The 283,586-nt window shown below is 52.3% G+C and overlaps 8 protein-coding genes and 1 pseudogene across 15 annotated transcripts in view; 3 read left to right on the top strand and 6 right to left on the bottom strand.

The window, feature by feature from the left end:
* LMNB2 (lamin B2) overlaps window positions 1–2,577 on the bottom strand; it is a 17,831-nt gene extending 15,254 nt beyond the window's left edge. The window contains exon 1 of the mRNA XM_047777616.1: window positions 2,265–2,577. Coding sequence (XP_047633572.1) covers window positions 2,265–2,543 — 279 coding nt within the window. The 5' untranslated portion in view covers window positions 2,544–2,577. The remainder of the gene's footprint in view (window positions 1–2,264) is intronic.
* Window positions 2,578–17,825: 15,248 nt separating this feature from the next.
* Window positions 17,826–19,910, top strand: GADD45B (growth arrest and DNA damage inducible beta). Its single transcript, XM_047777615.1, has 4 exons — window positions 17,826–18,113; window positions 18,216–18,317; window positions 18,701–18,923; window positions 19,181–19,910. The coding sequence occupies exons 1-4, from the start codon at window positions 18,070–18,072 to the stop codon at window positions 19,292–19,294; spliced, it is 483 nt and encodes a 160-aa protein (XP_047633571.1). The 5' UTR covers window positions 17,826–18,069; the 3' UTR covers window positions 19,295–19,910.
* Window positions 19,911–44,294: 24,384 nt separating this feature from the next.
* On the bottom strand, window positions 44,295–196,140 carry GNG7 (G protein subunit gamma 7). 2 transcript variants are annotated; one of them, XM_047777614.1, is made up of 6 exons: window positions 196,043–196,140; window positions 152,017–152,074; window positions 78,607–78,643; window positions 65,180–65,232; window positions 52,008–52,126; window positions 44,295–47,558 (listed from the first exon to the last, which is right to left on the bottom strand). In XM_047777614.1, the coding sequence occupies exons 5-6, from the start codon at window positions 52,086–52,088 to the stop codon at window positions 47,433–47,435; spliced, it is 207 nt and encodes a 68-aa protein (XP_047633570.1). In that variant the 5' UTR covers window positions 52,089–52,126; window positions 65,180–65,232; window positions 78,607–78,643; window positions 152,017–152,074; window positions 196,043–196,140; the 3' UTR covers window positions 44,295–47,432. The 2 variants fall into 2 exon arrangements, with proteins under 2 accessions (XP_047633570.1, XP_047633568.1); XM_047777612.1 differs by lacking the exon at window positions 65,180–65,232.
* LOC125126558 (uncharacterized) lies at window positions 187,169–187,247 on the bottom strand (annotated as a pseudogene).
* A 4,622-nt stretch (window positions 196,141–200,762) lies between the features above and the next one.
* DIRAS1 (DIRAS family GTPase 1) lies at window positions 200,763–204,818 on the bottom strand. The gene is made up of 2 exons (XM_047777611.1): window positions 204,750–204,818; window positions 200,763–201,919 (listed from the first exon to the last, which is right to left on the bottom strand). The coding sequence occupies exon 2, from the start codon at window positions 201,850–201,852 to the stop codon at window positions 201,256–201,258; it is 597 nt and encodes a 198-aa protein (XP_047633567.1). The 5' UTR covers window positions 201,853–201,919; window positions 204,750–204,818; the 3' UTR covers window positions 200,763–201,255.
* A 7,137-nt stretch (window positions 204,819–211,955) lies between these two features.
* SLC39A3 (solute carrier family 39 member 3) lies at window positions 211,956–217,634 on the bottom strand. Its single transcript, XM_047777610.1, has 3 exons — window positions 217,510–217,634; window positions 215,833–216,170; window positions 211,956–212,915 (listed from the first exon to the last, which is right to left on the bottom strand). Exons 2-3 carry the CDS (start codon window positions 216,040–216,042, stop codon window positions 212,181–212,183), a joined length of 945 nt encoding a protein of 314 aa, XP_047633566.1. The 5' UTR covers window positions 216,043–216,170; window positions 217,510–217,634; the 3' UTR covers window positions 211,956–212,180.
* A 12,159-nt stretch (window positions 217,635–229,793) lies between these two features.
* Window positions 229,794–247,089, bottom strand: SGTA (small glutamine rich tetratricopeptide repeat co-chaperone alpha). Of its 2 annotated transcripts, none has more exons than XM_047777607.1 (12): window positions 247,019–247,089; window positions 240,104–240,251; window positions 238,740–238,846; window positions 238,493–238,577; window positions 236,828–236,927; window positions 235,850–235,954; window positions 234,736–234,874; window positions 233,964–234,026; window positions 232,805–232,842; window positions 232,196–232,285; window positions 231,915–232,035; window positions 229,794–230,938 (listed from the first exon to the last, which is right to left on the bottom strand). In XM_047777607.1, exons 2-11 carry the CDS (start codon window positions 240,201–240,203, stop codon window positions 231,921–231,923), a joined length of 942 nt encoding a protein of 313 aa, XP_047633563.1. In that variant the 5' UTR covers window positions 240,204–240,251; window positions 247,019–247,089; the 3' UTR covers window positions 229,794–230,938; window positions 231,915–231,920. The 2 variants fall into 2 exon arrangements, with proteins under 2 accessions (XP_047633563.1, XP_047633565.1); XM_047777609.1 differs by lacking the exon at window positions 247,019–247,089 and adding an exon at window positions 246,980–246,997.
* A 1,624-nt stretch (window positions 247,090–248,713) lies between these two features.
* On the top strand, window positions 248,714–268,720 carry THOP1 (thimet oligopeptidase 1). Its single transcript, XM_047777606.1, has 13 exons — window positions 248,714–248,894; window positions 252,048–252,260; window positions 255,213–255,361; window positions 256,679–256,786; window positions 259,927–260,029; window positions 262,205–262,365; window positions 263,412–263,547; window positions 263,724–264,090; window positions 264,276–264,477; window positions 266,860–267,046; window positions 267,175–267,303; window positions 267,923–268,059; window positions 268,271–268,720. The coding sequence occupies exons 1-13, from the start codon at window positions 248,879–248,881 to the stop codon at window positions 268,424–268,426; spliced, it is 2,064 nt and encodes a 687-aa protein (XP_047633562.1). The 5' UTR covers window positions 248,714–248,878; the 3' UTR covers window positions 268,427–268,720.
* Window positions 268,721–275,489: 6,769 nt separating this feature from the next.
* The window catches only part of ZNF554 (zinc finger protein 554), an 18,310-nt gene continuing 10,213 nt past the window's right edge, over window positions 275,490–283,586 (top strand). Inside the window, exons 1-3 of one of the 6 annotated variants that reach the window (XM_047777592.1) lie at window positions 276,123–276,156; window positions 277,492–277,836; window positions 282,363–282,433. In XM_047777592.1, coding sequence (XP_047633548.1) covers window positions 277,641–277,836; window positions 282,363–282,433 — 267 coding nt within the window. In that variant the 5' untranslated portion in view covers window positions 276,123–276,156; window positions 277,492–277,640. Of the gene's footprint in view, window positions 276,170–276,200; window positions 277,837–278,072; window positions 278,105–278,564; window positions 278,678–282,362; window positions 282,434–283,586 lie in introns of those variants that run through there. The other 5 variants (XM_047777593.1, XM_047777590.1, XM_047777594.1 and 2 more) reach the window with 5 other exon arrangements.

Below are 283,586 nucleotides of genomic sequence, written 5' to 3'. Positions count from 1 at the left end.
ACCTGCCCAAAGTCACAGATTAACAGCAGGGTTTGGATCCCAAGTTTTAATCAACCCCAGACCACCTAGTACACACTACCAACCACGAGATCTTCTCACTCCAGAACACCCAAGCCATACCTTATAGCCAATCCCTGTATGGAGACCATTAACCAGGAACAAAAGAGCCCATGGAGTCCTGTGGATACCTGTCTCTATTTTTTTTGCTTTTATTCCAAACAAATGTGAACTCATTGTGGCCCCACAAACAAGCCCAAAAGGTGGTTATTTATTATTTCCACTTTACAAAGGGGACACTGAGACACAGAGAGGTTTAGTGATTTGCCCAAGGTCACACAGAGGTTAAGTGGTTCCCAGAAATACGCCCCCCCCCCCAGCACCCCACCCCTCTTCTCCTTCCAGAAGTCGGTCACTTGGCCCATTCTCTGGATGGGGAGGCGCTAAATGCTACCTTCAGGACCTAACTGACCCTCCCATGGGGGAACCACGTGGTGGTGGGCACTCCTGCCCTGATTTAGAGAACCTGCCCTTTGGTTGGCCTAACCGGTGGGAGAAAGGGAGGGCAGCCAGTCAGGTTGGCAGCCAGTCAGGGCAGACCACACCCAAGACCCCCAGACACCCACCCTCTTGAGCGCAGGGCTTATCCAGGCCCTACTCCCTCAGTCTGCACCAAAACTTCCCCTGGTTCCCCAAGACCTCATGCCTCCCCTACTCCTCATATCGCAGGGAAAGGGAGAGGCAGGGGCCACAGACTATTAGGCTTCCATCAGCCAAGGGGGTCCTGAGGCCCAAGGGACCTGGAGACATCAGATGCTTCCCCACCCACCCCAGGCCCTGTTAAGACTGAGCCTACTGGAGTTCCCGTCGTGGAGCAATGGTTAATGAATCCGGCTAGGAACCATGAGGTTGTGGGTTCAGTCCCTGCCCTTGCTCAGTGGGTTAACGATCCGGCGTTGCCGTGAGCTGTGGTGTAGGTTGCAGACGCGGCTTGGATCCCGCGTTGCTGTGGCTCTGGTGTAGGCCAGTGGCTACAGCTCCGATTCAACCCCTAGCCTGGGAACCTCCATATGCCGCGGGAGCGGCCCAAAGAAATAGCTAAAAAGACAAAAAAAAAAAAAAAGACTGAGCCTACTACTCAGCCCCATTCCAATCCCCAAACTCCCCAGGATTCATCACTGGACCATTGCAAAGTTCCACAGGGAACCGAGAGCACCTGAGTCACCCCAGGAACCCCCCTGAGAGCCTCCACTCCTCCTTAGAACCCCCTCAGAGAGCTGTGGCCTCCCAGTCTCCTTAGAGACCCCAAGAAACTCCAAGTTTTCTCCTAGGACACTTGAACACCCAAACACATCCCAAGATTCCCCAAAACTCCCTTAGGGGCAAAGCTTATGCTGGCTCACATCCCACCATTTAGGGGCCCCCTAGATCTCCTCGGACCCTTCGGTGAGTGGGGCCTGCCCCACTTCCACCACTCCCACAGCCCCCCTCCCCATTCCTCCAGGGACCCCTCAGGAAATGGACCAGCCCAGTCTGCATCTCTCATTCAGGAACCTCCACCGAGATCCCATCAAGTATGCCTCAGAGGACAGGTCTGCTCCCGTGTGTACCCCTTGTCAGGGCACCCACAATCCCCTGGGTCCCCTTCAAGGAACTGGTCAGCCTCAGAATGCACTCCTCACTCGTGAGATACCTGAAACACCTGCTCCAGTGTGCACCCCTCACTCAAAGCTCCCCAGATCCCCAGGGACCCATCAGAGAACGGGATTCGCCCTGGTCTGCACCCTTCTCAGGGGATCCCCAGATCGTCCGGGATCCCTCGGTGGATGGGGCCGGTGCTAGTTTCCAGCTCTTGCGGGGGTGCTGTACCCCAGAAACCCCTGGGGTCCCTTGTAGGCGCCCATCCTGACCTCCAACCCTCACTCAGGATCCCTTTAATCTCTCGCGGGGTCCCTCAAGCAGGGGCACGCCCCAGCATGCAACCTTCACTCAAGGGATCCCCGAGATCTTCCCGGACCCCTCGGTGGGCGGAGCCAGCGCCAGTCTCCACCTCTCGCATGGGAGATGTCCCCAAAACCCTCTGGAGACCCTCAGAGGCCGGGGCCCAACGAAACGTGCGACCCTAGCCCGGGGCCCCCGCAACCCCTGGGGACGCCTCGGTTGGGCAGAACCCGCCCCAGTGCCCCCTCTCGCACGAGGGTCCCCGAACCCCGTGGGACCCTCGGAGGCCCGCCCGCCGTAGCGAAGATCCAGGCGCCCGCGCCCACCTCGCGCGTGGTCACCTCCTCCTTCTCGGAGATCTTGAGGAGGAGCCGGTCGTTCTCCAGCTCGAGCGCGCGGACGCGGTCGATGTAGTGCGCCAAGCGGTCATTGAGCTCGCGCAGCTCCTCCTTCTCCTGCAGCCGCGACAGGCGCGTGGGCGACAGCGGCGTAGCGGGCCCGCCCGCGCGGCCAGGCGGCGGCGTGGCCATGGCAGCGGCAGCGGCGGCGGCGGCGGCTCGGGGTCCGCGCGGCTCAGAACGGCGGCCGCGACTCGGCGGGCTCATTCAATCCGCGCCGCCGACCAAGATGGCGCCCGCCGCCCGCCGCCGCCACCGCCACGGGGCAGCCTGGGACTTGTAGTCCCACCGGAGCCGCGCGCCGCACGCCGGGAGCTGTAGTCTCCCGCTCCGTTTCCCTCGCTGTCATCAACTCAGCAGGCGCGGGACCACAGCCCAACTGCCAGCTCCAAATTCCAGCTCTGCCACTGTGTGATGCCTGGTTTCTTTCCGGGCCTCAGTTTCCCCACTCATGTAACCTACCTACCTCTTTAGAGCCTCATTAAAATTAAATTTGGTGAAGAAACCTCAGAAATATGTTCCATGATCTCACCCATATGTGAAATCTAACAATCCTGAAACAACACCAAAAATCCCCCAGCCGCTTATAAATAGTGTCAGGTTGTCCTCCGAAGAGGTTTACCAATTTCTAGTTTTGAAGCAATGTGTGAGATTGTCTGTTTTCCTACATCTGTCAATCCTCAATCATCTTTTATTTGAATGTCTTATTATGTCTATAAGTAAAGTTTTGCAGTTCTCTCTTGTGTGTATATGTGTCTTTCTTTTTTAAAAAATTGAACTTTGGTTGATTTACAATGTCGTGCTAATTTCAGGTGTACAACCCAAGCTCATGTACACGGAAAACAGATTGGTGGCTGGAGTGGAGGGTTTGAAGCAGTGAAGGGCATCAGAGGGTGCACATTTCCAGTTATAAGATAAATGCCATGGGGGTGTTATGGGCAGCATGATGACTATAGATAACAATATTGTATTGCATATTTGAGAGTTGCTAACAGAGTAGATCTTGGGAGTCCCCTGGTGGCTCAGTGGGTTAAAGATCACACTGCAGAGGTTCTGGTTGCTGCTGAGGCATGGGTTCAATCCCTGGCCTGGCACAGTGGATTAAGAATCCGGCCTTGTCACAGCTGTGGCATAGGTCACTACTGTGGCTCAGATTCAATCCGTGGCCCAGGAACTTTCATAGGCTGTGAGTGTGGCCATAAAGAAGAAATTCTCATCACAAGAAAAAAAAATCCTATAACTATGTATGGTGATGAATGTTACCTAGGCTTATGGTTGTAATCGTTTCCCACTATATACAAGTATGGAGTCAGTAAGTTATACACCTGAAATTAATAGGTTAACTATACATCAATTTTAAAATATCTCAATTAAAAAAAATGCTCAGTGAAAGAAGCCAAACACAAAAGGCCACACAGTGTATGATTCCACTTATACAAAATGTCCAGGAGTTCCATTGTGGCTCAGTGGTTAACGAACCTGACTAGTATCCATGAGGATGCAGGTGCGACCCCTGGCTTCACTCAGTGGGTTAAGGATCCGGGGTTGCCATGAGCTGTGGTGTAGGTCACAGACAAGGCTCAGATCCTGAGTTGCTGTGGCTCTGGCGTAGGCCGGCAGCTACAGCTCTGATTCAACCCCCAGCCTGGGAACTACCAAATGCCACAAGTGCGGACCTAAAAAGACAGAAGACAAAAATAAAATAAAGTAAGATAAGATAAGATAAATAAAATAAAATAAAATAAAATAAATATCCAGAAGAGACCAAAAAATGGAACAAGTTCTCTCCAACTTGGTGTTTTGGACATTTGGGCTCCACTGCTCCCTCTGGTGGGGAACTGACCTATTCACTGAAGGATATTGATAGACAGCATCTCTGGGCTCCAGTAGCACCCCCACCCCCTTCAGCCAGGACAACCAAAAATGTTCCTGTTGCCACCTGTCACCAAAGGGGCAAAATCTCCCTCAGTTGAGAACCACTTCCTTCCTCTAACCCTGGCACTTGCCATCTGTTTTTTCTGCCTCAAGAATGCCTCTTCCCAAACACCTCACCTCCAGGAGCCTGGCGCAAACAGCCTTGCTCACGGACCCCAACAAAGCACACACTGAGAACTCGGATTCCTGCTCCAGCCCTTGCAGGGGTTGGGGGGGAGTCTCCCCTTAGTGCTCACCTGTCTTGAACCTGATCTTCACTAACATTCCCCTCTTACCAGAAGCAAAGCCCCCACCCCACCCCAGCACCCCACAGGTGTGAGTCCCTGGCTAGATCGTGACTATGCGGTCCTCTCCAAAGTTACCTTTATTTGTGGACCCTATGCTGTCACCTTGTCCACAAATAGAAAAGAACTTTGGTAGAACATGATGGTGTTTAAAACAAAATATGAATAAGTGATACCACAGGAGGCAGGGCTGGAGGAGAGAAAAATGATTGAGGTTTGGGTTTGGGGCTTTCAGGGGGTCATCTTTCTCCCCTCCACGCCCAGACTTAGCTGCAGCGCCCTCCCCATCAGAGCTGGGCCACAGACCAACTTAATCCCCACCTCTGCCATTCAAGAGCCTGCAGGGTCCCATCTGGCACCCACCTCGCTGACCCCTTTTGGCACTTGAATGTTCCATCCACCTCCAGGTTTTTGCCTGTGCTGTTCCCTGCACCAAGAATGCTGTTCCTTGTGCCTCAACCACGGGCCTGGGCCTCAGTCTTCCCGTCTGTGAAATGGCGTCAGATTCTATTCTCTGCCCAGATCTGTGCCCCGAGCTCTCCCCTCCACGGCCCCCCCGCGGACCTCCGCACCCGCAGGACCCCGGGGGGGCTGGACTCCAAGTCCCAGAAAGCCCTGCTCTTCCCAGGGTTGGGGCCGGGGCTTTCTCTCCGCGCGCTCAGTTTGGGAGGCTTCAGCAATTTTCAAATTTCGGCGCTGAGCGGACGGGGCGGGGACAACTGTGGCCAGGCCACCTCCCCATTAGCCCGAGGCCCGGGCAGAGAAGCTGGCCTGTCCACTCCGCTGGCTCTCCAGGCTCGACAGGCGGCAGGGGCTCTTGGCCCATTTCCAGGACGGGAAACTGAGGCACGGGGTGACCCGGGGACCTGTCCTGGGACCCCCAGCAGGGGTGGGGCGGAGGCGAGATTAGAACCCGCGGCCCTCTGACCCCAGGGCGCTGGAAAGTTAACAGCCAATTGCTGCCTGCTTTGAGGCCAAAGAGTGCGGGCGGTGGGCGAGAAATCCCGAGCCAGGGGTGATCCAACCAGTCCCTCCCCACCTCCATCCCCCATCCCCTCCCGCTTCTTCCCTCCCCGCTGCGCGCGGGAGTTTGGCGCCAGATTTTTCAAAATCTCAGCTGAACGGCTGCCGCTGGCTCCCAGCCAGGACCGCGAGACTTGATTCTAAATTCTGGCGCCTGGATTCCGGGGACCGCGGATTCTGGACTCTGCACTGGAATTTCTCATTCCAGAGCCTGGACCTGGGGGGCTGTGGATTCTCCATCGGTCGAGGGGCACAGATTCCAAAGCCTGAACCTAGGGGTCCCTGATTTGCAAACCTGTACTAGGGGGCTGGGATTCCAGAGCCTGAATTTGGAAGGTCCTGATTTCAGAGCCTGGAGGAGGGCTGGATCTTGAACCCAGATTCCAGAGCCTGCAGGCTAAACCTGCAGAACTAGGGAGCCTGGGGCTGGAACCCTGAAATCCCAATTAAAGTGCTGGGCTGGAGGGCATAATTAAATGGACAGACACTGATTGGACCTTTCTGTGAGCCCTGCATTGGGGCCACATCAGTGAGAACAACAAAGATCCAGCAGGGAGCTGACAAGTACAGAGAGACAAAGAAAAGAGAGACCTAACAACTGAGTGAATGTATGGGGTGTTAGGACAGCAAGTGGGGAGGAACAAAGCAGGACAGGGGGCTTGGGTGGAGCCTGTGAGGTAGGGGGTGCATTTTTTTTTTTTAAGCATATGGAGGTTCCCAGGCTAGGGGTCAAATCAGAGCCTCAGCTGCCGGCCTACACCACAGCCACAGCAACGCCAGATCTGAGCGGCATCTGAGACCTACACCAGAGCTCACAGCAATGATGGATCCCACTGATCAAGGCTAGGGATCGAACCCACAACCTCATGATTCCTAGTCGGTTTCATTTCCGCTGCACCACAACGGGGACTCCAGCGGGGGTGCATTTTTAAACAGGGTGGGTCTCTTGGAGGAGGTGTCAATGGGGCAAGGACTTGAAGAAAAAGAGGGCGCTATTCAGGTGAACAAGTCAGGAGCCGCCTTCCGGGGAGAGGGACGAACCAGTGCACAGTCCACACCCCACAATGGTGGACATGGCAAGGGACAAGAGAAGTTCCAGTGGACGAAGCCAGGTGTTAGAGAAGGAAACATCTGTAACATCTGTGTATTCGTTATCAAGTGCCGTGTAGAGAAACATAGTGGCTTAAAACCATTCTGCTGAGCCAGGTCGGGAACTCCTGAATGTCTCTGTCCTTTAGGCTTGACAGCTAAGTTAGAGACACTCTTTGTGTATTTGATGTATTTCCCATTTCAGAAATGAAAAAACCCAGATTTCTGTTGTGGCTCAGTGGTAACAAACCCAAATAGTATCCATGATGATGTGGATTTGATCCTTGGCCCTGATCAGTGAGTTAAGGATCCAGCGTTGTTGTGAGTATGGTGTAGGTCATGGATGTGGCTTGGATCCCACATTGCTGTGGCTGTGGCCTAGGCCGGCAGCTGAAGCTCAGATTCAACCCCCAGCCTGAGAACCTCCATATGCCACAGGTGCAGCCCTAAAAAGATCAAAAAGATAAAAAATAAAAAAATAAACCACACTCCCTCATACTGCTGTATAGAACAACATGGTCCCAACAGAAACAGAATATCCCACAAAATCGAAATGATAATTACGTGACCAATAGAGGCAGTTAACCTTAGCAAGGGTGATCATGTTGCAATGTATAAATGTATCAAAACAATACCTGAAACTTAACACAGTGTTCTATGTCAGTGATATCTCAATTTTAAAAAGGAATATCTTCCCCAAAAAAAGTAGTTACTAAATATTCTAGTAGCTGCTTTAAAGAATGAAAAGTTTGTGATTAGCAAATGCAAGCTATTATATACATGGACTGGATAAACAAGGTCCTACTGTAGAGTACAGGGAACTATATTCAATATCCTGTGATAAACCATAGTGGAAAAGAATATGAAGAAGAGTATATATGTATGAATCACTTTGCTGTAGGCAGAAATTAACACTGTAAATCAACTATATGTCAAAAAAATAAATTAAAAACAAATTATCAACAAAATCCCTTCCAGAATGCCATGCTTAAAAAAAAAAGTGAGGGAGTTCCCTTCGTGGCTCAGCGGTTAATGAACACGACTAGGATCCATGAGGATGCAGGTTCTATCCCTGGCCTTGCTCAGTGGGTTAATGATCTGGCGTTGTTGTAGGCATGCAACTGTAGCTCTGATTCCACCCCTAGCCTGGGAACTTCCATATGCCATGGGTGTGGCCCTAAAAAGCTGAAAAAAAAAGTGAAAAGAAACGGAGAGAATTTTCTGGGGGGGGGTTCCCATGCCCACGGCCTAAGGAGGTTGCCAGGATAGGGGTCAAATCAGAGCTACAGCTGCTGGCCTACACCACAGCCACAGCCACACCAGATCCGAGCCTCAACTCCTAGCTACACCACAGCTCACGGCAATGCCAGATCCTTAACCCACTGAGCAAGGCCAGGGATCGAACCTGCATCCTCATGGATGCTAGTCAGATTCATTTCTGCTGAGCCACAATAGGAACTCTAGAGAATAATTTTTAATATGTTTTACTTAACTTGACACACTCAAGATATTCTAACCAATACTGTAATCAACATACAAAGCATCCAGAAATTTCCAGGCCAGTGATCGAACCCAAGACTCAGCAATGACAACACTGGATCCTTTAACCACTAGGCCACCAGGGAACTCCAGCATCCACAAATTACTCATGAGCTATTTTATATTCTTTTTTTTTTTTTCCTTACACTAAGTCTTCGAAATCCAGTGTGGTTTTTATACTTACAGCATATTCCAACTTGGATGCTAAATTTTCAACAATTTAAGACAACAATAAAGTTGTGTTTAAGGGGAAAGTATTTTACACCATTTCTGTTTGTGTGTTTTAGTTAAATAAAATTAAATTCAGTTTGGAGTTCTCCAGCAGCCTAGTGGTTAAGGACCTGGCATCGTCACTGCTATGGCTTGGGTCCCTGCTGTGGCTCAGGTTCACTTCCCAGCCTGGGAATTTTGGCATGCTGCAGGCACAGCTGAAAACAAATAAACAACAACAACAAATTTTAATTAAATTTGAAGTTTGACTCCTTAGTCAGTCTAGCCACATTCTAAGTGCTCAGTAGCCTCAGGTGGCCGCTAGCACCTGGCCAGCACAGGTGGAGAGGATGCTAAGAAGCCACCCAGGCAAGGGACTATAGTGACCTGGGCTGGGGTCGGTACTGCACTTTTTTTTTCTGGGACACCTGCCACTTATGGCAGTTTCCAGCTAGGGATGGAATACTCGCCACAGCAGCAACCCAAGCTGCTGCAGTGACAACGTCAGTTCCTCAACCCGCTGCACCACAAGGGAACTCCCAGTGCCACTCTTAGACCCACCTGTCCCTCTTCTGGACCTCTCCCCACACCTCCTTTTTCAGCCGTCACTCCAATACCCAGGACTCCAGAACCCCCTGTTTCCAACACCTGGGCAGATGGCCTCTCCTAAGACAGGTGGTGCCCCCAGTCTGTGCACCCCCAGGACCTAGAGGGGACAGAGGGGAGCTATTTTGAGGCATGGATTTGTGAGCTGATCTGCGTGCAGGTGAGGACCCTCCCAATACAGGACAAGCCTTGGGGAGACAGATAACAGGATCTACAAAAGGAGGAATGTTCTAGAATTGTTGCCATATTGCTTTGTTCTCACAGCTTTATCAAGATGTAACTCACATACCATCTAATTCACTCTTTAATGTGTATGATTCAGTGATTTTAGTACGTTTACAGATATGTGCAGCCATGGCCACAATTCTAGAACATTTTCATCTCCCTGAAAAGGAACTCTGTCCCCATCAGCAGTCACTCCCCACCTCCCCTCCCCAGCCCCTGACAACCAGGAACCCACTCTCTGTCTCCGTAGATGTGCCTGTCCTGGACGTCTCCCATCCATGGAGTCACATAATGCGTGTCCCTCTGTGTCTGCTTCATATCACAAGTGACCAGGGGAAGCCACACTGGGGGTGGGGGTGGGGACAGGGCCAGATGGTGCGGGCGGGGGAGGAGCAGCAGGGACAAAGGGCCTGGGGCAGTACCATGCCAGGCACAGTCAGAGAACAGTGGGAAGGGGTTCCCACTGGGGTTTTGTGTTTGGAGGGTAAACAGAAGAGGGAAGTGGTGAGACCCCCAGTTTGGGTGGGAGCCCTCTGGGCACTGTAGGGAGAGCCTGCTGGGGGTGGCAGGGGTGTCTAGGGAGGGAGGGGTAGCTTTCAAGGTAACTGCAGTGGGGAAGGTGTACAGAGCATTTTCTATGGGCCAAGCCCAGTCTGGGTCTTGGATTTTGCTTTGTTATGTTTTACTTTTTTGGGGCTGTGCCCCAGGCATGCACATGTTCCTGGGACAGGAATCAAACCTGCATCACATCAATGACAATGCCAGATCCTTAACCCACTGTGCCACCAGGGAACTCTGTAGGTCATGGGTTTTTGCAATCCTTTGGACAAGCTGATTTTCCCAGAAAAAGTAGTTTCAGAGAGGTTAAGTCACCAAGTACAGGACACATAGCTTGTGAGGGCTGGAGTGGGAAGTGGACCAGGCGAGCCTGACCTCAGAGCAGAGCCTTCCCTGGACATGGAGTCAGAGACATCCTGGCCTCCTCCTGCAGTGGCCACTGTCCCAGCCCCTGCCCCACCCCCGCCCTCCTCTTCAGTCTCCCCAAACATGCTCTGGCCTCCTGACCTGTGCCTTTGACATCTCTGCCACCTCATGTGTGTCGCTTCCACCTCCTCCCAGCCCATCCTGTCTTCCCAACATCTCAAAGTTCAGGTAATGACTCACTCTGACCGGAAGCCTCTCCTTGGGGACAGGAATCATGTCTTGTTCATCTTTGGGGAAAAAAAAAAAAAAAAATGATGTCAGAGGCCAGTCTCTCCCCTGCCTCAAGCATGCCAATGGCTTCCTGGCACAGCCCAAGTCACATCCAGAGCCCTCCCACGGCCCCCAAGCCCCACCTTGCTGATCTCCCCTCTCTTCCCCCCACTCTGCTCCTGGGAAGTGCCAGGTGTGGCCCTACCTCAGGGCCTTTTCACATGCTATGCCTGGAGCTCTCTCCCTTCACAGATTACCCAGCCCTGCTTCTTCATGCCATTCAGGTCTCAGCTCAAATGTCCCCTCCTCCAAGAAGCCAACCCTGACCCACCCCACCCAAGGTAGTTGTTACTACCCCCTATCTTGACACCAAGTCAGCACCCAGTAGGCCTTCAATCAACACCTGAAGGTGAAACAACCTCCCCCATTTAGAAAGCAGTTACTTGAGTTCCCCTTATGGCTCAGTGGAAACAAATCTGACTAGCATCCATGAGGATGCAGGTTCAATCCCTGGCCTCGCTCAGCAGGTTAAGGATCCAGTGTTGCTGTGAGCTGTGGTGAAGGTCACAGATGCAGTTCGGATCCTTTGTTGCTGTGGCTCTGGCGTAGGCCAGGAGCTACAGCTCCAATTGGACCCCTAGCCTGGGAACTTCCATATACTGCAGGTACAGCCCTAAAAATACAAAACAAAACAAAACAAATAGAAGGCAGTTACCAAGCACAGAGCCCTTTTCTAAGTGTGAACCAGAATGAACATAATTGTGCCTGGAACAATCCTAGATTGTGCTGTTACTTCCGTTTTGCAGAGGGGGAAACTGAGGCACGGGGTCGGGGAATGACGTGCCTGAGTTCACGCAGCTGGTCAGGAGAGAGGCTGGGGTCCAAAGCCAGGCAGGCAGAAGTCTCCTTGGTCACCCCATCCCTGCCCTGAGTCCCACATTCTCCTCACCCGCCCTCACACCCCTCCTGTCTCAGCTGGCCCGTTCCTGGTGAGGACCTATACTGGGGCATGAAGACAGATGGCTGCCTTCCCACTGCATCCTAATCCCATCTCTCCATCTCCTGGGACACTAGCCCCAGCAGGGGGCCCACGCTTGTGACCTCATCTAACCCGAATCTCTCCCAAAGGCCCCTCCTCCAGTACCCTCCCATGAGGGTTAAGGCTTCAGTGTTTGGATTTGGGGGCACAAACCTTTGGTCCATAGCACTTCCTGTGATGAGAGGGGCCCTCACCATTCAAATGTCCCTCCCCAGGCCTGGGAGTCCCAATCTGGCAGCATCCCAGCACCCATGCTGGGAGGGAAGCTGGTTTCACCCTTGCAGGCGGACCAGCGCCCCAGCCTCCTAGAGACTTGGCTTCCCCCTCTGAGCACATGACATGGTGGGCTTGGGGCGGGGTTAAGGCGGGTCCCAAGAAGCAGGGCTGGGACTAGGAAAAGGCAAGAACTGCGGCATGATGAAAAACCATATTTGCATGTAAGATTTTTTAAAAATCAAAACCAATGTGGGAGTTCCCTTTGTGGCTCAGCAGTTAACCAACCCAACTAGGATCCATGAAGATGCAGGTTCCATCCCTGGCCTTGCTCAGTGGGTTAAGGATCCGGTGTTGCCAGGAGCTGTTGTGTAAGTCACAGACGCAGCTGGATCTGGAGTTGCTGTGGCTGTCTTGTAGGCCAGTGGCTACAGCTCCAATTAGACCCCTAGCCTGGGAACTTCCATATGCCGAGGAAGCAGCCCTAGAAAAGGCAAAAAGACCAAAAAAGATGAAAAAACACAAAAGACAAAACCAAGACAGAAAAAAGAAAAAAGACATAAATTTAAAGATTTAAAAAAAATATACTGATCTTATTCTGGACTAGTGGTGATGCTGCTGCAAACTTGTGACTCTACAGAAACCCCCACTGAACTGGATACTCCAAAAGGGTGGATTTTATGGTATGTGAATTTTTCTCCCAATTTAAAAAATGAGAGGTAAAAAAAGATGATCTTGCTGATGGAGTTTCTGGAGCCCCTTTCAATCCCACGCCTCCCAGTTTCTCTTCTTTCCTCACCCTAGTCCAGGCATAGCCCGGTCCTTCCTCTGCATCTGCCATATCAGCCTCCCCGCAAGGCACCAGGCCTCTGTCTGCCATTTCCTGTCTCCACCAGGAAACACCTACTCATCCTTCCAAACTCCCTTTGCTTATTCTCCTCCCAGACCCACATCCCCCAGCCTCCTCCCTCCAGACTCCAAGCATCTTGTGTGAACTCTTGGATCTTGGGACATCCTTGGACCATTCAGCTCTGTGCCCTTGGACTATATGGCACTGTCTTCCCAGGGCTCTGTTCCACCTCTGGAAATGGCAACAATCACACAGGTGCAATTTTGTAGGCACTGCAGGTGAAACTGCTTACAAAAGGCTTAGCATGAAGTAAATGTTCAAGAAGTTTGCTCTTATGAGTATCTTCAATTTAAGGCAAAGTTCATGTTAAAAGTGCTTATCTGTTCTGGCTCAGAGGAAATGAATTTCACTAGTATCCATGAGGATGCAGGTTCGATCCCAGGCCTTGCTCAGTAGGTTAAGGATCCAGCATTGTCGTGAGTTGCGTAGGTCGAAGAGGAGGCTCGGATCCCATGTTGCTGTGGTGATGGTGTAGGCCGGCAGCTACGGCTCCGATTTGACCCCTAGCCTAGAAACCTCCAGATGCCATGAGTATAGCCCTAAAAAAAAGTGCTCACATTGACCACTTCTAGAGACCAGGGATCTCATTCGCCAAGTGGGTGAGGATATGCCCTGTCTTTTGGCTGGTGAAGTCCCCAGATGACGTGTTCTCTGTCGGGGTGGGTGGAGGGGGGGGGAGTGAATGCTCCCCCCACCCCTGTAGACTGGGTCACTTCTAGAAGCAAACAGGGAGAGCCTTAGGGCTGCACTCAGAAGCAAAATTTAAGGGGCTGCCAAAAACTCAATCATCAAGATAAATATTTTAATGCAATATTTTAAAAAATCAAAATCAAAGCAAAAAAAAATCCATGATGACTAAAAGATCAAAATTACAAGTAAAGATAGGATCTGAACTTGCACCTACAAAACTCACCTCCTTGCCCCCTGCCCTGTCAGATCATATCTGTATTTATTTATTTATTTGGGCCACATTCACAGCATATGGAAGTTCCCAGGCTAGGAGTCAAATTGGAGCTACAGCTGCTGACCTATGGTCACAGCCACAGCAACGCCAGGTCGGAGCTTCACCTGCAACCTACAACGCAGCTCATGACAAACCAGATCCTTAACCCACTGAGCAAGCCCAGGGATAGAACCTGCATCCTCATGGATACTGGTTGGTTTTGTTACCACTGACCCACAATGGGACATCCAGATCATGTCTGTATTTAAAATCTTGACTTTTGTTCATCATGGGTGGGGAGTTCCTGACATACATTTCGATTAAAAATTTTTCCAGGGGTGGAGTTCTCGTCGTGGCACAGTGGTTAACGAATCCAACTAGGAGCCATGAGGTTGCGGGTTTGTTCCCCGATCTTGCTCAGTGGGTTAAGGATCCAGCGTTGCCGTGAGCTGTGGTGTAGGTTGCAGACGCGGCTCGGATCCGTGTTGCTGTGGCTCTGGCGTAGGCCGGTGGCTACGGCTCCGATTAGATCCCTAGTCTGGGAATCTCCATATGCCGCGGAAGTGGCCCTAGAAAAGGCAAAAAGACAAAAAAAAAATTTGCAGGGGCGAGCTCCTGTTGTGGCTCATTGGAGATGAAACTGACTAGTATCCATGGGGACATAGGTTCAATCCCTGGCTCCTCTCAGTGGATTAAGGATCCAGCATTGCCATGAGCTGTGGTGTAGGACTGAGGCTACAGCTCCCATTCGATCCCTAGCCTGGAACCTCCATATGCAGCAGGTGCAGCCCTAGAAAAACAAAAAATTAAAAAAAAACTTTTTTGGCTTCACTCACAGCATGCAGAAGTTCCTGGGCCAGGGATCGAACCTGTGCCATAGCAGCGACACAAGCCACTACAGTGACAATGCCAGATCCTTAACCTAAGGAATCACCAGGGAACTACTAAACTTTGAGTTCAGAATTGTTGCTCAGTGGTGTGTTGAAAACCTGACATAGTGTTCATGAGGATGCATGTTCAATCCCTGGCCTTGCTCAATGGCTTAGACCCAGTATTACCACAAGCTATGGCATAGGTCACAGATGTGGCTTGAATCCTGAGTTGCTGTGGCTGTGGCATAGGCCAGCAGCTGCAACCTCAACTGGACCCCTAGCCTGGGAACCTTCATATGCTGCAGGTAAGGCCATAAAAAAAAAATTACAAAAAAAATTTTTAAGGCACAACATTGTAAATCAACTGCAATCAACTACATTATTTGCTTATTTGACAACTGAGTTTTGTAGCATTCCCTTAAAATTTGTGCCTGAGGTGGTGGATGCCTCACTCTCCTCACCATACAACCTGCCCTGGTTCCGATAAAACTTTGTGGACAAAAATAAGTAATGCAACACAACAATTACTGGAAACCACCCCTATGCCCAACAACAGGTGAATTGGATAAACTAAATATGGTCTATCTATGCAATATATTAGTCAGCCTTAAATTAAAAGGAGGAAATTCTTTTTTTTTTTAAGGGCCGCACCCATGGCATATGGAAGTCCCTAGGCTAGGGGTCGAATCAGTTACAGCTACTGGCCCGTGCCACAGCCACAGCAAGCCAGGATCTGAGGCTCATCTGCAACCTACACCACAGCTCATGGCAACACAGGATTGTAAACCCACTGAGCAAGACCAGGGCTCGAACTTGCATCCTCTTGGATCCTAACCAGGTTCGTTAACCACTGAGCCACTAATGGAACTCCCAAAAGTAGGAAATTCTGACGTATACATGGATGAGACTTGAAGGCATTATGTTCAATAAAATAAGTCAGACACAAGAGGATGAATACACTATGATCCCATCTATGGGAGGTTCCTTTTTTACTATTATTAAAGTATACTTGATTTACAACATCTCTTCAATTTCTGTTGTACAACAAAGTGACCCAATCACACAGTTTCCTGTGCTGTGCAGTAGGAGCCCATTGCTGGTCCATTCCAAATTTAACAGTTTGCATCCAAAAACCCTGAGTGCCCGTCCATCCCACTCTCTTCCTCCTCCCTAAAGGATAAAATTCAAAGAGACAAAGTAGAATGGTAGGTGACAGGAGCTGGTGGTAGCTCATGTTTAACTCCCAGGAGTTTATGTTGGGAATGATAGAAAATTTTGAGGTCTAGATCACGGTGATTGTGACACAGCATTGTGAATGTATTTAACACCACCAAACAGTATGCTTACAAATGGTCAAAATGATATATAGCATGCATATTTTACCATTAAAAAAAAAAAAAAAACAGGCGGGGAATTCACTGTGTGATGCAGCGGAAACGACTCCAACTAAGAACCACGAGGTTGTGGGTTCCATCCCTCAGCCTCGCTTTGTGGGTTAAGGATCCGGCGTTGCCGTGAGCTGTGGTGGAGGTCGCAGACACTGCTCGGATCCTGCGTTGCTGTGGCGTAGGCCAGCAGCTGCAGCTCTGATTCAACTCCTAGCCTGGGAACTTCCATATGCCGCGGGTGTGGCCCTAAGAACAAAAACAAACCTCGCAGCCCTGGGTAGTAGTTTACTTGATTTTTCAAAAAATTGCATCTATAAACTTATTAAATACATGTTGCACATATAAAATACTGTGTATGCAAAATACTGCCGCTGTTACCTCAATCCCCCTCCTCACCCGGCCCCCGCCGGTCCGTCCCTTCCGGCGCTGCGGGCCGCAGGGACCTCGTATGGCCGCCAGGTGGCGCCGACTCGCCTTACAGCGCCCAGAACATTTCGCGCCCCCACGGTGGGTGGCGCGGAGGCGGCGGGATGCGTCAGCTCGACCGCTGGCCGAGGAGCTGGGGGAACCGAGCGGCGGGGCAGAGGCCAGACCCCAGGCTGGCGGGGGAGGGGGCGCAGCTGTGAGTCACCCGGGAGCCCCTGATCGACCGTGGGAGAAAGTCCTACGCGGGCCTGCCCGCCTGGCTCGTGAACTGCTTTCCCGGGGAGAGGGCGAGGCTGGCGGCAGTCCCAGCGTGCGGCCGTGCCTGGCGCACATGTGTAGTTCCAGTACGAATTAACCCGTAGCTTGAGGGAGTGGAAGCCTCACGAAGCCTCAGTTTCCTCTTCTATATCATGCAGATAAGCATAGCCCTTGCTTCCTAGGTTCTTGGGGATTAAGTGATAAGGCAAGTGATAAGGGGAGCCTGATACACAGTACTCTCAATACACTCAGCGCCCTCTCCGGAGGGAGGAAGTAAAAGTGGCGAGCATCGCGGGAAGCGTGCCAAGGTGGCAGCACGCAACGCCTGCAAAAATGTTTTCCCTCGATCTCCCTCCGGCCTCTATTTCCCCCACTGTCAGGTGAGGCGCGGAGGTGCAGACAAACAACCCAAAGTGAGGCGCCAGCAGGGGGCGCGGAGCCTGCGAGGCGGAGCCACCTGCACCTCCCACGCTCGCCCCACCCTGAAACTCGCGGCGGGTGGGGAGGGGGTACCGCGTCTCGGTCCTAGGCTTTGCAACCCTTGCTTCTGGGTACCTCGAGGCGGCCTCTTACGACTACCAGGTCGTAACTGACTCTACGGAGTGCGTACTGTGTACCTCTCTATTAAAGTCAAGGCTTCCTGCAACCCAATGAGGCCAGTGTGCATTGTCATAGGACAGGTGGGGACTCAGGCCGCCTTCGCAGCCCCCAACTTTGGAGACCTGGAGGCAGTCTCCCGCAACCATCACCGCTTGCTTGTTAATCGCTTACTACATACTCCTAATTTTATTTTGCACTCCTGCAACCCAAGGAGGCCAGCGCTGCATTCCCATTAGACAAAGGCCCAGAAAGTTGTCACCCTGGATCTGGGGTCCCTGCAGCCTGGGGAGATCCCGGACACCATCACTAGAAAGGATCAGGCTGCAAACAGTGCTCTCTCCCCATGCAAAATCCCAGCAGGACTTGGAAAGGTACAGGCCGGGGACTCTCCGAGGACGGAGAGGGGATTCCAGGCCCCCCCGAAAGTCCGGGCTGCCTGGCGCGCTGGAAATCCCGCGCGCGCCCCGAAACGCGGCTCGGCTGCCGGGAAATCAGGAGAAAACTTCTGCTTTTTTTTTTTTCTGGCACTCAAGCTCCCCGCTCCCCCCCCTTCGCGCCCTCCTCCCAGCTCTCGCCCCCACGTGGGGCGCCCCCGCACGGCGCCCCGCCCTCTCCCCACCGCCAGCCAACCGCGGCGCCTGTTTCTCTCGCCTTTGTTTTTCCTCCAATAGGAAGGGAAGACGGTCCACCTGGGCCACGCCCCTATTGTACAATCTATAAGTGGCGGTGCCGGCGGCCGCGGGTTCAGATTATTGAAGCTGCGGACTCGGGCTTTTGGCGGTCGCTTCCTGGATTATTTTTTGCTGAGGTATTTGCAATCTTTTTCGTTTTTTGTGGAGAGGATTTCGCTGCGATCTGAAGGTCTAGACGAACGCTCGGGTTCCCGTGGGAAGGCTTTAGGCTCTCCGGCCTCGGATTTTTCATTTTCATCCTTGGAACTGTCGTGTGGTTGTTTTCCACTGTGGATTATAACTGCAACATGACACTGGAAGAGCTCGTGGCATGCGACAACGCGGCGCAAAAGTAAGTAACCGGGGCCCCGCCGCCTGAGGTCGGCCGGGCCGGGCGGGGACCGGAGTACCCGGTGGCCGATCCGGCGCTGACCCCCATCTTCCTTGGCTCCAGGATGCAGACGGTGAGCGCCGCGGTGGAGGAGCTGCTGGTGGCCGCGCAGCGCCAGGACCGCCTCACCGTGGGGGTGTACGAGTCGGCCAAGCTGATGAATGTGTGAGTCAGACCCCGTCCCCGGGATGGGCGCGGGTGGGGACTCCCTTCGCTTTGCACGATCCTTGCTGCGCCCCTCTCTTGCATGGGGCTGGGACATCTCCATGTGTCGCTATTGTGGGTTGAGGGCCTTTCTGCTTTCTGAGTGGGGAGGCTGCAGTGTTCCGGTGGTGCATCATGTGTAAGCAATCTCCCCATCAATATCCCTGCCTTACCTCCCCCCGCCCCCGCCCAGAACCTTGAACAGAACATCACCTCCATCCCACCGTCTGCAGGCATACGCGATTCCCGGCAACCTGCGGTGTCTTTGCTTTTGCAAACTCCGCGCTGCGCGGTGGCCCCTCCCCATTCCCCAGCTGACCCCTCGCCCTCCTCTGGCCCCTCAGGGACCCTGACAGCGTTGTCCTGTGCCTCCTGGCCATTGACGAGGAGGAAGAGGATGACATCGCCCTGCAGATCCACTTCACCCTCATCCAGTCGTTTTGCTGTGACAACGATATCGATATCGTGCGGGTGTCAGGAATGCAGCGACTGGCACAGCTGCTGGGCGAGCCGGCCGAGACCCAGGGCACCACTGAGGCCCGGGACCTGCACTGCCTCCTGGTCACGGTGAGCTGGGCCTCCGCCCTGTCCCGCCCCACCCGCACCTGGGCCGGTGTTTGTCAACAAAGCCGAGCTGACCGGTCTGCACCAGCTCAGCGCTCAGCCACGTTAGGCATGTCTCGTGGGCAGCCCGCTGGCCTTAGGGCCTCATCACCCAGCGAGCTATTTTGAGCCAGCTTGTTTTCCCCAAAGGGGCCCTGGGAGGGGGAGGCTCCCCACCCCCTCCTGGAGCTCCCACTGAACCCGGTCTTCTCCTCCCACAGAACCCTCACACAGATGCCTGGAAAAGCCACGGCCTGGTGGAGGTAGCCAGTTACTGCGAAGAGAGCCGGGGGAACAACCAGTGGGTCCCCTGCATCTCCCTCCAGGAGCGCTGAGACCCTTCTGGTCAGAACCTGTTGCTGCCAAAAAATAAAACAAAAATAAATATTTGACACCCCTCCCCCCAGAACAACCCCCCAAAACAACCCAACCCAAGAGACCATCGGGGGCAGGATCACTGGAGACTGAAGACAGGAGAGGGGAGTGCGCGGAGGTGCCGAGCCTGGAGCAGCACGCCAGAAGTGGCCACCGTGTGAGGAGAAGAGGGGACCCAGGCCAGCAGGAGAGGGGACCCCGGAGCTCGGGCCTGGTGACAGAGCAGAAGCTGCGGTGGGGGAGCTGCTGCCTCCCTCACAGTGGAGGGCCTGGACTCCACATTCCGGGAGTGGGGTGAGACTGCACCCCCATCCTTCTTGAGACCGGAGCTGTCATCTGCAGATGGGCCTTGCTTGGCGGAGGGTCTGCACCCTGGCCAGGACTTAGACTTTGGGACTTGGGAGCAGGGGCTGAAGTTGCTCTGTACCCAGGAACTCCCACTTTGCAAACTAAATAGACAATCTATTTTGTTACTTGCACTTGCTACTTGAACCACTGAAAGAGAGATGGGAGGCTTACAGATACATATATTTTTACTTCTACTATGACGGCCTTGTAATAAATTTCTAAAGCTTCTGGGTTCTTGCATACTTGTGCCCCAGCCTCAGGGAGCTACTGGGACCCCCTGCCCCACCTCCCGCTGGCACTCCAGCAGTGCTACCCCTGCCCACCCACCCCCTCTGCAGGCTCACCAGGAAGTGTTACTTAAGTCCGAGTTAGCTGCTCCAGGCTCCTTGCAAAAACAGTGCCTCTTCTCTCTGCAGCCGGCGCCACCCAGGTCCAACAAATCTTTGCCTCTTTTTTTTTTCTTCTCCCCTCCTCCTGCCCCATAGCAATTAAAAGACCGGTTTATTACGAAACCTGGCCGCCGTGCCTCTGCTGTTACTGGCTGTTCTGGAGCCAACCCCAAACTCTGGGCACATATAGACGCACCCCTAGGGGGCTGGCCGCGGCCCCTGGCTGTCCAGCCGCCAACGTAGCCCAGGTCCTTAGAGGTCAAGGGGGCACCTGCGGCCACACTACTAGGGGGGCTGGGAGCTCAGAGCTGCCTCTGGGCTTGGGCTTTGTAGGAAGTTTTGGGGATCCCCCCGAGGGCACCCCCCGACACCCAGGTCTTCCCTCTCCCAGGATGGGCCTCTTCACTGCACTAAAGAAAAAAAGAATTTTTCTTCTCTCCCCAAACCGAAATCAACAAGCAGGAAAATACCCCAAGGAAGTCGTGCTGATGGCCCAGTTGGGCTTGGCACTCTGCTCTAAACCGAAACTGAGGCCTGGCTGGCCACCTCCCTGGTCTCCCCAAGTCGCAGGCGTGGCGTCGCCCCCCGCCCAGCGCTGGGAGCTGGGATCACGGCCCAGTCCCGAACTCCGGCCTCAGTCTTGCCGCTTCTGCTGCATGGTCTTCAACACCCCTTCCTCTGCCCTGCACCCCAGGCCTGGGAACCCGGCCGGGAGGAGACCCGCGGACCAGCCGCAGGCCGCGACCTTTCCACGAGGCCCCACGTGGGCGCGTGAGGAAAACCCCGGCGGCCCCCTCACCGCACCCCCCGGGAGTCACGAGGCTCGGGGGAGCCCCGCCGGGGGAGGATGGGGGAGGGACAGAAGAAGGGGGAAGTCCCGGAGCGAGAGGAGGGGGAGGGGCGGGGATCCCTCCAGGCAAGAGGGGAGATCCGGAGAAGGGAGGGAGGAAAACTGGGGAGGGAGACTCCCTGTAAGGGGTGGGGGGAGGGGGGACGCTAAGAGGAGAGACCAGCCCCGAGGTGGGGAGGAGGGAGCAAGAGGGATGTGGGATGGAGGGGAAGGGAGGGAGAAGCCAGGGAGTCTAAGAGGGGGGGTGGAAGGAATCCCTATAGGGATTAGGGGGAGTTTGAAGAGAGGCTTTAGGAGTGGGGGTAGGGTGTGGGGAAACTCAGAGGGGCTAAATTGGGGAGGGGGAGAAGGGCTGAAGGAATCTCTGTAGGGAGTGGGGGAAGGGAATGAGGAGACCTGAACCCCAGGGGAGAGTCTAAGGGGGCGTGGTGGGGGAGGGGTGGGAATCCTGTTTGTTGGGGTTGGGAGCTGAGGAGACTCGAGAGGGGGGATTTTTCACGGAAGAGGGGGGGATGGGAGGAGATGGGGAGGAAGATCCCTGAGATGGACCTGGGGAAGGGTGAGCAGAGGCTAAGGGACCTCAGTGGGGGTGGGGGGAGGGGTCTCAGTAGGGAAGGACTAAGGTGAACAAGAGTGGGCCCACTGTCCCGGTGGTGGTGGTGGTGACCTGGAGTTCCCCTGTCAGGTGGTCAGCTAGAGGAGGCTCCCAGAAGGCTCCACCCATGGGTGTAGGCCACTTAGTCCCCAACCTGACTCTGGCAATCCAGAAAGGCTTCATGACCTCTAACCCACTCCTCCCTAAATCCCCTATGCAAAGGGAGCGAAACTCTTGGCCCCAGGGCTCCAAGGAGATTCAGGGCATGCATGGGGCTCCAGCTGTGTGACTCTGAGGTGGTGCTTTAATCTCTCTGTGCCTTCAGTTCCCCCCTCTGAAAAATGAGGATAATAATGCTACCTACTTTATAAATTGCTGAGGTTAAATCTTTAGATTAGCTCTTCCGACATAGAAGGTATAAAAAGGATTACCCGTTATTACAATTACCACTATTATCAGCAGTTATTATATCTTCTGCATTTCTAGAATCATCTCCTTTAATCCTCTCACAGCCACCCTGTGAATTAGCAGAACCCAGGCTAGAGTGAGGAGAGTGGGACACGCCTTTGGTGAAAAATTTAAGACAGCAAGCGCCCCAAAACTCAGTTGGCAAGATAATTTTCAGGCATTGTATTTTTTAACTCGAAGGCAAACCAAAAAAAGTGAGAAAGAGTTCCCACTGTGGCACATCGGGGTTGGCAGTGTCTCTCCAGCACCAGGTGGCAGGTTCCATCCCAGGCCCAGCACAGTGGGGTTAAAGAATCCGGCCCGTAGCTGTGGCTAGATCCCAACTGCCGCTCAGATCTGATTCCTGGCCCAGGAACTCCATAAGCCGCAGGGCGACCAAGAAAAGAATAAAAAAGAGAGAGAGAAAATCTCTTGGAGACCAGAATTGTAAGTTCCGATATCATCAGCTGATCTGTCCCTTGGACTATTCGCGAGCACCGCTCCTGACCCCGTCCGTCTCGATTTAAATTTAGGATATTCAGGCGCAGTTTGCAGGGAGAGTAAAGAATTCTCCAAGGGGGCGTGGCTTCCCCAGGGAGGCGAACCCAAAGGCTTGGAAGACCAGCTCCACGCTGAATGGGCGGAGTCGCGGCTCTTAGGTCCTAACAGCAATTCTCATTATCATCATTATTGCTATTATTACTATTGCTGTTGTCTTTGTTGATATCGTTAATAAAAGCATGGAGTCTCCCTAACCCAACCCAGAACGGCTGTTTCCTGGAGTTAATAACAGCAGCTCGGCTGATTCCGTCTTCCCTGCGTGTAAACACCCTTAAACTTAATCGCGGTCCACGGAGGAGGATGCTGTTCTCCCATTTTCCAGGAGAGGAGCCTGAGGCCCAGAGTGGAGGAGCCACAGCCTGGCCAGGAGTCTTGAAAATCCAGGGGATGGGGGGCAGGCTGCACCCCAATACACTTCCCCACCTCGAGTTCAGGGAGGAGTGGCCACAGGTCACCAAGGCTAGGTCACTGCTGCAGGTAGCCTTCCCTCCCTCCTCGCCAGCCATTGCGGGCTGCCAGCATCAGCAGGACGGGGCACGCAGCGTCCTTCTCAGCTGGGCACGTGCAGCTAGGGTGTACTCGCTTCTGTCCACACCTACCCCCTCGGGACTGAGACACACCGGCTCACAGGCACACCTGGAGATGCACTAACAGCTCCCCAAAACTCATAAACACTGCCTCCCCAAGGGTTCCCCTGGAACACCCGACCTCCATTTCCATGTCTGTCCCCCAAACACGCAGCCTCCATCAAGTGTCTGTCTCCACGTGTACACACACACACCAACGTGGACATGGACACAATCACATGCATGTTGACAGATGTGTAAATACAGTTGTGCTCCCTGACCCAGGCCTCAACAGTGGGTAGGCTTCCCACTATTTCCCTGAACTCTCCCTGCCTGGGAAAGAAGGATGGCCTCGTGAGCAAGTCATGAAGTCCATAAAGTCCCCCTAGACTTGGGGAGCAGGCAGGGGTGGGGGTGGGGGGGGGTGGGAGATTGCAGGAGTGAAACAGTCAAATATGGCAGTGCGAATGGGAGAAGCAATATGATAAGAGCTGATGTTGCAATGGACCAGCCCTCAGCCCTGTTATCGTTTACCATCTTCGAAACAACTCCGTGAGAGTACAGTTATCCTCTGCTTTTTTACAGAGGGAACACGAGGGTTCAGAGAGGAGCAGGGACTCACCCAAGTCACACCGTTGGACAGTGGCAGAGTCAGGGACCAAGCCAAGGCCTGTATAATTCAGAGTTAGAACTTTATATATATACAGTTAGGTACATATATATGATTGAGATATAATTCACATATCATAAAAGTCATCCCCTTAAAATATAATTTAGTGGGTTTTAGTATATTCATCAAGTTGTATGATCAGCACCACGATACAATTGTAGAACATGCTGTCTCCCCAAAAAGAAGCTCTGTCCCCATCAGCAGTCATTCCCCACCCGCTCTGTCACCCCTGACCACAGTGGTTGTGAGACCCTGGCTCCGCCCACTTCCCCTGCCTTGCACCTGCCCTGTTTGGAATGACAAATCCATCCAGACACCTTTGCTCCTCATTGTCTTCAGAGTTAGGCTTCAGGGCCAAGAGGGCTGGGAGAGATGTGTTTTTTTCAGCCCAGCCTCTCATGGCCAAGCCCCTCATGCGACTCAGTTTGCACTTCATGCTTGTGGCATAAAGATTCAAGTCTGGATCCAGAGTCACGTATAACCAGAGAATGACCCATCAGTGACCTCCTTCTTGGACAGACTGTTTTGTCCCTAAGGGAAACACACTGGCCTGCCAAGTGCTGGGGCCTGGCCAGACACAGTGACACCACCCAGCCTGGGGACGCTGGAACCGGGCGTAGAGGCTACTGGCCCTGTGCCCTTAGGCAAATTGCTGCTCCTCTTTGGGCTCAGTTTCCTTGTCTGTACAATGGGCATATTAAAGCAAATGCCCAGCTCTGAGGCCATCCTGAGCATTAAATGAGTGAAAATATGTAAGGTATTTAGAACAGCAGGGAGCCCTCCAGAGTCCACTGTCACTGTGCCTATCCGTAGGTGACTGTTGATCTGACTCTTTCTGCCTTTGCACGTGTCTGCCTCTCAAGCTGTGTCCCTGTGAGCAGGGATCCGTCTCTGAAACTGTGTGGCCATGTGTTTGGGGAGTTGCATCTGTGTTAAGTGGGATCCTGGCCTCGAGGTCCTGGAGTCCCCAGAGCAAGCCTGGGACCCAGAGCTCCTGACCTGCTGGGGTGCCACCATAACACACTGGTTCCCGGTTCCCATTTCCCCAGGCTGGACATCTGAGAAAATGTGGAGGTAGGGCTAGCTCCTTCTGAAGCTCCCTCCTGGTGGCCTCAAGTGTTCCTGGATGTTCTTCCCCTGTACCTTCATGTGTCTTTACCTCTGTGTCCATGTGTCCCCCTCTCGTAAGGATGTCAGCTGTGATGGATAGGGCCGCCTCATGACCTGGTCTTAAACTGATCACCCCCAATGACCCTTTGCCTGATCAGTTCCTATGCCCAGAGGGTTAAGACTTCCACATCTTTTGAGGGGACACAATTCAACTTATAACCCGCCCCCATTACCCAAACCGGAATCCCCAGTCCCACATGAGGACACGTGAGCCCCCCACGGTCACATGCAACCTCTGGTTTCCCAACCAAGTGCTCAGCAGCCCCAGGAACCCTGAATGCGTGAAAACACACGCTCGGAGCCACTCGCTGCTCTGACACACAGATAAAGGAACACGTTGCCTCCAGCACATTCGGGGCCAGGGAAGGAGTGGGGTGTTCATTTACTCACCCACCAACCTCACGCTCGTTGTTCTAGGGTGTTCTTGGCAGCTGACAACTCCCTGGTACTTCCTGCCCGCCCACAGTGAGATCAGGAAAGGCCAGGACAGCTGCGTGGTGTTGGGGATGAGGATTGTTTCAGGTGACCTCAGGGTGGCCCAGGGAACCTGGATAGCTAGCATCTCAGGAGTGGTTCTCAGACCTCAGGGGGCATAGCAGCCCAGGGGCTCAGCTTCACACCTCTGGGTCTTTTGATTCTTTCCAGCCCCTGGGGGTACCCATGTCTGGGGGAGATGAGGATCCCCCTCTCCTGGAAGCAGCAAAAGGAATCCAGGCACTTTTCGGCAAAAGTGTTGGGCCTGGCTTCTAAATAGTGTTTCCTTCCTTGATCCCAGAGGTCAGAGTGGCACCTCTGGCCCTGTCCCTTTTGTCCTCATCTTTCCCCCTTCCCTCTGCAGCCCTTACCCAAGGGCTTCCCAACTCATCTTAACCCATGGTCCCTCTGCCTGGGGGAGCCCCCCACCCCCGGAAAACCACACCCCCCAGGCGGCTAGCAGTACTTCACCTGCTCTTTTCTCTCCTGACCCCAGAGTCCAGGCAGAGAGTGCGGCCTCCCTACTAGATTTCCCTGTGGCCATGGTGCCCCAGGCAAAGGGGAGTGGAGGGACCTGGCCATGTCTGCTGGTAGGGGAAAGTCTGGGAATGATGCCCCTGGAGTTGTGCACCAAGGAGTCAGGGAGATCAGCAAGCTGCCGCCCCCAGCCCCCACCCCCAAGTGGATAGGGAGGCACCAAGTGGTCAAGTTCACTCAGCAGTTTGCAAATATCCAGGGACCCATGAGATAGCCTTCAAAGACCCAGAGTGACACACACTCCCACCCACCCCAGTAAGTTGGGGGTGGCAGCGTGCTTGCACACACACACCCACACACCAGCTCCATCTGGGGAGGTTCGCAGCTCCTCCCCATTCTTTCCCATTCCTTCTAGTTCCCCCAGCCCCCCACCCCTGCGGGGCGCCAGATTCCCAACCTCAGGATAGCACCAGGGCTCAGGTTGGGTGAGGTGTGTCCCGGGGCAGCCGAAGACTCTAGTGCATACGTGCGTGTGTCCACCCCAGGTATGAGCAGGCGCATTGCGGAGGGTGAGGCCGCGATCGCCGACGACATGACGTGCGGGCGCGGGGTGGCGTCTGTGCCTCAGCGTACACAGCAGGCGTGCAATAAATGCGTCTGGGATGGCTGGCAGGGTGGTGGAAGGGCAGAGTTCTGGCCAAACGGGGAGGGGCAGCCCCAGAGCTCTGGATTCGAATCTAATTTCAGCCGCTAACCAGCTATCGGCGGGCACACGCGTGACTGTTTCCCCCTTCAGTAAAGGAAAACCCTAACCGCCCTCCCACGTGGCGAGGTGAAACCAGAAAATGCCCCAAAGAGCTCTGCAAAACGCTCGGCCTGGAGAACCCTTACCCTCACCCAACTCTCCCGCCGGACACTGGGGGAGGGGCGGGTTGGAGGGCCCTGACCCAGGCCCCAGACTCCCCTCCTTCGCCACTAGGCCAGAGTCCCAGCTTCCTTCCTTGTTCCTTAAATTGGATAATTGGAGTCAGAGGCGGGTGTATGAGAGATAGGAATCCTCGAGTGGGCGAAATGCAGGGGCCCGTCTCCCTACTGTCCCCACGTACCGACCCTCACCAGCACCCCCGCAGGTGCGCCCTGGGCGCGCAGCCTGTGCATGCAGAGCCCCCAGCGCCGGCCGCGACCCCCTCCCATGCCCCGCGGTGCCAGCCTCCCTGTAGTGCCCGCCAGGCGCGGTGTCTGCGGCGGGCGCAGCATGGTGATGGTGGGGGGTGGTCCAGGCCGGCGGCGGCTGCGGCGGCCCGGGCGGCGTCTCCCCCCTCAACCCCTGGCGGCAGGGCGGCTGGGCCGAGGGCGGGGCGTCTGCACAGACCCTCCTTTTGTGAGCGGCGCCTTCCCCAGGCCGCCTGGCGCGCAGGGCCCGGGCACCGCGCCAGCGCCCGGAATAGCCTCCCTGCCCTGCCGGCTGCCTCACTCCCCGCCGGAGTCGCCTGACCTGCCCGGCTGGCGCGGGGGTGGGGAGCTGGGCCGCGGCGCGCGGAGCTGCGCGCACGAAGCCTGTCGTAGGCAGCCGCTCTCCTTCTTGCAAAGGCTACTGTGGGCAGACCACAGGCCTGCGTTCAAGGCCTACTGTGCGCACGCGCCCAGCTGCCTACAAATACCTACAGAGAGCTGATACCCTCGCATGGGCCAACGCCCACAGCGCGCAGACACTGACATTGAAACACCCCCTGGAGTTCCCGTCATGGCTCAGTGGTTAACGAATGCGACTAGCAACCATGAGGTTGCGGGTTCAATCCCTGGTCTTGCTCAGTGGGTTAAAGATCACGGCGTTGCCATGAGCTGTGGTGTAGGTTGCAGACGTGGCTCTGATCTGGCATGGCTGTGGCTGTGGTGTAGGCCAGCAGCAACAGCTCCAATTAGACCCCTAGCCTGGGATCCTCCATATGCTGCGGGTGTGGCCCTGGAAAAGACAAATAAAATAAAACACCCCCTGTGTGTGGCCCTCCCACTGTACCCAGGCACAGACATGCTCACCAAGGTCCTTGAGCAGAGGGAGGCTTCTGTACCATCAGAGACCCCCATCTTTGCAGGCAGCAGGTAAAAACCCTGGTTCGAGCACATCTGCATGGACATGTACCATGTGTGGTCACCAGGACTGCAAACACATTCCAAGTTCCTGTGTTCTATGTGTGGACTCCTGACCCAAGTGGATTTGGGGTGGGAGGAGTGTGCAGGGCACCCACTGAGAGCTTTTGTGGGTGCCTCAGTTTCCCCTCCTGGAGAAGAGCTCTGCTGTGCTGGGGTCACTGTTGGTTCTGGCTGGGAGGGGCTCTGAAGGTGTGGAAGGAAGTGGGCTGCACAACCCCTCCTCAGTTGTGGTGGACTCAGGCCTGCAGGGCTGGGGGCAGGGCCTCCTGCTCTTCCTGGAGGCCCGGGGCGGGGGGGGGGGGGGGGGGGGGGGGGGGGGGGGGGAGGTGTGAAGGCAGGCCAGCTTTGCAGGCTGTGCGCCAGCGGGTGGCTTCCCTGAAACTGGGCACAGCAGCTGGGAGAGGTTTCCGGGCCCGCCCGGCCCCACCTGGCCCCGGGCATTCTCGGCAGATGGGTGGGGTGGGCGGGCAGTGCCAAGCGGGAGCTGAGCCCAGCCTGCACATGCCCGGTCAAGAGCCACCAGGCATGTGCGCACACCTGTGTGCCTGTGTGTGTGAACTCTGCAGCCCGCATGCCAATGTACATGCTAGGCACACACACCGGCTTGCACCTGTGGACCACACACTCAGCCGACAGCCCCAGTCACCCTTAGGCTCCACAGGACAGAAATGTTTGTCTGCTTCAATGACTGTGTCTGTAGCGCCAGACGGTTGGTTGGCTCTTGTTAAGTTTTTGTGGGTTGGATCAGTGGAAAAGTGGACACATCATTTTGCAACTGTGTTCCCCACATGGTGGACACTTATACATCTGGAAACAACAACAAATTCCTTGAGCTAACTTTCTAGCCATGTCTGCAGGGGTGTGAACAGGTCACGCCTGCATACACACCTGTGGGTACCATGCACACTGAGGAGGAAATGCATTCCCCTGCAGAAATGAGCCAGGTGTACACACACAGGCCTGCCTAGTGGATACACACACATTTCTGTGCACACAATCTTCCCTCTTCCCTGCCTGCAATCTGCCTGTGCTGTCCACATGCCACCGCGCTTCTGGGGCCACTGGGTGTCCACACTTGGGTTTGTAGGGGCTCATCAGGGCACCATAAACTGCCCCCCACTCCCCAAACATCTGTTGCCAGGTGGCCATGTGGCTTGGGATTTCTATCATTTGAGCTTCTCCTCAGGCCTAAGCTGTTTCTGCAGAAGGCCCCGGAAAACATGAAGATGGAATTGGCGGGGTCAGAGCTGTGCAGGATGGAGGGGAGGCTTGGAGAGGTAGCTCCTGGACACCCCCAGGAACCATCCTTCCATTTTGCAGCCTGGAAAACTGAGGCCCAGGGGGAGGCGGATTGTGAGAAGCAGGCATCCTGGCTGGGCCCCTTTTCTTTCTCATCCTCTTGTAGCCGAAACAGTAGTGGGTGGGTCCCCAGGGTGGGGACAGGAAGGTGGGGACCATGGGGACGAGGAGGCCTCAGGGTGGAGGGTGCCTGTCTGTATCCTGGAGACACAGAGTGAGGCCGGCAGCTCAGAAACGCCCACCTTGGCAGACAGACACTCACAGAGCTGACAGGGACCCAGTCTAGGACAAACACTCATTGGCTCTTTCCTGTCCTGTCCCAGATGCTCCTTCCTCAGCCTCCAGATGGGACTCCTGGGGTTCCTGTCCTGTAGGAAGTGTGTATGTGTGTATGTGTGTGTGTGCGTGCACGTGCCTGCGCGCATGCTTGGGTGTGCATGTGTGTAGGTGTGTGCTTGCTGTGTTTGATATGTATGAGTGTATATGTGGGTGACATGCATTTGTGTGTATGTGGGTATTTGTTTAGGTGCACGTCTTTGTGAGTGCCCATGTGCACACACACACGTTTGTGTATTTATAAGCATGTGTACATGTATTTGTATGGATGTGTTTCCTGTGTGTGAGCACATGTGTTCCTAAGCACATGTATTTTTGTGTATATGTCCACACATGTGCTCTGTGTGCGTTCTCACGTGTGTGTCGGAGAGGGAGGTGGTGCTCCATGAGTCCCCAGCATGCAAACTTCATATTTAGGGATTGACTTTCATGGGTTTGGGGCCACTTGCACACACACATACACCAACAACAAGGGTAGTAATAATAACAGCTAGCTTCTATTGCTGCTTGGTCCCATTTCTAAACACCCCTTTTTTTTGGTATTGGTTCCCATTTCTTAACACCCTTTTTTTTTTTGGCTGCACCCATGGCATATGGAAGTTCCTAGGCCAGGGATCAAACCCAAGCCACAGCAGTGACCCAAACTGCTGCAGTGACAACAGCAGATTCTTAACCTGCTGTGTCGCAAGAGAACACCACTTTTTTTTTTTTTTTGGAAGCTAAGTTTATAGAGGCCTAATTCACAAATAGTAAGTTCAGGCTCTTTAGGTGTACAATTTGAGGAATCCTGACAAATGGGTACATCTATGTAACACTTACATAATCAAGATTGAGAACAGATTCCCCCCCCCCCTTCCTGTCCCTTTGTGTAGTCAGTTCCCTCTCCCACTATCAGTATCCTCCCCCACTACCAACCCCTGCCACCACCCATCTCCTCTGTCCCTACATTTGGCCTTTTCCAGGAAGTCATATAAATAGGATTACGCAGAACCCAGCCTTTTGAGTCTGTTCTTGAAACTCAGCAAACTGCCTCAGAGACCCATCCACGTTGCTACATGTGTAAGTAGTTTGTTCCTTTAAAAAAATAAAAAATAAAGATACAACCACATACCATAAAATTCACCCCTTTGAAGGGTATAATTCCGTGGTTTTTAGTGTATTCAGACCAGTGCAACCATCATCTCTAATTCCAAAATATTTTTATCACCCCCCTAAAAGAAGCCTGGTCCCATGAGTAGTCACCTCGACCCCCTCCCCCAGCCCCTGACAACCAGGAACCAACTCTCAGGGTCTGTGGCTGTGCCTTTTCTGGACATTTCCCATCAATGAAGTTTCACACTACGTGGTCTTCTGTGTCTGCTTCTCTCACTGGGCATCAATATTTCAAAGTTAGTTTGTTCCTCTCTTTTTTTTTCTTTTTTTGCCTTTTTAGGGCAGCACCCGAGGCATATGGAGAATCCCAGACTAGGGGTCCAATCAGAGCTGCAGCTGCTGGCCTAAACCACAGCCACAGCAACACCAGATTTCAGCCGCACCTGCAACCTACACCACAGCTCACAACAATGACAGATCCTTTAGCCACTGAGCGAGGCCAGGGATTGAACTCACATCCTCCTGGATACTAGTCAGATTCCTTTCCGCTGAGCCATGACAGGAACTCCTAGTTTGTTTCTCTTGATCACTGACTAGTATTTCAACCTATGGTCCCACCTGTTTGCCTGTTCACCGGAAATGGGGAGCTGGGTTGTTTGCTGTTTCTGGTGGTTAGGAATAAAGTTGCTACAAATATTCACCACGGAGGTGTGGACCTAAGTTTTCATTTCTCCTGGATAATACCTAGGAGTGGGGTTACCGGGCCCCCTGGTGAGAAAACGCTTTACATTAATTCATTTATTCTTCATAATCTAGGAAGGAAATACTATGATTAGATACATTTTACATATACAGAGAGTAGATGTTCCCACAAAGGCGCGGGCGCACACAGACACAGAGCAAGCTGGGATCTTGCCCCGATCACCCACAGAGGCCCGCCAGGATCCACGCACATGCCCAAGACTCCCAAGGGCGCACACACGAAGCAGCCGGGTTGTCACGCCCCACACCCCCGGAACAGACGCCGGTGGGGCCTGCAGACCCAGACGTGCTACAGACACACTGCCATTTGTTCATCTTTCCAGCCAACTCGTCTCGTCCTGACAGTAATTAGCTCCCAGACTGGCGGGGAGACGGTGAACAGGCTCAGAGTCATCGCCGCGGCTCCACGCCCACAGGCCACCGGCACCCTTGTGTGTGGTGGGGGAGCGGGCGGGCTTGGTGCCCCTCCTCCATCACAGACAGGCCCTGCAGGGTCAGCTAGGGTTTCCCACCCTCTCCTCAGAGCCAGCAGAGGCTCTGCACACAGATCTACGGTGCTTTCCATGCAGTATCCCATGAACTTGTGCATGCCTGAACCCCCCAGGCGTGCAAGTGTGTCGCTGCACCGGGACCCGGCCGGCGTCCCTGCGGGGACCCGGGCACTCCACACTCGGGGAGCGTGTGCACGCGGCTGAGTGCTCCTGGAACTTGCGGGCGCGCGCCCAGGGCCGGCGTGGCGGGGGTGGGAGCGGGGAGGGGGGGGGTCTGAGTTGGATCACGCCCCGCCCCGCTGCTCTGACGGGCCGGAAGACCTGTGGCGGCGGGCACTGGCGTCACGGATTTCCACTGGAGCCCTTGCGCGGGGGCCGGGATTCCCTGGCGCAGGAACGCCTGTGACGGCGGCGCCCGCCTGCGCCCGCCGCGCGGGGAGGTTGGACCTGGCTGGGATGACATCAGCCCCAGCGTTGCTGGAGCTGGCCTGGGCGGGAGGAGGATCTGGAGAAATGAAAGTGATTCTGGCTGCGGAATCGCGCCCCACGCCTTGTACTTGCCCGGCTACGGGTTGAGCGCTGTGTTCTGATCAGCCCTGAGCCAGGTGCGGCCAATGTCCCCATTTCACAGGTGTGGAAACTGAGGCTCGTGGGCCCTCACCTGTAAGACTTGCATGCCTCAAGTCCTCATCTCGGGGTTCTCAAAGAGTCACCCAGTCGAAAGAGTGAGGGGCCGGGGCTGGAATCCCCCTTTTCCCAGCCCCTTCTGGGGTCTCGATCTCTCACCCACCCGTGTCCCTCTCTTTTCCGCAGCGAGCGGGCTCAGAGAGGGCCTGGGCTGCCCTGGCGCCACCCAGCAAGTTGGGCGCTCAAGCCAGGTCTGTCCACCCTGTTGGTCTCTCCCCAGCTCTGGCCCCTGCGGTGGCCAGAGGCGTTGCCGGCGTCAGAGCCGGGCGCCCAGGCTGCCCGGCGGGGTGTGCCCACCGGCTGGTTGCCTTTGTGCTGAGGCCAGGACGAGTAGACTCTAAAAATAGCCTGGGAGGAGGCGAGTGCTATTTTTAGCCTGCGTGGCGGGTCTAAGGCCCTCTCGATTCCTGGGTCAGCAGCCCTCAGGCCAGGGAAGTGGGGAGGGGGAGGGGACTCCACTTTACAGGGTCCTTACCCTTCCTGGGAGTTCCGAAGCCTCCAGGTCTTGGGGTCAGCACCCCCCGCCCCCGGCCCTGTTCAGTACGCAGCCAGCCCTGGGGAGGGCGACCGGGGAGAAAACCTGGGGCGGCGGGGGGGCGGGGAGGGGATTGCCCGAGGCCACCTTTCCTGAAACCCCACCCGTTTCTCTAGCTGCCCAGGCCTTTTGTGGGGCAGGGAGGCTGCTTTCTATTTTGGGAAGGTGTTGGAATAGTTTATCCGGCTAAAAATAGCCGGTTTGGGGATTCCTCCACCCAGGCTGGCCGCCCCGCCTCTCCACCTCCTCCTAGTCCTCGTCCTCCTCCTCCTGGCTGACCAAAGGCTTGCCTGGATCACAAAGGGCAGACAAGGACACACAGCCCCCAGGAGTAGGGGTCTCCCTTGGGGCGATTTCCTTGTTTCCTGATTGTGTGGGAGGGGCCGCTTAAGGGCGTTCCCACGTTCCAGGTGAGCCAGACTTTCTGGCCTCAGTGACATCTCACATCAGAATTCCGTCTCCTGGGCAGGGTGGGGCTTCCCCGACTCACCTTTCACCTCCTTTCAGGGTTGTGACTGTAGGCTCTGCTGTGAAGGGGTCTTGACTTCTACACTCTGGCTGAGGGGGGGAAACAACATTCCCAAGAGGGAAATCTGCATGCGTGGGTAAACCGAGGCACAGAGGATCCAGGGCAGGAGTGGGACCCATTTGAGGTTCATTCCCCATTTCATCTCCATTTACACTTGAGAGTTTAACAGCTGGGCAAACTTGAAGTAGTGACTCTCTCTCTGTGCCTTCAGGAAAATGGCATAATAATCACGATAGCGATATTGTAAAAACACAAGTGAACAGATTAGAGACTTTAGAATGGAGTCCTAGCAGGCGATGGAATGGGCAGCCCCAGAAAGGATGCTGCGATGGTTGGCTGGAGCAGAGAACATTTTGGGTTCCAGGTGGCTCCACACTTTGAGGCTTGATGCTCCTTACTCATAGTCCTTGAAGCTCAAAGGAGTGACCCTTTGCTATAGATCAGGAAATTGAGACCCTGGGGTAATTTCATGGGACAAGGGTCTCATGACTGGTGACACATGGGAAGCCAGAGAGGTGTCCTGACTGTCTTGGCTCTGACCTGCACCATATTCCACAGCTGCCTTTTGCATTCATTCACCCGTTCCTTTCATTCACTCACTCGGCAAATATTTGTTGGGCACAGTATGAGTTTCCTATTGCTGCTGAAATAAGTCACTGCAAACTGCCTTAAAACAACGCGGGCTGATTCTCTTACAGTTCTGGAGGTCAGCAGTTTGAAGTCCATCTTACTGGGTTAAAATCAAGGTTTCTGCCAAGTCCGCCCATTCCTTTTGGAGGCTCTGGGGAGAATTCCTTTCCTTGCCTCTTCCAGGTTCTAGAGGCACCAGCCTCCTTGGTTTATAGCCCCGCATCCAGTGGCCTTTTCTGTTGCCTCTGCCATAACATCACTTTCTTTGACTCTGAACCTCCTGCCTCCCTCTCCTAAGGATCTTGAGAGGACATGGACTCCCCAGGGGGAATCCAGGATCATCCCCATGTCAAGATCCTTAATCTAATCCCATCAGCTAAATCTGGAAAATATTCATAAATTCCAGGCATTAGGACAGACATCTTGGAGGATGGTGCTTATTCAACTTACCCTAGGAAGCCAAGGAGGCACAAAAGCTGACAGGTGCTTGCCCTCAAGGAGCACGGGGTCCATGGCCGTGTGGATCAGGTGGTCACAAGGATGGACATGATTATAAACAAGGTTGCCAGATAAAATGCAACACACCTGGTTAAATTTGGGATTTTGGATAAATTTTTAGTATCTATATACTATTATATTTAACAATATCTGGGACATACAATTAGATTTTTTTCTCCCAGGCTAGGGGTCAAATCTAAGCTGCACCTGCCAACCACAGCCACAGCAACGCGGGATCCTAGCGGTGTCTGTGACCTACACCACAGCTCAGGGCAATGTGGGATCTATAACCCACAAGCGAGGGCTCAAGCCCGCATCCTAATGGATACTAGTTGGCTTCTTTTCTGCTGCACCACAATGGGAACTCCCAGAAATAATTTTTTAAAGTATATGCTTCATTTAATATTTGAGTTGTACTGATACGAAATATATACACTACTCCCGTGGGTGACTAGACCCCAAATTACAGTTTGGCAGGAAAGGGTTTTTATCAGAGGCAACAAGGCAATATGTGTGTTAGGATCGCATTGGCCTTGGCGTAGAGAATAGGCATAAGCACAGAAGTACGTTCTTCACCCAGCTTTTCACTTAGCGCTGTTCCAGGGGTTTCTTGCAGTATCTTCCAGCCTTTGGGTGGGCGGTCCCATGCTGCAGGTTTGTGCTTGCACATGCGTATCGCGCCTCGTGCCCTCCGACTCACTGGTCCTCTCGCCCAATCAGAGGCCGAGCCTTAGCTGGGTCTGAGGATGCGCGAGCTTCCGCGACTCTGGCGCCTTCTGTGCAGCCTCCGCGGGATGGGGGGGAGGGGCGGAGCCTGGAGGTGGGCGTGGCCTCGCGCCGCTTCCCGGGCAGTGTGCCCTGAATGCAGACTTTCCGAGGCTTTTGGACGGATACCGGGTCTGCGGAGCATCTGGGAGGGCCCGGCCGGCGTCTAGAGATCCCGGGGTGTGGCCATTCCCGCGCCTAGTGCCCTGCCTGTTGAGGGCGCGAGCCTGGGGGCGGTGCCCGCCCTCAGTGGCTCCTTCCAGGGATTTGGGCTGGAGGTCGAGGCTCTTTGAGGGGGCGAGGCTCTTGAGGGGTTGTCTCTGGCACCCCGGTCTCCAGGGCCGGCCTGGGAAATAGGGCGATGGCTGCGGCTCCCCTTCTGAGAAGGGGGATTGGATCCTCCTCTGTGGCCGCCCGTCTTCGGAGAAATGGGCAGGAAGTGGAGAGGAAGTGGCGGCCCCCAGCCCTGCTGGCAGGTCCTAGGTCCTGGGATGGATGGAAAGACAAGCCGCCTAGACTGTCCATCTCCCCGATCGTTCCCCTGGATCATAGCATCCAAGACAGCGGGCGATGTGTCTCTTAGTGTTTTACTTTTACCATCCTGCCCTGTGATTTTTGCTGCCTGGCAAAAGTCTGGCAGGGAAGATAAGACCCTGGAACAGAAAGTAAATGGGGCTTGGCATTTGGCTGGAAGGGCCCGAGAGTCAGAAGAGAACCGGTTCCTGGGACTCTTTAATCAATAGAAATTGGTAAGAGGCCACAGGAGAAATTCAGGCACAGCTTTACTGGAACTTGTGCTTCCGCAAGAGGGAGCAAGAAAAGTAACAGATTCCCTTTCTGGATCCTGGTGGAGGGGCAAGCTGGACCCTTAAAGGTGGTGAGGGTGGGGGCAGATCGCAGGGTCAGATGGGAGGGTTGGTTTAGGTGGTGTCCCCCCCCCACTCTGCCCTTGGTGATGTTGTCTGCAGGGATCATACGCAGGACCCTGCTTTTGCTCACCACACCTCAAAAGTGTCAGTGGGGCTTTGGCCTTTTTTTTTTTTTTTTTTGGTCCTTTTGTCTTTTAGGGCCATACTTGCTGCAAATGGAAGTTCCCAGGCTAGGGTTCAAATTGGGGCTGGTGTATGCCAGAGCCACAGCAACTCGGGATCTGAGCCGAGTCTGTGACCTACATCACAGCTCACGGCAACACCAGATCCTTAACCCACTAAGCAAGGCCAGGGATTGAACACGCAATCTCAAGTTTTCTAGTCGGATTCATTTCCTGAGCCAGGATGGGAACTCCAGGTTTTGGCCTTTTTGTATCTTACTCTAAATAATTGTTCCACTTGTGTGGGTGTTCCTATCATGGTGCAGTGGAAGTGAATCTGATTAGGAACCATGAGATTGTGGGTTCGATCCCTGGCCTCCCTCAGTGGGTTAAGGATCCGGCGTTGCCATGAGCTGTGGTATAGGTTGCAGATGTGGCTTGGATCTGGTGTTGCTGTGACTCTGACGTACGCTGGTGGCTACAGCTCCGATTCGACCCCTAGCCTGGGAACCTCCATATACCGTGGGTGTGGCCCTACAAAGACAAAAATAAATAAATGTTCCACTTGTGTATGTGTTTGGTTATTCTTAGTCCCTTATAATTTCTTTGTATTCTATTGCTGGAGGAGACCCTTGACCACGTGAAAGTGCTGCAGTAGAGGGTCCCAGATCCCAGCCAGTTTCATTTGTCCCACACGCCAGGGGATGTCAAGGGCATTACTGAATCTTAAGACTGTCAGCCAGTTTTAAGTGTTGGAGGCTTATTATGTACTTTACGCCTATTAAATATCTTTACAAGAACCTGGTGCTACTAATTACCCTTGTTTCACAGACGAGACACTGAGAAAAAGAGAGTTGAGGGGCCGAAGTCCCCCAGCTAAGCTGGTGGTGGACAACCTGCCCCTTTACCATTTCATGGCTCAGCCTCTGGTTGGGATGCTCTGAGGCCATGAGACATGCTGCCCAGCTGGCCCCATGTTCCTGCCCTCCCAGATACTCAGAGGGAGATAGTGGGTTCCACCAACCTGGGCACTCCAGACAGCCTTCAGGAGCCCACAGAGGGGATGTCTCCAAGGGTGCTGGCCAGGAAAGAGACCAGACAGGAAGGTGGCTGGGACGAGCTGGCCGTAGACTCAAGCAGCAGGAGTGTCAGGGGATGCCGGCCCCCACTCCTTCCTCCCAGATGGGGGATTTCTAAGACCAAAGGGTGGGATCTTGGCTCCCTTTTACCCCCAAGCCAGACCTGTTTCATGTCTCCCACTAGATGGGGGACTGTAGCTCTTACCCCATAGGTGTGCCCAGGTTGTCCCAAGAAATTTTGAGGCCCTGGTCTGGGAATTCCTCCTCTACAGATGCAGCTTCCAGGTGGCTTTGGGGATGGGGACATGAATGTTTGTCAAACTCAAAATCCTACTAGGAGTTCCCTGGTAGCTCACTGGGTTGAGGGCCTGACGTTGTCACTTCTGTGGCTCAGATTCAATTCCTGGTCCCAGGGGACTTTCACATGTTGCGGGTGAGGCCAAAAAACAAACAAACAAAAACTTCAAAACCCATCTAGACTCTCCTGAGATGTGGGGAGGGGTTGGGGGCAGTACAAGCAGAATTTTCCTGAATGTTCTATAGGGGAAGAACTAACCTTTCTCCTGCTAAAAGCCAACCTTCTACCCAGGACTGGAGGCTCTAGAAGGGGGTGTGTCATCACATGCTCCAGAATCCCGTTGCCATCAACCTGTGATGATTCATCTTCTCAATAAAAGGAGAGGAGTTGAGTTAGCAGACATCATTAAGATGTCTCTGGGAGTTCCCATTGTGACTCAGCAGAAACGAACCTGACTAGTATCCATGAAGATGCAGGTTCGATCCCTGGCCTTTCTCAGTGGCTTAAGGATCTGGCATTGCCATGAGCTTTAGTGTACGTGCAGATGCGGCTCAGGTCCCACTTGGCTGTGGCTGTGGCCAGCAGCTGAGGCTCTGACTCCTAGCCTAGGAACTTCCATATGCTGTGGGTTCAGCACTAAAGAGAAAAAAAAAAAAATCATCTCTGGAAACCTAAGAACAGAAGACCGAAGTTATGAGAAGGGATGTGGTCCTGGCCACCTGCTGGCTGGCCCCACCCACCTCAGTGTGGAGCACAGACTGCATGCTGACCTGAGGGAAAAATGTCTTTCTCAACTTTGGGCTTGGGGTCCTTCCCGGAGTGATAAATTCAGGCAAGAAAGAGCCTGACATTCTTAGAATTGGCTCTCTAGAGAGGCCTTGCATCACTTTTTCCATTGTAAACTCTGTGCTGGTATCTCCAGACCAGCTACACATGGACAGCAAAAAGTGCCGAGCCTTATGTGGCCACCCAGGGGGAACTCCCTCGTCTGGGAGGCCTTGCTGCCCTATGGGGTGTTTCCCACAATCATCTCTCTGGATCTCAGTGGTGGGGAGACTGAATCCTGAGCCTGCCTCATTGGCTGCTGGGGCTCCAGAGTCCAGCCCCTGCCTGTGAAGGTCTTCCATGGAATCTCAGACCACTCAGCAGGGTGGGCTTCCAGAGGAGGGCTGATCCCAGTGGGAGGGGTTTGAGGTTGGTTGTGGGTCAAAGGCAGAAGTCCTGATAAACTGGATTAAAGTCATTGCTTAGATAAGAACTTTTGCATCCACACCACGGCCTCACACTTTTTTTTCTTTCTTTTTTTTTTTTTTTGGTCTTTGGTCTTTTTAGGGCTACACTCACGAGATATACAGAAGTTCCTAGGCTAGGGGTTGAATCAGAGCTGTAGCCTCTGCCCTACACCACAGGCACAGCAAAGTGAGATCCAAGCCTAACCTGAGTCCTCGTGGATACTAGTTGGTTTCGTTGCTGCTGAGCTGTGATAGGAACTCCCCCCTCCCCCCTTTTTTTTTTCAATAAATCACAGCAGCAGCTTGTTGTAGGATCTTAGTTCCCAGACCAGGGATCAAACCTGGGCGGCAGCGGCGCAAGTGCCGAATCCTAACTGGATCACCAAGGAACTCCCAGTCTCACACTTTCTTTAGTATGAAAACAAACCTTCCAATTATTAGAAAGATTGGTGGGAGTCAGATGTCAGCACATGTCCAAAGGTTTCTCGTCAGTAGAGTCTATTGGTGCCAAATGTTTAAGCATAGAAGAATGCCTGGAGACGATATGAGAAAAAGAACGTATGTATATGTCGACTGGGTCACTTTGCTGTACATTGGGAATTGGCACACTATGGTAAACCAATTATACTTTAATAAAAAAAAAAGAATGTTTGATATGAAAGGTGAAGACAGGTGTAGAGAGGCACTGCTCGCGTGTCTTCAACGAGGGAGGATGATTACCCTGGCTTCTGGGAGTGCGGTCAGTGGATAACCCTCAGCTGGCAGCCCCTTGAGGAAACGCTTCAGGTGCAGAGGCTGCTGGCCCCAGGTCAGCCCATCCAGTGGCTCATCAAGGTGGAGGGAGAGAGGCCTGCACTGGGGCCCATGGGGTCAATTCTAAAGGACTGTTCCAGCTCCAGAGCTCCAAGTTCTTTCTTTCTTTCTTTCTTTCTTTCTTTTTTTTCCCAAATCCTTTCTAGTAAACATCCTGAACAGGACGACTGGGTCTGTGTGTGGGTGTGTCGCATCTCCTGTAGGGAGATGAACTTGAAGTTACAGAAATGGTGAAAACAGACAGCAGACTTGAGTTTGCAGGGGTGGGGGAGGGAAGGATTGGGACTTTGGGATTAGTAGAGGCAAACTATTATCTATAGGATGGATAAACAAGGTCCTCCTGTATAGCACAGGGAACTAACTGTATTCAACCTCCTGTGATAATCCATCATGGAAAATAATCTGAAAAAGAATGGATATATGTATAGCTGAGTCAATTTGCTGTACAGCAGATATGAACACAACATTGTAAATCAACTATACGTCAATAAAATCATTTTATATTTTATTTTATTTTATTTTTTTGCTTATTAGGGCCATACCCGCAGCATGTGGAGGTTCCCAGACCAGGGGTCGAATCAGAGCAACAGATGCTGGCCTACGTCACAGCCACACCAATGCCAGATCTGAGCTGCATCTGCAACCTACACCATAGCTCACGGCAACGCTGGATCCTTACCCCACTGAGCGAGGCCAGGGATCGAACCCGAAACGTCATGGTTCCTAGTTGGATTCATTTCTGCTGCACCGCAAAGGGGAGCTCCTATCGATAAAATGATTAAAAATATCTTCTTACTTGAAAAGACAAAAGCAAGGAAAAAAAAAAAAAGAAATGGTCAAAGAATGGTAGGACTAGTCTTTCAGAACTACTGCAGGATCTTTACAGTTCCTATAGTTCTTGTTTTGACTTTGTGTTACTGGTGTGAGATTCATCTCGGTTGTGGATTGTGCCTCTTACTGTTATGAAGATACCCCCGAAGGTCTCATTTGGTGCTTTTGGCCTTGCTTTCAACTCTGAAACTAAGCACCAGTGGTTAGACTGACTTGCCCAAGGTCACAGGGAGGCCAGGCAGTTTCCACTTGTTGAAGTTTTTAAGTGTGTTTAAAAGAAGAAGAGGAAGAAATCTAAAAACAGGATAAAGGAATTGTAGAAGGAAAAATATAGGTTGTAGTAGAGAAAAGGCAATACATAGTTTAAAAAGGGATGATAGGATTTATAGACATGAATTTGCTGGGCACTACAGAAGGCGTGGTTGGGAGATGGGCTGCAGATTTAAAATTGTGTGATGGATCTGGTCTTCCCATGCCTTTCACCTGTGGTTTCTTCTGAAGAGAGCATCCAAGTCTGAAGGGGCGCTAAGGCCAGTGATGGAGTTGGATATACATACATCTGGCACCTTAATCCTGTGTTCTCACCACCGTATTCATGTCCCCATTCTGCACTGCTCAGCATTTTGTGTTGATAAATTAAAAGAGCATGATGTGCTGGAATGGCCCTGTGCCATGTCCTGACTGCGGGGAGGCTGCTGTCATGCAATGGTTCTGAGCATCTGAGTTAAAGGTGAGCCTCTTCATTTCATAAATAAGATGCAGTCATTTTGCTTTGAAAGGGACATAGTACATATTTTTTTAACTTTACAACATCTCCTGAGCAAGGGTTTTGTGAAGGAGAACGCCACATCAGTGAACACTTGTACACTGCATTTCTAGAAAAGTTGGTTGCAAATGCAAGAAAGGTTACAGGTTCCCGTCTTCTGAACAAACTGTCTTGCAAGTTCCTGTGCTGAGAGGCAGGCCAGCTTTGTGGGGCTTCGCTTGCTCCCCCCACAACCATCCACGTTTAGAAGGTTAAATGCTTACCATCGTGACATTTGCAATTTTTGAACAAGGTGCCCTCAAATTATGGATCTGGTCCCACAGAGAGGCCTTGTGACTCAGAACTTGCCATTTCTCCCCTCTTGGTTTCAGTGAACTCATGCGTGGAAGGGGTACATCTAAAAACGATACTAGTGTCTTAAGTTCGTGTATCGACCTGATGGTCATTCCAAATTTCTTGCTGACTCTCTGGGGAAGGTCCCACATAGTTCGCTCCAACTCAGCCCTTGGACTGGACCAGCTGGCTGCTGTCCTGTTTATAGGGTTCCCAGAGCTGATTAGAAATGTTCCAGACTCCTTAGCATGAAGGGTCCTGCCATCCCCACTACCTCCCCTCCCCTGCCCCACTCCAGCACACCTGGCTCCATGGCCCCCAGCCCTGGCTGCAGTGGCTCTGTCCATCTGACGCTGTCACTTCTTCCCACCTCATCTCCCAGCCCCAGGTTAACCTCAGAGGTGCCCGTTTATGTGACATTCCTGGGGCTGCCTAACAAAGTGCCACAACAAGGTGGCTTAAGACAGCAGGAATATATCCTCTCAAAGTTCTGGAGGCCAGAAGTCCAAGATCAAAGTGCTGACAGGGCTGATTTTTTTTTTTTTTTTTTGGCTTCACCCACAGTGTGCAGAAGTTCCTGAGCCAGGGATGGAACCCTTGCCACCACAGAGACCTGAGCCTCAGCAATGATAATGCCAGATCCTTAACCCAGTGTTCCACCAGGGAACTCCATGAGCTTGTTTTTTTTTCTGGAGGCTCTAAGGAACCACCTCAGGCCTCTCTCCAGCTTCTGGTGCTGCTGGCAATCCTTGGCTTGTGGCTACATCACTGGATTTCTGACTCCATTGCCTTGTGGCCTCCTTCCCACTGTGAGTCTCCCTGTGTCTCTGTATCCAGACCTCCCCTTCCTTTCTCCTATGCAGACACGATCGCTAGAAAGGGCCCACTGGGATCCGGCATGACCTCATCTTCACTCAATTTCACCTGCAAATCTACTTCCATCTAAGGCCACACCCAAAGGTATGGGGGTGGGGGTGGGGGGTGGTTAGGACTTGAGCATACAATTGGAGAGGGAACAATTCAGCCCAATGCACTAGACCAGCTCATGCTCTGCAGCTTCTCCTGGGCCCTCTCCCTGAGTCTCCAGGTGGAGTCATGTCTCCCACTCTGTGGACTGATGACTTCATAGAATTTGCTGACTTCATTCAATGTCCCTGGGCCATAAGCTATGGACTGGCTCTTCATACTGAAAGCAGGGAGTGTGTTTGCTGGGAGCACAGTGAGTTATATCCTCAGCACAACAAAAGAATTTGGAAACATCTGTTGCAGTGGGTAGACCCATGTCTTCCCCTAATTTGTGCCCACCTGGAAACTCACAGGGTGATCTTTCTTGTAAATAGAGTCCCTGTGGATATAATTAAATTAGATGAGGTCATGCTGGAGTAGGTGGCCCTGCCAATGACTGGTGTTCTTACAAGATGGAAGTGTGCACACAGCCACATAGGCCTTGTGACAACTGAGGCAGAGACTGGGGATGAGGACACCAGGGATGGCCAGAAGCCACCAGAGCTGGAAGGGGCAGCAGGGGCCCTCCCCTGGGACTCCAGAACTTGGGGAGGGTAAGTGTCTGCTGGGTTTGTTTTTTTGTTTTTGCTTTTTAGGGCCAAACCTGTGGCATATGGAAGCTCCCAGGCTAGGGGTCAAATTGGAGCTATGGCTGCAGGCCTACACCACAGCCACAGGAACTCAGGATATGAGCCGCATCTGTAACCTACACCACAGCTCATGGCAATACTGGATCCTTAATCCACTGAGTGAGGCCAGGGATTAAACCCATATCCTCTTGGATACTGGTTGGGTTCATTACTGCTAAGCCACAATGGGAACTCCTAATCTTATACTTTTTGTTTTTTTTCCAGGAGAAAATTTTTTTTTTCAGTTATATATATATATGTTTATTTCAGATTATTTTCCATTATAGGTTATCAAGCTTTGAATATAGATCCCTGGAGTTCCCACTGTGGTGCAATGGGATCAGTGGTCTTGGGAGCGCTGGGATGCAGGTTCAAGGCCTACCTAATTCTCTAACTAGAAATGGGAAAGCCCATTGAAGCTGGTGTCCACTTGTCTATGCTGCTGCCTAAAGCCCGGTTCCAGCCATGTGCCTCTTCCCAGGGCAGGTCGGGGGTGGCGGTGGCAGGGCAGCTGTCACCACTGTCACCACCATCACCACCACTGGAGCCAAGCCCCTGCACGCCACCCCATCCCTACAAGCAAGCAGTGGCCAGGGAGCCAAGGATGGTATAGACCCGTGAGGAAAGGGACAGTGAGCCTTTTTATTGTGGATTAATTCACTTGGTATTAACAATTCCACACAATATTAAAACACTGCAGGAAAGTGGGTGTGGCACACCTGGAATTTTTTTTAAAAATCAGAAATAAAAACCACTGGACATCCAAACACAGTTGGGGTAGAATCTGCTAGAAGCACAGTTTGCTCTGAGAACTGGAACTGGTCTTGACAATGTTTGGCAATGGTCTCTGCAGACAGAGAAGGAAGGGGCAGGGTATTGACATATGGCTTCTTTTCAGAGGACCCCCGCACAGGCTCTTGAAGGACGAGCGACCTTTGGTGGCCTCACCGTGTCCCGGAAACTGCCTCTGGTCACTCATGCTGGGATCAGGGCTCCGATGGCCTTTTCCTGCCTGCCTGCAGCTTGAGATGGATGAGCTGCCTGGAGGCCCAGCGACGTCCGGACAGAGTGGCCGGGACATCAAAGGAAGAAAGAGCACCTTCTGCCTGGCCCAGAGGTTTGTGTCCCCATCCCATGGGCCAGAGGTCACAACCCAGTCACTTAATTCTTGGGATGGGGGACACCTTGGGAGAGAAAGGGGGAGGGGAGAGGAGGCTGTGGGAGGAGGGAGACTCCAAGTCACCCAGCCCTGCCTTCTTGTGTTTCCTTCATTCCCCTGTGACGTGCTTGAGACATGCTGGTTTCCCCAAGGTCCACTCCCGGCCTCATGGGGGCACTTACGGCTGCCAAAATACCCTCAAAACGTGTTTTCATGCTGACACGTGCACAAGGAAACCACAAGCAGAACACACTGTCACGTGGGCACTGATGCTTCAAGCCTGCATTAGGGACACTGATGATTACTCTACAAGGAGGAAAAGAAGGGAAGAAAGAGGCCCTTTTCCTTGGCTAGAAAGAAGCCCAGAGTGGGGCCTTGACGACAGCCCCCCGGGCTCTGAGGCTGTGGTGCTTGGGCAGGGGTGGCCTTGGGTGGGTGGATGGGGAGGACAGTGGTCCAAACCTTCCAGGAGCCTCAGTTTACCAAGACGGCTGGGCCCTTGGCATTCCCACTAGGGGGCCCCTGGCCCAGGAGGGGACGATATGGCCCCTGAACTCAAGTTCCCCCCACCCCTCAGCCAGGGGTCCTGGGCTTTGCTTCCCACTGGCTTCTCGGGTCACTTGGGTGGGGACATGCAGTGGGGCTGGGCTTGGCACAGCTGGCAGGGCAGGGGGTGGAGAGAGAGGGGAGGTCTGGGCCCTGGGGCGCTCCTAACGCTGATCAGGACCCCTCCTGCTCTCGGGGCCCAGGAGTGCATGGCCCCGGCTTGGGCTCAAGGGATTAAGGCTTCTGACCCAGACCAAACAGTTACCAGTCAGCAGAAGGCTGGTGGGGGGGTCCTCGCTGGCAGATGCACTCTGCCAGCTGCCCCCCTCTGCCCCTTGGCTTCAGTCCCGCCATGCCCTGCCCCCAACTGGGCATGCCCGTTGTTTCTAGAATGGGCTTCGTTTGTCCTGCTGCTCTGCCAGAGTGCAGGCTCCCTGTGTAGTGAGAGGGGGCAGCATCGTGGGGGGGCTTTGGGGGCCCTCCCCGCCCAAGTGCTGCTTCAGAGAAGCCAGACTCCCCAGGCCCCAGGTGCTCCCGGACCGGCCGGAGAGAGCTGGATGCCAGGGAGAAAGTTGGCCTTGGTCTGCACCCTGTGTGGGCCGGCTGCGAGGTGCAGCCATGCAAGGTCTGAGACCCAGGGGCATGAGGGGAGCTTGGGGCTCTGGGCCTGGCCCCAAGTGCCTTCTGCCGGCTGCCCAGGATGCTCCCTCTAGGGCTGGGATTCTGACCTCCTCCCAGGTTGCAGGCAGCTGGGCCCAGAGCTCAGGGCAGGAGTCCCGGCAGCTGTTGGCAGTGCTGGCAGGTGAGGGCAGGTGTGCGTTGGGCCTGTCCTCCTGCCTCCCATCCTTTAACTGTCCTTGTCACAACAGAGGAAACAGCAATTGTAAAAAAAGCCTCTGTCCTGTCCCCAACGGTCAACTCCAGGACCCCTCACATTTCCAAGGATGTTGGGAGGCACATCTCATTTCCTCCCGCAGATCAGACGCTCCAGGTGGTGGGGTGAGAGCGCAGAGGGAGCACTGAAAGTGTCTCTCGAACTCCCCGGCCTTCACAGCTACTTCCAGATAATCTCACACCTTGTTACACCCTGAAGCACCAGGCAGCCCTACTCACTGCGTAGGCCTCCCCAGGTTGCATTTCTGTTTGAAAAATGGCCTTGGAGATGCAAAAAGTGGAGAAAAACAAAGCAAAACAAAACATAGAGGAGCCGAATATGACCACAGCCTCTAACTGCCCACGCCGATGTCTCGTGCTTAAAACAAAAGAAAACACAGCTGGCAGGCACAGTGACCAGACCCCTGGGCTGAAAACCCACTTCTGGGACGGGCGGGGTGCCCAGGAAAGGGCAGGGGCCGCTGTCGGGTGGCACATGCCATACAAAAGCCACACAACAGGGTGACCCTGGGTGACAGGGATGCATTTCACAGGCAAAGCCCCCCTCCCGGCCCCTAAAATCCACGTGTGCAATGTCACACAATCCAGTTTAGCTAGGTTCAGCCGATGTAATCTGATTTTAGCAGTTTGGAATAACAAGTTTTCAAATGAAAGGGAGAAAAACTTCCCTCCCAAAAGGTCATTATGTCCCTTCCCAGCCCCCACCCAATCTTATTCTGCTTGAGAGCCCCCCCCCCCACAAAAAAGCATCACATCATCAACCTGGCAGAAGTCATCACAAACGGCCAACAGTGTGAGACTTGCCACCTGGCCGGGTTGCCCAGGCCAGCGGCTAGTTCACCCACCTCCTTCCCGTACCCTGGCCCAGCTCGGCTCTGGGCCACAACCCAAAGGTCAACTCAGTTTTCAAAAACTGTTAGCACACCACTTGGGCATTTCAGTTATTTCCAATCGGAAGCGGTGCAGAAGCCCGGCCCTTAAGGGGGCTGCATTGCGGGGTCTGAAAATCCATCTGAAATCAGAGGATCCATCTTAACCCATCTGGGCAGTGGCAACTTTTTGCATTTCTTTTGAAATTAAGAGTTTTGCTGGACTCTGTACTGAATGGCGCCCTGACTGGAGGCTGGGTGTCGGGGAGGAGTTGAGCGCAAGAAAACAAAGCTATAAGATAATACAAGGCTTCTTGTCCTTAAAGGGGTTCTCGGAGGCAGGGACTCCCACGAGCAGGGGGTCGTTCCGGGCGTGCTGCTCACAGTAGCTCATGAGTTCAGATGAGGCTTTGGAGACCTGCGTGTGGGCACAAGGACCAGAGAGGAGAGATAAGAAGGGGCCGAGGTACCCCCATCCACTGCAGCACAACTCACAGAGGCCAAAAGGTGGAGATAACCCCAGTGCCCATCAGTGGTGATGGATAAATAATGCGGTCCCTCCACACACGGGAGCATCACTCAGCTGTGAAGAGGAAAGAAGCACTGACACTCGATACCACGTGGACAGATCTTGAGACCACGATGCTCAGTGAGAGCAGCAGACACAGAAGGACACACAGTGTGGGATTCCATGGATGGGAAACATCCAGAACAGGCACAGCCACAGACACAGAGAGCAGGTTCCTGGTTGTCAGGGGCTGCGGAGGGGGAGGGGTGATGCTCATGGGGCCAGACTTCTTTTTGGGATGATGAGAACATTCTGGAATTGGATAGTGGTGATGGTTGAACTAAATACCAGACTGTTTAAGATTAGAGAAGGACTGAACCTCCTCCAGCAGCTTGGAGGGTTTGAAGGTAAGGGTCAGAGGTGGATTCAGTCTAAGACTCCATCTCTGCCCAAGAAAGGGCCTGGCAGGAAGATCCCTGCCTGTCCACCACCCCACGTGGGGACAAGCCCTTCCGCCTTTCATTCTTGGGCCCTTTGACCCCTTGGGGTTTCAGTGGCTCTGGTAAAGGGCCTGATCCTTAGGACCCTCTGCATCAGAGTCCCCCAGAGAGGAGGGAGACATGAAGGGAAGGTCTGTGGCAGCCTGGGTGATGTGGGGAAAATGGGGTCTAGGGCGGGCCCACCCCACCCCCACCCCCACCCCCACCCTGCTGGTGGGGCCGGCTGCGCTCTGAGAGCCTATGTGGGCTCCCCCCGCCCCGGGCTCCTCGTTGGTCACTTCGGCCTCCCCCACCCCCCTCGCAGCCCCCTTCCCATCCTCGCAGCCCATAGGAAGGAAGCCCAGGGGAAGGAGTGGGGGGAGAGGAGCGCTCTGGAAAGTCTGCGGAGGGGCTGTTGCACTCCAGACCGGTGGCTGCCGGCTCGGATCTCATTGCTCCGCTTGGAAGATGAGCCTTCCTGGGCTCTGGAGACAGAGGTGCTGCGCTCCCTCTGCCTCCGCCTCCACCCCGCCGGCCTCTCAGGGCCGGCCTGGTCGCCGTCTTGGGGCCGCAAAACCTCAGGCCGGACTGGGAAGGTGACCGGTCACGCCCGACTCTGCTCCTACGTTGAAAGCGCGCGGGGAGCCTTCCCAGCATCAAGCCGGCGGTGAGTCAGCGCCCTCCGCCAGCGGCTGGGCTGGCTCGGAGCAGAGGAAAACCACTTCAACGGGGGCCTGCTTTGCCTTTAGGCCCAAGGAATGCTTTGAATGCTCAGAGTCCTGGAATATCCAGACGCCCCGTGGGAGGCCCCCAACACTCCCCGGGGGGTGCAGCAGTCTCCTCCCCACCTGGCTCTGTGGGGGGTGCAAGGAATCACAGCAACTCCCACCCCTCCGCCTGGGCAGTGTCTGCACGCCCCGCCATCCCTTCCTAAGGAGTCCCTGCCACAAGCAGCCAGAGAGGATGACGGCGCCGAGGGAAGCAAGGCCTGAACAAACATGAGGTGATGGCTGACTTCATGTGTCCACTTGGTGAGGCCATGGTACTTGGCTGTCTGGTCAAACTGCTAGCCTAGATGTCTCTATGAAGGTATTTTTATTTTTATTTATTTTTATTTTTTTAAATTTTTTAATTTTTTGTCTTTTTGCTATTTCTTTGGGCCGCTGCCGTGGCATATGGAGGTTCCCAGGCTAGGGGTCTTATCGGAGCTGTAGCCCCTGGCCTACGCCAGAGCCACAGCAACGCGGGATCCGAGCCGCGTCTGCAACCTACACCGCAGCTCACGGCAACGCGGGATCGTTAACCCACTGAGCAAGGGCAGGGAGCGAACCCGCAACCTCATGGTTCCTAGTCGGATTCGTTAACCACTGCGCCACGACGGGAACTCCTCTATGAAGGTATTTTTAGATGAGATTAACATTTAGGAGTTCCCCTTGTGGCTCAGTGGAAATGAATCTGACTAGTATCCATGAGGACATGGGTTCAATCCCTGGCCTGGCTCTGTGGGTTAAGGATCCAGCATTGCTGTGAGCTGGTGTGTAGTTCGAAGACTCGGCTCAGATCCCATGTTGCTGTGGCTGTAGTGTAGGCTGGCAGCTGCAGCTCAGATTGGACCCCTAGCCTGGGAACCTCCATAGGCCGTGGATGCGGCCCCAAAAAACAAAACAAAACAAAAAAAGCATTTAAGTCAATAGACTTTGAGTAAAGCAGATGACCCTCCAGAATGTGGGTGGGCTGTATCTAATCAGTTGAAGGCTTTCAGAAAAAAGACTGAGGGTCCTTCAAGAAGGAAGGAATTCTGTCTCCCAAAGGCCTTGGGACTCAAGCTGCATCAGCTCTGCTGACTTCAGACCTCCCAGACCCACACTCCCATGAGCCAGTGCCTTAAAATACCTCTCATGCTCCCCACCTCGCTAATGTATATGTACACTCCTGATTAATCCAGTGGGTAGCTGCAGCATGGCTAATGTGGAAGCACAAACCACCCGTGTCTTCCAGTGGAGACTCCTTGGCCCTCACCTCGCTGCCTGCAAGCGGGGGTCTGGGGCAGGCATCAGCTTTTTGGAGGCGGTTCACCAATCTTTGCAAAGAGGATATGGGTTTGGTGAGAAGGTGATTCTGAAAAGTGTCAGGCATTTTTGTTATGTGAAAAGGCATGACTGGCCCATTGGTCTAGATGCTTTGAAGCCCAAGATGTCATCCTGATGGCCACTTAAGATTCAACTATGAAAACAAATGTGGTCCCTCCTCACACAGAGAGATCACTGAGCTCTTGAAAAGGAGAGAAGCACCAACACTCACTACCATGTGGACGGACCTTGAGATCATGATGCTCAATGAGAGAAGCAGACGCAGGACACACAGTGTGTGATTCCATGGATGGGAAACATCCAGAACAGGCACATCCACAGAGACAGAGAGTGTGTTCCTGGTTGCCAGGAGCTGGGGGAGGGGAACGGGGAGTGACTGCAAATGGGACAGGGCTTCTTTTTGGGGTGATGGAATGTTCTAGAATTTATTGATGATGGTTGCACAACACTTTGAGATAATGCCACTTGAATTGTGCACTTTAAAAATGGTTAACTTTATGCAAAAAAAAAAGAAAAAGAAAAATCCTACAGAGCTGACTGACCAATTATGCACTATGTTATTTTGCTTTGCATGTTCCTGGTCCCTGATGGGTTAAGCATCTGTGAGCAGGAACTCCCTGTCCCTTTTCTTTTCTTTTCTTTTTATTTTTGACTGCACTGTGGCATGTGGAAATTCCCAGGTCAGGGATCAAACCTATGCCACAATAGCAACCTGAGCCACTGCAGTGACACCAGATACTTAACCTGGGAATTCCTGTTTTTTCCTTGTTTAGCACAAAAATAAAAAATGTTTTTTCTTTTTCTTTTTTATTTTATTTTTTTTTAAAGGGCCACACCTGTGGCATATTGGAAGTTCCTAGGCTAGGGGTTGAATCAGAGCTGCAGCTGCCGGCCTGCACCACAGCCACAGCATTGCCAGATCTGAGCTACGTCTGCAACCTACACCAGAGCTCACAGCAACACCAGATCCTTAATCCAGTGGGTGAGGCCAAGGATCAAACCTGCATCCTCATGGATACTAATTGGGTTTGTAACCGTTGAGCCACAATGCAAACTCCTGTTTATTTAAAAAAAAAAATGCAATCAATGCAGAGTGAAGTGATGGAAGTAAACAGTGAAAGGCCCTGTGTTCTCCTTTCCCCAGGGCTGGGTCTCTAATTTCTATTTGCATCTATTACAAAGGAGCTGGACAGAAATCTGAGGAAAAGGGGACAGAAGAGAAAGTGCCTGTCTCATGCTGACCCTTTTAGCAGGGCCCAACATGGCCTACACTGACTGGTCAATCGCCAGTCTAGATGTCTCATGAAGGTATTTTTAGATGAGATTAACATTTAAATGAGTGCATTTTGAGTAAAGTGGATGACCCTCTATAACATGAGTGGGCTATATCTAATCAGTTGAAGGCTTTCAGAGAAAAGACTGTGGTCCCTCAAGGAGGAAGGAATTCTGTCTCCAAACGGCCTTCAGATTCAAGATGCATCAGCTCTTTCCTGGGGCCATCCAGGGAAGGACCCCCCCAAGGGCTGGGACTGCTCACGGAACTTGAGGCCTGGCTCTGGTCCCCCTGTGTTTATAAAGTATACTGGCACATCAAGTGTCACAACCACCCACAATGTATGTTTACATCAATCAGCTGTCCTTCCACTGAGAAAACTGAGGCTCAGAGAGGTTAAATGAGTGGCCCAAGGTCACATAGCAAGAGGCACAGCTGAGTGCAAACCCTTGCTGTCCTGCGAGCCTCCATGCCCACCGTTTGCTGAGGTCGTGCCCAGGGGTCTCTCTCTGCTCACCTTGATGCGCTCGATCCCGGCCTCGATGCGGAGCTGCTCCACCAGCTTCCGAGCTTGGGCTATGTTGTTAGTGGCTGACATTGTCTGCCATCAGCTTTGGGCCCCTGTCGTCCAGAGAGCTGTGGGGGGAAGCAGACAGATGTGAGATGGCTATGAAGTCCCAGGACTGCAGGTGGAGGACAGAGAGGAGGGCCACCCCAGTTCTGACCGTTAGCCACAGATCTACCATGGGCATCCGTGGGAACATACGCCTTTATTTCTTAGGGATAAGTGCTGAGGAGTGCAATTGCATGTTTAATTTTTAAAGAGAACGCTGGACTGTTTTCCAGAGTGGCTGCACAATTTTACATTCCTACCAGCCAGGTATGAGCGATGTTTATTTCTGTAATTCAGCCATGCACATTTTTTCTATTCCCTAAGGCGGTGAAGATTCTCCCCCCACCCCACTTTTTTTTTTTCCTTTTTGAGCTGCACCCACAGCACATGGAGGCTGGAGGTTCCCAGGCTAGGGGTCTAATCGGAGCTACAGCTGCCGGCTTACACCACAGTCACAGCCACATGGGATCTGAGCCACGTCTGTGACTTACACCACAGCTCACAGCAACACTGTATCCTTAACCCACTGAGAGAGGCCAGGGGTCGAACCCGAAACCTCATGGTTACTAGATGGATTTGTTTCCACTGTACCACATTGGGAACTCCTGAAGCGTCTCCCTTTTCCATCCAATCTACCTTTAGTGAGCCCTGGGAGAGTGGTTTTCAGACAGGGTGGTCCTGCCCCCAGGGGACATTGGGCCATGTTTGGAGACATCTGTGGTTGTCATGCTAGGGGGCCCCTGGCTGCTCAACCCTCCACAGTGCCCAGGACAGGCCCCCATAGAGAATGACCCAGCCCCAAATGTTGACAGTGCCAAGGCTAAGACGCTGAACCTGATCCCTGCTCACACTACACCCCGGAACAAAGCCCTGGTGGGTCAGACAGTGTAGACCAGGGTGGCCCCCAGCATCTGTGAGTCACCTCCCCTCCCTCCCACTCAGGTGTGTATTTAAATGTGTGCTGAATCCTAGGACCTCAGGGGTCAGAGGGTTGTGGAACCCAGTGTACTGGGGTCAGTGGAATCCCTAACCCTGGGGTCTCACCCGGGGACATACTGCCCCCAGCGGACACTGGGTGACGTCTGGGGACCTCTGTGGTCACAACAGGGGGAGGGTCTCCTGGCATTGAGATGGGGGCCAAAGAATGACTTGGCCCCAGTGTGCACAGTGCCTGGGTTGAGAAAGCTTCCAGTGGGACCCTCATGGTGTTAGCTTGGGGTCTGGGGTGCAGAGCCCAAGTTCAGAGGTCCGGGGAGCCACCTGGCAAGGCTGACATTTACCCAGTCATTCAGTAGCACTCTGTGCTTCTGTCATGCTACACTGTACCTCTGTCTGCGCCCATCAGGAGAAATGGGTAGCTGCAAAACAGTAACACTTTCATGTTTTCAAAAAATCTACTTGGCAATAAAAAGGAATGTACTCTGGCCTGGCATGTCTTGGATGGACCTCCAGGGAATTGTGTCAAGTGAAAAGGCCAGTCCCCAGAGTCACCAGCAGTATGGTTCCATGTGCAGGACATCTCCGAGATGACAAGGTCACGGAGATGGTTGCAGGGGGTGGCCTGGGAGGGGCCTGGATGGAAAGGTGGGTACCAGGGTCCTCGTGCTGCAGGAAGTGACTGTGGTGGTAGGTTCACGAGTCTGCACAGGGATAAACTTGCAGAGATGTAATATACACCCAAGCACAGCTGCGGGAATCTGTGTCAGGTGGGTGGTCGCCCCACCCCGGCTGTGACCCTGCTTGCACTGGGACATTGCGGCCACCGGGGGAAACCGGGTGAAGCATGCAGGGGCTTTCTGTGATTTGGTACAACTGCGGGTGTATCTACAGGGATCGCCATCCAAGTTTCCATTAAAAAAGATCCCTGCCACATGGCTGGCTCTCTGCCTTCCCGCCAGACACCCAGGGCCCTTTCTGGGTCAGAAAAGTCCCGCATGTGTCTGCTCTGGGCGCACAGGGCCCACGTGTGGGCTTCCAGAGGGCTCTGATTCAGTAGACAGCTTCAAAGCGGCCACAAAATATCCAACTCAGGGAAAACCGCCCTTGGTTCGGCTTAAAAATACCTAAATTACTCAGCGCTAAATATAGACGCTTGCAGAGAACAAATGGGTGGCCCCATGGTATGTTTTCCTTGGAATGCTGGGGAGTCCTGCTCAGCACCCACACTTGGAGTGGCCACCAGGACCCCAGGAGCCCTGGCCACCTCATGGGGCCACCTCCAACCATGGTCTCTGTCCTAAGCTCTGCACTGCGGGCTTTCTGTCTGGCACAGGGCCCTGAGAGGCTCTGTCTGGGCTGGGTTACAACTCCGACGGCCAGAGGCAGCTGCAGTGGGGTGTGTGTGTGAGTGTACACACGTAGGTATGTTTATGTGTATGTGCAAGTGTGAGTGTGAGTGCATGCACACGTGTGTACATCAGTGTGTATATATCTGTGTGCATGTGTGCACGTGCATGAGTGGCTGAGCCGCCAGGACCAGACAGACTCTGTACGGCAGCCTAGGCCGCACACTGAAGCCCTGGTCCTGGCAGGTGTTGCCGCCAGTCGCAGCCTCACAGGCCAGTGTGCCCCCCAGGATCAGGTCAAGTCCCACAGGATGGGCGGCGGTGGTGCTGAGTCAGCCCAGGCACAGGCCTCACCAGCTGCTTCTCCACCAGAGGCATGTGACAGCTGCGGGCACCGACCTGGCTGGGCCTGCCCAGGCTGGTGGAGCCTTAAAAGGCCCTGGAACCAGGCAGGGCCCTGGGAAGCTCAGGGGAGAGAGCGGGAGCAGGTGGCTCCAGGAGTCGGGGGTGAGGCGGTCGGAACTGCAGAGAGTGGTCAGTCTCCCGATTGTGGGTTCAGCCTCTGTGGAGAGGCCAGTTGAAGCCTGGTGAGGCTGGGGTCACGACTTGGGGTGAGGTTTGCCTAAAAATAGAACCTTAACAGAGGCCACCAGGCCCTGGCTGGCATCCCAGGAAAGGGCTAGGAAGTCACCGGGTTCAGGCTGGTGCCCGCAGAAAAATCAGAGGCACATGGCTGAAAGGCAAGGACCGGGAAGGCCAGTGCACAGGGGACACCTGGGGAGCTGTGCTGATTATGAAGGGAGGGTCATTACCCACATGTTACAGATCTGGGCTGAGGTATCAGGCCCCAGTGCAAATGAGAATTAAATACAGCCGGGGAGAGTGCTGTTCTCGACGGTGGACTCGGGGATGGCCCTTCCTTAGAACAGGGGCTCACCCCTGACGCACTGCTGGCACTGCGGCGGGTCACTCTCCGTGGGGCTGTCCAGAACACTGGGCGTGTGCAGCAGCCTCCCCAGCCCCCACCTACTCAATGCCAGGAATACTCCCCCACCCTAGTTGTGATAACCACCAACGTCCCAGTCATGGCCCTGTGTCCCTTGGTGGCAGGAACCTCTGGGTTAGATGAGGCCTCGTTTTCATAACCAAAGAGATTCTGTATAAAAAGCCATAGAATGAAAAAGAAAATATTCACAGGTTGGTGAAAATGTACAGGGTAATGATTCTCTGCTACGGAGAAATTACGTTCTATCAACTGAAGCAACAGAACAAGGGGAGAGGCTCAAAAGCTATGATCATATACAAATATCTACAACTTCTTCATGGCAAATTGATAAAACTATAACCCCCAGACCAGTGACTAGGAAAATTCATGGCAGTGATAAGCTAGAAGGTGGCCTCTTTATCATGTTAATGGTACCTTAGCTGGGTCCCAATGAAATATTAGGAATGGACTCACTTGAGTAATTCATGTAAGAAGTGATCTAACTGGTAAAACACAAAGTGAATGAAGCAATGGAGGGAAGTAGGCTGGAGGAATCATGAACTGCCACCACTTTGTTTACGTGGGACACCAGGAAGCCACAGAAAGAGTGGCACCTGATGGAGACAGGAATATGCTCATCCCCAACGCTCTGGTCTTGTCAGCCGACCTCAGTCTCACAAACTGGACATCAAGAGCTACAAGGCTGGGAGTTCCTGTCGTGGCTCAGTGGTTAGCAAACCCAACTAGCATCCATGAGGACGCAGGTTCAATCCCTGGCCTCACTCAGTGGGTTTAAGATCTGGCGTGGCCATGAGCTGTGGTGTAGGTCGCAGATGCGGCTTGGATCCTTCATTGCTGTGGCTGTGGTTTAGGTTGGCAGCTGTAGCTCCAACTTGACCTCTAGCCTGGGAAGCTCCATGTGCCAAGAGTGGGGCAATAATAAGAAAAAAGACAAAAAAAAAAAAAGAGCTACATCCCCTCAAATCCCTTGCTGGGGCATTTATCCCAAGGGTAAAAACCAAAAGAAATAAAAAGTTGTATATAGAAGGTGTTTACAACAGTGTTATTTATAATAGTGAAAGGTTAGAATGAAAGTACATGTTCTGCAATGGGGGAATGATGGATTCAATGGGGTGTTTTCCTGGTGGAGCCTTAGGCCACTGTTATAAATGGTACCTGAAGATGTGGAGACGGGAGCTGTTACATGGAAAAAAAAAAAAAAAGGGATATGTATGAAGTGAGGATGTACCGTTATTTACCACTATATTAAAATATACATGGATAAAGGCAGAAAGGGAACCTCGAAGTGACAGTCTGGTTAGTGATTGTTCTTACGATTTCCTTTAATGAAATGATTTCCATTAAGGTCAGTTTGCATCCAGGAAAATCCTTGCTTTTGGATGTGCAGTTGATGAGAGCTTATATACGCCAACAGTCCTACTATAGCCAATACATTATCAGGAAAGCTGTGGTGATCATTGATGTACAGGTTTTTGTAGAACCTATTTCCATTTTTCCTGGGTAAACTCCTGGGCGTGGGACTTCTGGCCACTAGGAGAGGTGTATATTTAACTTTACAGGTTAAACATTTTCAAACAATTTCCAAAATCAATTCACTATTTTGTATTTTGAAATAATCACAGGCAGGCAGTTGCAAAAATAGTACAGAGAGTCCCGTGCACCCTTCTCCCTGCCTCCCGGGATGGTGACATCTTAAGTGACTGTGGGACAATATTAAACTGGGACCCTGGAAATGGCCTGATGCTGTGCTATGCTCAGGCTCTACCAGCCCTTCCACGACTCATTTGTGCAGAAGCGATTTCAGTCATCACACATCCCTCCATGAAGGTCTGGTCTAAACATCGCCTGTCACGGCCATTGTCCCTGACTGAGAGCCAGGTTGCTCCCTGCTGTACCTCCGACAGAGCCAGGCCACTCGCCAGCAGACCTGCCCCCAAGCCACTGAGACCACCCCCACTGACATTTGCGGCTGGATCATTCTCTGTGGGGCTGTCCTGAGCACTGCAGGGGTTTGAGCAGCATCCTGGCTCCCAAGCACTCTGTGCCAGGAGCACCCTCAGTTGTGACAACCACAGATGTCACCAGACAGTGCCCAGTGTCCCCAGGAAGCAGGATCTAAAGCTTTTATGAAACTCTCTCATCAGAAGAAACCTTGCAGCCAAAAGAGGTTCATTTAGGTAAAAGGCAAACAGCTTTTTGGAACTGAAATGGTTCAGTTTGAACTGAATGGTACTGACTGAAATAGAAGTTTGTTTCAAAAGGGGTTTAAATTTCTTTCTTTTTTCTTTGTCTTTTCTAGGGCTGTACCCGTGGCGTATGGAGGTTCCCAGGCTAGGGGTCTAATCGGAGCTGTAGCCGCTGGCCTACACCAGAGCCACAGCAACATGGGATCCGAGCCACGTGTGAGATGTACACCACAGCTCACAGCAACGCCGGATCCTTAACCCAATGAGCAAGGGCAACCTCATGGTTCCTAGTTGGATTTGTTAACCACTGAGCCATGATGGGAACTCCCAAAAGGGGTTTAAATTTCTTAACTTCCAATGACCTTTGTGACTGGCAGAAGTCACATGGGGCCAGGGCTTCCCTCAAACTCAGTCAACAACACACTTGGAGGCAAGAGCACAGGCCCTGGGGGAAAGCACAGGAGGCGGAGCCCTGTGGAAAGTGGCAGACCTGAATTCTGCCCCAGCTCCCAAAGCTGCGTGTGGCTTGGGGAAAGTTATCTCCCTGCTCTGAGCTCTGGGAGCTCTGTTCACTGATCAGAGCGACACTCCCTCTCAGAGCAGGGCCTAGTGAACCTCTAGGTCCCCAAGCTCCTGTGCAGGAGAACAGGGACCCCAGAGGCTGGCAGCCATGGGGAGGGCCCTCTTTCAGGAACCCGTAGCAATTGCGTAATGTAAACACAGTTGCTGGTGAGCCAGAATGAGAGACGAGGTGACCTGGACTTTCTGTGCCCAGTGAACGTGGATGGGCCGGTTTGTTGGAAGCTATTGAGAAATCTCGTTCCACTCCAAGTTTGCTGGCTCTGAGGTGGCCTCGCCCCTCACCTGCCCAGGGGCTTGGGCAGGGCAGGTTGTCACCAAGCCCACCTGGCCCAGGGGAGATCCAGTTTGAAGTGGATCGTATTGCAACTAGGGGTGGATGAAACAGAGCCAGAGCTGGAGAGACCTGAAATGGTCCATTTTCTTGCCCTCTGATCTGACCTGTGCAGGCCCCTCCCCTACTGAGCCTGAAACAGAGCTGAGGCTGAGCTTCTTTCGGCTGGGCTCTGAGCCCCGAGAGTCCCTGATGCCGGTCATGCTCAGTCACTTTCGTGCTGGTTTTGGACACGATTAGCATCGGGTGACCCTCCGTTGTGTAACTTGCCTGCTGAGTCCACAGAAGTCATGGGTCTCAGGGAGAAGCAGGGCCTCCTCCCAAGGGACAAAGGCCACCAGTTCCTGAAGATACAATGTGCATTTACACCTGGCTCTGCCTTCAGTCTCAGCTCAGCCTCCTTAACCCGGAGAGGAGAGTGGATTCCCATCTGTCCTCCTGCGGTTCTGAGATCACGATGACCTACATCAGTGGCCCCCTCCTCAGCCCCCTGGACTTTGGATAAAAATCTCTACCTGCAGATTTTGCTCATATGATTGTGGGCCAGCTTGTGTGGACAGGCTCTCCTGCTGAGGGCAACTGGTAAAGCTGCACAGAATAGAGAAACTTGAAGGCACTAGAGGGCTAGTAAGATAGTGAAGGACTTCCATCCAGGAGCTAGGGGAGGATGGAAGCCCAGAGGTCTGGTTTTGGAGCTACTTTTTCTTGGCAGGGAGGGTTTGCTAAGGGGCTGAGTGATACCTCTATTGGCCTCACAAGGCTAGGGGTGCAGAGGTGGAGGTCCAGGGCCTCCTAAGAAGAGAGAGATTGAGGTGCTCTCCCTTAGTATAACCAGAGATAAAAGCACTTAGTATAAGCAGGGACAAAAGCCTTCTAAGAAAAGGGTCCATAGGAAGCAGAAAGACCCTCACAGCTACTGCCTCTGAGTTCGGCATAACCTCAGTCCCTGATACTGAACTGAGGCAACCTTAGATTGCTAGCAGCCCTAGGTGCTGGACAGAAGTAAACATATGTGAATCCTTTCTGTTGGAGAACAACAGTACCTTAGGCTTCAAATTATTTCCACAAACAAGTCAGCAATCACAATATCTAGCACACAATCAGAAATGACCAGGCATACAAGAAGACAGGACCATGTGAACAAAAATCAGTAGGAGCAACAGGCAATACAAAAAGGCTCACAGGGGTTCCATACACTGGAAGCGACACATTCTTAAAATAACTACGTTCAGGAGTTCCCATTGTGGCTCAGTGGTTAACAAATCCGACTAGGAACCTTGAGGTTGTGGGTTCGATCCCTGCCCTTGCTCAGTGGGTTAAGGATCTGGCGTTGCCATGAGCTGTGGTGTAGGTCGCAGACGTGGCTCAGATCCCACATTGCTGTGGCTCTGGCATAGGCCAGTGGCTACAGCTCCAATTAGACCCCTAGCCTGGGAACCTCCATTTGCTGCGGGAGCGGCCCAAGAAATGGCAAAAAGACAAAAAAACAAAACAAAACAAAACAAAACTACATTCATTATGTTCGGGGATTAATAGGTAAGATTGGAATTTTAGCAGTGAATTGGAAACCACAGAAAAAGAATCAATGGACATGTGGAAACTGACAATATCTGAAATGAACACAATGGAAGAAGTAGTATCATTGGAGGTAATTAAAGAGAAAATCAGTGAACTAGAAGATAGGAAATATCCAGAATGAAGCATGGAGACACAAAGGGAAAGAAATCACAGGAGACAAGGTCAAAGATGCAGTGGATTACACGGTCTGATCCACACGTAACTGGACCTCTGGAAGGAGGAGAGAGAGAATGAAGCCGAAGCAATCTTCGAAGAGATGGTGACTGATAATTTCCCAAAACTGATCAAAAAAGGACTCTAAATCTAACTAGGAACCATGAGATGGCGGGTTCGATCCCTGCCTTGCTCAGTGTGTTAAGGATCTGGTGTTGCCGTGAGCTGTGGTGTAGGTCGCAGACGTGGCTCAGATCCCGAGTTGCTGTGTCTCTGGTGTAGGCTGGTGGCTATAGCTCCGATTCAACTCCTAGCCTGGGAACCTCCATATGGCGCAGGAGTGGCCCAAGAAATGGCAAAAAGACCAAAAAAAAAAAAAAATTAAAAAAAAAGGGACTCTAAGCCACAGATGTAAGAACCCTAGAATCTGCAGGAAAAATATTTTATTTTTTTGACTTTTTTTTTTTTTGGTCTTTTTGCCTTTTCTTGAGCCTCTCCTGCGGCATATGGCGGTTCCCAGGCTAGGGGTCTAATCGGAGCTGTAGCCACTGGCCTACACCAGAGCCACAGCAACTCGGGATCTGTTAACCACTACGCCACGAAGGGAACTCCAGGAAAAATATTTTAGAAACTAACAGAGAAATGGCCAATGAGCACAAGAAAAAGTTCTAAGACTTCCTTTCATGGCTCAGTGGAAACCACTCTGACTAGCATCCACATGGACGAAGGTTCGATCCCTGGTCTCGCTCAGTGGGTTAAGGATTTAGCATTGCCTGAGCTGTGGTGTAGGTTGCTGATGTGGCTAGGATGCTGCATTGCTGTGCCTGTGGTGTAGGCCAGTGGCTACAGCTCTGATTTGACCTCCATATGCTGTGGGTATGGCCGTAAAGAGACAAAAATAAATAAATAAATAAATAAATAAATAAAAAGAAAGAAAGAAAAGTTTCTCAATGACTAGTTATCAGGGGAAGTACATGGGAAAATCATCAAAGACTGCTTCAAAACCACTAGAGTGGCAAAAATCTAGAAGACTGATATGAGGATGTGGAAACACTGGAAGTTTCACATTACTGACGGGAGTGTACCGCAGTACTACCACTCTGGAAAATGGGTTAGCAGATTCTTATGAGGTTAAACACATACTTAACCTATGACCTCGTAATTCCTCTCTTAGGGATTCATCCAAGATAAATAAAAACATTTCCACAAAATGACTTGTACAAGATGTTCATATGTCTGCAGTTAAAACAGCAAAAATTGGAAGTAACCCAAATGCCCCTAACAGGAGTAATAGGAGAATGGATAAACAAACAGTGGTAACGCAAGGATCTGGTGTTGCCACTGCTGAGGTGCAGGTTCAATCCCTGGCCAGAACGTCTGCATGCCTCAGGCACAGCCAAAAAAAAACACTCTGTCAAGTGAAGGACAGACATTAGAAATATTCTCTATCTTGACTGAGGTGTTGGTGTACACAGGTTATAGATTTGTCAAAATTCATCAAACTATATGTGTAAGATCGGTTCATTTTACAGAAGAAGAATTAGACCTTAATAAAATCAGTTCACTATAAAACAAACAAACACAAGCTGCAGGAGAGAAAAGGATGAACATTTCGACAGACCCATTGAAAATTCTAGACTTGGTGAAAATAACCGTCAAGAATTAGGGTAAAAGAAAGACATTTTCAGACAAATGGAAAGACTCCGTCATCAGCAGATCTGCCTTATTAAAGGCAAAATATGGCATTTTGGTTACTGGGTTCCAGGGGTTGGAGTCCCTAGTACTACTTTGGGAGGTGGCTCATTTGAACTGTGTGATTTTTCACACAGAAAAAATGAAGTCAGCATCTAAAACAAAGATACATATGTCTCCATCTGCTGCGATGGGTCCAGAGCTAGAGTGATGGGGACCAGGCCAGCCATCCCTGGAGACTTCTCGGTCTAGCTGACCCCTCCCTCTACTGCCCCAGAAGGACCCTCAGCAGCCCCAGACAGACTCCTTTGCCCCCTCCCCACCCCCTCCATCCCTCCTCTCAACAGCTGGAGCAACACCTGAAAACATCTTTGAATCTGTCCCTGCCCTACTCAGAAACTCCCCAGGGCCCCTGAGCCCTCAGAAAATCAAGTACAAAGTCAAAGCTTGTCACTCAGTCACTCACTTTCCTCTTCCTGGAATTCCGCCCCCCCACCAGCCTGCCTGCTTTGGACTAAATGTTGTGTCCCGCCAACCCCCACACACAGAATGCATGATGAAGCCCTATTCCCAGTGTGACGGTATCAGGAGGTATGGCCTTTGGGAGGTGACTGACTAGGTCATGAGTGTGAACCCTCATAAATGGGATCAGTGCCCTTAGAAGGGGCTGAAGCAACCAGAGTTCTCTTTTTCCACCCCCTGGGTAGGAGTGCTCCCCAGGTCATGCAACGCACCCTCCTGGGCCTCTCTGCGTGGGGTCACATCTTGTATGGGGACCTGTGTTCACCCCGGTGATTGGTACACCTGTCTGCCTGCCTCTCCCAAGGGCTGGCAGTTCCTTATGATATCTTTTTCTCAGGATGTTTTTCTCAGAAATATCTTCCACTCTGGCCCCCTGAAGCATCATCACAGTGTGACTGCTCTGCCTAAAACCATCTCAAGTTGAAATTTTAAAGAGAAATAGGATATTTCACATCCACGGAATCACACAATCTGTATCCTTCTGTGTCTGCTTCTCTCACTGAGCATTGTGGTCTCAAGGTCCATCCATATGGTAGCAAATGTTGATGCTTCTCTCCTTTTCATGGCTGAGTGATATTTCATCATATGCATGGAATGACTTTTTTTTTTTTTGGCTTTTTAGGGCCACACTGGCGGCGTATGAAGGTTCCCAGGCTAGGAGTCCAACAGGAGCTGCTGTTGCTGACCACAGCCATGCCAGATCCAAGCCGCATCTGTGACCTACACCAGAGTTCACGGCAACACCAGATCCTTTAACCCACTGGGTGAGGCCAGGGATTGAACCTGCAACATCATGGTTCCTAGTTGGATTCGTTTCTGCTGGGCCATGACGGGAACTCCCTGGAATGACATTTTTAAGTAAATATTTTGTAAAAAAAAAAAAAAAAGAAAGAAAGAGGGAGTTCCTGTTGTGGCTCAGCAGTAACAAACCTGACTAGTATCCATGAGGATGTGAGTTCAATCCCTGGCCTCCCTCGGTGGGTTAAGGATCTGGTGTTGCTGTGAGCTGTGGCATAGGTCGCAGACAAGGCCTGGATCCCGTGTTCCTGTGGCTGTGATGTAGTCTGGCAGCTGCAGCTCCAATTTGACCCCAGCCTCAGAACTTCCATATGCTGTGGGTTCGGCCCTAAAAAGAAAAAAAGAAAAGAAAAGGAAAAAAAAAAAAGAAAAGAAAAGGAAGAAAAAGAAAAGCCCTCATCTTGGTGTTGAAGTAGAAGCTATATATTTTCCTAATCAGAAGGAAAGTGCATACAACCACTATGGAAAACAGTATGGAGATATCTCAGAAAAATATAGAAACTTTAAATATAGAACTACCATATGACCCAGCAATCCCACTCCTGGGCATGTAACCAGACAAAACTTTCATTGAAAAAGATACATGCACCCCTATGTTCATTGCATCACTATAAACAATAGCCAAGGCATGGAAACAACAATCAGCAAATGTCCATCGACAGATGAATGGATTAAGATGTGGTATATATACACAACGGAATATTACTTAGCCATAAAAAAGAAAATAATGCCATTTGCAGCAACATGAATGGAACTAGAGACTCTCATACTAAGTGAAGTCAGTCAGAAAGAGAAAGACAAATACCAGCGGGGCACGGTCCCCGTATCGTCCATGGCCCAGTGCATTTGGCAGAGTATAGACATGGGGGGACCCAGGTCTGAGGGTCTCCACACACTGGGGGGTGATGCTTCTTTTTTTGAGGAAGGACGAGGGCAGAACACTGGGGACATCAGTGACACCAGCACTGGGCCTGGGGCAGGCCTGAGTGGCCACCAGCGTCAGAGAAAACCCTGAGTGCCTCCTGTCTGGTTATGGTTTGTAAGTGATGCTGGGGATCTTGGAGTTCCAGTCCTTTTTTTTTTTTTTTTAATCTTTTTCAGCCACACCCACGGCATACAGAAGTTCCCAGGTCAGGGATCAAATTTAAGCTGCATCTGTGAACTACACTGCAGCTGTAGCAACACCGGCTCCTTAACCCACTGTGCCAAAGAAGGAACTCTGCACTTTCTCCCAGGACATGAGCAGGCTGTCCCGTCAGCTTCCAACAGGGCTACACGTGTGTGCTCCTGGGAGGACCCTGCATAATCACCTCTGCCCCCATGGAGGACAGCCCCTCCCCACCCCCCAGGAGGACTTATCATGTCTCTATTCCTTTGCTACTGCTGGCTGGTGTTTCCTGGCAGTCATGTCTGCTTCCTTCTGGCTGGGTGGGTTAGATGGGGTAATGGGCACTCCCTCAGGCAGGCCAGGCACTGTGGGCTCTAAGGTGGCTTTCTACTCTGGGTCTGCCAGGATGCCTGGCATGACTATGTGTCCGGATCGCTCTTGTGGCGGGGTGGGGGGTGGAACACATGGCAGACAGGGACCCGAGACCTTGTTGGAGGCAAAGCCAAGAAGCAGCCAGCCAGCCTGGGGCCCCGAGGCTGAGCCGCAGGGCAGATGGGAGAGTGGGATGGGCACGTAGCCCAGGCGGCCAGGGAGGACACCCCATCCCGCAGGGCATCTCTGGCAGGCAGACACAGAGGCCCCAGCAGACATGCCCCCTGCTCAGCCTGCGATGCCATCTCAGCACTGGAGGTGCTTTCCGGCTGCTCAGGAAGCAGTGACAGCGAGAATGCCATGCCTGCAATGGCTTTGAATTCCACACATAGCTTGCATAGCTGGGAGGGTGCCGCTCGGCCTGCCTGAGAAACGACACCGGCCACCAGTGCTGCCTCCTCACCAGAAGAGAGGACAGGATGCCAGTGGAAGCCTCTGAAAGTTGGCTGCTTCAGGCTGCGTAGAAGGAAAAGAATGTGAAAAATGTGGCTGGCGGGGCAGAGGCGAGGGGAGCAGGGCCTTCGAGGAGCGGCTTCTGGTTCTGGTGGCCCTAGAGGGAGCTCCTGAGGACGCCGCCCCAGCCGGCCAGGCTGTCAATTCCACAACCTGCAGAATGTGGACCTGCAGAGCAGCTGGTTCCTGGGAAGCCACGGCTGCACCTCTTCCCCCAGGGAGGTTCTAGGCGAGACCTAGGCTAACTGCTCCGTTCATGGAAAAGCGGGTCACGTAGTGCTGGAGGATTGGAAACAGGGGGTTCAGGACTCTGTTCTCCCCCTAGCCCGCTGCTCCTCTGTTCTGCATCTCAGAGATACAACGTCTAGAAGCAGCATGAGCTACCAGGCCTGGGATGAGGTGAGGTGGGAGCCCTGGCTCTCAGAGAGAGAGAATGTCCCCAAAAGGCCACCTACTGTCCTGAGGAGGATGAACTAGTCCAGGGTCTGTCCTCCCCCTGTCCCCCTACAGCCCTGCTGACACTGGTGCGGGTCATTCACTATGGGAGGCAGAGCAGCATCCCTGCCCTCCCCATGCCAGAAACCCCTTAGTTGTGACAACCACAGGTGTCCCCAGACATAGCCCCATGTCTCCAGGGGGCAGGACCACCCCTCAGTTGAGAAGCACTGGATTAGAATCCCTTGACAGAGCCCTCATGTCAATGCCTCTGTCCTGAATTTTGCCATTAATGACAACAGGGAGGCTCATGAGACATGGGAATGAAGGTTTTATTTCTGGTGTGTGGTGCTGGTTTCAGGGCCTACCCTGAGTCAGGGCTAATGCCCCCGCCCCCCCACCTGTGACCTGGAGTGACCCCCCTGGGCCGCACCTGGGGGACTGGCTGGCAATTATGAAGCCTTTGTCACACACCCCACCTTCACCAGCAACCTAGCAAGGGGCTCGAGGGGTCTGTCCACACCTCTACGATGACGCCCAGTGACCTTGTGCCATCCCCCCTCTAAGTGTGCAGCACCCGAGAATACTAGGGGACACGGCTCTGGGGCCACCTTGCGTCCATGATAGGGGCTGTCCTTGGTGGGCCTACTCTAATCAGGGGAACAAGGGTGAAGGGATCCCACGTGAGGGAGAGCCCTTGTTGCTAGCTCTGAAGATGGAGGTGGCTAGGTGATAAGAAATGGAGGAGGTTGCAAGGGAAGGGGAAGCCCAGTGCTACGGCTGCAAGGAACTGAATTCTGGAACAACCAAAATGAGCTCCAGATGAGGCTTTCGACTGCAGCCTGGTGAGGCCCTGAGCAGAGAGGGTGGCCATACCTCGGCTTGACCACTGACTCCCAGAACCATAAGCTGGACTCGATAGCTTGTTAGGTGGCCTGGAGAGCTGATGTGCTGGCCAGGGGGGCCTGAGTGGGGTCTTCTGACTGTCAGCCTGCTTTTTTCTAGCACTTTCTATGCTAGATGCTGGTTGTGGGGCTGGCATCCACTCTTCCCGCTGGGCATGGACAGGACACTGAGCGGCTGCCCTTCTCTTTTGCACCAGCCCTGAGGTGCAGGTAAAGTGTGCAAACCAGAGGTGTTCCTGGAGGCTTCTCCATCAGCAGGCCACCCTGCTCCAGGACATGAGCACCACACACATGTCATCTCCTGATGGCACAGGAAGTCGGCCTTGGTGAATCCCAGCTCAGAGCCTGGCTGCTTCCAGGCAGTTCTGAAATCCTCCTCCCAGCCTCCTCATCCAGGCAGCTGGGGCTCGTATGGCCAGTGAGCTGGGTGAGTCAGAACCTGAGGAAGGTGGCCTTGCGGAGGGAGGCGGTGTTGGGCAGCAGGAGCCAGCGTCCCTGTTGTCCCCAGCCTTGTCCTGGGCCTGCAGAGCTCTGCTCTTGGGAAGGGGTGGGGGTGTGTGTGTGGAGGGGAGGCAGGCAGGCGGCAGAGACTGCTTGTCCTCAGAGAGAACAGAAACAGCCTTCATTTTGCTTTAAAACTTCCGGAACCGGTAGCTTTACAGCTCACCGAGCTTCTGAATTCTTTCCTCCCAGGGCCCGGCAGTCTGACCCTCATCCCCGCCTGACATTAAAGAGGAAGGAAAAAACACAAAACCCTCCCAAACACAAACCTCCAGCCAGATTTGATAGGAGGACAAACAAAGCAGGGGTGGGAAAGCAGGCTCTTCCCCACCGGGGCTAAAGAACTGCTCCCGCTCCTGGTACACAGCGTTCAGAAGCAGAGGAGGCGGGCGGGCTGCTGTGTTAAAGAGGAAAAAAAATCCCAAAGCAAAACAGAATGAGATGAGGTTTGGGAAAGCAGGATCCAGGCTTCTGCTGAGAATAAGCCACCCTCTTGCAGGGCTGGGGAGCTGGCTGGCTGATGGCTGCACCAGTGTGCACCGTCATGGCTGTGGACCTTTTCTTTTCTTTCTTTCTTTCTTTCTTTCTTTCTTTCTTTCTTTCTTTCTTTCTTTCTTTCTTTCTTTCTTCTTTCTTTCTTTCTTCTTCTTCCTTCCTTCCTTCTTCCTTCTTCTTCTTCTTCTTCTCTCTCTCTCTCTCTCTCTTTCTTTCTTCTCTCTTTCTCTTTTCTTTCTTCTTTCTTTCTTTCTTTCTTTCTTTCTTTCTTTCTTTCTTTCTTTCTTTCTTTCTTTCTTTCTTTCTTTCTTTCTTTCTCTTTCCTTCCTTCCTTTCTTTCCTTTCTTTCTTTTTTTGCCTTTTTAAGGCCAAACCCGTGACATATGGAGGTTCCCAAGCTAGGGGTTGAATCGGAGCTGTAGCCACCAGCCTACGCCACAGTCACAGCAACGCCAGATCCAAGCCGTGTCTGCAACCTACACCACAGCTCACTGCAACACTGGATCCTTAACCCCTGAGTGAGGCCAGGGATCGAACCCACGTCCTCATGGATGCTAGTCAGGTTCATTAACTGCTGAGCCACGACGGGAACTCCATGGCTGTGGATTTCTTGCAGAGAACAACCTGGCACCAGTGTCTGTGGTGCTGAGGGGGGAGCCCTGGTCTAAGCTCGGCAGAGATGCATGCGCATTGTATGTTAGGGTGATCGGCTCAGAGGGAGGGTCAGGTGCCTTGCAGGGTCCTCAGCAGCTGGGGTGGGATGGTCTCCTGGTCTTGCCCCTGGCCCCAAGCAGGGTCACACAGAGAGGGGACCTGCGAAGGGCCACTCCCACCACACTGGCATTGGGACTTTACTACAAAGGAGACAAAATCTCTTAGAGCCCCCCAGAAGCCAGGAGCCGAGCTACCCCCTACCCCCAGCCAGGGCGGGCTCTGGGCTCCCGGCTCTGGGCCTGAGCTTCTCCAGGGTCAAGGTCACCCTGGCCTGGCGTGGAGAGGGCTGGCCATGTAAGGGCCTTCTGTGACCTTGTGCATCGTGACCTTTGGTGGGATGCGGGGGCTGTGAAAGACCAGTTGGGTCTTTGCCAGGCAGACGTTTCCCAACAGAAGGCGCGTACCCCCTAGAGACCAGTGTCTTGTGACTCCCTGTCAGCTGGTCCTTTTGTACACGGGCTAAATTGGGTCCCCAGGCAGCTATATTTAGAAAAGGCTAGGAAAAAAAAAAAAAAAAGAATGAATGAGATGCCCACAAGCAAGGGGAAAACAGAGCTGCAGGGCAAGTGGCCGCCCTCGACTGAAGCCTGGAGGCGGGAGGACAATGAGCCGCGGTGACAGAGGGTGACAGTGCAGCTGATACAAGAGCAGAAGAAAGGGCCCTCTCTGTCCACCCAGAGGATGACTGTAGTCATGTGAGAGTGTGCAAGCTGGGAACCAGGCTGGGCCAGTGCGCTGAGTGCCCGTGGATCAGGTCACCCCTGTTCTCAGCTTCCCGGCACCAAGGAAATGCCGTCACCCTGGCCCCGTGAGGGTGTAGCTCAGAGCCAAAGGGCAGGAGGCTGTGAGAGAGGGAGGGCAGGTCCAGGCCTTCCCACCTGGACCTGGACAAACTCCTACACATCCTGCAAAACCCTGTGAAGTGTCACCCCCTCTGAGAAGCTCCTGGTCCACTGTCTGTGCACAGGCTGCATCAGAATCCTTCCTTGGGGTATCCCACAGCTCCCCAGACCTTCCTTGGGCTGCATTTCCTGTGGCCACCAATTCCCACAAATCTGGTGGCTCAAAACCACACATTGATTATTTCACAGCCCTGAGGACAGGAGTCTGACTCCGGCCTCATGGGGCTAAACCCAGGCGTGGGCAGGGCCGATCTCTCTGGAGACTCCAGGGGAGAGTTGGTTTCTGCCTCTTCCAGCTTCTAGAGGTGCTGCATCCCTTCCTCCATCCTCACAGCCAGCAGCGCGGCATCTCCTGTCTCTCTCTGCCTCTGATCCTCCCGCCTCCCTCTTATGAGGACCTTGTGACGACACTGGGCCCCGGGGGAATCCAGGATCACCTCCATCTCAGGGGCCTTCACTTAACCCCCTCTGAAGAGTCCCTCTGCCACATGAGGTCACACGTCCACAGCACCTGGAAGTAGAGAATGTGGGCATCTTTGGGGGCTGCAGCTGGAAGCTGAGCACCAAGGGACCATCTGGATGGGAGGGTTTGGTTACAGCAGTTCAGGGCGTTTACAAAGGAGGCTCCTTCCAGGAATTCACTCTGTCCCCAGGACGAATCGCTTTCCAAGGACAGGCCTCCCAGGGGCAGAGGACCTGGCCACACCTGAAGTCCATGGTGGATGCCACTGGTAGGCATGTGCCTGGGATGGCGCACTCTGCAGATCAGGTGCAGTGCTGCTGAGGACGGACCTCGGGCCTGGGTCACAGGCTCTAGCTTCTTGCTCTGAGCTCTGGGTCACTGGCCAAGATGGCAGCACCAGTGTGACCAGTGGTTCCTGAGCATTGCTGTTCCACCTGTGATGTTGTTAAAAAGAGCTGGAACCAAACAGACCCAGAGAGGCTCTCCCCAGGGGCTAGCTAGGGTAGGGACATTTTTCATGTTAAAAAAAGGGGGCCAACAGTATAATTACTTGAACAATTTTAGAGAGCTGCCTGGTGTGGGGAGCCAGACTCTAGAGCAGAGGGGGCACTGGTGAAATCTAGGGACATCTGTGGTCTTCCCAGCAGGGGGAGGCTCCTGGCATGGAGGGGGTGGGGCTAAGGGTGCTGCCCGATACCCCGCAGTGCCCAGGATGGCCCCCCACAGAGGACGGCTGGGCTGTGTCAGTGGTTTGGGGCCTCTTTCCTGTGAAATGTATACATTGTTTTGGCTCCATCAGTTTCAAGGTAGAAGCCTGGGTGAGCCAAGGCCACTGCTGTGGCTCCTGGGGCACCTGCTGTAGGCTCAGGCCATGCATCCTAAGTGTCAAAACTCCTGAGGGGCCCCAGGTGTTCACCAGGTGTGGACACAGGGGTTTGCAGTCAAAGCTCAGGATGTCCTGCGCTGCAGCAAAGCATCAAAATTTCTGGATGGAAACCTGGCTTGGCGCTGACCTTTGTGTGTCCTGGCTGGAAGCCTGACCTTCAAGCCCAGCACCGAGGGGTGGGAGGTGGAGGGGGGCAGAGAAGCATCGGTCTTGTCTGAGATGCAGGTTTTAGCCTCAACAAAAGTGCTGCTGGGCTGCATCCTCATAGGACACAGAAGGGGAGCACGTGTGGAACTGTGGTGTCTCCTGTGGAATCTTCCAGAGGCCAACCGCAGAACTACCGCTCCTGATGATCCAGGGTGCCCTGAGCCCCCTGATTGGTTGGGAAGGAGGGATGTCAGGGCCCGGGTTCTCGAGGGGGTGCAGAAAGCCCCCGGCCAGAGTGAGTTAATCTTGGCTTCCAGAGGCCTCTGCCCTGAGATGAGGTTTCGCTGACCCGCCCGGAATGTCTAACAATGAGATTGAGTGTCTGGTTCAGCTCACGCTGACATCCCCTTTCTCGTCCATCCAAATTCCATTACGCCTTTTCTTGTTAATGCAGAAACGCAGCCAAGCCCGGCTGCCCGGGAAGCACCAAGGTCTCCTGCTGCTCTCGCCAGAAAGGGGAGCCATGGCTGGGGGGCTGGGTGCCTGGCTCTCAGGGTCCCTGAAGGACTTAGGAGAGGTGGCTTGGGCTGGCACCGCACATTAGGAAGTCTCTAATGCATGGGCCCTGTGGGGTCCTCACAGGACTGTGCGTTCTCAGAGAGCCAGGCAGAGCTGCCAGACCTCTGCCCCTGCCCTGGAGCCCCTCCTTGCTGGCCGGATGAAGCCCACATGCAAGGAGCAGTAGGTGACCTGTAGCAGCTGCTGGCAGCCTCCAGCTGAAAGGCAGCAGGCACCCAGGACCCAGTGCCTAAGGTAACAGCCTCGAGGTAACAAATTCTGCCTATACCTCAGGGACCCTGGAGCAGAGTCTCCCCCAGGTGAGCTTCTGGGCAAGAACATGGCCCGGCTGACTCCTGGATGGTGGCCTGGTGGGACATGGAGCAGAGGACACAGTTAGGCTGTGCCTGGACCACTGACTCGCTGTGAGATGATGAGTGGGTGGAGCTTGGGGTAGTTTGTTATGCAGCATCACTAACTAATACAGCAGAGGGGCATGACCTGCAGAGAGGACCCAAGCCTGCAGGAGATGGACGGGGATGTGGCCTGATGGGGCCTGCCAGGACGCTCCCTCATTCTTCCCACCAGTGTCATGTCACTTGGGCCTGCCACTCCTGAATTAAGTTATGCGACTGTAAAAAGAGTATTAATAGAAAATACAACACTGATGTAAAAGACATAATAACATCTCCCTCCTGACTCCAAAGTCTTTGACTAGAATGACTGCTCTAGGAAGGTACAGTGTGTGTCCTGCTTGGAGAAGCCAGTCCCAGGCCATGCAGCTGGGGAATGACAGGGCCAGGAGGCGGCCAGCTGTGGCTCCCCAGTCATGTCAGGGAAGGGGCTACATCAGGGGAAGAGATTTGCTGATCTATCAATTCCAAGCCAAAGAGCCTTTTTTTTTTTTTTTTCTTTAGGGGCCACACCTGCAGCATATGGAAGTTCCCAGGCTAGGGGTCGAGTCGGAGCCAGCCTATGCCACAGCCGCAGCAACACCAGATCTGGGCCCCATCTGCGACCTATGCCACACCTTGTGGCAATGCCTGACCCTTAACCCACTGAGTGAGGCCAGGGATCGAACCCACATCTTCATGGATACCAGTCGGGTTCTTAACCCGCTGAGCCACAACAGGAACTCCAAAGAGCCACTTTGAAAGGAAACCATTCATCACCAGCCACACTCCTTGGCGCCTTTTCAAACAAGTCACCTGGAACCCCACTGCAAAAGCCCAGGACTTTCCCGCCTCATCAGAGCCCTGTCTCCTCCCTCGCTGTCTGTGCCTTCACCACCTACTGCAGATGTGCCTAAGTGCACCCACTTGCACCCAGATGGGTCCCACGCCAGGCATGGCAGGGACGATGCCTCTGTCACGGCAACCACCTGCCGAGATAGAGCCTAGGTCTCCATTCCTGTGTTTTGCACTCTTCCTTGCTAGACACTTGCAAACATCTGTCCCCGCTACCCTGGCATAGCCCGGGGATGTTGGGAACACAGGAAAGAAAACAAATCGCTGTGATTCAACTTCTCTGCCTCCTCCTCTTCTCCTTTTTGACAGCTTTGCTAAGATATAAATTCAGCAACCAAGCAATTCGCCATTTAAAGTGTTGCCTCATTCAATGGTTTGGGGGTATATTACACTATTAATTTTAAAAAATCATGATAAACATATATAGGTGACATAACTTTTGCCACTTTAACTTTTTTTTGGGGGGGGGGCGTGTCCACAGCATGCTGAAGTTCCCGAGCCAGGGATCAAACCTATGCCGCAGCAGTGACAACACCAGATCTGTAACCTGCTGCACCACCAGGGAACTCCTCTTTTTTTTTTTTTTGTCTTTTTGTCTTTTTTGTTGTTGTTGTTGCTATTTCTTGGGCCGCTCCCGCGGCATATGGAGGTTCTGAATCAGAGCTGTAGCCACCGGCCTATGCCAGAGCCACAGCAACGCGGGATCCGAGCCGCGTCTGCAACCTACACCACAGCTCATGGCAACGCCGGATCGTTAACCCACTGAGCAAGGGCAGGGACCGAACCCGCAACCTCATGGTTCCTAGTCGGATTCGTTAACCACTGCGCCACGACGGAAACTCCGGAACTCCTCATTTTAACCATTTTAAAGTATACAGTTCAGTGGCAGGCAGACAGGTGTACCAATTATCTGGGTGAAAACAGGTCCCCATACAAGATGTGACCCCACACAGGGAGGCCCAGGATGGCACACTGTATGATCTGGGAAACACTCCCAGCCAGAGGATGGGGTCAGAGGGTGGAAAAAGAGAACTCTGGTTGCTTTAGCCCCTTCTAAGGGCACTGATCCCATTCACAAGGGGCCCACCATCATGACCTAGTCAGTCACCTCCCAAAGGCCATACCTCCTGATACTGTCACATTGGGAATAGGGCTTCAACATGCATTCTGTGTGTGGAGGTTGGCGGGACACAACATTTAGTCCAAAGCAGGCAGGATGGGGTGGGTGGGTGGGGAATTCCAGGCAGAGGGAAGTGAGTGACAAGCTTTGACTTTGTACTTGATTTTCTGAGGGCTCAGGGGCCCTGGCGGGTTTTTGAGGAGGGCAGGGACAGACTCAAGGACATTTTCAGAAGTTGCTCCAGCTGTTGAGAGGGGGATGGAGCGGGTAAGGAGTGGAGCAGACGCCCCAGGCAAACTCCTGGCCCCCACCATGAACAGTCACTCCCACCCCCTCTCCAGCCTCTGACACCATGAACCCACTCTATCTCTGTTGATCTGCCTGTTCTGGACATTTCATGCCAGAGGAATCACATACTGTATGTCCTTCTGTGTCTGCTTCTCTCACTGAGCATCGTGGTCTCAAGGTCTATCCACGTGGAACCAACTGTCGGTACTTCTCTCCTTTTCAGGCTGAGTGGTGCTCCTGCATGTGAAGGGACCACACCATTTATCCCTCATCCACTGGTGGGCACTGGGGTTGTGTCCACCTTTTGTCTGCTGTGACTCATGCTCTGTGGACACACCTGCACAAACCTCTGAGCACCTGGCTTCTCAGAGCCTGCCTCCTCAGCTCACCTCACCGAACTCCCGTGGCTATCCCCGACCTAACTCTCTCAGGGAAAGTAGCGATGGCCCCAGAGGGCACTGAGGGGGTCCTCTCCAGGGGGGCAAGTGGCCACGGAGCCTAGGAGACCATGTGATGGTTAATTTTACATGCCCAGTTTGGCTGCCTAGTTATGCATATGGTCAAACATTCTTCTGGATGCTTCTGTGAGGGTGTTTCTGGATGAGCCTGCCACTTAAACAGGTGGACGCTGAGTAAAATGGACTACGCTCTGGGATGCATGTGGGCGCATGCCTCATGCAGTCGCTTGAAGGCCTGAATAGAACAAAAACCGGGCCTCTCCTGAGCAGGGGGGAATTCTCCAGTGACAGGCTCTGGGTCTCCACTTGGCAGCCTCTAGTTTAATTCCGTAAACTAACTTTCTCTATTTATACATCATTTTGGTTCTGTTTCTCTGGAGAATCCGGACTAATACGGACCACCAGGTGCTTTGTGGGTGGAGACAAATGAGCTCGAACCCTGGCCTTGTTGTCCACCAGCCCTGGGCCTCTCTGACTCAGGGACTCCTTGGCTGATAAGCCTCAGTTTGCCCACCTAGAACCTGCTCCCTGGAGCTCCTACAAGAACAAAATGAGAGAAGGAGCTGGGCCTGGCTCACAGGAGGCACCTGATAAACATCTGTCGGGCTGCCGAGGAGGGTCGGCAGGAAGTGGTGTGGCAGCCAGCCGGGTGCGAGGGAGCAGAGCCAGGCCTGGCTGGAGCTGGCTGACGTCACTGGCCGGAGCTTTGTGTCTGCAGGTGCTGCAGCACAGGGACCTAATCCTGCAGCACGAGGCCAGAGCCACTGTCTGACACCTGAGTCTGGTGGCAGTGGCTCTGCTGTGATCCCTGTACACGTGTGTGTCCCAGGGGACCTGGTGCAACTGAGCCCTAGCCCCCCTGTCAGGAAAATGGGGTGTGGACCCGTGCTTCTCTAACCAAGAGCCTGAAAGGACCGAGGCTGGGGGAACTGGTGACCACTGGGAAGTATTGGGTTTCAAATAATCATCTTCAGGGTCATTATTGCTCCTGTCGGCTGGGCTGGGGTATGGTGGATGGCAGGGCACTGGCCCCAAGCATGAAATCTGAAAACTGTCACTGTGATCACATTTTTTTTTTTTTTTTTTTACTGCATCAGTGATATGTGGAAGTTCCTGGGCCAGGGATTGAACCCTCACCAAAGCAGTAACAACACTGGATCCTTAACCCACTGAGCCACCAGGGACCTCCCAATGATCACATATTTCATGCAATATTTCTTTAAAAAGTCAAAATGAATGCAAAATATCCATGATGAATCAGAGGTCAAGGTTTTCATTAGAGACAGGATCTGATAGGGCTGGGATTAGGGCGAAGCAATCCTCTCTGCAACTGAAATTTTTAACCTTCACCATGGATTTTTTGGGGCATGAACTTGGATTTTTAGGACATATTGCTACATCAGGCTACAACATAGCGACGGTGACAGTGTTTTCTAGTGTCCCCTTCAATTCTACACCTGGGGCGAGTGTTTAGCTCTGCTCACTCTGGGCAGTCTCTTCCTGGGACATGTGCAGGCTGCACAAAGCAGAGGTGTGGCACCCTCAGGGACAGACAAGGTCCAGGGAGCTGGAGAGTTTCCATGTGTGACCACTATGATTAATGATGAGCCCTGCATGGGCCAGGCCTGTGTCAGTGCCTGCAATCCTCCTTCGAACTCCCGGGAGCTCTCAGCCCCATCTCATCGGTATGGGATGTGAAATGTGCACTCCGGGCTACACCTTGGGTGGTGGCAGGGACCTGGGTCCCTGAGATTCAGCCGTGTCACCACGCCAAACAGCAGAAGCTGCTCAAAGGCCTTCAGGACTCCGGGATTAAGTGCCCTGTGCGTGGAAGCATGCAAGCCTGGGCTGAGGATGCTGGGGGGTGCAGGTGGCTCTGGCCCTGCTCAGGTGTGGCTGACTCAGGCTCTGTTCACAAAGCAGTGTGGGGAGTTCCCGTCGTGGCGCAGTGGTTAACGAATCCGACTAGGAACCATGAGGCTGCGGGTTCGATCCCTGCCCTTGCTCAATGGGTTAATGATCGGGCGTTGCCGTGAGCTGTGGTGTAGGTTGCAGACGCGGCTCAGATCCCACGTTGCTATGGCTCTGGCATAGGCTGGTGGCTACGGCTCTGATTCAACCTCTAGCCTGGGAACCTCCATATGCCGCAGGAGCGGCCCAAGAAATAGCAAATAGACAAAAAAAAAAAAAAAAAAGAAGCAGTGTAGGCTGCGGATAAAAGCCCCCTGCACCCTACTGGGCCATTAGCCGGGGGCCCCCCGGGCAGCACTGGCCATACCGGAGGCTGTAAGGGGAGCCCCACAGAAAGACTCTAGGGTGACAGGGAGCAGGGCCCTGAAATGTCTAGGAAGCACACAGTCCCTCAGAGGCGGGGAGGGAGCCCCAGAGCCCTCTGGCTTCTCTCTAGCCCAGGGTGTTGACATCCCAGCACCATGGGCACCAGGTACCCTCTGGGACCCACCCCGTGGCTACGAAGGGCACACAGAGCCAGGAGTGCTGTGGGTTAAACCATATCCCCCAAAGACACACTCCAGTCCTGACCCCTGACCCTTGGGAATGGGACCTTATTTGGAAATCGGGTCACTGAAGATGTGATTAGTTAAGATGAGGTCATACCGGAGTTGGGGGCGGGGGGGGGGGTCGCTAAATCCAGTGACTGGTGACTGCATGAGGAGAGGAGACACACATACAGGGAGAGGCCAAGTGAAATCAGAGGCAGCGACTTGGGTGGTGCATCTATAAGCCAAGGACACCAGGGATGCTGGAAACCACCAGAGGCTGAAGAGGCAGGAAGAACCCTCCCCTGGAGCCTTCCGAGAGGGGGGGCCCTGCTTTACCTGGTCTTGGTACTTGGCCTCTGGAATGTGAGAGGATGCACTTCTGTAGTTTTAAGCCCCCAGCCTGTGGTACTTTGCCAGGGTGGCCCCAGGAAGCCACTTGGGGGCTTTCTCGCAGCCCCTGCCAACCACCAGTGCCTGTGCCCCAACCCTCAGAACGGAGCAGGCCCTGTGCCCTTGGGCTGTACACTGTGTCTATGAAGCAGGCAGCCCTGTTCCAAGACATTAAGAGAGGCTCAGACTGCTGTATAGCACAGGGAGCTATATCCAATCACTTGTGATGGAACATGATGGAGGATAATGTGAGAAAAAGAAGGTATGTATATGTGTAACTAACTGGGTCCCTTTGCTGTACAGCAGAAATGGACAGAACATTGTAAATCAACTATAATACAATGTTTGTTTGTTTGTTTGTTTGTTTGTTTTTGTTTTCAAAGAGAGGCTCAGAGATGAAGCAGTGAAGCCCCACCACAATCCAATCCCCCCACCTCTTTAGCAAGCCCCACAGTGGGTCCCCGCTGCCTACGTCCTCGATGGAGAAAGACGCTCTTTCCTTCCCAAATCAGTGGTGGAACCCGTGGAAATGAAACACCAGGGTCTCAGACAAGCACAGGGGTGGAGAAGCCATGGGGCCCTGAAAACAAAAACACCATGTGCAGAAACCCGTGGTGAGGGTCGAGGGAGAAAGTGACAGCTGCAGACGGCGTGTGAGGGAGGGTCTCAGTCTACAAATGGACTTTACGAGTAAAGGGACGAGGGGATGGGAAGACCCAGCGAAAACCAAGGCCGGCAGGAGGAAGTGAGAAACTACGATCAACGAAACAGAGAGAAACGAGAGGGGAACCTGCGAAACCGAAAGCTAGTGCTTTGGGAAGAGGGGGGCAACTCTGGCAGGCCTTTAGACAGACTGATGGGGAGACACCAGGGACCAGGGTCAGGGACCAGAGCCGGGCGTGATCAACGAGCATCTGGAAGGGAAAAGGCTTGTAGGAGGATGCTGCAGGCTCCAGCAGCCAGCGGATTAGGTAATCTACACGAAATGGACCAGTTTCCTGGAAAGGCACGTGTTTTCCAAACCAGTTGTGGCTCCAGATCCGGCTCCCGACGGTTCGCACTCACTTCGATGCCCAGCCCTATGCTTTTCCCGTCCACAGCCCCCTTCATCTCCGCACCATGCTTGGGAAGAGTATTGTTTCTGTTGCAGGAGATGAAAGGAATCCGCCTGAACGAACACGTGGCTGAGCCACTGGGAGGCGGACCTGGGGTTTGAACTTGGGTTTCCTGGCAGGGGGCCCAGCGCTCTTTTTGCAGTGACACAATTCCCAGTGTGTCATGTGCGCGTGAAATACTTGGGCTTGTTTGTTCCTTTTCTAAAAAACAAGGGATTCCAAGCTCATGAAGTAAGATAAAACGTTACATACCTTTTTCAGTTTTTCCAAGAAGCAGCACCACTCTACCCTGTTTAGAAAGAAAGAGAGAGAAAAAAAAAATCGTGGTTAAATATTTTTAACTTAATTATCTCCAGCTTTTCTCAGAGAGATACTTGGCTGTCGCCAAAAATGTGGCATTTGATTTGGAAACTGGCTGTGTCCTCCAGAGAAACGTGGTGGGGGCGGCTTCTGGAAAACTCACTTTATTCTTTACAACCGAGCCATTCAGGAAGGACAACTGCTTTTCTTTGGGGAGGGGGGAGTCAAGTTTTCTTGCAGAACTTGTATTATTCCATTTTGGGACATGGGGACCCCAAGCCTTGAAATGGAACCGAGCCTTGGCATGTAATGCTTGGGGTTTTTCCGTGTCTCGTTTTCAGCTTTGATGGAAGCCACGTGCCAGGCCAACAAAGGGAGAGGTGGAAAATTCGATGTTGGGGCAAAGCCATTAACCTTGGGTGGAAGAGGTGACAGGTATATGGGGGCAGGAAGGCGAGGGGTCTGAGGCTGGCTGCCTGGGGTCAGAAGGTCACCGGGAAAGGAAGGAAGTCCCTGTGATCAGCCCTGAGGGCAGGGTGGGCTCTGATGCTTTGGAACTGCTGTTTTCCAGGGGATGGGAGCTCCTGCTTCAAGCAGAACCCTGTACGGAGCCGAATCTCTGATGATGGATGCACACAGTGTGAGGGGTCCTGGGGCTGCCACGTCCAGCTGCCAGAGTGACCCCTAGACTGAACGCCACACTCCATGCTGCACTCACCAGCTGCCCCAAGGACACACCGCCCAGGGAGGCATCATGGGCTACAGAAGCCTGACTTGTGCTGTGGAGCTGACAACCAGCTCGGTCAGACTGATGCCTCAGCCTGTGCTCCCAGGACCCTCACAGCTGCTGGGCCACAGGCCACACTTGCAAAAGCCAGCAGTTAGCCCACCCTTGAGTTCTCGGGGAGCCATCCTCAGGGCCCATTCTGCTATCAGTTGCCCTGGAGGGTTCAACTGAAGCCCCAGCCTCCAGCCCCAAGCAGGCCAGACCTCCTGAGCTACCAGGCCATGAGCAAGGCTGTTTCCCTCTGGCTTCGAAGGTCCCCTGTGGGCTCTGCAAACGTTAGCTCTTTCCACAAATCAATGGAGTTTTTTTCACCTACACAAAGGGACGTGCTACTGCTGCCACTCCCAGACCAGAGCCCAGGGCCACTGAGGGAGGCCCAGCGGGTCTCGGCCATAGGAAGGAGGTGGCTGGGGTGGCTTCTGGCCCTTGGCACTGCTGACCTTGGGGTTGTCCTGGGCACTGAGGGGTGTGGAGCAGCCTCCCTACCCCACCCACTCGGGGTCAGGAGCCCCCAGCTGTGACAACCACAGACTGGGGGCAGAGGGGCAGAATCACGCTGATGAGACACAGACACAGAGCAAGGCACCCAGCGGGGTGGTCTCCTGCCCTAGGCCCCGGGAGGCCAGGGACTCCAGCTCCTCCCTGCTGAGCTGGGAGTGCCAGGCCCCAGGGTGCCAAGGCCTCTCCTCCCTGCACAGCCAGGCCTCTGAGGGCCAGCCTGAGCATGATGCATGGATGACAGTGTGGGAACAGGGGTGGGGGTGGGGGTGATATATAGGGTCCGGCCTCATCATCTGTGGGTTCTGTACTTGGGAATTCACCTACTTGCTAGAAAGTATTTGTAACCCCCAAACTGGTGCGGGGTGGGGGGAAGTCTGCAGTCATTTGTGGACACAGGCAGAACAGTAAAACATCTGAGTCACTGACAAGCATTTTCCCAGCTGAGGTGGAACTGGGCGGTAACCAGGGTCCTTTTCACCATTTACGGCCATGGGGTTTTTCTGCTTCTTTTTTGGCTGCGCCTGCAGCACACAGAAACTCTTGGGCCAGGGATTGAACCCACACTGCATCAACGACAACGCCAGATCCATAACCCACTGAACCATCAGGGAACTCCACATGTTTGTTTTCTGGTGGGTGATTCTACCACTCGTAGAGCTGCGGCTGAGCACAGGAGGCTGGGACAAGCCTTATGGGGAGAAAGTAGGTGTGTCAGACAGCTTCGTTCAGGCATGAGTTACGGCACTGCAGGCTGTGAGCTCAGTGGGAAGGAATCAACAACGTGTGTCAAACAGGGTGTCTTTTGACAGAAACGCACATACTGTCACGAGATTAAGTGTGGGTCGGTTGTGACCAGAGGCTTACAGGAGCCTGACCCTGCATGTCCCCAGGAATGACCACTCATTTAGAACTGCTCCTCATAACAAGAACCACCTGTATGTGTATTTTCTCTTCTTTATGACTCTGAAAGTAACACAGTTTCATTTTACCAATTCTGGAAATCACGTAGAGTAAAAAAAACATCCATAACCCCACCACCTTCTTTTTCCAGCCGTACCTGTGTCATATGGAAGTTCCCAGGCTAGGGGTTGAATTACAGCTGCAAATACCAGCCCACACCTCAGCCACAGCCACGTGGGATCTGAGCCGCATCTGTGAACTACACCTCTGCTCACGGCAACGCCGGATCCTTAACCCACTGAGCGAGGCCAGGGATCGACCTGCATCCCCATGGATCCTAGTCAGGTTCGTTAACTGCTGAGCAACAAAGGGAACTTCTCCATTTTTTTTTTTTTTGTCATTTTTGCCATTTCTTGGGCCACTCGCACAGCATATGGAGGTTCCCAGGCTAGGGGTCTAATTGGAGCTGTAGCCACCAGCCTACACCACAGCCACTCGCCTACACCACAGCCACAACAACCTGGGATCTGAGCCGCATCTGCGACCTACACCACAGCTCACGGCAACACTGGATCCTTAACCCACCGAGCAAGGCCAGGGGTCGAACCTGCAACCTCATGATTCCTAGTTGGATTCGTTAACCACTGAGTCACGACAGGAACTCCTTTTTTTTAAAAGCATATACGCCTACCTATCCATTTTTACAAATTCAGGTCCTCTAGACTATTTGACCATCTGCCTTTAATCAATTTTCTTAACATCATACTGTGAGGGAATCATTATTTTCCCATGGCATCAAATTCTTTTGCATGGCATGCAAAAGTTCTTGCCCAGGCCAGGGATCAAACCTGCACTACAGCAGTGACAGCACTGGATCCCCAACCCACTGAACCACCAGGGAACTCCAGACCATGAATTTTCAAAGTGTATGCAACTGTGTCACCATCACACAGGTGACACAGGACATTTGCAGGACCCCTGCATATATCCCAGCATCCCCGCCCAAGTAAATCACTGTTCTGATGGAATTATTTATTGTGATAATCATCATTTTCGTCATTATGATCATCCTGACTTTCCCTCCTGAAGAAAGGAAAGAAGGTACAGATTCTCACTGCAAGAGGAGCAGTTGGTCAGGTGGGAAGAATGTCCTAGAAGATTCTAGAAGGTTCTAGAAGCCAGCTAGCCAGTATCTGCTGGAGGGGCGGTCGAGGAGTAGGTCTTTCTGGCCTGAGGTGCACAGAGGGGGCTTTGAGCAAGCTCCGGCCCTGGCTCATGTTGTTGGTCTGTCTGCCCACTGGCTCTCAGAACCCCGATGCCCCATCTGTAACATAAGGACCCCAGGGCATTGCTCTCTGGGTCACAGTGAGGACAAAAGGGGACAAACACGGCCCAGTGCAGATGAAGGCACCAATCTACAGCAACGATTATAAGAAAAATATGATGGATATACAACATAACACAGAGGTGCGCCGCATTTTACTGTGCTTCATGCAGGTTTGTGGCAACACATTCCGCCAGGAAGAGTGTGCTGCTCTGCCCTGAATGCCAAGAAGTGGTTTTGGGGCTGGAATCTCCTCCCCGGTAAGATGCTGTGCAGACTGTTGAACTGACAACCAACGACTGAGAATATACGTAGCTTAGTTGATACGGCAGAGCCGGGGTTTGGGAGGACTGACTCCATTTGTGAAGGGAGTTTTCCTGGGGGGTAAAGTGCTGTCAGACAGCAGCTCTTCCTGTCTGTGAGAGGAAGAAGCTATCCATTCCGCAGACTTCACTGTTGAAAAATTTCATCATTTAAGAAGCTGCCACAACCTCCCCATCAACATAGAGGCAGGACCCTCCACAAGCAAAAAGATTACAACTCACTGAAAGCTTAGATGATGGTGGTTAGTGTTTTTTAAGCAATGAAGTCTTTTTTTTTTTTTTTTGTCTTTTGAGGGCCGTACCCACAGCACATGGAGGTTCCCAGGCTAGGGATTGAATCAGAGCTGAAGCCGCTGGCCTACACCACAGCCACAGCAACACGGGATCTAAGCCACGTCTGTGACCTACACCACAGCTCATGGCAACGCTGGATCCTTAACCCTCTGAGCAAGGCCAGGGATTGAACCCTCAACCTCATGGTTCCTAGTCGGAGTCCTTTCCACTGCGCCACGACTTGAACTCCTGAAGTCTTTAAAACAAACAAACAAACAAACAAAATAAAACTAAACTAAACTAAACCTGAATTGTTAGCAGTAGGAACTGGCTGGCTCCAGGGTCAAGGGCCTGGCTCTAGGGCAAAGGTCTTTGGTCCTGGGGCTGACATGGGCTACAGCTGAGGATTTGATCCTCGTTTCGTGGATGGTGGAGGCTGGGGAAGATGTGGCTGGGCTGGGGTCACACAGGATTGTGGTTGGGGACATCATGCTCACTAAGTGTTTATCATGGGTCATAAGTTGAATTTCCCTTCTTTCTCCTGAGGCAGGTTATGAATGCTTTGCAGACTTGGCTTCGGGGTCCCTGATGCTTCTGGAGACACACGTAGCTCTGTGGCTCACCAGTGAGACAGAGAAAAATCCCAAAACCCCTGGTTCCTTGCTTCTGCTTTTTTATTAGCAAGGCCCTGCTTTGCATGCAGGAGTTGGGGGAGATCTTCACACATGTGTACGAGTGTGTGTGGGGAGGGAGTGGGTCACTAGGGCAAGGGGTCTCTCCCAGGGCAGTTCTGCCCCGCTGGGGACACTGCATCATGTCTGGGGACATCTGTGGTTGTCATACTGGGGGATCCCTGGCCTCACAAGGGGGCAGGTGGGGAGGCTGCTCCACACCCCACAGTGCCCAGGGCGGCCCCCGAGAGGATGACAGGCCAATGTCAGCAGTGCCAGGCAGGGGATCTCATCTTGGCTGCTGCACAAGCACTCTTACACCGAGGCAGGGACTCCCAGCCCGGCCTGTGGCAGCACCTTGGGGTGTCCTTGCCTAAGTTCTCATCTTGGCTGGTCTCAGCTCAGCTGCTCAACTGTCAAGGCCTCTCCTGGAGAGATTCAAAAATAGATCATCTGCTTTTTCTTTTTTTTAAAGCCTGAGAGCACATCGCCCAGCAGAGGAAGCTGCCAGGGCAGTGAAAGAAACCGGAAGTGCTTCTTTTTGATGTTCTACCAGCTCATCTGCAGAGGCAGGAGGGTAATCCCCTTCCTCCGGCGTTTCTCTTAGAAGTTTCTCTGCATTCTACTTCTCAGAACGAAACTGGGCTCCTGGGCAGGCACTTACGCCCTCCACCCACACGGGGCTTTGCAGTAAAAATCCAACGGATTTGGAAGGTTCACATCAGAGCAAGGACCCTGGTGCCCCGTGACATCCCAGAGTGGCTGCCACCGCCTCCCCGCCCCCGCCCCCGCCTCCTGTGCCCTCAGCCCGTCCTTGGCCCAACACGAGGGGTGTCCCAACTTGTCACATCTGCAAGGAGAGACACCTACAGCTGACTCTTTAAAAAAAAATGACAAATAAACATTATATGTGTTTTTTTTCAGTTGAAAGCTATCCTCACTTTCAGTATTTACGACACTGGGGTCAGGGTCACCCTGTGGGGGCCTGTTCTGGGCACAGATGTGTGAGGACGGTATATCTGCTCCCACTCCCTCGGTGCCAGGAGCCCCCTGGTCATAACAAGCACAGATGTCCCCAGACTTGGCCCAGTGTCTCCTAGGAGGCAGAGTTGCTCCCACTGCTCTTCTACTGAGAACTTCTGTTCCAGGATTCTTGCGTTAATGTCTTTGACTCCCTTCAGTGGATTCGTTTTAAGTAGAAATTTTTGCAGAAGCTCCCAGGCCAGGGATTGAACCCACGCCACAGCAGCAATAAGGCCGGATCCTTAACTTTCTGTGCCACAGCGGAAACTCAACTTACTTTTAAAAAAATGGATTCATATTGAGATACAACATTGTGTAAGCTTCAGGAGTTCCTGTCTTGTTTTGATACATTTATTTATTGTAACATTTCTACCTACCCTCACATCCTTCCCTGGCCTGAGAAGGATTTGAGGTGCTTCCATGAGGGCAAAAAAGAAGTAATTGAGGAGACAACAATGTGGTACTTAGCGTGGGAGGGGAAATGGCAGGAAGAAATTAATAAAGTAACTTAAGAAAAGAAATAAATAAGGAGAGTTGGCAAAGTGGGGGTGACCGTTCTGAGAAAGGACTGTATGACAACAAAAATAATATCCACTGGTTACAGCTGGTTGGATACTGTCTGCCAAATATCCGCGTGTCACCCCCCCCCCCCACTCCACTGAAGCTCAGCACATGGCTTTCTTTGGACAAAGGGTCTTTGTACTTGAAAGATGTTAGGGATCTAGGATGAGATTGTCCTGGGTTCAGGGTGGGCCTTAAATCCAATGACAGGTGTGTTTATAAGAGAAAGTGGGAGAGATCTGATGCTCAGACACACACAGGGAGAGGCCGCAGGAAGATGAGGCAGAGAATGGGGTGACTGGCCACAAGTCCAGGACCCCACAGCACCCAGAAGCTGGAAGAGGCAGGAAGGGTCCCCCTATGGAGTGTGTACTTCTGGACTCTGGCCTGCAGCAGGTGAGAGAATGTCTGCTTAAAGCCACCCAGCTTGTGGTCCTTTGTTACAACAGCCTCGGGGGGGGGGGGGGGGGGGAGTCTTTTGGTATGGGACCTTGAGTGGGAAGGGCTCCCCTCCCGCTGCTGGACCGATGGGCTCTGGGCACTTGGGGGAACACAGAGAGGGTGCCCTGACCCTCACACAACTCCTGAATCTCACAGGGTCAAAAGATCTGAGCTGCTGGTATGGGAGAAAGGCATTGGTTGGTTCCCTGCATCCAGGATTAAATCGACCAGAACTACAGACATTTGGGATTAGGAACCCCTTAGCCCAAGGTTCCCAAACCCTGGAATCCCCTGGGGGGATGCTGCAGTTGGCCTGGAGCACTCAGGCAGTGGTCTGGGTGTGGCCCACTGGAGAGGCCCCAGGCGACTGCCCTGGGCAGCCAGGGTGAGGACCCCCCCCCATGAGGCCAGCCCACACCCACAGGAAAGGGAGGCCCAGGAGTTCCATGTTTAGTGCTCCCAGATGGTGAGGGTGGAGTAACGCGTCCAAATGTTTAATGATGGTAGGAAACAAATAAAAGATCACATTTCCGCCCTTGGGGAGCTTTCTGGGCAGTTGAAGGAGGCGGGAAGGGAGGGGTTCTTAAGATGCATAATAGACTACTGTATGTCATATAATGCTACATAACGAACACACTTTTTTCTAAAAGGTCAAATATTTCAGTTTGGTGGCCACATAGTCTCTGCAGCAAAGACTCAGTTTAGTAGCCCCCAAAGACAACATGTAATGAACATGCTGTGTCCCAATAAAACTTTATTTGCAATCACAAGCAGAGGGCCAGATTCTACCACCTGGCTTCAGTTTGCAGAACCCTGAGCTGAAGAGATGAACAGCCTCTGAGGTTAAGGAATGGCAGTAACTCACGAGGTTAAAATAGAACTACCGTCTGACCCTGCCATTCCACTCCTAGGTATGCATGTCCCCAAGAGACATGAAAACACATGTCTGCCCAGAAAAGTGTTCCCTAACGTCCAAAGGAGTATTATCCATACTAGGCAAAAAGAAGACACGACCCAACTGTTCATCGATGGGTGAATGGATAAACAAAATGTGCTGTATAGATGCATATAATAGAGCATCACTCAGCCTGAAAAGGAGAGAAGCACTGACACTCACTACCATGTGGACAGGCCTGGAGTCCACGATGCTCAGTGAGAAGCAGACACAGAAGGACACACAGGTTGGGATTCCATGGATGGTAAACGTCCAGAACATACACATCCACAGACAAAGAGAGAGGGTTCCTGGTTGTCAGGGGCTGGGGAGAGGGAATGGGGTACAGGGTTATTTTGGGAGTGATGAAAATATTCTGGAATGAGATAGATGTCATAATTGCACTACTTGGGGAATGTACCGAAAACACTGAATTGTATACTTTATTTACGCATTTATTTTTTATAGCTGCAACTGCATCATATGGAAGTTTCTGGGCCAGGGATTGCATCTGAGCCACAGCTGCAGCAATACCAGATCCCTTAACCCACTGTGCCAGGCCAGGGATTGAACCCATGACTCTGCAGTGACCTGAGCTGCTGTAGTCAGATTCTTAACCCATTGCATCACAGTGGGAACTCCCAAATTGCATTCTTCAAATGGGTGAATTTTATGAAATGTGAATTATATCTCAATTATTTTTTATTTTTTTTTGTCTTTTTGCCATTTCTTTTTGCTCCTGTGGCATATGGAGGTTCCCAGGATAGGGGTTGAATCAGAGCTGTAGCCACCAGCCTACACCAGAGCCACAGCAACGCGGGATCTGAGCCGCGTATGTGACCTACACCACAGCTTACAGCAACGCCAGATCCTTAACCCACTGAGCAAGGCCAGGGACCGAACCCGCAACCTCCTGGTTCCTAGTCGGATTCATTAACCACTAGCCACGATGGGAATTCCTCAATTTTTTTTTAAAGTCTGAGAGGCTTCCTACAGTAGACAATGTCCGTGCCCAGAGCTTGAGGGTGGGTAAACCCTGGCTGGAGGCCCCATGACAGGCCCTAGCTGGATGGTACCTGGAGTTCAGGCAAAGATGCAGGTGGTCAGAGCAGAGTGGATGGAGGATCCATAGCTGGAGCCAGGCAGCTGTGGTCAAAAATGGGCAGGCCATCCATGTAGAGTTTGGGTCTCTTCCTGGGCCTGAAGGAAATTTCTGTGTCGGTAGTGATGGGTCCAGGGTGGAAGGACAAAAGCAGGGTCTCACTATGACTTTCGAAGTCCCTCTTCATGAAAAAATATTAAATGTACTTAACGACAACATAGGTTTAAAGACAGAGACCATCTGGGCTGGATTACTATATTCATGGATTTCTTCTTTAAATTAAAGCCCTCTTGTGGGCTTCATGGATAAGCAGTCCTGGAGACCAGGTGGGAGGAGAGGCTTTCAATAGCCAGGATGAGAACCATGCGAGGGACATGGATGGAAGCTGTGATGGGTGGAGAGGAATTTAAGTGGTTGACAATGTGGGGGAGGGATCGAGGAGGATCTGAAGTTCAGGGAGGCCCTCTGCCAAACCAAAGAGTAGGCTGTGGGGAGGGAAGAGGTGGGCCTGAGACTGGGGAGATGGGGATATCTCCCCAGAGGACCAGAAGTTGGGCCTCTGTGCCCATCCTCCACCCCCACCCCACCCTGTTGCTAAAGGCCTGACCAGGGGTGATAGAGCAGGGCTGGTGAATCATTGCTGCCTGTAAGGTGGTCGGCAGTCAGTCCTGTCCTAGCAGATCTCTGGGCCTGAGCAGAGAAACAGCAGGGCATGTGAATGGATGGGCTTGGCCCTGTGCTGATAAAACTTTATTTACAAAACACACAATCACCATGGGCCATGATTTTTGCCCCCTGGTCTGGAAGCTCCATCAATTCCAGTTACATGCTGACAGTGATTTTCCCTAAAACATGAGGTGCCCTTACCATCTGCAGATTCATTTCTCCTTTGGAGTCTCCTGTGTCCTCTTATTTACACGTTGTCTACACCAGCCAAGGGGGTGCATGGGACAGCGACTGGCCACACAGCTGGAGATGCCCACCATCCACCACACTCCAGTCAGAGGGGCAGACGGCTCAGAGCAAAGACCAAGGCTTCTTCCCAAGCTCAGTGTGAATGGAGCCAGCATCTGCCCGGGTGACAGGAGATACCGGGTGCATGGGGGCTGCTGCTCAGATGCAGAGTGAAGGGATGCAGCTGGGAGGCCTGCATCCATAGAGCCCGCCTGGGAATGGCCCTCACGGCCGGGTGTCGACGTGGGGAACAAGTCTATACATGCAGATGCACACCCTTTACACTCACACTCATGTGCACAAACACACACACAGACTTAGACACCCCTACCCAATATACACACACACAAACACATCTACACACATACACACACCTCCACATACAAATACGCACATATACAAACACAGCCACACATACAAATGCACACACATGCACACATACCTCCACACATACAAATACACAAACACACACATACATACACACATATACTCACCTACACATTCGAATACATACACACCTCACATACTCACACATAAAAATACACATGAGTTTCCGTTGTGGCTCAGTTGTTAATGAATCCGACTAGGAACCATGAGGTTGCAGGTTCGATCCCTGGCCTTGCTCAGTGGGTTAAGGATCCGGAGTTGCTGTGAGCTGTGATGTGGGTCGAAGACTCAGCACAGATCCTGGGTTGCTGTGGCTGTGGTATAGGCTGGTGGCTACAGCTCCGATTAGACCCCTAGCCTGGGAATCTCCATATGCTGTGGGTGTGGCCCTAAAAAGACAAAAAAAAAAAAAATACACATGCACCCACACACACATCCACACACCTACAGATACAAATATGCACACTTCATATACATACACCACACACACACTTTTTGCATATAGATACAAATACACACAGATAGACACACATATGCACACATACCACACACACAAATACATGATGATCACATACAAATACACATATACATACACAAATATACACATATACAGAAAATACGCATACAAATATACACACACAACACATACAAGCACACAGAGTTACACACCTACACAAAGACATCTATACATACATACAAACACATGCACACAAACGGAAGCTTACATACACACACACAAACACATAATTACACAGACAAACACAGTTCATCAGTGGGAAAAACCACAGTATGAAAAACCTGGTTGAATCCATTAAACACAGAATTAAGTCTGTCTAATTTGGTCTCATAATGGCTACAAAACAGACTACAACCTTTAGAATTCTTGCAAGAAAAGCATGTATGTGATACATAGTTTGTTGAGATAATACTAGACCAAGTCCCCCTTGGCGCTGCTGACACTGGGGCGGGTCATCCTCTGGGGGGCCTGCCCTGGGTGCAGTTAGGTGTGGACCAGTATCCCTGGACTCCACTCACTTGATGCCAGGAGCCCCCCAGGTGTGACACGCACAAATCCACTTTCTATCCAAGTGGACTGGCTTATTGTGGTCATTTCTTCTGGTGGAGCTTTAAACTGGCACAGCTCCTGCCAGGTACCCAGTCTGGCAGTTACATACAGAAGGCCGATTCTCTCTGAGCCAACACAATTCTGCAAAGCCCCAAATATGTGCTGTCGGTCTCTGCCCAAGAAGCTGAATACTACACAGCAGTGAAAAAGAGGGGGGCAGATTTCCACATACTGATGTGTAGAGTGCTAGGAGGGGATTATGTTGAGTCAAAGGGAGTGGGTTTCCCTGACTGAATGGACACCATGCAGGTCACAGCTCTGGGCACCCCTCTCCCGTCAGGTTCTGTGCAGATGGAGGAGGCCAGGCTGGCACGTGACTGGAAGATACACACCGTGTCTGTGCCCTGTCCCCTCACATCTGCTGTCTTCTCCGCTCTCTGCAGAGAACCATCTAGACACCTCCCATGGCTGTGTGTCTGCAAGAAGCTGGAAAAATACTGCATGAACGTGACAGACCTTGGGAGGTAGAGGCTGGCTGTGGAAGGAGGCCGAGGTGCCGGGTTCTGCAGCTCCAAGGAGCAGGGACATCCCCAGGTGGAAGCTGCCTCACCTCACCTCCAAAACTGGGTCTGCCAGGAGCCACCACACCTGTGCTGGGTGGAGTCCAAGTAAATCCATCCAGCATCCCCCGCCTCCACTGTGGTCCACCCATCACCTCTGTGGGGTGGGTCTCACTGTACCTGCACCTGGTCATCACATGCTAAGCGCTACAACCTGGCCCACTGAGGACCTATGCCGGCGTATGCCACACCAGAGCTCGAGTTTTCTCTCCAGGAAAGCCTGCTTTGAGTTTAAATTTAATTTAAAAAATTTAATTCTGTGAGGCCAGAGGATTGAGCAAAGGCTCAGAGCCAGAAGCATGCAGAGAGGGGCTTGTCAGAAGGAAAGCAGCTGTCCTGCATTGGTGTCCCAGAAAGGCAGGTGCAGGGTGAGACTTTTTGTTTTCAAATTGTGGCAAAATACACATAACTTAATATTCATCATCTTCACCATTTAAGTGCACAGCTCAGTGGCATTAAACACATTCACACTGTGCAACCATCCCCACCATCTCCAGGACTTTCCCTTCTTTCCCCATGTGTCCCCATGAGACCGACTCCCCCTCCCCTCCTGCAGCCCCCGCCCCACCATCTCCTTCCTGTCTCTGTGGATCTGACTCCTCTAGGGACCCCCTGGGAGTGGAGTCAGACAGTCTCTGCCCTTCTCTGTCTGGCTTCTCTCACTGAGCATCACGTCCTCAAGGTCGATCCACGCTGAGGCAGGTGTCAGAATGCTCTCCCTTTTTAAGGCTGAGTAACAACAGCAAAAAAAGCCAGTCACCCAATGGAAAAATGGGCAAAAGACCTGAATAGACTGTTCTCCAAGGAAGATATACAGATGGCCAACAAGCACATGAAAAAATGCTCAACATCCCTGATTATAAGAGAAATGCAAATCAAAACTACCACGAGATACCACCTCACACCAGTCAGAATGGCCATCATTAATAAGTCCACAAATAACAAGTGCTGGAGGGGGTGTGGAAAAAAGGGAACCCTCCTCCACTGTTGGTGGGAATGTAAGCTGGTACAGCTGCTATGGAGAACAGTGTGGAGATACCTTAGAAATCTATATATAGAACTACCATATGACCCCGCAATCCCACTCTTGGGCATATATCCAGACAAATGTTTCCTTAAAAAAGACACATGCACCTGCATCTTCATTGCAGCACTATTCACAACAGGCAAGACATGGAAACAACCCAAATGTCCATCAACAGATGACTGGATTAGGAAGATGTGATATATATATATATACACACACACACACACACAATGGACTACTACTCAGCCTTAAAAAAGAATGACATAATGCCATTTGCAGCACCATGGATGGAACTAGAGACTCTCATACTGAGTGAAATAAGTCAGAAAGACAAAGACAAATACCATATGATATCACTTATAACTGGAATCTAAATATAGCACAAATGAACATTTCCACAGAAAAGAAAATCATGGACTTGGAGAATAGACTTGTGGCTGCCTGGGGGGAGAGGGAGGGAGTGGGAGGGGATCGGGAGTGTGGGGTTATCGGATGCAAACTATTGCTCTTGGAATGGATTTACAATGAGATCCTCCTGTGTAGCATTGAGAACTATGTCTAGATACGTATATCACAACAGAACAAAGGGAGGAAAAAAATGTATACATGGAAGTGTAACTTGGTCCCCATGCTGTACAGCAGAAAAAATAAATAAAATTAAATTAAAAAAAAAAAAGGCTGAGTAACATTCCAGTGTGTGGATGGACTATGTTTGTTTATCTATCATCTGTCCGTGGACACTTGGGTTGCTTCCGTCTTTTGGCTGTTATGAATCATGCTGCTGTGATTTACATGCTGTGATAACAGGTTTGCCAGCTGTCTCTTCCAGTCCCTGATTTCAATCTTTTTGGATCATTCCCTGATCCAGAAGTCGAATTGCTAGATAAAGTGGTAATTCTATGTTTAGTTCTTTGAGGAATCGCCAGACTCTTCTCCATAGTGACTGCCCCATTCCCATCAATAGTGCATGAGGGTTTCAATTTCTCTATGTCAATACCTGTCCTAAGTCCTATTTTTGTCTGAACCTCAGTACCCTCATCTGTTGAATGAGCTCATGGCTCCTCTCACAGGCCTGCTGGGAGGCCCCACGAAAGACAGTGTTTGGATGTCAGACCTTGTTTTGCTTTTAGGAGACCTTTTCCCCTGAGCTGTCAGGGAACCAGGGAAGATATGCTGGTTGGCTTCTATCTTGTGTGTGTGTTTGTGTGTGTGTGTGCACGTGTGTGTGCACACCACCCCTGGGGATTCATCTGGAAAGCTGCTGAGAGATGAACAGCCCAAGAGAAGACGCTGCCCTCACATACACGCAGACACACAGATACATGTCGCGTGCATGCATGTCCCCAGAGCAGGGGTCACAGGGATGATGGCCTCTGAGACTGAGTTTCCCAACCCACGGCGGGACTGCCTCAGATGACGTGCAGACACGCAGCCTGGGCGGGCCTGGGAGGCCGGCAATAAAAACAAACACGCCGGGGTCAGTTCCGGCAGAGAGCTCTGTTCGGGTGTGCACGTGGGGTGCTGGGAATCTGCACGGGGTGGGGTCTGCCCCTTCCTGCAGGGCTGCTGCAGCTCGGGGATGTGTGCAGAGCCAGTGGAGGACAGGGTCACCAGCGGGGGCGGGGGGGGGGGAAAGGCTGTAAGTGGTGGCTGGCAAGCCTCAGACTTCTGGCAAAGGGGGAGACTTGGCACCCCTTTTCTTCTGAGTTCACTGACTCTGCACCAGTCACCAGCTGTCCCGCACATGTGCAAAGCTCTGGCGGTCTGTCTCCTCCACAGGCTTGTAGGCTGGGTACTAGGTCAGTGGATTTGCTATACCGAGTAACAAATCATCACTATCTAGTACCACAGGGTTTGGGAGTCAGGGCAGAGCTAAGCCCTGGGCCCCAAAAGGCTAATCCAGGTGAGGCCTGGGGCTGACTTCTTATCAGAACCTTGACTGGGGAAGGGCCTGCCTCCTAACTTCCCCAGGTTGTTGCTACAACTGGCCTCCCCTGGCTGCAGGGCTGGGGTCCCCACTCTGGGCTCTCAGTCCTGGCCTCGGGGCCCCTCCATGCACCCTCTCAGAATGTGGCCCCTGACGTCTTCAAGGCCAGCAAGGGAGGGTGTCGTGGAGAGCCTGCCAAATCCCAGTTTTACAGGGCATCACCCACTCCCAGGTGTGACATCTGTCACCTCTGCCACCTTCTCCTGGCTAGAAGCAAATCACAGGCCTTACCCACACTCAGGGAGAGGGTATTATGCAAAATGTGATACTGGAAGGGTCAGCACGTGCCTGAGACCATCTCCCTGGGCTGAGAAAAGGCAGAGCGAAGGTTCATGGTTCCCTGAGGTGGCCGTGCCAGGGCTACGAGGGATGGGGATGCCCTCCAGGTAGGCCCTAAAGTGGGGAAGGGCCTTCCAGCAGTGGGTCTGGCCATTACACGTATTACTCACAAGTATAACTTATATGTAACACACGTATACACACAAACACATACATATGCCTACGTATATACATATGAACAAATTTAAAAAGAAAACAGGGCTTTCCCACAGAAAGCATATGGTATTCATAAGCAGCATCACCACATCACAGACAGATTTTTTTTTTTTTTGGCTGCATCCATGGCACGCGAAAGTTCCCAGGCCAGGGATTGAACCTGTACCACACCAGTGACAGTGTCAGATTCTTAACCCGCTGAACCACCAGTGAACTCCAGAGAGTGGAGACTTTTAGAGGTGAGGCTCTGAGGCTCTGAGATGTGCTTAGATTCGGCTGGAGGCAAGAGCTCAGCCTGACCACCTTCCCAGCCTGGGGCACTTGCAGAAGCGGGTCCTGGAACCTGAGCACAGAGGGCAGCCCTGTGTGGACTCACCTCCTATACAATAAAAAAAGCTATTTGTGTTTTTCTATTTGACTCTCTTTCTGTATGGTAGGCTTGATTCTTGGTGGAAGGAGGCAGAATATGAACAACAAAACAAACTGCACTCAGGGTGAGGGCAGGTGGGCTGTTGTCCTTTGCTTGGTCAAGGGCAGCCTCAGCTCCCACGGTTCCAGGATCCAGGGAACCTGGGCAGAGAAGCACCTGTCCGCCACACCTATGAACCCCTCGGCCCTGATCAGGGCCCAGGTCTTTCTCTGTAGGGGGCATTGGGGGCATGGAGCAACATCTCTGCCCCACTCCCACTAGGAATCATCTGGCCCCAGTGTCCACAGAGTCAGGCATTAAAGGAATTCCAAGTCACATGCTGGGAAGGGGTGCAGCAGGGCCAGGAACCCCTGACTCCTGCATCCCAGGTCGGGGGTGTGGACCCAGACTGACCCCCCTGCATGGAAAACCACTGGCTCTGGTGGGGTGCCAGTGCCGCCTGTCTGCAAGGGGCCAGGAAATGGCTGGGAGGGATGGTTAAACAGACAAACATCCCAAGAATGCAAACTGCTCCTCCCTGCCCTGGAGGGACCCTCGCTCCTGGGGTCCTATCCCTGGACAGGTCCAGACACAGAGGCCCGGAAGGTGGCCACCCAGATGCATCTGACATGTGTCATGTTAACGAGAGCCAAAGAGGCCACACCCAGCAGCTCCACCACTGTCTCGGGTCACCCATCCACAAAGGGGCAGCTGGTGACCCACCTGGAACCCCGCAGGGACCTGAACACCTACCCTGGCCACGGGGGCTGGTTCTGGGGGCCAGGTGCCCGCCCAGGATAAGGGAAAGCAGGAAAGTCACAGGATGGATGCGGGGCAGGAGGTGGACAGCAGGGCTGGGCCAGAGTGTAAGAGTACTTCCGCTGGAAGCCTTGGGAGCGTACGCCTGCAAGTCTGGAAGTGTCTATGGTGACAAGAGGGGAGACAGGCAGCTCTGCCTGTTCCTGGTCACCTCCTTGGGGAACCTTGAGAATGGGCCACCCAACTGAGGGGCCTTGCAGAGGAAGGGCAAAGGACGCTTTTCTTGTCACCAAGCAAGCAAAGGATAGCCCAAAGCACTCAGCGACTGTGTGTGTGTGTTTTCTGGAGCAGCCATAACAAATACCACCTATTAGTGGCTTAAAACCACACATGCTGATTCTCTGACGATTCTGGAGACTTAAAACCCAGGTGCGGGTGGAGCAGGACCTTCCGGAGGCTCCAGGGAAAGTTGGTTCCTCCTTTTCCAGCTTCTGGAGGCGCCATGTCCCTGGCTTACGGCCCCTTCCTCCATCCTCATAGCCAGCAGTGCGGCATCTTCCGCCTCCCTCTTATGAGGATCCTGTGAGGACACTTCCCCGCCCCCCGGGGAATCCAGGGTCACCCCCATCTCAGGGACCTTCACTTAATCCCATTAGCAAAGTCCCCCTACCACATGAGGTGATGCGTCCACAGTTCCGGTGATAAGGACATAGGAGTCTTTGGGGACCATCATTCTGCTGGCCACACACAGTTTTAAAATAATTTTTTTTTTTTTAAGGGCCGCACCCATGGCACATGGAAGTTCTGGTGCTAGGGGTTGAATTGGAGCTGCAGCTGCCAGCCTACACCACAGCCACAGCAACGCCAGATCTGAGCTGCATCTGTGACCTACACCACAGCTCACAGGCCATCCTGGCCTGTCCCAGCTCATGAGCTTAATCCACTAAGCAAGGCCAGGGATCAAACCTGCATCCTCATGGATGCTAGTCAGATTCATTTCTGCTGAGCCACAACGGGAAATCCTAAAAGAATTTTTAAAAAATGATTGCCCATATTTAAAATCAAGCTGTTACAATAGCTGGTATGAATCACAGGGAGTCTGGGTGGTGGTACCTCAGACCTTCAGGGGGCCTGGGATCCCAGGATGTGTGGACACTGCCCTGCAGGCCCAAAGAGCTCTGAAGGCCATCCTGGCCTGTCCCAGCTCATGAGCTGTAACACTCCCCGCTGCATATATGCTTTCATGAGTGAGGATGGGGTGAGGGGTTGAATTGCTCCCTGCCCCAGTTCCTGTGTTCCTAATATGAGGGTATTAGGAGGCAGGGCCTCTGGGAAGTGCCTAGGTCATGAGGGTGGGGCCCTCATGAATGGATCAGCACCCTTACAAAGGAACTCTTACCAGAGAGTGAATGCCCTGGCCCTTCTGCTGGGGTGAGAAGATGGCTGATATGAACCAGGAATTGGCCCTCATCAGACACCGGATCTGCTGGTGCCTTGATCTTGGTATAGAGCCCCCAGACTGTGAGGAATAAATGCTGTTGTGTATTAGCCTCTGGTCTCGGCACTGAGAAACAACAGCCTGAATGGAAACAGTCACGGCAGGTGTAACTGTTAAGGGGAAGTCACACTGGAAGAGGGTGGGCCTAGTCCAATATGAATGGTGTCCTGCAAGAGAGGACATTTGGCATGGCCACACACAAGGAGAGGCCACACAACAATGCAGACAGAGACGAGATAATGCTTCTACAAGCCAAGGGACATAACAGGCTGCCAGCCACCCCAGAAGCCGGGAGAGCATGGGACAGAGCCTCCCTCAGAAGGAGCCGCCCTGCTGACACCCTGACCTTGGACGTCCAGCCTCCAGGGCTTTGGGGGACAGATCCCTGCTGTTTAAGCCCCCAGGCTTCCGGCTGTGCTAGGTGGCCCTGGGCAGCTCAGCAAGTGGCATCCTCTGGGCTGACAAGGACCATGCAGCAGGAGAGAGAACACAGTTCCAATTCTATAAACAAAGAATCTAAAACAGAGAGAAGTTTCCAACTTCCTCATCACTGCAGTGCCCAGCTTAGGTCACGCTCCTTCTCTTGGATTCCCTCACCCTACCCCAAGCCCACCCACCCGCCTGCCAATGGCCTTTGCTCTGCCTTTTCTTCCAACTCAGCTTGGCTCCCTCCTCCTCCAGGAAGCCTTCCTGGCTTGCTCTTCCCTGGGCACTCTGTCTTAGAGCCATATCCTCTTTGGCCACTGCAGTCTACATGGGGACTTTAAGTCATCTTTGCATCCCCAATGTCCGGCCTTGAGTAAAGGCTCAATCCATGGGTGACAAACTTTGAAGGGAGCAGTGGGAGGGACGTGTGTGGGGAGACGAGGGCCCAAACACCACAGCTGAATGTATCCCCCCATCCTCCGCCCGAGACCTCCACCCCTGTCTGCACAGGAGAGCCCTGGCTGGCCCAGACACCTCTGCCCATCTGCCCAGTTCTTGAGGGCCTTTCTTCTCCCCTCTTTAGCTCCAGGTCAGGCTATGAGGCAGATTCAATGTGAATCTCACAGGACAGTCTCTGCAGTCCCTGGGTCAGAAGGTTCTTTGAGCAACCCCAGCCTGACAGTCATCTGTGCTTTGGCCTCCTTCCCGCTTCCAAGAGAGTTTTCTTTAAGGACAGAAAGTCCCTGATAATGAGACTAAAGAAACAACAAAAAAAGGACAGTCAAGGTGACAAAATGGTGGGGGGGAGGTGCTGGATGCCAGGTGTCAATTCCCTCACTTGCAAATTGCCCAGGAGGGCTGGGGGTGGGGGTGGGGGGGGAGGAGCAATTCCCAAACCGTGGGAGGGTGAGAACTGGCTCTCTGCTCATCCTTGGTGTCCAGAACACAGCAGCAGCACTGTCACACCTGCAGCCAAATCCCCAGGGAGTGGCTTGGCACCCTGCCCAGTAGTGACAAGGTTTCCTGCTCCCTGCTCTATATTCTTGGGACATCAGCTCTTCTCCTTCAGGAGGGAGACCATAAGACATGCCCCACCCCCCCACCCCCCCAGGTGCCTGGCGAGGTCCCTCCCAGTCACTCCTCCTCATTCAACATATGTGTGTTTGGAAGCTCTACTCATGGCCAGCACAACTTTGAGGGGGAAAATAGTATGGTTTTCCCACGAGAATGTGTGGCTGTTTGTTCAACATGTGCTAGGTGAACAGCAAATGTTTAGAGGGGATGTGGGGGTGGGAAGGTGTGCATGGTAGCAGTTTGTGCAGGGCCTGGCCTGTGGCCTACGGCCTGCTGGGTGCCTGATGTTTGTTCCCATAATTCTCTTTAATGCAGGATGCTGATGTTGTCCTATGAGACCTGCTCATCATCTCTGGCTGGGATTAGGACTTTGGTCAATGACTTCCTGATTCATCACAACAAAACAAAAAGGCAAAATGGGAAATACTTTGTCACAGGTGCAAGGAACAAAACGTTGAGGTCCTTGTTATATAAAGATCTCCAGGAAATCACTAAGAGATGAACAAACCAACTTAATGAATGTGGGATCCTAGATAGGATGGACAATGGAGAAAGTTCATTAGTGGAAAAACCAGTGACATTTGAATCAGTTCTATGCTTTAGTCAATAGTACTGCAACAAGATTGGTTTCGTAGCTTTGATAAATGTTCTGTGGTTATGGAAGAGATTTTGACCAGGGGCAAGCTGGGTTAAGTGTTTCTCTTCACTGTTTCTGTACCTCTTTCATAAGCTGCAAATTATCTCAAAACCTTCAAAATGAACTGTTAACAATGGACATAAAAGTCAACCAAAAAATTACCACTATAATGACCATTATGAAAAATTTAAAACTCTCTAGTCCTCTAAAAATTATAGGGAAGGACATCTCTGGTGGCTCACTGGGTTAAGGATCCAGCATTGTCACTGCTGTGGCATGGGTTCTATCGCTGGTCTGGGAACTTCCACATGCCATGGGTACGGACAAAAAAAAATTATAGATAGTTCACTAAGACATTACTTTTGGCCTTTAATCCAAGGAGACCAACAAACCCTGGTACCTGGATGCACAGAGGGATCTGGGACAGGGCCAGGGAGGGGGGGAAATGGCTATGATAGACAACACGGGGGCTGGTGACAGAATTTGGATACAGATCATGGCTTAGATGAGACTGCGTCAGTGTGAAATTTCCAGATTTTGCTAACAGTCCTGTGATTCCATAAAAGAATGTTCTTGTTCTTATTAAAAACCCACTGAGGTATTTTAGGGTTAAGGGGCATGACGTCTCCAACTTAACCGTAAATGGTTCCAAAGTCATGCGTGGACTTTCACACATGAACAACTACATAGATATACAACTGTATGTGTATAAATGACCACGCAACTATGCATACTGCTATACGTACCCCGTAACTCTGTATTCGCTCTCTATGTGCACATGTACACTTAGGCGACACATGTACACATGTCTACAAACACATATATACACAGAAAGAGTTATACATAAAATAACAAAGCAAATGGAGCAGATGTACACAATTGGCAAACCTGATATCAAAGGTATAAGGAGTACCTTGACTTATTCTTGCAAATTTTGGGTAAGTTTAAAATTATGCTGAAGGAGTTCCTGTTGCAGTGCCGCGGAAATGACTTCGACTAACAACCATGAGATTGAGGGTTTGATCCCTGGCCTCGCTCAGTGGGTTAAGGATTCGGCGTTGCTGTGGCTGTGGTGTAGGCTGGCAGCTGTAACTCCGATTCGACCCCTAACCTGGGAACTTCCATATGCCACAGGTGCAGCCCTAAAAATGAAGTAAAATAAAATAAAATAATAAAATAAAATTACACTGAAAACAGTTAGAAAAGACATCCTGGAGCATACTTTAACAGCGGTGACCTTCAGACTGGGACAGTGGGTGAACTTCTATTTATTTTATTTTATTTTAATTTATTTTTAAAAATTATAGTTGATTTACAATGTTGTACCAATTTCTGCTGTAGAGCAAAATGATTCTTTCTCTATATGCAAATATACACAGACATACACACATTCTTTTTTATATTCTTTTCCATCGTGGTCTATCCCAGGAGATTGGATATGATTCCCTGTGTTATATAGCAGGAACTCATTGCTTATCCATTCCAAATGTAACAGTTTGCATCTACTAACCCCAAACACCCAGTTCATCCCTAAACTTCTACTTTTTTTTGGAGGAGGGGTTCACACATGTGGCACATGGAGGTTCCCAAGTTAGGAATCTAATTGAAGCTGCAGCTGCCAGCAGCCTACACCACAGCCACAGCCACAGCCACATGGGATCCGAGCCAAGTCTGCAACCTACACTACAGCTCATGGATACGCTGGATCCTTAACCCACTGAGCAAGGCCAGGGACTGAATCTGAGTCTTCGAAAATACTAGTCGAATTTGTTAACCGCTGAGCCATGATGGGAACTTCAAATTCACCCTTTGAAGTGTACAAATGAATGATTTTCAGTGTCTTTTCTTTAAACCTGTGTGTTTTCTGAAAAAAAATTTTTAAACAAATGAGCAAGCATTATTTTCATAAATAGGGTGAGGGAAACTACTTAAAAATACCTGACTTTTTTCCTCTTTACAAACTGTGGACCAGCTGGGAAGACAGAGCTGTGGAGCTGGAAGACAGGCGGGTGAGAAGCACCCAGGCCTTGGAGATGGCCAGTCTGGGGCCAACCCCAGCCTGGACATCGCCTGGGTTTTTGCTGAGCCTCGGTTCCCTCGGAGGAGAAAACGGAGATTGGAATCACACATGCTCCCCCGCCCTTGTGGAAACTCAGAATAAACACTACATCTGGATCCAAACAAACACAACCCCAAGTCGTCACTGCGGCAGAGAAGGCGGACACGGCCTGGCCAGGGACTTCGGTCATCGAAGCAGTTAAGTCACACAGCCAGTGCGACCCAGATGTGCTGGGTGAGAGGACCCTTCACCTCAGGGGTCTCTCTGCCCGAACCCATTGCCCCAGCCTGGCCATGAAGGACACCAGAGAGATCCTAAGGGAGGGACTTTTTACACAATCCCTGGCTAGTCCTCAAAACAATTCAGATCATCAGAAACAGTCTCAGAAAGCCACAGCCCCAGGAGCCTGAGACGTGATGACTAGACGTCATTGTGTGGGTCCTGGGACAAAAAGAGGATGCTAATGGAAGGCCTGGTGACCACGGAATAAACGGTTGGGCCCCACTAAGGCCATAAGTTGTCAACTAGGGGGAGGGCGGGTGATGGGGAGACGGGTGCTCTCTGTACCGTTGGCAGCTTGTCTGTGAATCTAAAACCATCCACAAAAGGGAAGGTTTACTTAAAAGGTAATCAGAGCTGGCCAAGCAGTTCTGACAGCTGTGTTTGGTGACATCGTCCTGGGAGGCCATGTCACAGTTCGGGCTACATACTGTTGGCCATGGTGAGGCTGGGTTTTGGCTGAGGGTCCTGCCCCTCTGCAGGTCATAGGTCACCTTTGGGTAAATAAATGTTTTTTTTTTCTTTTTTTGCTTTTTAGGGCCACACCCACAGCGTATGGAAGTTCCCAGGCTAGAGGTCTAATCAGAGCTATAGCTGCTAGCCACAGCAACGCCAGATCCGAGCCACATCTGCGACCTTCACCACAGCTCACAGCAACGCCGGATCCTTAACCCACTGAGCGAAGCCATGGATCAAACCCACAACCTCATGGTTCCTAGTCGGATTCGTTTCCGCTGAGCCACAATGGGAACTCCGTAAATAAATGTTCTGTTCCCTGACAATGCTCCCCCAGTGATGTCAGCATCTGTGGGTACTGACTTGTGTCCCCACAAATGACATGTTCAAGTCCCAACTCCCCAGGCCTGTGAGAGCAACTTTATTTGGAAATAGGGTCACTGGATATGATCAATTTAATGCGAGGTTGTGCTGGGGTGAGACGTCCTGCGAAGTTGAGGGAAATAAGGACACGGAAACACACAGGGAGGCCACAAGCCAAGGGATGTGACGTAAGGATGCCAGGGACCCCGGGAACTGAGAGAGCAGGAAGGACCCTGCCCTGGAGCCTCTGGTGGGAGCGCGACCCTGACACATCTTGATTTCTGACTTTCAGCCTCCAAAACTGAGAGAACAGATCTCTGGTGTGAGCTGCTCGTTTGCGGTCCAGGCACTCATGCAGCATGTGACAGGTGACAGGCCGGTGATGCCGAGCTGGGCCGCCATAGTTCTCTGTCAGTGTGGGAAAGGTGTTTTCTGAGCTCTTCCTTCCATATATATGTTTTTGGTAGGGCCGCACCCGCGGCATATGGAGATTCCCAGGCTAGGAGTCTAATCAGAGCTGTGGCCTCCGCCTTACACCACAGGCAAAGCAATGTGGGATCTGAGCTGAGTCTGCGACCTACACCACAGCTCACGGCAATGCCGGATCCTTAACCCACTGAGCGAGGCCAGGGATCGAACCCAAAACCTCATGGTTACTAGTTGTCAACCACTGAGCCTCAAAGGGAACTCCAGCCTTTCCTTCCTTTTTTTTTTTTTTTTTTTTTGGTCTTTTTGCCATTTCTTGGGCCGCTCCCGCGGCATATGGAGGTTCTCAGGCTAGGGGTCAAATCGGAGCTGAGCTGCCAGCCTACGCCAGAGCCACAGCAACATGGGATCCGAGCCACGTCTGCGACCCACACCACAGCTCATGGCAACGCCAGATTGTTAACCCACTGAGCAAGGGCAGGGATCGAACCCGCAACCTCATTGTTCTTAGTCGTATTCGTTAACCACCGCGCCACGACGGGAACTCCTTTCCTTCCTTTTGCATTTGTTACAGAACAGCCTCTTCTGCCCTCTCTTTTATGGGGGCATGAGAAATCCAGAATGTAGGACGTCCTACAAGACTCTCGGGCTTTAGAAAAGAGGTCGCTTCTGTGTGAAAGAAACAGACACCAAAGGTGGAGGCTGTTCCTCCACGGACGGAGGCCACGCTGGTCACTAGATACAGTGGGGTTGGGACAGGGCTCTGGTGCTCAGGAAACAGCCACCAAGCCCCAAAGACACACTCGAGGGGTGACATGGAAATTTCTGATTTGGGGCTGGATACCAGGTGACATAAGGATGGGGGTTTTGTGCTGAGGTACACGCTGGAATATCTGGGGTCATGGGCATGATCGTTGCCTTCAAATCACTGCCAGGTGGTTCAATGAAAAGTGTGTGCAGATTGATAAATAGATAGATGACAGGGAGATACATCAACAGATGACAGATAGATAGATTTTATGTATGTGTCAAAGAGATGGTAGAGAGACAGGTAGGTGACATCAATCAATAGTTAGAGGATATATAGCTAGATGACAAGTAGACACAGATAAATAGATGAGAGGTACAGGAGAGAGAAGACAGATAAACAGGACCGACTGGTGACAGATAAAACAGCTACAGACTCCTCCCACAACTTAGTGCTCGTACACATATAAACTTCACACAAATGCCAAGTCTCCTCTATGGGATCCTAGAACTTTCCCAAATCTAAATTCTCTCAGACATTCGACGCGAGCCTCCTTCCTGCCTCCCCCCACCACTGGTCTCTGTCCATAGACCAGGCACTGTGTCCTGCCTGCCCCTGCTAGGTGCTGCCCCATGGCATCTGCAGAGCTGCTCCCCACCACCAGCCTGGCTGCTCTGTGCCCTCACAACACTCAGCCATCCTTCTGAGACCTAAGCCTGGCCCCATACATCTCTGGTGTATTCCTGCCCCCCCCCCCCTGCACTCTGGGGCACTGTGGACATTCAGGGCGGGTTACCCTGTGGGGGGCCATCCCGGGTGCTGCAGGGGATGGAGCAGTCTCCCTGGCCTCCACCCACTCAATGCCAGGGGCCCCTCAGTTGTGAGGACCACGGGTATCCCCAGGCACCTTAGGGTCATGGGTTGGGGGCTTCACTGTGGCCGACTTGCAGACCCAGGAGGCGATGCGGGAGGGGCTGCAGTCAGACCCTTCCTGAGCTTCTGCATCTGGAGATGCTGCTTGGACCAACTGTTTCCTAATGGGATCCGGGGTCTCTCCTACTCCCTAGACCTCCTCTGTGCCCCCGTCCTCTACTTAGGGAGGGCTCCGATGACCAGGGCCCTGGAAGGTGGACAGACAAGATGCTCCTTGGGTGGCGATTTCTATGATGAGAATCTCAGCTGCAACGAAGCTGGGCTGAGGTCTGGCAGCGTCCCCAGGCCCCGGGGAGCCAGTGGATCCAGCACCTGGGCCTGGGAGCACCTGGGGGCTGGGGCTGTTATGACAACGTGGAATAGGATGCACAGGGCAGGCCCCACTACCCCGACTGGTCAGGGGCTGAAAGGAGGCTTTGCCCAGGAGGGAGGGGAGCACAGCTGGGCTGCTGAGTCATCTCGGGGCTCCTGCATTTCACAAAAGGTTATTAACACCAGGCAGCATCATGCCAACCACTGTAGCATGAAAGGAACAAGATGCTGGCTCAGGCTCCAGAGGTCCCCAGGAGCATCTGACCATCACTCGTGAAACAGAATTCAGAGATACCAGGAAAGCCCATGACTAATTTCCTCAGAGGGTCTTCATCTCAGCCAGGGTGCCCCCGCCCCCACACTGCTAACATCACAGGTCATTCTCTGTGGGGGGCTGTCCTGGGGGCTGTGGGGGTGCAGCACCCCTGGCCCCCACACCCTAGATGCCAAAAGCCCCCCAGTCATGACAATCACAGATGTCCTAGACATGGCCCAGCGTCCCCTGGGAGGTGCAGTCGCCTGGGGGGAGACCCTTGCTAGGCGACGGCCAGTCCCCACATCCCGCTACTGCACACATCAGGAACAGGGCCATAGTCAGGACTAAACACATCAGGGTGAAAGTGAGGGAGGAAAGAGGCCTGATGTTGGGCTCTGGGCTCAGAAGGAAACAGGGTCATGAAGACATGATGAGTCAGAGAGAGCATTTGGCTTACAGGCCCCGGCTGGCTCATCTCTGAGGAGCTGGTGACGGCACTTTCCTTCCCAGAAAACTGAGAGGTATGGATCCACCCTCAGATAAGGATGGGGGCCCTTGCTGCAGGATTACGTGGAAGGGAAGCTTGGTTAGATCTGCGAGCTTCCGTCTTGGTGGCCCCTCTCCCTGTTCTCAGCGTGGAGCCACGTGGCAGCACCTTGCTCGGCAGACACTTACGAGCGGCCCTCACTCCCTTCTGTAGCTTCGCTGGGTTTCCTGAGTGTACGTGTAGGAAGGAAGGACTATCTAGGTCATGGCCCCCACCTTTGCTTCCTGGCTCGGGGCTGGCGGCGGGGTCCCCCACCTGGCAGAGAAGGGGCCAGGGAGCAGCACTGGGGACCACGAGGCCGGGCAGGGGTGCTGGGCAGCGGGGGCCAGCAGGATCTGGAGGGTGGTGTCCTTGAGCAAAGGAAACTCATGGTGGGAGAAGGCGTCTGCAAACGTGTGAAGGGGCAAGTGACAAGGAAAGTGGGGGTACTGGCTTGGAATTAGGATCTCGGTGTGACCGCACGGCTTCTCTAGTAGGTAAGTAAATAGACAGACGGAAAAGTGCTAGAAAAAAAAAGTACATACATAGATTCTTAGATACATGACACATGGATAGATAGGTAGGTAAACAGTAGATACATCTAGCCACCTAGAAGCCATGACACCTCAAAGGCCCACGAGAAGCCAGGGCTGTCCCCAAACAGGGCTTGATGGTCCAGGTGAGATGTCCTTCATCTGGCACCACAAGACCTAAGGATATCTCTGTAGCCGTGGAGCAGCGGACACCAGCTGTTCTCTGAACACAGTCACCAATCCCAGGCATGTGCCTGAGATCTCAAACTTACAGAAGCAGGTCTCATTGCTTGGCTACCAACATCTGGCCCAAGGGGAGACTTGCTCACTCCCAGATTCAACCAGGGATGGGCACAGAACAGCTCAGGCCCCATCCAGCCAACAGCTTGCTTTTGTAAATAAAGTTTTATTGGAACACAGCCACCCACATTCATTTACAAGTAGCTTTTGGAGTCCACATGGCAGGGTGGGAGAGTTGCAACAAAGGCCTTCTAGGCTCCAAAGTCAAAAATAGTTGTTCCCTGGCCTTTCAGAGAAAAAGTCTGCCAACCTCTGCATGAAGTTGGCCTCGGGTGGCTGACAGCTCTCGATGGCGCTGGGCATATTGCCGGTCCTCCTCTGCTGAAAGGCTTCGGGCACTTCTGCTCCATTGTCACAAGGGGACTGCAGAGCTCCCTGCTGCCTCTCTGAGCTGAGAGAGAGGATGTGCTGGGGGCCCTGGCCTTCACTGTCCTGGTTGGAAGCTTCTGAACACAGTCTCTTTCCAGGCCAGGGACTGCCACTCAGAGGGCTATTGTCCCCCACTGCCAGGGCCCTCACAGGGGCTGCTGGGCCTGTGTGTTTTTAACTGCCCTCTTCCACTAAGCTCCCCAGTGTCCTTTTTGCTTTTAATTTCTGCTTTAAAAAGTAATTTTTGAAAAATTTTGTAATCATTACAGATCCACAGGAAGTTGCGAAAACAATGTGCAGGAAGTCCTGTGGACCCTTCCCCTGGCCTCCCCAGGGGTAGCATCTTGCATAATTATAGTCAGTATCATAACCAGTGTGTCTTCCTTCATCTGCTTGGACTGCAGGGATGATACCACAGGCTGGGGGAGCTTAAAGCACAGACATTCGTTTCTCTGGTTCTGGGGCTGGAATCTGAGATCAGGGTGCAGGTGTGGCTGGTTCCTGGTGAGGGTTCCCATCCTGGCCTGCCTTCCTGCTGAGTCCTCACCCAGCAGAGAGTGCTCTGGTCTCTCTTCTTCTCCTTATAAGGACACTAATCTCACAGAGGGGGTCCACCCGCATGACCTCATCTCCTCATGTAACCCTAATCCTTCCTAAAGGCCCCACCTCCAATATCCTCCCACCTTTCAGCCATGGGGTGGGGGGGTTTAGATTAGGGCTTCTACATAGGAATTGACACAAACATTCAGTCCATTGCAACCAGGAAACTGACAATGATATAACCATAGAGCATACTCAGATGCTCCTGGTGTTCTGTGCACGTGTGTGTGTGTGTGTGTGTGAGAGAGAGAGATTCTATGCAGCTTTAGCACACATGTACATTCATTCCCCTGCTATCAAAATCAAGACTCAGTTCCAAGACATTGCCCCCATGCCCCATCTTTCAGCCACACTCCCCCCTAATCCTTTCCCCAATGCACCTGCTCAAAGACCCAGGGTCCTCCACAAAATATTAGCAAACCCCATCTAGCAATGTATGAAAAGGATTCTACACTGTGGCCACATGGGGGAATGCATGATCGGTTTAACATCAGAAAGCTGGTCAACATAATCCATCCTGTCGACAGAACAAAGGACAAAACCCATGAGATCATCTCAAGAGGTGCAAATGAAGGTCTGACATGTTTCCATGCTCCTCTGTCACACAGACACTCAGCAAATTAGGAATAGAAAAGAATTTCCTGGAGTTCCCTGGTAGCTCAGTGGGTTAAGGATCTGGCCTTGTCACGGCTGTGGCATGGGTTTGATCCCTGGCCTGAGAACTTCCACATGCCATGGGTGCAGCCAAAAGAAAGGAAGGAAGGGAGGGAGGAAGAAAGAAAGGCATCCAGATCAGAGAGGAAGAAGGAAAACCATGTCTCTCCTTGCCAATGACAATCTGGGTACAAACTGCATGGCAGAGCACTGGAAGAACTAGCTAGTCTGGGAGCCCAGAGTCTCTCCTGGGCTTGGCTGGGGGTGGGGGTGCCAGCCGGGGTGATGGGGGTCCTGCCAAATTGTGACTGGCCTTTCCAGCCTCATCAACTTCCTCGGGACACACTGAAGGGCATCAGATTAGAGAGTCCCACTGAGATAAGCCCCTGACGGGCTCTCTGTAGAGGGATAGGTCGTAAACAGACCTCTTAAAACACGTCATGAGGGTTTTGCTTTTTATTTTTAAAGTCACCAGCTGCCCAGAGCTCAGCACGGTGGGTCAAAGGGCCTATTCTTTGGCTGGGAACAGTGAGGGGACAGAGGGCAGCTGGAGTCAGAAGCGAGCCCTATGAGAATGTTGTCCCATCAGGGGCCATATTTCTTCTCTGTCCTCCTCTGACCTCTGCTCCCAACTGTCTGCTGACGTGTCTGTCCTTGGCTGCTCGGTGGGAACCCCAAAAGCAAGGTGACCAGCTCCTCTGGTCGAGTGTTCTAAGTTCCGCAACTGAGAACCCTCAGCTCCAGGAAACCAGGGCAGCCCAGACGGCTGCTCACCTCCGAAACTTCTCCAGCTGGTCCCCTTTCCTTCCAGGCTCCCCCTGGGCTACATGGCACCATCGTTCTCCTTGGTGGCTTAGGTGTTACACTGGGGACCCCATGCTGTACCCCAGCCAGGTCTCCTCTCAAATCTCACATGCGCCTCTCATCCTTCCTACATCGTTCCCACCTCTATTCCTGCATCTGGTCCCCTCCTCCTTGTCCAGGCCATGGGAGCAGGGAGGGCGCCCCTGGGCCCTGAGCACAGAGAGTTGTGCAATGTTTATTATCATTTAAAACATCACCACCCATGATGGAAGTCAGTATAAGAAAAGGAATGTATATATATGTTTGACTGGATCATTTTGCTGTACAGTAGAAATTGGCACAACATTGTAAATCAACTATAATTTAAAGACAGTGAAAAAAAAAGAAAAAAGAAAACATCACTGTATAATGCTACAACACAGATGAACCACAAAATGTGCTAGACACAAAAGACCACATACGGTGTGATTCTACTTACAGGAAGCATTGGGAACAGGCAAATCTACAGAGACAGAGAGTGGGTTATTGGATGCCAAGGGCTGGGGCGCTGGGGGGCTAGGAGAGATTGATAGGGGGACAGGGTCTCCTTTGGGGGTAATGGGAATGTTCTGGGTGTACATGGTGGTGGGGGTTGTCAACTCTGTAAGTATATTAAAAACTGTTGAGTTTGTACACTTAAAATGGTAAAGTTTAGAGTATGTAATTTTTTCTCCATAAAGCTGTTAGAAAATAAATGATAGGCAACATTATCAAGAGGTTAGGCCCTTCATCCAAATGGACTTTTCAAAGGCATAGGTTTTTAAAAGCATTAGTTATATATTTTTTAAAGGATTGAAAGAGTTATGGGGAAAACAGATCAGGTAAAGGAAAAGGAGAAGGAGATTTTCAATTTTATCCATTGAGCACATATTCATTTTCACATAGTTTATAGATTAGAAAACCAGGGCTTAGAAATGGTAGAATTGGAGTTCCCATCGTGGCGCAGTGGTTAACGAATCCGTCTAGGAACCATGAGGTTGCAGGTTCGGTCCCTGCCCTTGCTCAGTGGGTTAACGATCTGGCGTTGCCATGAGCTGTGGTGTAGGTTGCAGACGCGGCTCGGATCCAGCGTTGCTGTGGCTCTGGTGTAGGCCGGTGGCTGCAGCTCCGATTCAACCCCTAGGCTGGGAACCTCCATATGCCGCGGGAGCGGCCCAAGAAATAGCAAAAAAAAAAAAAAGAAAAAAGAAAAAAAGAAATGGTAGAATTATGTGAATTGTATGTCAGTAAAAGTGCTCATTTTCTCCCCATCAATTGATCAATCCATCCATCCACCCACCCATCCACCCACCCATTCATCCGTCCATTCATCCACCCATCCACCCATCCATTCACACACACACACACACACACACACACACACACACACACACACACACACACTTGCTCAAAATGGAAGAAACACAAATAGAATTTAGGACTTATAAATCATGGTCCAATACTATTCTTATCCTTTAAAAATGTCAACACCTATTTTATTTCTCAAAGTTGAGCACGATTCTTATTAGTACATTGTTCCCTGGATTCCTGATGCTCTTGGTAACCTAGCAACGTGACACCTCTCAGAGGATAAGATGGAACATTCTCCTGCAGCATGTTCCACTCACAAATAAGCGCTCCGCACACAGAGGGCTGTACGAACCAATGATTCAGAGGGTAAAAGTTAGCAGCCCTCCTCGGCATCTGTTACAAGATATGTAAAAAACACTTCTAGGTGCCCGTACTATTTCCCACGCTACCCTGTCTCCACTCTGCCCTGCTTTCTCTCTTGTAAGATGCCAGAAATGCACAAGGGATCCAACCTCGGCATTTCACCCACCCCATGAACCGCCTGGGAGTGACAGGCTGTTGCCCACTGCCTGTATCTTGAAGGACCAACCCCACATACCGAGCTTCAAGGCAAACCTTGCTTTTGTGAAGCCAGGTTGAAAAGCAATGGTGGCATTCAAGAGGTAAAACATAATTTATCCTTCTTATTTATGCCTATTTGCTATTTTCTAGCTTTTTCAGAATACTGTCATTTGAAAAAAAAAGTTATTTTTTTTTTGTCTTTTTGCTATTTCTTGGGCCGCTCCTGCGGCATATGGAGGTTCCCAGGCTAGGGGTTGAATCGGAGCTGTAGCCACCAGCCTACGCCAGAGCCACAGCAACGTGGGATCCGAGCCACGTTTGCAACCTACACCACAGCTCACGGCAATGCTGGATCGTTAACCCACTGAGCAAGGGCAGGGATTGAACCTGCAACCTCATGGTTCCTAGACGGATTCGTTAACCACTGTGCCACGACGGGAACTCCAAAAGTTAATTTTTTAAAGGGAGAAATTATGGGGGACCAAGCATGTGACTTGGAGTTCCTCTCTCTCCCAACTGCTTGACAAGACTCTTCACCTAAAGAACCAGTGTAGAGGGAGTTCCCATTGTGGCTCAGTGGTAACAAACCTGAATAGTACCCATGAGGACGCAGGTTTGATTCCTGGCCTTGCTCAGTGGGTCAAAGATCCAGTGTTGCTGTGAGCTGTGGTGTAGGTTGCTGACATGGCTTGGATCCTGCGTTTCTGTGGCTGTGGCTATAACTGTGGCTGGCAGCTACAGCTTCGATTTGACCCCTAGCCTGGGAACTTACATATGCTGTGGTGCAGCCCTAAAAAAAAAAAAAAAAAAGTAGAGGAAAATTTTTTCCCAGGGCTAATGACTAAAGGAAACCCTCTTCCACACTTGGGGAGATTCAGGATGGATGAGAGGCATAAAGTCAATAAAAAGAGCAAACTGGAAAAATTACTCACAGCATATGTAATAGACAAAGTGTTAGTGCCCATCACATATCAAGAGCACCTAACAAATCAACAAGAAAGCCTCAGGAAAAATAAAGGCACTTGAAGAGATACAAACAGCTGAGAAAGGGGAGAGAGGGGAAGTGATCTCTTTAATAACCAAATAAATAAATATTAATAAATCAAAGAGACATTATTTTTCACACATTTGACTGGCAAAACTTTTACATTTAATTACTTACCATTATAGTAAGGCTGTGGGGGCAATGATTCTGCTGAAAGGAGTTTAAATTGGTATAAGCTTTGTGGAAGGTCATTTGTCAACTAACTCAATTTTAAATGCGTGGGGGAGCATATGAGAAATCTGTACCTTCCCCTCAATTTTGCCACGAACCTAAAAGCCTCCTAAAAATAAAATCTACTGAAATAAAATAGAGCATACTTATTGTACTGTCAAAAAGTGATGGTTGAAATATACTGCTACATTTTTGTTACAGATGGAAAAGTATAAGTTGTTTTATTTTTATTTTTGTTTTAATAAAGCTCTCCCTCTGTCACACGACTTGTTTCTAGCAACAAAGCAGACTGCATTGCTTATGTCTTCCCTCCTGTAAAGCCCAAGCAATACTGGATTGAAGAAAACTAACATCCTGGCTCACAAGAAAGGAAGAAAACCAGCAGAGACTCAAGATTCAAGAGAGCTAAGGACCAGAGTGGGGAGAGATGGTGCCAAGGCTGTCAGGCTGAGAGCCAGGGTGTTAGGCTCAGCCACCAGGGCCTTGGTGTTACTTTTGTGTTTTTGATCTCTCTTTCTTTCTAAGTTATAGTTTTAGGTTTACAGAAAAATTGTGAAGACAGTACAGAATTTCCACATATCCCACACCCAATTTCCTTTTATTTTTTTGCCATGCCCAAACTATACAGGGGTTCCCAGGCCAGGGATCAAACCTGAGCCACAGCAGTGACAACACCAGATCCTTAACCACCAGGCCACCAGGGAACACCTCAAGTTTACACTATTGTTAATTTCTGGCAGATCTGTCTTAATTAATGAACCAATATTTATATATTATTATTAATTAAAATTCGTATTTATTCAGATGTCTTTAGTATCTCCCTAGTGTTTGTTTTCTGTCATAGGATTCCACCCAGGATCCCATGCTACATTTGGAGGTTGTGATGGTTAATTTTATGAGTCAACTTGAGTGAGCCAGGGGGTGACCAGATACTTGGCGAAACAGTCTGCTATCAGGGTTTGTCTGATGTTTTCCTCATAGTTAGACTGGTGTGATGGATTCTGGGGAGAGAAGCTGCAGAGACAAAGTGTCCCTCCCATCCCAGGACATGATGGGGACATACTTGGTATATGTGAAACCAAAAGCACAGGGAAAAATAGAAAAACTTGTGCATCAGAGGACATTATCAATAGAGTAAAAGGCAACCCACAGAATGGGGGAAATCGTAGGTCCAACGAGGGGTTAATGTCCAGAACACATAATGAACTCCTATTAAACCAACAACAGCCTGGTTTAAAAATGGGCACCTGAGTGGACATCTCTCCCAAGAAGACATACAAATGGCCAAAAACAAGAGGACAGGATGCTCAACATCAGTAATCATCAGAAAACTATGAGTCAAAACCATAGGAGATTGCCCTTTTCGCCCATTAGGATGGCTACAATAAAAATAAAAAAGCAGCAATAGAAAAGAACAAGATTGGGAGTTCCCGTCGTGGCGCAGTGGTTAACGAATCCGACTAGGAACCATGAGGTTGCGGATTCGGTCCCTGCCCTTGCTCAGTGGGTTAACGATCCGGCGTTGCCGTGAGCTGTGGTGTAGGTTGCAGACTCGGCTCGGATCCCGCATTGCTGTGGCTCTGGCGTAGGCCGGTGGCTACAGCTCCGATTCAACCCCTAGCCTGGGAACCTCCATATGCCAAGGGAGCGGCCCAAGAAATAGCAACAACAACAACAACAACAAAAAAGACAAAAGACAAAAAAAAAAAAAAGAAAGAAAAGAACAAGATTGGTGAGGACGTGGAGGACGGAAAGCCCACCTGGCTGTGCAGAGGTGCAGTGAGACATCCACCTCCATCTGTGTCTCTGGGCTTCTCTGAGGATTGGTAGCCATGGTCCTGTTCTCACCCCAAGTGGCTTAATACCTGGAGCTAAGAAACCATCCTAGGAGTTCCTGTTGTGGCTCAGTAGTAACGACAGTGACTAGTATCCATGAGGATGTGGGTTCGATCCCTGGCCTCGCTCAGTGGGCTAAGGATCCGGCGTTGCTGTGGCTGTGGTGTAGGCCAACAGTTGCAGCTCGGATTTAACCCTGGCCTGGGAACTTCCATATACTGCGGGTGTGGCCCTAAGAAGACCAAAAAGAAAGAAAGAAAGAAACCTAAAAGGTGGTCCCACACATTTGAGGAATCTACTAGAACCCAGCAGCTGGGAAGAGACATGCTCTCAGCCCAGGCCACCAGGGGTCCTCCCAGCTAAAGCAAGTATGCAGTGCACCCAGCATCGTCACACACCCCCACCTCCATGGAAAGGTCTAGAAAGGTCAGAGGTCGAACGGGAGCAGCAATCACATTTAGCATGTGACTCTCATCTGGCTGTCCACTTAGCTTTTTCCATAAGTTACCCAGTTGCATGCTCACAACAACTTGGATGGTTATTATTCCACCAGCAAAGAAGGAAGCTGAAATGTAGGAGGATGAAGAAACTTGCCTGAGACTCGTAATTATAATTCATGGGCAGATCTAGACTGGACAATCAGCCCTCTGACCCTCACATCAATGGTGGTCAATTCCCATCTACCCCACCCTCTCGACGGGGCTTGATTCCAGGGAGCAGGGCTTTCTCACACGTGTTATTAGATTTATGTATAAATACATTCTCAACGGAGCGGGGAGAGGTGTGTGTGAAACTTGATTTCTAGGGAAAAGAGAAAAATCTTTATTCTTTTATGCATAAAGCACAACTGTGCAGATAGTGCTTAAACAGATATGCGACAGACCTGTGTTATTGGTATTTCACGGGTCTTCCATAAGGATAATTTTTTTCTCATCAACACCTTTTTAAAATTTTTTATGGCTGCACCCTTGGCATATGGAACACATGGAAGTTCCCCAGCCAGGGATCGAATCCAAGCCACAGCTGTGACCTACATCACAGCTGTGGCAACACAGGATCCTTTAACCCACTGCACCAGGCTGGGGATAGAACCCATGCTACCACAGAGACAAGGCCATTCTTAACCTGCTGCACCACAGTGGGAACTCCTCTCATCAACTCTTTGATTATGAGAACTCCAATTTCTTCCAATAATGAACAACCTCCAAAGGTGAACAATTAGATTTTTTTTTTTTTTTGTCTTTTTGCCATTTCTTGGGCTGCTCCTGCGGCATATGGAAGTTCCCAGGTTAGGGGTCTAATCGGAGCTGTAGCCACCAGCCTATGCCAGAGCCACAGCAACGTGGGATATGAGCCGCATCTGCGACCTACACCACAGCTCACGGCAACGCCGGATCCTTAACCCACTGAGCAAGGCCAGAGATCGAACCGGCAACCTCATGATTCCTAGTCAGATTCATTAACCACTGCACCATGACGGGAACTCCATCTCCAAGATTTTTTAATTGAATTTTCAGAGTTCCCATTGTGGTTCAGCAGTAACAAACCTGACTAGTGTCCATGAGGACGCTGGTTCAATCCCTGGCCTCACTCAGTGGGTTAAGGGATCTGGCATTGTTGCAAGCTATGATGTAGGCCGCAGATGAGGCTCATATCTTGCGTTGCTGTGGCTATGGCACAGGCCAGTGGCTACAGCTCCAATTTGACCTCTAGCCTGGGGACTTCCATATGCTGTAGTGCTGCCCTAAAAAGACCCCCCCCAAAAAAACTTGAACTATAGGTGACTTACAATGTTGTTAGTTTCAGGTGTACAGCAAAGTGATTCAGATATATATATATATATATATTATTCCTGTGCACAGCCTATAAACTTAGCACTCTCTGCATCTCCACTTGGCATTAGCTATTATTTCCCCCCATGTCAAGATTAAGCTAGTAGCCAAGAGATGTAGTGCCAGCCTTAAACTGTTGCACAGCATCTCAGCTCATCTTTATGGCACCCTGGATTTGCCTACACACTTCAAGATCCCATCTGAATTTCCTAGTGTCTAAATCACTGTGGATTCTAGAGTGTGCATATTTATATTCTGTTAAAGAGCTGTGTTAGCTCAGTTCTCTCTTTCCAAAGTAGCTTATTCTGATTAGCTTTGTCATTGTTTCGCCACTCAGCATGGAAACAAAATGAAATTCCAGTTGGAGGGAGGGAGGGAGATGAAGCTGGCAATCTATTAAAGAAATAATAAATATCCACTGAATGTGGGAAAAAAATTAACATCAACATGCTGGTGGTTTTTCAGATTTTTTTTTTTTAGGGCCAAAGATGCGGCATATGGAAGTTCCCAGGCTAGGGGTCGAATCGGAGGTACAGCTGCTGGCCTACGCCACAGCCAGAGCAACAGAGGATCCAAGCTGCATCTGGGACCTACATCACAGCTCGTGGCAATGAGGGTTTCTTAACCCACTGAGTGAGGCCAGGGATCAAACCTGCATCCTCATGAATATTAGTTGGGTTCGTTTCCCTTGAGCTGCAATGGGAACTCCTTCTATTTATTTATTTATTTAATGGCCACACCAAGGCATATGGAAGTTCCCAGGCTAGGGGTCAAATTGGAGCTGCAGCTGCTGGCCTACACCACAGCAACACCAGATCCATAACCCACTGAGCAGGGCTAGAGATCAAACCTCAGTCCTTATGGATACTAGTTGGGTTCATTACTGCTGAGCCACAACAGGAACGTCATAAGATTGTTTTCCATGTGATTGTGTTTCTGATTTGTAAATAGGTTCATTTGTATCATATTTTAGATTCCATATATAAGTGATATCATATAATATTTGTCTTCCTCTGATTGACTTCACTTATGATCATCTCTAGGTCCATCCATGTTGCTGCAAATGGCATTATTTTATTTTTATGGCTGAGTATATTCCATTGTGTATATGTGCCACATCTTCTTTATCCACTCCTCTGTCAATGGACATTTAGGTAGTTTCCATGTCTTGGCTATTGTAAATAGCGCTGCAATGAACACGGGGGTACATGTATCTTTTCAAACTAGAGTTTTCATCTTTTCTTGGATATATGCCCAGGAGTGGGATTGCTGGATCATATGGCAACTCTATTATTAGTTTTTTGTTTTTTTTTTTTTTTGGTTGTGCCAGTGGCATGCAGAGGTTCCGGGGCCACGGATCAAACCCACACCACAGCAGTGACACCAGACCCTTAACCCAATAGGCTACCAGGGAACTCCTATTTTTTTGAGGAACCTCCATACCATTCTTCATAGTGGCTGCACCAATTTACATTCCCACCAACATTGTGGGAGGGTTCAACACTTAAGTTATTTATTTTTTAAAGTATCACTATGAACTCATATCGTTTAGCTATATGGTATGTCTTTATCCACAGCCAGCAATAGAAAATAACAATTGTGCTGGATGTTTTTAAACCTCCAAGGATTTAAAAATCCCCCCTACCTTTTTTTTTTAGGGTCGCACCAGCAGCATATGGAGGTTCCAAGGCTAGGGATCAAATCAGAGCTGTAGCTGCCAGCCTATGCCACAGCAACGCCAGATCTGAGCTGCGTCTGCAACCTGCACCACAGCTCATAGCAGCACCAGATCTTTAACCCACTGAGCAAGGCCAGGGGTCGTCCTCATGGATACTAGTCAGATTCGTTTCCGCTGAGCCACGATGGGAACGCCAGCATTCTTTTTGATGTGCAATTAGGATAAAAAAAAAAAAGTCAAAAAAGGCTGGGCTGGGGTGGGGGCAGTGATCACGAAAAAATGAAAAAAAAAACCAAGGTTAAGAAAACACTGATTTATACTGAACCAGTATCACTTCCTCATTAATTTACTTTTAAGGGAAGGAAAAAAAGATTGAAGCTGAACTAAAAGGTCACCTCACTATAAGGTGGAAAGGGGTCTAGTTTCTAGAAGCATCTCCAAAAATGGGAAGTTGAGTTTCCAGTGAACATTTCCACTGAGTGCCAATGAAGAAGAGGGACCTGGGGTGGGGGAGCGGGGCATGACAGGAAGTTCGGTGCCCCACGCATGGCTGGAAAAACCAGATGCCACTGGGTTCTGCAGTCTGCTCACAGGACGGCCGGCTGTCCTGCTCTGCGAGTGTAAACACCACGTGATGCTCTGCTGACGTGCGGGCTGCTGTCCCGGGGTAACCCTGGGGAGCCGGCACTTTCCTTCGCTGACTTGAGGAATGTCTGAAAATCTATGCTGGGATCTGAGGTTTCAGTTTCACCCATATAAATACTGCACTGGCCTAACCCTTCCTCGGTTCATCCAAACAAACCAGGCTGGTTTCTGAGAGCATTTCAAGAGGTGCTGGCCAGAGAGCGATGCCCTGCTAGCTGGGAAATGAGGGATGCAGGGGCTGAGGGAGAGGATCCTGTGGCAGCCCAGCATGCCACTCCCTGAAATTCCCAAATTCCGGGAGGTTTGGGCATGTCTCTAAGGTTGTCAAGTAGGTTGTCAACCTGGGTTTGGTCTGAAACATCAAAGTTCAGAGGCAACATGGAAGGGCTTGTATGAAAGAATCTGGTGGTTCTCCCCCCCCCCCCCCTCCGCCCTGACCCCAGGATCCTTGACTCTTCCTTTTTTTTTTTTTTCTTTTTTTTGCTCTTTAGGGCTGCACCTGCAGTATATGGAAGTTCCCAGGTTAGAGTCGAATTGGAGCTACAGCTGCTGGCCTACGCCACAGCCACAGCAACACAGGATCCGCACCTGCAGCCTACACCACAGCTCATGGCAATGCTGGATCCCTGGCAAGGCCAGGGTTTGAACCTGCATCCTCATGGATACTAGTCGGATTCTGATGCACAACAGTGGGAACTCCTTACTCTTGCATTTTTAAGGTAGCGTCTTCCTTTGTTAACAGACTGCACAGGGTAGGAAAAGGGTTCTCCCCTCGGCAAGCACTGTGGACATTTAGGGCCCTGACATCCTCTGAGAGGTGTCCTGGGCACTATAGGGGGTGAAGCAGCCTCCTTGGCCCCATTCACCCAGTGCCCGGCTCCTCCCAAAATCATGATAACCGCAGATGTCCCCAGACATGGATCAGGGTCCCTTGGAGGCCAGAGTGCCCAGGTGAGAGCCCTATCTAGAAGAACTTGTGATACATGAACAAGCAACTGTCGTTTGTGGCTTGACCTTAAGGAATATCCGTGGCACAGCTACTGAAAGGCTGGGCCAGGACTCCTTCTCCCCCGCATCAGGGCCCTAGGCAGGCCAGCCAAACTCTCCTGTAACTCGGGGGCTGCACAGTCAGTGCCCCATGGGGTACTTGCTACTGCAGCCATAGATGGGTGAAGGCACAAAGGAACGGTGTAGAAAAAAAAGACATGGCAATGCTGGGGAGTCCAGCTGACACCCACGCAAGTCATCGACAACATCCTTTTCCTCATTTGTAATCTCCTTGAGAAAGTTACATCTGCAACCTCCACAGGACTTAGAAAAACTTAAGCCAGAAGTTTAGAAAAACAAGTGACGAATGAACTGAAATGTTGCCTCCGGGACAATGATAAGGTGGAAAGAGCATTTTGTTCCTTGAAATTCCAGGCCTTTCTAGTGCATTTAAAACAGGACGCAATTTGTAAAAATTCAGATTATTGAGTGGCCTGTGTTTAGGGGGTGGGTTACAACAGGTCTCATTATTTGAGCATCTGGCATCATGAATTCAATGGCCATGAGCTGGATCATGAGATACAACATAAGAAAAGTTTTGTAAAATAAACCCACTGTTCTGCAAAGGCACTCACAGGGGATGCACCCAGAGCGAGAGGGGTGATGCCAAATGGAGCTTCCCCCATTCAGTCCCTGTTCTAGATGTTCTCATGGTGAAAAGCCATGCACTGTGTGATTATTGCTTCCCTTCTTTTTTTTTTTTTGGCCTCGCCTGTGGCATGTGAAAGTTCCCAGGCCAAGAACTGAACCCACACCACAGCAGTGACAATGCCAGATCCTTAACCCACTAGGTCACCAGGGAACTCCTTAATTTTAACCATACAGCCCCTAAATGTAGGCTGTCCGTCTCTGTATGTAAGTGAAGGTACAGCAGAGTGTCCTGACACTGGAAGGAAAACAAGCTGTGTTTTTGGACTCATGAGGGACAGCCAGAATGTTCTGCCTTATCTTTTTTTTATTAAAAAGATTTTAATCTTTTTTAAAAAGCTAATAATTAGGGGAACACTTTCAAGGCAGCTAAGAACATCAACTCTGGAGGCAGAAGTGCGACTGTCCAGTGGCTGTGGGATACAGGGAAACTGAACTGGAATGGATTTCCTGGCTCGTTGCCTGCAAAATGAGGCCAGTAGTAGCATTTGCCTTAAAAGGCAGATGAGTCAAAGATCTCCTGGAATTGTTGCTCCAGTGAGTCTCATATTTCCTGGTGGAGGGAACTGTTTACACTCTTAAGAATGATTGAGGAGTTCCGTCATGGCTCAGCGGAAATGAATCTGACTAGCATCCATGAGGACACAGGTTCAATCCCTGATCTCACTCGGTGGGTTAAGGATCCAGCATTGCCATAAGCTGTGGTATAGGTCACAGGCACGGCTCTGATTTGGCGATGTTTGGTGTGGGCTGGCAGCTAAAGCTCCTATTAGACCCCCAGTCTGGGAACCTCCACATGCTGAGAGTGAGGCCCTAAAAAGACCAAAAAAAAAAAAGAATGATTGAGGCTACACTGTATGATAAAAATACATAGACTCTTACGTACACAACTGAGTGTAAAACCAGTGAAGTCTGAATGAGCTTTATGGGTTTTATCCCATGTTGGTTTGCTGGATTTGACACCGTACTTTAGTTAGTCGAGATGCCAACAACTGGAGAAGGAAGGGGTCCATGGGATCCCTTGCACTTTTCTTTCTAATTCCCTGTAAATCTATATTTAAAAATTAAAAAAAAAAACATACAGGTTGGAATCCTTCTTAGATACAATACCAAGAGCACAAGTAACACAAGGAAAAAAAAGATAAAAGGGGACACTTCATCAAAGTTAAAAGCATTTGTGTTTCAGGGAGTTCCCTGGTGACTCAATGGGTTAAGGATCTGGTGTTATCAATTCTGTGGCTCTGGTTACTGCTATGGCCTGAGTGTGATCCTTGGCCCAGGAACTTCCATATACCGTAGGTGTGGCTGACCCCTCTTCCACAGATATGTACAGCATTATGATGATAAAAAGGTATTGGGGGGGCAGTGAATGAGTGGGGGACCAGGGGGCTTCTGGGAACTGTGTACTTCCTCTCAGTTTTGCTGTCAACCTAAAAATGCTCTAAAAAATAGTTTATCTTTAAAAAAAATTATTGAGGACCCAAACAATTTGTGTTGAAAAAATAACCTGGAGTTCCCATCGTGGCTCAGCAGAAACGAATCTGACTAGTATCCCATGAGGACACAGGTTCTATCCCTGGCCTCACTCAGTGGGTTAAGGATCTGGTGTTGCCATGAGCTGTGGTGCAGATCGAAGATGTGGCTCAGATCCAGTGTTGCTACAGATGTGCTGTAGGCCAGTGACTACAGCTCCAATTCAACCTCTAGCCTGGGAACCTCCATATGCCTCTGATGTGACCCTAAAAAAAAATACAAATTAAAAGACAAAAGAAAAAAAAACCTATTTGTAATTTTTTAGTAGGGCTACATTTTTATATGAAAAGTAACTTAAAGAAACCCATTTTTTTAGGGAGAATAGTGGGGTTTTTGCATTTGCAAATGTCTTCCATGTCTCGCTTGATTGAAAACAGTTGGATGCTCGTATCAATTTCTGTGTTCAACCTGCTGTGACATCAGAACCCAGTACCTGCTGGGAAACTGCGCATGTGCGTGAGAATATGTGAGCGACAGAGGCCAGGAGCACTTAGCCTTGTGATACAACCAGGGAGAACCTGCTGCAGACTCTCCCTCCACTCCACAGCTGGAGAAACAAGCTCAAAGTCAGCACCAGACCTGCCCAAGTCCATATCAGTGCAGCTCAAGCAGCGAGTGGCCTGGGACACACCTGGAATCCTGTGCCTCCAAACACCTTGGCTGTGGGCAGGTAGCTCCTGACCAGCTGCACCTCGCCACTCGGTGACTCCAAGGTGACGCGATGAAGGAGTCCTGCTGAGGCCCGTGCCATTTTGCAAGCTCACTGTTCACATGCCCATGTGCGGTATATGCCTCTGTCACCCTTGCCCTGCCACCAGTGTTCCCGCTGCTGGGCAGCAGGAAAAGATAAACGCCTGCAGATGGGAGAAGATATCACCTCCCCCTCCAAGATGCCATCGAGGAAAAGAAAAGGTGGTGGGCATCCCAGATGGTCCTTCCCGCTCCTTCCAGGAGCTGCCAGGAGCACTTGGGAAGGAAGCCAGCTGAGCCCCCGAAGCGATTCTGACCAGGGCTGAAGCGCCCTCGAGCTCTGGCTCCACTCTACCCACCCCCTTTCAAGAGGCGTAAAACTCAACACTTTCAAGAGAGAAAATCAGTCTGTGCAAGAGCCCCAGTTACACCAGCCCCCGAGTTGGTGAGCAGATCACAGATGGTGAGTGGCGGGGACACCTTGGGCCGGGTCCCCCGTGCATCTGAGCACCAGCCACTAGGCTCACAGCATGAGCCGCCTCCGATGGCATTCTGGGAATCTAAATTAATCTCAGACGCCAGGCTGTGGAGCAGAAGCCGGGCTCTGCCCAGGCAGCAGGCCACCCCTCTCCTCTTTTCCGCTTTTCTTAGATCAGAATTGCCTTTTATAGCCAGGTTGGTGTTTAATAACCAGAAGAGGTCAGAGGGTGAAAGTAGTAACAAGTGAAGGGTAGGGCATGGGAGGACAGGCCAGACCAAGGCTAGAGCCCAGGCCCTGGGCTCCGAGGCAGGCGCTGGGCCCAGAAGTGCTGAGAGGTTGTAGGTTGGGGGCTGGTGAGGGTGATAGGGAGGGGCAGGGTGGGCATCCCGCAGCTCTGTGAGGAAGGATGCATTGCCCACCTTCCCTTAATTTTTGTTTTCGGCCACACTGAGGCATGCAAAAGTGCTGGGGCCAAGAATCAAACCCATGCAACAGCAGTGACACTAGCCACAGCAGTGACAGCACCCGATCCTTAACCCTCTGCACCACCAGAGAATTCCAGTTTTTAAAGATGGAGGCGAAATATTTCGGCCCATGTCTTGCACCAAGAGGCAGACCTGCTGTGTTCTTTCCATCCCACCAGGCTGGAGGGGGATGGTGGTGGCCCTCTGGAGAAGCCCAAGGGATCCAACCATTCTGGGGAAACGCGCATGCAGGGCCGAGTTCTCGGAATCTGGACCCAGGACCCACTGAGACTATGCAGGGCTCATGCTGGCATGGTGGTGACTGAATTTAGGAAACCCAACTGTCTGAACAATGCAGCTCTGCAATGGAGAGGATAACATATGTGTGTTTTTATCCATTATTAACAGATTTTTTTTTCTTCTTTTTATGGCCGCACCTGCGGCATATGGAAGTTCCCAGGCTAGTGGTCAAACTGGAGCTGCAGTTGTGGCCTATGCCACAGCCACGGCAACACTGGGTCCAAGACGCCTCTGCAAACTTGTGGCAACATTTCATCCTTATCCCAATGAGCGAGGGCAGGGATCAAACCCACATCCTCATGAACACTAAGTCAGGTTCTTTTTTTTTTTTTTTGGAGGTTCCCAGGCTAGGGGTAGAATCGGAGCTGTAGCCACCGGCCTATGCCAGAGCCACAGCAACGCGGGATCTGAGCCGCGTCTGCAACCTACACCACAGCTCACGGCAACGCCGGATCCTTAACCCACTGAGCAAGGGCAGGGACCGAACCCGCAACCTCATGGTTCCTAGTCGGATTCGTTAACCACTGCGCCACAACGGGAACTCCATAAGTCAGGTTCTTAATTCACTGAGCCACAATGGGAACTCCCTGTTCACAGATTTTTTTTTTTTTTTTTGGTCTTTTTGCCTTTTCTTGAGCCGCTCCCGCGGCATATGGAGGTTTCCAGGCTAGGGGTCTAATCAGAGCTATAGCCACTGGCCTACACCAGAGCCACGGCAACGCTGGATCCTTAATCCACTGAGCAAGGCCAGGGATCGAACCTGCAACCTCATGGTTCCTAGTCGGATTCGTTAACCACTACACCACGACGGGAACTCCTCACAGATTTTTTTTTTTTTTTTTTAAGTTTTTCACAGGGCTTTATAGCCAGGAGGAATTTCAGAGTTTGTCTCATCCAGACTCATTTCACAGTTGGGCCACCTGAACCCCAGAGGGAGGCATATTTCTGTTTTGAGGAACTGAAAGCTTCCTGCTCTGTGCCTCAACCCTGGCGAGAAGCCCTTTCCCCACACTGTCCACGACTTGCCTCAAGGGGCTGCGTCTCCTTCGCCGCATATTTGGGGATAGAGTGTGGGCTGGGGGGCCGCTTTTCCCAGGTTTAGGCAGGGGATGGAAAGAGTGAATTCCAGCTGGAGCTTCCCCCTCCATCAAAACAGTCAGCCCTGCAGGCCCGGGAAAGCAACTGATTTCTGGGGGTTGATCAGGTAGTTACTGGAATCCAAAGCTTTGTTCCACGGAAGTTAGCTTCCTGGGGCTGCTACAACAAACCACACTGATTTGGTGGCTTAAGGCAGCAAAAGTGTATTCTCTGCAGTTATGGAGGCCGGAAGTCTGAAATTAGCTTCACTGGCCTGTGATCCAGGTGTGGCAGGGCCACACTGCCTTGCAGGCTCCAGGGCAGGGTCCTTCCTGACTGTCCTCAGCTTGAGGCCGAGTCTCCATGGTCTCTGCCTCCATTTTCACATAGCCTCTCCTGTGTCTGTGCTGAACCTCCTTCTGCCTCCTTCTCGTACTTACGACTGCCTGTAGGGACCACCAGGATTCTCTCTCCAGAATCGTTGAGCACTAAGGGAATACAGTCACCGGTTCCTGGGCTTTGGGGCCTGATATCTTTGAGGCCATTCTTAAGCCGACCACAAACTCTCTCTCCAGGGCAAATGTGCCCAATGCCTGGGAATGCCTCAATGCCTGGGCCTGGCGGCCCCCTGTGGGAGTTTCCAGAAGCCAGAGGTGGGAGGAGAAGGAGGCTGAAGCAACGAGCGAGGTGGTGCAGTCTCCCCGAGGACGCCCTGACCTGAGGGTGGGAGAGCTCCCGTCTGAGCTGATGAGAGGGTTCCAGAACCAGGCAGTGATAACTACTGGACAATAATGAGGACGTGCCAAATGCCAATGAATTGTCTACATCAAAAAGATTTTTAAAAAATGAAGGAGTTCCCATTGTGGCGCAGTGCAAACGAATCCGACCAGGAACCATGAGGTTGCAGGTTTGATCCCTGGCCTCGCTCAGTGGGTTAAGGATCCAGCGTTGCCGTGAGCTGTAGCTCTGATTCCAGCCCTAGCCTGGGAACTTCCATATGCCAGGGGTGTGGCCCTAAAAAGCAAAAAAAAAAAAAAAAAAAAAAGAAAGAAAGAAAAAGAAAAAGAAGATGGGAAATAAAATCCACCCAGGCTCAGCCTTCTATCTGCCAGAGCTCAGCCTGACCCAGGGGCTCGTCCCTTGTCTGCCCCACTTCAGCTGCAGGGCTGTCGTCGAATGTGGTGGCTGTCAGGATCAACCCCTTGCTCACTACTGAAAGCAAGTGAGAGGCTTTCTAGGGAGCAGCCCTGAGACAGCCTGCCCGCTCCTCCCTGGAGGGTGGCCAGACAGCACACGCAGGACACGGTGCTTGGGGAGGCAGCCCCTCGACAAGAGGGCCTGAGATCAGATGGCATTTGAGAGAAAGGTGAGACAGAGCCAGACCTCCCCACAGAGCAAACCACGTCGGTCTCAACTCTTAAAAGTCAGGACAGTTTGCAGGTGGCGAGTAGGTGGAGGGAGGGAGGAGCGGGGGAGCTGAGGAGGAGAAAAACCGAAAGGCGAGAGTAATATCTGATTCAGCAAAGGTTCTGCCCACACAGGATCTGCCCCGTGAAAAATAGAAACCCAACACCAAGCAGGGGCAGACTTGCAAACTGAGATGACAAATGGGACCGGGGAGGCTTTCTGCCCGAGTGCACAAGCGCCCATGCGTGCACTCGCACACTCATGTGCGCACACACACACACACGGGGCAGGAGAGCAGCATGGCTATTCTGGCAGAGGCAGCCAGTCCAGCCAGCACCGTGGGTGCCAAGGGTACAGCACATAAGCTTCCCAAGTGACGCAGGTCTATGATCTGGACACAGGCAGCTGGCTCACATGGCCCAGATGCAGGCACACCTGTGCCGGCTGCCCTCACTTCCACTGGACACCCCGGGCCAAGGCGCTTGGGGCCTCCTCAGGCTACTCCTCTCCTGCAGAGAGCTCAGAGGGAGGGTCCCAGAGCACAGAAGCACAGGACACGGTGGCCCTGGGGCCTCCCAGGGCTGGGGTTCGCTGGCACCCTCTCAGCCAGCTCCTGGCCTCTGTCAGACGCCTGCAGGCCTGTGAACACAGCCCAGCCTGCGTGCCTGCTCGGAAGCCACACTTCCTTCTGCAAGCTTTTTAAAAAACTGAGGTGAGATCTGCAGAAAAGCAAATGAACCAGTTTAAAGGGAACATTTCAGTAGCATTGAGTGCATTCACAAGGCTGTGCAGCCTCAACCTCTGTCCAGTTCCAAAACATTCTCAAAGGAAGCCTTGTCTCCAATAGCATTACCCCTCTCCCTCTCCAGCCCCTGATAACCAGGAACCTACTCTCTGACTGTGGATGTGCCTGTTCTGGATGTTTCCCATCCACGGAATTCCACCCTGTGTGTCCTTCTCACTGAGTGTCGTGGTCTCCAGGTCTGTCCACGTGGTAGAGAGTCAGGGCTTCTCTCCTTTTCAGGCTGAGTGATAGTTCTGTGAGTGGAGGGGCCACGTGGTGTTTATCCACCATCTGCTGATGGACACTCGGGCTGCATTCCCCTTCTGCCTGCTGTGAATGCAGCTATACATTCGTATGTTTGAGGATCTCTTCAGTTCTCTTGGGAACACACCTAGGAGCGAACTTGCTCCGTCATTTGACTCCCTTTCCACCGTTACCATCCCTGATGCCCCAGGCCAGGCCTCCCAAGTCTGCACCCTGCAGCTGGCTTCCGGAAGTGTAGCTCCTTATAATGGGCAGGTGCACATCTATGGGGATGATGAGGAATGAGGATCTTCAGAGGGGGCACCCCCAAAACCCAGCAATCAAGGTAAATGATATCTTAACAGGCTGTTGTAAAAAATCAAAATGAAAGCACAAAACTCACCACAGACTGTAAAATTAAGACAGGATTGGGAGTTCCCTGGTGGCACAGTGGGTTAAGGACCTGGTCTTGTCACTGTAGCGGCTCAAGTCGCCACTGTGATGTGGGTTTGATCCCTGGCCCAGGAATTTCTGCATGCCATGGGCGTGGCCAAAAAAAAAAAAAATCAAGACAGGATGGTCAACAGTGCCCAAGTCAACAGGAAAAATCAGAATGACTGATCCTGTCTGGATTTATTTAATTTTTAAAAATAATTCAGTGAATTTTTATTATATTTATAGTTGTACAACCATCATCAAAATATTTATTTATTTATTTATTTGGTCTTTTCTAGGGCCGCACCCACAGCATATGGAGGTTCCCAGGTTAGGGGTTGAATTGGAGCTGTAGCCGCTGGCCTACGCCAGGACCACAGCAACTCAGGATCCAAGCCGAGTCTGCGACCTATACCACAGCTGTAACCTACACCACAGCTCACAGCAACACCGGATCCTCAAGGCCAGGGATCGAACTCACAACCTCATGGTTCCTAGTCAGATTCATTAACCACTGAGCCACGATGGGAACTCCAAAATATTTAAATTTTCTTAAACAAATTTTTATTATAGTTGATTTACAATGTTGTCAATTTCTGCTGAAACTTGGTTCATCATGGATTTGTGCTTTGCTTTTGGATTTTCAGTAGAAATAATGTTACATCAAAATATTTTGCTTTTGGAGTTCCCGTCGTGGCACAGTGGAAATGAATCTGACTAGGAACCATGAGGTGGCAGGTTCAATCCCTGGCCTCGCTCAGTGGGTTAAAGATGTGGCGTTGCTGTGAGCTATGGTGTAGGTCGCAGAGGTGGCTCAGATCCCACGTTGCTGTGGCTGTGGCTGTGGAGTAGGCCAGCAGCTACAGCTCCGATTAGACCCCTAGCCTGGGAACCTCCATTCTATAGAACTGGGATGCTAGAAGATGGGAGCATGTGGAGGGTGGGAGTGACGCTCGCCCAGTGTGTCCCAGTACCTGGCACCCAGAAGGGTCCTGCCTGTTAACATCAGTTGGGCTGCAAGGCCCTGGGAGAGGCCAGCACAACCCAAGATGACCTATAGGAAATGGTGCACAAGCTAAGGTTTGCTCTTTGTTTTCTGTTGGTCCAGAGGTGGAGGGAGTGGGTGGCCCTGGCCTTGTCCTCTAAGCCCGTTTCCTTGATGGCAACGTAAAGCCCCTGTTAGTAGGGTTTTGTGGACGAGAACAGATTCTCAGTCAGCGCAGCAGGTTCTCAGTCAGTGCCAGGCCCCTCTCCATCTCCATCCCCCCGGGGCCTTAGGATGAACTTTTCAAAGGAGGAGAAGCAGGCTCAGGACAGGTGGCAAGGTGTGGGTTTGTGCCACCCCAAAGCACCTGGCATGGAGACACCATGCTGGGGAGGCCCTTCTGAAAACCAACCTGGTGTGTGTGTGTTGAGGGAGGCGGTGGGGAAGCCACTGGCTTCTCCCCAGGGCAGCAGTTTCCCTGAGGGGCACCTTCTGCCACTCTGCCACCCTATGGGGCTTTAAGGAAGCATGTCTAATTTTCTTAGAAAATTATCTGCTCTGTAGGTGGCACCAGTGGGCACTTCTCTCGGCCATGCCTGGCCCTGAGCATTGCTCAGTCAGTGTGGCCAGGCCAGGTTTGCGTCCCAGCAGCCCAGTTCCCAGAAAGCAAGGGAGGCTGGGGACCCAAAGGGCCAGCATCCAGTGCCTTGTGTGAGGCCTCCAGAACTGGGAGAGGCTGCATTTCTGCTGTTTCAGCCACTCAGTTCATGGTACGTTGCTACACCCACGCTCGCAAACCAATATGCTGCTTCATGCAGTGCAATGGCCTTCAGAGCCCAGGGCCACAGACTGTCCACCATAGAACATTCTGGTGGGACCCTGGCCATGCCTGGTCTCCACCCCCAAACCCTCAAAGGTTCATATTGGATGGAGACGATGACATTTCAAGAAAAGCACCTGTCAAGGGTCTCAGCCGCAGGGAGAGGGCTCAGGCAGCCTAGGGATGGGCTTTACAAAGACCAGCTTTAACATCTGCAAGATGCTGAAAGAAGGGGTTTGGAGCAGGGTGGGTTGGGGGTATAGTCTTCCTGGCTGGTTTGGTTTCCTGTGGCCAAGGATGCGGACACCTGTCTTTTGAGCACTGAGTTTGAAACTCTTAGTTCCCAAAAGGCAGCAAAGGGAAGAAACTCAAAGTCAGACCCAGGGCAGGCACTGGGGTCACGATGTCAGACCGGGCAGAGAGCCAGTTGGGAGAAAGGCCATAGCCGTCCTCAGAAACCGTCCCCTCCCCCACCCCCCACCCTCAGCCCAGCCGGTGGCGCTGGCCCTGGTGGTGTTCAGTTCTGTACTCTGTGGAGCTGGTTCCCTTCCCCGCCCGCTTTCCGAGAAGCAGAGGGCCCCTGGGTGCCGTGCCCAGGGCTGCCCCCGCCCAGACCGTCGCGAAGCCACTCAGTCGAGTGATCTGGCCCCTGGCGAGACAGCCTGGAAAGGCACCGTGGGAGATGATGACCCAGCACCAGGCTCGCGAAGGTCTCCGCAGACTGACTTCAGGGGAGAGGAATTCCGCCGGCGGGTGTCTAGACTGCGGTGTTTCTGGGATGCAGAAACCGGGAGCCAGAAAGGCCGGCGCGCGGGAGGGCTGTGCTGCCACCTGGCGGTCGCGGCTGAACGGGCTGCACGGCCAAGGCCCAGGCGCATGTGAGGTGGCCCCCGGGTGCTGGGGCATCCGCAGAGGGGTCCCAGCCCTCGAGGGGCCTACGAATCAGGGAAGGGGCCGTGCAAAACCTGCCTTGATAGAGGGCAGGTGAGATCCCGGAGTTAGGGATTCCACGGACCCCAGGAGGCTGGGTTCCACCACCATCTGACCCCTGAGGTCCTGGGGATGCCTCACACGTTTAAATACACACCTGAGTGGGAGGGAGGGAGACTCAGAGCTGGAGGCCACCCTGATTTATGCCATTAGACCCACTGGGATTGATTTTGGAGTATAGTCTGAGCTGTGGATCAAATTCAGTATTTTTCCAAATAATTAATGCAGGGTTTCTTCCCCTTGGCACTGCTGATGTTGGGGCCAGGTCATTCTCCGCAGTGGGGCTCTCCCAGGCATGTGGGGTGTGACTTCCACCAGCCGGAGGCAGGTTTACCTTCATAGGCCCCTGCTTCCAAACAGTATCATGGAAAGTTACAATTTATCACTGCCTGGGTGTGAAGAGGAATACAAACCAGGCTGAATCCTTATTGTCTGTTCCTCCAGGTATTATTCACTGTGGGTTGACTGATTTTAAAAGAATTTAGGAGTTCCCATAGTGGCACAGTGGTTAACGAATCCGACTAGGAACCATGAGATTGCAGGTTCGGTCCCTGGCCTTGCTCAGTGGGTTAAGGATCTGGCATTGCAGATGCGGCTCAGATCCTGCGTTGCTGTGGCTCTGGTGTAGGCTGGTGGCTACAGCTCCAATTGGACCCCTAGCCTGGGAACCTCCATATGCCGCGGGAGCAGCCGAAGAAATGGCAAAAAGACAAAAAAAAAAAAAAAGAATTTAAAAGAAGTGAAAGAGGAGTTCCCTGATGGCCTGTGGTTAAGGATCCAGTGTTGTTACTACCGCAGTGCAAGTTCGATTCCTTGCCTGTCAACTTCCAAATGCCATGGGTGTGGCCAAAAAATTAAATAAATAAAAATTAGAAAATAAAAGAAGTGCAAGAGGGCTTCTAAGTGTCTCTGGGGGCCCTTGGCACAGGCCTCCTGGGACGATGGCTGCGTCTGTGCTGCCGGGACCACCTTGGGTGTGATGCCGCTTCTCACAGAGGCCTCCCCTCTCCTTGCCCAGGCTGGGTTGGCCCACTCTGCGCAGGCCCAGCTCCTGGATGTTTGCTTCGAAGCGTGGGGCACAGGGCCATGTCTAGGGACCCCTGTGGTTGTCACATTACGGGGGATCGGCCCCACACGTCCACAGTGCTGAGTGAATTGTCCTGAGCCTGAACTAAAGAGATGCCTATTAGGCACTTAAAGCTCTCAGGCTGTGGGTGCAGGGGCACTGAAGGAGGTGGGGCAGCCTGACCCATTCCTGCAGGAACCACGTGTCCCATAGCCTGAGCAGGCCACAGCAGGCTAGGGGGCCACGTCTGGGAGCCATGTCAGCTTGAGAGATGGATGGAGGGAGAGTGGGAGGACAGTTTCTACATGGCTGCCTGAGTTTAAGACTTCCCTGAACAGGCACTCACTCCCTGCCCACCAGGTCTTTGCTGAGGCCTGATTTTGGCGGGGGGGGGTTTAAAATGTACATAACATATAAGCTGCCATTGTAACCATTTTACACAGTTCAATTCAGTGGCATCAGTGCAAACATTACCTCTATTTCCAGAACTTTCTCATCTTCCCCCCAAAAAAGCCCCAACCCCATCATCACCCTCCCCCAGCCCGACAACCTAGTGCCCACTCCCTGTCTCTGTGGATGTGCCTGTTTTGGACGTTTCCCATGCACGGAATCACATAGTGTGTCCTTCTGTGTCTGCTTCTCTGAGCATCGTGGTCTCGAGGTCCATCCACATGGTAGCGAGTGTCAGTGATTCTCTTCTTCTCAGAGCTGAGTGATGCTCCAGTGCATGAAGGGAACTCATTTGTTTATCCATCATCTGTTGATGGACACTTGGGCTGTGTCTACCTGTGTGCACATGTTTCCCACACCTCCGAGCAGGGACCTGGGAGGGGAGCTGCTGGGTCACGTGGCAGCTCCAAGTTTAACTTACTGAGGAAGCACCAGTCTGTGTTCCATCTGACTGTGCACATTAGTTTTCAAATACCAAGACGTCCTCACTTTTAAGTGAGCAGCCAAGGCTGCAAGCAGCACACCCAGGAGTGCCAAGGGCAGAGCTGGAATTCGCAGCTGTGGTTCAGGCAATGGCGTAAGGATCAGCTGAGATCATGCAGGCAGGGTGCCCTGCAGTGCTGGGTGGCCCTGAAGAAGTGGGCACTTGCTGTCCCCTCACATCCTTATAGTCCCCCAGAGTGTGCTCATGCCAGGCTGGGTGGCAGCAAATCCCGCCTGTTTTCCAGGCAGCCACCGCAGGCAATGATGTCAAGTCCCCTGAGGGTCTTTGTCCCTGGGCACCAACAGGGGCGAGGGCAGGGCAGACAGAGAACCCGCTGGGGGGCCTGCTAATGTTATCTCGGGGTCTCTATCCCACGGCACCAGCTCAGAGGCCTACTTGAGGTGATGGAGCAGGAGAGGTCACAGCCAAGACTGGTGATCAGAGCTCCCCATGGATGATGAGGGTGCTGGACCTGACTGCCGGCCTGTGCCCAGCCTGCCTCGCTGGTCAGGGGAGGATGGGAAGAAAAACAGGCTGTAACTCGGAAGTTTGTGGTCAGCGTGAACCTCTCACACCTAACATATGCACTGTGGAAGCTTCTGTAGGTCACAACCCAATATGTGCAGGGTCAAGGCATCCAGGCCCGTCATCCTCAGCAGGGTAGTCCTCGAGACACGTTCCATTCCTTAATCACTCCACACATATTCTCCTAAATAAAGGTTTATTGGCATGCGGCCCTGAGCGGTAATTTACAAGGACAGCTCTAAGTCCTCTTGATGGAGGGTGTCCAGTCCACAGAGCCAAAAATAGTCCCTCTTTGGCCATTTCTGGAGAAAAGTTAGTGACCTCTGGACTGGACAATGCCTGACAGACCTAACATTCTAGGCCGGGGAGAGGAACACGTACACAGATAACTGCGTGAAGCAGAGACGGTTTCACTCGGTGGCATCCAGGAGAAAAGGAAGGCTGTTCGGAAGGACTGGGGCTGTGGCACCCTCGCTTGAAAGGGACGCGGGAGCACAGATCCTAAAGTGATGAGGGCCAGCAGTGCGAGTACTAGGGGGAGAGGTGGAGGCAGCAGGGTAGCTCCTGCAACTGTCGGGGGCTGCGAAGACGTCTTTAGCGGTTGGGGGGGAGGGAATGGGCGGCCACGTCCAAAGCTGACCGGCCCTTGGGAGAATGGGGAGGGGGTATGGGGTGGCGGGGGCAGGTCGGGGGCGGCAGGCTAAGCAGGGACTTCACTGATCTGACGAAGCTTCTAAGGCTGCAGCTGAGCTGGCGTTTCTTTCCTCCACGTGACACAGCCCTGACTCAGCCCTCCGAGCTGGCAGCCTGTAGGTGAGACCTGTGGACGCTCAGAGGGGTTTGTGGGAGCTGCCTGGGCTGGGCCCTGATGCCCTGTCCACCTCTCTCACCCCCCCACCTGGTGCTGACTGGAAACAGGCAGCCCCCCAAGAGCTCCTTCCTGGGAGTGGGCGTGAGCTTTCTGGAAGCCTTAGGCCGGTGGCCATGGAGCCAGCTGCTGACATCACAGAGCAAGGCTGTGGCTGTCAAGACCCCGGGGCAGGGGTTAAAGGGCTTTGAGGAAACCAGCACAGGGGAGCAGGACCACATGCCAGAAGACAGTGCCCCATTCACACACAGGCAGTGACCCAGGGTCCCATGCACCCCATCCGCTGCAGAGTGGACAGGGCCGCACCAGCCTTCTGACCTCATCCTGTGGACCTGAGACCAGAACCATGAGCTCCCCAGACCAGGAGTTCCGGGAGAGCTCTGAGCTGGGTCATTCCCCGTGGCGGGGGGTGGGGGCGTCCTGGGTGCTGCATGGTGTTGAGCGGCTTCTCTGGCCCCACCCTCTTAGGGACAGGAGCCCCCAAGTCATGACCACCACAGATGTCCCCAGACATGGCCCAGTGTCCCCTGGGGCAGGGTCACGCCCGATGAGACCCCGGTCTTGGTCCAGTAATGGAAATGACTTTGGAAGCAGCAGCTCAGCCCCTGAGTCTGGACCCCTGTGGGCACAGGATGGGTTTAGGGGTGGAGTGTGGAGCCCACAGAGCTGCCGATTCCGGGCTGCTGCGTGTGGAAGCCATCAGCCTAGACGCTGAGGTTTGTTGCCCAATCCCTGGAAAGCACAGCTCCCAGCCCTCCATGTTTCACGGCCAAGAAATCCAGCAGAAGCCTGGGCAGTGTTCCTGGCACTGCGTCTGCAGCAGATCCCTGTGACACCAAGCTTGTTCCCAAGGGGTGCTGGGAAAGAGACCCAGCTGCCCGGTGCAGCTTCTGAAGCCCCTCCCCCTCAGAGGACTGGACCTGAGGTGCTCTCACCCTGGGCGGGAGTCTGGGGACATCTGTGGTCATCAGGACTGGGGGTACCCCAGCATCTAGGGCTTGGGGACCAGGGAGGCCGCTCCACACTCCACAGTGCCCAGGATGGCCCCCCACAGACCGTGACCCGGCCCCAGCAAACACAGTGCCAAGGGGGAAACCCCGGGTTAATTATTAGGGAAAAGATTGAGTCTGATGCCTGCTTACACTAGACAGACACAAGGACACATTCCTAGGGGTTAGACGGTACGAACCAGGATGACCCCAGAGTATGCAGGTGGCCTCCTTTCTCTGCCACTCAGGTTGTGTATTCTGTCTGCACGTCAGGAACACGCTGGGGGCATGGGAGACAGAAGCCACAGTCCTTGAAGCCAGGGGTCAGGGAGGGCAGGGCTTGAAGGCCATCGACCCAGGCTCTAGCCCAGGCGGCCCATGCTTTCCCCAGGTCTGCACGCCCCTGGAGGCCGCCCTGCGAGCAGAATGATCTTTCCCAGATTTTCCTGGTCAGCCCGGCCCAGCTGAAGCGTGTGGAGTAAACAGGGACGGGCGCCAAGGACAGCGGCTTGGCCTTGCTGCAGGGGACACGCTCGGGGGCCAGGGCCCAGCCCAGAGTGCCCCCCCCCCAAACTTCTGGCCTCGACCTTGGAGCTGAGCCAGTGCCGGCCTCGGGCCCACCCTTGGTTTAATGCTCTGCTCTTGCTATCTAGAATCTCCTGGTAATTTTTGAACAAGAGGCCCGGGTTTTCATTTTGTACCAGGCCCTGAAGATTCTGTGGCTGATCCCACAACTGAAAGCGAGTTTCTGAGGCCTCCCAGCTCTGAGCATCATGTGGCCACCAATGCCACCTGCTCAGGATGGGGGTGCAGGAAACTGGGGAAACCCAATGTCACAGGTATTTGAATTTCCAAGCAGAAGAGTGATTTGGGGTCATACCTCCTGAGTCCAGCCTGGCTCTAAACCCAAGTGTCCAGTGTGAGCAGAGATCAGACACAACATTTTTTCTGAATAATTAACATAGGGTCTCCCCCTAGCACTGCTGACATCGGGACCGTGTCATTCTCTCTGGGGTCGGTCCTAGGCACTGTGGGGGGTGGAGCAGAACCCCCCGGCCCCCACCCACTCAATGCCAGACACCCCCCCCCCCGCCCCATCATGACAACCACGGATGCCCCAGGCATGGCCCACTGTCCTCTGGGAGCAGAATGCCCCCTGGTTGAGACTGCTGGCCTAGCTGAGGGCCTGGGCTCTTTCCAGGAGGCAGAGGTGACCCATGTGGGGACCAGACCCCATGTGCCACTTCAGCTCTGACTCTGCCTCAGGGACTGAGAGCCTTGGGCCTCCATGAGTCTGATCAAAAGCCCGAGAGCAGCCTGGACAGAGGGCCATTCTCCAGGACTCCTGGCCATCACAACTCACAACTGTCCACGCACTGCCCACCGACTCCCACCTCCAGCCCCACAAGCCGCGACCTCCAGGAAGCCCTCAGAGCTCCCTCCCCACCAGCGCCCTGCCTTCTGCCTCCAACGCTCCTTCCAATTCCTTAAGGTCACCATGGACGTGGCCTCCTCCAAGACCTCCCTGGACCTCAGGCTCTCATCTCTTTGCTCAGCCCCGCCTCAGCACATTTCCTAATTTCTTCTTGTACTTCTCGTTTTCTTAGGTGTCTGTGCCAGCATTGTCCTCGGAAGCCGGGGCTTCGCTCACTGATTCACCACTGTGTCTGGCACCTATGACCGTCCTTGGCCTGTGCTGGGCGCCAGGTCAGTGTTTTGATCGGCAGCCTGACCCACCATTCACTCTCCCGCTGCCTGGCTTCTCCACTTTCCCCCTCCTTCCCCTCCTCTGACTGAGGCCACAATGCTTGACTGTACAAGTTCTTTCCTTTAGTCCTTTTTTTTTTCTCCCCAACAAATGTGTACTTTGAAATAATCTGGGGTTTACAGAAAAGTTACAAAGACAGCAGGGAGAGTGCCACCTGCCCTTCCCCAACCACCCTTCCCTGGTCCGTGTTTGTCACAGCTGGGAAAGTGATATGGGGACACCTTTTTCAGATTTCACCAGTTTTCCCCCAATGTCCTTTTTGGGCACCAGGATCCCCACACTTTCATTTAGTCGACATGTCTCCTTAGTCAACTCCGGGCTGTGACAGCCTCTTTTCCCCTGCCATTTTATTATTAATTCTTTGTTTCCCATTAAAAATGTCAGTTAAGGTTTGTTATCGTTATCTGTAAATGAATTAATAAACATTTAACATTTTTCTCGGTTTTAATTTTGAATCTAGTAACTTCCAATAAATGTAATCCAAATAACACAAAAGCTCTTTGGAAACTTCAGGACCAAAAAGTTGAAGAACCTACATCCGAAAGTGGGGTAGGTGAGCTCTGGCCTGGGGCCACATCCAGCCTCCGTGTGGTTTTGTAAATAAAGTTTTATTGGCACACATCCACGCCAATGGATGGCATGGAGGCATTGTTTCTGGCAAGTGTCACGCCAAAAGGGCAGAGCTAAGTAGTTATAGCAGAGACAGCCTGGACTGAAAACATGAAAATATTTAAGGTCTGGCTCTTTATAGAAAAAAGTTGCTACTGTCGATCTACATTGTAACAAGTTTGTAGCAAGTGTTTAAGATCAGGCCAAAACCTAATCAGGGTGTGAGGCCCCCCCAGACATTGAAATACCATCTAAATGTCCATTAGGTAACATCTTTCAAAAGCAGTAAAAAGGGGGAGTTCCCATTGTGGCTCAGTGGTAATGAACCTGACTAGCATCCATGAGGATGCAGGTTCAATCCCTGGCCTCGCTCAGTGGGTTGCCATGAGCTGTGGTGTAGGTCACAGACTCGGCTCGGATCCGGCGTTGCTGTGGCTTGTGGTATAGGCCAGCCACTACAGCTCCGATTAGACCCCTAGCCTGGGAACCTCCCTACGCCACGAGTGCAGCCCTAAAAAGTAAAATAACAATAATTATAATAATAACTTTTTTAAAAAAGCAGTGAAAAGGAGAGAAGCACTGACACTTGCTACCATGTGGATGGACCTGGAGACCACGATGCTCAGTGAGAGAAATGGACAAAGACACACGTGTGGGATTCCCTGGATGGGAAATGTCCAGAACAGGCACATCCACAGAGTGGACTTGTGGTTGTCAGGGGGTTGGGGGAAGGGGGAAGGACTGCTGATGGGGACGGGGGTTCTTTTGGGATGATGGAATGTTCTGGAATTAGCTGGCAGTGATTGTAGCACAACTAGGTACTAAAATGCACTGAACTGTACACTTTAAAGAATGCATTGTATGGTGTGTGAATCACATCGAAATACAGCTGTTATTTCTTTTTTTTTTTTGTCTTTTTGCTATTTCTTGGGCTGCTCCCGCGGCATATGGAGGTTCCCAGGCTAGGGGTTGAATCGGAGCTGTAGCCACCGGCCTACGCCAGAGCCACAGCAACGCAGGATCCGAGCCGTGTCTGCAACCTACACCACAGCTCACGGCAACGCCGGATCGTTAACCCACTGAGCAAGGGCAGGGACCGAACCCGCAACCTCATGGTTCCTAGTCGGATTCGTTAACCACTGCGCCACGACGGGAACTCCAGCTGTTATTTCTTTAAGTTTTTTTAACTTGTAGAATTAAGGAAAAAGAGGCAACAGGCTACAGGACACTATCCTATTCCATCTCCCCACACACCAGGCCTCGTGACCACTGCCCTGCCTTGTAGTCCCCCCTCAGACATAGCAACGGCCCTCACCCCCCCCCCCCCCGCCCGCCACTGCACCCTGGAGCAGGGCTAATGGCACCCCAAGAGGTCACTCATCCTGCAAGATCAACACGGTATAAAGAAGGGCAAGAGTCAAAGCCGTTTCCTCTCAAAGCAAACTGGAAAGATCTTGGGCATGAATCCAACATCTTCAAGCAATTACAGGCAAAAGAGATCTTAAGGAAGTGTCCCAGCTATTGGTAGGATTCTAGGCCCACGGTGCCAGCCACACCAGGGCCCCGGGGGGTCTTCACAGCACGGAAACCCCTGGCTGGGCAGCCGGCAGCATGCACAGACTGGACTTGTGGGGCAAAATGCTGGCTCCACGCAAGGCTGTCCTGTGACCTTGGGTAACCTCCTCTGGCCCTGGTTTCCACTGTCATTTATCAAGGCGCGAAGGCTCCTGCTGGCAGCACGCTCCACAAGGCGGAGATTACATGACCCGCGCAGGGCTTGTGCCAGGAGAGGCCCCATCCACGGTGCTTTTGTTTGCTTTAGGCTCCCCGCCCTGCCCTGGAGGCCACCGGTCCCCCTTCCCTCCTACACCCCCCAGTGCCTTACTTGAGTTCAACCCAGAGCCCCCAAGGTGTGTTGAGCCGTGTCCCTCAAAATTCATGTCCATCCAGAACCTCTGGCAGTGACTGGTATAAACTGAATTGTGTTTTCCCCCAATTCCTGTGTGGAAACCCGGACCCACAGGACCTCAGACTGGGACCAGGACTGTATTTGAAGACCTGGTCTTTAAAAAGGACATTAAGTAAAATGAAGCCCTGAGGGTGGGCCCTGAGCCAATGAGACCTGGGTCCTTATAAAGAGGGGATTAGGGCAGAGACTCACACAGAGGGGAGACCACGTGAGGACATGGGGGGAAGGTGGCCATCGAGGCACCAGCCCTGCAGACATCTCGATCTGGGGCATCCAGCCTCTGGCATTGGGAGAGAATAAGCTCTGTTGTTTCAGGCCCTGGTCTGTGGTATTTGGTCATGGCAGCTAGAGAAGACTAGTTCAGTGACCTTATTTGGAAATAGGGTCTTGGCAGATGTAATTAAAGTAAGATGAGGTCACAACGGGATAGGATGGGCATGAACCCAATGCTGCTGTCCTTATGAGAGGAGAGACACCCAGAGACACAGGGAAGAAGGCCGTGTGACGCTGAGGCAGAGGTGGGGTGATGTCTCCACCAGCCCAGAAGTGCCTGGAGCCCCAGAAGCTGGAAGAGGTAGAAAGAACACTCCCCTGGAGCCTCTGGAGGGAGCACAGCCCTGTGACATCTTGGTCTCAGCCTTCTGGCCTCCAGGACTGTGGGAGGATAAATCTCTGTTGTTCAAAGCTGCCCAGTCTGGGGTCACAGGCTATGGTGGCCCCAGGACACTGCCACCCCCTTCCAGTGTCCCCTCCCCCCCTTTGACTGCCCATGGGGGAGCCAGGTCATCCCAGGCCACCTTTAAAACACCCCTCTGGTTAGCAGAAGGTCTCCTCTGCCCACCCTTGTCCTGCTTCTGTTCACTTTTTGTTGTTGCTGTTGACTTTTATCTTTGATGAGATATATCGGTCCACTTGGGCTGCCATCACAGAACCCCAGACTCTACTCCTCACCATCCTCACCGTCCGGGAGGCTGGAAGCCCATGATCAGGTGCCGGTGTGGCCGCTTCCTGGCCTGCAGATGGCCACCTGCTGCGACCTCACATGGCGGGGGGAGCTCTGGTTTTTTCACCTCCTTATAAGGACACTAACCCATCCTGGGGGCCCATCCCCATGACCTCACCTAACCCAAGTCAACTTTCAAGGCACCCATTTCCAAACACCATCCTGCAGGGGAGTTAGGGCCTCAGCATATGAACTTGGGGGGCAAAAATCTTCAGTCGATTATTATTATGTAGCATCCACTGTGTGCGGGCCAGGGGCCAGGCATGGGATGCGTGAGGCCTCTGCGGCTCCACAGTGCCTGGCAGGGGAGCTGGCCGGGAGCTGACACAGGCTTGCTACCCTAACAGCACCCCCTCTCCCCAAGCCCTGGCTCCCTCTGAGCCACTCCTCTTAGTGGAAGTTTTTAAAGAACACGCAGCTTGGCCCTGCAAAAGTTAACGGCCACAGAGGATTCCTAGGATGCAGGGCACGTCTAGGGAAAGACTCGGAAACCAGTGATGTCAGTCGTCACACGAGGGAATGCCAAGAGCTGGGGGCACAGGTGGGAGGGAGACGCCATCTTCACAGGACACCATTTGCATTCTTGTACCATGGCATATTTATTTCTGCAAAAAGTCTATTTTTCTTCCTAGGGGCGCATGGCCCAAGTGAGGGTGGGAGAGGGAGAAGCCATGTATTGATTGGCCCGGCTCCCCGATTCTGCAGCTCAAACTGGGTTCCCTGCATTGCTGGGGGCAGACAGGCGGCTGGGGCCGAGGAGTCGAACCAGAACAAAAAAGTGTTTCATACCCCAAAGAACTGCAAGTGGGGCCTCAAACAGATAACTGAGCACTCGTGTTCATAACAGCATGATTCACAGCAGCTAAAAGGTAGAAATAACCCAAGTGTCCATGGACAGATGATGGCTAAACAAATGTGGTCCAGCCATACAACAGAATATGATTCAGCCTTAAAAAAGAGGGAAATTCTGACGTTGCTCTAACGTGGATGGATCTTAAGGACATGATGCTCAGTGAGAGAAGCCAGACATGGAAGGACAAACACTGTCTGACTCCACTCCCAGGAGGTCCCTAGAGGAGTCAGATCCACAGAGACAGGAAGGAGATGGTGGGGCAGGGGCTGGGGGAGGGGGAGGGGGAGTCAGTGTTTCATGGGGACAGAGTTTCAGTTTGGGAAGATGAGCAAGTTCTGGAGATGGATGGTGGTACAACAATGTGAATGTGCCTAATGCCATTCAATTATGCACTTAAAAATGGCTACTTAGGATGGTAAGTCTTATGTTATGTGTTTTTCAATGCACACACACACCACCAAAAAGATGCCCCAAATGCTCATGGGAGCCTGAGTCTGTCCTGGGGGTGTGTGTGGGGAGCAACGCAGCCCGTGTACAAACATGGCAACCCTGGTGGCCCCACAACACAGGTGACGGTCCCCAGCTGGCACCTCTGCCCCCCAAGAGGTGGCTGAGCACATCAAAGTCCTGAGAAGGGCACAGGAACCAGGTCTGCAAACTTTCCTGTTAATTCCCAAGGATAGAGGAGGGGCAGGCGGGCAGGCAGGGGGACCCGGCACCTCTGCTCCCACCCCCAGCTCCCTGGGTGCTTACTGAGCTTGGACAAGTCCACTCCGAGGGCCGAGCTGTTCCTGCCCCAAGAACAGGAAGACAAGGTCAGCTCAGGACACAGAAGTACCGCCTCACTGCTGTCCTTCCTGGTGGACGTGGGGTGGGACCTGCAGAGGGTACACTCTTGCTGGTCACCTCCCAGGGGAAAGTTCTGTCCCCATGGTTCTTTCAGTCAAGGGGAAGGGTCCTGGGGTGGGGAGCAGGGGCTCAGAGCTCCCCACCAACCTGCTGAAGGGCTTGGGGTCCCTCACTCGGGCCCAGGTTTCCATGGATACCAGGGAGGCTGGATGACCCCTGACACCTTCAGGAAGAAGGAAGGTGGAGCCCAGAGGCGAGGGTCAGGGGCTCAGGCAGGAGAACTTCAAAGACAACAGGGTGATGTGACATGCTTCCTGTCCATCCAGAGCCCTCGCTGTGCCTCCTGGGGACACGGACGGCAGAACTGATGACTTCACCTCCTCTTGCAGCAGCCTTGGGCAGCGGGGCAGTCATCACCCCAATTTACCGAAGAGAAAGAGGGCGGGAGCAGATGTCTGCCTGAAGGGGGTCTCAGAGTGGGAGGTGCTGAGGTGGTGCTGCTTCCCGCAGGCCTGGCGCCAGTGGCCACCCCACCCTCAAACATTGTGGAAACAGCCCTGAAGCCTGCTGGGCCTTTCCCCATCACTGCTGGGGGTCATTGGGGCACCCTCACCTTCTCTGTGGCTCAGTTTCCTAATGCAGAAAACCAGGAAATCAACTGATTACTGCCATGGGTGGGATGGAACCCTCTATGGCTCCCTACTGCCCTCAGGATAAGATAGTCTCTGCCCAAGGCCTCCTTGCTCCCTCTGCTTCACCTTGCACCCTTGCCCACTGTCCTGGAAGCAGCTTCTGCTCCCAAGCACACACCCTCCCACCTCAGTCAGCTCCATGGCACCACCAACCTCAACTCAGACGTCACTTCCTCCAAGAAGGCCTCCCTGAAGCCCTGGGGGAGCACCTGCTGTTGTTCTCAGGCAGTGCTGTCACTATCAGCTCACTCAACCAGGGTCTCAACTGGAGTGATTCTACTCCTCCCCCACCCCCCCACCCCCCCACCCCCGAGCATGCTGGGGACACCTGTGGTTGTCATGAGTGGGAGGCTCCCGGCATTGAATGGGTGGGGGCGGGATGCTGCTCCACCCCCCACGGTGCCTGGCCCCTTCCAGAAAATGACTGCTCCCCCCTACCCCGCCATCAGTGCCGGCCCTGCCCCTCAGCATGGGGACAAGGGAGACTTGGTTGATGGTTCACCAAGGGGCCCGTGTGGGTGTGGCCCCATCCCCAGTCCCCAGCTGCCTCTCTTCCCACCTTCTCCGCATGCCTGTCCTCACTGGCAGCCCTGGCTCCCTGGTCAAGGACACCCACAGCTGGCAGCCCAGCTCTCCCTGCCTTCCAGCTGCTTGGCTTTGTGAGCCCAGCACCCAGGGGCTCTGGCTCCAAGCTCGCCTGTCATCAGGCAGAGCTCTCGAATCAGCTGGGACGTTAGTCAGGGAGCCAGGGACAGCATGTCCCATTCCAGGGGACTCACGAGCTCAGACCTCGGCCCTGGCCGCTGACTCAGCGAGGGAGCCCAGTGTGATCATCACTGCTTTCGGGGCATGGTGAGTGCGCTCCCTGCAGGCCCCTATGTGTCATGAGTCCTGCTCACAGGCTCGCCTCTCCGCTGGGGAGGTCAGGTGAGGATTCCTCCCCAGCTCATTCCTTCCTTCTTTTGCTCACTTGCTAAACATCCGGCCGGCGGTTGGGCAAGATCCTTGATCTGAAGGAGCTTACGGTCCAGCCTGGGTGACAGATGCAGCTAATTAGAATGTCACAGAACAGTTACCGCGTGGCCCTGGGCCAGTTCCTCAGCCTCTCTCTGCTCCTAGTTTCTCTGTGAGATGGAGCTGGTGATCTCTAATTGGCAGGGTTGAGGTGAGTTTCAGAACGAGCACACCTGAAGGCAACCGGGTAGGTGTGTCAGTCAGCTACTGGTGTGTGACAAGACGCCACAAACGTAGGGTCAAAAACAATATCCTTGATCATCTCCTGGTTTCTGTGTTAGGAAAGAGGGTGTGGCTTAACTGGGTCCTCAAATTGGGGTCTCAAAAGCCTGAAATCAAGGGACTGGCTAGGTTGAGTTCTCCGCTGGGAACTCAGGGTTGCCTCCCAAGCTCATCTGTGCGGTTGGCAGAATCCACTTCCCCGCAGTGGTAGGACTTTTCCTGCTGGTTTTTGGGTGAGAGTGGCTCTCAGCTCCGAGGCTGCATGGCCTCATCCAGCTCATGATGTGGCTGTTTGCTTTCTTCAAGGCCAGTAGGAGAGTGTCTGCCACTACTCTGGTCTTTCTCCCTCTTGCTCTCTCTCTCTCTTTTTAATCTTTTTAGGTCTGCACTCACGACACATGGAGGTTTCCAGGCTAGGGGATGAATTGGAGCTGTAGCTGCTGGCCAACACCATAGCTCACAGCAACGCCAGATCCTTAACCCACAGAGCGAGGCCAGGGATCGAACCTGCGTCCTCATGGATGCCAGTCAGATTCATTTCTGCTGAGCCACCATGGGAACTCCCCTCTCACTCTCTTTATTGTGGTAAAAGGCATCTTGCCATCTTAAATATTTCTAAGTGCACAGCTCAGTGGCATTAGGCACATTCACAATGTCATGTGACCATCCCCACCATCATCTCCAGGACTTTCTCATCTTCCCGAATGGAAACTCTGTCCCCATGAAACAATGACTTGCCAGCCCCTCCCCCAGCCCCTGCCCCACCATCCGCTTCCTGTGTCTATGGATCTGACGCCTCTAGACACGCTTCTGATCTCTTGGAAGGGCCCATCCCACCCAGACGGCCCCCCTTGTGATGAACTCTAAGGTCAACTGATTAAGGGTCTTCATGACACCCGCCAAGTCCCTTTGGCCATACCACACCAGCCTAACCACAGTGGCATCCCACCCATTCCAGGCTCCACCCACACTCGGGAGCAGGGATCACACAGGGTGTGGACACCAGGGGCAGCCGTCATGGGCTCCGTCTTGGAGTTCCACCTCCCGCAGGAGGTGCACAGACGTGGAGGGTGCTGCTATTGTGAGGGCTCCCGTGAGGGAGAAGCACACGGCAGCTCTCTGGGCACAACCCCCCTTACATGGGGCACAAAGGGGGCAGCAGTGAACTTCGGGGACGACTTTACTCCAGCCATGAGGCCTCTGTCTCAGCAGGCCTCAGAGCTCAGGCTGAATGGCTGGGCGAGGACAAGGGACGGTTCTCACCCCCACAAAGAACTGGGATCCCTCACAAGGATTCTGGCCCTCCCCATCACCCATCTCTTTGGGGAACCCTCAAGAGGCAGCACTTGGCGGCCCTCCTGTGGATGCCAGGACTGCGGTGGTGACAGCAGGTCCACCCTCTGTGCTTGAAAAGGTCAAGTGAGTCACCTGGGGTGCCTGTGCAAGAGGGAGGTGCATCTAGATCTGAACCTGAGCCTTCTGGTGCTGGTAGCCCCCACAGACATGCAGATGCCCCCCCCAAGAGAATAAACCCACCAGAAGGGCTGGCTACCCACAGAGGTGGCAGATAAGCCACACAGAGTTGTGGGAAAAGAGAGCCGCCGCCCTGCACAGCGAGCATGGGGCACAGCACCACCGAAGGCTGGACATTCGTGTTTCTTCAGCCCCGCCTCCCCCCAAACCCCCGCCCCGCCACACACACAAGCAGGAGGAGCTGACTCCACTTTGCAGACCTGTGGTGGTTCTGCACACCCACAAATGAAGCAAAGCCAAATTCTGCGCACATGATACATAGCCCGGAACTCTGCACACACAGTCCCCATGCCAACTTCCTATTTTCGCGCTAGAGTTACGTGAGATGTCACCACTTGGGGGGAAGCTGGGTAAAGGGTGCATGGGACTGCTCTGTACCATGTGTGCAACTTCCTGGGGATCCGGAATTACTTCACATGAAAAGTTGTCGGTTTTTTTTTTTCTTTTTAGGGCTGCACTTGCGGCATATGGGAGTTCCCAGGCTAGGGGTTGACTCAGAGCAACAGCTGCTGGCCTACACCACAGCCACAGCCATGCCAGATCCAATACATCTGTGACCTATGCTTTAGCTTGTGGCAATGCCAGGTTCTTAACCCACTGAGTGAGGCCAGGAATTGAAACCGCATCCTCACGCACACTATGTCAAGTTCTCAACCTGGAGAGCCAAATGGGAACTCCTCAAATGAAAGGTTTTTAAAGTCAGCTGAAGCCATGGGTCTGTTTAGGTGACTGAGACAAAGCAAACCATGGCTTCTTCAAACACCCTGACTGGCCTGTGGCACCCTGGCAGTACTCCCCAGCAAGGAGGGTGTGGAGGGCAGAGGGGGAGGGTGAAGAGACCCTTTGCTCAGCTCTGGTGAAGGCTCAGCATGGCTGTGTCTGGAATAACCGTGTTCCCTTCTTCCCCATGTGGCCAGCAGGATTCTAACTCCTCAAGCCCCTGCCCTCTGCAGACCAACCTCCCAGTGTGGACAGGAGTGTGAACCTCTGATAAGATTCTATTCCTCTGATTAGGTGATTTTGCACAGACGAAGGCATCTGGGGGAATGTAATTAAAGTCCCAAGTCAGTTGACTTTGAGTTCATCAAAAAGACAATTCACCTGGGTGAGCCTGACCTAATCAGGTGAGAGACTAGAGGGAAGAAGGAACCAGGGAGGAGACCACGCCACCAGGCCAGACTCGGGTGGCCTCCAAGAGCTGAGAATCGCCATAGGTGGTGGCTAGCAAGACAGCAGGAACCCTGTCCTGCCAATGGTCTGAGAGAACTTGAAAGTGAGTCCTTTCCCAGTCGAGCCTCAGATGAGAACTCGGCCCCAGCCAAGCCCTGTGGAACCCTGAGCAGAGGCCCAGCCAACTGTGTCCACACTTCTGCCCTGACAGGGGAGACATAAGCTGCTGGGTATGTGGTGGCCTGTTACGCAGCAATAGCTAGCTAGTACACTCCCATGTGATGTCAGAGCAGAGTGCCTGGGGTTTTACTATCACTGTCATACTTAGTCACACACAAGATGTTCCTCCAGATCAGGAAATTCCAAGGGCTTTGGGAGCTGGAAGCCGAGAACTGTGGCTGAAGTACAAAATATGTATTTAGCGAGATCATACCACCCAAAGGACCCACCTCTAATTACCACCACATCGGGGGGTAGGTTTCAACATTTGAATTTGGGGGGACACTAATGGCAATTGGAAACAAGCTCCCAACACCCCAATTCCCTGTGACACTGCATTTGTGGTACCTGCTCAGGCCCCCACCCCCATCCCCAACTGCTGAGCACATCCCCACCCAGGCCTCCCCCGGCTATACCTCAGTCCTGTTACCCACACCCACCGTGTACTTGGCACACAGACATGAGTGTTTTAGCCTGGTAGGGCCTGGCACACAGTGTCTGCTGACTCAGAGGACAAAGCGGTGGGAGAAGGAATAAGGAGGCAAGAGGCAGGTCCTCGATGCCCACTGGCTCAGGTGGAGTCAGGCAGGGCTGCGAATGGACCCTAGGATGTGAGGAACCCCTTCTGCCTACCCCCAGTGGGCCCCTCTTCAGCCTCCACATGGCTCCCTCTGCTCGCCTACCTTCGTGTCATGTGTGATGGTCACCTTGTGTGTGTTTTGAGTCAAAGAAGGCCTTGAACCTGTGTCTCTACCAATGACCACATGTGTGCATCATCTCTGCCCTGAGGGAGGCTGACTGTTCCAGCAGTTGCCTAGCAATGCACCCAGGCCTTTGGATGCCCCGCTTGTCGCCTGGGTTGAGCCAGTCCCCACAGCCCTACGGGTGGAAGCCCTGCTCTGCAATCTCGCACATGAGTCTCTCGGGGCCTCAGTGTTCAAACTGGCAAATTTGGGTGGCGGCACTAACCAGCTTGTGAGTGGATTAGGCTGCAGGGTTGGGAAGACTGAGCTTGGGTGGGACCACGGTGGGAACACAGCGGAGCATAAAGAGACTGATCTCCATTCAGCCTGGAAGCAAGACTCTTGTGGAGCAGGGTCCCCCCTCAGTGCTGCTGACGTGGGACTGGGACTTCTCTGGGGCACCATCCCAGATGCTGGGGGTGTGGAGCAGCCTCCCTGCTCCAGCCATTCAGTGCCAGGAGCCCCTAAGTGTGACAGCCACAGATGTCCCCAGGTACCACCCAGTGTCCTGGGGGGGCAGGATCACCCCGGATGAGGGGTCAAGCTCGTATTTTGAGTCACCCATGTGGTAGGCTGCAGGAAGAGGTTTAGGCCCCCCCTCAAGGCAGCAGCAGAGGAGGGGGTGCGTAATTCCCTTTGTATTGTATAAGCTTTCTGTCGAGAAGGCTGCGGTAGCAGCCGTGACCTTCTGTAAGCAGAATGTTTTAAGGTTTTGACTGTATATCTTGGCAGTTCTTTCAGGAGAACAACTTGTCCGCGGAGAGAACTGATAATAACGTGCATTTCAACATGCCCGGGACAGATCTGAAGTGGGTAACCAACCAAGGGAAGAAGTGAGCTCTAACTCCCCACACAAGGGCCACCCTCTCAAGATAAAAAGCTTTCAGCAGAAATGCTCCTCAACTCCGGGGGAATGAGGGCTATCAGGAAAGCACTGCGCTTGGCCAGGTGGGGAGTTCTGGGTTTCTGTGGTGAGCAGGAGCTCTGGGGAAATGCTGCAGAACCCTTTTTTTTTTTCTTTTTTTTTTCTTCTTTTTTTGGCAGCCCCATGGCAAATGGAGTTCCCAGGCCAGGGATCATATCTGAGCTGCCATTCTGACCTACACTGCAGCCGTGGCAACACCGGATCCTTAACCCCCTGTGCCAAAGTGAGTTTGGGGGTGCAGGTGCCCCATACTCCCAAGGGCACAGGGCCTGTGCTTTCTGCCTCCCTCTTACACCCAGCAGATCCACAGAGGATCTGGGTCTGCAAGGTGGGGGCCTCAGGACAGGTGTCTATGGGACTCTGGGTGCTGAACCAGCATGTCCCAGAGAACATGAGTGGGTGGTCACGGGGCTCTAGGAGGGTGGAGGGGTTGACTGAAGACCCCTGGGTGGCTTCCTGCATCCCCTACATCTCCACCCGTGCCTGCTCAAGGTCCAGCCTCGCCAAGCGTCCATGGACCTTCTCCTCCCCCTAGTGGCTGAAGGTGGGAAGTGCAGGACTCTGGAGCCAGTCTCCAGCCCCAGGCACCCAAGAAGCAAATGCCCAAACAGGTTCTCTTTCAGCCCTGGCATCTGCAGAAATTGAGTGTGGCGGATCAGGGTGTTGTCGCCAAGAGGGCGGGGGTGGCCCTTGCTCAGTGACATCCCAGCCCCCCTGGGATGAGAACCCATAGCTCATCCCCAGCGCTATGGGATATGAGGGCTCCCACAGACACCTAGCATAGAGCCTGGCTAAAAGGATGTGCTCACAGTGACGTTTAAACTAAAAAATCAGGAGTTCCCATCGTGGCTCAGTGGTTAACAAATCCGACTAGGAACCATGAGGTTGCGGGTTCGATCCCTGGCCTTGCTCAGTGGGTTAAGGATCCGGCGTTGCCATGAGCTGTGGTGTAGGTTGCAGACGCGGCTCAGGTCCTGCATTGCTGTGGCTCTGGTGTAGGCTGGTGGCTATAGCTCTGATTAAATCCCTAGCCTGGGAACCTCCAAATGCCGCGGGAGCGGCCCTAGAAAAGGCAAAAAGATAAATAAATAAATAAACTAACTAACTAACTAAAAAATCATCAGGAAAAGCCCAAATTCCTGAGCAGGAGCAGGTACAAGAGGGAGTAGGCTCCCCTGGATCAGGGAACCCCGGCAAGACCTGCTGCGTTCGCCTGCTCAGTGGAGAATTCTATCTCCTTCCAGCAGGGTCTGTCCACTGGGCATTGCTGACATGGCCGGGTCACTCAGTGAGGCCATCCTGGGCACTACGCAGTGTGGAGCAGCATCCTTGGCCCCCACCCCCTTGATGCCAGGAGCCCCCATAGTTATGACAACCACTGATGTCCCACAACATGGCCCAGTGTCCCATGGAAGGGGAAGGAGATCAGAATTACCCAAAGGGGAGACAGCTGAATTTCAAACAGTGCAAGGATTTAAGTGTAAAATATGCAATCTGAACAAAATGCAGGTGAATTATTGTTTATGTTTTTGACATGCGCAAGAAGGCCACACAAAACACGAAGGAGGACACAGATAGGCACAAAATGGTTCAGATCCCGGAGGGCGGTACCCAACGTGAGCAAAGTGCAAAGACACACTCAGGAAAACAGCAGAGGGCGTCCAAAGAAATAAAGAGAGTTCAAACAAATCACCAGGAGAAACCAGCACAGAAAGGTCAGTGAAGGACACAGCCTGAGAAATGGCTGTGCTCGCGAAAAGGAGGCACAGACACAGCAGCTGAAATTGTCCTGGCTTGTCGGGATGGACTTGGGATGGAGGAGATGGGCCTGGGATGGGAAATGGCGCATTTCTGGAGGCCTTTGCAGCTCAAGGTCAAAATGTAAATGAGAACACCCAGACTTAAATTCACAGACGAGGCAAACCCACTCCTGGAATTTCCGCCAAACCAAGGATGCTGGTTTGCACAAGGACAGCCATCCCAGCGCGTGGCAGAAGTTGAAAAGTTGAAAAGAGAACAAAAAGAAAAACAGAAAAAGAAATGAAAAAAACCCCAAAAGCCCACCAATAAGACCAGTTAAATCAATTATAAAATTATTTTTAAAGAAATAAATTATAATTCAAACAACAAGGAAAACTACTGTATAGCACAGGGAACTATACTTAATGTTCTGTGATAAACCATAATTGAAAAGACTCTGAAAAAGAATGTATATATATGTCTGACTGGGTCACTTTGCTGTGGACCAGAAACTACCACCACATTGTAAATCAACTATACTTCAATAAAATAAAGACTTTTTTGGGTTTTTTTTGTTTTGTTTTTTTTTTTTGCTTTTTAGGGCCACATCCAAAGCATATGGAAGCTCCTAGGCTAGGACTGAATTGGAATTACAGCTGCCAGCCCACACCACACTCACAATACCAGATCTGAGCCGCCTCTATGACCTCCACCACAGCTCACAGCAATGCCGGATTCTTAACCCACCGAGTGAGGCCAGGGATTGAACCTGCAACCTCATGGATCCAAGTTGGGTCTGTTAACCACTGATCCACGACGGGAACTCAATAAAGTAAAGTTTTTAAAAAGAAATAAATTATAACTTGCCTCTAACACAAAATGTGAAGCCAGTATGAGGAAAGAAGATGGAAATCTAGGTTGCTCACTGAGGTGTCATGGCAGTGGTCCTCACTGGGCAGGGGCTGTGGTATGACTTGCCTCTCCTTTGTCTTTCTCTAAATGAAGTTTCTTTTTTTTTTTTTTTTTTTTTGGCAGCACCTGCCGCATATGGAAGTTCCTGGGCCCAGGATCAAATCAGAGCCACATGGAGTTCTAGTTGTCGTGCAGAGAAAACGAATCCAACTAGGATCCATGAGGATGCAGGTTTGATCCCTCGCCTCGCTCAGTGGATTATGGATCTGGCGTTGCCATGAGTGCTGGTATAGGTCACAGATGTGGCTCAGATCCTACATTGCAATGGCTGTGGTGTAGGCCAGCAGCTGCAGCTCTGATTCGACTCCTAGCCTGGGAACTTCCATATGCCATGGGTGTAGCCCTAAAAAGCAAATAAGTAAATAAGTAAAATCCAAGCCACAGCCATGACAACACCAGATCTGAGCTGCATCTGTGACCTATGCCACTGCCTGTGACAACACCAGATCCTTAACCTGCTGAGGGAGGTCAGGGATTGAACCCACATCCTCACAGAGACAACATCAGGTCCTTAACCCAGTGAGCCATGATGGAAACTTCTCAGTTTCTTTTTACAGGAAGTCCTTTGGACATTAACATCGAAGAGAAGGGATGAGCGGGCTCACTCCTCCCTCACGCTGCACAGACACAGACACCCTGCAACAGCCTCGCCAGGCTGCCAGTGGCTTTCCCAACTCCCCTCCTGCTTGGCGACTTTGTGAACCAGAGTTAACACTGGGCCTTGGCGGAACATAAACAAGCCAGATGGACCCCAGGCCTCCAACCTCAGCTTCTGGTCACTGTCTGCAGGGACAGCTTCTCTCCCCAGCTGAGCTAAGAACTTTACTGAGGCTCACTTTCTACATGTCATAAAATCAGCCAGTTGGAAGTACACAATTCAAGGATTCTTCAGTCATTTCACCAAGTTGCACAGCCGCCCCCGCCACACGGCACAGAGTTCTGGACCCTTCCCTTCGCCTGGTAAATGCCTGGTGCCCAAGCACAGCTCATCCCCAGCCCCTGGAAAACCCAGTCCAGCCCTGCAGATTTGCCTTTTCTGGAAATTTCATCTAAATGGAATCAAAGAATGCGTCATCTTTGGGGTCTGCCTTCTTGTCTAACATTTTTTCTTTTGCACACATACACACACACGCATTGGGTAAGAATGTATGTTATGAAGCTGTCAGAGCTCCCTGAAATTTACTGAAATATTAAACACAACCTGAATCAAAAATCCATCAGAATTTTTTTTTTTTTTTTTTTTTGATCTTGCCCATGGCATGCAGAAGTTCTGGGACAGGGATTGAACACAGCAGTGACCACACCAGATACTTAACAGCTAGGCCATCAGGGAACTCCCCAGAATTTCTGCTAGAAATGGAAGCTTATTCTAAAGATAGCATGAAAGAGGAAACTCCGTGGGAGGAGCAAAAACACTTGTGACAAAAGCAGAGGAGCACAGAGCATGATCCTGCCCACAGGGAAAGAGGCTAGGCTGAGTGAAAGAGCAGGCAGGCCACAGGCAGCAAAACCGCAAGGAAACTTCATTCACTCTATTTCCTCTTCCTACATCACAAAAAGCCACGCAAATCCTCTTGAGAATAAGACCAGATAGCAAACAGAGAAGAGACCGGGCCGGAGCTCTAGTTTGCTTCTACATCTTCCTGAGGCCTTTGCTAATTTTCCTGACCAGCAGTCCAAGGATGGAAGGTGCTCCCTGTGGCTCCCGTGCACTCTTGGTGGATGAAACAAATCCTGAGAAACGCACAAAGCTGGGAAGGTGCAGGTGTGCCGGTGTGCCGCGCAAGGACACCCGCCTGGACAGCAAGACAACTTCTCAACTGACCCTGGCTCCGAATGGTCAACCCAACGCTCTCAAGAACTTTAAACATGGACAAGAGAAAAAAACTCAAGACACTGACCTGTGCTTGAGGCCTGGCTGTCTTCAGTGAGGAGGCTCAGGAACCCAGTGTCCACTTTCTGGAAGAAAAATGCACCTTGTTAGCTAAGCATGATTTGGCCTGAAATGCCAGGCGGGTGTTCCTCGGCATCAGTGAGGAAGATCAGACATAAAGATGGCTCTGGAGCCCCACCTTTTGGTTACTTTGCCAGACTTTGGGGATAGCACAAATAAGATGATTCCAAAGGCAGAGAGGTTAACAAGGCAAGTTGCCAGAAAGATCTGCTAGCAATTTATGATGTTTTCCACAGGTTCCAAAACTAAATTGGAAGAAAAGATTAGATGTCCACATGACCTTTTATAGTTTATACAAAGACATTCGCCTGCATCATTTGACCCTCATGGTCCCCTCGGAGGAAGAGAAGGGGGCTGAATCAACCCCCTGCCTGGAGATGCTCCAGGGTCTGTCTGAGGCAGGTGATCCACTAAATACAAGGTGGGACCCCAGATGGGGCCTTGGGGCCAAAAAAGAACAATGGGTGAAACCAGTGAAATCTGAATAAAGAGTGTATGGAGGTGAGTTCCCTGGTGGCACAGCAGGTTAAGGATCTGGCCCTGTCACTGTGGCGGCTCAGGTCGCTGCTATGGCACAGGCTTGATCCCTGGCCAGAGAGTGCACTGAGGTCACAGAAGTGTCTATCTCTTGCTCGTCACAAACTCACTGTGCTTATGAATGACATGACCATTGGGAGAAATTAGGTGATGGGTAGACAGGAACTCTATTTGAAATGTCTCCGAAAATCTAAAATCATTATAAAATTAAATGTTTATTAAAAATAAATGTAAAAATTCAAATGCTGGTTCCTTTTCAGTTGAGGCTGCTTTGTGGCCAAAGGCCAGGATGGAGAACTGCCATCCCCTCCATCACCTGCAGGTGGCGCTGCGGCCCCAGAAACGCCTTCTGGGCCCCCGGAGCAGCTAGAATCTCATCCTGTCGCAGAATCTTCTGTATACAGACCCTCCACCTCTGCCTGAGGTCCTAGGGGCACCCTGGACAGCGCAGAGGGTGGGGCAGCAGCGGACTGCAGGGATGAGAGATGAGAGGACCAGAACAACAGACCTGGAGGACAGGACTGGCTTCTCAACCTTGCAGGGGCCATCTATGTGTACAATCCTTCAACTTTTCATTTTTTAACCAATTAAAGGCTCAGAAGAAGTTGCAGAGGAATTCTCCCTGTGGCGCAGTGGGTTTAGAATCCGACTGCAGCGGCTTGAGTCACTGTGGAGGCAATGGTTCCATCCTTGGCCTGGCACAGTGGGTTAAATAAAGGCTCCAGCACTGCCACAGCTGTGGCTGGGATACATCCCTGGCTTGGGAACTTCCATATGCTGTAGGTGCAGCCATATAAAAAAAAAAAAAGAAGAAGAAGAAGTACAGGTGTCCTGGGCACCCAGGGAGCTGGGTAGCTCCCTGATGTAGGCTCCTTACCCAACTAGGGAAAATTATCAAAACCTAGAAATGGTGACTGATAAACTAAGCACCATTTTTTTAGTCTTATTGAGATATAATTCTCATGCCACACAATTTGCCTATTCAAAGTGCACAATTCAGTAGGGCTTTCTTTTTTTTTTTTCTTCTGTATATTCACAAAGTTGTGTGACCATCACCAACTTTGTGCAACCCCAAGAGGAGAACTCATCCCCATTACCATTCCTCCCATCTCCTTCCCCCAGCCTCTAACAACCAGGAATCCACTCTCTGTGGACGTGCCTGTTCCATGGAATCCCACACTGTGTGTCCTTCTGTGTCTGCTTCTCTCACTGAGCAACATGGTCCCAAGGTCTATCCATGTAGTAGTGAGTGTCGGTGCCTCTCTCCTTTTTGTGGCCAAGTGATGCTCCTGTGTGTGGAGGGACCACACTGAGTTCTTCCTTTTACTACTGATGAGCATTTGCGCTGTTTCCACTTCTGGCTACTGTGAATCATGCTGCTGTGAACACGGGTAACTTATGAATCATTTTTGAGATGTTTTCTCTCTTGCTGCCTCACATCTACCATCTGCAAATCTCCCGGCCCCAGCACTTTAACGCCAGCTGCTGGCTGTTCTCTAGTCCTTGGAGCTGGACTTGGGCATTGAGGTGACTGCCACAGAGCCCCCACTCCGGCTGTGCTCAGCCCAGACCAGCTTGGGCCAGAGCAGAGAGGACAAAACTCGTCCCTGCAGCTCCATCTCCGGGGGCTCACAGGACAGCAGGTTGCGAGGTGTGCCAACTGGCGCCAGGCTGTCCCTGTGTCCTTCATCTGAAAAAGATGCTGGGCTGTCACTTTCCCATCAGGGTGAACCTCAAGCCCCCATGAAGGGAGGTGGGATCCATCAGCAGGATCTGCTACAGAGTTTGTAGAGCTGATGGCAAAATGAAACTGGGGGACCTTTTGACCAAAAAATTATTACAAATTTCAAAACAGTGACAGCAGAACCCTGGGAAGCAGGGGCCTGCCTGGAGCAGGGCCTGAGGACCACACATCCTCTGCCCTTAGGAACTGCCCATGAGACAGGGTCAGAAATCTCAGACACAGAAAACGAAGACACCATGTGCAAAGTGCTCAGTGTGAGGGAGAAACAAATCACAGGGAAAACAGGTAGAACTTACAACGGTGGCGAACAGAGGCCCTCGTGGAAAGGACGAGAGCTCACTCTTGTCACAGGCAACACTTCCTACAGCTTGGGAGCCTCACCTTGTCCACACACTTTCTTTTTCATTTTTAAAAAATTAAGACAGAATTCACATACTATAAATTCACTCTTTTAAAGCATGCAGTTCCGTGGCTTTTAGGATACTCACAAGGTTGTGCAACCACCACACTAACCCCAGGACATTGTCATCACCTCTGAAGACACCCCGAGCCCATCAGCATCATATGGTTCAAAGCCAAGTCTCCCCCAGGAGAGGTGAGATCCCAAACTGCAGGAAGCACATGTGTTCTGCTCACCATGGCCTTCAAACTGCTTTCACAGCTGGCCTGCAGGCGGTCTTCCCGAGTTCTACAGATTTTGCAGAGTCCAGTCGGTGCCAAGGGCACAGCCTGGGGAGCCTGGTGGATCTGGGAGGAGTGGGCTGGCCCCAAAGGAACTAAATCCTGCCTACAACCATCTGAACTTGGAAGCAGCAATTTCCCCAGTTGAGCTTTCCTATGAGACCCCAGCCCTGGCCAACACCTTGATTCCAAACCAGTGAGAGACCCTGAGTGGAGATCTCAGCTCAACCACATCCAGATTCCTGACCCACAGAGACTGTGAGATAATAAATATGTTTTTCAAAATTAAACTATAGTTGATTTACAATGTTGTGTTAGTTTCTGGTGTATTGCAAAGTGATTCAGATACACATATATTTTTTTTCCAGATTATTTTCTCTTATAAGGTATTACAAAATATTGAGTAGAGTTCCCTGTGCTATATACAGTAGGTCCTTGTTGGCTATCTATTTTATATATAGTAGTGTGTCTCTATTAATTCCAAACTCCTAACTTATCCTCCCTCCCCTTTCCCTTTCAGTAACCATAGTTTGTTTTCTGTCTGTGAGTCTGTTCCTGTTTGTTACGCAAGTTCATTTGTGCCATAGATTCCACATATAAGTGCTATCATATGATATTTGTCTTTGTCTAACTTCACATAGTATGATCATTTCTAGGTCCATCCATGTTGCTGCAAATGGCATTATTTCAACCTTTTTATGGCTGAATAGTCCATTGTATATATGTACCACACCTTCCTTATCCATTTCATCTGCTGATGGACAGTTAGGTAGTTTCCATGTCTTGGCTATTGTAAATAGTGCTGCAATAAATACTGGCGTGCATGTATCTTTTCAAATTATAGTTTTCTCCAGATATACACCTAGGACTGAGACTGCCAAATCATATGGTAACTCTTTTTAGTTTTTTAAGGAACCTCCATGCTGTTCTCCATAGTGGCTGCACCAATTTACATTCCCACCAACTTTTCTGTAAAGGACCAGACAGTTACTATTCAGGCTTTGTGGCTTTGCTGCATATTCCTGTTTTTCCCAACACTTTAAAAATGTAAAACGCATTCTTAGCTCCCAAGCTGTACAAAAACAGATGAAGGATAAACAAATGTGGCCCATCAATACAGTGGAATATTACCCAGCCTTAAAAAGGGACAAAATTCTGGGAGTTCCCTCAGAGGGTTAAGGATCCAGCATTGTATTACTGTGGCTCTGACAATAGCTGGGGCATGTTTTCGATCCCTGGCCTGGAAACTCCTGCATGCCACAGGTGTGACCAAAAAAACTCCCAACAGGAGTTCCCATCATGGTGCAGCGGAAACGAATCCGACTAGGAATCATGAGGTTTTGGGTTCGATTCCAGGCCTCGCTTAGTGAGTTAAGGATCTGGCGTTGCCGTGAGCTGTGGTGTAGGTCACAGACACGGCTCTGATCTGGTGTTGCTGTGGCTGTGGCTGGCAGCTGTAGCTCCAATTAGACCCCTAGCCTGGGAACCTCCATATGCCACAGGTGCGGCCCTAAAAAGAAAAAGAAAAAACAACAACAACAACAAAAAGGAAGGAGATTCTGACACCTGCTGCAACATGGATGGACCCTGAGTACGTGATACTCAGTGAGAGAATCTGAATACAGAAGGACGAATACAGTCTGATTCCACCCCCAGAAGGTCCCTAGACGAGTCAGATCCACAGAGACAGGAAGGAGATGGTGGGGCGGGGGCTGCAGGAGGGGGAGGGGAGTCAGTGTTTCATGGGGACAGGGTTTCAATTTGGAAAGAAGGGAAAGTTCTGAAGATGGATGGTGGGGATGGTTGCACAACATGAATGTGGTAAATACCATTGAGCTGTGCTCTTAAAAATTAAGATGGTAAATTTTATATTGTGTACATCTTAAACAATTAAAAGTAATTAATTATAATTTAAATACCTAATTTATTAATTTGTCTTTTTTGTCTCTTCATGGCTGTGCCCGCAGCATATGAAGGTTCCCAGGCTAGGGGTCGAATCCGAGCTGTAGCCACCGGCCTACACCACAGCCACAGCAACACCAGATCCAAGCTGCGTCTGCGACCTACACCACAGCTCACGGCAATGCTGGATCCTTAACCCACTGAGCAAGGCCAGGGGTGAAACCTGTGTCCTCATGGATACTAGTCAGGTTCGTTAACCACTGAGCCATGACGGGAAGTCCTAATTTATTAATTTTTAAAAACAGGACAATGTAGGCTGGACTTGGCCACCTGTCTCGTTTGCCAACCTCTGATGTCCATCACCACAGTATGTTTGTCACAACTAAGAAACCAACATTGGTACATGACGACAAATGCTACACTTTATCCAGATGCCACTGGGTTTTCCATGAGTGTCCTTCTTCTGTCCCAGGATCCCATCCAGATCCCACAGTCCGTTCAGGTGCTTCCCTTTTCTCAAAATGAGTTCACTCTAGGTCCTCATTTCAGGAAAATCTAGAGTTTCCGAGCCACTTAGCAGGAAAGGTCAAATAAAGGAGGGATGGTAGCGATGAAAGCAGGTGGTCGCCACTCGGGGCCCAGTGCCCCCATTGAACTGGGATGAGGGGTATCTCTGGACCCTCACAGCAGGCATCAGGTGGGACTGGCATCAACACTGGCCATGTGGCTGCAACAGAACTTGGGAGACCTCATATCCATGGCAGCAGGGTTGTCCTGCTAATCTCTGTGAGGAAGGACATGATCTTTCCGTTCTCCCAGGAACAGGTCAGTGGTGGGACTTCGGGGTCTGTGGCAAGTCCAAGCTGAACCTTCTGAGGAGCTGCCAGACTGTTTTCCAAAGCGGCTGCTCCATTTTCCACTCCCGCCCATTCTTGGCCATGTGCTCAAAATGGTGGTGTTGCTTTTATTTGTTTGTTTAAAAATTTTTACTTGAGAGTTCCCTTGTGGCACAGTGGGTTAAGGATCTGGAGTCATCACTGCTGTGGCTCTGGTTGCTGGTGTGGTACAGGTTTAATCCCTGACCCGAGAACTTCTACATGCTATAGGCACAGCCTCAAAAAACTTCTTTATTTGATTATTTCATTTTTATGGCCTATTTTAAATTATTTCATTGCTTTATTTTATTACTTAAAATTACGTTTATCCCTTTAGTATTTTTATTTTACTATTTAAAGCTTTTAATTATTTTATCTTCTTTCATTATTTATTATTTTTATTATTTAAAAATATTCACAGAAGCATTGTTTACAATAGCCAAGACATGGAAGTATGTCCAATCAATCTAAGTGTCCATCAATGGAGCAATGGATAAAGAAGTTGTGGTACATATATACAATGGAACATTACTCAGTCATAAAAAAAGAACAAAATAATGCCATTTGCAGCAACATGGATGGACACAGAAACTATCATACTAAGTGAAGTAAATCAGAGAAAGGCAAATATCATACGACATCACTTATAGGTGGGATCTAAAATATGACATAAATAGAAGTTCCTGTTGTGGTGCAATGGGTTGAACGGTGTCTCTGTAGCACCAGGTCACAGATTCGATCCCTGGCCCAACACAGTGGGTTAAGGATCCAGTGTTGCTACAGCTGTGGCATAGGTCACAACTGTGGCTCAGATCTGATCCCTGGCCTGGGAACTCCATATGTTGTGGGGCGGGAAAGAAAGAAAGGAAGGGAGGGAGGGAGGGAGGAAGGGAAAGAATGATGACACAAATGAACCTATCTATGAAACACAAACAGACTCACAGACATAAAGAACAGACTTGTGGTTGCCAAGGGGAAGAGGGGTTGGGGGAGGGATGGATTGAGAGTTTGGGATTAACAGATACACACTAGTATGTATAAAATAGAAAATCAACAAGAACCTGCTGTATAGCACAGGGAACTATATTTGGTATCTTGTAATAACCTATAAGGGAAAAGAATCTGAAGCTGTACACCTGAAACTAACACAATATTGTAAATAATTTATAGTTTAATGAATACAATTAAAAAAAAAAAGAACAGGAGTTCCCATTGTGGCACAGCAGAAACGAATCTGACTAGGAACCATGAGGTTGCGGGTTTGATCCCTGGCCTCACTCAGTGGGTTAAGGATCTGGCGTTGCCCTGAGCTGTGCTATAGGTCTCAGACGTGGCTCGGATCTGGCATTGTTGTGGCTGTGGCATAGGCCAGCAGCTGTAGCTCCGATTAGATCCCTAGCCTGGGAACCTCCATATGCCGCGGATACAGCCCTAAAATAAATAAATTAATTAATAAATAAAAGAACAACAAGAATTCCCGCTGTGGCTGAGTGGTAGCGATAATGGATTCAGTTTGACCCTGGCCTCACTCGTGGGTTTAGTGTCTGGCATTGCCATGAGCTGTGGTGTAGGTCACAGGTGTAGCTTAGATCCGGCATTGCTGTGGCTGTGGCGTAGGTCAGCAGCTGCAGCTTGGATTCTCCCCATAACTCGGAACTTCCCTATGGTGCAGGCGAAAAAAAAAAAGGGGAAAAAAATTATTTTGAATAAAAAATAAATAAAAATTTTAAAAGAACAATGTGGTATGTGTGAAGAACATATTTACAAAAGTGTGATTTCATGGTATAGTCTGATTTCCTGTCTTTACAAACCACTCACTGATCTGGCAAAAACTACCTCAACATGAATAAATAAGTATTGGTTCATTAGCTGTGCTTTTTTTTTTGGCTGCCTGCAGCACACTGAAGTTCCCAGGCCAGGGATTACACCCTTGCCACAGCCGTTAAAAATGCCAGATCCTTAACCTGCTGAGCCACCAGGGAACACCTACCTGTTCTTCATTAACACAAAGTGATGAACTACTCCCCCAAATTATGTTTATCTTCTTTTATTATTATTCATCACTTTTGTCTTCCTTTATTATATTTATCAGAATAGTTCATTATCTTATTTCAATATTATTAATTTTAAAATTATTATTTATTTATTTTTGGCTATTGCATGCAGTGGCTTGATATGGGATCTTAGTTCCCACACCTGGGATTGAACCCCGGGCTGCAGTGATGAAAGTGCCAAATCCTAACCACTACACCGCCAGGGAACTCCCTCATTTTGTTATTGTTACTGTGTGTATGCATCTGGCATGTCTAGTCTCAGAAAGTAGGGTAATGACCCCTTCTCACCCTCTGGAGATTTTTGAGAGTGGAGGGTAGGAATTAGGAACACTCTACACTTCTGTAGCAGATGGAGCTCTCTATGATGTAAAGAGGTCTGCATTCAGCCTGATGCTGGTGCGGTTTCCTGTCTGAACACCCACGAAAGCAGTGCCACCAGGGACATCGACCTATTCAAAGTCACATGGGTGTGGCAGGCCCAACTCTTGTGTGGAGCATTTCAGGAAAATGCTTTCTTTCTCCTTTTTAATTGTTATTTTTCACTTCGAGTTTAATGCGATAGGCGCTGAAGACCAACCACCTTCAGTTCCTAATCCCTGATTTGCTTAGCCCCGGGCCCTCCAGCACCTCAGCCCCGGGCCCTCCAGCACCTCAGCAGGATCTGATTGGAAAAGCACAGGACGTTTTACAGGCGGCCACAGGGAGGTACACTGGTGTGATCTCAGAGGCCAGACGTTCTTCCATCAGAACCAACATCACACAGAGACGACCTGCAAGGGCTCCGGGTGTGGGGCAGGAGTGGGGGACACCCAAGCCCATGGCCAGGAGTGCAATGGTCACAGCGGCTGTCGGTGCCAGGACACAGCACCCACAGCCCAGCCGAGCTCTCATCTCACAGCCCTGAGGTCAGGGCTCCAACTTGGGCTCCCAGGGATAAATCCAGGTGTGGGCGGGGCTGGTCCTTCCAGAGGCTCCAGGGGAGAGTTGGTTCCTCCTTTCCCAACTTCTGGAGGCGCTGCATCCCTGGCTCACAGCCCCTTCCCCCATTCTCACAGCCAGCAGCGAGGCATCTCCCATCTCTTTCTGCCTCTGACCCTCCCGTCTCCCTCTTATGAGGACCCTGTGATGACAGCCCCATCTTAGTGGCCTTAACATGCCCTTCTGGAGAGTTATTTCATCACATAAAGTGACACATTCCCAGGTTCCAGGGATTGGGGCCCAGACATCTTTGGGGGCAATTATTCTGCCCACCACGCCCCATAACACCTGACAATGTGAGTGAATCTAACCCTAAGAACATAGTATTCAAAGGCAGATCCCAAAAGATCACACGCAGAGCAATATCTTATTTATAAAGTTAAAAATGACTCAGTTTTCTTGAATAGGTTTTTTAGGAGTAAAAACCTACTTACAACATACTTCTAAGGAATACACGTAAATAAGAGAGAAGTAAAGAAACGACGGGAAAGTGGATGTGAGATCCTGGCGTGGGCCACCTTGGCTCTGGGAGGCAGGCGGGTGGGTTGCGGGATCCCAGAGTCACAAATGGCTGGTGAGGCCCCAGTTTTTGTGCTCAGTGCTGAGGCCGTGGGTGCCTACTCTGCAGAATATAGACATAAAAGAGGGCCTGCCTACAAGGGAGTATTACTCAGCGCCAAAATCAAATGAGCTATGAAGCCAGGAAAAGACAGGGAGGAACCTTAGATGCAAATCAGCAAGTGAAAGAAGCCGATCTGAAAGGGCTACGTGCTCTGATTCCAACTCTAGGACATTTTGGGAAAGGCAGAGCTATGGAGACATGGAAGGATCAGGGGTTTTGGAGGCTGTGGGGAGAGAGGATGGATAGGTGGGACACAGAGGCCATGAAACTACTGTGTGACACCGTGATGATGGATCCATTTGTCCAAACTAATGCAGGATGGTAATAAGAGGGGAAAGTGTGTGAGAGTGTGTGTGTGTGTGTGTAGGAGGGAGGCAGTATGTGGGAACTCCTTGTACTTTCTGCTCATTTTTTCTGTAAACCTAAAAGTGCTCTAAAAAGCAGGCTATTAGAAGAGGCCCTTGGAGTTCCCATCATGGCACAGCAGAAACAAATCAGACTAGGAACCATGAGGTTGCGGGTTGGATCTCTGGCCTCAATCAGTGGGTTAAGGATCCAATGTTGCTGTGAGCTGTAGTGTAGGTTACAGACGCGGCTTGGATCTAGCCTTGCTCTGGCTGTGGCTATGGTGTAGGCCGGCAGCTATAGCTGCGATTAGACTCCTAGACTGGGAACCTCCACAGGTCTCGGGTAAGGCCCTAAAAAAAAAAAAAAAGGCCCTTGAAGGGATGAATTAGGAGAGTATACCAAGAATCAGGAATCTGATGAAAGAAACACACATATACACAGAGAGGAGTTCCTGCTGTGATGCAGTGGGTTAAGAATCCGGCTGCAGCAGCTCAGGTTGCTGTGGAGGTAAGGGATCAATCCCCCACCCAGCACGGTGAGTTAAGGATCTGGAGTTGCCACAGCTATGGCATAGGTTACACTTGCGGCTCGGATTCAATCCCTGGCCCAGGTCTTCCATATGCCATGGGTGCAGCCATTAATAAAAAGGGGTGGGGGAGGGAGCCCATCTTAGCCTAGATGATGGCTCTGTGCTCACACTTGACCAGCCGACTCCTTCGTCAGGCTGTTGTGAACAAGACCCAGAGACAAGCTGGATCAGGCCTGGCCAAACGGATATTCTGCTCTTCCCTCAATCCTCTGCCAGTATCATAACAAGATAATACCATCAGGATCAAGACCTCTTGGCTGCTCCAGTCTGGATTAACCCACTCCAGAGCCACCCCCAGGCCTGGGGACCACAGTGGCCCCATGAGCGGATCAGACGAGAGCCCTAATAGAATCAGGCCCCAGGATTACTCACAAATCCCATTTGACTGTTGGAAAGCATATTCTGGCCAGAGCTGAGCTGATTTCTTTCTTCTTCTTTTTATTAGAGCTGCATTCATGGCATATGGAGGTTCCCAGGCTAGAGGTGGAATCGGAGCTATAGCTGGTGGCCTACGCCAGAGCCACAGCAACTCGGGATCCGAGCTGCATCTGTGACCTACACCACAGCTCATGGCAACGCCGGATTCTTAACCCACTGAGCAAGGCCAGGGATCGAACCCACAACCTCATGGATACTAGTTGGATTAGTTTCCACTGTGTCACAATGGGAACTCCCAATGCTTTGTTTTTTGTTACACAGCAAGAGACAACTGATATACCTGCCGTCTGGGCTGATTCAGCTGACAGCTTCACACAGATGTTTTGTCAACCACTAGGGCTTTCTAATGGAAAGCAACAAACACCACCAGGTTTTTCATTTGCATGTTTTCCTACCACCTACAGACCTGATAAATGAGGGGTGGGGACAAGACAAATCCCGATGTGGCAAAGTCAACTAGAGGAGAGAGCAAGACACTTGGGATAAGAAAAGGAAGCCATTGGGATCTCACAGATTATCGAGAAATACCAGCACCTGGTTTCTGAGACTGAACAAATCCACTGCCCTGATCCACCTTCCTCTAAAGCAGGGTCTCCCCCTTGGCTGTGCTGACACTTGGGGCCGGCCATTCTCTGGAGGGACCAGCCTGGGCACTGTGAGGGGGTGAGAGCACCCCTGGTTCCCACTCGCTCCATGCCAGGAGCACCCCCAGTGTGACAACCACGGACATCCCCACCTTGGCCCAATATCCCCTGGGAGGGAGGCAAGATCGCCACCAGTGGAAAACCGCTGCTCCAAGCACATCCCTCTCAGGCAGGAACGGTGGGGACCCAATATTTGACAGGCAGACCTCCCCTCCCCTAGACACACCCCCACCACCCAGGCTTCAGGTTCTTCTTCTGGGAACCACGTGTGTGGGACTGGGATGTTGAGCCCCCTTCTGTTCCCACAGTGACAACCCACCAGGGCGTGGCAGGAGCGCCTTGTCTCTCTGGAGTCTCCATATAGAAATGCACTGCAGTCATCAGCCCAGGCTTCACTCATCACCACAGCAACCATCTAAATATGTCACCCTGAGGAGCACTGATTTCAATGAAGGGGGAGGAGAAGCCTCGGGGCTGGGATAGCAACCTGAGCCTCGCCACCTGAGCTCCTGAGCCTGCTGGGGAGACTGGGGAGGTGCCCAGGGCAGATACACTGCTCCACAGCCACAGGACTGACCCAGGTCAGGGGCCATCACACCCCAATCGGGTGGGACAAAAGGGCCTGGTGTGCCTGACCCAGGGGACAGAGATCTCTGGGAGCCGAGCAGAGGGGGAAGGAGGCTGTTGCCTTAGACTCCCAACCCTCCTCCACGTAGCACAGGGTGGGGCCCCTGCTTTATAGCGTCCGACCACCAGGGTTTATTCTGCTCTATGATGGAGGCAGGGATCAGATTCAATATTGTGCCAAGTAATTAATACAGGGCCTCCCCCCAAGCCCACACTGTCAACGGTGGGGAGGTCACCCTCTGTTGGGGGCTGTCCTGGGTGCTGTGAGGTGTGGAGCAGCATCCCAGCCCCCACCCACTCAATGTCCAGGGCACCTCCAGTGTGACAACCACAGATGTCCCTAGACCTCTCCCAATGTCCCCTTGGGGAGAGGATCACCCCCTGTGCTAGGCAGCAATCCTCAGACCCCCACTACCACCTGGAACTGTACTATACGAAGGGAAGGGCAACGGATTTGGGAAGAGGACCAATATCCAACCATAAATAAAAGAAAGAAAGAAAATGTATACACGCGGGTTTCTTTTTCCACTCAAAATTAAAATCGCTTCACTCAGTCCCTCTTCCGGGGGTGGGGTGGGTGGGGACAGATATTCCTGGATCTGAGAGGCAGCGTGGCAGCATTCGATTGTGACTTCACGACCGACTAATCACCCTGTGCCTCAGTTTCCAAATCTGCAACATGGAGATGATGGCAGCACCTCCTGAACGGGCCTGTTTTCTGGATTAAATAAATGAATGTCTAGGGAGTTCCTGTCGTGGCGCAGTGGTTAATGAATCTGACTAGGAACCATGAGGTTGCGGGTTCGGTCCCTGCCCTTGCTCAGTGGGTTAACGATCCGGCGTTGCCGTGAGCTGTGGTGTAGGTTGCAGACGCAGCTCGGATCCTGCGTTGCTGTGGCTCTGGCGTAGGCTGGAGACTACAGCTCTGATTGGACCCCTAGCCTGGGAACCTCCATATGCCGCGGGAGCGGCCCAAGAAATAGCAACAACAACAACAACAAACAAAGACAAAAAAAATAAAAATAAAAAAATAAATGAATGTCTATAAAATGCAAAAATCAGTGCCTGGCATACTGTTAACAGTGTATAACTGCTTTATTAGTAGATCGTCTTCCTTATATTAGAACGTCCATCACTTGCTTTGTTGACGTGACTGGGGATCAGCAAAGGGTCTCTATGAAGGGCCAGATGGTGAATATTCGCAGCTCTGTGAATCAGATGGTCACTGTCGCTACTACTGGACTTGGCCAGTTGCAGACCAGGAGGTGAGGCTCTGTGTTAATAAGACCTTACAAACCCAGGTGGCTTAGGTCTGGACCACAGGCTGGAGTTTGCGACCCCACAACTGGAAGACGGTATGGGAGGAGATGGTGCTATTTTAGCCACCAGCACTCCAAAGGAGGCGACACTACAGAGGCCACGCTGCAGCCTCTTGTCCTGAAACTAAAGCCCGGCTCCTAATGAAGAGCTGCCTGCTGCTCCTCACCATCACTCAGCAAAATCATCCCAGACCGTCCGTGACACAAAACCTCCTACCACAGAGGTATCGCTTCTTAAGCTTAGATTCAGGGAAGAGGCTGCCCTTCCCCATCCCCTGGAAAAATCCACCAGCCACCTTCTGTTAACAAATACCTCCTCTTTAACAACATGGGCTGCAAAAGGCATCCCAATATCTTGACCTGCTGAGCAAAATTTTCTTACTATCCTAGACAGGGCAGTTTACCACTTGCAAAGTCACCACCGGGAATGTCCCTGAGCAATCTGTCCATCACCAAAGTGAGCAATGCCTTCTGTGAACGGAGGGCTTGAGGACGCCTCTAGGAATGTGACTCGATGTCCTGTGGAGGCTGCAGGGGTCCTGGGACTGAAAAAGGGCGCCAGGCAAAGATGAAAGAAATCCAAATGAAGCATGGGCTGTAGTTTATAATGATTTCTTAATTGGGACAAATGCACCAGACTGAGGCATGATGTTAAGAACAGGGGGAGCGGGCGGTACCTGGGAACTCTCTGCACTGTCTTCTCAATTTTCCTGTGCATCTAAGACTCTAAAATGAAAGTTCATTTAAAAAGAAAAGGGGAAGAAGGGAGTGACGACAATTAGCTACTTATGCGGGAGAAGGCTTAGAAATGTGATTGAGGGAACATTAAGTTCCTGTGACAGCATCCCATAATGACAGGGTTATATAAAGCCCAGAAAAGAAAGACGCTAAAAACAGGATATGCTAATCAGCGGAGGAAGTTTGCTCCCGGGAAAGGAATGAGGAGGGGGAGAAAAGACAGGTGGCTGGGTGGCTCCTGCAATAGCCATGGTAGACCCTGATGCAGGGGCTGCTGGTGGAAGAAACTTCTGGAACATCCCAGGCAGATCCGGGCAATGTGGTACATGCACTCGGGAGGCCGTGATGCCCAGGCAGCACTCAAGCCACGCCCACTGAGTGTGCAGCCAGCACCTGAGCCTGGGGGCAGGCAAGGGTTTGGAGGATGGAGAGTTCTAGAAAATAGGGGTGAAGCCGAGGTCCAAAAACAGCGGGTATGATGCAGTTAACTTATTGGACACTTTCATCTACACCGCAGTCCCCCCTTTGACCATTCTTCGTGGGGGGCCTTCCTGGGCGCTACAGGGTGTAGGGTGACATCCCTGGCCCCCGCCCTACTGATGCCAGTAGCACCATTGAGAGTGATGACCTCTGATGTCCCCAGTGTCCCCTGGGGCAGAGCATCCCAGATGCTTTTTGTCCTACAAAAGCTAGCAATGTACACACAGCTCACAGGAATGTAATTACCCTCATTCTATAGATGGGGCACTGAGGCTGGGAGAGGTGACAAAGCCAGGAGGAAGCCTCAGAGAGGCGGGTCATCAAGACTGTGGAATACCACTTTTTTTTTGTGGCCTCATCTATGGCATATGGAAGTTCCTAGAGCAGGGATCAAACCCGAGCCACAGAAGTGACAACACCAGATCCTTAACCCACTGTACCACCAGGGAACTCCAAACAGCTTTGAATGTTTTTGGGGTGTTTTTGGCCAGAGTAAGCAGCTTGATATGGGATCTCAGTTCCCAGACAAGGGACTGAACCCAAGCTGCAGCAGTGAAAGCGCCAAGTCCTGTCCACTAGATCACCAAGGAACTCCCTGGAATACCACTTTTAATAAAAAGGGGCCTCTGCACCTTGCCTGCAGGCCAAATCAGGCAGCCCTTTGGGTTTGTAAATAAAGTTCTGTTGAAACACAGCCATGCCCATTCACCTACTTACTGGAAATTCGTGCCCCCCAAGGGCAGCCAGCCTGGGAGAGGTGAAAATGTTTACCCTCTGGCCCTTCCTTGAGTTTACAAGGCCTCACAGAGATCCTCCATCACCGCCTCAAGGCCTTGCAGCGTTTTCTTTTCAGGCTCTAAGTGCTCCCTGAATATTCTGTTGAAGGAATGGAGACAGCAGAGGCAGGCTCCCCTGGAGTAGAAGGAATCTGGGCTGGTTCTGCCTGGCCCTGGCCAAAGAGGCCGCCTATTCCCACTGGCCAGCCCCACCCTGGCCCAGGCCCCAGGAGCGCCCCAGGAGCACCCCAGGAGGTATGCGGGACTGTGGGGGTGACTGGGGGCTGGTGTGTAGTCTGCCTTTGAGACCCAGGTGCATGGGCTGCACTGTCATCTCCGCCAGCTCTCACGTGGGACGGAGCAGGCCTCTGCTCTGAGCCCTGGTGTTTGGGGGAACCACGTTCCCCGACCCTACAAGGTCAGCCCTGCAGCCTCGGGAGGGTAAAACGTGCTGAGTAAGGACAGGCACCGCTGCTCCAGCTGCCTGGGCACAGTTTTGCCTTCTGGTGCTGAGACCCACGGAACATGCTTTCATCTAAAGGTCACCTTCGTCCGGGCTTTCTCATCAGCACTGTGGACACTTGGGGCCAGGTCACTCTCTGGAGAGGAGCAGCCTCCCTGTCCCCGACGCACTTGGTGTGGTGCCAGGAGCACCCCCAGTCTTGACGACCACAGATGTCCCAAGACATGGCTCAGTGTCCTATGGGGGCAGAATCACCCAAGTGAGTCCCCAGGGTTAGGGATTGCACAGACCTGAGATGACTGTGCTCCACAACCATCTGACCCCTGAGGTCCTAGGATGCTGCACACACCTGAGTGGGAGGGAAGGGAGGTGACTCAGAGCTGGGGGCCAACCTGGTCTACACGATCTGACCAGCAGAAATTTATTCTGGTGTCTAGTATGAGCTAGAGACCTAACTCAATCGTTTTTCCAAATAACCAACACAGGATCTTCCCTTTGGCACTGTCGACATTCAGACCCAGATCATTCTCTGTTGGGGGTGAGGGGTATCCCTGGGTGCTGTGGGCGGTGGAGCAGCATCCCTGCCCCTACCTGCTTGATGCTAAGAAAGAGCCCCCCGCCCCCACTCATGACAATGAAAAATTTCCCCAGACTTTGCCCAGTGGCAAATATGGAAACTACCTGCTCTGTAAAAGTAATGCCTTGGCAGCAAGTGCTGGACTCTACTGGTCAAACAGAGGCCAAACTAGGGTGATGATGCAATGAAACTAAAAGTCAGGCAGGAACAACCCAGATGCCTCTGAGTGTTCCCACCCAACAAGACCCAAAGGTGTGGTTTGCCGGGGGTTCCTGTTTTGTTTTCCAAACCTTGTTTACTGCATGAACTGACCCACACCAACTGTGTGCATTTCCTGGGGTGGCCGGATCCCCAGACAGAAACAGATCCTCTCCCAGGTCTGGAGGCCAGAGGCCCAAGATCAAGGTGTCCGCAGGGCTGGTTGGTTCCTTCACAGGCCATGAGGGAAGGGCTGTCTGATACTCTCGCAGCTTCTGGGGTTGCTCTCGTAAGTTCCTGGCCTGCTGACACAGGCACATCACCCCACTCTCTGCCTCCATCATCATACTGCCTTCTCTGTTGCGTCTCAGTCTCCACATGCCTTTTTCTTTTCTTTTTTGGCCACGCCTGTGGCATGCAGAAGTTCCTGGGCCAGGGAATCAAACCCAGGCCACAATAGTGAGCCGAGCCACAGCAGTGACAACACCAGACCCTTAACCCACTGAGCCATCAGGGAACTCCACGTGGCCATCCTATAAGGACACCATCCACTGGATGTCAAGCCCCCTGAAATCAGGCATGGCTCATTTTAACTAATCACACCTACACACATCCTAATTCCAAATGAGGTCCAATGCCCAGGCACTGCGGGTTGGGACCAGAACATAACTTTGGGGGGACACAATTTCGCCCTCAGCACCACCTCTTTGGCCGTCTCTCCCGTCTCTCCTGCCCTCCTGGCCTCGCCCCACCCCCCAGCTCTCCTGCCCAACATGTGCTTGCCTCAAGCCACGTCCTTCACGCTGACTGACTGTGCTCCTGGGTAACCGGCAACCCGCCACACTCCTCTGATTTCCAGCCGCCTCCTGGAGGGCTGTGTGCTAGGAACCAGCTCGCTTGGGAACATTCCCTCTCAAGGGCTGAGGAGGGGGCATGCTCAGCTCTGTGCCCGTCCCAGGGTCATGAGTTTGAGGCAGGCAAGTGGATGACGGCATCGTGGGCCCCTGGAGAGTGACACCTGGCCGTTTGGAAGGAGGCACTGCTCCCAGCCCAGCTATCACCACATGGGAAGTGGTCCAATGTCAAAAGTTCTTCCAAGTGTCCTGAGAAGCTGAGAGGTTGGTTTTTTGTTTTTTTTAATCATGAAAGCTCCTAATTTTTAAACACTGGCAACAATTCAAAGTTTAAAACCCTGGGTTTAAAAAAAGGTTTGTCCAGCAGAAACAAGGCTAACTGCATAATACTTAAGAGGATGCTCACAACTGCCTTATAAATACATCTTCCAAACTCAAGGGGCTTATAATCAAGTGACCTCCAGGAGTTCCCTGAAGGTTCAGTGGGTTAAGGATCCAGTGTCATCACTGTTGTGACTTGGGTTCCTGCTGTGGTACAGGTTTGATCCCTGGCCCGGGAACGTCCACATGCTGCAGGTGCAGCCAAAAAAAAAATTACATAAAAATTAAAAGTGACCGGAGTTCCCATCGTGGCGCAGCAGAAATGAATCCAACTAGGAACCATGAGGTTACTGGTTCGATCCCTGGCCTCGCTTAGTGGGTTAAGGATCTGGCATTGCCATGAGCTGTGGTGTAGGTCGCAGATGTGGCTCAGATCTGGTGTGGCTGTGGCTGTGGCATAGGCTGGCAGCTATAGCCCTGATTCGACCCCTAGCCTGGGAACAACCATATGCTGTGGGTGTAGCCCTAAAACAGACAAAAGACAAAAAAAAAAATTAAAAGTGGCCATCAAATAAATATAAGTATATAGCTCTCATCATTTTTTTTAGAAATTAAAAAACCACTAGGTTGGTTAAGCTCCCAGGCATTTGGACAGCATTAACCTATAAAGCACCAGAACCAGAGTTGGAGAGCAATAATTAGAAGGTGGGGAGCCCTGGAGTTCCTGTTGTGGCTCAGTGGTTAACAAACCTGACTAGCATCCATGAGGATGCGGTTCAATCCCTGGCCTTGCACAGAGGGTTAAGGATCCGGCGTTGCCATGAGCTGTGGTGTAGGTCACAGACATGGCTCGGATCCCATGTCTCTGTGGCTGTGGTGTAGGCTGGCAGCTACAGCTACGATTCGACCCCTAGCCTGGGAACCTCCATATGCCGTGGGTGTGGCCCCCCAAAAAACAAACAAAAAAAGAAGTGGAGAGTCCTCTGGGGCGCACAAGCACAGTCCTTCAAGGTACAGAGGGGCATAGAGGCCCCTGGCCCCCTGCAGCCTCCAAGCCAAGAAAAGCCTTAAAACCATGTCTATGGACACTACTCCTGAGCAGGAATTGTGATCAAGTTGCCCAGCTCTGAACTGAGGCCCTAGGGGACCTTGAGGCCAACAGAGCTGCAAGGTCAGGAACCACTCCCTAGTTCAGGAAAGGAAAAAACCTGTTTCAAAAAAAGAAAAAAAAGGCTAGACATAACATAAAATACTGTCCAAAGCCAGCAAGAGGAAAAGGAAGAATTCAAATTCGGCCTTAACTGCAAAGCTCATAAACAGGGAGACCCAGTGTAACCAAATGGTTCCCACAGGGAAACAGTGATGTGTGGAGACACTGTGAGGGGGCTCCCAGCACTGATCAAGTGGATGGAGGTCAGGGATGCTGCTCCACAGTGCCCAGGACAGCATAGGTAACAGTCATGGCTTGGATCCCGAGTTGCTGTAGCTGTGGTGTAGGCAGCTGTGGCTACAATTTAACTCCTAGCCTGGGAACTAAAAAAAAGCCGAAAGAAAAGAAAGAAAGAGAGAAAGAGAGAAAAAGAGAGAGAGAAGAGAGAAAGAGAGAAAGAGAGAGAAGAAAGAAAGAGAGAGAGAGAGAAAGAGAGAGGAAAGAAAGAAAGAGAGAGAGAGAAGAAAGAGAGAAAGAGAGATCAAGAGAGAGAGAAAGAGAGAGAGAAAAAAAGAAAGAAAAAGAAAGACAGACAGACATATTTGAATATGTGCTTGCATATGCAAAAAAAAAAAAAATTCTAGAAGAAAACACCAAAGCTGTTAACAGTTACAATGGTGAGTAGAACTGAGGTGCAGGGCTCAGGGTTATTCTTTGTTTTATGCCCTTATATATAATTTGACGTTTTATTTACCATGAGCATAGTACTTTCACAATTCAAAAAATTAGTTCTACTAGGAGTTCCCATCATGGCACAATAGAAACAAATCCAACTAGGAACCATAAGGTTGTGGGTTCGATCCCTGGCCTTGCTCAGTGGGTTAAGGATCCACCATTGCTGTGGCTGTGGTGTAGGCCGGCAGCTGTAGCTCTGATTAGACCCCTAGCCTGGGAACCTCCATATGCTGCAAGTGCGGCCCTAAAAAGAAAAAAAAAATTAGTTCTACTAACTGTAGGTTTGATGATATTAAGGAATTACCCAGCCCAAAATGTCAATAGTGCCTAGGTTGAGAAACCCAGATGTACAGAAAATACAATTTAAAGAAATCTCTACAAGACCCATATATATGCTGCCTTCAAGAGACCCACTTCACTTCTAGGGACACATACAAATTGAAAGTGAGAGGATGGAAGAAAATATTTCATGCAAACTGGGATCAAAAGAAAGCTGGAGTAGCAATACTCATATCAGACAAAATAGACTTTAAAATGAAGAATATTTTAAGGGACAAAGAAGGTCATTACATAGTGATCAAAGGATCCATCCAAGAAGATGATATAACAATTTTAAATATCTATGCACCCAACATAGGTTCACCACAATATATAAGGCAACTGCTTACAACCTTAAAAGGATAAATCAACAATAACACAATAATAGTGGGGGACTTTAACACCCCACTTACAGCAATGGACAGATCAACCAGACAGAAAATCAATAAGGAAACACAGGCCCTGAATGATGCATTAAACCAGATGGACTTAATAGATATTTATAGGACATTCCATCCAAAAGCAACAGAATACACATTGTTCCCAAGTGCACATGGAACATTCTCTAAGATTGATCATATCTTGGGCTACAAATCCAACCTTGGTAACTTTAAGAAAATTGAAAGACAAAGACAAATACCGTATTATATCATTTATAACTGGAATATAATATACAGCACAAATGAACATCTCCACAGAAAAGAAAATCATGGACTTGGAGAATAGACTTGTGGCTGCCCGATGGGAGAGGGAGGGAGTGGGAGGGATCGGGAGCTTGGGGTTATCAGATACAACTTAGAATAGATTTACAAGGAGATCCAGCTGAGTAGATACTTGAGAACTATGTCTAGATACTCTTATTGCAACAGAACAAAGGGTGGGGGAAAAAATGTATACATGTAAGAGTAACTTGATCCCCATGCTGTACAGCAGGAAAAAAAATTAAAAATAAATAAATAAATAAATAAATATAATTGTGATACACACTAAGGGCCCTAAAAATGAGGTGCATGATGATGTGAGAGAATATAGTCAGGGAAATTGACCTACCCATGGAAATTAATAAAGGCTTATCTGAGGAAAAAAAAAAGAAAATTGAAATCATATCAAGCATCTTTTCCAACCACAATGCTATACGACAGGAAATCAACAACAAGAAAAAATCTGCAAAAAACACAAACACATGGAGACGAAACAACATGCTACTAAACAACCAATGGATCACTGAAGAAATCAAAGAGGAAATTAAAAAATACCTAGAAGCAAATGACAACAAAGATACAACATTCCAAACAACCTATGGGATGCAGCAAAAGCCGTTCTAAGAGGAAAGTTTATAGCAATACAAGCCCACCTCAGGAAACAAGAAAAAGCTCAAATAAACAAGCTAACTTTACATCTAAAGCAGCTTGAGAGAGAAGAACAAACAAGACCTAAAGTCAGTAGAAGGAAAGAAATCATAAAGATCAGAGCAGAAATCAATGAAGTAGAAACAAAGAAAACCATAGAAAAGATCAATGAAACGAAAAGCTGGTTCTTTGAAAACATCAACAAAATTGATAAACTCAGCCAGACTTATCAAGCAAAAAAGATAGAGGACTCAAATCAATAAAATTAGAAATGAAAAAGGAAAAGTAACAATGGACATCACAGAAATACAAAGGATCATAAGAGATTACTATATGCAACTATACGCCAATAAAACGGAAAACCTAGAAGAAATGGACAAATTCTTAGAAAAGTATGATCTTCCCAGACTAAACCAAGATGAAATAGAAAAGATGAATGGACCCATCCCAAGAACTGAAATTGAAACTATGATTAAAAAACTTCCAACAATCAGGAGTTCCCGTCGTGGCGCAGTGGTTAACGAATCCGACTAGGAACCATGAGGTTGCGGGTTCGGTCCCTGCCCTTGCTCAGTGGGTTAACGATCCGGCGTTGCCGTGAGCTGTGGTGTAGGTTGCAGACGCGGCTCGGATCCCGCATTGCTGTGGCTCTGGCGTAGGCCGGTGGCTACAGCTCTGATTCGACCCCTAGCCTGGGAACCTCCATATGCCGCGGGAGCGGCCCAAGAAATAGCAACAACAACAACAACAACAAAAAGACAAAAGACAAAAAAAAAAAAAAAAACTTCCAACAATCAAAAGTCCAGGACCAGATGGCTTCACAGGTGAATTCTATCACACATTTAGAGACGAGCTAACACTTATCCTTCTGAAACTATTTCAAAAAATTGCAGAGGAAGGGATAATCCCAACCTCATTCTATGAGGCCACCATCACCCTGATACCAAAACCAGACAAAGATACCACAAAAAAAGAAAACTACAGGCCTATTTCACTGATGAACATTGATGCAAAAATCCTCAACAAAATACTAGCAAACCGCATCCAACAGTACATTAAAAGGATTGTACATCATGATCAAGTGGGATTTATCCCAGGGATGCAAGGGTTCTTCAACATCCACAAATCCATCAGTGCGATACACCACATTAACAAAAAAAGAAAAAAGAAAAAAAAAAGAAATCTCTGAGAAAGGGCTATGAGGCAAACAACCAATCAATCAGTAAGACTTCCACTAATGTCTCTGTTCTGTTCCAGGATCCCATCTAGGACACCACATTGCATGTATTACGGTGTCAATGTGTCATTCCTAAAACACCCATACATCCCCGTTTTGCTGATGAGAAGATGGAGGTTCAGAGAGGTTAAGTGACTTGCCAGAGTCACAGAGCTGGTGAGTGGCACAACCTGGATACAGCTCACACCTGAAAGACTCCAAATCCAGGAGTAAGTACTCCAAGAATGCCTCTCTCCCTCTCACCCCATCCTAAGTCCCCCTCCAAACACACAAAGGCTGGTCCCTGATTCTCCATTAACACATGGGATGATCTGGGGCAAGCAGCTGAGTGATTAACCACCATGACAGAACTAAGTAGGCATCCTTCTCTTCAGTCACCTTGAGAAACTATTTCAAAGCAATATGCCATCTCATGACATTTCTGGATGCATTCACGGAAATCACATTCAAAGACAAAGCAAAAGTCATACCTAAGAAATACAGTCCTGTGTCTTGGCAATAGTAGTATTTCCCACTCAACCCAGATCACCTCTGTTCCTCTTGGACCCTCCACCTTATTCACCCTTGAATGAGCTCTGGCCAGGTAGAGGGCACTCTAATATGGTCCCCCAGTGACCCCCAACTCCTGGTACTCATGCCTTGTACCAATGCCTCCTGCTGAGTGTGAGCAGGACCTGTGACTTGCTTCTAACCACTAGAATACAGCAGAGGGATGGGATGTTATTTCTGTGACTATCTTATGTGAAAGTGTAACTTCCATCTTGCTAGCAGGATGCTGCTATGATGAAGCTGCTATGATGAAGCAGGTTTCCATGCCAGGGAGGCTCAGTGGCCAAGAGCCAAAACACTGACAATGGCCTCCAGCCAATGGCCAACAAGAAACTAAACCATGCCAACAGTCACATGTGAGCTTGGAAGTGATCTTTCCCCAGCTGAGATAAGATTGCAGCCCAGACCGACAATTTGATTGCAATGGAGAAACCCTGTGCAGAAAATCCAGCTCAGCTGCTCCTGGATTCCTGATCCACAGAAACTGTGAGACAATAAACGTGTGTGGTTTCAAGCCACTAAGTTTGTGGTGATTTGTTATGCAGCATTAGCAGATTAATACAGACTGTTTCCAAATTCAAATCCTCTAAAGAAAAAAATCTGAAATGTATTTGAAATACACAAAAGCAGTGCAGCCTGCTCTTGAAGGCAATCACCACCGAGCAATACTCCAAGGACAAGGTCCTCCAAGGTGACTGTTTGAAAATGGGGACGGCACTTGCTTCAACGTGACATCTAGGGGTGGTGGAACAAAATAGAAATGCTCTTAGCTGACAATCATAATCAGATTTTCACACTTAATAGCATATACTACATCAGGCAGTGTTTCTGCATTATCAAGCTGGACAAAATCTGTGCTGCTGTGTGTCACCAAAAAGAAAACCTGATTCAGAAAACAATGCTATATGTTACATATATATATCGTACTACTTTTCTTAAAACAGAACTGCCATAACGCCTCCTCCTCTAGCTGAGACTAGAATAGACAGAAGTCCAGATTTTTACACACTTGGAACTGGCAATGTTTTAACACATGGAACATTCTATGGGGTTGCAACTGCTTTATATTCTTCAAACATATTCCAACTGTGCCAACCACCCTAACAGTTGGTGATATTCATAAATGAACAGAAACAGATCACATTCTCAGAGACAGAAGCACAGTGGAACTAAAGGGTCTCTCCACCACAGAGCGGGTCTTGTTAAACCCCCGAACCATCACAGAAAAGAGGAGTCTGGCTTTTATGAAACATCCAGGCTCAGGGAAGACTGGGAGAGAGAATGCTACGGCCAAGTTCAGTGTTATCCATTGAAAGCCCGTTACTGGGAAGACCAGAAAATGCAGGCGAACAAGGAGAAAAAGAGGTCGCTCAGGGCTAAAGAGGCAGGGAACATTATTTACCAAACCAGGCTGTTGAGAGACCACAAATACCAGCTTGCGTGGCCCCTCCTGGGCACAGCTCTGAAGGACAGCCATGACCTAAACTGGTTCACGTGTGGACCTTGACCCACAGAGAACTGCTGGGAAACATTTCCCCAGGGTCCTATAGGATACCAAGAAAAACATAGGAAAGGAGTTCACTGGTGGCCTAGCAGGTTAAGGATCTGGCATTGCCACTGCAGCAGCTCGGGTCACAGCGGTGATGTGGGTTCCATCCCTGGCCAGGGGAACCTCCACATGCCATGGGCATGGCCAAAAGGAAAAAAAGGAAAAAGAAAAACACATGAAAAACTTCCATTCACATATATTGCTTGGGGGGTTCTCAATGGGAGAAGAGAAATAATTTTGCCCCCAGGGGAAACTGGCCAATGTCTGGGGACATCCGTGGTTGTCATGACTGAGGCATCAAGTGGGTGGGGCCAGAGATGCTGCTCCACACCCCACAGCGCCCAGGATGGCCCCACAGAGGACGACCTGGCTCCAGAGCCGCCCGATGACAGCAATGCTGAGGCTGAGAGAGCTGCCCAGCCTGGCCCTCAGGGCTGGAGGGACGCATCTGTCTTTATTACAGACCCAAATCTGTGTCGTCCCCGCAGAGGAAAACGGCCATTTAATTACATTTCCATACCTGCTACCAAGAATTTTTCTAGGGAAGATGGTTTGGGAAACATCATTTGGAGAGAGAACATTCCAAGAAGTGCTGAGGCAGGGTGGAGCTTCGAGCTTCACTCTGATATGTCAACAGACATCACAGAGCAGCCACAATTCCAAACACGTTATCTTTGGCTTTAATCTCATTACATACGATTAAGGGGCAATTATGCCCCCTACCCAGGGATAGTGTCTGGGGACATCTGTGGTCATCACAACTAGGGGACTCCTGGCATCGAGTGGGTAGGCCCAGGGATGCTGCTCCATCCCCTACAATGCCTAGGATGCCCCCCCACAGAGGATGACCACTGTGTCAGCAGGGCCATGGGGGAACCCTGCCTTATAAGCAATAAGCCTGGAGGAGAAGGTCCAGAGTGGAAGGTGAGGCGTGCAGTCAGCGGGGATCGCACCTGCGAGAGAACAATGAGGATGAAAACCTGGGAGAGCAGGTAACTGTGCGCAGCTCTTGCAGTTTATCTCATTTTGTCATCACCTGAAGTTTGATATTGAGTTCTTGTATTTCTCCATTTGAAAGGTGAGGAAACAGAGGAGGGAGGCTGGGTGGGAGGCTAAAAAGGGCTTTGCAGTGCACTGGGTGTCAATGGACAAGTGGGGTCATCATGGACTCATTGTACAACCTCCCCGCAGGTTTTACGACTGCTGTTTTTGGGTTTGTTTTTCTTTTTGCCTTTTGTCTTTTTAGGGCCTCACCCTCAGCATATGGAGGTTCCCAGGCTAGGGTTTGAATCGGAGCTGCAACTGTCCCAGACACAGCCACAGCATCACCAGATCCGAAATGCGTCTGCCACCCACAACCACAGCTCATGGCAACACCGGATCCTTAACCCACTGAGCAAGGCCAGGGATCGAACCTGCATCCTCATGGATGCCAGCCAGATACATTTTCACTGAGCCACGATGGGAACTCCACAACTGCTGTAAACCAGGAACAATGACATCCACCTCAAATGTTTAAGGCAAGGTCTCCCCCTCAGCACTGTACATGGGCCGGGTCATTCTCTGTGGGGGGTTGTCCTGGGTTAAGGGCTAACTCAACTTGGGTGGCTCAATGGCTTCTGGCACATGGCAGGAACTCGGTGAATCCTTCTGCCCTTTTCCATTTTTCTAGGGAGTGGGGTGCAGAGAAGGCCCCCCAGCAAGGCCCCTTGTGCTGCTCCCCTGATTTGGGGTCAATACTCAGCCCTGCACAGCCTCTGTGTTTAGGTCACAGACTGCCCCTATCTCCAAGGCAGGGACAGTCCATGGCACAGATATTCCACCAGCAATTCCTGGGCAGAGTGGGGTAACTAGATGCCACCCTAGCAGTGACCTAGCATGGCTTGTGTGCCACCATCCTTCTCCAGACATGAGTGTGAATGTCCCTTTGACTCAAAGGACAAGTCCATCCCCGTGACACCATAAGCCCCCTCTTGCCCCAACCAAAAATCTCTAATTCTCTAGCCACCCGCTTCTGATCACCAGGCCTCTGGGCAGAGGTCAGTGGCAGCCTTTGGAAAATGACTGACAGTTTCCTGTCCCATCTGTGTGGCCCTGAGCTGGGAGGGGTGCAAGTGGATGCCACCATGGTCCCAGTGACACACATCGAAGGAGGACATACAGCGACCCCCGGGCACATGCTCTCTGTGGCCAGGCTTGGGCACAGAGCCCAAGATGTGACAGAGGGGGAACCACATAACATGACCATCCAGGGATGATACCGCCACCCCCTGGCAAGCTGTCTTCCCAGGTCCTCCTCAGCCTGGCCCGCTAGGGTCATGGGATAGTCACCTGCTGTGGGGGCAGGGCCGCGGGAACCAAGACCAAGTCCTCACTCTGCTCCCACCAGGGGCCTGACCTGGGACGTGCCTGTGTCTACAACACAGATGAGCGGTCAGACGGGGGGATGCAGCCCTGGGGCAGGGCGCAGCATCACTTCCCAACTTCACCTCCAACTCGTCCAGCCTCGGCTCCCAGGGTCAGGAGTGGCCTTCAGGGTCGGACCACACCCACCGCAACTGAAACCCTTCCAAGGCCCCAAGAACAGGCCTAGACTCTTCCTCACGTTGGCCTGTGGCTGTGGTGGCAGCCAGTGCGGGAAAAAAATATTTGCATTAATGTATACCGCGGTACTTACATCAGCTGCAATGTAACATCAACAATACTATTAACAGTGATCACCACAATCGCACTAATAACTTGTCTACCCCTCACCCAGGTTAGCGCCTTGTGCACCATCTCAACCCTGAGGACGATCCTGGACCAGGATTCCTATCCCATTTTGTCACAATGACAGAAACAGAAACAGACAAATCCAGTGTTTTGCCCAAAAATCCTACAGGGAAAAGTCATCCAGAGGCCAAGCAATCATTCCAACCCCAAAGTCTCACCATGCCACAATGCCCTCTAAGTCCACAAGGCTCCCGAAGGCTCCAGAAAGTCTCATGATCCTAGACCTTTCACCTCCTCCACATCTTATCACTCTAGGGCTCCCTTCCACAAAGGGGGACAGAACCTACAACAACCCCAGAGTCTCACCTCACTTGCTGCTTTTGGTCCTTCCTTCTGAGTTACAGGCATGGCCGGTTAAGGCCCAGGGCTGGCAAGACCCACGTCCAAGGTGTGACAGCTCAATAGCCCCAGACGCAGAAAAATTCACGCCCTTGTGCCAGACTCTCAAGGACAGGGCTTAAAACGAGAACGTGTCAAAGATCATAGCTACACAGGCTTGACCTGAGCCAGAGATGGGCATCCCCTGCAGCCCGTCAAGGACTGCCAGTGGTCGAATGTCCTAAAATGCAACTACTTAGACCAGGAAAGGTGGGGGGTCTTGTAAAATAAACACAATATAAAATTCACAGTTTTAATCCTTTTAAAGTGTATGATTCAATGGTATTTAATAAAGTCACAGAGTTGTGCAAGCATCAGCACTATCTAGTTCCAGAACTTTCCATCACCCCAAAATGAAACCCTCTCCCCATCAGCAGTCACTCCTCATTCCCCCCTCCCCAGCTCCTGACAACCAGGAACCCACTCTCTGTCTCTGTGGATGTGCCTGTTCTGGACATTTCCCAACCGTGGGATCACTGGGTCCTGTGTCTGCTCCTCTCACTGAGCATCACGGTCTCAGGGTCCATCCACATGGTAGCGAGTGTCAGTGCTTCTCTCCTTTTCGTGGCTGAGTGATGCTCCCATGTGTAGAGGGGTCAGTTTTGTTTATTTGCTTGATTTGTTGGATGAAATGACATTTGGGTGGTTTCCACCTTTTAGCCGTCGTGAGTCACGCTGCTGTGAACATTAGTTTTCAGAGTTTGGTGTGGATGTATACTCTCATTTCTCTTGGGCAGACACCCAGGAGTGGAATCGCTGAGTCACATGGAAAGTCTAGAGTTACTGCTGTGGTTCAGCAGGTTAAGAACCTTACTAGTATCCATGAGGATACAGGTTCGATCCCTGGCCTTGCTCAGTGGGTCAAGGATCCAGCATTGCTACAAGTTACAGCATAGGTCGAAGATGTGGCTCAGATCCCACATTGCAGTGGCTGTGGTGTAGGCCGGCAGCCACAGCTCCAATTCAAGCCCTAGCCTGGGAATCTCCATATGCCGCAGGTGCAGCCTTTAAAAAGGGTGGGAGGGGAGGAAACTCTATGTTTGACCTTTTGAAGAGCTGCCAGACTATTTTCCAATCAGCTGACCGTTTTCCACTCCCACACACAGGACATGGAGGTTCTACCCTCTTCATACCCTTGCCAATACTTGTTATCGTGTGTCTTTATTCTAGCCCTTATGAAGGGGTGTCTGTGGTTTTGATTTGCATTTCTCTGAGGGCTAATAACATGGAGCATCCTTTGATATGAGACCACAGTTTTTAATGCTAAGAGACCAGTGCCTCAAAGCTGGTCTTGCACACCCAACTCTGTGGCTGGTTCTGTCACTTAGACAAAAAAGCCCGTGCAAAACACAGGCAGTGTTGGAGTTCCCGTCGTGGCTCAGTGGTTGGTGAATCCAACTGGGAACCATGAGGCTGTGGGTTCGATCCCTGGCCTTGCTCAGTGGGTTGAGGATCTGGCATTGCCATGAGCTGTGGTGTAGGCTGCAGATGCAGCTCGGATCCCGAGTTGCTGTGGCTCTGGCATAGGCCAGTGGCTACAGCTCTGATTCGACCCCTAGCCTGGGAATCTCCAAATACTGTGGGAGCAGCCCAAGAAATGGCAAAAAGACAAAAAAAAAAAACCAACAACAACACAGGCAGTATAGTCAGCTTTGTCTTGTGGAAGAGCTGTAAGGTGGTACAGCCCAGGGGTGGTGTCCCTCCTGGTTCAGCACCCCAGTTGTTGTTTTTAATTAAGGTATAGTTGATTTACCATTGTGTTAGTTTCAGGTGTACAGCAAGGTGATTTGGTTATGTGTGTGTGTGTGTGTGTGTGTGTTTTCTGATTCTTTTCTCTCTCTCTTTTTTTTTTAGGGCTGCACCTGCAGCATATGGAAGTTCCCAGGCTAGGGGTCAAATCAGAGCTACAGCCACTGGCCTATACCATAGCCACAACAACTGGGGATCTGAGCCACATCCGCAACCTATACCACAGCTCACGGCAACGCCAGATCCTTAACCCACTGAGCAAGGCCAGGGACTGAACCCGCATCCTCATGGATACTAGTCAGGTTTGTAACCCACTGAGCCACGATAGCAACTTCCCAGATTCTTTCCTCTTGTAGGTTTTTACAAAATATTGAGTAGAGTTCCCTGGCCCTTGTTGGTTATCTATTTTATATATAGTAGTGTGTATCTGTTAATCCCAAATGCCTAATTTATCCCTCCCCCTTTCCCCTTTGGTAAACATAAGTTTGTTTTCTATATCTGTGAGTCCACTTCCGTTTTGTAAATAAGTTGACTTGTACTGTTTTTTAGATTCTGCATAAAAGTGATATCGTTTGTTTTTCTCTAGCTTGCTTCACTCGATATGAGAATCTCTAGGTCCATCCATGTTGCTGCAAATGGCATTCTTTCTTTTTATGGCTGATTGATATTCCACTGTAGATACGTGCCACATCTTCTTTATCCATTCCTCTGCTGTTAGGCACTTAGGCTGTTTCTATGCCTTGGCTACAGTGAATAGTGCCACTATGAACATTTGGGTGTCAGCTCCTCAGTTCTGAGCCTTAGTTTCCTTATCTAAAGACAGACCTCAGAGGGCCACCCCAGGAGGTTGCTCTTGGGGCCAATGCAGCCTTGGATGGGATCTACCATGCACAAAATTAAATGCAAGACAACAGTGACCAGCAAGTCACTGGAATCTTGATCTGGGGCAGGAGAAGGGGAGCAAGATGCAGCTGCAGCCCTGGGGAGGAAGAGCATCACATTAGCCCCAGAACCCACACTCTAGCACATTTTGGAAGAGTCAGCCCTGGGCTAAGTGAATAAGAGCTCTTCTAAAGAAACGCAGCTGATGTAGCTATAACAGCAGCTTGTCTCCAAGAGGTACCAGGCAAGAATCCTGCATTGTGGGTTCAGCTATGGACACCAGGGGAAAGTGTGTGGTTGGAAACTCCATCCACACTTTAGGGTCCAATGCAGCCCACAATGGGGAGGCACTGTGATCCACATCACAGGCAAGAAAGGAGGTAAGAAGCTATGAGGAGACAGAGCTTTATCTGTTAGGTAGTTCCCTAAGCTCTACCAGTTTCCTGCAGCTGCTATAACAAACTGCCACACATTTAGGGCTTAAAACCCCACATATTGACTCTCTCACGGTTCTGCAGAAGTCTGACTCTGGCTTCACAAGGCTAAACCCAGGCCTGGGGGGTGGCTGGTCCCTCTGGATGCTCCAGGAGAGAATCGGTTCCTGCCTTTTCCAGCATCTGGAGGCACAGAATCCCTGGCTCCTGGCCCCTTCCTCCATCCTCACGGCCAGCAGCGTGGCATCTCCCGTCTCTCTCTGCCTCTAACCCCCGCCTCTTATGAGGACATGTGATGACACTGGGTCCCCTGGAGAATCCAGGGTCACCCCCATCTAAGGGACCTTCACTTAACCCCACTGGCAAAGTTCCCTCTGCCATGTGAGGTGACATGATCACAGGTCCCAGGATGGGGACATGGACATCTTTGGGGCCATCACTCTGCCTATCACAGCTTGCTTCTGCTTTTTTCACTCTTCCATGCCTTTATCTGAATAAAAAAGCCCATTTTTTCCTGCCCATTTAATCCTTGCTGGCTGCTATACATACATTCTACATGGTCTGTGCAATTGCCCTTGAGGAAGGAGCCTCTTTTATAAATAAAACCAATCAAGCAATGAAAAACTGAAGTTCAGGCTAAAGAAAACTGGGTAAGGTCCCCTGGTGACTGCGGTACAGAGATGGATGGATGCTAGAAGGGTTTGGCATGTCACTGGACCCGAGGGTAGATGGAGGCCGGGCACAGTGGGAAGGGGTAGCCATGGAGGTGGGAGTAGGGGGCTGACAGCAAACAGGTTTGTCAGAGCAGAGAGCAGAGGGTGTCCTAGGGGAGAGGAAGCAGGGGTGTGGCCCAGGGGCGGGAGGGAGATAAATCCACCCTGCAGAGAAAGCTGCCCCAGGCTGGCCACAAAGGGACAAGGATGGGGATGGAGAGCTGGTGAATGGAATCAGCCAGAAGAACTCAAATCTTTCCAAAGCCCCCCAGGGCTGCTGCGAGAGAAGCAGCAAATGGATGAAAATCCCACCAGGCAGAGAAGCACAAACAATTTAGAGGTTTAAAAATAGATGATGGGCCCTGTGATGCCACTTCTGGTGTCCACCCAGGAGAACCAAAAACAGCTGTCCACACAGAAACCTACCCGCAAATGTTCACTGCAGCATGGGTCACTGCAGCCAAAAAGCGGGAACACCCCAAGGGCCCATGAATAGAGGAACACACAAAGACGTAACAGTCACACAGTGGCACCCTATTCCACTGGAAAATACGAACATGGACCGACCTTGAGACCACGAAGCTCAGTGAAAGAAGCAGACACAAAAGGACACACAGTGTGTGATTCCATGGATGGGAAATGTCCAGAACAGACACATCCACAGACACAGAGAGTGGGTTCCTGGTTGTCAGGGGCTGGGGGAGAGACAGTGTTTAACAGGGACAGTTTTAAATTTATAAGATGAAAAGGTGAGGAGATGGATGGAGGGCATGGTTGCACAATGGAGGTGAATGTACTTAACACTACTGAGCTGTATGCTTAAAAACTGTTAAAATGGAGAATTTGGTATGACGTGTAATTCACTACAATGAAAAAACAAAACAAATCAGAGTGGGCAGAGGTGGATGCAGGGAGGTGAGTTAGGAGGCTGACACAGCACTGAGCAGAGAGCTGGGGAGTGGGAAGTAAACGGGGCAATGTCTGGTGTGTGATGAACTAATTTATTGATCCCCAGAAACTACTGTGACCAGCAGGCCCCTCCTCCTGAGCAGTGGCAGACACTCGGGGGATGGTCCGTACACCCACCCCTGGCACCACTGGCTGTTGTTTGCTGAGTAAAGAGACCACTGAAAAAAGGCTTCAACACAACAAAAGGTCCCATTCAGTGTCCTGGAGCAGCTCTTGGAGGAACTCCTGCCCCTTTCTCCAGGGACATCTCCCAGGGGCGCCTGTTTCACTTTTAAACACTTCCCCACAAGACAGCCTGCATTCTATCAAGCCCCTGCTTCCGCCAGGTGCTCCACAGACCTGTGAACCAGCCCTGGGAAGCAGGGACTGGGCAGGATGGCAGGAACACCAGCGCTGCTTCAAAGCCTTGGGCCACCTGTCTCAAAACTCTACATCAGGGTTTTAAAGCCGACCCCCGCCCCCAATCAGGATGTGGCTCCTATCCAAAGCTGAGCCAGAACACTCAGGCAGGGCCACTTCTGCTGTGACTTCAGCCACCCACCCCATGCATGGATTTCTTCAATGAGACCCATCTGTCTCCCAGTAGGAGGACATCGTTTCTCCCCAACACCCTTCGGTATCTATGACCACAAAATGGTGGCAAAGGTGCCGGGAATGCAGGATGCTAACAGCAGGAGAAGCTGGACGAGGAGTACACGGGGCTCTCTGTACTACCTGAGACTTTTCTGGACATCCGAAATTAGCCCAAGTAAAAAGGTAATTAAAAAATAATAATAATAAGTCTCGGAACTCAGTCCACTATCTTTCTTAGAGATGATGGATGTACAGGGTGCTGGCTGTCGTACTCAGAGGGTATCGGCTCATCCCCTGCCCCATCTCACAGCCAGGCAAGCGGAGACCCAGCCGAGCAGGGAGTCTGCCGATCTGGAAATGAGAAACGGGGCCGAGACTGGAATCCAAGGTTCCAGTGCTCTGGTTCCCCATCCTTCGTCCCCTCAAACCTGTATACACATCTGAGGTTTGTGAACCTCACCAGACGGGCTTTTACTTTCTTTACACAGCCCTTGAGAAGCTCCTGGAAGCCTCCAATGAGACAGAGAGAGACAGGACATACAGAGAGACAGAGACCAAGGCCAGGGGGTGGGGGGGAGCCAGTAGGTTTTTTTAAACAATAAAAACCGCCCGCCCAGATCCTCCACAAAACCCACCCAGTCCCGTTTCCTCCATCACCTCCTCTGTCTATTATTCAAGTCAAAAACAACTTTGCGGAGTTCCCATCATGGTGCAGAGGAAACAAATCCAACTGGGAACCATGAGGTTGTGGGTTCGATCCCTGGCCCGGCTCAGTGGTTTAAGGATCCAGCATTGCCGTGAGCTGTGGTGTTGGTCGCAGACACAGCTGTGGTGTAGGTCACAGACGCAGCTTGGATCCCACGTGTCTGTGGCTCTGACGTGGGCCAGCAGCTACAGCTCCCATTAGACCCCTAGTCTGGGAAATTCCATATGCTGCGAGTGTGGCCCTAAAAGGACAAAAAGACAAAAAAAAAAAACCAAAAAACCAAAACATTGCATTTCATTAAGTAGCAATTTGAAGGAAAAATTCCACATCTCAATCCTGCCTCAAATATTTAAAAGTCAACCTGGAAGAACTAATTTGTCAGTTTTTCAACCTAAAGAGAAAAGTGTTTCTAAGCTCAGCAGGTGTTAAAGAAGAGCCCTGACCTGGTACCCAGCCAAGGAAAGGGAGTCTTCGTTTTCACGACAACCCGGCCTCTTCCAGCTTGCTCTGGGAAGCTTGGCCAGGCAACCTATGACTCTTGGAACATCATTCTGAAAAACTTCCATGGCCTGACATTAAACGGGTTTGTCTGAATATGCGTTTGGGTGACTGTTACTTCACTGTTACTGTTTTGTTTTTATTTACATGCTTTTTTTGGTTTATTTTGCAAAAGCTATGAGCACAAATATTTATACATAATTTTACATTTTACACCTTAAAGTAACATTATAATAAGCATAATTGATATTTTATTTTATTTTGTGGCTACAGCACGCAGCAGGTTGATGTGGGATCTCAGTTCCCAGACCTCAGCAGTGAAAGCAATGAATCCTAACCACTAGGCCACCAGGGAACTCTCCATAATCGATGTTCTAAAATGCGACCTATTTTTGAGCTATCAGATGCAACAGGTCATCAAATCTAAGAGCCTGCTGTTTTTTTTTTTTTTTTTTTTTTCTTCTCTTTTTCGTTTTTTAGGGCCACACCCGCAGCATATGGAATTTCCCAGACCAGGGGTCTAATCAGAGCTATGGCTGCCGGCCTACACCACAGCCGCAGCAACACCAGATCCAAGCCATGTCTGCTTGGACCTACACCACAGTTCACAGCAACACCAGATCCTTAAACGACTGAGCGAGGTCCGGGATCAAACCAGCAGCCTCATGGTTCCTAGTCAGATTCATTTCCGCTGCACCACAACAGGAACTCCGAGCCTATTTCTTTTTTTCTTTTTTTTTTTTTATTTTCCCACTGTACAGCAAGGGGGTCAGGTTATCCTTACGCGCAGGGGCCATGCTAATCTTCTCTGTATCGTTCCAATTTTAGTATATGTGCTGCCGAAGCGCGCACTCGAGCCTATTTCTAAGACACATGTCCTTATGTATCATGACACTTGAAATAAATGCTCTGTCTCAGTACAGTACAATGCTATGGGAAACATAACCATTCCATACATTTGTTCCCATATCATTAACCCCTGCTCAGTCAGAAGGCTGTGGGAACAAGCTCCTAACTAGGCAGCATCTGAGGCAAGTTCTCAGAAGTTAAGTATTATTTGCTTTCCCAATACTGGTGCTTAAATGAAACCATAAAAACTATGAAACCCCAAGTTCAAGTCCAGCATCACTATGAACCCGTGAAACCCCTGGACTGCAGTCTCCCCATATGTAAATCACTCATGTTGGAACAGAGGGGTGGACAGACTTTTTCAGGAAGGGGCCAGAGAATCAATATTTTCTGCTTTGCAAGCTACACTATGTCATATGTGGTGGGAAGCCGCCATGGGCAACACATGAACGGATGCACGTAGGTCTCTGCCAATAAGTCTTTGTTTCTGGACACTGAAATGTGAACTGTGTATCATTTTCATGCATCATGACATATTATTCTTCATTTGATTTTTTTAACCCATTTAAAAACATAAAAGAAATTATTATTCTTAGCTCAGGGGTCATATAAAAACAGATGACAGGTGAGGATTTGGCCCATAAACCATGCTGGTCCCTGGACTGAAACAATCCCAGGACCCTTCCAGAACCGACTTTCCTCATTCTTTTTCCTTTTTCCTTTTTTTTTTTTCAGGCATGCCCGAGGCATGTGGAAGTTCCCAGGCCACAGCAGCAACCAGAGCCACAGCAGTGACAACACCAAATCCTTAACCCACTGAGCCACCAGGGAACTCCTCAAGCCACATTTTTCAACCAGCAGATACTTGAGCAGCTCTCCAAATAACCCACAATGTGTCTAAATGCTAAGCTATACTCACATGCCTCCAGAAGTATTATCTTCTTCTAAAATTCCCCCATTCCCTTCCTATACCTGCCATATCTGGTGTGGCAGCCACTAGCCACGGCAGGGGCGGGGCGGGGGGGGGGTTTGTCCAAAATTGAGCAGGAGGGATGAAGCTCATTCTAAGATGTAAAAATCTGTGAGTGCAAGATACACATCAGATTTCAAAGACGGTAGGAAGGAAAGAACATGCACACCATCTCCATGCTGATCACATGCTGAAATGATAGCATGTCAGACACTTTGGGTTATAGAAGATATAACCTTGAAATTAGTTTTACCTGCTTTGCTGTTTGGACTGTGGCTGGTTGGACATTTAAAATTACATCAGGGAGTTCTCGTCGTGGCGCAGTGGTTAGCGAATCCAACTAGGAACCATGAGGTTTCAGGTTCGATCCCTGCCCTTGCTGAGTGGGTTAAGGATCCGGCGTTGCCGTGAGCTGTGGTGTAGGTTGCAGACGCGGCTTGGATCCCGCGTTACTGTGGCTCTGGCGTAGGCCGGTGGCTACAGCTTTGATTAGACCCCTAGTCTTAGAACCTTCAAATGCCGCCGGAGCGGCCCAAGAAATGGCAAAAAGACAAAAAAAAAGAAAAGAAAAGAAAAAAAAACTTAAAAAAATAATAAAATAAAATAAAATTACATCAGAAGCTGGAATCCTGTTTCTACTGGGGAGCATTGGCTTTTGGAGTGGAGAACACGGAGGAAAAAATTCATATAAAACTCCATACAGTACAGTTACACCTTTCCCATCGGGCACTCAAGGTTACTCCGCTGTCCTTAGCTCCTTGTCCATAAAAACAAAACAATGGGGAGGGAGGTAAGAACTGGCAGAGAGCACGGAGGATTTTTAGGGCAGTGAAATTGTTCCACATGATCCTGTAATGGTGAGTACATGTACGTGTACGTCGGTCCCAACCCAGAGAACGTACAAGACCAAGAGGAAATCCTAAACCCTAAACCATCACCCAGTGTCCTAACTATGTCCGTGTAGGTTCAGTGATTGTCACAAATGTCCCACTAGTGGGGGACGTTGATAATGGGGGAGGCTGTGCACACATGTGCCTTCTGCTCAGTTTTGTTGTGAATCTAAAGCTGCTCTTAAAAAATAAAATCTGTATTTTAAAAAATATATCTTTTTTACTTTAATGCAATCATAAGACCATAAAATCTTATCAGAAATAGTTTAGCCCAATGGTTCCCATGTGGAGGTGACTCTGCTCCCCAGGGGACACTGGGCCATGCCTGTGGCATCCGTGGTCATCATGAGCAGGGGGCTCTTGGCATCGAGCGGCTGGGGCCAGGGATGCTGCTCCACACCCCACAGCGTGCAGGACACCCCACAGAGGACACTCTGGCCCCCCGTGTGCATAGTGCTGAGGGAGAGACCCCGCCTTAGTCAAACCCATCACGTGAATAACAAGAACACTTCCTGTTACAGAGCACTTTAGAATTCCCATTGCCTCCTTCCGCAGATGCCTTGTTTGATCCACACAACCTGGAAGGTAGCCGAGGTGGTACTCCTGTCCCATCTTACAGATGACAAATAATCAAGAGCTTCTCCTGAGCCATAAGGTAACTTGTGACCTCCACATTCCTGTCCCTATAAACGTGAAAACTCCCACTTCCTCCCAATTAGACTAGAGTTCTCCATTTTCTGTGAGAAAGTGCAAGTTTTTACTTTTCCAATATTGAGAAGGGGGTGGCATTTGTAACTGGGACCACACAGCATCACAAAACTCTCACACCCCAAGGGTAACTCTTTTCTAGGGGGTATGGGGTGCACTGTGTCCCCCTAAAAAGACACATGTATATTCCAAGCCTTGTACCTGGGATGAGACCTGATTTAGAAATGGCATCTTCACAGGTGTCAGCAAGTTAAGGTGAGGTCACACTGGAGTAGGGTCACACTGGCATCCTTAGCAGAGGGAAACATGGACACACATGAGGCTTATAAAGATTCCCTCTTGGATCAGATTCTACTCAGGCTATCTTGAACTTTTCAATAAGGTCTTGACTTTGGGGTTTCCATGCTCATCTCTGCATTGTCCAATTTAGGCAAGAAGCCTGCTAACCTGGTTGATCAAGACTCCCCCGTCCTCCACATCTGATCACTCTCTGCCCCAGGAATCCTGAGAGATCTCTTTAGCCAGAATACCCCCTGATGTTTCCTCTTAGCAATTCTCCACCCTCTGACCCCCACCTGCTCCTTGGCCATGTGTCCCCATTTGTCCATGCTGTATTCAGAGTGGAGCCCAGTTCTTTTTTTTTTTTTTTTTTTGGTCTTTTTAGAGGCACACCCACAGCATGTGTAATTTCCCAGGCTAGGGGTCTAATTGGAGCTGTAGCTGCCAGCCTACACCATAGCCACAGCAATGCCAGATCCGAGCTGTGTCTGCGACCTACACCACAGCTCACAGTAACGCCAAATCCCTAACCCACTGAGCAAGGCCAGGGATAGAACCCATGTCCTCATGGATACTGGTTGGGTTCATTAACCACTGAGCCATGATGGGAACTCCGAGCCCAGGTCTACACTGAGCTCCCTTTTCCCCACTGTAATAGCTACCAAGCAAAGCCTGCTTTTACTACTCTAACCACTGTCCTGTCTTGGGTTTTCTTTGACAGACGCACAGGATGATGGCCACGTGATGACAGAGGTAGAGACTCAAGTGATGCATTTCTAAGCCAAGAGGCACCAAGGGTTGCTGGAAACCACCACCCTCCAGAAGCTGAAAGAGGCAGGAAGGACCCTACTCTGGAGCTTCCGGGGTTGGGATGGGGTGGGGAGAAATTTCTGCCCACACTGACTTCAGACTTCTGGCCCCCAGGACTGGGAGAAGATAGATTTCTGTCACTTTCAGCCACCTGGTCTGTGGTGTTTTGTCACAGGGACCTCAGGAAAGTTGCTTGAGTAGGGAAAGACAAGGCTGGTGGGGCCAGGGCCTTATTCACCGACTCTCCTGGCCCCAGCCTGTCCAGAGCTGCATGGACCTGGCTGGATTTCTCTTGACTTTTTTGTCCATCAAATTAAGGAATTTCTTAAGAAGGCAGGGGTCTTGGCCTTGATAACAAAGAACAAAAGATCTGATGAGTTGTAACTGTCACAAAGCAGAGCTGGCAGGCAGCTTTCAAATTAATTTGTACCCTAGACTCACCCAGTTCCTCACCTGGACACATCCTCTTGGTAGCAGAGGCAGCAGAAAAGTGACATGTGCACACCCATGCAAACCCACGGTTATGAAAAGCAGACTCTCAATTAATCGACATACACTGAAGTCACCTTTTTGTGTTTTATCATCACCAAACAGTTAACTTTCAGAAATTCCCCAAAAGATAGCCATTTCCACAAATCAGCTTCTCTCCCTGAGCAATGCACCCCGGCATTCAGCAGGTGGGGGCCAGGAAGGCTGCTCTACACTCACGGTCCCCAGGAGACCGCCCCCAACAGAGAATGACCAGCCCCGGTGTCCACAGAGCCTGGGGAGGCAGGGAGACCCTGCGCTCAAGGTAGCAAGTAAAGGTTCACCCTGCCCTGTGCTCACACCAGGCCGGCTGCGCTCCCCCCACCTGTCCCCTGGCAAGCCTCACAGTGCAAACCTTCTCTCTGGCCTCTTCCCTGACGTCCTTTGCAAAGGCACCATCCCCACCTCTCCGCCCCTGAAAGGCCTCTTCCTGTCTGGCCATACCTGTGGAGCTCAGGACATACACAGACCTGGGCACCCATCTGCGCCACCCCCAGGGACCCTGACTCAGAGAGCCAGGCCAGGGACAGAATGGCCCCAGGGGCCCCCATCCCCACACCGCCCCCCACCCACACACAAGCGTCTCATTCACGTGGCGCTCCCAGCGCCTGGCACCCGGTCTGAAGCTTAAAATAGGCACACAACCAGCCTTTGTTGGGGAGAGGAAGGAAGGAAGGTTTCAGACAAAGGAGACAGCAAACTGCACCATCCAGGAAAGCCAGGGGGCCAGTGCTGGGCGGGTGGCAGGGAGGAGTGGGAGGGGCCCCTACCGGGGTCAAAGTGAAGGTCGCTCCAAAGGTAGGGTGGGGCCAACTCCCTGGTGCCACCAGGGCCCTGGGAGAAATTTCAATTTTGTTGAGTGGGTGATGAGTTGGTGAAGGTGGCAGGGAAATGACAAACCATCCTCAGCTTTAGAGAGAGGACTGGGGGGAGAGGAGGTCAACCTACCAGAGCAGAGAGGCTAGAGGCTGATCGGCCAGCTGAGATGTTTGGAGCAGGAGATGGTGAAGCATTTAACCCCAGGCAGGAAGAAACACAGATGCAAGAGAGAGGCAGAACCAGAGGCTGCCGCCGGAATGACCCCACTTCCAAGCTTCAGTTTAATGGGTTACTGAACTCCCAGGAAAAAAATGCCATTTACACAGCAGTATGAATCTTCACTTCCAAAACGTGGAAGCACCCCAGATGTCCAGTGATAGATGAATGGATGAGCAAATGTGATCCCTCCACACATGGGAGCATCACTCAGCCGTGAAAAGGAGAGAAGCCCCAACACTCGCTACCATGTGGATGGACCTGGAGACCACGATGCTCAGTGAGAGAACAGACACAGAAGGACACCCAGTGTGGGATTCTACAGATGGGAAACGTCCAGAACACCCACAGGCTGTAAGGCAAGGGAAGGGGGAGAAGTTTGTGTCAATGCCCAGCAACCATGCAGCTGTCCTGGGAACCCTCCTCTCTACAAAGTGACAGAAAGTTCCAAAGTCATGGAGGCCAGGCCCAACTATGCTTAAAAGACGATTATTTGTTTCCAGATGCAAATGAGAAAACCTGTAATAACACTTTGGAGGGAAGAAGGCGCTTTTTACACTACAACAGGGTGCACCAAAAAAATGCCTCCATTCAGTAAGCACAGGGCTGCAAAGCATGTGTCAGGGTAATTCACATTTGGTTGCCTCTCCCTTCAAACTATAGGGCCTCGGGCTTTATGAAACACAAACAAGAGCAGAAAACAATGGCAACGGTCATAATTATTTTTAGTGTGAGACCAAAAATCACCCAAAGAACTCAAACTTCTGCAGAAGTCTCCTGCACTAGTAAATGAACCGCCTATTTAGGCATCTTTCCTGGCCTGAAATTGAGCTTAAGCCCATATTCAAAATCAGTGTACGTGTTCAAAAGCCCCACAAAAGACCCACCTAGGAAGAAGTCAGCATTTCTAAAATTCTTTAAAAGTAGTGTGATCTTTTTTCCTCTCAAAATGAGAACATGAGATGATACAAAAAACTAACCCAATCGTGTAAATCAACTATACTTTAATAAAAAAAAATTTAAATAAAAAAAAAAAACACCAGGAGTTCCCATCGTGGCGCAGTGGTTAACGAATCCGACTAGGAACCATGAGGTTGTGGGTTCAGTCCCTGCCCTTGCTCAGTGGGTTAATGATCTGGCGTTGCCGTGAGCTGCGGTGTAGGTCGCAGACACAGCTTGGATCCCGCATTGCTGTGGTTCTGGCGTAGGCCGGCGGCTACAGCTCCGATTAGACCCCTAGCCTGGGAACTTCCATATGCCGTGAGAGCGGCCCAAGAAATAGCAAAAAAAAAAAAAGACAAAAAAACACCAAATCTGCATGGCCATACTTCTTTCCTAAGGCTCAAAGGTGAGATGTAATCTTTAAAGAAGAAAATAACTTAGTTTTGTTTCCAATAGGGGGTCTCCACCAGAGGCGGCTTTGCCCCCTTGAGACAGGGAGTAATGTCTGGGGACATTTGTGGTTGTCATGGGGAGGATCTTGGCATGTCATGGGTGAGGGCCAGGGACGCTGCTCCACAGCCCAGACCACCCACGACAGGACACGCAGAGTATGACTGGACCCCAATGTCAGCAGTGCCCAGGGGAGCGACCCTGGTCCATCATACACACTCCAGTTCTAAGTAGGTGTACAGGTTCCATGACAAAGCTTCAGAATCCAGATCTGTCTTTTTATGTTGTTGTTGTTGTTGTTGTTGTTGTTTTGGCTGTGCGCATAACATGTGGAAGTTCCCAGGCCAGGGATCCAACGCTCGCTCACCATAGCAGCAGCCTAGGCACTGCGGTGACAATGCCAGATCCTCAACCTGCTGCGCCACAGGAAAATGCCTTCCCCTCATTTTTAATAATAATGAAGAATAAATATTTTCGCAGATTCTTTTTTAAAGTTCCAGAGGGGATTCTTATGTGCACCCCAAGATTGAGGGACTGGAGTCAAGTTCCAAGTGATTCCTTCCCTCCCCTCCTTGACAAGCCAGTAATTCTACCCACCCACCTTCCTCCCCCCCAAAAAACCTTAATTTAGAACATTATTATCAAGGCGCAGGAACCCTCACCATGTGCCAGGAGCAAGCAAGGTGCACGCATCCCCTCATCTGACCCTCGCGGCAATCCTATAAGGTGCCTGCTCCCGTTTTCTTTGCCATTCTACAGAGGAGTAAACTAAACCCCCCAGAGGCAAGCCAGCCAAGCAAGCAGCCAGAGTCGAGATGGGAACACAGGCCCACCTTCCAGAGACCATGACCTCAATCTGGGCAAGACCACAGCACGTGACTGAACAAGTTTGTGAACTTGGCATTTGCCTCGCTGACACCTAGCAACAGGGAAGGCCCTCAGCTGCTGTTCATCAAGCTTGTCTCCTCCTGCCCACCTTTCAACCCTGAGCAACCCCCACTCCCTGAGAAAAATAAAGTGCCACCCACATCCCTTAGTATCATTGTCCCCAAAACTCCCACTTTGATTCCTTGCTCCTGAGCCCAAAATTTCCTGAAAAATTCAGTCACCAACTCCAGGCTTTCTGCTTCCCAAGACATTCCCCTTTGCGCACCACATCCCAGAAACGGACCTCGCAAAGTATGTCCAACGCCCATCTCCTGCAGCTCACTGCTTTGCCAAGGAGTCTCTGACCCATGCCCCCTTGGACCCCAATGATCAGCCAAAGCCTCAGTGACTCCCCTCATCAATCTTCATAACTGACTTCTGAGGCCCCCATTTCCTCCTGAAGTCACCCTCCTGCAGAACACCTGCAGCTTCTATCCCACCTCCCCCTTTCTCATCACCCACACACTCCTAACTCTCCACCTCTCCCCACAGCTCTCCCATGCCTTTGGAAAGGAGCCTGACCCCCACCTGCTTCCCTCAGCTCCCCCTCAGCTCTGCTCTCTGGCCCTGTGCCAGCTCACCCTGACCAGAGGTCCTCAATCACCCTTCCTAGACAAGGGGACCAACTCCATCGCAGTCCTCTTCCCAGCTAACTTGGAGCCCCAACTCCAGTCCTGATTCCTAACTCTAATGCCAGCCCCCAACTCCGGCCCCCTCTTCACGATCCTGACGCCCAGCTCCAGCCCAGATCCCTGACCCCTCTTCACAGACTCTAGCCCCTCCTCACAGACCCTGACCCCCAACTCCAACCGGAATCGCAGGCCCCAGCCTCCCCTTCACAGACCCTGACCCCCAACTCCGGCCTGGATACCCCAGCCCTCGTTCAGTGGACCCCAATCCCTAACTCCAGCCCAGATCCCTGGCCCCTCCTCATAGAACCCAGCCCAGATCCCCAACTACAACCCAGATTCCCCGGCCCTCCTCAGACCCCAGCCTCTCCTCACAAACCCCGACCACAACTCTAACCCGGATCCTCGGCCCCCCCCTCACAGACCCCCACCCCCAACTCTAATCGGGATTCTCCGTCTCTCCTCACAGACCCGGACTCCCAACCCTGTCCGCAGCCAACTCGGAGCCGTTCCAAGACCCCCACCTGGGACTGTCCGGCCTCCCCCTCGGCCCCGGCCGCACGCCCGCCCCTGACGCCCGAGGCAGGGGCGGTGGACCCCATCCCGATTCGCGGCCGCACGTGCCCTTACCTGCGCTCGGACCTTCGCGGCCGCCTCAGCCCCGCGGCGCAGCCGAACCCACCACGGGGCCCGCGAGCGCTCGCTCCCCTCCGCGGGGGCGGGGCCGGCGCGCGAGGGGCGGGCACTGGAGGCGGGCGCGGCCAATGGAAGGCCCGGGCGGCGGGAGCTAGGAGTGGGGGCGGGGCACAGATCAGGCAGCGGGGTAGGCTGCACCCAGGAGAGGGGGCGGGGCGTGGGACGCGGGCGGGGCCAGGAGGCGGAGCGCTGAGTGGCACCGCCGCTGGCCACACGCAAGGGGAGAACGCGAGAGGGAGGAGCTATGTTAATATGCAAATAGGTACGGTGTGGTGGATCCAGCAGCTGGGCGACTAGCCGATTTTCTGAGGTGACTTGGTGACGTCAAGGAGGCGCTGGGCTGCTCGTGAGTTTGAATCCCGGGTGGGGCCATGGGTTCAAATCTAAATCTTAGCTCCCTTGCAGGGTAAGACTGTCCCCTACTGGAGTTCCTGACCTAGCGCCGCGGAAACGAATCCAACTAGGAACCATGAGGTTGCCTGTTCAATCCCTGGCCTTGCTCAGTGAGTTAAGGATCCAGCGTTACTGTGAGTTGTGGTGTATGTAGGTCGCAGACGCCGGTCAGGAACCTGCATTGTTGTGGCTGTGGCTAGGCTGGCAGCTGTAATTCTGATTAGACCCCCTACTCCGATTAGACTGTCCCCTACTAATCAGTCCCTTGATCTACAGGACTACAATAATAACTGCTCCCTCTAGCTTAAAGCTCTGCATAAGGCTAGGAGGTGAAATGATATTATCCCCATTTTATAGAGGAGGAAACTGAGTCTCAGAGAGGTTAAATTCAAGTTCATTCGCGCAAGGTTTTCTCATAGTTTCCAGGATTTCTTAATATCCTAACTGCTGGGCCTTGATTGTAAAATACAAATTCCTGGGCCACACACAGCTCAAATGAACCTAGACCCCTGGAATGTGCATTTTTAACATACTTCCCCCTCCCCCGCCCCATGGGATTTTAGGCAACATTTGGTATGTCTCCAAAAGCATCCAGTGGACATGAAGGGGAGAATTTCTTACATGGGAAGCTGGAGCCATCTTATTCTGGGACTTTGAGAACTTTGTGCAACACTGTTACCCTGTGATCTGAGCTGCTGGCCTCCCAGCTGAGCCCCCCCAGGGCTGCTTTCATCCCAGCAGGAACCTGTCTCCTCATCCCCTGCCACATACAGGCAGAACCCAGCGCCTGGGCCTTTCCCTCCCCAGTTCAACCCTGCAGAAGGAGTTACTCTCTGAACAAGAGTTACAAACCTGTGGCCCTCTGACAAGACACAGCCCCCAAAATCCTGTAAAAATTCAAAATTCGTTGCCAACATTTAAAAATCAGGACATTTCACAAAATGAACCCAGATTTCCAGGCCATCTCAAAAAATTGAGAGGTCTGGTAATTCCTAAGAGCCCTGGGTGAAGGAGCTGAGCACGTGTCACTCAAGTCTTCCTTCGTGGCCCCAAAAACAGATTACGGCAGGGCTGGGGCAAGGCAAGTGAGGCACTTTTCTCAAATCCAGAACCTGAAGGGGTGCCCCCAAAGAGACAGAAACACTCACCATCAAGATAACTAATGACATTTTTTTTTCTTTTTGCCTTTTCTAGGCTGCTCCCGCGGCACATGGAGATTCCCAGGCTAGGGGTCTAATCGGAACCGTAGCCACCGGCCTACACCAGAGCCACAACAACTCGGGATGCGAGCCATGTCTGCAACCTACACCACAGCTCACAGCAACGCCGGATCCTCAACCCACTGAGCAAGGCCAGGGATCGAACCCGCAACCTCATGGTTCCTAGTCGGATTCGTTAACCACTGCGCCACGACGGGAACTCCACTAATGTCATATTTTAAAAATTCAAAATAAATGCAGAAATAATTCATGATGAACAAAATAGCCAAATTTTTAAAGAAAGTCAAGGTCTGATTCTGGCCTTGTGCAAACCACCTCCCTTGCCACCAGCTACCCCTAGCTTCCTTTGCATTAAATATTGCATTAAAGTAAGTATCTAGACGGCTGAGTTTTTGATCACCTATGGCAAGTGCCTCCATCTCCTCACCCTAGTCCTGGCCCTGCTTATAAATCTGTGAACTCTGGAGTTCCCGTTGTGGCTCAGTGGGTTAAGAACCCAACTAGTATCCATGAGGATGCAACTTCAATCCCTGGCCTCACTCAGTGGGTTAAGGATATGGCATTGCCACAAGCTGCAGCATAGGTGGCACAGGTAGCTCAGATCCAGTGTTGCCATGGCTGTGGCATAGCCCTTAGCTGCAGCTTCGATTTGACCCCTAGCCTGGGAACTTCCAAATGCCACAGGTATAGCCATAAAAGAAAGGAAGAAGGAAGCAAAGGAAGAAAGGGAGAAAGAAAGAAAGATAAATAAATAAATTTGCAAACTTTGCCCTGAGCAATTTAGTAGATGGGAAAACTGAGGCCCTGCAAGTTTCTCCCCACGTAACATAGGGACCATAGTGCCCATCCCATCCCTTCCACTTGGTGCGGTAAATACAGGGTCCAGAAGGACTTGTGAGATGTTTTGTGGGGACCACAGGGGTGAAACACTGAAATGTTCCCACCATGCCCCAGAATCCTCATCACAAAAGTCCAAACTCTCCCCACACCCCCATCCCTCACTTCCCCATTCTTCCCATCCCTCATCCTTTTCAGGGGGCGAGCTGACTTCCCCACCCCAAAGAAGGTGCACTGGTGGGGGATGCAGGATCCACTTCTTTATTGCAGGAAGACTATTTCTAGAGCGAATGCTACACAGACCCCACGACGGGGGGCGGGGGGGGGCGGGGGGCACCCACATGCGGGGGGAGAGGGGGCAGGGGCGGGGTCACAGAAAACATGGCCTGGCACAGACCCCAGACCCAGGGGTGCCGAGGCAGGATGGGCCAGCAGCTGGGGCAGGTTCTGCGCCCCTACTGCAGAACCCCTCTCTCCCCCAGGGTTGGGGCAGGAGAGGCCTGGAGGCGGGCAGGGCCCCAGGGAGATTGTGCTATCAGGGTGTGTCCCTGAGAAAGGGCTGCAGACCCCTGCCCAGCCCCACTTTCTCCTGCACCTTCAAGGGGGAGAGGTCAACACCAGCTGCCAGTGGGCCCTGGACCCGCCACAGGATAAGGGGCTCAGCTGTGCTCAAGCAGAGTGCTGCCCGTTCTTCTTCTGTGAGCCTGTCCATGTGCCGGGTGGTGACACACACATGCACTTGCACACACACAAACACACACACACCCTCACCTTCTCACGGTGTGCCCAGTAAATATTTGCGGAGTGAATAGCCACACAAACAGAGGGGAAAAAACACACAGCTACCAAGACGGATGTGAACAGTCCCTCTTATCCACACACAGTCCACATTGTCCTACGACCACAACCACACAGGCTCTCATTCATATGCACAGGCATGTGCGCACACACACACACACACACACACACTCTCACACACACACAGCTTCCTTATACCTAATGACACCAGTGCTGCCAGTGGCCCCAGGGAGAGGCCCAGGAGGCAGGGAGCCGAGGGCAGCTCCAGCCACGTCCAGCAGGCAGCCGAATGCTGCCCACCAGCACATGAGCTGGGAGGTGGGTCTTTCCCTGGTCAGGCCTTCAGATGAGACCAGAGCCTTGCTGATGCTCCCAATTACTGCCTCGCATGGAGGCCATACGTGTGTGCTATTGGCCAGCTGCTGAGTTTGTGGTCATGTGTTACCCAGCAATGGCTGATGGATACAGATGCGGAGAGCCACCTTACTGCAGAGTCGTGTTCCTCAGACATTTGGGACAAGCAGATCTACAGATGCTCACTGCTCAGTTATCACCCATTCCTGAAAGTATAGCCATGTACAGTCAGCCCTCTTGCAGGTGCGAAGGCTCACATATCTCAAGGGTCCAGTCCTGTTGACACCACCACAACCTACCCCTACCTACACCCTATACTGTTATCACACATACAGACTGTCACACACACAGAAGCCACCCCCAAATGCTTTTGACTCAAGATGGACAGTGCATCATCCCAGGGTGTCTCCCCCACCCTCCGCAGGCTTACGTGTCACCTTCATACTCGTCTTCCACAGCCTCATCAGGTCCCATGAGTGTGGTATCATCAACACACCCACAAAAACACTCAGAATCTCACTGTGGTGCACACACCCTAACTCCAGGACCCACACCTGCCTAGGTGATCCCCCCACCAGGGCCCAGATGGGAAGAAGTGGGCTGGGCAGAGCTTGCTGGTGCTGAGTTCAGTTGCCTGCCTCTGGATGGGTCCAGCACTCCCTCCCCAGCACCTCAGGTCCCCTACCCCAGGCTCAGTGGTGACAAACTGTGCCAGTCTCTGTCTGCGGGCTGTGTCCTGGAAGGCCCTCTACTTTCACTCTGGACAGACCCCTGGAGTTGTGCTGTGGCCATTGGCCGGTTCTGAGCCGTACCTGCCTGCACCCCAGGCCCAGGGCAAGGAGTGGGACTCGGGGCTGGCGGGGTGCTGCTGTGGGCCCTGTGGTTATTGCCTGGCAGCCTGAGACCCAGCCCGCAAGGCCCCCCACCAAGGTGTGGGGACAGGAGTGAGAAGGGAGGTCTGGGGCCCGAGAAGAGGGGTGCAGGCCACAGGTCATGAGGGATGGAAGGGCGATGGGGAAGCGGATGTCAAACACCTAATTGGAGAAAACAAAATCTGAGGTCCATGTGCATTTCAATTCCCTCCTCCCCGGCAAGGTCACAGTGATCTAATGGGGGCAGGGTGCAGGTCTGGCTGAGGGCACCCAAGGGAAAGAGTCAGAAGTGGGGGTCATGGGGGACACAGAGACAGGCAGAGATGGGGAAAAACCAGCATCCTGGGTTCCGACAGGCAGCATCCCCCATTTTCCCACGTGCAGACCAAGGGGGCCGCTTCCAGCACTCAGCTTGGGGTGGTGGTATAGACCAGATGGGAGGGCAGGAGCGGGAGGCGGAGTGATGAGACAGAACCCGGTTGGGGCCCCGAGTCTGCCGCAGCCTCGCCGGGGCCTCAGTTTCCCCACTGGAGATGTTGGATAAAGGGAGAGGAGTGGAAGAGACAGGCGGGGAGGGGAGGAGAGATGGAGGGGGAGGGGTGGAGGAGGAGGGGCAAGGGACTGGGGAACCTGGGGGCCCAGACAATGGGGCGCTGGTGGTGGCGATCTGGGCTCACATGAGGACGCATTTGCCCTTGATGCGGTCTGTCCTCTTCTGTTTGCTGGAGCGCTTGCCGTCGATGTTTAGGCTCATGTTCCGGCGTGTCTCCAGCGTAAGCAGCTCTTGGAAGAGCTCCTTGACGTTATAGTTCATCTTGGCTGACGTCTCCATGAAGGCGCACTTCCACTCCTGGGCCACGGCCTGGGCCTCGCGGGTGTCCACCTCCCGCTGCGTCTCGTCGCACTTGTTGCCCACCAGCATGACGGGGATGTCCTCCACACTGCCCTTGATCTGCACGATGAGCTTGTAGATGGGGCCCAGCTCCTCCAGCGACTGCTTGCTGGTGACTGAGAAGACCAGGATGAAGGCATGGCCCTTGGAGATGGACAGCCGCTGCATTGCTGGGAACTGGTGGCTGCCTGTGGTATCGGTGATCTGCAGCGTGCACACGCTCTTGTCACAGCTGATGACCTGCCGGTAGGTGTCCTCAATGGTGGGGATGTAGGTGTCCCGGAATGTGCCCTTGACGAAGCGCAGCACCAGCGAGCTCTTGCCCACGCCACCCGCCCCGAACACCACCACTCGGTAGTCGTTGCTCTGCTCAGGCATCTTCCACGCAGGGGTGGGGGGCGGGGCTGGAAGGGCTGGCGTGGGCTGCTGGAACCCCAGACCGACCCTGCATGGAGAGGAGCGTCAGACACCAAAGGCCACTGAGTCGAGAGGGGGTGGGAGGGGCGGCTTCTCCGAGGAGGCAGCGTTTCTCCAGGCCCACCGAGAAGGCCACTCTAGTCGATCTTGTCGACTTTGCCATTCTGCCCAGCAGGCAGGCTTGGAGCCAGACCTTCTCCGCCTGCCTGCTTCCCTTCCATGGAACTCTGGGGTCTAAGCTCCTTTCCAGGCTCAGGGCCAGGTACTCAGCTGGAGGAGGTGGGTGGAGATGGGAGCATGGGGTGCCCAAAAACTCCTTTCCCCCTGCGTCCTCCCCTAGGCCCTGGACGGTGCTGAATTTTCCCTCTCTTCCCAGCAGGCCTGGCTCTGTGACCTGGGCAAGCTGCCTTGCCACCCTGAGGCTCAGTTTTCTCCTCTGCAAAATAAGTAAAATGGTGCCTCTCTCCAGGAGTCACAGGCTCCCTGCTCTCCCCTCAGCCTAGACGCTTGGAAACCTATTGCGAGCTGGGTAGCAGGGCATCTCTAAAATACAGCTTGCTGGGCCGCTACCCCAAAACTGGTGAATCCTTTGATCCAGGGCCACAGCCCTGGGAACTTGCATTTTAAAACTGTTCTCCTCCCCTGGTCCTATAAGTGTGATCCTAGTGTTGCATATCCAAGAATTTGCAAATAATGAATCAAGTTTTCCAAAGCAACCCAGCTTGTAAATGAGAAAACTTAGCCTAAAAGAGAGAAAGTCTCCCTCCCTGAACCCCAAACCCAGACTATGGTCTGGCCTGCCCTGGCCTCCTGTTCAGGTCTGTTATGTCTGTAGGGACAGAATTCCCTGGGAGGGGGGGTCTTTTATCCTCTCTCCCCTTCCCTGTGCTCAGAGAGGTCCGGTGACCTCAGGAGGTCACACAGCACAGCAATTCCTAAAACGATGGAGATGGGGGAAGCACCATCCCCTGGGGGTGAGACGGCAGGAGGCCTGTCTCCAGCATCTGCATCCTTATTTATAGAAACAGCTGAGACCCCCTTCCCTGGCTCCTTCTCAGCCATCTCTGAGTGACCCTCAGCCAGGGAGGGGGGATGTCTACAGTGGGAGGGAGAAAACATGGGAGGATGCAAGCAAGATTGCACCCCAGCCATGCTGCTTCCCTCAGGTGTGTGTGTCAGGGCCGTGTGTGTGTGTGTGTGTGTGTGTGTGTGTGTGTGTGATCCAACGATGTGAACCTACTGGTGAAAACCCCGGCAAGTAAGTTGTCGGCCTCGGTGTTCTCATCCATGAAATGTGACCAGTGGCAGTGCCCACTCCATGGGGCTGCTGGGATGAGCAGCGCCATAAGTGGGTAAAGCCCTTGGCCAGGTGCCTGGCACATGGGAGCCCTCAGTAAAGATGGACAGATGATTATCCATCACAAGGGCCCAGCATGTGAAGCACTTGGCTGGTGGTGGGTTGGGAAGCCACGTTCCAAATCATTAAAAGTACCAGGTTTGTCAGGAAGACATACGATGGAGGTAATAGCTGACTTGAACCCCACAAATGACATGCCAGGCACACTTGTGGAAGCTTTAGCGGTTCTAATGCAGGGTGGACTTCGAGGCACATCCGTGACAAGCAAAGCATTGGGAAGAGGTTTGGGGGCTCTAACAGGGCTGCCAGTCTGCTCTGCAGTCACTGCCCTTTCCTGGGTGGGCATCTCAAGACCCAGTGGACAGCCAGGCACTGCCATGACTGCCCAGGGGACCTGGGGTGCCCAGAGACCAATGGTTCTCTCATCCCAGACCTGGTCCTTGCCTTGCTCTGGGGGCAGACCCCTTGGCAGAGTTCCAGGCCTGTCAGCAGGGTTGTCCTCTAGGGGGGCTCCCCAGGGCCTGGAATCCCTGACTAGGAGCCCCCATTTAATAACCCCCCAAAGCCACACCAGGATCCTGCCTTGTGCCCTTTGAATCCCACCCTCACCTCCCATGGGCTGAGGTGGGGGGAGGGGGCTGTGGGCACTGAGACTCACAAGGGGGTCGCATGGGCTCAAGGTCACAGCAGGAAGGTGGCAGAGCTGACCAGGTTTTGAATCCAGCTGTGGTTGCCTACACAGCCTGGGGTCCTTCCCCTGTGCAGGGCAGCCCATCCAGAGACTCCCAGGCCAGGTGGGCCTCCCAGGTCCTGAGTCCCCAGAGTCCAGCCTGCAGCCTGGAGACCTCCGGTGCAAGGAAGCAGGCCCCAAGCCAGGGGAGGGTCTGGGTACAGAGTGCCTGCCCCAAGGGGTCTAACCTAGGGACTACTGACCAATGAGGGGTTTGATGAGAGAAGTCCTGCTTTAGGGGGCTCTGAGGGAACGGAGACACTCCGGGCCGGCCCAGGGGCTCCCCTTGGCTCAAGGAGGATCTAAGCAGTGGGGGAGGGGCACCCCCAGGGGAGGGGCTCCTGGGCCAGTGGCTGGGCTTGGAAGGGGGGCAGGAGGGAGAGCTGAGTGGGTGTGCGGTGAAGGAGGGGGAGATGGGCTCAGAGCCCAGCTGACTGCTCCCGGAGGGGCCCTGACTACGGATCGGACCGAGAGAGGGACTGCGGTGGGCCGGAGGAGGGGCTGGCTTGGCCTAAGGCTCCCTGTGAGTACCATGGGGGAGGGGGGATTGTGCGGAGAGGGAGCTGTCCAAGGTGGGCGCGCGGAAGGCAGCCAGGCCAGGGCCCAGCCTGACTGGGGAGGGGGTTCCGGTGGGGCCTGGCGTGGAGGAAGAGGGCCCGGACCCGCGGCGGGGAAGGTGGGGCTCGGACAAAGGAGGGGCGCGTGGGGAGAGGACCTGTGTGCCTCGCGGGGAGATGCAGCGGGCCCCGGCCCCCCGCCCTGGACGCCTACCTGGGCGCTCGTCCCTGCGGCGCCGCCGCGGCTGCTGCTGGCCGGCTCCGTGTCCGCTTGGGCGCCGCCGCCCCCCGCACGCCCGCCGCCGCCCGCCCCAGCTGCCGCCGCCGCGCCCGCGCCCGTCCCCGCCCGTCCCCGCCCGCCGCCGGGCGCCGCGCTCCGCCCCTCCCCGGGGACCCGCGCCCCCGGCCAAGGTCACCACCGCCCCGCGCCCCGCTGCGCGCGCGCAGCCCGACACAGACCCCCTACCCGGACCCCCGTCCCGCACCCCCTCCAGGACTCAGATCGGACCCTCGCCCTGCATTCCCCTCCTGGGGTACACTGGGTCCTGCCAGAGGCGCAGTAGGGAGCGGGGGTCTGCTTTCCAAAGAGGAAACTGGCCCATCCCAGGGTCACCCAGGAGCACGTCTCGGCAAGATGGGGGCAGAGCTGAGGTCACCGGGAAGCAAAGGGAAGGGGGCAGTTGGCAGAAATGCAGGTAAGGGACCTGGGAGAACAGAATGGGACATCCTTGAATTGTTGGGGCTGGGGTGTCCAGTGCAGGGTCCTCTCCAGAGGGAGTTCATTGAAACCAATAATCAACCAATCAACATACAGACTATGAAAAGGCAGAGGTGGCCCTAGGGGGCTTGTGGCAATGGGGGTGTACCTAGAGAATAGACCTGTTTCCTCGGTTTTGTCCTGGCAGGGGTGGGACTTTGTCTGGGTTGGTGCCCCTAAAGGCAGCCCACCAAGGCAGAGATTGCAATTGGGCACTTGAGTTGGGGTGGAAGGGGCATTTGAAGCTGGGGAGTGTACAAAGGGAGCCAGGGAGATGGGTCTGTGGTTTTCCCAAAATGTTATCTTCCTCAAACAGGAGTTGTCTCTGAGAATAATGGTTTGCCTTTGGGAAGCGTCTGTGCACCTGATGTCTGTGTGTCCATATTTAAGCCAACAAGACACCATCAACCCTCCCTCTTGAAGATTCGGAGGGCGGAGACTCATCTCAGAGGAGACTGGGCTTTGGGGGACAGCAAATAGACAAGGCATGGTGTGAGCCTGTTAGAGGAAGCGCCCCGTGATGGGGAGGGACTTTCTGGGGTCAGGTGGTGAGCTCCCCATCATGAGGTATATGAGCAGATGGTCAGCTAGAGCCCAAGGGCCCCTCTGGGTCTTGATTTCTTGATTTTTGCTGACCCACCATGTCCATAGCTCTGGCCAAGCCAAACCTTCCTGTTCCCTTAGAGATGTGGGAATCTGGTTCCCCCAGAGGCTGGGCCTCTGAGGTTCATCCTGATTCTGGAGCTTGAAGGGCTCCATTTCTCCCTGATTCACATACCCCCCTACCCCCCACTGCTGCATCTCCTGGCCACTCGCTCACACCTGGACCACCCCACCTGCCTCCTTCCTGATCCTTCAGGATTGTCCCCTCCAGCCCTCCTTCCACCCTGGCATTCACTGCTCAGCCTCCTCTGTTCTAAGGCCACCCGTGGATTCCTTCATTTCTGAGTCAAGGTCCAGCTTCTCAGCCTGGCATTCAAGTTCCTCCTGACCATCTCTGTGCTCCCCTCCATTTCCCCATCCAGCCTCGGCTGTTTGGAGCAGTTCCTGGACACACCTCCCACCTGCCCTGCCCTAGATGCCCCAGGGGGGTGGCATGGCTCCCTCCCCACGATCTCCAAGGCTCTCAGCCCCTGGGGGCAGACAGGTCCCACCCTCTGGTCTGGATCACCACGTCCCAGCCTAGGGTTCCTTTGAGCCTCAGCCTCCCCATCTGTGAATGAAGCTCCTCACTCCCTCCCCTCTCAGGGCTGCTGGGAGTGATCGGGCATGATGAGCATGATGTCTACCCTCATGGGCCTGCCCAGGTGCACAGGTGCTCAGAGGCGACAGTCCCACTTCTTCCTGCTCTGACTACCTGCCTGCCTGCCTCCGACTTCTGAGTGACTGGCGGTGCTGGGCTGGGCTTCAGGCCTCTGGCTGGCCTCTGACTCCTCGGGCTCCAGCCCAGGCCGGGGGAGGCTGACTCATGCGCAGGAGCGTGGGCACAGGCAGCAGTTCCACGCTGTGGCTGCTATTTATAGCTCCCAGGCCAGGCCTCCGCCTCATGAGCCAGGGGAGGACAGACCTGAGTCTCCTTGATCTCCTTGGGCACGGGGCCCAAGCCCCACCTGAGCACCCCAAACTAGGACGGCAGTACCAATGTCCCCATGGTCACCTGGGAGAGCCCTAGCCCTCCTGAACACATGGGTGTGTGTTGGGAATTGTCAGCTCAGAGAAGGGAATCTGCTCGCCCGAGGCAGCCCAGCTGGAAAAAGGCTAGGCTGGGGCTGGAGCTCGTGTTCATCAGGCTCCAAAGCCGCAACCCAAGCTTCCTGATGTCCCTGGCGGTCTGGGGGCCTGGTCTGGGAACCCACACCTGGCCTTCGCCATTTCTGATCTGCAGAAGTCCTCTCAAACACAAAGGGACAGCCATTCACCTGGCAAGTCGCAGCCCCTCACCTGGCCTTGCAGCCCAAGGGCCTTCCCCCAGGCCCACCATGCAGGAAGGCAGCCAGCTGGCTCACATGCTCTACTCCTTCTGTGCTCCTAGGGTTAATGCAATTATGTGGACGAAGCTGAGGCTGAGCGCCATGGCCTTTTACAGATGCAGTTTGGCCCACAGAGGATTTTTTGTTTGTTTTTAACTTTGGTGTCAACATTAAAAAATAAGGGGAGTTCTCGTCATGGCTCAGATGTTAAGAAACCCAACTAGGATCCATGAGGACACGGGTTTGATCCCTGGCCTCGCCCAGTGGGTTAAGAATCCAGCATTGTCTTGAGCTGTGGCGTAGGTTGCAGACAAGGCTCAGATCCTGTGTTGCTGTGGCTGTGGTATAGGCTGGCAGCTGGTAGCTCCGATTAGACCCCTAGCCTGCGAACCTCCATGTGCCATGGGTGCGGCCCTAAAAAGCAAAACAAACAAACAAACAAACAAAACAACAAAACAAAACAAAACCATCAAAAAATAAGAAGATCCTGTATCAAAACACAATTTGCCTTGAAAAGTGAACAGGCTGACATATCGAGCCCAAGTTCTGCCTGCCAGCACCTGTGGGGGCTGGAGCCCAGCCCATGGTGGAAGATGCTTGTCCCTCACTGAAGCTGCCTGCCTGGCCCCTGAGGGGTTCTGCCACCTCTGAGGAGCAGAGTCACCGACGACTTCACCACCAGCAGGATGAAGCCGGGCAACACTTGGGTCCTTTAACTGAGAGTCAGGGCAGCTTTGATCAGTTAGAGGAAAGGACTGTGACAGGCACAGAAGACCTCAGGCTCTTTGCACAGCTTGGAAGAAAGGCAAAATTCCAGCCCTCTCTCCTGTCAGCAATGCTGCTCACATCCTAGTATGCACAGGACGGCTCAAATGTCCACAGTGACGAGGTAGGGGGACCCTGTTCTAGGGGCCAACTTGCCCACCTGAATGGCAGGACCTGAACTTGCTCTGAGGGAGGCCCAGGAGTTCCTGCTGTGGCTTAGTGGTAACAAACCCAACTAGCATCCATGAAGATGCAGGTTCAATCCCTGGCCTCACTCAGTGAGTTAAGGATACAGTGTTGCCATGAGCTGTGATGTAGGTTGCAGATGCTGCTGTGATCCTGTGTTGCTGTGGCTGTGGTATAGGCCAGCAGCTGTAGCTCTGACTTGACTCCTAGCCTGGGAACTTCCATATGCTGCAGGTGCAGCCCTAAGAAGCAAAAAGCAGAAACAAAAAACAGGGAGGCCCAGCCGGTCCCTGGGGGGAGAGGGCTGTGAATGCGGTGGCCGTTTCATTGGCTCTACATGTGGCACCTCAGCCGTGAGGCACTCAGGCACTGAGGAGACAGGGCTCTGAATGGCCCGCCTGCCCACCCAGCTCTCTTCTGCTGGGCTGGGCACACAGCCATCGCTTCAGCCCTCAGTGAGAACAACTTGGCCAGGTCAGCTGTTCTGCCCTGGGAGGTGCAGAGGCCTGGGCAGTGGTGGAGGGAAGGGAGGGTCTTTCTTTTCCAACCCCATCTGGCCTCAGCAGGCTGACAGCCTGGAGAAGAGGTCTAGGGTCTTTCCAGAACAAACCCCATGCCTTGCATCAACCCCCCTACCCCACCCCCTGCCCTTGGGAGTCCCAGCCTAGTGCCTCCTGCAGGTGGCTGGGGGAAGATAAGATGGGTTGATTGCTGGTCATCCCAGAGTTGACAAAGACAGCTCAGGGCAGACAGGGGCTGGGGCAGGTGAGATACATGGCCTCTTCCTGCAGGGCTGAAGAGTCCAGAGCTGGTGGTCAGGGTGGTTCCTGAGGGGCCAGGTGCAGGGCCACACCGTCCCATCTGGTGCATTTTTGGGGCCCACAAAATGCAGACGGGCTGGGAACCGGCACTCCCCTCCCACCTCCCAGCTAATAACTTCACCAGAAACGCAAACAGCAGACAACAGAAGCCAAGACATGCTGTTATTACTGTTGATTCAACTTGAGAGGCCTAGGTGCCGCCTCCTAATTTTCTTTTCTTTTGTCTCCAGATCAAGGAGGGGAACCCAGTTGACTCTATCCAGCTGTTGCCTGCATGGTGAGCCCTGATTCCACTCCAATCAGAGCAGACTATGGAGGGTGACGGGCTGGGCCGGAGGCTTCCTAGTGGAGGGTGACACTCCAACAGATTCCACTGAGGATTGGAACCTAGTCCCCGCTCAACCCTTCCACTTGCAGGGCTCTGAATGGTGCCCTGCCCCGTGGGGACCCCACAATCATGCCACCAGGAACCTCCCTGGTCGGGGCCAAGAGGAGCCTTGTGGAGCAAGTGACAGGGTGGCTACATCTGTGTGCAGACTGGTCCAGGGCCCCAGGCAGTGAACCACCTGCAGTCTCCTTTAGCCAGAGCTCCTGTCACCACACGACTCCTCTCATGTCAGAGTGGGGGGTGGAGGATGGAGCCACTGAGCTGGCCACCATGGGTGGGTGGTGGGGAACTCAGGAGGGAGGCTGGCCTCCATCAGATGGGATGACCACTCTTCTTACCTCAATGTGGAGACACTGAGATCCTCGCCCTAACTGGGGAAAACCGATCAAAACCTGCCACATGGGAGGTCCTATTGTGGTTCCGCAGGTTAAGAACCAGACTAGTATACATAAGGACGTGGGTTCAATTCCTGGCCTCGCTCAGTGGGTTAAGGACCCAGCACTGCCATGAGCTGTGGTGCAGGTCACAGACGTAGCTCAGATCCTGTGTTGCTGTGGCTGTGGCGTAGGCTGGTGGCTACAACTCTGATTCCTCCCCTAGTCTGGGAACTTTCATATGCCACAGGTGCGGCCCTAAAAAAAAGAAAAAAAAAACCCTGCCACATGACACTGTCACCCCTGTGGCCTAAGGAAGCAGATGCCAGAGCTAACCCTTTCTCCTCTGGTCACAGCAGACAGTGAGGGCATTCTTGGGGGGCTCATGGGACCCTAGAGTGAGGCCAGAGCCTGGCCAACAGAGGCTGGCAGATGCAGGCATGCTGGGGATCCAAGGGGACTGGGAACCCGGGTGGCAGTGTTTGAGGGGTGAGGAGGGACACTGAGGTCCCCCCTCCTCAATGGTGAGGTGGCCTGCAAGCTGGCTTAGAGTGGGGATGATGGGGGAGGGTGGGGACACTGCTGTGTGTGCTTCAGGTGATGGGGGAAGGGGTAGGGAGTGAGGGACTCCACCCAGCCCCACCCGATGGGCCACACCACTAGCTGAAGGCAGCTCTGGAATCTGGTGGCTCCAGAGCATTCTGCCCACCAGGACCAAGGCGAGCAAAGTGGGGGCAGGTGGATGCCAACACCGCTGGGTTTAAGACAAGATGGAGATGATGTTCCCACACCCACAGGGTCCCTTTCCCAGTGTGGGAACAGGATCAGGCCACAGGGGATTCAGAGGTGGGTCCTTGTAAAAGTCAGGCAGAAGTTCCTAGAAATGGGCCCAGTACTTCCAAGCAGTGGATGGGAGACCAAGAAATTGGAACTGAAGGTTCTCATAACCACATTGAAGGAGGCTGTGACAGGGGCCAAGGTTGTACGCTTTTGCGTTTGTGTAGCCGAGCTGGAGGCCCCAGCTGGGGTGTCCCCTCAGACAAGCAATTAGCTGCACCTGGAACCACCCTGCGGCTGGGGTGATGGGCTAGAGGCCCTGCTGAGCCCAGGCGACAGCACAGGGAGGCCTGCCCTCATGGGGAGCTTAACCAGCCCCCCTATGGCAGCCAGTCTTCCTGATGTGGCTCTGGGCTGCAGGCAGCACTGAGACAGGAAGGAAACCAGATTCAAGGAAGGCCCTTGGGCCCCATGGCCAAGTGGCTGAGTGAGGGGGCAGGAAGGGAGAGAACTGGGAAAGCCAGGGCCCCACCTCCAGGCTTCCAGACAAACACAGCGAAGTCCCCCAGGAAGGGCGCTCAGCTCATCCCTGGGACCAAACGCTGGTTGCTACAACTACACTAACAGAGGTCTGTTGCCATAGAGCAGAGTGGCGCCAAGGGTTTGCACCAGCCCCATAGGGCTCAGTCTTCTGTGCTCCTGCATCCCTAGAGGGGGTTCTTGCTTCATTTGTGTCTGGTGTGGGGAGTTGAGTCATATGACCCCTGACCCTGGCCTGCAGGGGTCTACCCTGCCCTGGAGACCTGGGCACGCAGGGCCCAAGAACCAACAGCCAAGCCTCCTCCGACCTGTCCACACAACTCTTGGCTCTGGGCCCCCTTTTCCTTAAGGAACCAAGAAGCTCAGCCCAGCCCAGTGCCCCAGCCCCCATGGAGGGGCTCCCACCAGAAAGCACAGAATTAGAGGTGGTTCCAAGGTCCTTGGGACCCCTTTCCCCCCAGAAGCATAGCCTTGAATGACAGGAATTACAGTCTCCTGTGGATCTGAGCCTCCTCGATAAGGAACTCTTTTTCAGAAACTGTTCAGGGCTGCATGTGACCAGTGTTTGGACCCCCTGCGAACTCTGGGTCCACACCAGTCACATTCTGCAGGGCTTGAGGGAGGCTGAGGATGGCCATGGTGTTGGCACTGGAGCCAAGGGAAGGAGGACAAAGGCCTGGGGGCCTTTAACAGCAGCTCAGCTGGCTGTTCCCATCCTGGTCCACAGTCGGGGGCGTATTTGGGGTGGGGAGGGTCTGGGCCTGACCCCACCTGGACGCCCGTCTCTGCTGCCCCTACGAGTCACCAGATCCCTATGCCCGAGGACAACATGGCCACACAGCTTTGGTAAACACTTTTTAAGTGAAGTATCTGAAAAAGGAGTAGTGGTGCCCCATGGTTCAGGGTGTAAGATCTGGGGCTCAGCGTGGTCCCTGTTAGCCCCTCTGTGCGCAGGCGCAGCCTGGGCCCAAGCTTGTCCCCTGGGGTTGGCAGGGCGGGTCCACGGCCTGTGTCTGGCGGGACTCAGGTCCAGTGGGGGTAGGGCAACCATGACGGGTGCAGGGTGGTCACCATTTGAGGAAGACCATGCCGGCCAAGACGGCATAGCCCAGCACCAGGAAGAGGACCTTGAGCAGCCGGTCACTCTTCTCCTCCAGTTCCTTAGCCAGGATCTCAAAGAAGGTGACAAAGAGGAATGTGCCACCCGCCAGGCCCTGCAGCAGCACAGAAGCCACGCTGCCTGGCACTCCCCGGGCGCGCTCAATGCCCAGGCCCAGGCTGATGCCCAGGGGGATCATGGCGCTCACGGGAATGGCCAGCTTGGCCGCATCCCTCAGGGCCATGGAGCTCCTGGCCATGCTGATGCCCAGGGCCACAGCCACCAGCGTCTCATGGATGGCCACACCCACAAACAGGCTCACCACCTTCTCCCCTTCCTCCTGCAGGCCCAGGGCCAGGCCCTCAAAGACGGAGTGGGCTGACAGAGCAAACACCAGGCTGAGGAGGCGCATTGGGCTGGAGCGCGACAGCTCCTGGACGCTCAGCCCGTGGCTGTGCCCATGGGGCTCCCCATAGAGCGTGTGGCCCCGCGGGCCGCCCATGAAGGGGCTCTCATACTCCGAGTCACTGCCGGCATCTGAGCTGGCGTTGAACGTCTCCAGGTCGATGAAGGCCGGCCTCTCCTTGCGGAAGGTCAGGACCAGCTGCTCCAGGAACACAGTCATGAAGAAGCCCATCAGCACAATAGTCTCAGCCAATGGGTAGTCGGTGCTGATGTGCCCGAGACTCAGGACTTTCTGGAGCTGGAGCAAAGAGTGCAAGAGGGGGAGAGGGACGGAGAGGTTCAGAGGCAGGCAGTCTGGAACCCCACTGCCCTCACAACATGGTTCATCAGATGTCACTGTTCCATTAGCAGAAACAGCCAATTCATAAAGGTTTAAAAAGGGGGGAAGGGCCAGTGGCTCATCTTGGATGGATTAAAAAAAAAAGAACTTTATTAGAAGGGGAATAGGCCTTTCCAAATTTTAACACAGTATAGTGGGCTGCACTGTGACCCCTATAAGATGTGTCGACCAGGAACCTTAGAATGTGACCTCATTTGGAAGGGTCTTTGCAGACTTAACTGAGGTGCAGTGGGCTGAACTGTGTCCCCTCGACCAAAAAAAAATTTCCCCCCTCTCTCTCTCTCTCTCTTTTTTTTTTTAAAGGCCCATACCTACAGCATATGGAAGTTTCCATACCAGCAATGCCAGATCCAAGCTGCATCTGAGACCTACACCACAGCTCACAGCAATACCAGATCCTTAACTCACTGAGCAAGACCAGGGATCGAACCTGCATTCCCATGGATACTAGTTGGGCTTTTAACCCGCTGTGACACAACAGGAACTCCAGGATTAGTTGCTTTATAAGAAGAGGAAGAGGAGTTCCTGTCGTGGCACAATAGTTAACAAACCCGACTAGTATCTATGAGGACTCCGGTTCAATCCTTGGCCTTGCTCAGTGGGTTAAGGATCCGGCGTTGCCCTGAGCTGTGGTGTAGGTCGCAGACACGGCTCGGATCCCACGTTGCTGTGGCTCTGGCGTAGGCCGGCGGGTATAGCTCCAATTCAACCCCTAGCCTGGGAACCTCCATGTGCTGTGGGAGTGGCCCTAGAAATGGCAAAAAAAAAAAAAAGAAGAGGAAGAGACACTGGGGACCACCACGTGAAGAGGCAGCCAGGGGTAGCAGTCTGCAAGGCAGGGAGAGAGACCTCAGGAGGCCCCAGCCCTGTCAGCATCCTGGTCTGGCACTTGCAGCCTCCGGCACCAGGAGAGGATAAATGTCTGTTGTTTAAGCCTTGGTCTCGAGACTTTTGTTATGGCCATCCCAGGAAGCCTGGACATGAGATAAGGATCTGGAGATGACATGATCCTGGGTAAGGATGGGTCCTTAATCCAATGACAGCCAGAATCTTATGAGACAGAAATCTTATGAGACAGAAAAGGAGGGACTGAGTGACGATGGAGACCGAGATGGTTGATGCTCACTCAAGGCAAGGGACGGCAAGGACTGCTGGCGATACCCCACAAGCCAGGAGAGACGCGGGACAGAGCCTCCTCACAACCCCAAGAGGCCCCAGCCCTGCCAAAACCCTGGTCTCAGACTTCTGGCCTCCGGACCGTGATATCAACCAGGATCTGGCCCTGACGCCTGCCCAGTGTCTGCCTCCTACCCAGAGAGGCTGGTTCTGGCCTCTGACCACCCTGGTCAGTGGCTGGGAACAAATGCAAGGCTTGCCGGCACATTCAGCCATGCTCCTCAGATCCCCTGAGCCAGGACTGTCCAATAGAACTTTCCAGATGACAGGAATGTTCTCTATCTGTGCTGATACAGAAGCCACTAGCCATGCGTGGCCCATGAGGACTTGAAATGTGGCTGGTGAGGCTGAGGACTGGCATGTTGAACTGCGTTTTATTTTAATTCACCGAAACCTGACCAGCAGGAATGGTGAGTGGCAGCCACACTGGACCAAGAGACAGGCGCTCTGGCTAAGGCTGGCAGGTGGCCAGGAGGCATGGGAAGCCTGGGAGGAGGGGCAGGACGAGGGAATGGTTTGGGAGGACTGAGAGGGCCTTGAGCACACTGAAAGGGAATAGGAAGGGGCAAGGTCATTCCCACGGTCCAGGCCTGAGGGGTGATACTACAGGAATGCAGAAACTGGGGGCGGGGGGACGTGTGCAGAGAGCATCAGAGAGGACTCAGATCTTATCTTTATTGATGCCATCTTTATGAGTTCACAGAACTGTGTAAAGAGGAACTCAAGCTTAGCAGCCAGGAGTCCAGGAGGGAGATGGGCTTATAGATAAAGCAAACAGCACGGCGGGGAGGCCTGTGTGCCCAGGGATTGAGGCTGGCTCCCAGCCAACAGCCAGGGAGAAACTAGGCCCTCAGTCTGACAGCCAGGAAGGAACTGAGCCTGCTTTACACCCACGTGAGCTCAGAAAATGATCCATCCCCAGTTGGATTCTGAGATGAAACCACAGCCCAGTGGATACCTTGACTGCTGCCACATGAGAGCCAGGAGCAGGGAACCAGCCAAGTGGTGTCCAGAATCCCAATCCAGAGACACCACGTGGAAATAAACATGTGTTGTTTTAAGATGCTAAGTCTGTTATCACCTGTTAGGCAGCAGTAGCTAACTGATACAGGAGTTGTAGAGAGGCCCCAGTCGCTACTTTCAGGGTGAAGTGCATGCTGACCAGGGCAGGCAGTCTAATCAAGTATTGACTGATGAGCCTATCAGCTGGGAATCTCAGGTCTAGGGCAAACCCCCTGTTTACCAGATAAGACCCAGAGGGGAGAAGCAACCAATTTGTGATCACACAGCAAGTTCATTTTCTACTTCCCAGCACCCTTACAGTGTCAAGGCCCCCAAGCTTGGTGTTAGGGCTGAAAAGCACTAGAGAGGGGAGGAGCAAGACAGGGGAAGGGGATTAAGAGGTACAAACTATTATGTATAAAATAAATAAGCTACAAGGATATATTGTACAGAACAGGGACTACGCCAATAGTTTATAACTACACAAGGAGTATAACCTTGAAAAATCATGAATCACCATGTTGTACACCTCTAACTTAAACAATCTTGTACATCAACTATATCTCAATTTAAAAAAAAAGGAAAAAGGTAAAGTATAGAGACCCTCTACCATAAGGTGCCAAGGACTGCTGCTTACCTTTTCCCTCACGGCGGGCAGTAAAGCATTGAAGCATGTGGCCAGAAAGACCCCGCCTCCAAAGGTGTTGCACAGTGAGAGGATCTTTTTCGAGCGATGGGCCTTCTCAAAATCTGACTCGATGATCTTTACGGGGAGCAGGGAGCCAAGCAGCATGAAGAAGAACACGCCCACCATGCAAAGGATTTTGGCCACCAACAACTTCATCATGGTGGCGGCCCGGACTGCTCCGGTCACCGGTTGTGGCAGGGCCAAACCATGTGTGGGCGTGCACTCTGTCCCAGGAGGTGCTATGGGGTCCAGCCACGCAGCCAGGCGCTCATGCCTCAGCCTAGCCACTGTGAATGCCAGGAACAACCATGTCAGCTGTTGGACTGGTTATACAACTAGCTCTAGGGAGCAAGCCCATCTCCCCCAGCATCTCACCCCCATCCCAGGTCTGACACACATCACTGCCTTCCGCAGAAAATTCTCCGTGGCTGTCCAACATGGCTGTCCCTAGCCATGTGTGTCTAAGTTAGTTAAACTTAAATAAGATGTAGAATTCAGCTCCTCAGGTGTGCTACCCATATTTCAAATGAGTAGACACAGGAGCCACCTGTGTCTAGCAGCTACCATACTGGACAGCACAGAGAACATTTCCATTGTTGCAGAATGTTCTGTGCCCCACTGCTCTTATATAAAATCCAAAAGTTTTACCCTGAGGCGAAGACTCCACCATCATCTCCCCTCACTGGTCTTTATGATCCCTAAAGGTGCCAAGCACATTCCTGCCTCAGGGCATGTGCACCAGTTGTTCTCTCGGCTTGGACCCTTTCTCTTCCCTGACCTTCCACTGATGTTTGTTTTCCAGGTCACTGCTTCCAGGACCCCTCAGGAGGGCCACCCGTGGGCTGCCCCTGCCCTAAATGGCATCCCTTATGCCAACCGCAAGGCCTGGTGCAGAAGAGACGCTCAGTAACCGCTGGCTGAGCAAATGAATGAGCTGAAGCATGTGGACCTCTTTACCAGACTCAATGAGCCAAAGTGGTACAGATCTCACCCTAGACCTGAAAACATCACTGTTAGTAGGAGGGACCCTGCTCCCTTGTCCTTTAGGCTTCCTCCCCAGTCTCCCAGTTCTCACTGCCTGCGATCCCACATCAGCTAAAATGCCACCTCCCACCCCCTCCCCTGGCATTATTTTCTGGCATTATTGGTGCTACAGGGAACTACATGATTTAAAACCCTAAATGTCCACAATCGCCCTGGGCTGCTACCTCCACGGGAAAGAGGAGTCTGTCTTCCTCAACCCAGAGCCAGATACACAGTAGGCGCCAAACAAATACCTGTGAGTGTCCAGATCCCCCGGTCTGTGGCGCTGGGGTGAGGGGAGTGGCCTGGACGCCCTCAAACCGAGGGCTGATCGGGCTGGGTAAAGGGGATCGGCTCATTCATTCATCTTTTCATTCAGCACGTAATGAACGCCTTCTGTGTGCTCCGCGCTGCACCGGGAGCCTAGCCCGAGAGGGGACAACTCGCGCTCCGCTGGGAGAACCCGACGCAAATCACACAAATCACCGGTAAAGGCGAAACCACGGCGGGTGCCCCGGCGGGCCCTTGGCTAACGGGCGACAAAGCCTCCTCGGCCCCGGGATGCCCCGCCCGGCCCCCAGCCCCGACCCAGCCCGCACGTACCTTCGCCGAGTCCTCACCCGCCAGTCTGAGCCGCCCGCCGCCCAACCGCCGCGCGGTGTTTGACCCCACTGCCGCGCTCCCGGACAAGCCCTAGCTCGCCGCGCCGCTGCCTACGCCCCGCCCACGCCTTTGTCTACTGGTCCCCTCAAGCGCAGCGGGACAAGTTCTCCAAGCCACTGGCTGCTGTGGCTGCCATTCACCCCGCGACTCCACCTCTCCCACAGGCATGGGAAAGTAGTTTCCTCCCATTGAGCGGTGGGTACAGCCTCCGGGCGGCTCCGGCGGGAAACTCCAACTATAGAGGAAAGGTTCCGGTAGTTTGGTTTCCAGAGCTGTCCAGGGGCGCCTGGTGCTGAATACCATTCAGATCTAGGCTTGGCCATTGTCAGGAAACGATTTGCTAAGGAAGACTATTTCTCTCGGAGAATCCTCGCTGATGATGCCCTTCCTATGGTCTTAAGAAGCAGGTTTATCCGTTCAACCTCTCTGCCTTCTATGTGCCAAGGCCTTTTCTTGGAGAATATCTGTCAAGAGAACAAAAAAATCTCTCCTTTTTTGGATCTTACATTCTAGGAGAAGACAGAGGAAATAATTGATAAACATAATAAGTAATAAAGTCATGTCAGAAGGCCACAAGCGCTCTGGAATAATAGAGCCTAGTAAGGGTTATCAAGAGTGCTGGGTGGGAATCCCCGCTGCCGTGCAACAAATCGACAGCGTCTTTGCAGCGCCAGGACACTGGTTCCATCCCTGGTCAGGCGCAGTTGGGTGAAAAGATCCGGTGTTCCCACAGTGACTCTGATCTAATCCCTGGCCCAGGACACTTTAATTGTAGCCTTTGAGAGGCCCTGAAACTGAGGACTCATTTATGTGAACATGGATTCCTCACACACAGAAACTGTGAGATAATAAATGTTGCTCTTGTGAGCCACTGAGTTTTGTGGTAATCTGTTAGGCAGCAAAAGATAACATATATAACCTCATGGTTCCTGGTGGGATTCATTTCTGCTGTGCCACAAGAGTAACTCCCAGTAAGTTTTAAAAAATGATTATGAAACGTCTTATGATGTATTACTAAAGTTGTCTCATAAAAATATTAAATCAAATATAAAAGAAAATATAGGAGTTCCCATTGTGGCTCAGTGAGTTAAGAACCCGACATAGTGTCTGTGAGGATGCAGGTTTGATCCCTGGCCTCACTCGATGGGTTAAGGATATGGTGTTGCCTTGGCTGTAGCATAGATTGACAGCTGCAGCTCCAATTTGACCCCTAGCCCAGGAACTCCCATATGCCACCGGTGTGGCTGTAAAAAAAAAAATTGTCTCAGGAGTTCCCGTGTGGCACAGTGGAAATGAACCCGACTAGGAGCCATGAAGTTGCGGGTTCAATCCCTGGCCTCACTCAGTGGGTTAAGGATCTAGCATTGCCATGAACTGTGATATGGGTTGCAGACTTGGCTCGGATCTGGTGTTGTTGTGACTGTGGTGTAGGCTGGCAGTTGTAGCTCCGATTAGACCCCTAGCCTGGGAACTTCCATGTGCGGCGGGTGCAGCCCTAAAAAAGCAAAAGACAAAAAAATTGTCTTGTAAAAACATTTTTTTTTGTCTTTTTGCTATTTCTTGGGCCGCCCCTGCGGCATATGGAGGTTCCCAGGCTAGGGGTCGAATTGGAGCTGTAGCCACTGGCCTACGCCAGAGCCACAGCAACACGGGATCCGAGCCGCGTCTGCAACCTACACCACAGCTCACGGCAACGCCGGATCCTTAACCCACTGAGCAAGTGCAGGGACCGAACCCGCAACCTCATGGTTCCTAGTCGGATTCATTAACCACTGCGCCAAGCCGGGAACTCCTGTAAAAATATTTAATTGAATATAAAAGTAAATACAAAAAGGAGAAATGATAACCTTTGGTATAAAATGGTAATAAAATTACCAATTGAAAAGGGCTGACAGTTAAAAAAGCAATAATCAAGAACTAATGCTAATTTAAATGAGGGCATTGGCAGGAGAGGTGGAGGGGAGTGGATGAATTTGAGAAATACCTTGGAAGAGGAATGGACAGGATTTGGCACTGGTCTGTCTGTGGGCTGCAGAAGTGGGATGTGTTGGGCATGATTTCTGGTTTTCTAGTTTGAGCAGTTAGATGGATCCTGGTGTTGTCCACTAAAATAGAGAAGACTGGAGGAGGCACCAATGTTGGAGGTGTCAAAAGACTAAGTCTGGCTTTGCAGAGGTTAAGTGTGAGACATGTATAAGTTCTTAACCTTTAATGCCACTTTCTGCCTGCATGGACTTGCTTCATTATAGACAATATGTGGTAGCTATTTTTATTATTAGACATAAAGTGACTTGACTCTGTTTTCCATAATTCACAACAACAACAAAAGATTGTTTTAAATAAGAGCACACTAGGTTAATGCCTGCAGGATGACACCCTACAGGCTGACACCCTCCTACAGGAGAATTTTTTTTTTAGGGAAGAAATAGATTTATTAGGATAGGACACTTGTGAGAGATGTAAGCGGGCAGGCAAGGAGGCTCTGTCCCGAGGATCCAGTGGGCTACAGTTTTTTCATCTAAGGGTACAGGAGAATTAGTAATATGCAGTATTTATTCATAATTCTTTAGAGGATAAGGCTTCTCAGAGAAGAAGCTGCCTAGCTTTGGGCTTTTATTTATTCCAGACATATTTTTGAAAGCTTCCTAGACTCTAGGACCTATGTAAGAGTGGGTATCTTCAGAGTACCATACAAAAACAAATATTGACAAATTGGATTGCACTGACTATTTCAAAAATCTCCCCTAGTGGAGTTCCCCCTGTGGTGCAATGTGATCGGTGGCATCTGCAGCATCAGGACACAGGTTTGATCCTGGCCTGGCACAGTGAGTTAAGGCAGCTGGTCTTGCTGCAGCTGCAGCGTAAGTAGCAATGTGACTCAGATCTGGCCCAGGAACTCCATTTGCAGGGGAACAGCCAAAAAAAGGAAAAAAAATCTCCCATAGTCAATGACTATGAATGAGCTAAAAAGATAAGTGACAGGCCAGGAGGAAATGTTGATGATAGATGAGACTGAGCTTTTTTTTTTTTTTTTTGTCTTTTTGCCTTTTCTAGGGCTGCTTCCTCGGCATATAGAGGTTCCCAGGCTAGGGGTCTAATTGGAGCTGTAGCCACTGGCCTGCGCCAGAGCCACAGTAAAGCGGGATCCAAGCTGTGTCTGTGACCTACACCACAGCTCATGGCAATGCCAGATCCTCAATCCACTGAGCAAGGCCAGGGATTGAACCCGAAACCTCATGGTTCCTAGTCGGATTTGTTAACCACTGTGCCACGACGGGAACTCTAAGACTGAGCTCTTAATAGAGAGCAAACATCTTAAAATGGGAAAGGATTTGAACAGACAATTCTCAGAGCAAGCACAAGAGGTGAATAAATATAGAAAAAGATGCTCAAGCCATACAGATAACCGTGGACATAGGAACTAAAACCATGTGAACAGGTTTGGGTTTTTTTCTGTGTTTGGGGTTTTTTTTGGGGGGGCACACTTTTGGCACATATAAGTTCCCAGGCAAGGGGTGGAATTAGAGCTGCAGCTGTCAGCCTGTGCTACGCCACAGCAGCCCCTGATCTGAGCCCCAGCTGCAACCTACACCACAGCTCATGGCCTTGGTGGATCCTTAACCCACTGAGATCCTCATGGATACTAGACATGTTTGTTACTGTTGAGCCACAATGGGAACTCCATAGCAGCTTTACTGAGGTATAATCAACCCTTCATGGTACAATACACATATTCATATTCCAAGTATACAGTTTGATAAGTATTGACTTATGTACACGCCTGTGAAACCATTGTCACAAGACAGTGGACATCAGAGTTCCTACTCTAAGGGCACTCTTCCAACACTGCTCTGCATGCTGCTGCATGGCCATTTAGATGTCTTGCTGATGGGCATACATCCACAGGGGAACTGTATATCCAGGGATTCTAGGATATCTGGATGCTCAACTTTAAAACTTAATGTAGGATTTCCCACTGTGGCGCAGCAGGTTAAGAATCCACTGTTGTCTGTGGTGGCACTGGTGCAATCCCTGGCCCAGAGCAGTGGGTTAAATGTCGTAGGTCGTAGCCGTGGCTTGCATCCCATCCCTGGCCAGGGAACTTCCATATGCTGCGTGCGGCCAAAAACGGGGAAAAAAAAAAAAGGAACTTAATGTCCAGCTGGCTTTTCTCCTTTGGCACTGTGCAAACACAGGGTCTATAGGACACCTGCTATCCTCCTGGAATCTGAGATCTTGGTGGAATATGGCAGAGGTGCCTGTGTGACTGGCCCCCAGTGAGAACCTAGGTTGGGTCTCCAAGAACTAACTTCCTTGCAGGTCGCACCTCACTCATGCAGTCACGTCTCCTTTGGGAGGAATTGTGTCCCTTGGGACTCTGCTGGGAAAGGACTCTGAGAGCTTGTCCCTGGTCCCCTGGACCCTATCCCACGCCTTTTCCCTTTGCTGATTTTGCTTCATATCCTCTTGAGATAATAAACCACAGCCATGAGGACGATCACTACTGAGTCCTGTGGCTCCTCCTGGCCAGCCCCCTCTCCTAGGGTGGTCCTGGACACCCTCATGGATGCCCTTTTGTAACGAACAACACTTGCTTTGTCTTTCCATCTTAGCCATTCTGGTGTAGTCATCTCACATTATGGTTTCAATTACTGTTCCCCCAATGGTTAGTGAAATTGAGTCCCTTTTCATGAGTTTATTGGCCAATTGCATATCCTATTTTTCAAAATGCCTAAGTTTCTAGGTTTTTTTTTTTTTTTTTGTCTTTTGACGGTTTGCACCCAAGGCATATGGAGGTTCCCAGGCTAGGGGTCGAATCGGAGCTGTTGCTGCCGGCCCACACCAGAGACACAGCAATGCCACATCTGAGCTGCATCTGCGACCTACACTACAGCTCATGTCAATGCCGGCTCCTTAACCTACTGAGCGAGGCCAGAGATCAAACCTGTAACCTCATGGTTTCTAGTCGGATTTGTTTCTGCTGAGCCACGACAGGAACTCCAAAATACCTAAGTTTTTTGTTCATTTAAAAAATGGCTTATTTCTATTTTTCTCATTGACTTGGAGAGGTATTTTATATCTTTCATCAAGTATGTTACAAATGCCTTCACCCATTCAATGGCCCACCTTTCCCTTTTTTTGGCCACACTCATGGCATACAGAAGTTCTCAGGCAAGGGATCTAACCTATGCCACAGCAGTAACCAGAGCCACAGCAGTGACAACACCAGATCCTTAATCTGCCGAGCCACCAGGAACACCTCCCTTTTCTTTTAATGCTGTCCAGTTTTTAGGTTTTTTTCTTTTTCTTTTTCTTTTTCTTTTTTAGGGCTGTACCTGTGGCATGCGGAATGTCCCCCATGCTAGGGATCGAATTGGAGCTGCAGCTGCTGACCTATGCCACAGGCACAGCAATGTGGGATCCAAGACTTAGCTATGACTTACACCACAGCTTGTGGCAATGCCAAATCCTTAAACCACTGATTGAGGCCAGGGATCAAGGCCAAATGCTCATGGATACTAATTGGGTTTGTAAACTGCTGAGGCATAATGGGAACTCCTGTTGACTCAAAAAAAAATTATGGTTAGAGCTTGTGTTAGTCAGGGTTCTCCAAAGCAACAGAACCAATTGAATGCCTGCCTGCCTACCTACCTATCTATCTATTGAGAGAGGGAGAGGGAGAGAGGGGAATTTACCTATGAAAATGAGTCATGAAGTTGTGGGAGCTGGCAGGTCTGAAATCTTCAGGGCAGGCTGGAGATCTAGAAGAGATCTGACATTGTAGCTCAAGTCTCAAGGATTTATTGAGGCAGAATTCCCTCTTCTCAGGAGGTGAGACCTCAGTCTTTTCTCTTAAGGCCTTCAACTGACATGGAAGATCAGCCACTCTACGCAAAGTCGATAGATTCAAATGTTAATCTCAGGAGTTCCTGTTGTGGCACAGTGGAAACAAATCCAATCAGTATCCATGAGGACTTGGGTTCGATCCCTGCTCAGTGGGTTAAGGATCTGGTGTTGCCATGAGTGGTGGTGTCACAGACTCAGCTCAGATCCCACATTGCTGTGGCTGTGGTGTAGGCCGGCAGCTAGAGCTGGGATTCAACCCGTAGGCTGGGAACTTCCATATGCTTCGGGTGCAGCCCTAAAAAGACCAAAAAAAAAAAAAGTTCATCTCATCTAAAAATATGTCCCCAGCAACAGCTAGCCTGGTGTTTGACCAAATATCTGGATGCTGTGGTCTAGCCATGTGAACACATGAAATTAACTACCACAGTGCTTTTTATGTTCTCTTTAAGGTAATTTTGCCTACCTCAAATCATATCTTGTATTTTCTTCTGCCATCTTTTTGGCTTTACCTTTCATAGATTTTATTTGTATACATTTTAAAAACAGGCAAAACTAACTCACCGGGAGATGCTGGGGCAGTGTTACCCTTTGGGGGTCATGAGTGGAGGAGGCTGGTCAAGGTCTGCTCTTGGTGTGGGTGCCAATGACACATGGGTAGGGGTTCTCCCTTTGTGAAAATTCATTGAGCTGTCTGCTTATAATGTGCGTACTTTTGTGCATGTATGTTACACTTTAATGAAGAGTTTAAGAAGCATAATAATGAGAGAGAGGAATGAACTCCCCAAGTTCACAGGGGCTTACAAAGACTGGGAAACAGCTGTAAGCAAAGCAGAATTATTTGTAGTTTGCACCCTTCAGCCTCTCTGCTGAAGATTTTTACATTCTCTGACCCCACATGACATCAGGCAACCCAAGATGGTGGCCCCATCACAGCACGGCACCCAGCACAATGCCCCTGGTTAGGAGGACTTAAAATGATGGAAGGGGAATAATTCTAGAGGCGCAACTGCAATCAGCAGGACTGGACCCATTTCTAGGCTGCAGCCCAGGTGGTTTCAGGATTAGAGGTGGCCCTATTCCTTTTGGTCCTTATGCTGAGCCTGGCCCTCAGGGATGGAGGTGGTACCTGTTGGGGAGGCTGTGGGTCCAGTGCGCCCCCTGGTGGCTTTACTCTGTCATCTACGGGGCCACGACCTGAGGGCTTGGTCTGTGTTGTGACCTTAAAATAATTGATTTTGCATTGGTGGGGTCAGTTTGGGAAGGGATAGGGTCACATGGGGAAGATAACTTACTTTTGGAGTTTTCGAGTTGCCTGGATTGGGTGGAAACCTTTGCCATAAAGATACAGCGACCCTCTAGAACCAGTGAAAAAATTATTTTTGCTGGTGGCAAAATGGTCTGGAATATTCGTGGGGGTATTTCTGACACATTTATTTAGGGTCTACAATGTGCTGGTAATACTTCAGGGTATGGTTTCTCAGACTGTGCACTGCTGATTTTCCAAGCTGGGTCATTCTCTGTGGCGGGCTGTCCTGGGTACTGTGGGGCATGCAGTAGCATCACTGGCCCCCATTGTGAAAACCACAGATGTCCCCAGGCATCACCTGTTGCCTCTGGGAGGTAGAACTGCCCCCGGGTGAGAGCCTCTGCTTCTGTGAGAGAGGGTCATACCTTGTTTCTACCTCATTGCTTCATGGGATTTAATCTACGTGGGGTTTGCTGTCCAGCTCCTAGGAATAATGACCAAGGGGGTGAAGACGGTGAGAACAGAGCCTTTGTAACTCCATTGACAGCAGCGGCTGCCTTACATCTTTTTTTTTGTGTGTGGTCTTTTTGTCTTTTTAGGGCTGCACCCAAAGCATATGGAGGCTCCAAGGCTAGGGGTCAAATTGGAGCTGTAGCCACTGGCCTACACCACAGCCACAGCAACAAGGGATCCAAGCCACATCTGCGACCTACACCACAGCTTACGGCAATGCTGGATCCTTAACCCACTGAGTGAGGCCAGGGATTGAACTCACGTCCTCATGGATGCCAGTCGGGTTCGCTAACTGCTGAGCCATGATGGGAACTCCAGCTGCCTCACATTTTAAGGCTCAGTCTAGTCCTGGAATATTTTGCCAAGTCATGACTTACGCTAAATCTATGTTTAATTGCCATTTAAAAAAATTCAATGTACTTTTTTTTTTTCTTTTTCAGCTGCACTCTCCACATATGGGAGTTACCAGGCCAGAAATAAAACCTTAGCCACTGTGAAGATCACAACAGATCCTTGACCTGCTGTGCCACAGTGGGAACTCCAAACTCAATGCACTTCTGACAGGAATATTCAGAAATATCCCATTTGGGGAGTCTTTTTAGGAACTCACCCACAGCATATAGAGGTTCTCAGGCGAGAGGTTGAATTAGGGCCACAGCCACAGCCATGCCAGATCCAAGCTGTGTCTGCAACCTACACCACTGGGTGGTGCCAGGGATTAAACATGCATCCTCATGGATACTAGCCAGATTCTTTTCTGCTGAGCCACGACGGGAACTCCAGAAATATCCCATTTCTAACACGTGTGGGATCAAGCACTAATTCTCCCTGATACACTTATCAAGTCCTGTATAGGAGCCTCCGGCTTCTGGGGTGAGATGTTGACATACCTTTCTTTTTTTTCTTTCTCTCTTCTCCACATTTCCAGTGGTTCCAAAACAGAAAACTTCTGGATCTTTCGCCAACTCTTAGACTGGGAATTGGGTCACTTTGCAAGAGTCTCTGCAGGGCCTCCCAGCGATGCGCACACAGAATGGGAGGGAAGGTGTGACTTCTATTCCCTCCCTCCACCCTGTGCCCATCAGCGCCCCTCAGCATGGGCTCCTCCAAACAGGTGCCTCAGGATCACCAGATCTGCTTGTTTGAAAATACAGAACCAGTAGGAGGCTGGTTAAATAAATTCAGGGGAATGCATAGTCTGGGTCGGTAGTTCTTGAGCTCTGCAGGGTGTTGAGCAGCCTCCCTGGTTTCCACACACTTGATACCAGGAGCACCCCTCACTCCTGACATCCAAAAATGTCCCCAGATATCACCCAGTGTCCCCTGGGGGGCAGAGTCACCCTGGTTGACCAATGCCACCCTAGGTGAGTTTTTTGGGGAGGGTGGGATGCAGGTGTCAGTGATAAAAGCCCTCAGATGATTTCAAGGGCAGCCCAGATGGGGACCACTTAATCTGCACCTCTGAGCAAGAAGCCCCCAGCCAATCCTTGCTCATCACAGATAAGGAGGAAACAGGCTTCACTGGCATCATGAAGCGTTAAGATTTTGCATGTTCTAGAAGGTTTGTAAAGCCTTAGAAGGATGCTGGAATTTTTCTCTCTCCTTTCTTAATTTTTATTTAATTTTTTACTTTTTAGGGCTGCACCTGTGGCATGTGGAAGTTCCCAGACTAGGGGTGGAATCTACACTACAGCTCTAGCTCACAGCAATGCCAGATCCTTGACCCACCAAGTGAGGCCAGGGATCCAACCCCATCCTCATGGATACTAGTCAGATTAGTTTTTGCTGCACCACAACAGGAACTCCTTTCTGAATTCTTGAACAGACTGATCTAAACTGGGCTTGCATGGAAGTGATGGCAAGGGAGTCACTAAAGACCCAAGATGCCGAGACTCCTGCCAGACTCAGGCCCTGAGGACTCAGGACTGCTCTTCAGAACTTTGGACAGGACAGAGGCTTAGAGGCAGGCTATCAGGTTCTGGTTGGCCGGGAGACTTGGTTGAGTTCAAGTCTATGGCAAACGGGCTCTAAGACAGCCCAGTAACTCCCACCTCCCAGTGGCTGTGGCTGTCCTTTGAGGACAGGACCTGCAATTCACTTCGAACCAACAAGATAGGTGATGACTATCCTCATGATTACATCATGTTACAGAAGGTTACGTCCTGCTCACTGATTGCCCCCTGCGGCTTTAATGATAAAAGTGGCCATGTGGGGAGTTTCGGAAGGCTATTATTATTTTTGGGGCCGCACCTGTGGCATATGAACAAGGCCAGGGATTGAACCCGCGTCCTCATGGATACTAGTCAGGTTTGTTAACTACTGAGCTATGACGGGAGCTCCCAAGGCTAACTATTATTGATCCCAGTGATAGCCATGTCATAGTTGCTGGAACCTGTGATACCATACATAGCAAAAGGGTTTTTGCAGGTGGGATTAAATTAAGGACTCTGAGATGAGATGGGGGTGATCTCTCATCACCCAGGGCGGGTCCATTATCACCACAAGGGCTGTTATAAAAAGGAAGCAGAGGGAGTTCCCTGGTAGCTCAGTGGGCTAAGGACCTGGCGTTGTCACTGCTGAGGCTTTGGTTGCTGCTGTGGACTGGAAACTTCCAAATGGCACTGGTGTGGCCAAAGGGGGAAAAAAGAGATGCAGAGGGGGATTGGACACAGACAGGAGAGGTCATGTGAAGACAGAGGTAGAGACTGGACAGATGTGGCCAGAAGCCAAGGACACCACAGCCCCTGGAGGATGCAAGGGGTGGATCCTCCCCTGGGACGCCTGGATGGAGCACTGGCTTTTGAACTGGAGAAACTGGTTTTGTGCATCTGGTCCCCAGAACCATGAGAGAGTAAAAGTGTGTTGGTTTAAGCCACCAAGTCTATAGTAATTTGCTCTGGCAGCCCCAGGAGATGAATAGAGGCCCCAGTGAGAGGCAGGGGGACACACAGAGCTGAGGGCCACTTCTGGGAGCGGAGGGAGTCAGGCCTCAATCTACAAGGTAAAGACTGAACTTTGTCCACAACCTGTGAGCAGATACCACAGACCAGGCTGGGACCCAGGCAGAGACCCCAGCTAAACCTGATTTCTGACTCAGAGAAACTGGGAAGTAACCAAAGTATTGGGTTTTTTTGGGCCGTGCCTTTGGGATTTGGAATTTCTGGGGCCAGGGATTGAACACATACCACAGCAGTGACAACACCAGATCCTTAACCCACTGAGCCAGCTGGGAACTCCCGCATTTTTATAAAGGAATCATTTCCTTGGGCAGGTGGCTGAAGCTACGTAAAATGCTGGTTTACTGCATCAATTCAGTGGTTCTCAAGACTGAGTGAGCCACCAAGATTAAGTGTGCAGAAATCAATGAGATTCTGTGCAAACACAGATCAGGAACTCAGAGCTGGCCGGGCCACCTTCCTCACCTGCTCCACTGGTGCCCACACCACTCGGCCTGTGCTGGGGAGTTGGGGTAGTAGTGTAGGGGAGCGGTGAGGACAGCAGAGAGCTTCCATGTCCACCAGTGGCACCAGGGATGGACCCTTCCTTCTCTTTGAAATTTAATTCTCTGCTGGCCACCATCCAAGAGACAAGGAAAACACCATGGGAGTTCCCATTTGGCAGAGTGGAAAGGAACCTTACTAATAACCATGAGGTAGCGGGTTCAATCCCTGGCCTTGCTCAGTGGGTTAAGGATCCAGTGTTGCCATGAGCTATGGTGTAGGTCGCAGATGTGGCTTAGACCCTTCGTTGCTGTGGCTGTGCCAGCAGCTATAGCTCTGATTCAACCCCTAGCCTGGGAACTTCCATGTGTCACAGGTACAACCCTAAAAACCTAAAACAAAACAAAAACAAACAAAAAAAGGAACACACTGAGGTCATCTCTGCAGGACGTGGAAGCTCAAGGTCACTGGAGGATGGAAGGCTAACTCCTTGGAGCTGAGGTGGTAGGTGTCGCAGGCTCCTGTTCCAAGGGCTGAAAGTGTCCCCATAGCCCAACGGCCAGCTTGCAGCCAAGTGCAGGTCCTGATGGGCCCCTCTGCCCATGTCATATGTGTGGCCTCCAGAAACTGGAAAAGGCAGGAACTGATTCTTCCCTGGAGCCTCCAGAAGGTGCCAGTCCCATCCATGCCCAGGTTTAGCCCTGGTCTCACTCCTGGCCTCCAGGACTGAGATGATGTGCGTGGTTAAAAGCCACTGAGGGAGTTCCCATTGTGGCTCAGTGGTAATGAACCCAACTAGTATCCATGAGGATGCAGGTTCGATCCCTGGCCTTGCTTAGTGGACTTAAGGATGCGGCATTGTGGTGAGCTGTTGTGTAGGTCACAGACGAGGCTCGGATCCCACGTTGCTATAGCTGTGGCGTAGGCCAGCAGGTGCAGCTCTGTTTAGACCCCTAGCCTGGGAACTTCCATATAGTGAAGGAGCGGCCCCAAAAAGCAAAAAAAAAAAAAAAAAAAAGCCGCTGAATTTGTGGGAACATCTCAGGGGCTGTAGGAAATATATACATGACCTGGTTCAATGGTTTCAAGGTGACTCATGCAGGGTCCACCCAGGCTGGGGATTCCTGGAAGCTAGGGTCAGGGAGGGTGGGAGTGGTGCTGAAAGAGCAACACAGAGCAGAGGTCACGATGTCTATTTATTCCCCACACATTATGCTTGTCACCATGGCTAGCACTCTAGAATCAGGACATATCTCGCTGGACGCGTGCAGAGCGCAGGTGGCTGTCTCCCTAGAGTTACCTACGACACACGGCAATGGGTCTACCTCACAGACGCCCCCCCACCACCAGGAGCCTCAGGTGATCCCACTGCCAATATGGGCATGGGTGCAGTGACGCTAGCGACATCTCCTCCCCACCCTGCCCCCGCCCAGGCCAGGGCTCAGGGGACATCCACAGTGGCTGACCCACCCCTGCTCCAGAAGCTGCTTCCATGGCTGCCTGGAAATCTCCCAAGGCAGGTGGCACCAGGGCCCTGCAGCTGCCACCCCCGAACAGAATGAGAGCCTGCTGAGGATGCCATGTGCTGGGCCAGTGGGACCACCTGGAGGCAAGAGGGCAGTGTCTGGGACACAGGGATAGGCTGGGATGGGGCCATGAGGGTGCCCCTTGCAGTCTGTCGGTCTCGAGCACTGGGAAAAGAGGATGTAGATCAGACACGCATCCATCAAAACACGCAACAGGAAGAAAAACCGTCCTGTGCACCCAGGACATTCCCCTGGCCCTGCTGGGTGCCGGACGACGGAACCGTTGTCTAGGAACCTGCAACTGAGTTCCTCATGCATGAACCCGGGTCCTAGGGCCGGGTGTGGCTGGCAGTGAGCTTGTCAGAGCCGGGGTGGCCAAAGTCGACTCAGGAAGGGCTGGGAGGCCCCTGAGGGCAGACCAAGGGGTCGGGGCTGCAGGAAGGGCAGCAGGGCCACGGCATCCTCACAGGCTGCTTCTCCGACAGCAGTGAGAAGACTACCCCACCCTGGGAATATTTTAGAAAACACTTTAGTCACTAGGTTTGGGGGAGTGTTGGAGGGAGATGGATGCTGGTCTGCACTCACAGCTTGCTGGCTCTGTTTCGAGAGGGGTCTGGGGGCCATGAGAGTACAAAAAGGGAGAGAAGGGCGGAGGCAAAAAAAAAAATAATAATAAAAATCTGTCTTAACATGCAGGTCCAATTTCTTTTTCTCTCGTGGGCAGTCCAATGGGAGAAGACGGCAGAACGCAAGAAGGCTTCCGGTCGGCCACGCAGGACCCAATGGCACTGGGACAGCTGGAGGAAGAAGACAGGAGGGTGGCGGTCAGGAGATGGAGCCACGCGGTGCCTGTGGTGGAGGGGGCGGTCGGAGGACAGGCTTAAAGCGAATCCTCAGCCAGATGGGATTTGAAGGCACTCCAGGGATCCGGCTCCGACCAGTGATGAACACAAACTTGACCCCAGATGTGTGTATGTGGTTTTTAAATTTTTTGGCTACACCTGTGGCATGTGAAAGTTCCCAGGCCAGGGATCGAACCCGAGTCACAACAGTGACTGAGCCGTTGGATCCCTAACCTGCTGCACCACCCGGGAAATCCCCTCCCCGCCTTTTAACACACACACACCCTGGAAGGAAAAGTATCCAGACACACACACACACACACGAAGGAAAAGTATCCAGAATCTTAACATTTGTTGCTGCGGATGGAAAGGTTTGGGTTGTTCTCCACTGGTATTTTAACATTTTTGTCCTTTAGAATTTTCTATAAAAACTCATGGTTAAAGAAAAGCGTAAAGAGGGATGGTGACAAATAAGGGAAAGCAGGGAACACACCCCCTGGGCAGGAGAGCCACTTGTGCCTGTGTCTATGGAGACGGGACGGGGATGGGGGGGCCCTGGACACTAACTAAGCTGGCCAAGGCTGTTGGGGACCCTCCTGGAACATCTGGGTGTATTTTTTTTTAAAAGCAATTATTGTACATGTCACATCTGCTCACAGCAAGAAACAAAACAAACCAAAATCAGAAAACCTGGACATTAACATCCAGAGTGAGAGGCATGTGCCAGCCTGTCTTCCACATCCAGTCACAGCTGCCCATGCTCCTGCGAGAGCAGTGCAGACTCAGGAGGGGTCCACCCCTCATCCGCATGGCCCACCTGAATGGTAAGTGGAAGGGGATTTGGGTGGGAATGCTTGGCAAGGGCCTGGTGTCCTGAGATGCCCCCGCCTGGCCTTGATGGCTCAGGGAGCCCCCAGCCCCGGGGACTCACAGGCCATCACTCCTGCTGGTCATCGTTGCTGGCACTGGGGGTCCGACTGCGGATCTGACTTCGTAGCTGTTCTATCAACTCTGGGTTCTGCTGCTGCATCTGCTGAGCGAACTGCTGGCCCCTGCGGAGGTGAGCAAAGGCTTGGCCCATGCCCAGCTCCACCCCCCACCCCAGGGTAGGGGACTGTTCCCTGGAGGACATGGGCCCCAAGAGCACCTGGGGACACTACTGTGCAGGCCCCTCCTCCCCTGGGAGCCACCCCACCCGGCAGATCCACTCACGCCTGGATGAGACTGGCCAGGTCGTTCTGCGAGGGACTGGTGCCCGGAGTCGCCAGGGGGTTGTGGCCACCCGAAATCATGCCGGACATGCTGCAGAGAGAGCCCTTGACTCGCAGATGGCCCAGCCCCCTCCCTCAGCCACCCCACTCAGACCCTCCCCTCTGCAGGCAAGAGACATTTTCTGTTGCTGCCAAACCAGTCCTGGGCCCACCCTTCTCTCTGACTGCAGCCTGTGTTTCATCGGCTTCCCCTGGAAGGTCCTTTCTTGGCTTAAAGGTAGTGATTCTCAACGGGGCAATTCTGTCCTCCAGGGACACTGGGGGATGCCGGTGACAGCAAAGACCACAGGATGCCCGAGTTCATTTATAAGAAACGTCCAGAAGAGGCACACTGGAGATAAGGGAGGGGGTGGGGTGACTGCTGATGGGGACAGGGCTTCTTTCTGGGGAGATGAAAACTCTGGAATCAGATGGTGGCGACAGCTACAGGACATTGGTATACTTGGCACCATGGAACCATAAACCTTAGAATGCCCACAACGGTACATTTTATACATCTTTTACCAGTCATTTTAACCACAAGACCCAAAGAAGAACGGCTGTCACTTACAGCTGTTGAACCTGGGGATTATTCATTAGGTTTGATGCCTGAAGAAAGAACAGACTTGTCAGTGTAAGCACTCTGGGCACCAGGCCCACCTCCTCCCTGTGCCCTGACCCTCCTCTGCTGCCCAACTTTGACCGTGTCTGGACACATATTAAGAGATTCCAGGAAGTTCCCACTGTGGTGCAACAGTACTGGCAGTGTCTCTGGAGCTCTGGGACAGGTTTGATCCCCAGCCCAGGGCTGTGGAACTCCATGATGTCCCAGAGCGACCAAAAAAAAATTTTATTAAAAAGCTTAATAAAAAAAAAAAAAAAAAAAGCGCTCCCAGGCACCACACTATCTTCCCCGACCAAGGCTGCCTTGGGAGTCACCTGCTCTGTGGATGACAACGTCCTGGACGTTGTCCTGCACTCTCGGCCCCGTGGGATTATCTCCTTAGGCCGATTTCAAGATTTGGATGAGCAGGAAGCTGAGGAGGCAGCTTCCGGGCCAGAGAGCGCTACCAGCCGGTCTTGGCTTGTCCACTGGGCCCGCCATCCGGGCATTACCACACAAAGCCACGGGGGACTATGACCTCTGATCCAGATGCACGAGACCAAAGGAGTGGCTGCTGTCAGGCAGAGCCCCCGCCGGGCCTCCCTGGGTGGCCCTGTGCCCACCCCATCCCTGGGCAAGGGCAGCGGCCAGGCTCTAAGACATGGGAGGCCAGATGCCTCTCGCTGAGGAGGGGGCTTCTCTGACGACCAGGGTTCCAAGCTCCTCTCCCTGACAGCTGAGACCCCACAGCCCAGCAGTGTGGCCCGAGGACCAGCAGGACCACCTAGGGGTGGATAGGCACCTGCAGACACGCTGGGTGCCTGCTCCCAGAGGATGTCCCTGCACGGAACACTCGCTTGGGGACCTGAGTGTCTGGCCCTGGAGATGGCCCTTCCTCCGCTGGGCCCAGCGCCCCACGGTGTCTTGTCTGAGCTTCAGGGAGAAGGCGTGGCCACTCTGCTGTCACTGTGTCCACACCCTGAGGGGCCCAGGCTGGGTTATTTGGCCTAGAGAGGCAGGTTTGGTTTGTCCTCTGTGCTCAACACTGAGGGTCTTAAGGGGCGATGTGGACCCTGCCCCCACCCAGGACATGGCACTCGTGGGACATGTGCAGCTGTCATCTTACCATGCTCATAAAGCTCGGGTTGTTCAGCAGGCCTGCGATGTCAAAGCTGCCGACACCTCCCGTCTATAGGGGGAGAAAAGCCTGCTTAGTGTGTGTGGACACAGGACCCTGATGCCTGGCCCCGGAACTGAGAAGCAGGGTCCCACGTGGGCCCTGTTTGGAATCCTGGGCGTCCTAGCAGCCTTGGCAGCCCAGCCCTGCGGCCAGACAGCACTTTGCAAAAGGCATGCACCACAGTGTGGGTTACTCAGGAAGGGCATGGCATGTTAGCTGTCTTTCCCGTCCTGACGCTGACCTGGACAGATGGCCCTTCCCAGGGGTGACCAATCCCTAGGGACAGTTATGACTCGCCCAAGGGTGCTCCTTTCCCACGCAAACCAGCCAGTGCACAGTGGCACCCCAGGCCCTCCTCCTCCCATACTCAGGGCCCTGTCCCTGCCCTCATCACCCCAGGTAGCCCCTGCCCCAGAGCCCAGGGATCATTCAAACTAGCGAATCCTGATCTCACTCGCCCGCCTGCCTGCTCCTTCTGAGGGATCCATACCACAGGCTCTGTCCCCCAGGAGCCCAAAGGCTTCCCTGGGCAGGCCCCCTCCTCTTCCTGGGGGTCTGTGAAGATAAGCTTCTTTCCGTACAAAAAGACTCCATTAAACACATGCTGCCCCCCACCCCTCCCTTCTTCCCACACAGGGAATGCCCAGCCCTCAACCCCACACCTCAGGAGTGTCTGCCCCACCACCCTGTCCCCATGGCTCGTCCCTAGGGGACTCACAGGGCTGGGCGCCTCTCTCAGCCTCAGCTCTGCGACCTTGAGGTTGGACTTGTAGGTCTCATTGTCGGGGTCCAGCTCCAAGGCCTTCCTATAGTAGGCCACGGCCTCTGTGTGCTTGTTCAGGCTGGACAGCGCCAGGCTGCAGGAGAGACAGCGGGTGTGTGTGGAGGGGGCCTGGGAGGCTGCCCGGGTCATGAGGGGAGTCAGGCTCGGGGAGGGTAGCACAAGACCCGGAAGGTGGCAGAACAGGGGTGGTCAGAACCCCCTGCTCCAGGCAGAGCAGCATCACAGAACTGTCCTCGGACCACACCTGAGTTTATTCCGCTAATGAGGAGCCTCAGGATGGGCATCTGTCCGGGAAGACCAAACAAACTCACCCCAGCCTTTGGGGAGGAAGGTGCTAGAGACAGGTGATTAAACCCTTGAACAGGAGTTCCTGTCATGGTGCAGTGGGTAACGAATCTGACTAGGAACCATGAGGTTGCGGTTCGATCCCTGGCCTTGTCCAGTGGGTTAAGGATCCGGCGTTGCCGTGAGCTGTGGTGTAGGTCACAGACGTGGCTCGGATCCCGCATTGCGTTGCTGTGGCTCTGGCGTAGGCCAGTGGCTACAGCTCCGATTGGACCCCTAGCCTGGGAACCTCCATATGCTGTGGGAGTGGCCTAAGAAATGGCAAAAAAGACAAAAAAAAAACCCTGAACAGCGAGACTGGAGACTGTCTCCACTGGTGACTGTCTTGAATGCAGGTCAAGGGTGCAGTCCAAACCCCAAGGGGATGGGAGCTCTGCCTTGGGACCCACCCTGACCTCGCCCTGTTTGCATCCTTTACAACGAGCAGGTGAATGTATGTGAAATGGTTCTGAGTTCTATGAATCCTGATGTATAGTTGGTGGAGAAGCTCAGATGATGGCCTGGACATGACTGGTGGGTGAGGTGGGCAGTCCTGTGGAGCGGGGTCCTTAACTTGAGGGGCTTGCATGGCCCCCAGGCAGGCAGTGGCTGCGCTGTTGGAGGTTGGTGAGCTGGGGTGGGCAGGTGGTGTGGAAAAGATTCCACCGCACCAGGAGGAAGCCCTGCATGGGTGCAGGTTTGGACGCGGGTGAGGGGTACTTACCCCATCCTGCCGTAGGCCTTGCTATAGGACGGGTCTATGCAGATGGCTCGCTCACAGTCCTGTACGGCGCCTGCGTAGTTGCCCAGTTTGCTATAGGCTGCAGCTCTAGGGGAGGAAAGAGGGCAGGCGGAGCTGACTCCTCATTGGCCGCCGAGGAGGCGGCACGGGGGCAGCATCAGCCTCCATGGCTGTCACGGGGGGTTTCCAGGAGTGTGAGGCCTGGTTAGATAAACACGGGTCGAACTCAGGCTTCTGTCAGCCAGGGGCCGCCGGGGTCATGCAGGAGGACCCAGCAGTCTGTCCCATTTACTGGGGAATCTGAGGCTGAGGGGGCAGAGGGACAGCCGGGACAGGGAGAGGAAGGGAGGAGCACATGCCCATCCCCTGTGGCCAAGCGTCTCAGCGTCACTTCCCTTCTGGTTGGGTTTGTGGTATTTGCACTTTATGTCTCCTAGAGTTTCTCAAGTACAGAAAGATGTCAGGCAGGAAACACTAAGTGAGAAGCGGCCATGCAGGCGGGCAGAGGGTACAGGAGGCAATTCTCCATGCCACCTGTGCAGCTTCCCAGGAAATCTCAACTTGTTCCATGAGAGCAGTTCCAAAGCAGAACCTAAAGCTCAGGGAGGCTCTACCCTGGGCGGCTGGACCTGCCGCAGCTTCCGGCCTCTGCACACAGCTCTCACACAGATATTCGACTCCCTACCTGCTTTCCTCTGCCTGCTTCTTGCCACCACTACACCCCACACCGTGGGCAACAAGGGCTGACTGTTTAGCCTTCCCTTTGGGTCACTGGCTCTGCCACATAGAGAACAGAACCGCCCACCTCCAGCGTGCCTGCTGCCCCTTGCTCACAGCTTGCCAGCTGCCTGGCACGTGCTCGTTATTTGGGAGAGTGGCTGAACCATCACCACCCTGCCCTATGGCTGGACCACCCCTCCACTCCCTCCTGTTCCCTGGGGGACCCGCGCTCGGCCGTACCTGTTACAGAAGTAGACGGCGTTGGAGGGGTTCAGCTCGATGGCTTTCCCGTAGAAGTGCACGGCGGCCTCAAAGTTTTCTACTTTCATCTGTTCGTTTCCTGAAGAGAAAGGGAGGAAAGCGTAGAGCCAGCTGTTTCCATCAGACCCCAGAAGTCAAAGGTGCAGCCTCAGCTCCCTAGCTTCTGTCTGAAGGTGTGAGGTTTTGGGGCCAGGACGCAACACTTAGCTACAGGCTGAGGCTGGTGACTTGAGGAGGAGGGTGGTGTTTGTGTCCAGTATAAGGCCTGGCCCGAGCCAGCTCTCACTGCTCCAGTTGTGGTATTTAGGAACCTAAGCCTCAAATATTGTTGCTCTTGCTCCTTCCTTCAGAAACAGCTGGTTTCTTTCCCTTTTTTTCTTTTTGCTCTTCAGGGCTGCACCTGCAGCATGGAAGTTCCCAGGCTAAGGGTTGATTGGAGCTGCAGCTGCTGGCCTACACCACAGCCACAGCCACACCAGATCCGAGCAGCATCTGTGACCTACCATAACTCACTGGATCCTTAGCATACTGAGTGAGGCCAGGGATCGAACCTGAGTCCTCATGGATACTGGTCGGGTTCTTAACCTCTGAGCCACAACAGGAACTCCCAGAAACAGTTGTTTTAGTGAGACGTAATTCACACACCATGAAACTCACCCTTTGAAAGTATAAAAGCCAGTGGCCTTTAGAATATTCAGAGTTGTCCAAACATCATAACTAATTCCAGAACATCCCGTCAGCCAAAATAAGCCCGTCTCTGTAAGCGGGCACCTCCTAGCCCCTGGCAACCACAAATCCACTTTCCGTGTCCGTGAATGTGCCAATTCTGGGTGTTTTCCAACCATGGAATCACACACCATGTGTCCTTCTGTGTCGGCTCCTCTCACTGAGCATCTTTTTTTTTTTTTTTGTCTTTTGTCTTTTTGTTGTTGTTGTTGTTGTTGTTGCTGCTGCTATTTCTTGGGCCGCTCCCGCGGCATATGGAGGTTCCCAGGCTAGGGGTTGAATCGGAGCTGTAGCCACTGGCCTACGCCAGAGCCACAGCAACACGGGATCCGAGCCAAGTCTGCAACCTATACCACAGCTCACGGCAATGCCGGATCGTTAACCCACTGAGCAAGGGCAGGGACCGAACCCGCAACCTCATGGTTCCTAGTCGGATTCGTTAACCACTGCGCCACGACGGGAACTCCTCACTGAGCATCTTGGCCTCCAGGTCCAGTCCGTCCACATGGAAATGAGTACTTCTCTCCTTTTCACGGCTGAGGGATGCTCCCATGTATGAAGAACATGGTGTGCAGATCCATTCATCAGCTGGGCAGTTTTCACATCTTGGCTGTTGTGAATCATGCCCCAAATATCTTTGTGGAGTGTCTGCATCTCCCCTGGACACACCTGGGGGGTGGAACTGCTGGGTCATGTGGTCACGCTGTCTAACCACTCTGAAGCTGTGGGAGCACCCTCCGCAGCAGCCTCACCATTGACACTCCTCCCCGTCAAGGGTCTGATTCTCTACGTCTCTGCATCTGTGTAAGAGGTTCCAGTCCCGTCCCCAAAGGCCAATTAGCTACTCGCTGCTCAGCACCCCCTACCCCCAACTCCCGGCCCCAGCAGGCCTTCAACCTCCGGAGAGGCAGTCCTCACCTTCAGTTTTGAGGCGCTCTGCCTCGGCGGAGTCCTCCTCTGAGGGTGGGGTTTGCTGGGGGCTCCTCAGATCCTGCGGCACTTCCTGGCCACAAAACAAAGGTGAGCTGTTTGAGGGGCTGCAGGAAACTGCTGTCCTCCTCTGAGCACCACCTGGGCCCCCCACACAGGGGAAGCTGGTGCTGAGGGACAGCAACTCAGGCCCTTGCCCCAGACCCAACCACAGCCCCACGGCGCAGAGGCTCACCTTGCCTGAGGCAGCTGCTTCAAATATCTCTGAGAGAGTCTGAGGGAGCGCGAGGTCGCTATCCTCCACCGTCACCCCGAAAGCGGTCTCCAGGCACTGGATTGCAACTGCCAAAGGGACAAAGGCATGCCCTCTGAACACACCCCCGCGTTTCCAATTCTGGGGGTGGCCCTCAATTCCTCCTGGGTGAGCTTGCTAAGGCCTCGGGGCACATCAGCACCTCACATGTGCTGTGGGGTTTAAAGGTCCCGGCTTTGATGCCTTGGAAACTCAGGAAGGATGGCCCTTGAGCCCCGAGGGATCCAATGGGTGATGCAGTGCTGTTGGCTGTTATAGTGCTGGGGCTGCCTGAGTGGGGGCCTTGGGGCCTAAAGCACCACTTGGCAGGAAAGGTGCTCAGGGACGTTCTGTCCAGCCTGCAGGGGAATCTGGAATCCAGCTGGAGCTTGGAGCTGGAGGACAGGCTTCCCTAAGTCTGCACAATTGGGCGGCTGCATGATCACATGGAAGCAGCCCAGATGCCAGTGGGGGGCCACGTGTGCAGAAGCTGCCCTGGCCACCAACACCCATGCCATGGCTCTGTGATCCTCTGCTCTGCCCCAGAACACCAGCACCGGCCTCCTCTGTGGGTGGGGCCCTCTCAGTCCCAGGGCCCTGACCCCAGCATCAGAGATGGGTCTTCATCCTTTCCAGCAATGCAGATCTACAACCAGACAAAGCCACAGCAGTGGGTCCTCTGCCTGAGCCTGGGCTTCTGTCGACAAAGACCCAGGGGAGTAGTGGGGACACTCAGCTGAGCAAGGCAGAGGCCCCCACAGTGGGAACGGCATGTGGACGAAGGACTCCTGGAACAGCAGTGCAGAGGACCTGGTGCTGCAGGTCCCCCTGCCTGTCTCCCCAGAGCACTGCCTGGCAGGTGCTGAATGGCCACCTCCTGCTGTGTGGCCACGGGCCGAGTGGGCTGGCAGGGAGTCTGGCCCAGGCACCCTCTGCTCCCTCATAAGACTTGTAGCCCTATACACCTGAAGGGGGATGAAGAAACTTCGGGACCTGCACCTCGCCAGGAGGGGAGACCAAGGGACACCTGCAGGAGGCCTGGTCTGAGGTGAGGGAGGGCAGCCCTGCGTGGTGGGGGGCGAGCTGGAAGCAGGACAGATTGGTCCCCATGTCTACCTGGGGCTTGACATCCTTACTATGAAATAAGGACCGGGACCAGTACCTTTGGCTGGTCAAGTGCGCCGGCTGATAGCACCAAGCCCCCGTGGGGTTTTAGGCATGGATGGAGGGGGTGGGCAGGAGGGGACAGAAGCTGGCAGCAGGGGGCAGTTCCTGGTGCGGGGCAGCAGGCAGTGCCCCACACGTACCTTCCAAGCTTTCCTGGGCATCGGGTGAAAGCCCCCCGTGCCGGAGCTGGTCATGCAGGAAGCGGATGATGGCATAGGCCAGGCGCTTCTTGTTGTCCATCTTGAGATGGGAAGAGACAAAGCCTGGGGGGCGGGGGTGTCTCAGGATCTGTGGACACAGGCCAGGGCATGAGGACAGGACGCGGATACAGCCACAGCTGGGCCTGGCTACCCCCACACAACCTGCAGAAGCACTTCAAACTCACTGGTTAATTTTATCTGCATCAAAAGTGAGGCAAAAATATGAATCAAGCCCATTTCCCAGATGGGACACTAAGGCTGCCAGGCCCCTTGCTATCCTGCCTGACTCTAACCCAAGGGTGATGTGGCCCAGGGACACAGAGGGCCAGCTGCAGCCCTATCAGAAAGGAAATGGTCCAATAGTTCTGAGTCCCCAAAACCAGAGGGACATGGCCCACCCTCGCTCAGGCAAGGAGCACCGACCCCTCCCAGGCCATTGGAGGCCTCTTCTGGTTCCTCTCTGGCATGCTGTACTCCCAGGCCAGGTGTGTGACCCCGCCCTGGGTGACATGTGGGGACATCTGGGGTTGTCAGGACTGATTGGATGGCCCCACAGTGCTGAGGTGAGAACCCCGGGGGAAGATGAGGTAGAGAGGGCTGATGCACACAGCCTCACCCCTGCACAGGACCACCTCCCATTCAGAGGAAGTAGGTCCCAGGCCTGCCTGAGGCCGTGCAGGCCTAACCCAGGCAGCTGGGGTCTGAGGTGTTAGGCATCTTGGTCCCCACTAAAATGCCCCTGAGGTGAACAGGCCATGCAGCCTTGAAATCAAAGGGTGGCCTCCTGGCTGAATTATCATTTAACTCACTGCTGGCCAGTGGCAGTTAAATCAAATTGGGGAGAGCAATTCAAACTGGCCAAGAGCAGACTAGCTGAGGGCCGCCCTGGGCGCCTCAGAGTCACAGGCAAATGGAGTCAAAACACAGGGTGCTGACCGCCCTCAGAGCTTTTTTCTGGTTCATGGAAAACTACGTTCATGGGACAGTGTGTGATTCCATTTACGTGAAACGTCCAGAACAGGCCAAACCAGAGAGACAGAGAGTGGGTTGCTGATTGTCAGGGGCTGGGGGTGGGCTTCTTTTGGGGGAGATGAAATGTTTTGGAATCAGTGGTGAGGGTCGCACAGCACTGTGAATATACTAAAATCTACTGAGTTCTATGTATGTGAATTCTATCTCAAATTTTAAAGCTTGAAGTACTCAAAGCGGCCGTGTTTTGTGTGGCTGGAAAGGGCGTGACAGCCACCCTGGGAAAGCTCTTTGGGAATGGTAACAAGCTTTCCTTCCCCACTTGCCTATACAATGAGCCTTTACCAAGCAAGTGCCTTTGGCCCAAGAGCGTCTCTGAAACTGGGAGGTCTGGGATCAGGATGGACCAGAGCCTGGAGGACAGATGGCCCGTCCCAGATCCACAGGATCTCAGAGAGAGGGCCCACGGAGACCAAGAGCACAACCTGCTTGTTCTGAGGCCAGCGAAGCCCCCAAAGGCGAGTCATCTTCCTCAGCTGAACCAGCCAGCCAAGATGTCAACAATGCGCTGCTTTTACAGACAGAGGGCAGCATCACTCACAACAGTCAAAAGGGGGACACAACCCAACTCTCCATGCACTGATGCATCAACACAACTTGGTCCGTTCACACACTGGAATATGATTCAGCCTTAAAAAGGAAGGGGGGAGTTCCTGTTGTGGTTCAGCAGTTAACAGACCTGACTAGTATCCATAAAGATGTGGGTTTGATCCCTGGCCTTGCTCAGTGGGTTGGGGATCTGGCGTTGCTGTGAGCTGTGGTGTAGGCTGCAGATGCAGCTCGGATCCAGCGTTGCTGTGGCTGTGGTGTAGGCCAGCAGCTACAGCTCTGACTAGACCCCTAGCCTGGGAACCTCCATACGCCATAGATGTGGCCCTAAAAAAAGACCAAAAAAAAAAGGGGGGATTCTGATGTTATTACAACATGGATGGACCTTGAGGACATGACGCTCAGTGACAGAAGCCACACACAGAAGGACAAAGACTGTCTGATTCCACCCCTGGGAGGTCCCTAGAGTAGTCAGATCCACAGAGACAGGAAGGAGATGGTGGGGCGGGGGCTGGGGGAGTCAGTGTTTCATGAAGACAGAGTTTCGGTTTGGGAAGATGGGAAGGTCTTGGAGATAATAGTGAGGATGGTCGCATGACAATGTGAATGTACTTAATGCCACTCGGCTGTGCACTTAAAAATGGCTAAAATAGTATATTTTATGTCTTTTTTACTATAATTAGAGAAAAACTTTTTGTTTTGTTTTTAAAACCTAAGGTCCTTCTCTTAGGATGTGAACCTCTGAGATCGTAGGACCCTGATCCTTTCAAACATCCATTTAGCTGAGAATGTCTTTTGCATTCCCTTGTCACAGAAGTTTCTGCATTAACAAGTTTCATTTTCTTCAGGGCTCCAAAGCCCACAGAATTTACCACCTGGGCCTTTATGTTTGCCAACCCCACACTTTTCAATCACTGTAACAGTGAGCTGGGTAGAGGGGTGCCAGGTCTCATGGTGGGGGTGGTCAGAGGTTGACAGGAGACACAGTAAGGTCACAAGACTGAGCAGCTACAGTGCAGCATTCCAGGCACTGCTTTGCAGCACAGCCCCCCTGCAACATGGGAGAGCCAGCACTGGGTCACACTGGGCTTGAGGGGGTGTGGGGCGGATCTGCTTTCCCTCCCAGGGAACTAAAGTGGGGCCTTGCAGTGACAGCCATTAGCTTAAGAGTGGAATAAAACAGCAATCTGACTTCATGTGACAGCTGTGAGGACAGAGGGGGTGATTCCCAGGCACCATAAGGGTTCAGAGAACTGAAAGACAAAGTCATACCGCTTCCCCACACTTTGTTCTTCCAAGGGCCCTTTTTGCCTCAGGGCCTCTGCACGCACTGCTATCACCCATTCCCTTCCATTTCCAAGTGGCCTGGTTTCCTGCCTCCTGGGCTTCTCCAGGCCTACTGATGTGACTTCCTCCTGTGTGTTGGCGCTGTCTGCCCCAGACTATTAGCATCAGGGCAGGATCATTCCTCTTGTGGAGGACTGTGCACTGCAGGGGGTTGAACTGCACCCTGGCCTCTGTCTGATGATGTCCTCTGGGAGTGGGGTGGGGTGTGGGGGTGAGAATCACTTAGGGTGAGACCCCAGGGAGAGGGATTCCACAGACCCCAGGAAGCTGGGTCCTGTGCCCATCTGACCCGAGGCCCTAGGATGCTGCACAGATTTAAATACACTGGAGTGGAAGGGAGTGGAGGCAGCTCTGAGCTGGGCCCATCCAGGTCTACACCAGCTGACCATAGGGGATTTATTCTGATGTGCAATGTGAGCTACGGATCAGGCTCATTTCTTTCCTAAAATAATGAATCCAGGGCCCCTCCCCTGAATCACCGCTGACTCAGGGGCTGGGTCACTCCATGTGGGGGCCATCCTGGGCATTGCAGGGTGCCGAGCAGCACCCCTAGTCCCCACCCTCTTCAATGCCAAGAGCCTCCTGCTCACTGGTGACAACCACAAAAGTCTCCAGATGTCACCAAACCACCCCCAGCTGACAATCAGCAATAAACATCACGTGGGAAAAATGAAGGTCGGCACAGGTCAGATTTTCTGGCCAATGACTTGGCTGCAAACTTTTGGCAAACCCCATGTTTGGAGAGTATTTTCGGTCTCAGAACTACAGGAAAGGGCCTTTGAGTCCACGGTAGGGACTCAGCACCTACTGGACACAGGCGTCCCCAGAGGACTTCTGCTCTCCTCCCCCGTGGCACAGACTCTCTTTGCTCCCTCATTGCCTTCCTGCTCCTGGTGGCCCAGTGAGGCGAGGATGCGCTTTTCCACTGGGCCCTGGGGACTGAGGAACAATCACGACTTGTTGGGTTCTGTGAGGCTCAGGAGGAACCCCAGGTGCTGGTCTGCAGGTGAGAGCCTGGCTAGGGGACAGAGGCTGGCTCACCTTTTCATCTTATTATTAAAAACACCCCATTCCTTTTGTTTCCCTGCCCAAAACTGAACATTCGAAGGGGAAGATGCATGCCTCACTAAGATGAGTGAGCCAGGGAGTTCCTTTGTGGATCATCAGGTTAAGGATCTGGCATTGTCACTCATCAGATTAAGGATCCTGGGTTGCTGCCGTGGTGTGAGTTCAACCCCCAGCCCGGGAACTTGCACATGCCATCGGCACAGCCAAAAAAAAATTAAGTAAGTAAAAATGTAAATTAAAAAATTAAAAAAGAAATAAATATGAGTGACCTAGACCTGGGCCCCAGGAAAGAACATCCTCTTTCTGAGGGGCTGCCCGGTCCCACCTCCACCCCAAATCTAGCTCTTCTCATAAACACCTGGTATGTGCTAGCTTGTCCTCTGCTCCTCCCTCCCCTCCCCGGACACCTTAGGTCCTCAGAAGAGGACCATCCCGAAAGCTGGAACTCCATCTCAAGCCTGCTCTCCACACTGCAAACCTTCCATGGCTCCCTGAAACCTCCTGAGTGGAAACCCCACCAAAGCCCCCATGCTCTGCCCATACCCAACCCTCTCCGCTCCTCCCGTCACCAGGGACCATGCACTTTCCCTTCAACCAAGCCGGTAGGTCACCTCCTCAGACAGAGCTAGACACCCTCCTCTTCCAGCAAGCTCAAGCGCCAGCCCTGCCTCTGGCCCAGCATCTCCTACAAGGCCTTCCAGCCTATTCCTGGCCTGCCCACCACCCACAGACTGTGAGCCATTGGACGGATCACCTTCTCCAGTCCATATGGACTCAGGAAAATTTTGGATCCCTGTCATGTTCAGAGCCACGTGGCCAGGTTCACTTGGGAGATCATTTCTCTTGGGTTTCCTCGTCAGTAGAGAATGACAAATCCGTATTTGTCCACCTATCAGCCGTCCCCTTTATTCTTTCACTCTCAGGTGCATTGGCTACAGGGGCCAGCATTGGGTCTTGGCAAAAAAACAAAAATAAAAAATTAGAAGTTCCCACTGTGGCGCAGTGGGAACCAATCAGACTAGGAATCATAAAGTTGCAGGTTTGATCTCTGACCTTGCTCAGTGTGTTAAGGATCTGGGTGTTGCCATGAGCTGTGGTGTAGGTTGCAGATGTGGCTCGGTTCCTGAGTTGCTGTGGCCCTGGTGTAGGCCGGCAGCTGTAGCTCCGATTCCACCCCTAGCCTGGGAACCTCCATATGCTGTAGGTGTGCCACTAAAAAGAAAAAAAAAAAAAAAAAATAGAAAATGCAGGAACCAAGTAAGAACAGCTCTTAATCCAGGTCAGAGCTTAACCCGATCCAGAGCCATGGGAGAATGAATTATAAACCTCAGGTGAAATTCCTGGAGTGCTCAGGACTTTTCATGCCCTGACCCAAGTGCTGTATATGCAAAAGCTTATTTCAGCGGTCAGCAAAACATTTTCTGAAAAGGGCCAGCTTCTCAGGCCACAGGTAACACATCTGTGGTATGTGGGCTGTGTTCCCACAAAATCTTTCACTAAAACAGACTGCAGGGGGACCTGACCCCCCCGGTTACAGTTTGTTTAATCTAACTCATTCTACAGAGCAAAAAAATGAGGCTTTTAAAGATGGGGGTGCCACCCAAGGTCACCCAGCTAAAATGCAAATCAGCAGTTCTAAATGGTCTGATTTCAGAGTCTGAACTCCAAGATACCCGTTCCCCAACCACAAAAGCGGGCACACACACAAAACCTTGCACGTGACTTCTCAGGGGCTCACACACCCCTTGCCTCTGTGCAGCAAGCACACTGGTGAAGAATCACTAGTCTAGGGTTGGATTCTGCTTTGGCACCGTGGACATCTGGGGCCAGACTGTTCTCTGTGGGCCCATCCTGGGTACTGTGGGGTACGGGGCAGCATACATGGCCCCCACCCCCTCGGTGCCAGGAGCACCCCCAGTTGTGACAGCCACAGATGTCCTTAGACATTGCCTAGTGTCCGCTAAAAAGACAAAACCACTGGTCTAGGGAGAGGAAAAGCAAACCAAACAACCAGAGAGAGAAACAAAAAAAATAAGAACATCACTCAGCAGGGATGCAGAGCGCACACACTTCCAGCCACTTAACAAAACTAGTTGTCCTCTAGGAAGACAAGTAGCAGGAACCCGATTAAAGAATGCTCCAGGTCTACTTAACCTCACAATGACCCTAGGAAGCATACACTTCTACAGTCCCTATTCTAAAATGAAAGGGCTGGGGGAGACGGATAGCGACTTGCCCAAGAGGCCACAGCCAGCAGGGGTGGAGGAGCTGGTCTTCAATCCCAGATTTCTCTCACTTCAGCACACCATGCAGAGGCCCTCAGTGTGAAAAAAGACCCCTCCTGCGTTCTCACGTTGCGCTGGGGTCTCTGCGACTTTAATTCTCATGGGAAGCCCCCCAACCCTAGGCAGAGGCTGTGACAACGCCTGTTTTACAGAAGGGGAAACTGAGGTTCCGAGACGCCAAGAGACTGGCCAAGGTGGAGGCGGCGCTGGGACAGGAACCCCGACCTGAACCCCAGGAACGGAGGGACTCCGGCTTAAAAGAACCGTGTTTCCGGGAAGCAGCGGCCACTCGGCGAGCGCTCACTACGTGCGGGGTGCTTTACCTCCCGCTATCCACTCACGGACCTGCGAACCCGCATTTCCCGGGCCTAGGGTCCAGGGGAGGGAGACCCCGGCGGGCAAAGGCCCGCCCGATACCTCCTACCCTCAGTTTCCCTCCGCGCTGCTCACTCACAACACTCCCCCGATTGCGGCGTCCCCGCCCCAGATCGACGTCCTCTTACCCACCCCGGAACCCCAGGAGCCCCGAGCCACTGACCCCAGGTACATCCGGCTCAGCGCCGAACCCGCGACTCACCTCTCAAGCAGCCGAACCCGGACCCACCGACGGCGGCGCCTGCGCACCGCGGCACTGCCCGGCCCCGCCCCCCGCCCCGCCCCGCCCCGCCCCCAGCCCCAACGCCTGCGCAGAAGGAGCCGGTGGCCGCTGGATTTCATTCTGCGCAGGCGCACCAATTATCAAGGTGGGAGTAGGAGGAAGTGACGTAACTTAGAGGCGGGAACGAGCTCGTCGTTAGGGCAACTGACCTCTGCGACCGAACGGAGGCCGGAAATCCGGATCAACTTGTCCTCTAGGCCGAAATGGAGCGGTGCATGGTGGGACAGTGGTGGACTCTTGTGGGTCGGCCGAGCCCGTCACGTGGCACCGTGTCCGCCACGTGGTGCAGCTGCTGCTTTTGGGTATCTGGCGCCCAGAGGATCACAGGCGCTCTTTGAGTGGGGGCGACTGTTACCCTCTCACTGTATTTATTCATATATTCACCCACCCAAACATCCGCGAGTTCATTATTTCATTCATTCAATCCATAAAAATGAAGTAATACTAAGATATTTGTTTACAGTAGGTGCATAATAGTAAACAAGTATTTATGACACACAAACTATAAAGACCAGCAAAACGTTTGCTTTCATTTACCTTGTATTGGGGTACACAGACTATAAACTGGTAAACTAATACGTAAATGAACAAGTTCTACTTAATGGCAAGCACTGTGTAAAAAAAATGGGGTGTTCTGATTGTGATTGGGGCGGTAAGTTTGTTGGGTTGGTTAGGGAAGGCCTCTGTTTCACATGTAGATTTGGAGAACTGGGAAAACACTCCAGGTACAGGGAACAGCAAAAATGAAGACTGACGTAGAATTAAGCTGGATGTGCTCAAGAGAGAAAGAAATCGAAGGTCAGTAGTGAGACATTCCCTATTAAATGACCACCATTAGCATTCAAGTTGCCAGAGTGTTCTCCCAATTCATTTTTTTTTTCCTAATTCATTTTTATTCAACTTAAAATGCATGTACTCTACACCCTGGGTTATTTTCATTTATTTTGCAGAAATAAAAGAGGTAGGTTTGGGGACCAGTTTTAATTTTCTTAGGTTTTTCTTTCTGTGTGCCTTAGAAGGTTCAAGGTGTTTTTTGTTTTTTGTTTTTAACTGACAATACTACATGCAGGTAAGGCACAGTTCCAACACACCTGTTGTTTGAAGTTCTGCATCGGTTTACTGAAGCTTTCTCAATGATGCTTGCTTACATTTCTGCTTTTTAAATAAATGTCTTTTTAATTTGGTTGTCTAACTGGATTCAGCTGGTATATGTGGAGGACCTTTAACCATTAGATGCTAGAAGATGGGCAGGATGTTGGTAATGGAATAAGTGCCTGAGGTTTCGTAAGCGACCACTAACGGAGCGCCTTAGGTGAAGGTAAAAACTTGCAAAGCTAGGCAAATACACAATTAAGGTTGGGAGGAGGTAATGACAAATTAATACAGGAGCTAGAAGCCCAAACGAACGACTGGCACAAAGAGCCGCAGAAAAGATTCGAGGCGCCTGCGGGGTGGGTTCCCCTGGAAACACCTCCCCCGCTAGCCTTCCCGAAGGCTCCGCCCTCTCACCACTAAGAGCCAATGATGGGCGGGGGTGGTTCAAGCGACCGCGCAGAGGAAGTCTGCGCCCCGGCGCTCCGCCTCGCGATGTAGGCGGGGCTAGGGCGCGCGCTTGCGCCCTACTATCCAGCACACACGCTCTCCCAGCATCCGGTGGGCGCGCGGGCGGCGGGCGCCTCAGTCGGGACAGCTGCGGCAGCAGAGAGGACCGAGGCTGCTGACCGCTGCTCCGACGCGGACCAGGTGGAGGGAGGGGCCGTCACTGAACATTCGCCCACCATGAAGCCCCCAGCAGGTACCTGCTTCCCCTTGGTGCGGCCCCGCTCACCAGACCCGGGCGCCCGGTGCGCACTCGTGCGCACTCCTGCCTCCTCCCCGGGGTCGCCACTGGGGCCTACGAGCGGAGCCCAGTGATCCTCAAGTGATCTGGGCCCGGACGGAGGAGGGGGTCGGCGAGCCCCAGAATGAATCCGTGTTCCAGCGCGCCTTCACTCATTCGGCAAACTCCATGTTTCTTCTGCTGGGGACGGGTCGGGCTCTGGGATGGACTTGAGGGGGTTCTAGACACAGTTCCAAAGCCGGAGACCAACATTCAAGAAGCAAAATCAAGCGAGTACTTTAGATGGTGATTGGTGCTGGGGCTGGTCATACATCTTTAAGGGGGGGCAGTCCTGGAGGGCTTCTCGCAGGAAGTGGCATTTGATTCAGCTTGGACCCAGTGTAGAGAAGCAGCTGTCCTGCGGGAGAAGCGTCCCAGTTGGTGGGAACCGCGAGGGCAAGGACGGGGAGGCAAGCACAGGGGGCAACGCGTTTGGAAAGCAACAGGTCATCTTGGCTAGAACACAGCTGGGGGTCTCTTATGTTGAACAGAAGGGGACTGCCATGAATGGTTTTCATTTATGGGAGCTTTGCAATCTGTATACTCTGTTTTAGAAAATGGCCCAGGATGTTGCGTGGTGCCTCATGGAACTTGGTGTTGCCCACCTCTCTTCCTTCAGGTCTTTCTGCAGCCCATTGGGATGATGGTGGTAATTGTATTAAAGATAATAATCATAATTAGGGTTATTCAGGTCTCAGGAAGGCAGGAGTGTTGTCTGCCTTTTTTGCTGCAGGATTGTTAGCTCAGAGACTTGGCACACAGGTGATAATCAGTAAATATTTGTAAAATGAATGTGCTCAAAGTTTCAAATCCTAGCTCCTTCAGAAGATTTTCCTGAGAATTCCACTATATTTCCCACCTCTTTGGAGCTTCTGGAGCCCTTCTTTGCTACCAAATTTAATGCAGACCCACAGTTCCTTTTTTGCAGTTCTAAAATCCAAAATAGTCTGCAAAGATTTTCCCTTAAATTTGCAGCAGTCATTTGGCTAAAAAAATCTAATTTCTCAACTTAAGAGCCTTTTTTATCCCCACTTGGTATGTATCAGTGTTCCTCAGCTGGGGTGATTGTGTCCCCTCAGGGGACACTGGGCCACATCCGGTGACATCTCTGATCATTGTGATCTGGGGGCGGAGGTGGCTGGCCTCCAGTGGGTGGGACCGGGGATGCTGTTCAATACCCCACAATGCCCAGAATGGTCCCCAACAGAGAATGATCTGCTGTGGTACAACAGGATTGGTGGCATCTCTGCAGTGTCAGGATGCAGGTTTGTTCCCTGGTGGCACAGTGGGTTAAAGAACCCAGTGTTGGAGTTCCCGTCATGGTGCAGTGGTTAACGTACCTGACTAGGAGCCATGAGGTTGTGGGTTCAATCCCTGGCCTTGCTCAGTGGGTTAAGGATCTGGTGTTGCTGTGAGCTGTGGTGTGGGTCGTAGATGCAGCTCTGATCCTGTGTTGCTGTGGCTCTGGCGTAGAGCGGTGGCTACAACTCCGATTGGACCCCTAGCCTGGGAACCTCCATATGCCGCAGGAGCGGCTCAAGAAAAGGCAGAAAGACAAAAAAAAAAACAAAAAAACTCCAGTGTTGCAGCAACTGCGGTATAGATCATAGCTGTGGCTCAGATCTGATCTCTGGCCCAGGAACTCCACATGCCTCTGGATGGCCAAAAAGAAAAAACAAAAAACCTACCCGAGAGTACCATACACAGGCCCAAGCCAATAGCACCTTGCAAAGACCCTTAGTGTTCTCAAAAGCAGGACTCCAGGACCACTGTTGCCCTGCCCCTCTCCTGCCTGCCAGAAGGGGGAAATGAAGCACAGGTGCACATTTCCTTGGAGCAGCTTCTTGCTTATTATGCATTCCACACCCAGCTGGCCTCTATTCTTTTACTCAGGTAATTTGGGACAGGTGTAGCCATTGCAGACCTTCAGAAGCTATGGGAATGCCATTGGGGGACCTCTCTGAGAAAGGGATGTGAGAAGAAAGGCCAGCATGGTGGGGCTCAGGGCAGAGAGGACAACCCCCAGCAGGCCCAGGAGACTTCTTGAAGAAAGCACGTGTGAGTGGGTACAGAGAAATTGGCAGAACCAAGTGGCTAAATCCACTGTAGTGCAAACAATGCAGAACAGGGGTCAGGGAACCAGTTTGTATGGGGCCACGTGGTTTAGACTTGTCAAGCAGGCTGCACCCCTTCTGGGTCACAGTCAGAAGTGAATTTAGCTCAGGGGCTGGAGGGGGACAGACAGGATGTTTGCCAACCCCTGGTGTAAACTCTGATAAAGGATTTGAACTTTTATCCTGAGTGCAGGGTGGAGCCCTGGAAAGGGGGCAAGAGGACCCAACCACCAGATGTGCAGATTTACAAAGGTGGGCTGAGCACAGTCCCCTAGTTCACAGCATGAATGGGATAGGCTGCCTGGCTTTGAATCCCACCTCTGCCACTTGCTGGCTGTGGGGTCACAGGCGATCTCAGGATTCCCATGTGTAAAGTGGGGCAACAGAGGATGCAGATTACAGATCTGAAGATTCAATGAGGTCAAAACATGCCCGAATACCATAAGGTTCAAGTGACAGCCGCTGTTGTCTTTTATCCCAAAACTCTTGGGGCTAGGGCCATTTGAATACCCAGGATTGCCCCATCTTTTAGAAAGGTAATACAGTACACGTGTCACATATCACATTCTGGAAGGTCGGGGGTAACATGCTGTCATCAAACAAATGACTCAATGCAGTGCACGTGTATATGAGATGTCCACCTAAGCACTGCTGACATCTGGGGCTCAGTCCTCCTCAGGGCATTGTCCAGAAGGGCAGGATGCCTGACCACACTGATGCAGCAGCATCACTCCCTAGTTGTGACAATGACAGGTCCCCAGTGTCCCCTGAGGACAAGATCATAGTGTGTGTCAGAGGAACTGTTTGCCTTCTGTTTCCCCACTAAGCCCTTGAGCTTCACCATCAGCTCTGGGAAACCATGTCCTCCCCCATCCCAAACCTTACCCTGACCCCGATTTTGATTCCGGGCTTGAAGCAGACACATTGGGTGTGGGGTTCTGTCTCCTGGGTCCAGCCTGTGCAGGAGATGCCCTGGATGTGGCGGCGCCATGCTCTGCTGTGAACTACCTCCGGTGGGACCTGAGCGCCCAGCAGATTGGGGAGCTCACCACAGAGCTCATCGAGCAGACAAAGCGTGTGTACGACCGCGTGGGCACCCAGGAGCTTCAGGATGTATCCTACGAGAACACGCTCAAGGCACTGGCTGACGTGGAGGTGTCCTACACAGGTAAGCCTGGGCAGGCCCTGCCTGGACTGGGGTACTGGTGAGCAAAAGGCTGCTTGGAGGACCCACGGTGTCCCTGTGCCCTCCTCAATTCACCCCAGGTGTGGCCGGCCCACCCCATCCCCATGGGCTGTGTCACCCATGGGCTATGTCATCTGAGGGCCCAGAATGGGCAGCCCTGGACAGAGTCTGACAGCCCTCCTCTCCAGCAGCCATGTACCAGGTGCTGGCGCCTTGAAGCTGGAACCTCTTCCCCTGTCCTGGGGCATGTTTGTTCCTTCTGAGTAGTTTGTTCCCAACTCAGCCCCCTTTGGTTTTTCTCCTCCCTCTCCCCCGCCCCCCATGCTCTGAGTAACCTGGTCCCCTGAGGCACTCTCATCACCACCCAGTGGCTCCTTCTCTCCCCTGTGAGGTCTGTCCACTCCCTCTCTGGTCAGACAGATACAGAGCCTCCTCTGTAGAAGTTGACAAGTCTGAGAACTCTGAATCTTTAGGAAAGTTGCTTTTCTGGGAACCATCTAGAATCCCTGAGTTCTAGCTGCAGGATTCTCATGTGTCCTTGATGCCTTGCCTGCGCATGCTGGGACTGCAGAAGGTCCTGGAGGTGAGGGCTGTGCTCAGGCAGCAGGTGGAGTGCCCGCAGGCCGGCCCTGCCCTCAGTCACCTGCTCCAGGCCTCTGTCTCCCCCTCGTGTCTGACACGAGGAGGATTGATTCCCACTTACTGGGCATCACCTGCCTGCCAGCCGTGATTTGGTCTCCCCATCGCCACCTCCACTCCTGGGGCCTTTTATTTCTGTCCCCCCTCAGTAGTCTGAGTCATCTTAAAAGAAACTAGAGGAGTTCCCTTGTGGCCCATTGGGCTGGTGTTGTCACTGCAGTGGCATGGGTTCGATCCCTGGCCCGGGAACTTTTACGTACTGTGGGTGTGGTACTGGACTGGGGTGCTGGTGAGCAGAAGGCTGCTCGGAGGACCCACAGTGTCCCTGTGCCCTCCTCAACTCACCCTAGAAGCAGTCTAGAATTGAAACACTCCCCTCAGCTGGCCCTTTGGTGCCTGGCCACGGGCCCCCTTGCACCTCCTCCCATGCCCCCATCTGGGGGCTTTGTGCAGGCCAAATAGCCCACCCCTCTGCCTTGCAAGGCATGGAGTTCTCTGAGGAGATTGAGCTCTGCCCCTGGGTGCCCCTTCCTGTGCCCCCTCTCCCCACGCCAGCTGCCTGGACTAATCCCACACTCTGCTGTTTTGTTGTCACACTCGGTGCAGCCACAGCCTGCAAATCCCAGATGGACAGAGGCTGTTTCTGTCCTATTCACACTCGCTCTCAGGCAGCCGACATCAGGCCCACCCAGAGCCCATCGTCTTTGGTTTAGTTGGCAGAGCGGGTCACTGCCCACAGAGGGTCTCCACAGTATAGCCCACCCACCAGACCTGGAGACATTCTCGTGGCCTGGAACTGTGGAGGGCACCAAACTGTTATTTTATTTTATTTTTTTGGTCTTTTTTTTGCTATTTCTTTGGGCCGCTCCCACGGCATATGGAGGTTCCCAGGCTAGGGGTCGAATCGGAGCTGTAGCCACCGGCCTACGCCAGAGGCACAACAACGTTGGATCCAAGCCGCGTCTGCAACCTACACCACAGCTCATGGCAACGCCGGATCATCAACCCACTGAGCAAGGGCAGGGACTGAACCTGCAACCTCATGGTTCCTAGTCGGATTCGTTAACCACTGCGCCACGACGGGAACTCCCCAAACTGTTATTTTAATTCAGACCTCTCCAGTGCAAAGTATATGCCTTTTTTTAAAAGGTGCTTTATTGAGTTTAATTAACACACGTCTCTAACACATACATTTCAGTGTTTTTGGTGTGTGTAGCATGAATATGAACATTATCGCTACCTAATTTTATTTTATGTTTTACTTATTTATTTTGCTTTTTAGGGCTGCACCTGAGGCATATGGGAGTTCCCAGGCTAGGGTCAAATTGGAGCTGCCGCTGCCAGCCTATACCACAGCAACGCCAGATCCAAGTCGTGTCTGCCACCTGCACCATAGCTCATGGCAGTGCCAGATTCTTAACTCACTGAGCCAGGCCTGGGATCAAACCTGCATCCTTATGAGTACTAGTCAGGTTCTTAACTTGCTGAGCTGCAATGGGAACTCCCTATCACTACCTAATTTCAGAACTTTTCTGTCACCCTAAAAAGAAGCCCCTTCCCCATTTGCAGTTACTCCCCAGCCCCGACAATACTAATGCACATCTGTCTGTGGCTGTGCCTATTCTGGACATTTCCCATCCATGGATTCCCACACTGTGTGTCCTTCTGTGTCTGCTTCTCTCACTGAGCATCGTGGTCTCCAGGTCTGTTCACATGGTAGTGTCTGTGCTTCTCTCCTTTTCGTGGCTGAGTACTATTCCAGTGTGTGGATGGGCTTCAGGGTTGTGTCCACTGTTTGGTTATTACGAATCATGTAGCTGTGATCGTGTGTGTACACGTTTTTGGGTGGACGGTGTTCTTTCTCTCTTGGGTGTCCCCTAGGACTGGGGTTTCCAGGTCATGTGGTGACAATTAAAGCTCACACTCTCACAGCAACCCATGCGCTTCCTGTCTCACAAAGTGCATACATGTGCTATGAGGTATAGAATCACTGGGAACTTGCAGCATAGCCATCAATGGCCATGGCTCTTTCCTGGCTTCCAGTCCCTTTGGCCTGTCTGGGTCTCATCCTACCTCTCTGTCATGGTCTTTGGCTTAGGGTGTCATGAGTTGGATCCATTCTCCCTTGGACTGTGGGTCCCCGAGGATGCGTGTTCATCTCTAGCCCAGGGCCGCCTTGAACAGTGTCACCGATCGACTTGGCCGCATGCTGAGCCCCCTGCCTGGGCATGAGGCCCGCGCCCACCTGTTTCCACATGGGGCCTGCTTTCTCACTGTCCATTGCCCCTGTTTCAGTTCAGAGGAACATCCTTGACTTCCCCCAGCACGTGTCTCCATGCAAGGACATCCGCACGGCCAGCACGGAGGCGGACAAGAAGCTGTCCGAGTTTGACGTGGAGATGAGCATGAGGCAGGATGTGTACCAGAGGATCGTCTGGCTGCAGGTGCGTACAGCAGGCAGGATGCAGCTCCGAGCATGGGGTGGGGGCACGGACCAGCGTGTAGACCTCTTCAGACTGTTCGCTGGGCTTGACACAGTAGAAAGCTGCAGAGAGTTGTGGAGGTGGGAGGTGTGAATGTACTCTGCCTCGAGCTGTGCTCATGGGCCTGGTGAAGGTGGTAAGTGTCACAGTAGGGCCATTTCACCACAATAGACAACATTAAAGATGTGACAAGGACAAGTGAGAGGAAGGAGGAGAAGTATGATGTGCCCAGGCCTTCCCACATCCATGCCGTCATCTCACTCTCCAGCCTTCCTGGTGTCACCTAGAGGGGCTGTCCTGCCTCCCACATGAGGTGGGATATGACTGGCTGGCGTGTGCAGTCCCTGCTGCCTGGTCGATGCTCCCCGCAGCCGCTGAGGGCCACTGCCCACGTCCCAGGGATGCAGAGGCTTCTTGTGTGGCTGGCAGGTCCTTCTTAGAACTCGTGACCCATTTCCCTTGGGACCAGGGGAGGCTCCATGTGCTTTATGCAGGAGCAGCTGGGAGTTTCTGACAGCACAGGTGGTGTTTATTTTCACTGAAGTTCTTATTGGGACTGTTGTAGGTTCGCATACAGCAGTAAGAGATGAGTCCGGTAGGTCCCAGGTTCCCCCGGTATCACATTTTGTAGAAGTAAAGCTAGTCTCACAGCAGGATCCTGACGTTGGCACAACCACCCTTTCTCGCTATCACTCTGTGCCTTTCAAAAGCCTCCCGCACTTCTTTCAATTTGTGGCTGTTCGCAATAAATCAAGTTTGTGTACAGGTTTTGTGTGGACACAGGTCTCCATTCCTCTGGGATAAGTGCCTGGGCTGCAGTTGCTGAGTCCTGGGAGAGTTACCTGTTTTGCTTTTTTTTTTTTTTTTTTTTTCTGTCTTTAAGAGCTGCACCCACAGTATATGTAGATTCCCAGGATAGGGCTCGAATCGGAGCTGTAGCCACTGTCCTACTGCACAGCCACAGCAACGCCAGATCTGAGCTGCATCTGCGACCTACACCATAGCTCACGGCAACGCCAGATCCTTAACTCACTGAGTGAGGCCAGGGATTGAACCTGTGTCCTCATGAATACTAGTCAGATTCGTTTGTGCTGAGCCACGACGGGAATGCCACCTATTTTGCTTTTTAGGAAACCACCCAACCCCTTTCTAGAGCACCTGCACCGCTTTTATCCTTTCTCCAGTGACAGCTTCCCCTCCCCTTCTCTGCTGTCTCGCCAGCATCTGGCATCATCTTGATTTTTTGTTGTAAACGGAACTTTGTTTTTCGTGTTCTAGGAGAAGGTCCAGAAGGACTCACTGAGGCCAGAGGCGGCACGGTACCTGGAGCGGCTGATCAAACTGGGCCGGAGAAATGGGCTCCACCTGCCCAAGGAAACGCAGGAGGTGGGTGCCCCTGACCCCCTGCCCGAACCCCAGGAAGGAAGGCCTACCTGGAACAGTGCTCCCTCTGCACCTGCTCTGCCCTCAGTTTTCCAGGTCACAGGGCTTCCCCAGAGCAAGAAGAGCATGCGGGAGCGCAGCAGCCTCTGCCCCTCCCGCACAGTGCCCCCATGGCTCTGGTGCTATGGTCTCAAGGAAGACATGCTGCCCCATCCTTAGCACCTGCTCCCACCCGCTTCCTCCTGACACCAGGCCTGTGGGTTTCCCACAGTAGCAGCTGTGATTGCTGGTGTCCTGTGGGTCAGTTCTGACATCATCCACCTGGAGCCAGTGCCAACCCCCCAGTCTGGGGTTCAGCCCCTCACCAGCCACAGGTCCAGTCATCCCTGTGCTTCTGGCCATTTGGTTAGGTCAGGGGCTCCCACGTCCCCTCCATTGATTTCCAGAGCAGCAAGCGGCTCCCAGGACTCAGGAACTCAGTTCTTGTTCTAGATCACCGGGTTGGAAGGGATGCAGGGGGCGAGGTGCAGGGAAGGGCACGGGTGTCCCTGCTCCCTCCAGGCTGCATCCTCCTCAAGTTTCCCTGTGTTCACCCACCCTGAAGCTCTCTGAACCCCACCTGTTTATAGAGACTTTGTTTCATAAGCACAGTTTTATCACTGGCTGTTGGCGTCTAATTCAACTTCTAATGCTCAGCTTTCCCTCCCAGGGAGCAGTTGTGAGGGTGGAGCTCAAAGTTCCAGCCCACCCTCTGGTTTCAGGCTTTAGGAGCTTTGTGCCAGGAAAGGGCATTTTTCTTTGGGTCACAGCATCACACAGGTCATCTGCCGATTCCCCAGTGGGCGCTGAGGCTGGGAGAATGGTGTGACATTGACAAGTGTGGTTCCTGCCTTCACCTTCTCCCTCTCCTCTCGGCTGAGCCCCGCAGCCTCCAGGTTCCAATGGGGGCCACACCCGCAGGCCTGTGTCTCCAGGTCCTCCCAGCTTTTTAGGAAGGCCTGGCTGTGCAAGTTTGCATCTGAGGTGGCTGTCTGTCCCCCTTGGGCCAGTGCGGTCACCCCTACCATGTGGTTCTTCATGCCTCCTGCCTGAAGCTGTGAGCAGTCTGGATGAGGGAAGGAACTGCCCCCCCCCCCCCGCCCCGTTTTCCTCTGGCAGCCACTGTACTCAGCCTGCTGAGGGCCTGTCCCTTGTAGTCAGAGGTAGGTTGGTGCCTCTGATGAGCTGGGAGACCCCCGACTAGTGCCTCTGTCCCCACCATGGGGCAAAGCCTTTAGCTCTTCCCATTCCAGCTGGACGGTCTTCCTGGGGCACCCTGGGCAGTGGGCAACGGGCAGCTCAGCTCCTACCCCAGGAGGCAGCCTGGGGGTGCAGGGAGTAGGAGTGGGGCAGGCACTGGAGCCACCCATGGTCAAGGGAGGCTCCTGTTTGGAGTGTGGGCACCGAGGCTCAGGGCAAAGTCCCATTTGTGTCTTCATGGCTGGAACCAGACGCGGCTCTGCTACCAGCTGGCTGGGTGCCCAGAGGCCAGTCACTGAACCCCTTTGTCCTCTGTTCACCATCTGCATGGGGGGGTGCCCTGAGGACCACCCCCAGGGGTCGTCGTGAGGGTTGAATGAGGCTGTTTGTACAGAGCACAGAGGACAGTGAGGCCAGTGGTCAGGAGCCACTGCCGCTGAGAAGAGCTGGCTCTCACGGTTCCGGAGAGGAGCTGGCTCACCTCGGGAAGCACCAGGGTCCGTCAGGAGTCGGGGGGCTGTAGTCCAGAACCTTGAGTGTGGTTCCCCTGGAAGGAGTGGGCTTGGGATTGGCTAGTTTGAATGATCCTGAGGCTCTGGGGTTAGGGGCTAGCCAAGGGTGACCAGAGCAGGGGTGGGGACCTGAGTGTGGGGACTCCATGGGCGGGGCTGCTGCCCTGCATTGGCTGGTTCATGTGGAAAAGGAGTGCCCCTGGGCAAGATGTTACTGTCCCTAGGGATTGGCTACCCCTGGAAGGGGCTGTCACTCCAGTTCAGAGTTAGGAAATGAAAAGATGGTTGTCACCTGAGTCAGGCTGACCCAGAGGTCAGTGACTGTTCTCATGATCAATACAAAGGCCGCCCAGAGTGGCACCTTGTGCTGAAAGAAACCAGGACTCAGAGAGCCCTCAGTTGGTTCCTCCTGTGGCTGGAGACTCCTCTGGAGCTGCAGGCCTGGTGGCTTGGAAATTTTGGGAAGCATCGTGTGTGGTCTGTGGGGGCTGTGTGGACTGTCTGGGCCAGAGGGACCCTGAGGACAGAGCCCAGAAGAGGCGTCCAGCTGCCTCTGGGTGGAGTCCTAGGTGCTGCCTTGTCCTCCAAGGGAGCCCTGTTATCATGCCAGGTCATGGATGTGGAGGGGGTGGGGCATGGGGAGCTGCAGTGAGGCCAGTGCCCAGGAGGGCTGATTCTAGCCAGTCTGCTCCATAGGCCCGAGCTCTGTGCCAAGCTGGTGGGCACACGCCCTCCCATCTCCTGTCCCTGATGGGTGTTCCAACCACGGGGCAGGTGCCGTCCTGCTGCAGGGCCTAGGCCCTGGGGAGCGCCCCCACAGCTGGCCCAGCAGGGTCCCACGTGGCTGCTTCACACGTATCGCTCAATCGCTGTTGATAAAAACTAGACCCTGAAAGAACAAAAACTAAGTTCCATTAAGATGGCCAATGGGAGTTGGCACTGTGGTGCAGTGGGTTGAATCCAGCTGCATCAGTTTAGGTTGCTGCTGAGTGGTTCCATCCCTGGTCTGGTGCAGTGGGTTAAGGATCTGGTGTTGCTGAAGCTGTGGTAGGTTGCAGCTGAGGCTCTGATTCCCTCCCTCCCCCAGGAACTTCTGTGTGCTGTGGGTGCGGCCATAAAATTGAAAAAAAAGAAAAAATGGCCAAAGCTGAGGCTGTTGACTCTGGAGGTGATTCCTGCAGAGGAGGGTCTGGAAAGCTCCTTGAGGGGCCCTAACACTTAGGCCCCAGGCACCAGGGTCACTGAGGCCCCACGCAATGTCCCGAGCCCATAGCCCTTTTTCTCCTGCCTCTCTTTGCTCAGCCCCCTCATCTGCCTTCTCTCCCTGGGGGGCCCTGGATCTTGAAGCCCCTCCATGCTCCTGCCTGCTCTCACACTGTTCTTTTCCTTCAGAAAATTAAGAGCATCAAAAAGAAGCTAAGCCTCCTGTGCATCGACTTCAACAAGAACCTGAACGAAGACACGACCTTTCTGCCGTTTACACGAGAGGAGCTGGGTATGTGCATGTGGTATGGGGTTGGTGGGAGGGAGGAAGAGAGGAAGGCATCTGTGGGCTCCTGGGAGGGCTCCTCACCTGGGGTGCTCAGGGTATTTGGAACCCAAGGTTCTGGATTCTTCCTTGGGGGGACCATGGGCTGCCCACCGAGACTGCTCCCCACACCCCCACCCCTCTCTGTGACATTTGTGTCTTTAATGCTGCAAAATGACAGGCATGGACAGAGGTTTTCCCCACACCACCCATGCCTGGGGCCAAAGGGCTGGGGCCTGGGTGCCTTTTTTTTTAGTACCTGTTCTCTTCCCCAGTTGCTATATTTTGAGAAGCTCACTCCCATAGGAAAGCGGCTAAAATAGGACAAGAGAGACCTGGTGCCACCCTGACCCAGTCTCCCTCCCTCTGTGGACACAGTGGGTGCTGCCCTTAGCTGTGGCCTTGGGACATGTGGCCAGGAGCAAGGGCGCCTCCTGCTGCCCCTGAGCGCAGGCCCCCTCGGGGAAGTCCCCCAACCTTCCCAATGTCCCCAGGACACTCTTCTCATTTCTGGGCCTGTCCGGCTGGAGTCAGGCCTCGGGCGGCACATTCAGTTCCCCTCTCTAGGCTTCATTCTTGTTGAGTGATGACTCAGCCTTTTACAAATTTTCTTCCGTCTTCCCCACATTGACAGTTTTGGGAAAACCCAGGATAGATGGGCAGCAGCCTGTGAGCTCTGCCCAGGAGCTCAGATGGGACCATGTGGTTCTGGTTCCGTGTAACGGGACGTTGCGTGTGGTATGATGTGGCATTCGCCTCTGTGGGGACAGGCCTCCAGGGCAGCTGGGTTGTACAGACACCTGCAGATGCATGCTGTCCTGGGCAAGTGCCTCAGATCCATCCATCCCACCCACCTCTGCTGCCCTGACTTCTGGTCTCCACCCTGTGTCCCGGGCAGCATCTACCATGTAGCTCCTGGTGTCTGGGCAGACGCCGTTTCCTGGCCAAAGAATCCCAGGCCTCTGGAATCCAGCAGCTGATCCTGCTCACATGTCGTCCGCAACTGCTGACCACCAGTCTGTCCAGCCCAGGGACCCCCTATCTTGCCCCGGCCTCCCACACAGGAGAAGGAACTCCCAGGGGATGGTCTCTCAGGGCTGGGGCAGTGGCCAACCCAGCAGGGTTTGGCTGCATCTCAGTTTCAGTTCCAGCTGAGCAGGAGCCGTACTGGTTTATTTTCTTCTGGTTGCGAAAAGAATGGGTGTCATTTTACAGAAGCTGAGATGGTGTGTTTGTCTCCTCCCTCCCCCCACCCCCCACCCCCATATATAGAGGGTCATACGTGCATACGTAGAACTTTGTTTTTTTCTCCTTGAGCCCTGATCCCTCGGCTAAGGCAGTTTCCACTAGGCATTTCCTCTGTAATGTTCCTCATGTCTTCACCACTAGGGGGTGATTTTCTAACTCCAATCTCCCTGTCTGTTCGTATCCTCTTGTGAGTCAGAGGATCCCCCTCCCATATTTCCTGAGGGGTCGCTATGTCTGTGGGGTGTGGTCCTGTGCTGTCATCATTTACTTTGATGCTCGTTCTCCTGTTCTGGCCTGGAGGAACCCATTCAAGTGGATGTGTCCCTGTGATGCTTCCATTTGACCCAGGGTGTGCCAGCTTCCTTTGTCCTCTTCCCGGCCCCGCGGGGAGTCAGAACCAAGGTCTGGTGCCTAGGGAGCTATGCCTCCAGGCCCCCAGCAGATGGGAGCTAGAAATGCTTACCTGTGTGCATGTGTGTGCAGACACACCTCCGTGAGTGTGTCTCAGCACCTTCAGCTCCAGTTTAGCCCCGTGGGGTTCAGCTGGTGGCATCCCTTCCATGCTTTTACCACCTTCACCAGTGAGAGCCAGGTCCTGAGTAAGAGACAGAGTTCCAGGGCCTCACGACCCTAGTGGGGAGGACGTGCCAGTTCCATCCAGGGCTGCCTGGGAGTCCTGCCGCCCCCTGGCGCTGGTCCCAGAGAACACACGGGAGCAGTGGCAGGTTTCCAAGGCGGGGAGAGTCTTTGATGTTGTCCCTATGGGTACAGAGGTGGGCTGAGAGCGGCCTTGAGCCCAGAGCATGCGGGGGCCGCCCTGGCACCTCACTCTCCCACGTGGGAGGGAAGCCCACCCTCCTGCCTGTCCTTTCAGAGCCCCTTTCACTCACACAGGAGGGCTCCCTGAGGACTTTCTCAACTCGCTAGAGAAGACGGAGGATGAGAAGCTGAAGGTTACCCTCAAGTACCCACACTACTTCCCCCTTCTGAAGAAGTGCCATGTGCCAGAGACCAGGAGGAAGGTGGAGGAAGCCTTCAACTGTCGGTGCAAGGAGGTGAGGGGCTGTCTCTGCCGGCTTGGCACCCGGCAGGCCACTGGGGTGAGGGTCTGGCCTCTTCCCGAGCTTGTCCTCCTGCTCCCACCCTCTCTAGCCTTAAGCCCTCTCTCCTTGGGGTGTTGCTCATGCCCCATGAGCTCGGGTTTGCAGATGTTCCCCCCTCCCCTCCCCGCCCTGGGCCTCTAGCCTGGGGGGCTGGGCCTTCTAGCTCCTGTTCAGCGTCTCAATCAGAAGAGCTGGTGGATGGGCCCCTACCTGCTCCCTGCAGGCACTAGCAGTACTCACTTGGCCTCACAGTTGCTATAGGGGAGCTTGCGGGACAGTCCTGTGATCCTGCCTTCCTGGGCTGCAAATAGCAGCCCTGTGGTGACTGGGTCTCCCAGGAGAACCCCCACTGCAGAACCAGAGAGGGTGAGCCCCAGGCCACCTGGGGCAGCGCACTTCTCACTGTGCTGCTCTCTGCTCCGTGGCTGTAAGATTGTATCATTAAGCCTGAGTATAAAGATCTGCAGGCTGGGCTGCGCGTTAGGGGGTGGTGTTGCCCCGCCTTAGCCCTGCACTTGACTGGGGCAGAATTCCAGGTCAGGGGACCTGGTGCTGTGGAAACAGCGCTGCTGGCCACTGGCTTCCAGCCCCTCATCTGGCTGGACATTCTGGCTTAGCCTCCTGGATCTAGTTGGTTTCTCGCAGATGAACCAGGCCAGCGGGAGCTTCCTGTTCGAACAGGCCTGTTTGCTTGTAAACAAATCAGGCACATGTACTTTTTGTCTGTCCCACTTGGCTTGGTTGGCTGGGTGGAGCCCTCAGGTGCAGCAGAGCCCTGAGGCCAGGGAGGCTGGCCGTCTTGCTGTCTACCCTCTGGCTTGAAGCTGGCACATTTGCACCCTTGCTGCTTTCTAAGAGGACCCGGGGTTTATAAAGAGGATGGGTTACCTCAGAGCCCCAAGAGTCTCGCCTGCTGAGGCCACCGAGCTGGGGAGCTGGCCCTGGAGCCCTCCCCGGGGAGGGCACGACCTGTGGCCCCAGCCATCTGTTGATTGCAGGAGAACTGTGCGATCCTCCGGGAGCTGGTGAGGCTGCGGGCGCAGAAATCCAGCCTGTTGGGGTTCAGCACCCATGCTGACTACGTGCTGGAGATGAACATGGCCAAGACCAGCCAGGTGGTGGCCACTTTCCTAGGTAACCCCCTCCCCTGATCCCACCGAGGGCCATGGGGGCTCAGGGTGACCTTGACTGGACATGAGAGCCCTGCTCTGGCCACTTTTGGGGATCCCCAGGGCCTTCCCGCACCCTGATTTGGCCTCCAGGGGTGTGGGGACGCAGGGAGGTAGCCTTGCCTCTCCCCTCGCCCCCAGATGAGCTGGCCCAGAAGCTGAAGCCCCTTGGGGAGCAGGAGCGGGCTGTGATCCTGGAGCTGAAGAAGGCCGAGTGCACCAAGCGGGGCCTTGACTTTGATGGCCGCATCAACGCCTGGGACATGCGCTACTACATGAACCAAGTGGAGGAGACACGCTACCGTGTGGACCAGAACCTGCTCAAGGAGTACTTCCCCATGCAGGTGGTCACCCGTGGGCTCCTGGGCATCTACCAGGAGCTGCTGGGGCTGACCTTCCACCTGGAGGAGGGCGCCGCTGTGTGGCATGAGGATGTGATGCTGTATTCTGTTAGGGATGCAGCCTCAGGCAAGGTCATCGGGAAGTTCTACCTGGACCTCTACCCGAGGTGTGTGCGGTGGGCCCCCGTGCCATTCCTCTGCCCGGGGGTGCGGAGGTTGGGAGTCAGCGGGGAGGCTGAAGTCAGCAGTCTGTGTATCTGGTTGATGGAGGGACGTCCTGGAGTCACACCCTCTGGGCTGACCTGGTGAGCAGAGCAGACCGTGGCAGGCCTGACCCCATGTCCCTCTGCAGGGAAGGGAAGTACGGGCACGCAGCCTGCTTTGGCCTGCAGCCAGGCTGCCTGCGGCAGGACGGGAGCCGCCAGATTGCCATCGCAGCCATGGTGGCCAACTTCACCAAGCCCACGCCTGATGCGCCCTCCCTGCTGCAGCACGATGAGGTGGAGACCTACTTCCATGAGTTTGGGCATGTGATGCACCAGCTATGCTCCCAGGTGGGTGTGGGCAGGTCCGAGGGCGGGGGTCCTTGCTGCTGCACTGTTCGTCCCTTGTCACCACAGATGTCCTGACCCCCATATCAGCTAATACTGTTAAACTCCACGGGCGGGGTGTGTAAACAACCGAAATGTATGTACTCAAGGTTCCAGAGGCTGGAAGTCCAAGATCAAGATGTCAGCAGGGCTGGTTCCCTTTTTTTATTTTTGGCTGTGGTATGAGGAAGTTCCAGCGCCAGGGATCAAGCCCAAGCCACAGCAGCAGCAATGCCAAATTGTTAACCCGCTAAGTCACCCGGGAACCCCAAGAGTTTTCTTTAAAAACACAAAAACAAGGAAGTGAGGAAGGGAAGAATGAGGGGAAAAAGGACCATTGCCTGCAAAGTCTGATGACACTAGTGATGAGAATCAGCGGGAAGGTCCTGGGGGCAGACATAGCACAGCCCTGGATCCTGTGAGCAGTGAGCTCAGCGAGGCAGTGGGGATGAGCTGCCCTTCTCAGTGGGGGTGCTGAGGCTCAGCAAGTCCAAGTGACTCCCACAACAGGCCCTTGGGGCAAAGGCAGGCTCACCCTGGGGGTTCTGGGCTCCTGCCTGGCATTTGTGCCCACAGCCCCGCCGCATGTATGCTTGTACCCGGCCCCTCCTCATGGTCAGCACTTTCTCCTGAGGGCGAGGGCTGTGTGCTTCAAGAGGGTGTGTGGGAACAGTTTACCACATTGTGCAGCCATCACCAGGGCCCTATTTTTGAACATGTCCGTCACCCCAGAAAGAGCCTTCAGGAGCCTTAGCAGTCACTCCCTCCGCCCCCTCCCCAGCAGCCCCCCTCCCCTGACAACCAGGAACACACCCTCTATGTCTGTGGCTGTGCCTGTTCTGGACGTTTCCCATCCATGGGGTCACACACTGTGTGTCCTTCTGTGTGTGCTTCTCTAACTGAGCGTCGTGGCCTCCAGATCCATCCACACGGTAGCAAGTGTCGGGGCTTCACGGCCGAATGATGCTCTGTGTATGGAGAGACTACTTATAAGTATGTTTATGAGCAGAAGGTTTTGACTTTTAAATTCAGTCTGTTAACTTTTTTCTTTCACAGTTTGCACTTTTTTGTGTGCTGTGGAAGAATTTGTTTCCTAACCCAAGGCACTAAGATTTTGTCCTAATTTTTTTTTCTAGAAGTTTTGTAGTTTTAGCTCTTCCTTTGGTGTCGTCCATCATGGTTAGGTCTTGTCTGTCGTGTGAGGGTGGGGGTCACCCACTCACCAGCTAGCAGCAGCAGAGGGCAAGCCCGCGAATGTATATCACTGCCCCCGCTCCCCTTCTGGCTTCTGCATGGTCTACTCGGGTTACTTCCCATCTCTGGACCAGCGGTCCAACAGGGGTTACTTCCCATCCCTGGACACTCTTTTGCCACTGACCCTCATGGCTCCCTCAGCTCCATCAGTTATCTCTTGGTACAGCTGGTTCTCGTTGTTCATCACAGTTCTCTTCTGTAAAGTCACCTCAAATGCTGAGGGAGGAATTACTGAGCCAGTGCTCCTAGGGACACAGGGAGCCAGGCTCCCGAGAGAGCCACTGGTCACTGCGTTGTTATAGCTGATCCATGAGCAGCCTTGTGTGATGTGTGTTTCTGTTTAAAGACACATGGTCTGATACAAGTTGATTCATTCACTGAACCCCCTGGCACCGGGGCTGGTCTGAATGATGCTGATTTAACACCCATGTCTCCTCTGTGAGTGGGTCACCGCCCTCGTGCTCAGGATACCACACAACACTTCTCAGGGCAGTCTCAAACAAAAACAGGAAAAGGCCAACATCAGGGCATTCAGGAGACCATGAATAGGATGCTTATCTCCAGGTAGTAGCTGGAGCTGGAAGGTGGCATGGGGTGACCCCAGGAGTAAGGAGGCTAAGTATGTCCTCTGCGTCTGCCCTGCTGCCCTTAGGCCTGGAAAGGACGGGCCAGGGTCACTGGGCTTGTTTGGCCCAGTGCCTGCCAGGCCTGGGTTCCCCATGTGCTGCCTCAAGCACGGTGTCTGCAGGAAGAATTTCAGTTGCACAGAAATGGAGAAGAGAACTCCTGTCAAGCACCTCCTAGGTGGCTCAGTGGGTTAAGGATGGGGTGTTGTCACTGCTGTGGCTCTGGTTCGATCCCTGGTCTGGGAACTGTCACATGCCATGGCCGTTTCCTCCACTCCCCCAAAAAGAGAACTCCTGTCAAATGCCATCCAGATTCGCCATTTCCAGGTCCTTGCCTTTTGGGATGCAGGGCTTCCTGAGAGTGCTGGCTTCGTGGGTGGGGGTGAGGGCAGTGTGCTCACTCCACCTCCCTGGGTGTCTGGGCAGGGAGGGGTCCGGGCACGCCTGCAGCTCCACCGTCCCATAGGCCGAGTTCGCCATGTTCAGTGGGACGCACGTGGAGCGGGACTTCGTGGAGGCACCCTCGCAGATGCTGGAGAACTGGGTGTGGGAGGCAGAGCCGCTGCTCAGGATGTCCCAGCACTACCGGACGGGCAGCGCTATCCCGCAGGAGCTGCTGGAGAAGCTCATCAAGTCCCGGCAGGCCAACACAGGTGCAGCTGGGCCTTGGTGGGGTGGGGGCCCCCGGTTCCCGCTGCATCCGCCGAGGAGGCCTTGCACCACCCGGCTGCAGGGGGTGGCATGAGCACAGAGCCAGCCTCCCTGTCCTTCTACCACCCAGGCCTCTTCAACCTGCGCCAGATCGTCCTGGCCAAGGTAGACCAGGCCCTGCACACGCAGACGGCCGCAGACCCGGCTGAGGAGTACGCCCGACTCTGCCAGGAGATCCTTGGGGTCCCAGCCACACCAGGTAGCCACACTCTGAGCCAGGCCCACTTTAGAGGTCGGGGCAAGAGGTTCATAGTGATGTATGAGGGGGTCTGGGAGGAGGAATTTGACCTCTGGCCTTTCCTGCTTTGGTTTCTGGGCTGGTCCCTCCAGCTGGGGGCCGTGGGGGCGATGGGTAGAGTGGGCGGCTCCTGCCTCCTGGAGCACCCTCCACACATGCTGTGGGAAAAGCCTGGAAGGAGCAGAAGAGACAAGTGTGTCAGGCCCAGATATAACGAGTAGACCAGGTCTGAACACATGCGTGTCGGGGTAGACACGGTTCACTCCTTCATAGGCAGTGGAGTCCCTTCAGAAGGCAATTAACCAGCGCATCATCCTGTCCCCATTGTTGGGGGTGGGTCCTGCCCCTTCACACTGAGCCTCAGCAGCCAGTGGCGGCAGGAAGATGCTCTGGGTTGAGCCCTTTTGAGTTTCTGCAGAAAGTGGGCAGATGTTTATTTCTCATGTTAGCCCCAAGGCCCCACTAGAAGTGTTGGGCCAACTCCTCCTCTTGGGTGGGGCTGCTTTGAAGCCCCCTTCCTTTGGGAAGGGGCACTGAGAGGTCTGGGGGCCCCACCAAGAGCCTCTCTGCTCCTTCCCAGGGACCAACATGCCTGCGACCTTTGGCCACCTGGCGGGCGGCTACGATGCCCAGTACTACGGCTACTTGTGGAGTGAGGTGTACTCCGCGGACATGTTCCACACGCGCTTCAAGCAGGAGGGCATCCTGAGTGGCAAGGTGAGGAGCTGGCCTGGGCCCTGAGGGGCTCCATCCTGGCATCCTGCTCTCCTGCCCTTTGTGTAGTCACTGTAGAGGCCATGCATCCTGCTCCCGCCCCCCCATGCATGTGAAGGGCCCCAAGGAGTATGGGAAGGGTGCACAGATCGCTGTCGGGTTTTCGAGCTGGGAGGGGTGCCGGGCCCCTCCTGCAGCCCCGCCCTCTCGGCAGGTGGGCATGGACTACAGAAGCTGTATCCTGAGACCTGGCGGCTCCGAGGATGCCAGCGTCATGTTGAAGCTCTTCCTGGGTCGGGATCCCAAGCAGGATGCCTTCCTCCTGAGCAAAGGACTGCAGGTTGAAGGCTGCGAGCCACCAGCTTCTTGACAGCTTGGGGGTTTGGCGCACCCGCGGGCTGGGCCGTGCTCTCCCTGGCCCTGGTGCCTTAGCACCCAGCCATGGCGGCCTCCAGCCCAGGGGTGGGGCGGGGGAGGGGCTCTGCGTCCCCCAGCCCCCTGCAGCGGCCTGGGCAGGAAGGTCTCCTCTGGAGGTGTCTGGTGAGCCTCATCAAGGCTCTTCTTTGTTGCACTAACACAACCCCTTCCTGGGGAGTTTTCCTAGTTTAAATGGGTTCTTTGAAATGCAGCCATTAAAACAAAAGACCCCTGGTCTGGTCTCTGACCCCTGTCCCTTCCACCTCAGAGGAGCGGCAAGGTGGTGTGGGTTCTGCCGTGACCTTGGTCAGGGACTGGCCCTCAGGCCAGGGACACCAGGTAGTTGAGTTACTCTCTTGGGAGTTCCCGTTGTGGCTCAGTGGGAACAAATCCGTCTAGGAACCATGACGTTGCGGGTTCAATCTCTGGCCTTGCTCAGTGGGTTAAGGATCCAGCGTTGCTGTGGCTGTGGTCTAGGCTGGCAGCTGTAGCTCTGATTAGACCCCTAGCCTGGGAAGCTCTACATGCCACGGGTGGGGCCCTAAAAAGCAAAAAAAAAAAAAAAAGCTACTCTCTTGGGCTGGTCCTTTCTGGATGGTGACAAGTTCGGGTCACTGGGAGACAGGTGAGCCATGGAGTGACCGGTGGGCAGGGACTGTGGCACCAACCTGCTGGGATTGCTCACCAAGTGTCTGTTTCTTGCCAGCCTCACCTTTCACCTCACAGCCTCCCTGCGCTGTGCTGGCAGTGTGGGACCAGTTCAGGAGTGATGCGCCTGCTCTTGGGCCCGTAGTGAGCGTCCCTGGGGCCGCACCCCTCTTCTGACCCCCCCCAGCCAGGATCTTTGGGGTGGTGATTTTCAGGAGCCAGGTGTGACTGGGCACCGCTGTGGGGAGCCTGGTAGTGGCCTACCCTGTCTCCACGGCTTGTCCTGCTCACGGCTGGCTGGCTCCCTCTGGCCGTTAGTGGTGTGATGAAGTCTGGGCCGCTGGAGGGGCTGCCTTCCTAGTCCTGGTAACTCAGAAAGGCATGAGTGATGTTTGGTTGCAGTGGGAGTTCAGAAAGTGTCCTTCAGGGGAGCAGGAGGGTGGATGTCCCCCCTCCCTCTGGTCTGGATGGTCCTGTGTTTTCTTCCGTGGCCTTTGACCTCTTCTTGCCTGTGGTCCTTTGCCCTAGGACTAGGCAGTGGAGTGGGGGGGTGGGCAGTGGAATGAGGGGGTGACCTTCTCCTCCTTGGGGGCACAGGTCAGCTCTGCCTCCCCCACCCTCCTCTGTTTCACCTGCCCCAGGCTACTTGGCTGTAGCCTGGCCTGTATCTTCTGCCCACTTCTGTGCCTTCTCTATAGGGCAGGGGGACACATGTTCATGGCTGGTCTCTGGCCCAGAGCTGGTGGGCGGTGGGCACCCTGGGGCCAGGAGGGCTGTGCTGAGAGTCACATTTGAATTATCTTGGTTTTGAAAAGGACCATACCCAGCCTTCCATCAGGGTACCTCCTGAGGGATGGAGGCTGTGTGCTGAGTGGGGTGGGGGCTGGGTTGTTTACCTTCCCCCTGCACTGAGCCCCCAGGTGGCTGCCACCTGGCCCCCGTGTACAGTCCAGATGTAGCGTTGGCACCCGAGCCGTGTGCTGGGCTGTTGAGAGAGTCAGACCATGGACCCCCACGTAGGCAGGTCAGGACTGGGAGGGGAGGCCTCTGTAACCTCCTCTCCCCGGTCCCAGAGCCCAGACGGAAGGTGGGCCAAAGGCCTGTCTGCTCACTGTGCCTAGCTCCTGCCCTCCCAGGAGCCCCAGGGTTCGCGCTGAACTCAGATATTTGACACCCAGGCTTCCTGGCAGCCTGTTTCAGCTTCTCTAGTCACTGAAGGACTTGGAAGTAGGGGGTCCCCAGGAAACTTGTGCTCAGAGCCCTGGGAAGGTGGCAGTGGCAGTGGGCACGGGTGTGGTTACCAGAGTGGGCAGAGTGTCCTGGACACAGTAAGTGCCTCACCCAAACTGCTGTTTGTCCAGCCGCACAGGGACCCAGGCTCAGGTCCTTAGGTGGGAAGGGGCAGCGGTGCAGCTGTCACCGGGGTTGAGTGTGGGCAGGTGCCACATCTTAGATGTTCTGCCATCCCCTTCCAGGTTCTGACAGGATCCCTGCCAATTGGGGCTCTCGCTCTCCTCACTGCCCCCCCCCCGCCCCTCCTACTTGAACAAGAAAGGAAAACTTTGTAAAAGTTTTGGCCAGGTCCTGCCCTATGTCCCCTGGCTGAGGGAAGGGGAGAATGGCCAGGCCCTTCCCAGATGAGAACCAGCACAACCGCTCCCCTTATCCCTGCCTCACCCCCATCTGAGCAGAGTTGGGCCCCAGATGTCCTGGAGGGCTGTGTATTCTCGGCTCTGGCACAGCTGGTGGGGTGGGGGACACCCTAGAGAATTGCAGATTAAAACCACAACAATACATCCATTAGAAGGTCTAAAATTAGTACTTTTACCAGTGGAACGACTTGTACCTCATGAAGCTTCAGACACATCCACCAAGGATGCTGTTCCATTTGTACAATAGAAGACTCCACAGCAAGGACAGGACACACCATATGCAGAGCTGGGCTGCCTGCGGGGAGGACTCTCACAGACGTTCATTGAATGAAGCCAGAACAAAAGGGGATGAGCCATAAGCTTAACTTGTCTCTGAAGTTCAAAAACAGGCAAAGAACTCACTGATAGGCTCTTCCCAAAGTGAAACATGGAATTCCCATCTGACCTAGCAATTCCACACCTGAATATAAGCCCCAAAGAACTGAAAGCATTTTCCCCTCAAATAGCAAATCTCAGCCGACTCAGGGCCAGGGCTGCCAGGGCCCCAGTTCTTGGCAGCGTTTGTTTTGCACATTCAGATGTTGCAGCCGAAATCCAGAGAGGAGGAAGGACAGAGGCAGAATGCATGTGCCAGGTTTGTCTTTTCTTTCTTTCTTTCTTTTTTTTTGTCTTTTTCTAGGGCTGCACCTGTGGCATATGGAAGTTCCCAGGCTAGGGGTGGAATCAGCTGTAACTGCCGGCCCATGCCACATCAATGCAGGATCCAAGCCGCATCTGGCACCTAACACACGACGCTGGGTCCTTAACCCACTGATCAGGCCAGGGATCAAACCCGAGTACTAGTTGGGTTTGTTAACCACAGAGCCACCATGGGAACTCCCTGTCTTTCTTTTCTTTTCCGATCAGGAAAACAGTTGTTTTCCCAGCAGCATCATCCACTAGGCATCTGCTAACTCTGTTGGTGGAATTTGATAACATGTGCCTCTCAGCTGAGGGGTGTACGTGAGGGCGTCAATGACAGGGATGTCTCCAGTGGCTGCCGTGAGGGCAGTTTCCATGAGACAGGAGGAGGGAAGCCTGGTTGCAGGGGAAGCAGATTAGCTCAAGACCAGGATGGGAGGGAGGGCAGGGATGAGTAGCCTGGGCTGCCATCCTTCTCAGTTTTAGTTTCTACCCCGTCAAATGTGGCTGCTCTCTGGCCCCAGCAGGAAAGTAAAGGGGAGAGGATTTGGAAAAACCCCAGGGCTTTTGCACTTGCTTTCCTTTGTATATGTGTGTTTGTGGCTCTCATCTCTTTCTTTCCTACCCCTCCCCCTCATCTTTTTTTTTCTCGGCATCCATGGCATGCGAGGGTTCCTGGGTCAGGGATGGAAGCTGTACCACAGCTATAACAGAGTCACAGTAGTAACAACACCGGATCTTTAACCTGCTAAGCTACAAGGGAACTCTCCCTCCCTCCTTCACGCCCCTACTCAAATGTCAAATCCTCCAAAAGTTCTTCCAGGATATTGCTGGGTACAATTACACTTTATTTTCTTTACCTTCTCACATGCATCACATCTGAGCCTATGACATATTTACTTGTGCATCTGTTTTCTTTGACCCTCCCACCCCACGTCTGGGTTCATTGCAGCATCCCTCTGCAGCAAGCCTGTTGTCAGCCAGTAGGAGTCACTGGGTATGTGCAGAATCAATGGAGCAATGAAGCAGACTGCATTTGCCCAGCAGGTGGCAAAGCGTCACTGCAGGTTGCCCTTCAAGACTCATCCAGTAGGTACCTGGATGGAAGCTATTCTAAGACGTAGGACAGATGTCTTGATCTCCTGGACCAGTGCCAGAGAAATACAGTATCAGCTGTGTGTCACTTTAAGTCTAGTGACCAAGTGGATGGAAGCAGTTGAGAGTAACTGTTATATTGAATTCAACACAAGCATCGTTTCAAAGTGTTATCACTATAAAAAGCTATTAATGAGGAGTTCCCATTGTGGCTCACCAGATTAAGAACTTGGCTAGTATCTGTGAGGATGTGGGTTTAATCCCTGGACTCACTCTGGGTTAAGGATATGGCGTTGCTCTGAGCTGTGGTGTAGGTTGCAGATGTGGCTCAGATCCAGCATTGCTGTGGCTGTGGTGTAGGTTGGCAGCTGCAGCTCTGACTCAACCCCTAGCCTGGGAATTTTTAGGTCCACCCTAAAAAGAAAAAAGGAAAAAAAAAAACTATTAATGAAATATTTTATACTATTTTTCTTTCCTAAAGGCCTTAGAAACCAGTGTCTATCATATTTCACAGCAAAGTTCAGTGTGGGGAGTAGTCACATTTCAAGATGCACTAGCACTTTCTGTAATGGACAGTGTGTTACTGGACCAAAAGATGAAAGGTGAGACGCCTCAAGTTTGAAGGCAGTCTGTGGACATGACCTAGCCAGGGCGTGGAAAGAAAGCTGTTTGGTCACTCCCTGGGTCCTGCTTCCTCTGTGTTATCACGTGACTGTGCCAGTAAAGCCCATGTCTCCAACCCAGAGTGGAAGAGGTCTTCCTTCTTGGCGGGCTCCCCACTGGTAACCTCACCAAGTCACTAGATGGAAGATAGAGTGAACCTGTTTCACTGATGATGTGATAAGCACTTGCTTAACCCCAGGACCACAGCTCTCTCTTTTCTCCTAAGGGAGATGACAAATTTCCTCCTTCAAAGAGGAGTTTGAGTAGGGCATTCTTTTACTGGTAGCCACAAACTACAATCAAGCACGACTGAATATTTTATCAGTTACCTAAAGGAACTGACCCAGAATGATGCCTCTAGAAAGGGTTAGATGAAATCAGGGGCCGAGGCTTGATAAAAGCTACGAGGAACCCCTGTTTATCTGCTGAATGAAAGGCAGAGGATGAAAAGACAACTGATACAGTCATTACCAAAATAATACATTTCTTAGGCAGATGTTTTCTTTCTTTTTTTTTTGGCTTTTTGGCTTTTTGCCATTTCTTGGGCCGCTCCTGAGGCATGTGGAGGTTCTCAGGCTAGGGGTCCAATCAGAGCTGTAGCCACCTGCCTACGCCAGAGCCACAGCAACATGGGATGCGAGCCGCATCTGCAAACCTACACCACAGCTCACAGCAACGCTGGATCGTTAACCCACTGAGTAAGGGCAGTGATCGAACCTGCAACCTCATGGTTCCTAGTCGGATTCGTTAACCACTGCGCCACGACGGGAACTCCCAGGTGTTTTCTTATATTGAATCTGCACCATCAACTTTTTTTTAAATGATTTTAATTTTTTTCCATTATAGCTGGTTTACAGTGTTCTGTCAATTTTCTACTGTACAGCAGGGGACCCAGTCACACACATACATTCCTTTTTCTCACATTGTCATGCTCCATCATAAGTGACTAGATACAGTTCACAGTGCTATACAGCAGTGCACAGCAACTTAGATTTAAAAATTCAATATATTCAATTAACTTAGAATCTCTGCATAATTATTGCATTTGCCCAAATTTGTTTTGATTTTTTGGCCTTTTTATGGCTGCACCCATATCGAAGTTCCTGGGCTAGGTAGGGGTCCATTTGGAGCTGTAGCGTCTGGCCTATGCCACAGCCATGGCAATGCCAGGTCCAAGCCGCATCTGCAACCTATGCTACAGCTCATGGCAATGCTGGATCCTTAGCCCACTGAGCGAGGTCAGGGATACTAGTTGGCTTCATTTCCGCTCAGCCACGACCAGAACTCCTGCCCAAATTTGGAATCACAAGTTTGTTCTTTATCCAGGAGACAATGAGTAAAGACAATTAAGTATGATGAAATAAAATTTCTATTTTAAGGCAGGCAAGTTAAACATAAAATTCTCACTGCCCATTTGGGCCTCTTCCCACCCCCTTTAGTGTGCAGTGTGCATCTGCATTACACATTAATCAGACCTCCTTAAAGAGGGGGTGCCTGCTCAACCTTAAAAATCAACCTTTTTCCCTCTCTTTGAGCCTAGCAATGTACCTTTTTTTTTTTTTTTTGGTCTGTCTTTTTGCCTTTTCTAGGGCTGCTCCCACGGTATATGGAGGTTCCCAGGCTAGGGGTCTAATCGGAGCTGTAGCTGCCAGCCTACACCAGAGCCACAGCAACTCAGGATCCAAGCCGCGTCTGCAACCCACACCACAGCTCACGGCAACGCCGGATCCTTAACCCACTGAGCAAGGCTGGGGATCGAACCCGCAACCTCATGGTTCCTAGTGAGATTCGTTAACCACTGAGCCACGATGGGAACTCTGCAATGTACCTTCTTAAAATAACCTTTTTTCTGAACTCTGCAAAGGGTCATTGTGACTTACTGCTTGGTGCTTTGTATGTGCTTTCCTGAACCATGCTGTGTTATCTTTGGTGAGCTTTATGTATAATGTCAGTATGTCATTTTGACGTGTGATCCTTTGTCTTGAAAACATACGTGTATGTGCCTTAGACTTAATTGTCGGCGCAGTTCTCAGAGGTGAGTATCTATCATCCAGGTTGAAAAGCTCAGTTTGGCTGGAATAAAATTCCCTTCTTCTCGATTGTTAATTGAACTTCTGTAGACACGTAAAAAGATGGTACATTATATTAATTCAGGTAGACCTTGTGCTTTTTGCCGGCCTGGGTTCTTGGTGAGTAGAAAAAGTAAGAGGAGTTCCCATTGTGTCCCAGAGGAAAGGAACCCAACTAGTATCCATGAGAACTCGGGTTCAGTCCCTGGCCTTGCTCAGTGGGTTAAGGATCCTGCGTTGCCCTGAGCTGTGGTGTAGGTTGCAGACGTGGCACGGACCTGGTGCTGCCCGTGGTGTAGCCGGGCAGCTACAGATCAGTTGTACCCAGGATCCAGCGTTGCTGCCCCTGTGGCTTAGGTAGCAACTGCTGCTTGGATCTGACCTGTGGCCGGGGAATTGCATATGCTGCTGGAGGGCTAAAAAAAAAAAAAAAAAAAAACCCACCACAACAACAACAGCAAAAAAACTACTGACCTATAATATATTAATAAGTAGTCCTATTAATAGAACATTAACGTAAATAACATTAATATTACTAATAAAAGTATACAATGTCTTACACATTTGTTACTGTGTTAGATTAATAATAGTTATTGTTTCAATGTCAAATAGCTCAGACATCGAGCTGCGCATGCGCCTCATCTGTTTAGGAAGCGTGCGGATGCGCCTGGGGCTGGAGGACGTGCTGGGCTGCAGGAGGCATCTCAGTCCTGCAGAGACGCTGCCCTCCCATAGAGGGCGCGGAGACAAAACTCGCGGCCCTCAGAGGAACCGGGAACCCAGAGCCTTATGGGACTTGCAGTTCACGGCCTCGTGGTGCGCATGTGCACTGCCGAGGCCGTCCTGGGCGTGCGTCCGGGGGCGGCGGCCGAGGCGTGAGTTAACAGGGTGCGACGAAGGGGGCCGCGGGTGGGCGGAGTGGTGAGGGGTCAGCTACACTATCTGCAGTTAGCGCCTCCGCACGGCGGGACCCGGGGTAGATCTGGCGGAACCGGGGTGCTGGGTTCTGTGTCACCTGCGACCGCACCTGGGGTCGCAGCACTCGAGCACCTCTGGTCCAGGCCGCGCAGCCGTGATGCCTGCCAACCCTGAGCCTGGCCCGTGGGGCAGCGCGGGTAGATAGGGCGGCGGGGTCTGGAGCGGGGTCCCGGGAGGGAGGGGTGGCCCCGGGTGTTCCCCTTGGGGTTTGCTGCCCCTGTCACTCTTCAGAGGACAAAGGAGAGTTAGAGAGGTCGGGCAGCTTGCCCAGGGCCGCCCAGCACCCGTCAATGCAAAGTCTAAGTCCTACCCTATGAAAATGCCCCTGGATGAAAGGTCCGTGGGGCAAACTCAGTTATGAAGTGAATGGAGCTCCCAGAGATCGAAAGTCAAAGGGAAATGGGGTAAACCGAATGCCCAGAATTCTGAGTGTAGACTCATATGGGCGCTTGGACAAACCAGGGCGGGTCTCACCTGAGATGGTTCTGCCTCCCACCATTGGGGACACGGGGACCGTGTCTGGGCACATCACACTGGGGATGCTCCTGGCTTTGGGTGGGGCCAGAGAAGCTGCTCCACACCCCACAGCGCCCAGGACGGCCCCTGAGAATGATCCAGCCCTAGTGTTGGCGGTGCCAAGGGGAAGAGACCAGGGCTTACGCCTCAGCATTGTGATTCTAGTGATAAGATATCCACTGACTCCCACACGCATCTGCTCAGGAGTGAGGAGGCAGCTGACCATTCTGCCAATGTCCCAACGACAAGCTCAAGGACCTGTCCCTTCCCCCTGGGGTTGCTTTCATTTTTCGCTGCCGGGGAGCCCACATTGGGCCTTCCCTGATGGAGGAAGGATGAGTTTCAGTGGTCTCAACACTGAAAGGGAAGACTCTGAGCCAGGTGCCACAGGCCTGGGTGAATGAGAGCCTGACGGGGTCATTGACACCAGCCACAAGGGAGGGAATCACATGACCATCCAGGGGTGGGAGATGATTGGTCTGGAAAGAGCTCCTGGACCCATTGCCCTGAACTGTAAAGTAAAGTCGGGAGAGCAGAGACATCAAGGTGTCAAGAGTGCCCTGCACCCTCTGAGGGCTCCAGGGGAGGATCCTTCCTTCCTCCTCAGGCCTCCGGTGGTAGCTTTCAGCCCTTGGTGTCCCTTGGCTTGCAATTGCATCATCCCAGTATCTGCCTCTGTTGTCACATGGTCTCTCCCTGTTTGTGTCTCTTTTAAGGACACCAGTAATATTGGGGATGAAGGATGCTCTCTACTCCAGTATGACCTCATCTTAACTAATTACATCTGCAAAGATCCTGTTGGCAAATTAGGCGCCATTCACAGCTGCTGGGGGGTCAGGACTTGAGCATATCTTGTTTGGGTGACATGAATCAGCCCACGGCAGTCATCACCAGAAGTGCTCCTCGAAGTAAAGTATTCTGTGTCTTGAAGAGGCATCTGCACCCTCAACTGTGGGGCATGGCGGGGCTCAGCAGTCTGCACCCACAGCTCCAACCACAGGGAGTCAGAGGCAGCTCTCAGGGAAAGAATTTGCATCAGATTCCCTCCCCTCGGGAGCTCGGTAAAAGCTATCATTTTTAGATATTTAAACTTTTGTACTTTTTTGTTTGTTTTTGTCTTTTGTCTTTTTAGGGACGAACCCTGAGAATGTGGAGGTTCCCAGGCTAGGTGTCGAATCCGATCTATAGCTGCTGGTCTACACCAGAGCCACAGCAACGCTGGATCCAAGCTGTGTCTGCGACCTACACCACAGCCCACAGCAACACCGGATCCTTAACCCACTGAGCAAGGCCAGGGATTGAACCTGAGTCCTCGTGGATACTAGTCAGGTTTGTTAACCACTGAGCCATGACAGGAACTCTTTTTGTACTGTTTTATCTCAATTTTATTTCATACTCTGTAAGAGAAGCTGACTGCAGTTCATGTTTTCCTTTGTATTTTCATAATTCCAGGTGATAGCTCTTGGTGTCTATCCTTGCTGGCTTTTGCTATATATTTACACATATGTGTGTATATATGTGTATTATATCTATAGATGAGCATAATATTGTTTTGATTTTATTATTCCTTTTGTGACAGCATTATGAGATGTGATTCATATACTGTACAATTCATTCTTTGAAAGTATGAAATGTAATCGTTTATTATAGTATATTCACAGAGTTGTGCAACCATTATGTCTCTCTAACTCTGGAACATTCCATCACCCCAGAAGGAAGTCCTGTCCCCATTATAGTCACTCCCCCTACCCCAGTTCCTGACAACCAGGAACCCCCTCTCTCCCTGCAGATGTACTTGTTCTGGACATTTCCCATCCATGGAATCCCACACCGTGTGTCCTTCTGTGTCTGCTTCTCTCACTGAGCATCGTGGTCTCAAGGTCCATCCATGTGGTAGCGAGTGTAGGTACTTCTCTCCTTTTCGTGGTTGAATAATTTCCCACTATATTGATGTGGTATGTGGTGTTTATCCATTCTTTACTTGATGGCCTTTTGGGTTGTTTCTACCTTTTCACTGTTGTGGGTTATGCTGCTGTGAACATGGGTGTGTAGGTTTTTTTGTGGATGTGTCTTTTTTTTTTCCCCCAATTTTTTTAGGTAGATACTAGGAGTAGAACTGAGTCTTGGAGTTCCCGTCGTGGCGCAGTGGTTAACGAACCCAACTGGGAACCATGGGGTTGCGGGTTCGGTCCCTGCCCTTGCTCAGCGGGTTAAGGATCCGGCGTTGCTGTGAGCTGTGGTGTAGGTTGCAGACTCGGCTCGGATCCCCCGTTGCTGTGGCTCTGGCGTAGGCCAGTGGCTACAGCTCCGATTCAACCCCTAGCCTGGGAACCTCCATATGCCGCGGGAGCGGCCCAAGGAAATAGCAAAAAGACAAAAAAAAAAAAAAAAGAAATGAGTCTTATGGAAACTGTAACCATTTGAGGAACTGCCAGACTTTTTTTTTTTTTCTTTTTAGGGCCCCACCTGCAGCATATGGAAGCTCCCAGGCTGAGTTGGAGCTACAGCTGCTGACCTACGCCACAGTCACAGCAACTCGGGATCCGAGCTGCCGTCTGCGACCTACACTACAGCTCATGGCAACACTGGGTCCTTAACCGGCTAGGCAAAGCCAGGGATCGAACCCAAATCCTTCTGGCTCCTAGTCGGGTTTGTTAACCGCTGACCCACAAAGGGAACTCCCCAGACTTTTTTTTTTAGGGCTACACATGACATATTGAAGTTCCCTGGCTAGGGGTCAAATTAGAGCTGCAGCTGGGGGCAATGCCAGACCCTTAACCCACTGAGTGAGGCCAGGGATTGAACCTGCATCCTCATAGACACTATGTCAGGTTCTTAACCCGATGAGCCCCAACAGGAACTCTAGATGAACTGCCAGACTTTTTTACAGTGGCTGCAACATTTTCCATTCCCACTTGCATTGCATGGGGGTTCCATTTTCTCCCCATCCTTGGCAACACTCATTATTATCTTTTTTTTTTTTGTGGCTGTGATCTTTGCATATGGAAGTTCCTGGGCCAGGGATTAAACCTGAGCCTCAGCAGTAACCTGAGCCACAGCAGTGACAATGCTGGATCCTTGACTCACTGCACCACCAGGAAACTCCTTGTCTGTCTTTTTGGTTCTAGCCATTCTGAAGGTGAGGTGCTATCTCCCTGTGGTTTTGATTTGCCCACTAACTCTGACGGTTAGTGATGTTGAGCCTCTTTTCCTGTGCTTATTACCCATCTGTATAGTGTCTTTGGAGCCTTGTCTCCTCTTTAACTGAGATTTTTATTTTAAAATCATTTTACTTTTTTTTTTGTCTTTTTGTCTTTTCAGGGCCGCACCCATGGCATATGGAGGTTCCCAGGCTGGGGGTCGAATCGGAGCTGCAGCCACCGACCTACACCAGAGCCACAGCAACGCGGGATCCGAGCCACACCTGCACCCTACACCACAGCTCACAGCAATGCCAGATGCTTAACCCACTGAGCAAGGCCAGGGATCGAACCAACAACCTTGTGGTTCCTAGTCGGATTTGTTTCTGCTGCGCCACGACGGGAACTCCAATCATTTTACATTTATAGAAGAGTTGCTGGGATGGCATAGAGACTTCCTACATAGTTCCCACAGCTTCCCTTTGGGTAGTGTTCTCAGCCTTTTTTTTTTTTTAAATTATCACCCCCTTTTTAGACATTTTTCCCCCTGATCCCTTTTCCCGTGAAACTCTTTTTTGGGAGGAGGCTACTATTTTTTTTGAACTTTAAATTTTGATTGATTATAGACTCATAAGAAGTTGCAAACTCAGGGCCGAGTCCCAGGTACCATTCCCCAGCCTTCCCCTTGGTCGCAGCTCTATAACTATGGAACCAGAAGGCGAGGTTTTCGCTGAAGTGACTGAGCAGGGTTTTAGCAAACTGGGTTATGCAGAGATGAACAAAGTTCTCAGGAGCCCAAAGGTCAAGGCCAAGTTGGGATGAGGGCTCAGAGGGGCTGAACAACATTTGGTCATGGACAGGAGTCCCGAGTTGCGGAATCAGCACAGCCCGGATCCAGCCTGAGCTCCTTCCTGGAAGGAAGGGAGTCCCCTGGGTCTGGGGGGACTTCAGAATTCCCCGCAGGCATTCAGGACCACATGCTCCTGTTTCTCCTAAGGTGGGACGGGCCTGTCTAGGTCCTTCCTACTATAGTGTGAAGCAGAAAGGTCTCGAGGAGAAGAGAGGAGGGTGGGAGAGGGAGCCAGCCATGGGAAGGGGGAGGTGAATCTGATTGATGCAGGGGCGGGGACACCTCAGGGGTCTGAACTGAGCCTTCCAGGGATGTGGGCCTGGGAGGTCGTTCTGGGTTGAGCTGTGTCCTCCCCCCAAAAATTCATGTCCACCTGGAAACTCTGAATGTGACCTTATTTGGAAATAGAGCCTTTGTAGTTGTGATTAGTTAAGATGAGGTCATACTGGAGTTGTGTCAGGCGTTGTGGGGGGGGGGGGCGTGTCCATATAAGAAAAAGGGAGAGGGAGGTCCCTGGTGGCTCAGCCCATTAGGGATCCGGCATTGTCATTGCCATGGCTCGGGTTCAACCCCTGGCCTGGGAACTTCTGTACACTTCGGGAGTAGCCAAAAAAAAGAGACAGAGACAGAGAAGTTCCCGTTGTGGCTGAGCGGGTTAGGAAACTCGACTAGTATCCATGAGGATGTGGGTTTGTTTCCTGGCCTCACTCAGTGGGTTAAGGATTCGGCATTGCTGTATAGGCTGCAGATGAGGCTCCCATCCGGCGTTGCTGTGGCTGTGGTGTAGGCTGGCAGCTACAGCTACGATTTGACCCGTAGCCTGGGAACTTCCATGTGCCACGAGTTTGGCCCTAAAAAAAAAAAAAAATTAAAAAAAGAGAGTGAAACAGAGAGATGATGGCTGTGTGAAGGGGAGGCAGAGACTGGAGTGATGGGGCCACAAGTCAAGGAGCCGCAGAAACTGGAAGAGGCAGGAAGGACCCTCCCCTGGAGCCTTAGGATGGCCCTGCCACCCCACAGTCTTGGATTTCTGGCTTCCAGAACTAGGAGAAAGTTAATTCTGTTATTTTAAGCCCATTTATTTTAAGTGCATGGTCATTACAGCCTGCCCCCCCCACCTCACCCCTGCCAGACACTAATACCAAGTGCTTCACAGTAAAACTTGTGTGCTATTGGAGTTCCCATTGTGGCTCAGTGGAAATGAATTTGAGTAGCATCCATGAGGACACAGGTTCGATCCCTCGCCTCGCTCAGTGGGTTAAGGATCCGGTGTTGCTGGTGTAGGTTGCAGACTCAGCTTGGATCTGGCGTTGCTGTGGCTGTGGTGTAGGCTGGCAGCTATAGCTCTGATTCAACCCCTAGCCTGGGAACCTCCATATGCTGTGGGTGTGGCCCTAAGAAGACAAAACAAACAAAAACTTGTTTGCTACTAAGACTTTCAGTATCTTCATCTAGAAAATGGAGCCATTAAGACCCCTGGCCTGCCTGACTTCCATGACTGTCCCCTGTGTGTGGGGTCACCTCAAGTGCTATGGGGGTTCTGGGACCTGGGGACAAGGCTGGGTCTTGTCCTCACCCCGCCTTTCTCCTCCTGCAGCTCTGCCTGCCCAGGAATCTGCCTGCCCAGAGGAGAGGATGGCTTCTGGCTGCCTGCTCCCCTGGCAGCAGGTGAGTGGGAACTTCTACCTCCCCTGAATGCACCCAGTGCTCCGGAGGGAGCACACCTGCTGTGTGAGAAATGAGGGAGGACTCCCCATGGGTGTCTGGGTCTAGGCACTGGGCTCCTCCAGGGAATAAGATGTGCACAAGGTCCCTGCAGGGGGGCTGTTCTTCCTTCCTGCTATCCCCCAGCACCTCTGGAGAACATGAAGATCCCAAAACTTCCTCTGTAGAGCAGGGAGGGGCTACCCCAAGGCAACATCCTTTTTTTTTTTTTTTTTGGCCACAATTTAAAAATTGTGGTGAAATACACGTAAAATTTGCCATCCCCACCATTTTGTTGTTGTTGTTGTTGTTGTTGTTGCTATTTCTTTGGGCCGCTCCCGCGGCATATGGAGGTTCCCAGGCCAGGGGTCGAATCGGAGCTGTAGCCACTGGCCTACGCCAGAGCCACAGCAACGCGGGATCCGAGCCGCGTCTGCAACCTACACCACAGCTCACGGCAACGCCGGATCGTTAACCCACAGAGCAAGGGCAGGGATTGAACCCGCAACCTCATGGTTCCTAGTCGGATTCGTTAACCACTGCGCCACAACGGGAACTCCCGATCCCTACCATTTTTAAGTGCACAACACCGTGGCATTAAGCACATCCCCATCATTATCTCCAGAACTTTCTTATCCTCCCAAACTGAAACTCTGTCCCTATGAAACACTGACTCCCCCTCCCCTCCCACAGCCCCTGACCCCACCATCTCCTTCCTGTCTCTGTGGGTCCGACTCCTCTAGGGACCTCACGTGAGTGGAATCAGACAATCTTTGTCCTTCTGTGTCTGGCTTCTCTCACTGAGCATCATTATTCTCCACATTGGAAAAACAGGGCCAATCCACAGTTCAGTTTCATTTCCCTTTGGAGAACAAGCCCTTTCTTGTGGAGCTTTGTAAGCACCCAGATGGTCCAGGCAGTGTCTGTGACATTCTCATTGTTTAGATCCCTTGCCCAGGTGTCTTGATTCTGCTCTGGTCCCTGATTCCAAGTCCTGGTAGCTGAACCTGTACCTGCTCTTAGGTCACTGTGGCTGAAACAGCCCATGTGTGCCAGGTTTCAGTCTGGAGCTTTGCGAAAAGCAGAGAAGTGCCCCACCAAGGCTTTTTTCCCCATT

Source organism: Phacochoerus africanus, chromosome 4 (genome assembly GCF_016906955.1).
Source record: "Phacochoerus africanus isolate WHEZ1 chromosome 4, ROS_Pafr_v1, whole genome shotgun sequence".
NCBI classification, from domain to species: Eukaryota; Metazoa; Chordata; class Mammalia; order Artiodactyla; family Suidae; genus Phacochoerus; species Phacochoerus africanus.
This window is presented reverse-complemented; position numbering and strand designations above follow the sequence as displayed.

What these genes read in the sequence shown, in the direction of transcription:
- GADD45B (XM_047777615.1), top strand. Translation starts at nt 18,070, where the DNA reads ATGACACTGGAAGAGCTCGTGGCATGCGACAACGCGGCGCAAAA. An exon ending in TCGGCCAAGCTGATGAATGT is followed by an intron (nt 18,318 to 18,700) that starts GTGAGTCAGACC and finishes CTGGCCCCTCAG; the next exon opens with GGACCCTGACAGCGTTGTCC. An exon ending in TGCACTGCCTCCTGGTCACG is followed by an intron (nt 18,924 to 19,180) that starts GTGAGCTGGGCC and finishes CTCCTCCCACAG; the next exon opens with AACCCTCACACAGATGCCTG.
- SGTA (XM_047777607.1), bottom strand. Translation starts at nt 240,203, where the DNA reads ATGGACAACAAGAAGCGCCTGGCCTATGCCATCATCCGCTTCCTGCAT. An exon ending in TGCCCAGGAAAGCTTGGAAG is followed by an intron (nt 238,847 to 240,103) that starts GTACGTGTGGGG and finishes TCCCTTTGGCAG; the next exon opens with TTGCAATCCAGTGCCTGGAG. An exon ending in ACCCGAGCTTTATGAGCATG is followed by an intron (nt 232,843 to 233,963) that starts GTAAGATGACAG and finishes TTCTTTCTTCAG; the next exon opens with GCATCAAACCTAATGAATAA.
- THOP1 (XM_047777606.1), top strand. An exon ending in AGAGGATCGTCTGGCTGCAG is followed by an intron (nt 255,362 to 256,678) that starts GTGCGTACAGCA and finishes TTCGTGTTCTAG; the next exon opens with GAGAAGGTCCAGAAGGACTC. An exon ending in TCAACTGTCGGTGCAAGGAG is followed by an intron (nt 262,366 to 263,411) that starts GTGAGGGGCTGT and finishes TGTTGATTGCAG; the next exon opens with GAGAACTGTGCGATCCTCCG.
- SLC39A3 (XM_047777610.1), bottom strand. Translation starts at nt 216,042, where the DNA reads ATGATGAAGTTGTTGGTGGCCAAAATCCTTTGCATGGTGGGCGTGTTC. An exon ending in TGCCCGCCGTGAGGGAAAAG is followed by an intron (nt 212,916 to 215,832) that starts GTAAGCAGCAGT and finishes TCTTTGCTCCAG; the next exon opens with CTCCAGAAAGTCCTGAGTCT.
- DIRAS1 (XM_047777611.1), bottom strand. Translation starts at nt 201,852, where the DNA reads ATGCCTGAGCAGAGCAACGACTACCGAGTGGTGGTGTTCGGGGCGGGT.
- GNG7 (XM_047777614.1), bottom strand. Translation starts at nt 52,088, where the DNA reads ATGTCAGCCACTAACAACATAGCCCAAGCTCGGAAGCTGGTGGAGCAG. An exon ending in CCGGGATCGAGCGCATCAAG is followed by an intron (nt 47,559 to 52,007) that starts GTGAGCAGAGAG and finishes GCCCACACGCAG; the next exon opens with GTCTCCAAAGCCTCATCTGA.